Source organism: Acomys minous, assembly GCF_964271855.1.
Source record: "Acomys minous genome assembly, chromosome: 6".
NCBI lineage: Eukaryota > Metazoa > Chordata > Mammalia > Rodentia > Muridae > Acomys > Acomys minous.
This window is the reverse complement of record NC_140487.1, coordinates 125,650,349-125,928,590: the sequence shown is the minus strand read 5'-3', so window position 1 is coordinate 125,928,590 and position 278,242 is coordinate 125,650,349. Positions and strand designations below refer to the sequence as shown.

General features: G+C 53.9%; 11 protein-coding genes across 38 annotated transcripts in view; 3 read left to right on the top strand and 8 right to left on the bottom strand.

The window, feature by feature from the left end:
• The window catches only part of CHD5 (chromodomain helicase DNA binding protein 5), a 60,637-nt gene extending 41,346 nt beyond the window's left edge, over window positions 1-19,291 (bottom strand). For 4 of the 5 annotated variants that reach the window (XM_084786853.1, XM_084786855.1, XM_084786857.1 and 1 more), the window contains exons 1-3: window positions 19,068-19,291; window positions 8,773-8,897; window positions 1,796-1,975 (exon numbers count right to left, since the gene is read on the bottom strand). In XM_084786853.1, the coding sequence (XP_084642979.1) occupies window positions 1,796-1,975; window positions 8,773-8,897; window positions 19,068-19,146 (384 nt within the window). In that variant the 5' untranslated portion in view covers window positions 19,147-19,291. Of the gene's footprint in view, window positions 1-1,795; window positions 1,976-8,772; window positions 8,898-16,341; window positions 16,442-19,067 lie in introns of those variants that run through there. The other variant, XM_084786856.1, reaches the window with a different exon arrangement.
• Window positions 19,292-25,610: 6,319 nt separating this feature from the next.
• Window positions 25,611-34,161, bottom strand: RPL22 (ribosomal protein L22). The gene is made up of 4 exons (XM_084786915.1): window positions 34,004-34,161; window positions 31,660-31,764; window positions 28,995-29,119; window positions 25,611-25,811 (listed from the first exon to the last, which is right to left on the bottom strand). Exons 1-4 carry the CDS (start codon window positions 34,013-34,015, stop codon window positions 25,667-25,669), a joined length of 387 nt encoding a protein of 128 aa, XP_084643041.1. The 5' UTR covers window positions 34,016-34,161; the 3' UTR covers window positions 25,611-25,666.
• A 6,601-nt stretch (window positions 34,162-40,762) lies between these two features.
• RNF207 (ring finger protein 207) lies at window positions 40,763-49,471 on the top strand (the record flags this gene model as incomplete). Its single annotated transcript, XM_084786889.1, is given in 20 exon segments — window positions 40,763-40,953; window positions 41,667-41,712; window positions 41,714-41,800; window positions 43,191-43,262; window positions 43,265-43,337; window positions 43,446-43,524; window positions 43,597-43,672; window positions 43,736-43,861; window positions 44,225-44,271; window positions 45,232-45,304; window positions 45,380-45,448; window positions 45,861-45,929; window positions 46,008-46,105; window positions 46,852-47,018; window positions 47,021-47,037; window positions 47,180-47,270; window positions 47,273-47,364; window positions 47,619-47,670; window positions 47,932-48,049; window positions 49,369-49,471. Coding segments are annotated over 20 exon segments (1,728 nt in total). The 3' UTR covers window positions 49,454-49,471.
• A 2,576-nt stretch (window positions 49,472-52,047) lies between these two features.
• Window positions 52,048-65,458, bottom strand: ICMT (isoprenylcysteine carboxyl methyltransferase). Of its 6 annotated transcripts, none has more exons than XR_014780214.1 (7): window positions 65,120-65,457; window positions 63,992-64,080; window positions 62,979-63,148; window positions 62,050-62,267; window positions 59,400-59,570; window positions 58,410-59,265; window positions 52,048-56,277 (listed from the first exon to the last, which is right to left on the bottom strand). XR_014780214.1 is itself a non-coding variant. In XM_084786903.1 (7 exons), exons 1-6 carry the CDS (start codon window positions 65,312-65,314, stop codon window positions 58,441-58,443), a joined length of 930 nt encoding a protein of 309 aa, XP_084643029.1. In that variant the 5' UTR covers window positions 65,315-65,458; the 3' UTR covers window positions 52,048-56,277; window positions 58,410-58,440. The 6 variants fall into 6 exon arrangements, 4 of the variants coding, with proteins under 4 accessions (XP_084643029.1, XP_084643028.1, XP_084643030.1 ...); XR_014780215.1 differs by having other exon boundaries at window positions 52,048-58,527; window positions 58,663-59,265; XM_084786903.1 differs by having other exon boundaries at window positions 58,410-58,527; window positions 65,120-65,458.
• A 150-nt stretch (window positions 65,459-65,608) lies between these two features.
• On the top strand, window positions 65,609-76,594 carry HES3 (hes family bHLH transcription factor 3). Of its 2 annotated transcripts, XM_084786910.1 has the most exons (5): window positions 65,677-65,796; window positions 73,373-74,555; window positions 74,678-74,773; window positions 74,854-74,935; window positions 75,348-76,594. In XM_084786910.1, exons 2-5 carry the CDS (start codon window positions 74,496-74,498, stop codon window positions 75,686-75,688), a joined length of 579 nt encoding a protein of 192 aa, XP_084643036.1. In that variant the 5' UTR covers window positions 65,677-65,796; window positions 73,373-74,495; the 3' UTR covers window positions 75,689-76,594. The 2 variants fall into 2 exon arrangements, with proteins under 2 accessions (XP_084643037.1, XP_084643036.1); XM_084786911.1 differs by lacking the exon at window positions 73,373-74,555 and having other exon boundaries at window positions 65,609-65,796.
• Window positions 76,595-77,287: 693 nt separating this feature from the next.
• On the bottom strand, window positions 77,288-88,522 carry GPR153 (G protein-coupled receptor 153). 3 transcript variants are annotated; one of them, XM_084786884.1, is made up of 6 exons: window positions 87,989-88,522; window positions 83,613-84,080; window positions 82,861-83,290; window positions 80,621-80,819; window positions 80,105-80,289; window positions 77,288-79,772 (listed from the first exon to the last, which is right to left on the bottom strand). In XM_084786884.1, the coding sequence occupies exons 2-6, from the start codon at window positions 83,966-83,968 to the stop codon at window positions 79,041-79,043; spliced, it is 1,902 nt and encodes a 633-aa protein (XP_084643010.1). In that variant the 5' UTR covers window positions 83,969-84,080; window positions 87,989-88,522; the 3' UTR covers window positions 77,288-79,040. The 3 variants fall into 3 exon arrangements, with proteins under 3 accessions (XP_084643010.1, XP_084643012.1, XP_084643011.1); XM_084786886.1 differs by having other exon boundaries at window positions 77,288-79,703; XM_084786885.1 differs by lacking the exon at window positions 87,989-88,522 and adding an exon at window positions 87,042-87,932.
• A 1,946-nt stretch (window positions 88,523-90,468) lies between these two features.
• ACOT7 (acyl-CoA thioesterase 7) lies at window positions 90,469-179,423 on the bottom strand. 3 transcript variants are annotated; one of them, XM_084786894.1, is made up of 9 exons: window positions 178,925-179,420; window positions 148,364-148,481; window positions 141,023-141,179; window positions 136,411-136,502; window positions 129,762-129,876; window positions 122,776-122,862; window positions 108,642-108,758; window positions 100,372-100,556; window positions 90,469-90,853 (listed from the first exon to the last, which is right to left on the bottom strand). In XM_084786894.1, exons 1-9 carry the CDS (start codon window positions 179,056-179,058, stop codon window positions 90,755-90,757), a joined length of 1,104 nt encoding a protein of 367 aa, XP_084643020.1. In that variant the 5' UTR covers window positions 179,059-179,420; the 3' UTR covers window positions 90,469-90,754. The 3 variants fall into 3 exon arrangements, with proteins under 3 accessions (XP_084643020.1, XP_084643022.1, XP_084643021.1); XM_084786896.1 differs by lacking the exon at window positions 178,925-179,420 and adding an exon at window positions 177,839-177,970; XM_084786895.1 differs by lacking the exon at window positions 108,642-108,758 and having other exon boundaries at window positions 178,925-179,423.
• Window positions 179,424-199,356: 19,933 nt separating this feature from the next.
• HES2 (hes family bHLH transcription factor 2) lies at window positions 199,357-202,941 on the bottom strand. Of its 3 annotated transcripts, XM_084786913.1 has the most exons (5): window positions 202,845-202,941; window positions 202,057-202,165; window positions 201,871-201,966; window positions 201,562-201,658; window positions 199,357-201,470 (listed from the first exon to the last, which is right to left on the bottom strand). In XM_084786913.1, the coding sequence occupies exons 2-5, from the start codon at window positions 202,099-202,101 to the stop codon at window positions 201,253-201,255; spliced, it is 456 nt and encodes a 151-aa protein (XP_084643039.1). In that variant the 5' UTR covers window positions 202,102-202,165; window positions 202,845-202,941; the 3' UTR covers window positions 199,357-201,252. The 3 variants fall into 3 exon arrangements, with proteins under 3 accessions (XP_084643039.1, XP_084643040.1, XP_084643038.1); XM_084786914.1 differs by lacking the exon at window positions 202,845-202,941 and having other exon boundaries at window positions 201,562-201,655; window positions 202,057-202,305; XM_084786912.1 differs by lacking the exon at window positions 202,845-202,941 and having other exon boundaries at window positions 202,057-202,271.
• Window positions 202,942-209,265: 6,324 nt separating this feature from the next.
• On the top strand, window positions 209,266-239,748 carry ESPN (espin). Of its 6 annotated transcripts, XM_084786868.1 has the most exons (16): window positions 209,298-209,852; window positions 212,225-212,418; window positions 220,920-221,106; window positions 221,215-221,397; window positions 221,618-221,749; window positions 224,060-224,261; window positions 225,034-225,335; window positions 226,508-226,555; window positions 228,088-228,270; window positions 228,361-228,574; window positions 229,651-229,677; window positions 230,733-230,878; window positions 230,954-231,229; window positions 236,241-236,320; window positions 236,409-236,420; window positions 238,810-239,748. In XM_084786868.1, exons 1-16 carry the CDS (start codon window positions 209,559-209,561, stop codon window positions 238,952-238,954), a joined length of 2,625 nt encoding a protein of 874 aa, XP_084642994.1. In that variant the 5' UTR covers window positions 209,298-209,558; the 3' UTR covers window positions 238,955-239,748. The 6 variants fall into 6 exon arrangements, 5 of the variants coding, with proteins under 5 accessions (XP_084642993.1, XP_084642994.1, XP_084642995.1 ...); XM_084786869.1 differs by lacking the exon at window positions 226,508-226,555; XM_084786870.1 differs by lacking the exons at window positions 226,508-226,555; window positions 229,651-229,677 and having other exon boundaries at window positions 209,299-209,852.
• Window positions 239,749-239,963: 215 nt separating this feature from the next.
• Window positions 239,964-244,100, bottom strand: TNFRSF25 (TNF receptor superfamily member 25). 3 transcript variants are annotated; one of them, XM_084786891.1, is made up of 9 exons: window positions 243,568-244,100; window positions 243,242-243,376; window positions 242,835-242,984; window positions 242,694-242,748; window positions 241,970-242,025; window positions 241,723-241,821; window positions 241,273-241,313; window positions 240,703-240,871; window positions 239,964-240,530 (listed from the first exon to the last, which is right to left on the bottom strand). In XM_084786891.1, the coding sequence occupies exons 1-9, from the start codon at window positions 243,839-243,841 to the stop codon at window positions 240,214-240,216; spliced, it is 1,296 nt and encodes a 431-aa protein (XP_084643017.1). In that variant the 5' UTR covers window positions 243,842-244,100; the 3' UTR covers window positions 239,964-240,213. The 3 variants fall into 3 exon arrangements, with proteins under 3 accessions (XP_084643017.1, XP_084643018.1, XP_084643019.1); XM_084786892.1 differs by having other exon boundaries at window positions 241,273-241,310; XM_084786893.1 differs by having other exon boundaries at window positions 243,603-244,100.
• An 821-nt stretch (window positions 244,101-244,921) lies between these two features.
• On the bottom strand, window positions 244,922-273,367 carry PLEKHG5 (pleckstrin homology and RhoGEF domain containing G5). 5 transcript variants are annotated; one of them, XM_084786862.1, is made up of 22 exons: window positions 273,247-273,367; window positions 272,427-272,503; window positions 256,687-256,816; window positions 255,535-255,637; window positions 255,132-255,192; window positions 254,797-254,888; window positions 254,043-254,179; window positions 253,631-253,764; window positions 252,427-252,636; window positions 252,109-252,300; window positions 251,795-251,890; window positions 251,245-251,295; window positions 250,895-251,044; window positions 250,644-250,754; window positions 250,378-250,527; window positions 250,157-250,294; window positions 249,935-250,054; window positions 247,617-247,749; window positions 247,418-247,533; window positions 247,124-247,314; window positions 245,739-246,524; window positions 244,922-245,506 (listed from the first exon to the last, which is right to left on the bottom strand). In XM_084786862.1, the coding sequence occupies exons 1-22, from the start codon at window positions 273,248-273,250 to the stop codon at window positions 245,497-245,499; spliced, it is 3,192 nt and encodes a 1,063-aa protein (XP_084642988.1). In that variant the 5' UTR covers window positions 273,251-273,367; the 3' UTR covers window positions 244,922-245,496. The 5 variants fall into 5 exon arrangements, with proteins under 5 accessions (XP_084642988.1, XP_084642989.1, XP_084642990.1 ...); XM_084786863.1 differs by having other exon boundaries at window positions 272,427-272,500; window positions 273,247-273,363; XM_084786864.1 differs by lacking the exon at window positions 273,247-273,367 and adding an exon at window positions 272,950-272,965.
• Between the last annotated feature and the right edge of the window lie 4,875 nt (window positions 273,368-278,242).

Here is a 278,242-nt window from a genome sequence, read left to right as displayed (position 1 = left end):
TTTAAGTTAAATGAGCTAGTCAGAGAAGAGCCTAGCAATATGGCCTAGGTCCCTTACAACACAGATCCTCCTGCCTCTACCTCCCAAATGCTGGGACTAAAGATATTTGCTATTATGCCCAGTTATTTTTAATTTATTTCTTTTTATGATATGAATGCTTTGCCTGTGTATGTCTATGTACCATATGTGTACCTGGTGCCGGTGGAGCCCAGAAAAAGGCATCAGATCCCCCTGACACTAAAATTACAATTCTGAGCCACCTTTGGGTACTGGGTTTTGAACCCAGGTCCTCTGGAAGAGCAGCCAGCGCTCTTAAGCACTGAGCCATCTCTCCAGCCTCCTGATGTGTCGGCTCTAACTGTGGCTCTGTCGGACACCATCAGGGAGAGGTAGACAAATTAGTTCGCCTTTCTGCCTCCCTCTCCTCACTCTGCCTCACAGAGAATTAGCATAGGTTAATTGTGCCTGAGAAAGGGACATGCAACCCAGACACCTTCCTACTCGCCCTGTATCCTGCCCTCCCAGGTAATCTTGAACTGCCCCAGCCAGCCCAGCCTTCACCCGTTAAGCAATACGCACACACTTTTCTAGGCCACAGTGTCTGACCAGCCGGGGGACACAGACCCCCATCTACAGAAGAGGAGAAATAAATGCTTACAGCCTTGGGTGATGCCACTGAATGTCACACAGGGCCCCATCTCTGCCCCAACCCCTCCAGGACCCTTAGGAGCCGACCTTCTGCTCCTGCAGTGAAAGGCCACCCACTGCAAACACTCCCTGGGTCCCCAGCACCTATGCCCCAGAAATAGCCTGCAAAGCAAGAGGGCTTAGGAACCTGGTTCCATGAGGGAGGGGCACCTTCCCATAGCCAACCTGCCCTCTCAGACACACCCGGCCATTCCTGGAGACACCTCTAGGAAACACAGACGCGAGCGATGATGGATGTTGACAGCGAATCCTAAACAGCTCCTGGAAGCAATTTCTCAAAACTGGTCCCCCAGGGCTATTACCAGTCACAGCTGATTCACAACACACCCACCAGTGACTAATGGGACCACACGGGGTGTCAGGACACCCCCAAATAAGCGCTGCTCCCGCAGCTCTCCAGTACTCAATCATGCATAGCAGTCGGCTGCCCAACAGTGACTGTGCTCACACACTATTCCTGGGGAGACAAGGCTGCCCACCCACACCTCACAACGCAGGGGGGTGGCCTCAGCTCAACTGTAACGCCTTGAGCTGCTTTCCACGTTCTTGACTAAAGGTGTTCATGCCCAAAGGGCAGCCAGGGCCATCTTTACAGCCACAGCCACGCGGCTCCGAAGTCCACTGAGAGACTGCAGGGACGCCCGTGTGGGCAGAACTGCAGAGTGCGCCAAGTACCCAGGCAGGGCCGGGCCACCCAGGACTGTCCAGCAGGTGCTAGTGCCAAAGATCCCATCTGTTGTTTTAACTTCCCCCAAATTGCTCCTAGCAAGAGGTTCCTGAGACCAAGCTTGAGTTCACGGTACCTAGCGTCCTCTCCAGAAACAGCTGCACGCTCGCTCGGGCGGGCAAAGCTGTTGCCAAGAGCAGTAGCCCTTGTCGGTCAGCAAGACACTGCACTGCCGCCACCACAGACTCCCGAGTTCTCCCCGTGTGGCTGAGACTTCTGGCTGCAGGCCCCTGGCGACCCCCGTGGTCCGACATCCGCGGGGCGGGGGCGGGGCGGGGGCGGGGGCGGAGCGGGGGCGGGGCCTCCCTGACTGGGGCTCCGAGGACGTCTCCATCCTCCGGCCCTGGCCCCGGCAGTTACCTTCAGGCATCCATCATCGTTATCGTCCTCGTCCTCGTCCCTCCTTTTCCGCTTGGCTTTCTTCTCCTTCTTCTCCTTCACCTTCTTTTTCTTCTTCTTGGTGGGAGAGTAGTCACTCCCTTCGCTCTCTGACTTCTCTTCCAGATCCCCCTCATTTTCCGACAGGTCGTCATTGCTCCCCTGGGAGAGAAAGGGGAACGGTGAGGGTGCCAGACGCCCCCAGAATGCCAGGCACCCGGGGCAGCAAAGGCCCTGGCTAAGTTGGCCAGGCGCCATCTTTCTTCACCCATAGTGCACTGGTGTGCGGGCGCGAGCAGAGGTGACAGAATGGTGAGGTGACCTGAGGTGGAACTAGACTTCTGCAGGCAGGTGATGTGTGGCTTCAGGGCAAGCTCAGCGTCTGCTCGGGTCAGAGTGGGTTTTGGGGGAGCGTGATGGGCACCGCACCCCAGGGTCTCCCGGTAGACACCATGATGGCCAAAGTCAAAACAAGAGGAGCCGACCCATCCACCAGTACCCGCCGTGCACCCTCCAGCCTGTGGATGGAACCTGTGATTAAGGAATGAACCGAGGGCCAGGCCTCCAGAGACAGCCACGGTCCAAGCCTGTCTCCAGCACGGCCACTCCACCTCCACGACAGAAAAGGTAAATTAGGCAGCTCTTAAGATTGACTCGATTTCAGTTTCCTGTCTGTACAGGCAAATGGGCCATTTATATGGAGATGAGGGTGTTAAGAGTCGAAGCAAACCCGCCAGAAAGATGCTGTCCCTGAAAGGAAATGGTTTGCCAGTGGCGTGGAGGTGAGCGGCCAGAGTCGTGCCCTTCCCTACGCGGGTCTGCAGGGACAGGCTGGCACCATCACCACGATTGCCAGCTCAGGGCCTGTCACCCTCATGATTGCTGTGAGATATCTTCGAGGTGAGCAAAAACAGGCACGAGAAGAGATGGAGAGAGCCGAAGATGTGGAGAATGAGCTATGAAAACAACAGTCGGGGAGAGAGACGGAAGAAGAAAAAAGCAAGAAAAAGGGAAAGGAGATGAGGAGAGGCAAAGGGAGGAAGGGGCGACAGGGTGTGCCTGGAGAATCCTGGGGGCCCCCTCAGCCAGCGGAGGATGTCCAGTTAGGCACGTCCCATCGCATAGGCAAGGCTGGACGTGTCGCCGAAGCAGCTTCTCCTGGCAGTGCATCTGGGGGGACCGCACCCACATGCTGTCCTGGACACTCAGCTCAATCTGCCTTATAGGAAGCTCTTGAGCCTGCCATCCGCTAGCCGTGCCCTCGCCACATCTGCACACAGCAAGGCCTCTCTGCTCTCCCAGCATACTGACCCTGGCCTGGACCCAAAGCCAGCTCCCAGCTCCCAGGTCCCGCAGCTGGCAGTGACATGGAGCCCCGAAGCCACAGCTCCGAGGCTATGGTATGGGAAAGTGAGAGGCAGAGAGAAACATCCGCTTCCCCAGTCCCTCTCTCCATAACAGCAACCGGTCAGCTCTCTGAAAACATGTCCAAGAGATCCAAGAGCCCCAGCCCTTGCCCCAAAGAGTACAGATGAGAGTTAGAGGGCCCATACACTTCAGCACCACAGACAGCAGCTGCAGCCTGCCCCAGAGAGGGACCCGTACTGACTCCACCACACAGGCTCACCCACCATCCAGGGTGAGCATTTGCGTGGTCCTGCCCGTGGGTCTTCGCTAGCCTGGGGACATGTTCAAGTCATTGTAACAACTTGAACTTCCAGTCTCTCATCTGCACGATGACGTGAGGACCTGGGGAGACTGTGCACACAGAGGCCCTGACGTGAGGACAGCCAGGCTCAGAGACGGGGGTGGCACAGCACAGCAGAGCCAGTTGACCATGAGGTGTCCTGTCTCTCTCCCACAGGCCACTTATTGCCAAGAAGAACCTGGAGATTCCTCCACGTCTGAAATGATTACTGTCTTGGGGCCAAGTGGTGAGAATTTAGACCAGAGTGTATTCAGAACCACAGACGCAGCCGGGGCAGCACAGGGTGTGGGGGTTGGAACACGCCTTTAATCCCAGCACTCGGGAGGCAGAGGCAGGTGGGTCGATGTGAGTTCGAGGCCAGCCTGGTCTACAGAGTGAGTCCAGGACAGCCAGAGCTGTTACACAGAGAAAACCTGTCTCGGAAAAAAACAAAAACAAAAACAAAAACAGAGCCACAGATTCCCTTCACTCCTGATACAACCAGATCACACCCAGGCAAAGGCTTCTTCCTGCGACAACACCCCCATGGCTTGGTAAGCAGGGATACAGCGAAGGTAACTGTCCGACTTCCTTGCACAGTGACAGGACCAAAGCCAGCAACATGGGTCATGACGGTATGGGTGACAGTATGGGTAGACAACATGACTGTGACCTGGTAGCTGGCCTGAGCATCTACTGGGAAGACACTGCAATTGCGTGTTCAGGGGAGGCCACAAGTGGCCAGCACAGCTTGGAGCATGGGCACAGAGGGAGCGCAGACAACAGAGAGCAGGAGGGAGGCACCTGGAGGCAGCAGCCTGGGCAGAGCACTGATGGGGGCGGAGCCAAAGTACATCCAGAGCAGTTAGGGGGTGGGGCCAAAGTACACTCCAGAGCTAATAGGGGCGGGACCAAAGTACACTCCAGAGCTGATGGGGGGGCAGAGCCAAAGTACATCCAGAGCTGATAGGGGGCAGAGCCAAAGTCCATCCAGAGCAGTTATGGGCAGAGCCAACGTATACTCCAGAGCTGATGGGGGCGGAGGCAAAGTACACTCCAGAGTAAAAGGGCAGTGGACAGAGCTGGAGCCCTGCCAAAACAGACCTCAGGCTTTGATGCTCCTTTTCTCCACCCGTCCACCAAAGCATAGGCAAGATGCCCCGCTCTTATTCCACCCACGAGGAGAGAAGTCTCTGACCTCCAGCCCCGAGCCCCAAGCCCCAAGCCTGTCTCTCTTCTCCTCTGCCCTGCCTCTTCCCAGTGAAGCCAGCATAGCCTGGGTCACCCCATGACAGTGGAGTGCAGGATGGGTTGGTCTCCCGGCAGAACCCATGTCAGCTGTTCCCGCACTTCCACTCCTGGGCCTCCTCCTCCCCCTGACACACATCATAAAAACATCTTGCCTCACGGAGAAGATGGTGAGGGGGGAATGCTGCGAGTGGATCTGAAAAAGCATCCATGGAAGGAGCTGTCGGCAGGACCTGGGGAGACTAATGACACTGGAAAGAAGGGAAAAGCCAAGACCGAGAGGAGGAAGGGCCACTCGGTGTCTCTGAACTTATTAGGGCACACACCTTTAATCCCAACACTTAGGATGCAAAGGAAGCAGACATCTCTGAGGTTGAGGTCAGCCTGGTTTATACACCAAATTCCAGGCCATCTACTGAGACCCTGCTCTAAGAAAGAAGTTTATATGCCGGGCTTGGTGGCGCACGCCTTTAATCCCAGCACTCAGGAGGCAGAGGCGGGCAGATCGCTGTGAGTTCGAGGCCAGCCTGGTCTACAAAGTGAGTCCAGGACAGCCAAGGCTAACACAGAGAGACCCTGTCTTGAAAAACCAAAAAAAAAAAAAAAAAAAAAAAAAAAAGAAAGAAAGAAAGAAAGAAGTTTACTGGGGGCGGAAGGGTATGAGGAGGTGGGCCACACCCCCATTCAGGAAGGAGACACAGACCACTAAGTGCCTGAGAAAGCTCACAGGCTGACCTGTGGTCTGAGGGCAACAGAAGCACGCTCAGGCTGCGACAGTCAGAGCGACAGCTGGGCCTGGGACCTCGGCACCGTCCTTCGTGAAGACGGTCCTGGGTGTGACTGTCAAATGGAGCGCTCCAGGATGTGAGGGGACACATGCAAAACACCTCAGGTGCCACACCCAGGTCTCTGCTCAGCCCCCCTTTGCCTGGTGAGGGCACAGCACACCAGCCACAGCTAGTGGGGACCCCAAGTAGACAGTCCAGCAGCACCCTTTCTCCTTGCCCACGCCCCAGTGTCTGAATCCATTCCTCCTGTCTCTCCCCTCCCTTCTATGCCCAGAACACACATCATATCTCCCGGGGCCGGGGGGGGGGGGGGGGGGGGCAGGGAGAGGGGGGGCCACGAAGCATTCAGACTCAAAGGAGTTGGTCATTCTCGACTTGGGGTCCTTCAAGACTGAGAGAGGGAAAAAGGGAAGAATGAAATATGAGCCTTTCCCATTCACCAGTGTTATAAACAGTTATAATTTAGCACTGAATAATTGGTTGCTATGGCAACCGCTGCAGTACAGGTTGAAATCAGTTCTCCCTCCTGCGCTCCGGTCTGACAGGGAGTTTCATCTACATATGCTCAGGTTCCGGCTGCAGCCCGGTTATTTTATGTAAATCAGGAGGCATGCTTGCTGCTTGCCTGTGCCCCCACCCAAACCGCTGCTTAGAGCCCACCTGCTCCGGCCCCCTCTGAGGCTCACACCGCAGTCACCTGGTGGGGTTGAGGGAGGAAGCAGATTCCCACACCCGTGATCTGGGGCTGCGGGGTGGGTGGGCAGACAGATCTTCCGCTCTTTGTAAATAGCATGCTATAGACTGCCACTCCCCCACCCCCAGATCCTGCAGCTGATGAGAGCCAAGCGCTCGCGGATGAATAAAGAGAGGGGGCTCCCCTGGCCCGAAGGTCACCTCCTCTTCTGGAAACCTTGCCTATCCCGATGTTCCTCTCTTTTAAGGAAGCAGTACTGCATCTCATGAGAGACAACAGGGGCCAAAGGAGGGGATGGAAGGGAGGGAGACGAGATAGGGGAGGGGAGATAGGAGAGAGAGGGAGAGAGAGAGAGAGAGAGAGAGAGAGGGAGAGAGAGAGAGAGATTAATAAGGCAGAGAAAGGAAGCGCAGGCCAGAGGAAGAGCCAGTGTGTGAGACTGAAGACAGAACCGGAGGAAAACAGCACAGAAAAAAACAAACACGTCCTCAGGAAAAAGAGAGCAAGAGACCCAAGCCAACTGGAAAGAATACCTGTGACTGTGGTCCCAGAAATAGGTACAAAAAGAAAGAAACAGCCTCCCTTGCCCTTAAAGGCTACCAGGCCCTCCAGCCCACACCCTCTCCACCTGCAGCCTCCTTCCTAGCCAGAGCCACGACAGCCCTGTGGCCAGGAAGGAGTGAGAAAAAGGACAGCCCTGCTTAGAACGGAGGCTCCCTGGGCGCCCCTGTTCGCGCTAACATCTGAGATGGTCCCAGCCTATGGCCTGACATTGGAGAGCAAGTGGAGAGCAAGTGTCATCAGCCATGAGGCCGAGGACCAGAGTCCCCCAGAGCTGAGAATAGTGACAACAACAGATTGGGACTTCAACCAGAAAGTCTGAGCACCTGATTCCCAGGGCCTCACAGTCCAGAACCTCTCTACTGCCCAGTCAGGGACAGATCTGCAGGGCCAAGGGTCATTGTCAGGAGGGGACGCTGGCTTGAAGCAGGAGCTGGATCCCAGAACCTCTTCAACAAGGAGTTCTCCTAATCCAGGACTCTCACATCTTGCCCCTGTGTCCTCTCTGGATAATGGGACAGAGAGCTTCGTGACACCTTGAGGAAAGCCTTAGAGTATAGATGGGTCTGTGACCCAGAACCCTCAGCAAGCTGCTTCCTTCCTTCCTTCGTGCTGGGGACAGCTACAGACTTGCCCTGCAGTAAAGGGTGGGTGTTCTGGGAGGAGACAGACACATTAGTCCCAGACATCACACCAGACTACACACAGCCATGACAGGCACAGAGTCAGCTGAGAGTCAAAAAGACTTCAGGAGAACAAAGGCTGGTACACACGCACGCACGCACACACATGCACGCATGCATGCATGCACACAAGAAATCAGACAAAGATGCAAAGCAAGAAATGGCTGGGGTGAGCTAGAAGAGGCCACTGAGGACCTTGGCCAGGGGGTTGCCATGTATTGCTGAGGGAACCCTTAGGCCAAGCTGTTTTCATACGCCCGGACGAGACACTGAGACAAGAAGAGAAAACACACAGGCTGCAGGTCCCCCTACAATGCCCTGGATCCCCTCCACAGCTGTCCCTCACTTGCTGGGTCTGACGTGTTCCCAACACAGGAGAAATGGAAAGAGGACACAGTTGAGACACAGGAGGGCAGTAGCTCTCACCTACCCTTCCCCATCACTTTCTCCCCATGAGGGCCTCTTTGCTTCTGTCCCCTGGCCTGCATTCTGAAGACCCAGGAAGGCCATCTCAAAGCCTTGCAGTGTCTTGTTTTTACTAAGGGACGAGCAAGAGGCCCTCACTGCCTTCGGGGGGACCCCCGAGCACCTCTACCCTCCCTCACTTATAAGGAGAGGTGTGTCCCCCCCACCCTCCTGACAGGGCTGCCTGGAGATGCGGGAGGGGCGAAGACAGAACTTAGCTGAGTCTTGCCCAAGTGAGAAAGACTTCAAGCTACATGCCTGCCTCAGTTTCCCAACCCCACCGATTTCCAAGGCTTATCCCAGAGATGAAGTGAGCCAACATGACACACATTGGAGGTATTCTGTCAGCAAGCATGCCACCCCGCCTCTGCATCCTTGAGTCACAACTGCTCCTATACAGAGATCCCAGAACCAGGAAGTAAAGAACAGGACTGTTAACATAAAAAAAAAAAAAAAAAAAAAAAAAAAAAAAAAAAAACGAGCACACACAGCCAATCCCTCCTCACTTTTTCTGCACTCAAGTGTTTCTCTGAGTTTCTCTGCACTCAGTGGGATTCGCTGAGGAGACAGAGGCTCCTGCAGAGCAGCCAAAGAGAGGGCAGACTGCGCTGGGGCCAAGGGCCAGCCTGGGGCTACAGTGTGAGGCAGTGCAGCCAGCCAGCCAGTGACAGTGTCATGGTGTTCCAGCTCGGGACAGAAAGACAGCTGACCCTCCAACCTTCAGAAACAGAACGTGTCCTTGTCATCCCAGGGGCGTTTCTGCATGACACCTCCATGAGGGTCTGCGTGCAATTCAAGGCTCGCCCCCTGCCCCCCAAGTGGCTCGCTCTCACCTCTTTCTTCTTCCGTTTCCCCTTAGACTTGTTCTCTTTCGGCTTCTTCGGCTTCTTCTTTGGAAGGCTCACGGGCTCTGCAGGGAAGAAGTCCTCAAACGCTTCAAGGCCACCGTCTTCTTCTTCTGCAGGGAGAAGGGGCAGGGGTCACCTTCAGGGTCTCTCATCCAGAACCAGAGACATAGCCATGGGACCCCCACACACACCACCAGAATCCAACCATGCCAGATCACAGCCATGTGACCACAGTCCTAGGCCAAGCGACAACAGTGGCATCTACACAGGTGGACAGCACAGGCCACCTCTCATTGCTGGACTTTCTTCCCTCCTCTCTAAGAAGGGATAATAATCACCCAGTCCCGACTCCAAACACGAAAGCAAGTGTCTAACCTGGTGTCCTTACTGACCTGGGGGAGACGCAGCCTCATGGGACACCAAAGTCATCCCTAACTGGCCCAGGAGGAGCTAAGTAAGGCCTGCCCTTGCCTCCAGAGGTTCAAGTACAGCTGAGATGTGACGCGTGGATATAAGACAACAAGAGTCCCATCAGCCACAGGGGTCCTACACTGGGGTCAGTGTAGGAGAGATAAACATGTTTTTCTGTTGACCCCAAGTGTGGGATTGGGGCCAGACGTGGGTAGCGCACGCCTTTAATCCCAGCACTCGGGAGGCAGAGGCAAGCGGATCGATGTGAGTCCAAGGCCAGCCTGGTCTACAAAGCAAGTCCAGGACAGCCGAGGCTACACAGAGAAACCCAGTCTTGAGAAAACAAAGCAAAACAAAACAAAAACCAAGTGTGGGATGGAGAGCAGACTAGTGAGAGAACACGATGTTTATCCCCTTAGAAGTCGAACCACTTCGTTGGGGAGCTTGGATGTTGCCAGCTGAAAAACATCCTAGCAGAGACTCTGAGAGGAAATATATATATATATGAGCCCAAAACAAGAGGCTTAAGAGCGAGGACTTGGGATTGTTTTAGCTGTTCATCCCTGAACTTCAAGAGTCGCTCCTAGAGAGAACTGCTCCAGGGAAAGCTTCAAGGCTTTGGACTCCAGCTGAGGCTTCAGGTTCTGGTTGCTCCAGGTTCTAGAAGCAACTTTGATGGGATTGCTGGTTTGCTGAAATCCTGCTGATTACGCCAGGAGAATCGTTAATTGGAACTGATATCCTTAAGGTTTCAATATTGTTTTCTTTAATCACCTCCTATTGTTTGGGTTAGTCGGGTTGTAAGGCTTGTGTAATAAGTTCATAATAAAATGTAGTTAAGAAAATTGAGCCTACAGGTCGGCATTACCAATCAGCCACGGGCTTGATAGAATTTCCTCTTTGTTGCTGTTGTTTGAGGCAGGGTTTCTCTGTGTAGCCCTGACTGTCCTGGAACTTGCTTTGTAGACCAGAATGGCCTTGAACTCAACTCAGAGCTCTGCCTGCCTCTGCCTCCCAGTGCTGGGATTAAAGGCGTGCGCCACCTCGCCCAGAACTTCCTGTTAATGCGGGATTCCAGACGACACTGCTCCCTGCCCAGCAGGAAATCGGTACCCACGCCCAAACTAGATGCACAGGGCTAGCAGGATGCCAGGTCCACCCCACATGCGGGATTTCAGAAGTTGCTCATGAATCCCAAATTTCCTCATTAGCTTCAAGGATTTCAGGGTAAAGCCAGACACTGGCTGAGCATGCATTGGGGGAGATCTTGCTAGCCACCCAGTGGAGCCAAACCGGGGCACTTATGGTGCAGTAAGAAATCCTGTCTGGGGCGTGGTGGCGCACGCCTTTAATCCCAGCACTCGGGAGGCAGAGGCAGGCAGATCGCTGTGAGTTCGAGGCCAGCCATATCTACAAAGTGAGTCCAGGATGGCCAAGGCGACACAGAGAAACCCTGTCTCAAAAAAAACAAAAAAAAAAAAAAAAGAAAAAGAAAAAGAAAAAGAAATCCTGTGTGACCCAGGCGTGTGGTGGTGCATGCCTATAATCCCAACACTCTGAGAGGCAGAGGCAGGCAGAGCTCTGTAGCCAGGGCTACACTGAGAAACACTGTCAAAGAAGAAGAAGAGGAGGAGGAGGAGGAAGAAGAGAAAGAGGAGGAAGAAGAAGAGGAGGTGGAGGAGGAAGAGGAAGAAGAAGAAGAAGAAGATGATGATGATGATGATGATGATCCTGTCTGAAGGTAACAAGGCCGAGAGTGATCGAGAAAGCATCATGTCTTCCTCTGGCCTCCGTGTTTGTGTGCACCCACACACTCGGGTGTACACACCACATACAAGGCTTGTTTTTTGTTTTTGCTTTTTTAAGGAAACTCCAAGAGGAAGGAAGGTGGGCTTAGGGGCTGGGGTCATTAAAAAGGTGGCCAGTCTGTCCCCAGCTCACCTTCAACCTAGAAGAGACTTCCACGGTACTGGGGGACATGGTCAGCTGGAGTGTGACGCCTACCCACTGGGGAAATCTAAGGCAAGACGGCATTCCCGTGCACTGGACATGACCTGAGAGGTGAGGTGGTGAGGGTCATCGCAGACACGGCAGTAAGAACCAAACCACCCAGAGTGGACCAGATGGCCACGCAGAGGCCAAAGGAGAGGGAGATGGCCATCCAGAGGGGCAAAGGAGGCTTCCAGAATAATGCAGCTCCAAAGGCCCGACGACTTCGCCAGCCCACAACCTGGATGTCCTGGCAGATGCCTCCTGTCCTGGCCTCATGTACTGTGCACAGTGAGTGTCTAGGGGTGACCCAAGGAATAAAGGCTTTGCTTTGCGTGTGTCCACAGAGAGGCAACACCCATCCCTCCGGCCCCACACAAGCCTACCTGCCAGGCTCTCTTGAGGCCCAGAGTCCCATGGGAGGAAGACATGTTCCCACTGGGTTTCTGTAGCTCCCTATATATACCCAGAGGCTGACCTCAGTCACACATACCCCACCTGCAGAGGGCAATCCGTGGCCCCAGCAGCTAAGAAGATGCCCCTGCTGACCCCTGCATAGTCAATCTGCACATGTAGAGCCTCCCACAGGAACGAGGCACCCCTCGGCACCAGGCCCCCATCCAAGGAACAAGCCCTGCCTGCCTGCCAGCACAGCTCCCCGGAGTCTCCAGAGCAGGGATGGAGTGCGCCAAAGATCCAGCCCCTCCCTACTGTAAGATTGGGAACCCAGAGAAGCAGCCAGCAAACAGAGGAGGAGGAGGCGGCAGGCTGCAGGCAGCACCGGGAGGCGGCCTGAGTAGTCCAAACGCTGGTCATCCCTGAAGGACTACCACAGTACATGCTAAGCTACAGAGATAGGCAATGCTGAGGCAGGGTCCATTGGGGGGGGTACATGGGGGGGGGTACAGCCGATGTGGGGTTGTGGCAAGACTCCAGAGCACAGGGGCGTGGGCAATGGGGCGGGTTCCTGACTTGGGCTTATGTGGGCCAGGAATCCAAGCTGAGGCCAGGCAGGTGTTACTGGAAGTCAACCCTCTGTTCCTCTGAGCTCCCGATGTGCCAGAGGCAGAGAAAATCTGCAGAGGCCCACAGTGTGGTCTGGGAGTCGAGGCGCCTCAGCAGCAGCACTGAGGGACGGCAGGAGGCCAGGCTAGGGTGGCCAGTGGGATACCCATCCACACCTGGGCACTCTCCCAGCACCACAGGCACCACCCAGACAGAGGCGCCCATCCCCTGGTTACGTATGTAACCAGTTATGTAACAGGCTCCAAGCTGATGCAATCTCAAGGGGACCTTCTCCCTCCTGCCTGCTCTGGGCAGTCCTCTGTCTCCACCCAGCAGGGGAATCCCCAGACTTAGGAAGCCAGCCCAGCACATATACCCTCAGCTGATCAGCTGAAGAGATGCTGCAAGGCGGGGGAGGGGGGCTGTGCACAGGTGGCTAAGAATGTTCTAGAAGGAACCCTGTGTTCTACCCGTGGATACAGAAGAGGGCAAGAAGGAATCCTGAACGTAGACCCCATGTTTATGTACAGACCACCCTCCTCCTCTTCCACAAGGCGGCCATATAGCCCAAGGCTGCCTGTTTAATAAAAATAAAAATAAAGAAATAAAAATTTACCCCAAGGAAATTTCCAGAGCCCTCACATGAGGATGGGGACCCAACTATGACCACGCCTACCTCAAGCAGGCACTTCCTGTCCCCACATCACTTCTGGTAGTCCTGAGGACACCTCAAGCCTGGCCCTCTGTGACACTGGATCCTACCCTACCACCCCATACAACCAGTCCTCACTGGCACTTCCAGCCCTCGCTTCCCACATGGACCACATCCCCCTCTTCATCAACAGGTCCTGGCCCTTCTAAACTCAAGCTTGAAAGTCACCCACCCCTCAAGCAACCCCACCACCAGCCACACCCAAGTCTCAGGCTTGTGCCTTCAGCCCAGTTCCTCCCTCCCACAGCCCTATCCACCAGGGGCAGGTCAGAGGCTGGCTTTAGAACAAAGCCCATGTGGCCAGTGGGGGGCGAGGGGGCGCAGGATTCTACTACCCTGGAGTGAGGGGACCAGAGTGGGGGCAGCCGGCCCATAAAACAGTTTGTCCTGCCAATCCTCAGCCCCTGGAGGCTCGCCCCATTGCTCTTCTGGCCTGCCTGGCTGTACCCTCCTCAAACACCAGCCCTGCCCTGGCCCAGGCCCCATGGCTCCATCGATCCCAGCCAGCTATAATTAGGACCATTAGCTTGGTAACTCCTCACATCTTACGTGGCCCCAGTCAGAGCAGGCCTGAGGAGCAGCAAGAAAGGGCTACTTCCGAGACGTGGGGTCGGGGTCAGCAGGAAGATGAAGGACAGAGTGAGTGTGGGGACAGAAAGTGGCAAGGGAAGGCACAGGCTCTCTGCCAGGCCCTTGTTAGCTGGCGACACACACACACACACACACACACACACACACACACACACACACACACGAGCAGGCCTATGTTCTCCAGCCACAGCTGGGGGAGCTGGGTGACCCTTCCCAGCAGTGGCGCTGAGCCAGGTATGGCAGCACAGGCTGCTAATCTCAGCACTCCACAGTCCGAGGAAGGGTTGTGGCAAAGTTCAAAGACATCCCGGGCTACATAGCAAGACCTTGTCTCAATAAAACAAGAAGACGCTGCAATGTCCCCACCCCCACCCCCGTTTACAAATGAGACTCTGAGGGCCCCACCACCCACCCATATCTCAGTCCCTGCCACTGTCAGGGACTACAGCCATGTGGCAACCCAGGCCACAGGCACATGCTGGTTGGTATGGGAGCGGTCCCCTAGCTCCACCCTCCAGGCCTTGGAATGCCCAGAACCCAGCATTTCAGCAGTATACCCTTGTGTACCAAGCTCATGACTGTACCCCAGGACCCAGGCTAAGGCCAATTCTGGATCAGTTGTTCACAGAGCCTGAGAGATTGGGGAGGGGGTCAGGATAGATCTAGGAACCAACACCCAGGGTGCAGCCCTGCCAGGCTCCAGGCCCCGCCTCCTCTGAGGAAGACCAAGCCTCCAGGAAGCTTTTCCAACAGGGCTGTGGTAGGAGCTGGGACAAGGCCTCCATCACCAATGTCTGAGGAGAACAAGTCGGTCAAAGATGGGGACCCAGCTCAGTCCACCACCCTTCCCAGAATGCAGGGAATAGGGGCTCCTCCTGTTTCCAACCCCCCCCCAAGCCCATCTCTCAGCAGGGAACAGGGCCACCTAGTGGTCAGGAAGAAGGCCAGAGAGGCCCAAGGGCTTCAAACCAACCACCACTGCCTCTTCCTGGCCAGTGACCAAAGGCCTGCCCACACTGCAGCCTTCCTCCTGGGCAGTAGAGAGATGCAGAGTTGTGGACACATGGCCTCCTTCGCTGGGCAGCTTGGCAGTGCAAAACCCAGGAGAGTCACAGGGTGGAGGAACACTAGGGCCAGGACTTCTGGATACCGGGAAGCCTAAACTAAAGTCCTCATTCATCTCTGGACCTCCCCCACCCCATCCCCCACCCTATCCCCCACCCCATCCCCCACCCCATCCCCCACCCCATCCCCCACCCCATCCCCCACCCTATCCCCCACCCCATCCCCCACCCCATCCCCACCCCATCCCCCACCCTATCCCCCACCCCATCCCCCACCCCCACTGTGGCACAGGCCCCCCAGCCAATCCAGAGCAGGGCTACCGCCCAAGGGGCGATTAATAATTTATTTATGACATTTAACAAAACCCAGACATCACCTCATTGGCATCTCATAAAAGAAAGTGGCAGTCCTGAGAGCGAGAGGAGGAGAGGGGCCGAAGAGGCTCCTTTTTTTGTTTTGTTTTTGTTTGTTTGTTTTTTCAAGACAGGGTCTCTCTTTGTAGCCTTGGCTGTCCTGGACTCACTTTGTAGACCAGGCTGGCCTGGAACTCACATCGATCCACCTGCCTCTGCCTCCCCAGTGCTGGGATTAAAGGCGTGCGCTACCACAGGCCGGCTACGAGGAGGCTCTTATCCTAAGTGCCTGGGAGCTGGGATAGCGAGCACAGCCCGGGGAAGCAGGCAGAAGCCCCGTCAGGGGCAGGGCGTGGGCGAATGGGAAGAAAGCGGCAAGGATTGTAAGACATGGAAAACGCTGGAGGCGCGGGAAGAGAGATGGGGCGAGAGAGGCAGAGATGCCACACTGAGCAGATCAAGCCTGGCAGTGGGGACAGAGCAAGAGGAAGACCCAGGGAGGAGAAGGAGATAAAGACAGAATTACAGACTTCTCTGCAAGAGCCCCCCAGAAGCCCTGACAAGATGGCGCACACCTCTAATCCCAGCATTCGGAAGGCAGAGGCAAGAGGATCTTTGTGAGTTTAAGGCCAGCCTGGCCTAGATAGAGAGTTCCAGAACAGCCAGGTCTGCACAGCAAGGCCTTGCCTCAGAGAAAGCGCTCCCAGAAAGTTAGACAACATGCACTCACTCCTCAGTACCTGACTCGAAGGTGTTTGAGAAATCCGCGTTGAGAAGGCGGACGAATAGATGGAAGGAAATCGGATGGGAGTCGGGGTAGATGGGCAGAAATGAGTTTAGTGGGCAAACCATGATGGGTGGCTGGATGGGTGCAAGCGGAAATGGAGGGTGCATGGATGGACCACTTGTACGTGGATAGACGGATGGTGGGATGGATGATGGATGGACGGAGAAGAATGGAAAGATGGTAGGTGAACGGTGTGTGTCAGATAGCTGGCAGACGGATGGCTGGATGACAGGATGGCTCATTGGCTGGTACTGTGGACTGATAATTAGGTGATTGAGTGGGTGTTGGATACAGTCAGGCTCCCGGGAACATCCCTACTCCAAATTGGCAGGGGGTGGGGGGTGGGGAGGTGGGGGGTGGCGGCTTACAAAGCACAGGCCCTTGGGAATCATGGCAGTGGTTCTCTCGTCACCTCCAAACCTAAGAAACCTACAATGCTCACACAGATAGATCTGAAGGGTGGATGGAGGTGGGGACCAGGCTGGTCCCCCAGGACCAGACCTACCCAGCCTAAAGAGTGGCCGGGCCCAGCTTGACAGTGACTGAGAGGGGACTGGGCCAGCCAGGCAGGGAGACCTGCAGCCCAGCAGAGCCCACCTCAGGTGTCTCACTCCCAGCCATCCTCCAACCCGGGTACCTACTAGAGGAGAGTGCAAGTCCCAGAAACATGTCCTCAGGGAGGCGGGGCAGCCATCCATCCCCTTTGGATGGTGCTAACTGCACCTGCCGTGGTTTGCTATGGATCTGTGATGCGCTGGGCACTATGACCTGAATGTTCTATCTATACCATCTTACGAGGCCTCACAATAGCCTTCTGTGAGGTAGGTGGTGCTGGACTCATTCTACAAGTGGGGACACTGAGGCACGGGGTGGAGGGGGGGTTGTCCGAAGACCACAGGACTAGCAAGAACAGTGTTGGGATGTAAGGCCTCCTCCACCCACCCAGCTCTTTCTTAAGTCCCCCCCCCTTTGACCAGCACACTCCCGTGGGACTCCTGCAGCTGCGAACCTCTGAGCCAGCAGAGGTGGGAGCCCGCTCCACTTTCCTCCTCACAGCAGGCCCACTTGCCCACTAGAGAGAACTGGCCGGGGCCAAGCCCAGCTGCTGAGGGTTGCGCAGGAGTGTGAAGGCTTGCAACACCAGTTCCTCCCATCTGGCTGGGGGTTGGGGAGGGTCTAGGAAGCCACTTTCATGAAGGTCTACCCAACACTGCAGAGGACCATGAGAGGTGGCTAGCTACTGGGCCAGGCGGCCAACACTGCAGAGAGACATGAGGACTAGGATAGAAATGTCCCCACCTTCAAGGGACCAGGGATGACCTAGAGACTCCTCACTATTACACACACAGTCTTTTGGGTACCCTCACTTTCAGGTGTCAGTCCAGATTGTAGTTAAGGGACCCCACTTGGGGGGTGGGTAGGGGGTGGGGGGGTGGGGACCGACAGAAAAGAATAACAAGGTTCTGGAGAACAGGGAGCAAATAACCCCTAGAAATGGGTCTGAGAGTCCGTGGTGAGGATGAAAGAAGGCACCCCCATAATGCACTGGACCCACATGGACAGAACTTGTGAGAAAAAGGACAGAAGGGGTCAAGCAAAGGTCAAAGCCAGGGCCCAAGGACAGGACAGCACCTGCAGTGTTCCATAGAGAAATACTGTGGGGCACCAGGTGTCAGAGGCCAGTGAGGCGACGCGTGAACAAAGAGCGCTGGGAAGGATGGATGGGCCACAGGGTCCGGTTCTAAGCAGGGAAGGTCACTGACCAATGCTTGGGAAGTTCCGGCGAGGGCCTACGGGAGGGGACAGAAACTTAGACCAGGGACCTGGAAAGGTACTGGAGCCCCCAGAAGGCTCCAGGGGCAAAGCAGTCAGAGCAGTTGATAGACAGCACCCAGAATTCCTGGCGGGAGAGACAGGAGCAGGTGTCTCCTCTGTATGGCTTTGGAAGAGCTCCTGAAGGGCCCAGAGAGACATTCTCTCCAACCTGCAGGGAGGTAGGGGTGGGGGGAGGGGGGCAGGAGGCGGGAGGGGTGGGTAGGAAGAAGACTGGATCAAGATCCAACCCCTACAGCCCAACAGTGAAGTCGGGAGCCCCACCATCGAGGGGGCACCCAAGACTTCATCAAGCCCTACGCTTTCAGGCAAGCAAGGTCAGGCAGGAAGGAGAAGGGGACACTGTTGGGTAACTCGAGTCCCAGAACCAGAACGGGGCCTGTTGATACACACACTGTCCATCGCCCCTGTCGATGCCACAAAAGGCCACGCCCCAACCACCACCAGGGATCTTGGAAGAGCCAGGCTCCTAAGTAGAAAATAGCCACAGGTTTCTCTACATACGCTTGACCTTAGTGTTTCCTTCTGAGAGAGAGGGTCTGGTTGCTTCAGCCTAGGATTTAGGGGTCAACTACTGGAAACCATACCCCTGCACACCTGACCCCATGGAAGGCTCTTGGCCTGGCTGAAAGGGGAGGGGCTGGGCAGCAGGTTCCTGCAGGGGGCCCCAGGACAGCTTTAAATCCCCTAAACAAGCTGGTCAGCAGAAGAGGAGGCTGGGGGGCAGGGGGTGTGGCCCCTGGTGAAGATACCAAAGGGCCCGGGAGGTGCTGCTCTCTCCTGCAGAGCAGGAGCTGGGGTGCGAGTGTGTGATATAGTCCCACCCACGGGGATGTAGATTCCTGGGGAAAGGAGGCCCTTCTGGCCTCTCACAAGTCCCTCCGAAGTCCAGGAGGAGCCATGGACTTGGGAAGCTGCGAAGTGATACCCCTCAGAAGGGAGAGAGGGCCGCTGACAGGGTGAGGCCCTGCCAAGACAGGAGCAGTTAACTGAAGAATCCTGCAAGGTAACCCCTGAGGCACAAACACCATGGAGGCTGAATTCGGAGAGGCAACTGGCAAGGGCAGGGGCGGTGGCCCTGGGGCACCAGGCCCACGGGCAAGGGGGCAGGGTGGACTGGGAACCGGCGGGCGCTAGCGCGCATAGCACACCGGGCGGCCTGGGCAAAGTGCTGGGAAGCGACTGTCAGGCACCGGGAGTCGGAGCCCGCGCGCCACGGGTTTGGGTATCGCCAGCTCCCCACGCGCGGCCCGTCCTCGCCCCGCCCGCAGCGCGCGCTTCCCGCCGCCTTCAAGGGCACGCGGGCTGACCCCGGCGGCGCCGCGCCCCCTTCCCGCCCCGCAGCTCGCTCAGGCCCCCGCCGCGGGCTCTCCCGGGGAGGGGGGGTCCCCTGCGCACCCCGCCCCGAGCGCCGCGCCCCGGAGCTCGCCAGTCCGGCGCCCTTGGCCAGCGCGGCGCCAGCGAGGCGGGAACGCAGCCCGCAGTCCCGCGCCAATCCCGCGCCCTGGGCCGGCAGGTCCCCGCGCCCTCTCACCTGACATCTCCTCCTCGTTCTCCATCTGCTCCGCGAACAGCCGCGGCAGCTCCTCCTCGGTGCCCAGCGGGCCCCGCATGCCCGGCGCGGGGGGGGAGGGGAGGTGGGCGCCCCCCTCCCGCCGGGCGCGGTGCCAGCCTTAACCCGTGAGCTGCCGGACGGACCCGCGCGGCGGGCGAGGCGGTCTCGGCGAGAAGATGGCGGCCGCCCGCCCCCCCGCCCCCCCAAACCTCCACCCCCCCGTGTCGACCCCGCAAGCTCTCGGCCGCCTCTGCCCGCACCCGCCAAGCCCGGGCCGCTCCGCCCACCGCGCCCCGCAGCGCGAGTCCCGCAGCCGGCCGAGGGTGGCGGCGGCAGCGCCCGCGGCACGGCGGCACGGCGGGGGGGCGGCACACATGCCCGGATTGTGACGTCCAGTCTGGTTGCTGTGGCAACCCCATCCCATCGTTCCGCCAGCGCGACTAGTTAACAGCAGAGAACAAGTTGCGGGGACTAGTCTTGAGCAGTCTGGCGAGGCAGCGGGGTTGAGGGTCCGCGGGGGTTCAGGGAGCGGTCAAGGCGCCCGTCGGTCCCCGAGACACGACGGCCAAGCTGGCTGCGGGGGGCTCGATGGCCCAGGCGCAGGAGGTGGCGAGGCAGTGCTACCCGAGCAAGCGAGCGAGAGCGCCCCAGGCAGGGCCAGCCGTCGCCACCCTGCCCTCGAAGGCACTTGGGCCGGAGAGGCAGGGAGGTGATCCACATGCTGCCCCGGACTCACCCCACCTCGGTTTCGGGCTACCCCCTTTCAAAAGAGAAGTAGAAGAAAACGTGTCCCGCACTTAAGGGTCACTCTGGTAACTGGGTGTGATTTATCCGGATAAATCCATGGCTTCCCGCCAACCACGTGTCCTCTTTCCAAACACCCCTTTGGGCCGTGACCAGCTCAAACACATCCAGGTCCCTGGGGCTCTGCGTGGTCTGTGCTCCGGACTGCCACTCAGGACACCTGTCGCCTAGCGGAAGGGTTGGCGGCTGCCAGCCCGGCTTGTTAAAGGTGAAGCTGGATGCCGGAGCCCCGGGGAGCAAGACTGGAATTTTAAACGAGTGCTTTCAGCCTGGTGCAGCCAAGTCTTGCCGGCAACTTTTAAGAACACAAGTTGTGAGGGGCCAGCAGGAGGCCTCCGGCCGACCGGTCCCACAAAGTCCAGTAAAGTGAGGGTCACCCTTTTGCTATGCCTCTGGCCACACTCTGAGGGAATGGATCTCACTGTACCAGCGAGCGGGGGCCTGACCTGCCTGACCTGGGAGGACCACAAATCCTCTGGCCTGAGCTGAGCTCTCACAGGACACAGACCAGCGGCTTCCAGTGTCCAGAACTGTCGCAGGGAGGGGTTTTCCTGTCTTCACAAGAACCATATGAGGTGTGCCGTTTGCCTGAGGACCCCAGCACAAGACCTCTTGAGGTGGCTTCACTCACTGGGCCGGCCCAAGGCAGTCGATGGGGGCGGGATTGGAAGGACGCCATTGCTAAAGCTTTCTTCACAAGCCATAGGAATTATGAGGCTACTCCATTAAAAATCTCTTCATTTGTTCATGAGCAAAGGCAGGCCTGCCCAGCCTCCCATGATGGACTCTCCATCTCACAGGTCATTTTTACAACCAGGACAGCGGAGGCCTCCTGCCCAGGGTGAAAGGACCAGCCAGCAGGAAGAAGGTGACGAAGGTTCCAGCAGGTTCCCTGGGCCAAGGCTGCTTCCTGCCAAGGGGACCCTCAGATGACTGCTGCTTGAGCCTGCATCCTCCTTGGGAGGGCTTGCTGGCTCTCTCCAGACCACTTGTCTCCCTGACTGCTAAGGGTCCAGAGGGGTAAAAAAAAAAAAAAAAAAAAAAAAAAACAAGCTCCATCAAATATGCTCACCCTCCATTACCAGTCTGTTGGTAAACATTAAACCTTGTTAAAGGTGCCCTGAACCACCTCAGAAATGGCAGAACGCCTCCATGCTCACACACGTGTGCACAAGCATGCAGATGCACACATACACCATTAACCTTGGCTCTGCCTCCCAAGGCGAGGCTGAGAGAGTCCAGAGAGTCTAGAAAAGCCCCAGCTGCTTAATTTGAAGCAAATTAGAGTCAAGATGTGAGGTATGCACTCAGGATGCTCGCCCAATGCTGCACTGGGGTAGCGTTAGCTAATGAGCAAAGACCCAAACTAGGTGGTAGGGGAAAACGTGTGTGTGTAGCTCTCCAGTAATTGTTAAAGGACACCCCTTATTAAACTATTAAATGTGCGTTTTCATGACAGTGGACCCAAGATGCCTGATGCTACTACAAAGCGAGCATTCTGTAAACTGCAGTTGTGCAAACAGGCTGGTCACTAAGGTTACTACCAGGAGACGGTGTCCTGTTAACTGACCATGGGACTTGTAAGTACACCTCAGGGACCATTCCAAAATCAAAATATTTTAATATGTTGATTATGAAACAAGATTTGAAACATGAGTATGAAAGTGTTTCCGAAGAACAAATTGAAATAGCCATGTCCCCTTTTGTATACCCAGTACGACCTCCAGTCCTGGGCAGTGCAAACACCTCCCCAGGAACTGTCTAGAGAAAGCAATGTCAGCAGTCTGTGTCGTCCACACCGGTGGCCACTTCCTGATGCTGGACTGTGAGGGAAGCAGACATCCTGTACCTGCACTGCTGCAGGAGGGCTCGGGGTGGCCATTTGTCCTGTGGGTGGAAGCTCAGTCCCTCTGTAGACACCAAGACCAAGGCTTAGATTGGACAGTTTTGTCTACAGGAGTGGACCTCGTACAGACCAGCTAGGATTGAGAGGAAGACCAGAACCCTGAAGCATTTGATGGGCACTTCCTGGGCTCTGGCTAGGGAGCGGCTCACTACACAAGCATGGGCAGTGTGGTGGCATCGGTTAAGACAGCCCTCGGTGCGCTTCCTCTTACGGATGCAGGCTCACGTGTTAGGCGCATGCTGGACCAGAGTTGACATGGTCTTCCTCAATCCTCAATTGCTCTCTACCTTATTTTTTTCCTTTATGTGCTTTTTACCTCGAGTGGGAGGCGGCAGAAGCATGCCACGGTGCTCACCCGGAGGCCGGGGACAACTTAATGGAAGTCGCTTCTTCCCACCATATTGGTTCCAGGGGTCAAATGCATGCCTTCAGGTCTGCTGAGCCGCCTTGTCAGGCCCCGTCCTCATTCTTTGGAGGATTTATTGTTTTGTGTTTTGCCTCCAGTGCCCACATAGGCCAGGCTAGAGTTGCAGGCAGATGCTTGAGAGCAGCCACATGGATACTGGGGCGTGGGCCCAGGTCCTAAGGGCAGCAAGTTGCCCCTAACCATGGCTGACCTCTCCAGCTCTCCACGCTTTTGGAACAGGGCCTCACACCAGGCCCGAGTGGGCACTGTAAGTGGGACCAGATAAGATTGGTCCAGGGACTCTGGGTCCTGTCTCCATCCAACCTTTCAGCACTGAGATCATAGGAGCAAATTGGTGCACAATTGTGTGGGTGCTAGGAATCCCAAACACTGAGCTACCTCCCTCACCCCTTGTGGAGACAGCAGGCAGCCATCAACCTACCAGGCTCCCCGTTCCTCAAGCAAGCAACCTCCAGTTTAACCCCCAAATCAGGACAACTGTTAGACTCAGCGAATGGCGTCTCCTACAGTGAGTCTTCTTCCACTACCCCGCCAAGTCCTCTGTGAGAACTACAGAACAGTTCGTCGTCCTCTTGTGGCTACTGCCTCTTATGAGACCAACATCCTCAAGTCCCTGATAGCTTCGGCACTTGGCACTCCAAGGGGCCACATGCATTTCAAGGCTCCCCCCAAAATCTTCTGTGACTAATTTAAAGATTTTAAAAAATGTTTTATGTATATGCATGTTCTATCTGCATGTACTCCTGCATGCCAGAAGAGGGCATTAGAGGGTACAGTTTTGAGCCACCATGTGGTTGCTGGGAGTTGAACTCAGGACCTCTGGCAGAGCAGTGCTCTTAACTCCAGCCCTGTCACTTTAAAAAATGACAAATATGCTGGGCATGGTGGCACACGCCTTTAATCCCAGCACTTGGGAGGCAGAGGCAGGTGGATCGCTTTGAGTTTGAGGCCAGCCTGGTCTACAAAGTGAGTCCAGGACAGACAAGGCTACACAGATAAACTCTTGTCTCAAAAAAACAAAAGACAAATACTAGGCTGGTAAGATGGCTCAGGAGTTAAGAGCACTGGCTGCTCTCCCAGAGATTGAGGTCAACTCCCAGCAACCACATGGTGCCTCACAACCATCTATAAACAAATCTGATGCTCTCCTCTGGCCTGCAGGTGTATGTACAGACTTTAACACTCATTCACTAAAGAAAATATTCCATAATTTTTAAGTAACAACCACGCCTTGCTACTAGGGTCCTCACTATTCCTCACTTCCCGGTCAACTGTGGTCCCTCAAAAGCTAAGGGCCCAGCCGTAATATCCTAGAGGGGTTTGGTCAGGGCTGGCTTTCAGCACTCCAGCAAGCCAGCAGCAGGGAAACCTCTGTATGGGCCGCCTGGCTACTGCTGAGAACACTACAGACACACTAGCCTTGACAGGCGCGGGTGGGGTGCGGACATGGGGGGGGATGACAGTGGATAGACTTCCTGGGCGGCACCTGGAGCAACTGCAACTGGCAGAGAGTAGGCCTGTGCCAGCACTCTGTCTTACGACTTCCGTGAACTCCAGTGCTCTGTGCCAACATTTCCCATAAAGACAGGTGAGGCAGGAGGCCAGGCAGACCTAAGGAGTTGGGTCTAGGAGGAGCCCTGGACACAGCTGCCACAGCGGGTCTAGTAGAATGCAAGTTCAGCCTTCATGGCGCCCATCAGAAAAAGGCGTTTGTTAGGAAAGCAGTTCTCCAGGCTCAGGCAACTCCAGCCACCTGCACAAGGCTCAACTTTACAGAGTGGAGGTAATGGACAGACAGCTACTTTTCTCTGTGCCCAGCGCAACCAACCAGTGAAAATAACGTTAATGGGTTGTGTGAAGTAGGAAAAAAAAGCCTTGCACAGTAGCCATGTGTTAGCCACTTTAATACAAAATGTGAACATTCAAATACAAGAGTTCAGAAAGGCAATACCCAGCGAGTCTCCATTTTATTACAAGTTTCAAAATCTGGGATCATTTTTAGAAGCATATGCTAAGCAACCCAGGGTTGTTTGTTTGTTTTTTTAAACAGGAAACTAAAAATAGCCGCATGGGCACATCAATGCAACAAAGTCACAAACTTAACAACATTCATCACCTTGTGAGGCTGCACCCATCTGCCTGATACAAGGGCAGAGGAGAAAGACAGTACAATTCTGCTTCAAGTTTGCATAGAAATATGAAACGCTGGAACCTTTACCACAGTGAGATTGCAAAGCCTCTTTGCAAAGCCTCAACAGGTTAAGCCCGACTTGAAGGCGCAGCAGAGCTTAGACGCTGGTTTCCAGCTGACTCACAGAGCACAGGCCTCAGGTGTGGTGTCGTCAGGGTAAGCGAGCCCTTAAGCACTTCACACTGTTACCAGAAAGCAAACATGCTACTGCAGGATTGTGACTAGAGGAGCATCCTGAGGGGTGGGGATGCTTCCAAAGTAATCCTTGATCTTCCCTGCTTCCAGATCCTTCCCCTGCCCAGTACCCCGCAGATGCACACCGCGTGGATGGAGTGGTGAAGTGATAGAGATTAAACCTAGGGCCTTGAGCCTGTAGGCCAAGAGCTCTACACTGGCTGTAGCCCCAGACTAAGACTTTTATCAAAGTTTAGCTGTGAGCAGCAACAACTTCCACATCTTTGCATCAAACACCAGCCTCCTCCATCCCTTAATGGTCCCCTAAGCCTCCTGAACCCTGGGCATGGAAGGGCTCCCCCTACTGAGACCATCTGGAAGCTGTCTTCAGCGCCACCTGCTGGAGGCCTAGAGAAACAGATTGTGGCAACCCACTTGAGTTTCACAGCAAGCCGGCTTGCTTCCCTCTGAAGAGCCACCTAAAGGCATGAATGCCCAGCACATTCACAAGTCCTTTAGAAAGGATAAAGGGCAGAGTATGCAGCAGCGACACTAAAGACCGCCTCTTGTTTCTACAGGAAGGAAAAGGTTAGTGCACACACTGTGAGCCACTTGTGATCAGAACTGGAGACAAATGTCCCTGAAACCTGTTTTATTGGCTGCCATTTCCCACAAGAAAATCACACAAAGAATCCACCTGCTTGCTTTTACTGAGACTGAGGAGCACCACACTGTATCTCAAACCTTTGAGACAGGCACCAGAGAAAACCAACCACTGGGCTTATTAAGACTCAGGTTGGCCGAAGTGCACAACCTACCCTCTCACCTACTGCTGTCAGATGCAATCCCTTAGCCTGGTTTTTCTGTTCAGGCATTACTACGGAAAACTGGAATTTCTGAGCAGAAAAGGGTATCTATATACAAACGGGAGGCAAGTCAGGCGACTGGGAAAGGCCCCGCCCCTGTAATCCCCAACTTCCTGTCCAATCCACACTGCAGAGATACAAGGATAAACCACGGTTTTGTTCCTAAGTTTTATTTATGAATTAATACAAAATACTCCAGACCAACGTGTCTCAATCCTCGTCCTCCTCCTCCTCCTCATCCTGGTTGATCTGGAAGTAGCGCAATTCATAACTCTCCTTGCTGTTGGCGACAACGCGCAGCCAGTCTCGAAGATTGTTCTTCTTCAAATATTTTTTGGTGAGATATTTCAAATACCTGCAGAGAAAGAACAGAGAACTACACTAGACTGGCGGCTTTCTTGCATTTTGAGTCATGTAAACGTCATAAAACACATTGAAAACAATTTCAAGATGTTTTTCCAGCCCTCCAGAACAAGCACAGGCCAAGCACACGCAAGCGGGCACTCTACGAGACCAGCGTCTGCCACACACCCCTGCACTGGCAACGGAAGTGAGCAGCATCAATCACTTCCCACTAAAGGGCCTGCAGTGACCACTACACAAAGACCAGGGTAAGGTGACAACTGCCTAAGCCTTACACCTACCTTCCCAACTCCAAGCACTTCCGCCTTTTTCGGCTAGCCTCCCTGACATGGAGGCAGAGCTGTCAGGGCTTACAACGAACGCTCTGTGTCCCCAGCCACTCCAGAGCTAAGACTCTTGTTGTGAGATGGGCGGACCTCAAACTCTGGCTCAAGCGGCCTGCCCAGCCAGCCTGCGAGGACAAGCCCACTCTGCCATGTCTCCAGTGTCTTCAGACTCCCCTGCGTGGCTCAGACCCAGGGTGTGGTACATGCTAAACAAGCACTGCCCGCACCTGAGCTGCTCCTAAGTCACACTACACTTTTTTTTTAACATTTATTTGCTGCCTTCGCTTTTTCCACAGCCTGACTGATTGTGTTTAACATCTGACCACTGAAGGCGCCATGAGGTGGGATCCTCACAGCTATCTGGCTACTCCCCGTGCCATAAAGGGAGACGAGGCTACACATGGCAAATTAGCTTCACTACATCTCAGTTTCCGCACCTTTAATGGCAACACTTGGGAGTCAGAGGCAGGCGGATCTCTGTGAATTAGATACCAGCCTGGTCTACACAGTAAGCACCAGAACAGTCGGGGCTACAGAGAAACCCTACCTCATAAAACCAAAAATAAAAAACAGCCTAGTCTTTATAGACTTTTTTGTTTGTTTGGTTTTGTTTTTTGAGACAGGGGTTCTCTGTGTAGGCTTGGCTGTCCCGGACTTAATTTGTAGACCAGGCTGGCCTCGAACTCAGAGATCCACCTGCCTCTGCCTCCCGAGTGCTGGGATTAAAAGTGTGCACCACCATGATTGGCGCTTTACAGACTCTTGGGAATACTACAAGAGGTTTACAGGCAAACCCTGACGCTGGCCCACCACCAAGGGCCCTGATTTTAACCAACAACTTCACTGGCAGTCAAAAGCACGGTCCAAAGCTTAGCTCTCCCCAGGCTTGCCTGAAGACAAGTAGACTTTGAGAGCATGTGAGTTTAATCTGAGTACTTGAGAGAACCCACAGTCTGAGGGCAGCCTGGGCTATGTAAAAACTGGGTTGTTAGGTCACTGTTTCCCCAGACTCTGTTTCAAAGAGCCTAATTCAAAACTTCAGGTAGTTTCAAAACTCATAGGGTCAGAAACAAGAAAAAAGATGTCCTAGCCTTGGTAACACCCTTGGATTTTTCAGGAAAAATTACTGTTAACAAGAAATCAGTGAATAGGGCTGGAGAGGTGGCTCAGTGGTTAGGAGCACCGCCTGCTCTTCCAAAGATCCTGAGTTCAATTCCCAGCAACCACATGGTGGTTCACAACCATCTGTAATGTGATCTGATGCTCTCTTCTGGCCTATAAGTGTACATGCAGGCAGAACACTGTATATATAATAATAAATAAATCTTTTAAAAAAAAAAAGAAAAAAAGAAAGAAATCAGTAAATAGGAATGGAGCACACACCTGTGGTCCCACCACTTTGGAAAAAGGCAAGAAAACCTCAAGTTCAAGGCCTACCTGAGCCATAACCCAAGCTCTCAAGGCAACTTAGCAAGACTCTGTCTCAAATGAACGCAAGTGAAACAGAAAGGAATCATGGGATACGCACAAAGCCACCAGGCTGTGGGGATCACGCGGCCAGTGCCCAGGAGACTAAGCAGGTACAGCTTGAGAGGGCAAGGCAGGCCTGAGCTGGAGGAGCACCTTCAAATTCCCAAAAGGGAAAGAAAGCCAGAGTCGGCCTACGGTTCCTTCCCTGGAAACTGAGGACGTGTCAGGATAAGCCAAGATGGCAGCCTCTGCCCACGGCCTCAACCGGACAGGTGTTATTTGGCACAGCCTGCCTCCCTCATCACAGCCAACCACCATCTCTTCACGGACAGGGTTTTAGCCAGCAGACCCCGGCTGGAGGCAGCACTTACGTCCAACCCCGCGAAACCAGCCTGTCGCTATCTTCACCCGCAGCGGCAAAAGATTCAGTGTCACACGCCCGCAAAGAACCCACAATGGTGTCAAGTCTCACCTACTGCCACAGGAGCACTTCCAGGAGGTAGAAGAATTAAAAGCGAATGCTCTCACGCTGGGCATGGTTGGCACATGCCTGTAATCCCAGCACTCAGAGAAGCAGAGGCAGGCGAATCTCTGAGTTCGAGGCCAGGACAGCCAAGGCTACACAGAGAAAGCCTGTGGGGCGGTGGGGAGGGATGCTCTCATGTACCTGCACCGCCTGCTCTCAGCAAAGGGCGACAACATCAGGCATCAAGGTCGATCTCAGCTACTCAGTGAGTCTGAGCCTGAGGTGCACGAGACTGGGGAGGGGTTGCCACCACTAAGACCTGACAGCAGCTAAAGGCAACATTTTTTTCTTCCCAAGACAGGGTTTCTCTGTGTAGCCTTGGCTGTCCTGGACTCTCTTTGTAGACCAGGCCTGCCTCTGCCTCCCAAGTGCTGGGATTAAAGGCTTGCGCCACCACTTCTGGCGGTTGAAGGGAACAATTTAAAACATAGCCAGGTGTGGTAGTGGCACTCGCCTTCAATGCCAGTGCTAGGAAGGCAGAGGCAGGTGGATCTGAGTTCCAGGCTAGCCCTGTCTCAAACAAACCAACAAACAAAAATTTACAGAATACAGGCAAAGTCCCCGCCCCTTTAGCAGCCGGTGAACAACTTAGAAAGAACCTCAAGTTACTGTACATACTTAACGGGCCTGCTGAGAAGGCTCAGCGGTGACGACCACACACTACTCTTTACAGGACCAGAGTTCGGATCCCAGTGTCCACACTGGGCAACTCCCAACTCCAGGGCATCTGGTCTCCAGGGCACCTATACACACACACACACACACACAGCTGAAGTATTTCTCAGCGACAATGCTCACACCTCATCCACCGCCCTTTACACGCCAGCACAGCAGAAGGGAAGCTCTCTCATACCTTTTGGAGAAAGGCACCTCAGAAGTGACAGTGATCTTGCTCTTGCTCCGCTCGATGGTCACAACCCCTCCGCCTAGGTTCCCCGCTTTGCCGTTGACCTTGATTCTCTCCTGGAGGAACTGCTCCTGCAGAACACCAGAACGCAATGGGTCTCCCTGTCTCGAGGCAGACCAGTTCAGACTTCCTCCAACACTAAACTACACGGCTCTTTAAACTGTGCGTTTGTGTGTGTACATGTGATGTATGTGGGAGTGTGTGCTATGTGCGTGTGACTATCAGAGGACAACTTTGTAGTCACTTCTCCTCTAGGTGGGTTCTAAGGATCAGACTTAGGTCATGAAGCGTACAAGGCAAGTTCATGTGGATGGCACTAGTCAACACAATCTCATGCACTTTAAGATGGTGTCCTGGCACAAACACTCCTGACTGGTTCCATGCACAACTAAATATACCCCACATGGACGGCACACTCATGGTCAAAGGGTAAAGAGTAAGCCAGGATACACAGTGAGATCACATCCCAACATAAAACCAAGCATCAAGGTCAAGCAGGAAGCCAAAAGCCAAACTTTTACATGAACATGCAAAGCTGTGAGCAACTTCGGAGCCTAAGGAGCAAGCAGCACAGGTCTCAGCACTAGCAGAGAAAGCGAGTCTTCACCTGCAGGAACGGCAGTGACGAACACAGACCACAATTACAGACCTGCCTGGAGTCACCGCATGGTACAGCAGAAGCACACGGACCGTGAGCCCAGACATACTCTGCAAAGCACCATGGGAGCCAGGGCAAGCCGTTCATTCACCGCAGGCTTCAGGGAGCTCCGATCAAAAGGGACTTTTTTGTTTTGTTCTGTTGCCACTGTAATGAGATGAAGTCCCTTTCAGCTCAAAGCTACAATTTTAGGGACTGAGATGGTGGCTCCTGACAGTGAAGAAGGTCCCTCAGCACATCTAAGAGCAATACAGGCAGTAGCCTCAGCTCCTCTTAAATTCCAGGACAAAACAAACGGTCTTGGAGCAGAGAGGCTAGGAAACAAACCCGACTTTTCAGTCTTCCAGGAGGGAAGTCATCAGCAGGGTGAGTGTGCTAAGGGAAGCCACGGTGCTGACACCAGGCTAGGCAAACAAGCAAATGCCAAACAGAAGCCACCCAGGACGGCGAGCCCTCCGCTCTTCCAGAGTACCTGACGCGGTCTCCCAGCAGCCTCAAGGCAGCACACAACCACCTGCTACTCCAATTCCAGGGGGTCTGGTGCCCTCCTCTGGCTTCCAAAGAAGGAAGGGGGGGGGTGGGGGGTGGGGACAGGCTCTGTGTAGCTCTGGCTGTCCTGGAGCTCTCTGTGCAGACCAGGCTGGCTTCACATTTAAGAGACCCACATGCCTTTGCTTCCCAAATGCTGGGGTTAAAGTGTACACTGCCAAGCACAGCAAAAACACTAGTAATTTTTTTTTAAGTTAAGAAAAGAAGATAACAGCCGGGTGAGGTGGCGCACGCCTTTAATCCCAGCACTTGGGAGGCAGAGGCAGGCGGATCGCTGTGAGTTCGAGGCCAGCCCAGTCTACAAAGTGAGTCCAGGACAGCCAAGGCTACACAGAGAAACCCTGTCTCGAAAAACCAAAAAAAAAAAAAAAAAAAAAAAAAAGAAAGAAAGAAAAAAAGATAACAGCCAGATGGCACCCACCTTTAATCCCAGCACTCAGGAGGCAAAGGCAGGATAAGCTCTGTGAGTTCGAGACCAGCCTAGGCAACAAAAAATAGTCCATGACAGCCTGTGCTAGACTGGATGAAGAACTCAGGAACTGACTGAGGCACATTTGAGGGGCAGGTGTCTGTCCACACAAGGCTAACAGGCACAAGGCTAATCCCACTTGTACTGTTAGTACTAATGGCTGCTCATCATCCCTTTTGGAACGACTGCTCTTGACAACTGTTAACCTTCTGACATGTGAAGCATAAGTGTGAACCTAAGAGATGGTCTGCACACCAAGGCCTCAGTCCGAGGAGCCAAAATGGGAGAGACTAAGTTCTAGACTAAGAGAACATAGGGACGTTGGGAACCAGGGTCAAAGACAAGGGGGAAAAGTCCGGGCAAGGCTGGCGAGGACTCTGGGCTGAGCTTGCTGCTCTTGCCGAGGAACAGGATGTGGTTCTCAGCACTGTGGCTCACCTGTAACTCCAGTCCCACAGATCCCATGCCCTGGGCCTGGTGTGGCCCCCATGGGAACTACACACACATGGTGGAGACATACATGCAGCAAACATACATACAAAAAAAAATTTTTAAAGATTAAAAATCTTTAAAAATTTTTAAATGAGAGGGAACCTCAGGACAGCACAAAGCCTGACAAAAATAAAAAGCTTCAAAGACAGCTCTGCAAGCAAAGATGCACTCAGGCCACAGTGTGATGGTGAGCTGTTGCCACTTGCCTGAAGGTGCCAAGGCCAAGGCTGCCCTTATGGGTATAATGGCAGTTAATGCTGAACCCTGGTGTTTGCCTGATTTAGGGTGAGGTAATCTCTGGAAATCATCAGAGGAAGACAGAACAGCTAACTCTGTGCTTACAGACCCCATTTCCATCAAGTGAGAGAGATGGTACTGCCTACAGGCCCAACAGACCTGCTCCAACAGGTGTTCCCAGCCCAGAGCAGCAGAACGTCACTTACAAAGTTGGCAGCATCCATGATCCCATCTTCTACAGGATGGGTGCAGTCGAGGGTGAACTTCAAAACTTGCTTCTTTTTTTTGCCCCCCTTCGCCACAAGCTTTTTCTAAGGATATATAGAAAACATAGATGAATCCTTGGGTAGTCCTCCCACCAAAAATAAATAAATAAGGAGATAAATAACTGAAAAACCAAGGCCAGGCATGGTGGCGCACGCCTTTAATGCCAGCACTAGGGAAGCAGAGGCAGGTGGATCACTGTGAGTTCGAGGCCAGCCTGGTCTACAAAGTGAGTCCTAGACAGTCAAGGCTACACAGAAAAACTCTGTCTTGAAAAAAAAACAAGAAAAAAAAGTTGAAATACCCAATCATGTCAGAGGCATAAAAGTTCTTACAAATACAAACCCAAGGAACCGGGTTCCCTTTAGCCAGCTCAACAGGCTAAGGGAGGAGAGGGTGCATCACCACCCTTGTCCATGCAACCTCTCCAGACTCCCCCGTCTGCTAACACACGAACAGCAAGAAGTGCTTCCCCCAGGAATAATCCTTTATTTTACTCATTTATAAACGCAAGCACACAGTGCCTTGCACACTCAATTTTAGTGTGAAATCGATCCTTAGCTGTTGGCGTGTTCTTCTACACTGTATAGTTTACCTTTTTTTCATTCAGATGCTCATTTCTCTACCCCACTAATCTGGTTGCAATCCAGACATCACATTGTGATGTTTATTCTAAGTATCTCCTGTCTTCAAATTTGTGTAAACATGTTACCATTTGTTCTCTGTATTGTCAATAAAAGCCAACTAGCCAATGCTGAGCAATACAGAGAATAGGGTGGGACATCCGGGCCCAGTGAGGTGGGAGGAAAGAGCAGGAGGACAAGGGGTGGGCAAGGAAACACCAGGAGGAATGGCTAAACCTAGGATGAGTACAAAGCAAGTGCAATCTGGGAAATCTGCGTGGAAGGAAGCTATACTAGCACGGAGGCTTAGGATGGAGTGATTATTGCATAGCACTGTGCTCTAGGTTAGATCCTAGTCTCTCAGAGAGACTAGATATAAAGCATTTGGGTATAAAGCTGGGTAAGGAGTAACTTTTGATTTACCAAAATAAATCTGTATTAAACATTAATAACCACTCAACACTTAGCCTCTAATTTCAGACCAGAGCATTTCATCCTCCTTAGCAGCTACTCCCCGGACTTCCCCACCGGGGCCCCTCAGGATTGGCAAAGGAATTTGGAACTATTTTAGCTCCTTTCCATGCCAGCTTCTAGGTTAGGAGAGTGGTCACTTTTGACTGGCTTAACTTCTTAGGAGTATATATAGACATCTACATAGACATGTCTGTATATACACCTAAGAGAGCCCAGTTGGCTTTTACAAGTTAGAACCCATCAACCGTGTCTCTATGGACCGCCGAGATGTTTAGTTCACTTACCTGGGTTTCTACTACTAAAAGTTTTGCAGTTCGTGCCAAGCACACTACCTAGCTTCAAGTTCAAGAGCCCATTCACGCCTCGCACTGAGCCAACTTTTCAGTTACTACAAAACTGTTCCACACAATGCGTCTTCCCACTACCAGCCAAAACGACTGCGTTTAAATCTAGCCCCGGAAGAACACCTACGCGCGATGAACCCCAAAAGTCCCCCCCCAGCAAGAATCCAACACGTATGCACACAAATGCACAGGAGCGCTTGAAGCCAAGGTAGAAAATACTTAAGACAACCGGAAATGCACCTGAGGGAGTCCAAACTAAACAATAAAGCGCCCCCCCCCCAAGACCGTTTCGTCCAGGTAGAGCGACCGATCTCCAAGAGCCTGACGTGAAGAAATCGGGCCTCCTCCTTCGCCCCAACACCAGAAAGGAACTGTACACAGCTACACCCCCAACGAAGCTCCTCGCGGGGTGCTAGGGCAACCCGAGAGCCCGCGCCTCGTGGAAGGCCATTTCCACTTGGCTGCCCGGACTGGCAGATCGCATCCGCCTTCCCCGCCCCTCGCCCAAGCAACCGGGCCCGCTGCTCGTGTCGGAGGCCGGGGGGGCTGGAGTCGAGCCCGGCGGTGCCCAGTCCGCAGCCTCTCAGCTCCCGCGGGCTCGCCGGTTGCGCCACCCCGAGCATTCCCGGCTCTCTCCCCGCACCGCCTCGAGCCGCGGCCTTCCTCCGCCCACAGCGTGCTGGGCCCGGACGCGGCCGCCCACCCCCCCCCCCGCCCCGCTTGCCAGGCCACCCCGGGCCTGACGCTGCAGGGCGCAGCCCCCCACGCGAGCCCGCGCTGGAGCCAGCCCACCATGCCCCACGTGCCGCTCCCCGGGCCGCGGCTTTGCGCGGAGCCATACTAACCACGGGCGCCATGGCGGCAGAGGAGGCAGAAAGGGAGGGGGGGCGCACTACGCAGGCGCGAAAAGCCCGCAGCGCACGGTGCACGCAAGGGGCCAGGCAGCAGTAATCGATCAGCCCCCGCCTCTCGATCGCCGCTTCCCTGCCGCCCAAGTGACGATCGGCCAGCTATTGCTTTTCCCAGGGCAAAGTCAGCTGTCAGGAAAGGGAGGAGTCAGATGGACGGTCCCACTGCTAATGACCTGGGGAGGCTGGGAGCAGCCCAAGGAGAAATAAAGAAATTAGCTCTGCTTTTGGAAGTTCTGAAAAGTTAAGGCGCAACGTTCTCTGCACTGGGAGTTCCCAGCTGGCCGCCTGAGAATCGAACACAGTATCTTGAGGAGATTGAGGCAATCCCTTTTTGACCACGAGAAATTTATAATTCCCAATATCCGCTAGGCGTGGGTGGTTCACGCCAGTAATCCCGCCGCTCAGGAAGCAGAGGCAGGAGGATGCCGCAGAGGAGAGAAGAGGAGAAAAAAAGTCCCAGTAAACCGGGCGTGGTGGCGCACGCCTTTAATCCCAGCACTCGGGAGGCAGAGGCAGGCGGATCCCTGTGAGTTCGAGGCCAGCCTGGTCTACAAAGCGAGTCCAGGACAGCCAAGGCTACACAGAGAGACCCTGTCTCAAAAAAAAAAAAAAAAAAAAAGTCCCAGTACTAGATTTCCTCATCCCATGGGAAACGCCCAGCTTGGACGGTCTCACCACCTGTGTGACTGACTAGCCTTCCTTCAGCAGCCAGGAGCACGCTCCAGTTTGAGCCCTCAAGTTCAAGCTGGCGCCCTCTGATCTCTACCCCCAGCCTTCTAGTTTTCCAGTTCTTTCCAGGACCACCCAGTCAATGCAGGGTCCGGTTCAGCCACACGTGCCTTGTGAGGGTTCCCTTCCCTAGATGGACAGCTCCTTGACAGGCGCCCTAGCGTTCGTAGGGAGATAGCTTCCAGGACCTGAACTGCGGTCGCACGTCAGTTCTGTTACCTGGATTCTGTAAAAGCCCCGCCTTGTCTTACAGGCTTTGGAGGAAACACGCCAAGCTGATTGGTCAGGTTCTGAGTCAGTTTCTATTCCGCTTCGTCAGCAGTCGGCCGCCTGCTGCTTTCTTTAATGCTTGGTTTGGTGTGGTGGAGACAGTGCCTTACTCTGTATCGTTCTGTAGGCCAGGCTGTCCTGCAGATCATCACTATGTACTCGAAGCTCGCCTTAGACAAGCAATCCTCCTGCCTCATTCTTCCAGATTCTGAGATTACAGGCATGAAACAACGTACTCGCCGGCAGCCTGCTGTTCTTGGCTTTGCGATGATGTAGACCTTTCTGCTTAGGCAGCCACCCCCCAGCTAAGTCCTATAAGAAGTGTCTTTGAAAAAAAAATAATTTTTAAAAAGAAGTCGTTTTGCTTCCCTTTTGTCCAGTTGGCACTACCTACTCTTGCTTCATTCTGTCAGTGGCAGTTGGAACATTCCAGAAGCAGCGGGTGGTAGTCACAGTTATTCCAATACTCGGAGAAACAGCTCTTTCTGTTATGCAGAGATTACCCAGATCTCGAGACACCCCCCCCAAAAAAAAAGACCACCAGGACCCGATACCGATGCAATAGACACAGCCTCCTGTATTAGGGGCTCAGAGCTTCGGATCACAGTCCTTCCTGACGCAGCAGGATAGGAGAGTGATACCGGAGCTTCCAGGGTAATGGGTTTATAACGGAAAACTGTAATTAGGGTTGGGGGTCACAGGGAAGTAAGGAAAAAACCATAAGCAGGGGTGGGGGGGGGGGAGTCGTGAGTCTCAGGAATGTCAACCTTCAGGCAGGTTGGGTGGAGGCTGGATCTCAAGGGAAGTTGTTTTACCTCAGAGGATCATTGGCTGTTAATTGTATCTAATTGTTCTGAAGGAGTTTCTGGAGAGTGCTGGCAGGCACCGTTTATGGCCGATCATTCCTAAAATGCAGGAACCAGTGGGGTCACTTGGAGGCCAAACTCTCAGACCACGGCATTAGGCGTAGAATATACATTATATATAGAACATGGCATCAATTTTGTCCCTGCATTTCTTTTACCCTCAGAGCCCACAGATAAACAGCATCCCTCCTCAGACGTCTGTTGCAGGATATTTGATCACACTGTGAGCCCTGAGATTGTGGACTGGAAAAGCCTGTTTCCAATCATGGTGTGGCTCAGCCTTAACACGCACACGTACTGTAAGCTAAATAAAGCCAACCATAGGTCAAGAGGCAGGACAAGCAACCAGTTGACAGGGAGTGACCGTAAGTAAACATGGGCCAAGTGTGGTGGTGCACGCCTTCAACCCCAGCACTAAGGAGGCAGAGGCAGGTGGATCGCTGTGAGTTCGAGGTCTACAAAATGAGTCCAGGACAGCCAAGGCTACAGAGAAACCCTGTCTCAAAAAATAAACCAAAAGAAAAAAGAAAAGAAAAACCAAAAAAAGAAAAAAAATGAGTAAACACATAAAGGACATTGAGTTGAGGGGTGTTTAAGGCTATGTGGAGAGGTTGGAGAGATGGCTCAGCAGTTAAGAGCACTGTTTGTGGGGCTGGAGAGGTGGCTTAGAGGTTAAGAGCACCTTCTGCTCTTCCTAAGGTTCCGAGTTCAATTCCCAGTAACCACATGGTGGCTTACAACCACCTGTAATGTGATCTAATACCCTCTTCTGGCCTGCAGGTGTACATGCAGGCGGAGCACTGTATACATAATAAATAAATCTCTAAACAAGAGAGAGAGAGCTCGTGGAAAAAGGAAGGGCTTTTTCCTTCTGGGACAGTGGCAGAGTGGGAAGGGTGCTTTCCCTGCCTCTCTGAGCTAGCACATTTTCACCTCGGCATCTGGCTCCTGAGTCTTTAGTGGTGTAATGGAACATTAGGGACTTACTTTCTTTATAACAACAGATGTCTGAGTCTCAGCTCTAAAGGGACTATAGCGCATGCTCAGCCTGTGGCTAGCCGGCTGCACATGTTCCAGAATAGTCATGAACTCAGCCCAGGGAGTTGGTCTGCTCCTTCCCAAGAAGTCATGCAGTGAGGTTCGGCTCTGAGCCACCTGGCTCCCCTGAAAAAGCCCTTTAAACACTATTTGATACTTTTTGATGGGGGGGGGAGGCATACCACCCGCCCCGAGTGGAGGTAGAGGGCAATCTTTGACATTCTCACCCCCAAATGTGAGTCCTGGGATCAAACTCAGGCAGTCAGGCCATCTTGAGAGAAGAAAAAAAATTAAACAATCCTTTTTATCTTTTTCTTTTTCTTTTTTTTCTTTTTTTTGGGAGGTGGTGGTGGTGGTGGTGAAAACCACAGACTAGCCAGCCGTGGTGGCGCTCGCCTTTAATCCCAGCACTCAGGAGGCAGAGGCAGGCGGATCACTGTGAGTTCCAGGCCAGCCTGGTCTACGAAATGAGTCCAGGACAGCCAAGGCTACACAGAGAAACCCTGTCTCGAAAAACAGAAACAAAAAAGCAAACAAACAAAAACAAAACGAAACAAAAATACCACACAGATAAAAGCTGGGCATGGGTGGTGGTTTGTTTACACCTGTAATCAAAGCCCTGATGAGGCTGAGGCAGAAGAATTGCTACAAATTGAGGGCTAGCTGGTCTGAGAGAAAACAAGAATTAACACAGGCCCATTTAGGAAATTTCAACGTGAAGCAAGAGAGCGGACCAGAGCCGGGCGTGGTGGCACACGCCTTTAATCCCAGCACTTGGGAGGCAGAGGCTGGTGGATCACTGTGAGTTCGAGGCCAGCCTGGTCTACAAAGTGAGTCCAGGACAGCCAAGGCTACACAGAGAGACCCTGTCTCGAAAAACCAGAAAAAAAAAAAAAAAAGAGAGCGGACCAGCACCAGGCCTGTCACCGCTTGAAGGAAGCAACCACTGGAGCAGTGAGAAGACCTCTGCTCCAGAGTCCTGGCATCATCAGGAGTTGAGTATCTGTCCCTCAAGGCTCACCGTGGCTTGGGGGATACTTTTGGCCCCCTACCATAAAGATGGTTATCAATCTTGTTTTTCCCTGGAATCTAACCTAACTGCAGGAGAGAGAGTGGCTCAAGAGGGAGAGATACAGAGGCCAAAAGCAGCTTGAGGAGAGCAAGTCGGAGTCTTTTTTTTTTCTTCGAGACAGGGTTTCTCTGTGTAGCCTTGGCTATCCTGGACTCACATTGTAAACCAGGCTGGCCTCGAACTCATAGTGATTTGCCTGCCTCTGCCTCCCGAGTGCTGGGATTAAAGGCATGCGCCACCACGTCCGGCAAGTCAGAGTCCTTTTGTAGGGACCAAACCAAGGCAATTTTGTGTTCAGGGCCTGAGAACTTGCCCCCCACCCCCACTAGGAGTCAGGGAGAGCCACAAACATACAGCTAGTAACTGTTCCTCCCGGAGCTTGCACCCGGGGGCCAACCAATGAAAGCTACAGGTCACAGTGACCAGAACAAACAAAAAATTCGCCCCCACATGTAGCCTTGGTCCCCCAGCCAATCAGCTTAAAGGGCAACATTTCTATACCCTTCTAACCCATCACCCGTCAGGTGTGCGCCACCGCGCCCAGCTAATGCTGTCCAGTGATGGTGGTGCACGCCTTTAATCCCAGCACACAGGGGGGCGAGTTCGAGGCCAGCCTGGTCTACAGAGTGAGTCCAGGGCAGCCAAGGCTATACAGAGAAACCTTGTCTTGAAAAACCAAAAAATAAATGATGTGTATGAAGAGTGGTCTGTGTGTGTGCTCTTAGAAGGTGTTGAATCCCCTAGATCTGACTTTCAGTTCATTTATGAGCCACCTGAGATAGGTGCTGGGAACCGAACTTGAGTCCTCTGGAAGAGCAGCAATCACTTAACCACTGAGCCATCTCTCCAGCTCCTTTGCAAGTAAAAATGATAATAATTGTGTGTGTGTGTGTGTGTGTGTGTGTGTGTGTGTGTGTGTGTGTGTGAACTCAGGTCATCAGCCTTGCAGCAAGCACCCTTACCCTCTGAGCCATCTCACCAACCCAAACTGACCTCGTGTCCAGCTTCCCCGTTCACTGGAACACTGGGAGGACTGAACCCTGCTGCAGTCGCCGTGCGGAGTCTCCTGACTAGAACTTGGCACACTTGCCAACAACCTTTCCAAGGAGAATCGGCAGACCCTCCAGCCTTTGATAACACTTTCCTTCTGTCAACAGCCACATCCCAGCTTTAGAAGAGGAGTCACCAGCCCCTAACCCTGGGGAAGATGACATCATTCACCCTGCAGGCCTCCCTTCCCCTCCCCCCACAAGAACTCCAACCCATCCTTCCCCCTGGACCCTTCTCATCACCACCTAACCAGGACTGAGGCCCCTGCAGTTACCACCTGCTCCCTCCCTCTGTATGCAGAGCTTGGGGGGGGGCAGTCTGTGATGTCTCTCCATCTCTCTCTCTCTCTCTCTCCCTCCCTCCCTCCCTCCCTCCTTCCCTCCCTTCTTCCTTGTACCAGGCTCTACCACTTATTGGAGGTAACTTTTTTTTTTAAACTAAGATTAGTATCAGGATCAAACTAGCCAAGGCTACTCAGGGAGGCAGGTGGGTTTTTTGTGAGTTCAAGGCCCAGCCTGGTCTACAAAATGAGTCCACAGCAGCCAAGGCTACACAGAGAAACCCTGTCTCGAAAAACAAACAAACAAAGGAAATAGTTTACAAATATGAATGATCCATCATGTGTGTCTGCATCCTAGAAACAGACATCAGATCCCAGTGTAGCTGGTCGTGAGCCACCATGTGGTTGTTGGGAATCAAATCCAGTGCTCTTCACCTCTGAGCCATTTCTGTCTCTCCAGCCCATTTTCAAGGAATTTAGGTAAAAGGGAGTAGAGGAAGCTGAAAGCTGAGAGAGAACATTTGCCTAGGAAGGGCAGGCACCCAGGACAGAGACCATTGGACGGACAAAGCCAGACCAGAGAAATCCTTTGGTCCCCACCTCCCACCCAAACCCACATCTCTTTGCGCATGGGGCTTTTTGCAAGTATTGATCCGTACACAACTCACCCCATCCCATGGAGAAAGCTCAGAGAAGTCAGTAACTTGACTGAGTACCACAACCAACTTAGGCAGGCCTAGGACCCCAAAGCGTGCCCTCACCCCAGCCTGAGACCTGAAGTGCCCCCCCACCCCACCCCACCCCCCGCTGGCCGTGGGAGGGAATGGGGCTGTGAAGACCCACTGTTCCTTCTCATGTCCTTAGCCAGTGAGTTCCAGCTTAGCAGGGACTTAGCCCTGTCCCTCTGTGTCCCCCACCCCCACCCCATCCCCACCCCCAATGCACTGAGTTCCTCACTGTGTCTGGGCAGAGACTGCAGACCAGCACCAGTTTGGTCCAGGACCTGCCTCTGCAAAACAGCAGGACTTTGGGGGAAGGACCAGCCTTACTCTAGGTCACTCAAAGGACACAGGGCGGAGAATTGCAAAGTGTGGGGATGAGAGGAGGTGGGAGAAGTGACGAAGGAAGGAAGCACTTCCCAGCCTGGCAATCTGACCTTCTCAGGCCAACCACTCCCAGGCAGAGCCACAGCAAAAAGATTGTGACAGAGGTAGGTGACCAGTGGCTGGGGGCCGTCTCCAACCAGTCCTGCCCCAGCTGTCCCTGCTGGGGTACTATGGGCTTCGCATTTCAACATCCCAAAGCCATTGGCTATGTCGTGTCTAGGAGAGCCAGATCGGAGGGAGGTGACCCAGACCCCAGGAATCTCAGCCACTCCTGCTACGGCAATGTCTGGAGCAATTTTTGCACCTCTAGAGGGCCCAGGTGGCCTGGATGCTGGGAGTGGCCATCCACTTGTGTGTCTGCTGTGCCACGCACAGTACAAGCAGCCATGCCTGCTGGACTGTTTCCACGACTTCTGTGCTGGCTGCCTGCGTGGCCGGGCCACTGATGGCCGCCTGTCCTGTCCACTGTGCCAGTAAGTGCCCCAAACCCACAGAGGGTGAAGTTGGCCCTGGTCCTAGTGGAGAGCCTATGTATAGATGGTGAGGTTCCAAGCCTAGGCAAAAAGGCGGGAACAGTCAGCTGTCATAAACGGAATTCCCGAGCTGGGCAGTGGTGGCTCACGCCTTTAATCCCAGCATTTGGGAGGCAGGAAGATCGCTGTGAATTCGAGGCCACCTGGTCTACAAAGTTAGTCCAGGACAGCCAAAGCTACACAGAAAAATCCTGTCTCGAAAAACCCTAAATAAATAAATAATATATAAACAGAATTCCCAGAACAGCTCCAATCCCCTGTAGCCTAGTCAAGTCTGACTGAGGCAGTTAACACAAGCTTCCCAGGGTCAGTATGCTAGGGCAGGGCTGGAGGAGAAGCTGGGGGCACTCCCAGTAACTCCTTTGGAAGGGATGTATCCCAGAAATCCTAGGTCAACACCTTCACTAAATTAGCTCAGAATGTCCCAATGAAATGAGAGGGTCCACTAGGGTGGCACAGCATTTCTCACTATAATATGGCAGGCTTACACACACACACTGGGAAGGGTAGGGCCCTCAGGACAAGCTGACAGCTGTATTTATAGCAGACCCCACCCTGCTGCTGCTATTTTTAGCTCCTGCCTGGAATGTGAAGGGGAGAGGGGAGAGATTTTCTGCAAGGGTGTCCAGATCTTGGCTGCAGCTTTTCTGCAGGCACCAGACGCTGGTGAGGGGTCCCAGTGGCCTCCCACCAGTGGACCCGCCTGCTGCAGTTCCTCGTGGATAGCTCTGGGGATGGCGTGGAAGCCGTGCGCTGGGCCAACTGTGACCTGCAATGCAGCAAGCAGGTGAGGGAGCAGAAGGCATGGATGCCAGAGTCCATGGTCCCCAACACTTACAGCATGCCCAGCAAGAGATGAGAAACCTTCACCCAGAAGTACAGACAACAGGCAGGCTGGAGTTGGGGTCTCTGAGGAAATGGCCTTGACTGCCAGTGCAAAGAGTGAGAGGCCTCAGGGCTGGAGTGATGGCTCTGGGGTTATGAGTGTCGGCTCCTTTTCTGGAAGACCAGGGTTTGATGGATCACAGCCATGGCTATGGTCACTGTACCCCAACCTCTGGACTCATAGCCTTGGGGCTGCCCCTGGCAGCATGTCCTTTGCTCACTGAGTTGTCACCTCAGACGGCCAAGGAGATCTGAGCGGTGGGACAGGGACAGGGGCCGTCTCCTCGCCACTGCCTTCTCTTACTGTCCCTGGCTCCTGTACCACCATGAGCCTTGCTGCCAGACGCTGAGGTGGCAGCCTCCACACGCAGCTGGCTCTTGTTGGGACGATGGAGTTTGCTGGGGCTGGGGAGGCTGATAAGGCAGGACCAGTGACTTGGCCTAGTTTGCTAGCTGGGAAAGGAAGATGACCAGATGAGCCTGCCTGGGGTGCCGACGCCTGGGGCCTGGCCAGTCTTACACCAGCGCGGGTACCTTAGTCAGAGTGCCAAGGGGGGCCTGATATGTTTGTGCGCTGTCCTCAAAGGCTTTACATCAATCGGTTCTGCCTCCTGTTTCTGAGAACTGTCTTTCTAAGCCTCTCGCCCTCCCTACACCCACTTGCCTCAGTGTCCTCGACTTTTTTCACCCCTCGTCTTCTTTATTCTTTTATGTGTATGGGTGTTTTGCCTGCCTGTATGTCTGTGCACCAACCTCAGAGGCCAGAAGACGACCCTGGATCCTCTAGGGTGGGAGTTACACAGTTGTGAGCACCCCGAAGCAAACCCAGGTCCTCTGGAAGAGCGGCCAGTGCTCTTACCTGCTGAGCCATCTGTGTGTCTAGCCTCCAGTGCCCTCATCTTAATCTGGACGCATCAGAACCCAGTGGAGAGGGTCAGGGGGGTGGCCCAGCAGGTGAGAGCACTTGCTGCCAAGCCCGCAAGACATCAGTTTGATGCCCAGAACCCACAGGTGGAAGGAGAGACGCAATGTCCACTTGCACGCTGTGGCACTTGGGCACTCACCCGCATACACAAGTGAACCACTAAACGTGATTTTTAAAAGGTTGAAGTTCGGCTACTGGGGACTGCAGGTAGGCGCTGCGTTTTTAGCTGCACCCTTCTGCCTGGGCTAGAACTGACCGATGCACTCAATGACTCACGGTGACCGTGGTCCTATTACTGGGTTCAGTTAAGTTTTACAACTCTGGCCCACGGAGAGGGCAGCCTGAGTCAGCTCTTCTCGGTCCCCAGGACGCAGAGACCACGTACTTCTGCAACACCAGCGGGCAGCCCCTGTGCGCGCGCTGCCGCGAAGAGACACACCGCGCGCGCGCATGTTCGCGCACCATGACATTGTATCCCTGGGCTTTCGCAGCCGGGATGTGATCCAGAAGAGTAGTGAGTGAGGCGCGCACCCTTGCCCAGGGGTGGGGGACCAGGCGAGCATGTCTCCTGGCTCTCCTGGCTCTCCTCACTGCCCACCCTACCCCCAGCCCCACCCCCTAGCGCTGCATTCAGAGTCCTACATCATGTTTTCCACCGACAAGTGGCTGCTGTGCATCCGCTGCTTTCAGGATATGCAGGGGTGGGTAGAGGGAGCAGGCAGGGAGTGGGTGGGGCATGGATGGAGCGGGTCTAATCAACTGCCTCTAGGCAGGGAGAGCCGAGCCCACGGTGTGGACCTAGAGTCAGCTTATGTGCAAGGTTGCGAGCGGCTGGAGCAGGCGGTGCTGGTGAAAACGGGATGGGGGAGGGGGGGTTGTGTGAATATGGGGTTGAGACCCTGCTATGCCCAGGCAGTGAAGGCCTTGCAGACAGCCACGAAAGAGGCCATCGCGCTGCTACAGGATATGGTGGAGGAGGTGAGGCACAGTGCAGCTGAGGAGGAGGCGGTAATCCACGCCCTCTTTGGGAGCATGCAGGTGAGGGGTGGGGTCAGTAACTTCCCAGGTACCCTCATGAAGTTTACAGTTAGGTATTAAGTCATAGTCCCTTCTAGGAATTAATCACAGTTGCCCGGAGAGTTCCAGAAGGTTGCTAGAGGCTACCCTAGTCTGGTGTTAGTGCTGGTGGCAAGGTTGAGGAGAAGGCTGCACCGGAGAGGTGACACTTAAGGTGCCAACACCTAGGCTCTTAGGCAGCGCCATGCAGGAAGGAGGAAGAAGGCCTTTGGCCACATGGCGGGGCTCTGTGCTAAGCATGCTGCCTGTGCCTGTGCCCCAAGGCATTGTGGTAGGAGATGGCAGAGCCATGTATGCAGTCCCGAGGTGGGCTGTCTCTCCCAGGACAGACTGGCAAAGAAGAAAGCACTGCTGCTGCAGACCGTGCAGAGGTGAGTGATGGAAACGCCCACCCTGCCTCTTACCCTTGACCTCTGAGCCTGAGCCGTGGCTGGACTGGCTCTGAGTCACCCAGGGAACAAGACACACAGGTGGCTGCCACTAAGTGTGGGCAGGGTGTTCACAGTGAAGGAGGGAGAAACAGGGAAGCAACTACAAAGCTGTGGCAGTGCCTGCCTGTAATTGTAGGGCTTGGAAGGGAGAGGCAGGAGGATCAGGAGTTCAAGGCCAGCTTCTGCTACACAGCAAGTTCAAGACTAGCCTGGGCCACATGAGACTCTTGTTTCAACAATCAAAACAAAACAAAAAAACAGAATTGAGGAAATTAAAGTCTGTAAAAGCCACAGAAACACAAGGACCCCAAGTCACATCTCCAGTTAAAAAAATAAATAAATAAAAAATGCAGTGGGCGGGGGCTAGAGAGATGGCTCAGAGGTCAAGAGCACCGTCTGTTCTTCCAAAGGTCCTGAGTTCAATTCCCAGCAACCATATGGTGGCTCACAACCATCTATCATGAGATATGGTGCCCCCTTCTGGAGGGCAGGAGTACATGCAGGCAAAATACTGTAAATGTAATAAATAAATCTTAAAAAAAAATGCAGTGGGCATACCTATAATCCCAACCCCAGAGACGCAGAGACAAGATGGAGCCAGGGGCTCACGGACCATACAGGGAGCAGCTGTCCTTAAAAAAAAGTGGTGGGTTATCCAGGAAGACACCTGATATTGACCTCTGAACTCCATATGTATATGTATACATGGTATGAATATACATATGCATTCTGCCACACAGACACACAGCGAACATGCCCACATTTACACACACACACACACACACACACACACACACACACACACACGGGAAGAGACAGGGTTGCAGATTGGCAGATCCGCCAGGTGGGGCGGGCACCTGCTCCCTTGGAGCCCACCCGCCTAGCCTGCCCCTCCCGCAGCCGATATGAAGAGAAGGACAAAGCCTTCAAGGAACAGCTTGCCCATCTGGCCTGCTTGCTGCCCACTCTACAGGTAAGGTTGAGGGTGTGTGCGACTGGACACCAGACCAGGTCCAGGAACTGAGCACGGCCCCACCCCCTCTTGCAGGTTCACTTGGTCATCTGCTCTTCCTTCCTCAGCTTGGCCAGCAAAGAGGAGTTTCTGGATCTGGGTTATGTGAGTGTCCACAGCTCCTGCAGGACCCCCTCTCTGCTCTCCCCACCTAGAGCCTGCCCTGCATAGAGGGTGCATGTCTCACGTTACCTGCAGGCCTGATTGGGGGTCAGGGCTTCTCTGGGCTTCCCTTCCCTTCCACTAAAGGTCCTTTTCCGGCCAGGTGATTCCTTTAAAACGGCAGTGAGCCTCTATTCCACAGTGTCTGTCTAAGGGAGCCCCACCTCCCTTCCAAAGGATGTGGGTGGTGCTTGTGTCTGGACCAGTCCAGGAGGAGGGTTGGAGCCTCTTAGAGAGAGGAGGTTAAATGTCCGATAGACTAGCCCCAGCGCCTTCAAGTCCTCCACTTCTCTCTCCCACCCTGGCTGCCACCCCTTGCCACACACCCTCTTCCTGAGCCCTTCCCCCTTGTCAGGAGCTAATGGAGAGATTGCAAGGCATTGTCACGCGGCCGCATTGCCTAAGACCTGCGCAGAGCAGCAAGGTGCACGGGCGAACAGACGGAGGTCGGGAGACATAGGGCTAGAGGGGAGAGCTGCCCATAACCCGAACCCCGCTCCAGATCGCCAGCGACCACCGAACAGAATTCGCGCGCTGCCTGGAGCCGCTGCTGTTGCTGGGGCCCCGCCGCGCTGTGTCCACCGTGGGCGGCGCCAACACGTGAGCCCCAACCCGATCGGTTGAGAAAGGCTTCACCACCACCTTTCCCTGCTGAGTCGCAAGGGTGTTTGTCTGGGCCAGGCGACAGTGTGAGAGGTAGGGAGAGACAGAAGTAGCCCATGAGGACGCTGGCACAGGAGCAAGCCAGGAGTTTGGCCACGAATGGCTGAGAGACTGGGCGCTCCTACCCCCTCCACATCCTCCTCCAGCAGGCTGGGCAGGACGCTTTCCAGAGTCACTGTGAATCAGAGTTCCCGGCACACTTGAAAGCCAGAGCCTAGGAGGGATTAGAAGTAGTGAAGTCGGTATGTGGAGGGCAGCCCAGCGCCAAGAGAGTGAGACTTTGTGTGAACGCACCTCCTCAGAGGACGGAGATCCAAGGGCGGTTGGGAGGTGCTTTTAGAAAGCTGTGCGGTGGTGGCACACAGCTTTAATCCCAGTGCTCGGGAGGCAGAGACAGGCGGATCCCTTTGAGTTCAAGGCCAGTGTGATCTACGAAGTGAGTTCAGGACAGCAAAGGCTACACAGAGAAACCCTGTCTCGAAAACAAAACAAAACATAAAACAAAAAAAGAAGAAAAAAGAAAGAAACCAACAAACTCCGTGGTTGCCTTTGCTTTGGCCTTGCCAGGTGCCCTTGAGAGCTTCTAGGAGTTGTAGCTGGGTTGAGGGGACAGTGGCTCCCTGGGCAGCCAAGGAGGTTAGAGGACGGAGAGACCAACTCTCTCCCCTGTGCTTTCTCTGTAGGTTGACAGGGGGCTCAAGCCCCAAGGTGCTGAAAACACCCGGCTCTCCCTCCCCAGTGGGAAAGATGTCGGGGTCACTCAGCCTGAAACCCTCGCCACATCGTTCCGTTAGCACGAAGGTGCTCCTAGCGAAGGGCGAGGGCACACCCTTCCTAGAGCACTGCGCGGTTAAGAGGATTCCTATCTGGTGAGCGGGGCTGGGCACCCGCGGAGCTGTGAGGCCCCACCCCTTCCTCACTAAGAGCCAGTTATCTGGCTGGTTGGAAGCCACGCCTCCGCCGGAGGCTCCAGCCGAGCTTCCCCACCTCGCTCATCCTCTTCTGCTCCAGCGTCTGCAGGTGGAAGTGCAGCAGCTGAAGGGCCAGGTGCAGGGGCTACACCCGGACCTCACCAAGCACCACTCACTCATCAAGGCCGAGATCATGGGGACATCCTGCACAGGTCCCTGCTGTTGGACATGCAGATCGCTTCTGAGTATGCCTCGGTGGAAGGCGTGAGAGCAGTCTTCCAGGAGGTTACCTCCCCCAAGGTGCTCATATCTTTGGATACAGAAAGCACGTGGCTACCCCAAGGCCGGAAGGAGAGAGAGTACCTAGCGTGGGCACCGCCAGACCCTCATGCTGTGGTGTCTATGCCGAGAGGCTTTGCGCTGGAAAATGTGAACCCAGGCTGGAATGCGCATGGTTATGTGGCTTCCGAACCGAGACGACCACCACCAGTGAAATCCTCCTTTCCCACCTCAACCAGCACGCTACTCTTCTCTTTCAGATTTGGGAGGACTCCTACCAACGCATAGCTACCCAGCAGGAGATTTATGAATGTGCCTGGCAGTAGCTGCTCAGTGGTAATCCGTATGCTAGCAGGGGTGGGAGCCAGTCAGCCACTGACCACGCATGCGCGTGCCCTGCAGGGTCATTTGCCTAGCATCTGGCTTGGCCTCACCCCTGCACCTGAGATTAGGATCCACTGAGGGGGAAGGCCACACCACATGCTCCTCTTTTTGGGCACAGAAGTCACTGGGAGTCAGGGTCACTGCATGGTACCAGGCTTGGGAGCCAACACTCCGGCCTTGACCTTACAGCCCAGCTCCACGACCTTCTTCAGCTGAAGCAGGCGAATGCCTGCCTGAGCATCATCACCAAGCAAACCACGCCCTACATCCGCTCTATTGCCAGGGTGAAGGAGCGACTGGAGCCCAGGCGAGAATGTGTGAGGAAAGGTGCCAGTGGGGAAGCCAGCAAGCCAGGCTGGTGGGTTCTGGCAGACCAAGTATTAGAATCTGCAAAAGTCTGCCTAAGAAGTGTGGATACACTCTAGGCTGAGGCAGAAGGGCTGCGGTGACCCTGAAGCTAGCCCCAACCCCACAGCCAGACTTTGTCTCAAGCAAAACAAAAAAACTAGAAAGTGGTAGCCGGGCAGACTGAGGATGCTGCTAGGTACATGGTGGCTCCCTCCATCCCCAAGGACATCCAAGCAGGAGGGATTTGAGAATGTTCTGAGTCTTTTGTGGTCTCAGCAACTTTCATGAGCTCATGATTGACAAACCAGGTCTGGACCAGGCCCTTTCAGGCACCAAAATGCTATGATCATAGGATCATAGCAGACACGATGGTGCAGGCCTGTAATTTCAGCTACTCATGCCTAGCATGAGTGAGGCCATAGGTCCAATTGAAGTACTGTCGTTTTCTGGGAGGTGTGACACACTGTTCCCAGCACATTGCTTCCCACGTGCGCCTTTGTGGATGCTTAAATTCTGGATTGAAAACTCTAGACTGGAGGGGCTATGCTTTGAAGGCCGAGCTCCACTGCCTACAGTGCAAGGGTTGTCCCTGAGCTGCCTGGGCTTTGATTCCTCACCATGTACTGTGACCCACTTTCTTTTCTTGGAAGCTTGCAGAGTCTTGTCTTGCCTGCATCTTAGTCTCAGGAGGTGAGGTGTCTCCAGCTCAGCCACTGCTTCCTCTCAAGCCGTAAGTTCACACCTTCTGGCTCAGGATTTGGTGTGTTTTTTAAAAAACAGTTGCTGTCTTGACCGACTTCTTAACGCTTCTGCAATGGGACGCTGGTGTTCCACTTTGCCTTTTCTCTTTGTGTACTTCGACTATTTCTTCTCTTAGTCTTCTTCGTTTTGGTGGCTTTTCTTGTCCTTTTTGGCTTGATATAGTGTGCACCTTTAATGCCAGAGTCCAGGAGGCAGAGGCAAGTGGATCTCCCGAGTCAACTCTACTGTGCCCCTCAACATGCCTCACAGCCATATTTTAATAGTAAACGATTTCTATCACAATAGGGATGGCAGCTCTCCAGGACGCCTCCCTGCCCACCTGTCAGACCACACAATACCCAGGCCACAGCAGCCTTTCCAGTCCATAGGGAGCCCCTGCACTAGCTCCCACTTCCGAACCTCCACCTGAAAGGTCCAGGCCCCATGTTGCGGCCTCATCACTAAGGCCACCAGAAAGGCTCCCCACCACGTTGGCTCTGCTGCCCTCAAGCAGCCTATGGCGGTTTCCCTCCCCAGGTTCCAGGCACCTGTGGATGAGCACACAGAGCACCTGCAGAGCGTGTGTGATGATGGCAGGAACAGGGAGACCCCAGCCAGGTAAAGCAGGTTCTTTCCAACCTGAAGCGGGGGGGGGGGGGGGGGGGCAAGAAGGGGGGATGGGGGAGTGATCTGATTAGGGACAGACAGACAGACAGACTGACTGACTTTGGGACAAACAAGGTTTGAGAACAGCTACAAAGTGAGACAACAAACGGACCTTCCAGTAGTTCAGGGAAATGGCAAACACCAGGGAAAGAGGAGAGAGAGGCCCTGCTCTGTTTTACAGGGCTTTTGGGACCGGGGAGCTGTTCTTGGCCACACATAGCCAATCTACAAGGCTGACGATGTAGGCATCAAGGGGATGGGCACTGTTCAAAACAGAGTGCCCTGTGTCACCCGCATGCTGCTGGCATCCTTTTAAGTTGGCAAATTAAGGGCAAGGTTTTTATTGAGAGGATGAAAATGTAAGTTGAGCGTGCGGAGCCCTCCAAGAGCCAGGGCAGCTCCTCGGAAGGCTGAAGGAAGCCGTCAGGACTAAAGGAGACTGGAGAGAAAGGCACCCAGGTTTCCCGCAGGGCCAGCTGGCTGCTCCTGTGAGAACTAAGGAGGGGCCTGAACAGCTAGAGCCCACTCTCTGTGGATCGATGACTTAATACACAAAAAGAAAGAAGTGACCTGGGCTGTACAACAGAAATGGCTGGGGAGACAGCTCAGGTATAAAATGCTTGACCCTCAAAACCCATATAAAAAACTGCTGAGTGTTATGCCAGGCGTGGTGGCACATGCCTATAATCCCAGCACTTGGGAGGCAGAGGCAGGCAGATGGCTGTGAGTTCCAGGCCAGCCTGGTCTACAGAGCAAGTTTCACAACAGTCAGGGCTGAACAGAGAGACCTGACAAGAAAAACTAAAACAAAATGAAAAGCCGAGTGTCAGCTCAGCACAGGGGACGGGGGACCCTAGGGCCTGCTGGCCACCTACCTGGAAAGCTCTAGGCCTGTGAGAGATGAGCTCCCTGACAGCGAAGAGGAGGGGGGCCGGGGGAAGAAGGAAAGATGGGGGCGGGGCCGAGGACAATACCTAGGTCGTCCTCTGGCTTCCACATGTGCATGGACATGGTGTGTAACACATGAGCACACACATAGATTCTCACACTTGTAATGGAGGCAGGACTTCAGGAGCTTAAAAGCTGGACTGGGCTACCCAGCCAGCTGGGGCTACAGTGCAGCGTAAGAACACCAAACCAAAACAGTGAAACAGACACACGCAAGTGTCAGCCACTGTGGGGAAGAGGTCGTGTACTCAGCTGGGAGTTCCAGAACTCTCTGGAAGCAGCATGTTGAAGGCAGAGCAGTCGGGCCTCGGCCTCTGCACGAGGCTGATGTGCTTGCTTTAGGGCAGCCTCAGCCTGTCAGCCCCACCAGTCTGAGCTGCTGAAATGCTTAAAGGCTCTGGGGTTTGAGCTACCGACAGCTGTCACCTGGTGTGACAAAGCTCTCAAGGGGCGCTCCTGTTACCGCTTCTGTGGGCGTGGAAACCACTTGGGCCTTCCATTATGAGAGTTGGCCAGAGTGGACATAGTGAAGTGACAGGGGTGGAGCCATCAGCTCATATCAGACAGTTCCTCAGGACCAATCCAGGGAGCATCATTGAGAACAGAGAGATGTCTGAGACCAGTGGAAGCAGCTGGGCCCTGAGCAGCCTCCCAGAGGGCCCGTCATTAAAGAACCCAGAACACCTCAGACCCAAGTAGAAAGCGGGAGATGAGGTGGCTCAGGGCCTATAGGGGCTTGCTTGCTACCAAGCCTGAAGACCTGCACAGACATGACAGAGCAAAGCACTCCCTCACACATACACAATAAAGCAGTGCTTTAAAGATTCTCCTAAGGATGACCCCCGCATGGAGAGAACGGCTTAGCGGCTGGGCCCTAACAAGCTGGACCCAGGCAGTCAGCTTTCTCAGACTGGCACACACTGAGGTGTGGTTCAGGGGTTAAGAGCAAGGCTGCTCATTCAGAGGACCCGAGGTTCAGGTCCTATTACCCACATGGTGCTCACAACCGCCTGTAACCCAGTCCAGGGGATCTGACAGCCTCTTCTGGCCTCTGTGGGCACCATATACATGTGGTGCAGGGACATGCATGCAGGTAATAATACACATAAAAAAAATGTAAGCTGCATGACCCAAAATCTGTTTTGGGAGACTAAACGATGCCCTCACAACCCCATTTTAGACAACACACAGCCTGATTCAGTTAAACAGCAGATGTCACTTTCTGTCCTGGAGAGGCCAGTCTATCACACACCACCACACCCACACCCACACTGCTCTCTCTGGTGAGCTACTCGAGCAGTGGTTCTGCCTATGGGTCACGACCCTTTGGAGTCCTGTACCAGATGCCTTACACAACAGATATTCACATTACAGTAACTATAGCAACACTGCAGTTGTGCAGTAGCAATGAAACAGTGTTATAGTGGGTCACCACAACAACAGGGACTGGATTCAAGGTCGCAGCATCGAGAAGGCTGAGAGAGCCACTGTGCTCAAGAGTCAAGAAGACAAAATACATGTGATTTGATGTGAGTGGTGAATCCTCATCTAGACACGAAGATCACGTGTCCTTCTACATCCTGCAGTCACACTTGTTCATAGTGAAATCAAATACAGTTTTATTTAAGAATTAGAAATAATCAGTATCTGTGAAAGAAAATTCCATTTAATATATTTAAATAAACATTTCTGTATGTAAAAAGAAGAGTACAGTAATTACTCCGTAATACTCCTTCCTTACAATGGGTCAGACAAGCTGCCTGGCTCAGGCTGAGTGAGAGGCAAGGCTCACAGCCGTGCAGCTGCCCACCTTCTGGAAGGCTGAGGGCTCTAACCTGGCCGCCACTGTAAAGCGGAGCTAGCTAAGGCAGGGGGACAGTGCAGAGGAAGGACAGGGCTCACTGTTTGGAGGAGGCGACCCTAGGAGCTATGGCTGAGCCCTCAGGGACCGAACGCTAAAGCGTGGCTTCCCTGATACAGCAGGCCCCAAGTTAGCAACTACGAGGAAGAGTGAACACGGGTGTGCACCGGGTCCAAGCAGCAGCTCCCACCCGGGACACTGCTATTAGCTCTCTGCCCTGCTGGAGGCTCAGCGTTCAGCGAACTGCCTGCCTGCAGCAGCTGCTTCCTGCCCCATGGCTGCCAAGCAGCCCTTCTCCTGTAGGTGCCCTCATCCTTCTGAAGCCTTCAAGTAGGAAATCAATCTCCTGGCAGTTCCTTAATCTGTGGAAACCCCGGGACACGAGGGCTTCTGTTATACCTGAAAACCCTCCTTAGCTGGATTCTCTGCCGCCTCCCAAGTCTTGCCCTTAGGCAGTTCACATTCCCTGCTGAGTTGCTGACTTCCACCTTGGGAACGTCAGGAAGGCAGACTGTTCCGCCAACACCCACACCCCTGGAATTACTCTTTTGAGGAGCACACCTCACCTCTCCGGGGTACAATGCAGCATCTCACTGAGCGATCTCACAGCCTGGGCTCCCCCTCTCCTGGCCTGCTCTAAGCTGAGCTTCCTGGCCTCGGGCAGGTGACATCAAATGACAACATTCAGCTTTACCACCCACAATGCCAAGGGCTGTCATTAGCTGCTCTCATTCATCAGAAAGACAACTTCATGGCCCTCAAGGGGATGGAGGCTGGAGCCAGCCCAGCTTAGATGCACTGGAACGAGCTCAGTGCAACTGCCAAGAATCCATCTCCTGTGTACAGCCTGGGGAGTGCAGTGGGCTTCAGGAGGTGTGGTCTGGCTCCGCTCATATTTCAAAACTGAGTATTGATGTTCTACCACAGACATTCCTGGACAGCTGGATAACGGCCAACAGCCATGGCTAATGCAAGCTCTGCAGGACTCAGGTCCTGAGTGCTGGCATCTCGTAAGCCAACTGGCCTCACACAGTAACTGGCAAACCCGGAAGCCTCTTTGGTATATATAACAACAGAAAGTTAAGCCATGAAATCTAAAAATAAATTATTTATGAGCTGGCAAAATGCTTCTTGAACATATATTAGCTATCTTTAGTTAACCCATCGAGTGTTGTGGAATCTAGGATCTTATTGTGATCCCACTGTGAACTGTAGAAACCTGTCTTTGATCCCATTCTGATCCCTGAGATTGTGAACTGTAAAAGCCTGTCTTTTGTTTGGTGCAGTTGAGCCCTACCACACACCATTAACCCAAGAGCTTTCTGCACACAGACAGGATTAACCCTAGGTCAAGAGGCGGAGCAAGAAACCAGCTGACAGGATTGAAGAGTAGGCGGGACTTTGAGTTGAGGGGTGTTTTAGACAGTGTGTAGAAGGAGGGGGGCTTCAGCTCTGGAGCTCCTGAGTTTCCTGGCTTTTTCTTCTTGGGCTGTCAGCTGAGCTAGTGAGCCTTTTGGGCCTTTTCCATCAGGACGTGAGCCGAGTAAGGTGGTCAGCTGGGTGCTTTCTCTGCCTCTCTGAGCTAGAGGGTTTTTACTCCATCAACTGGCTCCTGAGACTTTATTGGTAAAACAGAACGTTTGGCATTTTCATTTAAAACATTTCCCAACATGGGCTAGCATCTGGAACTGACCCAACATGGCGTCTGGGCGCAAGGTTAAGTTCTCCAAGAACCTGCTGTGTATGAAGCTCACACAGAGGGGCCTGGACTGGAGGAGGCGAAGATGACCAGTGTGACAAGCACTGCTCCATGGATTTGCCAGCGTTCTAGGAGAGAGAGAGGGTCCCATCATAGAACAGAGCTTCTCCCTATGCAAGGAGCTTCTCTATGGAAGGATGTCGCTCAGATGATTTGATGCAGAAGCTGAGAAGCCAATGCTTTGGATGAATTCTGAGAACAAAGCTGGGGCTGATGAGACAGTGGTGTCGATGTGTCGGGTGGAGAAATGGCAAGAAGACACGAGGCTTTGGTGGGAACGAGTGCGAAAAGGTTTGCCAAGAAGAGGGACCAAGCCAATTATGAAGATGATGAAAACGGAAATATAAAACCCATTAAGACCAAGATGTTCTTAAAGCCCCAAGACTAAAACAGAGACACAGCGGATGTCTGTGGGCACAGCGTGGTCTGAGCTCATCCTGGTGGCGTCTGTGGTGGTTAATACTCTTACTCTCTGTAAGGAAACGCGTTAAGTTTGGAAATGTGCTGTTCTTGAGACATGTGTAATGGATGTTGCACATCCTTTTTACGGCATTCTTCAGGAGATTCAAATGTGTAGGCACAAGGTGCAGATTTTTTACCTGATTCTGTGTGTACACACAGAGCACTCCATTTATTGTCCTGGAGTGACTGTTGTAAACTAGTTATTGCCATTGTTTAAGCTGCCCTGATACTTACATTTTACTTATTGGATCATGTCAAGCCAACTCATACATGCAGTTTGGAGCCAAGTGTTTGAGAACTTTCCGGAAGTGACTCATCGGGAACAGGAGTGTTTGCACGCTGTCAGGTCTTTCTCATTTACAGTAGTGTGGGCTTTGTTTATTTAAGGCAGTCAATTGGGTCATTTTTCTAAAGTTCTGTAATAAACATCTGTTTTCATTTTTAAACAAAGTTTTACCAGGACAGTAATGGAGAGACAGGTTGCAGAGACAGAACTCAGGTGAAGACAGAACCAGAATGAACCAGAAAATGAGAAGAAGCCAGAAGAATTAAAGCAGATTGCTGAGCTAGTTTGAGGTTAAACAGAGTAATTCTGGGTCGAGACAGAAGCCAGATTAAGTCAGCTGGGAGAAGAGTCTGAGCCCGAACAGCTGCGTTGAATCAGCCAGCCCAGAGCTCAGAAAGAACCAGTAAGGGTGAGTTTATTAGCAGTAAGTGTCAGAGGCTAAAAACATTCTAGGCCCAGGTTAGATTGTACAGAGGCTAGAAGCTTCCAGTTTCTTTTACATATGGCGTTCAACGAAGTTGGTAAGAAACCTAACATGATTTAAGAAGAAAGCCCACACCTGACAGAAAGCTTCAGAGGAGAAACCCGCCTGGCATCATCTCCAGAGGAAGATTCAGTTCTTCCCAGATGCCCAGATGCAAGGAAAGACGCAGGAGCCTCTGTTAGTAAGCCACCCCAAAAGGCAATTTTAATTATACAGACAGACTTTTCCTGCACTAAGAGTGGGAGACTCCATTTCCATTCCCTTGAGAACAAGGGGGGAGTTGAGGGGACAGAAGCACTACTTGAAAAAGCCATTGCATCACGCATTGCACCTGTGACCACCGGAGTAGACCCCTCTCTACTGTCAAGTGCAATCTCTTTTATTTTTCCTCTCCAAAAAAGTTGAAAAACGACTGTCCAATAAGAAAAAAAAAATAGCTATGATAATACGAAGACACGAGACAGAGGAACTAAGAGAACAGAAAATGTTTAATTGTGAACCTACGGCACCTAATGCCATGGAGCTGGGCGTGTGAGCCCGCCTACAGGCCAGCTTGTGGGTGGATTCATAAAGATCTAGCTGTAGCTTGAGAAACAGAAAGGGGAGATCAGCTAATAGACACAGGACTGTAAACTGGGTGGGGTGGCCCAGCATTCAGGGATGCAGAGACAGGCAGATCTCTGTGAATTTAAGGACAGCCACGGCTATACAGAGAAACCCTGTCTCGGGAGGGAGGCAGGGGGATGCTTCCAAACGAAAGTCCCAACTCAAGGGAGAGACACAGAAAGACAGCAGTGCCGAGGATGCAGGAAGCCGACCGTTTGCATGGAGACAGCTCAACAGACCGGCTGAGGAGGGGCAGATAGCTCACTAGACTGGCAGTCTGGAAAACCTTGATGCTGAAGGACAGATGACCAGGACAGCAGTTATGGAGGACCATCGCACCAATGGCTGAGTGGATCTTCGTAAGGACATTCAGCCTGTTAAGAGTGTGAGAGTGACAACTGTTTCTACTGTAAAATGTAAACTGTGTACAATTCGTAGCTTAAACAGGAGGGGGAAGTTGTAGAGGAATGTTAATTTAGAACATGCTGTTCTGGCAAGAGATGATATCCAAAGATCTTCTAGGTTGGTGTGATCCAGCCGGAATATAGACACACCTTTAATCCAGGAGACAGAGGCAAACAAATCTGAGTTCAAGGCCAGCCTGGTATAGAGCAAGTATCAGGTAAAGAAAAGCTTAGGTCCAGGCATGGTGGTATAGGCCTTTATAGCCAAACGAAGTTTAAGTTAGTTTGTAGAAGGAAATACAATGTTGAAAGTGATGTCTAATTGAGTGGCAGCCAACCCAGAGCTCAGAAAGAACAAGAAAAGGTGCCGGGTGTGGTGGCACACGCCTGTAATCCCAGCACTCGGGAGGATTGCTGTGAGTTCCAGGCCAGCCTGGTTTACAAAGCAAGCCCAGGACAGCCAAGGCTACACAAGGAAACCCTGTCTCAAGAAACAAACAAAAAAACAAAAAAAAGAAAAGAAAAGAAAAGAAAAAGAAAAAAGAAAAAAGAAAAGGTGATCTAAGAAAGAAAAGGCGATCTTAGTAGGCAGTACGTCTCAGAGGCTGAGAACATTCTAGGCCAAGGTAAAGGAAATAATAAGCCTCCCAGACAATTGAGCCAGAAGAATAAGTTTCTTTTACAATTGAGCTCATCTCAGGAACACATCTGACACTGTGCCAAGTCCCCTACACCCTGTGAGGCAGGAGCTACAGGCCCCGCTTTACTGATGGGGAGGCCCTAGCCCACAAGGCTGTGTTGGTGCTCTGGCCACTCCGCCACCACACAGAGCAGTAATGAAGCCTGCGGGCTGGCCCGATCACACTGCTAGCCTCCCTGGCTTACTGAGTTGACCAGGGCACAAGTCTTTGAGGTGCAGAACTAATGTGAGGGACACCTCCCTGCTGAATCACCTGCCTACTATGGCAAGAACAGGCTCCCAATCCTTCAACACAGTACTAACCGTGCACTTGACTAGTCCTGGTCTGACGAGGTCTCGCGATTATCTGGATATTGAGCACTCATTCCATCAGTATTAACCTTAACCGCTCTCTTGGCCAGACCACACCCTCCTTCACCGTTTCCTTCAGTTGACGGGCCTGAGTATAGGACAGATCTGTAGACTCCCCTGTATCTCCTTCCACCAGCCACACATGCCCACCACCTCTGCTGAGAAAGCACCACCCCAGCAGCACTGCACCGATCCTGCGTTGAGCCAGTCAACCAGTGAAACATTTCCCTGCTGGCTGCACTGTTGTGATGTAGTTCCCAATGATGTCAACACTGCCACTGCCAACACCAAGTCGCAGTACACCACCCACTTTGTGGACTGGAGACCCGCTGGCTTCCAGATTGGCATTAATTGCCAACCCCACACCATGGTACCCTGGTAGAGACCTAGCCTAGGTCCAGCAAGTGGCCAGCAAGATTGCCAACACCATCATGGTCACTGTTGGGGTCTGGGCTTGCCTGAGCTGATATTTACCAAGTGTGCTTCTGTGCACTGGTGGCTTATGGAGGGGTGGAGGGCTTCTGGGGCCCAGGAGGACAGCCCGGTATTCAGGAGTACTAAGTGTCCTTTCCTTTCAACCCTGCCATGTGTCAGTTAAGTCTCTGCTTAGTGGTAGAGAGGAAAAGGAGTGAAGGACAGTTTGTCTCGAGTCTGAGCGGACCTGGCTGCTGCACAGAGCACTGTGAGGCTAATGTGGACTCGGCTGGAGACAGCAAGGAAGGCAGGGTGCGCTGATCCGCTCCACTCCACCCTGGGACATGGCTATTGTCAGCACTGAGTGTGCTAGTGACACACACTGAAATGTGCAGAGCAGATTCTTCATCCACTTGTGTTCATGCCTGCCTGCAGGAGAGTTAAACAAGACCCTTCTACACCTCAAAGTGGACGCTTTAGGGAAAACAAAACCCCACGTCTGGAAGGACCTGACACCAAGCCCTAGTCCAGCCCAGGGTTGATCAGGGTCACACCTCTTAAAGCTTTGATGCTCAACATTAAAAAAAAAAAAAGCCAGATGCTCTCCCAGACCTGCAGAACAAAGATGCCAACAGACCTCAAGAAGGCTGCTCTACTGCAAACCGTCGTTAGGAGTCAATTTGCCTCAACTCGCAGGTGCATGGGCTATGCTGGAACCCTCTGGAAAACACTTGAAGCAGCAGAAGAGGAGCTTCCTTTGAAAGAACACAGGGAACAAATTTGACAGAATCACATTGCAACACAAAAACAGAAAAAGCAAGCTATGATAAACTGAGAATAAAAACCCCAAATACATGGAGGGCAGTATTTTTCAGCATTAGCTCAGGTACCTGGTAAGCACTTCCTTAGGGAACAGAAGGGCCGAGGCCAGGCCAGCTGGAGACCCCGGGGCCTACATTTTCAGCCCAGGGGCAAAGCCTCTCAAGGCTGCAGGGCACTCTGAGGGTCGTGCTGCCTGCAGCCAAATAAAAGCTTTAGTGAGAAATGTCAAGGCAAGGAGCAGTGTGCCTTTGCGTCTACACTGCTATTTCGTTTTTAGAACTTGTGTGCACATATGAGTAAATGTATGATGAGCCGAAGTGTAGAAGTCTTTAGCGTTAATACAGATGTTCATGCGGCGATGGCAGACAAAGGGTAAAGCTGTGCTGTGCGCTGGATTAAGTTAAGCGTTTCCATGTACTTTTTAATGCTGCTGTTCGGCAACTCTGAGCACACCCTCAGTGGGATAAGTGCTGCAAAGGGCAGTGTCCACCTCTCCGGAGGACACTCTGGTCTGAGGTCCTCACGCTGCCAGCAGGAAAAGGGCACCAGTGAGCGGCGCATGGCTCCTCCTCCATTGCTGTCTCCCTCCCTCAGTACGAGCCCCTGGAGACCCTGCTGCACTGCGTCCTTTGGTCCTGAGGCCTCCTGACCATTAGGTCCTGGGTGACATTCTGAGGAGTAATTAGTGATATATAAAACGGTTAAGAAACTCTTTCTGTGGTGGCAACTGGAAGCAGTTTTGTCCCAGGCAGCGCAGGGCCCGAGGCTCCCCGGTCCCACAGGGCCCTCTCGGTCATAGCTCCACCTTGACGCCCTTTATGAAGGGCAGGCCCGTGGGCACCCTCTTCTTATACGCCAAGTATTCCTCTCCAAAGAAGTGAATCAGCGACATCTCCTCCTCTTCTGTGCGGTCACGAAAGAAGCGCCACACCGTCAGGGCATAGACCACGCCACAGATGGGGTTACACAGCATCACCTGGCCAAGGAAGCACAAGACGCCCCAGGTCAGAGCAGCCCGATGCCCAAGGGCCCTCTCCCCACAGCACTTCTTGCTGTTGTCCGGAAGGCCCTTGCAGCACTGGGTGCTTCCGAGAGCCGCCCGCACTGCTGCGCCTTCTCTGCTATCTCTGTCACTCTCTTCAGTGAGAACTCAGTTAAGTGCAAGACAAACTCTAGGGTTTCATCACGGGTAACACACGCCCCTGCCTGCACTCAAGTGTGCACTGCCTGATGTGGGAGCTCACGCTGGTGTCCCTGTCCTCCCCAACGCCTCCCTGCCCACCCGCACACACCTGCTTGCCTGGGACCTTTGCTTCCTCCCCTCAAAGCCACATGAAGCAAGGGCTACCACCTGAGCTTCCAATAGATTTATTTCAGACATCACTCTGCTCAGAAAGCAGCAGTGCCCACAGCCAGGAAAGCTGTGCCTCGCTGCCTTTTATATGTGGCTTCCTCTTTTCACAGCCCCCCTCCCTTGCCCAACCTGGTCCTCCGGCCAAAGTCTCTCAAAGCATCCCAGTTCCTAGAAGCTTCCTTTGCTGCAGTGAATACTAGGCACGCCCAACCTCTTCCCACTTCCCTGGACTGTTCACTAAGTACTTGCTGTATTCCTAGCCCCATGCTAGGCCACTCAACCTTAAGGCAAACTTTGACTCTGCAGCATTATTCCCACACGACTGTCCTGGCTTTGGAGGCCTCAGTGCGCAGGCCTGGCCCACCTGGCAGCACACAGTCTGTGCCATCACACCTCGCAGATGTGTGCAGCTTTCTGGGTAGTATTAATGGCAGATTTGTTTTTCTCTCCCTCTGCCCCCAGAGACAGGGTTTTACTGTGTAGCCTTGGCTATCCTGGATTCACTTTGTAGACCAGGCTGGCCTCATACTCACAGAGATCCACCTGCCTCTGCCTCCTGAGTGCTGGGATTAAAGGCGTGTGACACCACACCCAGCTGATAGATTTCTACTGAGTTGGGGACTCAATTTTCAGTGCATCATCAGCACCATTCCAAACATTTACATGAAAAAAAGTGTCTGGTGTAAGTACTGTTGCAGTTAAGCTTACTTCTACACATCTATGCATGCGCGCACACACCCATGCACGCACGCACACCCATGCAGGCAAGCACCTGCACCAGGGCACAATGTAGAAAATACCTACAATACGAAAAAGTATGAAGAACTCTTCAGCTCGGAAGTGCTTACACACATAGAGCACGCATGGCCAATCACACTCATGGGCTCCTACCACTGTGTCCCCAGAGCTGTGACTGCCAGTGGAGCATGTGACAGGTCTCAGAAACACAAAGCTGGAGAGATGGCTCAGTGTTTGAGAGCACTTTCTGCTTTTCAAGAGGACCTGGGTTCAATTCCCAGCACCCACATGGCAGCTCACCACTGTCTGTAGCTCTAAGAGCAGACACCCTCACACAGACATACATGCAGGCTAAACACCACTGCACATAAAATAAAAATAATTTAAGAAAAGAAAAGAAATACTAGAGTCACCTGCCCTTCCCACAGCATTATGGGTCACCAGAATCCCCATGGCCCATGGCCCACTGAAGATGTCTCGGGGCCCCAGGTGATCCTCCCACGGCTCTGCTCTCTGGCCAAGCTGTTCTAGAACTAAGTATAGCACCCAGAGCAGTGGCCAGAAGACAAGGGTTTGGGCGGCACCAGACAGAGCAGCGCCCACAGCTCTCATTAACCCGCAGGACCTTGGCCTCATTTAGACCTATTTTCTGATGGAAATCCACTGAGCCACCACAGGGTGGCTGAGCACACCCTCCCAAAGCCAGCCTTCCCTCGCCAAGGTGCTCCAGATCCAAGTGGGAGCTGCAGAAAGGGGCCCAAAGCAGGGGAGCAAGGCAGCACTGGCACCAGGGTGGGCAGTCCTAGCAGCCGCCCTCCCTCCCGGGGCCTGGCCTGTGTCTGCCCCCACTTCTCCCTCCCTGGGAGGCACTCTGGGCCTACCTGCTCTTTTCCTACAGCCCCATCCCAGCAGGTGGCTGGCCTCTGCACGCCTGGCAGCTGCAAGACTTACCACTTACCTGTCTGGGGTTTTCCTTTTAAAGAATAAATTGTCCTCAAGTTTAAAACAAGCAAAGAAACTAGTTAACCCCAAACAATGCCCAGATCTTACCTCTAAAACACCAGGGAACTAAATTAGGTCCCAGCTTCTACCAGCCACCAGCTGAAACTTGCTGGAGCACAGGCTGGGTAAGCAACCTGGTACACACTCAAAGCACTTTAAGTGCTTACTTAGAAATGGTGAGTTTTATGGTGCGCTAACTACACTTCAATTTAAGAAATGTAAAAAAGTCAAGTGGCCTTGATAGGAGGGGTACAAGTTCAAAGTCAGCTTGGGCTACACAGCAAGACCCTTTGTCAAGATACCAAAAAGAAAGAAACTTAGGCAACGTCACAGGAAACCAGTGTCAACTCTGGCACTATACCTGAGTTCCAATACTCCAGTAGAACCACCCCACATAGGAGGGGTGCCGGAACCACGCATACACGCCACTTGTCACCAGAGTGTGGCTGTCTGACTTTTCACTCTGTACCACATGGTTGAAATTGGAGCCGGCTGTAAACATGGCAGCTTTCCTCAGGCATTCTCCGAAGACGACCATCAGCAGCCCAGTGGCACTGAGCCAGGTGATCTGCTTCAGTTCTGCAGAAACAGACATGAGGGACAAAGAGGGAATGGGGACACTGGGGTGTTGACCATCCCTTCAGTGTTTGAAATGAACCTATTTCCCTAAAGAGACAAACACCAGAAAATACCCCATGGGCAAGTAGCTTCTGTCACATTAAAACACCCCAACCCCAGCAACACAGTTTCCTATCTCAAGTGCCAACAAGGCAACTGTAAGCAGCGGGTGGTCCCTGCCTGGGCTCAGGGGCTCTGTTCAGTCACATGTTCTTCTCTGAGAGAAGCAGAGACAGGTTCCAATTTCCAAAGTCAGTCCTAAGACCCACATCAGGTTTCTGGGGAAGTTTGATTTAAGTGTGCTCCCAATACAGAAGTCTTTATAATAAAACCTTGTAAAATTCCCATGTTACAGAGAAGTATTCAGGCCCAAACTTCATCTAGTTCAATGGCAAGGTCAGGATCATAGCCAGCAAGGTGGGGCTGTTTTGGGTGGCGCCCTGCGTTATGCAAGGCTTACAACGAAAGGCCCACGCTGTCCTGGATTCAAAATCCAGAAGCAGAATTCTCCAGCGAGTGGAGTCTGCCCTTTATAAATAGCTTAGGGGGAGGAGAGGGCTGGGGAGAGCTGCTCAGGGGAGATTAGTCCAGAAAGGTGAGCCAATGTCACTCTCCTCAGCCTGCAAGGGAGGCACCCTCTCTCCCACAGTGAGGGAATTAGGGCACACCAACCTGGCCAAAAGATGTTCTCAAGTGTGAACTCTATCCAAGAAGAAAGAGCAGCCACTGTGTACTCCAGACTGTGGTTCAGGAGGAAGGAGTCCAAGGACAGACTTTTGGGATTATTGACAGCTGTCACTAAGTACTCAGAATAGTGGAATAGTGACAGCGAGCACACGTACCTAATTAAAGACAAAAAGAAAGAGGTAGGCCAGGCAAGAGGACCAGGTTAGGCAAGAGCACAGCTCTGGGTCTGCGGGACGGTCCCTACCCATCATGCGGCCTGCCATCACCCGCCTGAGTGACACCAGGCACACATGCCACTCACTCCCTCTCTGGCTTGCAAAAGTGGGTTCAGCGGTGCTGTCATGTTTCTGAATGTCACAGACAAAACTAAAAAAATCTCCGTAGGTGAAGGAGAAACTATGGTTCCTTTTAATATGACAATTTCACATCTTAACATGAAAGGGGGGGGTTATCAACAAAGTAGTGACGCATGTTGGAAACAAAATTCAACAAAACTCAAATTCCAGCAAAGGAGGATTAGATGGCTCAGCATACTGATGACAGGAGGTAAAGCTCTTTACCTTGAAGCCACGATTCATATCCAAGTCAGAGGCTAGAAGGCTCAAGGGACTGAACTCATAGTGTAGGGGGAAATCCTACACTGGCTGTGGGGGAGGCACTAGCCGGGACCTAATAGAAACCGAGATGGAAAAGGCTTAGAAGACACCGGAAGGCTTGCCCCTTCCCATCACCGCGGGCCTGCACCCCTTCAGGGAAGGGCTCATCAGAGCAGCTTGGGGTGATGGAGACACGCTTCATCCACCACGGGATCCACTGACATGCACAATGTGTTCAGCAGACTGAGATGTGGGAACTCAGAGGAGGCAGGAGGCTGCTTCTTCAGAATCCTAGCCAGCCCGCTGTTCTATGGGAGCCCAGACAGGGATGAGGAGAGGCCCCTACTCCCCCACTACTGTTGACCCTCACCTCAACACCATCACTCCCAAAGTCTTTCTTACCAGCCAAAGTGATTCCAAGAGGACTGGCTGAAACTTAGCAGCACACCGCAGCCAAACACAAAGCCGAGGAAACAGGCTCGGATGGCTATCTGAAACACATCCCCAAAAAGCCGCAGTCACCAGGTGTTCCATTGTCAGAGCCCACAGCCAGACTCAGACTGTCCTGGATTAGCAAGGCCCTCAGAGAAGAGTCCACTCACTCAAGAGATAAAGAGGGACGGCTTGGTTTCAAATCCTGCTCAGCAAGTTACTTAAATAGGATTTTACCCATCTACGCCACGGGAATAACAACAGTATTGCATTTTTAGGGCAGCATAGCGGGCTCACCAAGCAAAACACCTAAGAATAACCAATCTTAACAGCCATAGTAATAATTATTGTTACTGATAGCAAAAACAGGGCCATCTATAGAAAAAAACTGTTTAAGCCCTGTTTATGGCTGATACTCCCATGTCAACGACTCTAATGAGAACGCTCGAACTCCGTGCCCAGTCACCTCTGTGAAGTTGGGGCGTTTGACCAGCAGGTAAAACACCACACCTGACATCACATAAACTAAAAACCCGTGGGTTAGCTCGCTTACTTCCCACTTGACGTGCCTCCGCCGAAGCTGCTGATGGACAGGAAATGCAACTGACACCCAAAGCTAGAAGTGGGTCCCTCCTGCGACCTCAACTTATGGTTGAGATACAAGCCCGTGGGAGGCATCCCGTAACGCGGGGCGGGGGTAAACCCACCACCGCCGGTTTCTTTAACGCACTCCCTCTAGACTAGCTCCCACCCGTACTCCCCGCCGGCCCCGTCCCTGTGCCCTGTCCATCGACCCAGCCCTGCCTGTCGGATCCTAGTCCCCGCCTGGTCCGTCCCTGAGCCCTGTGTCCAGTGCACCCGGCCCGCCCTGGCCCATCGCAGCCAGCTCGGTCCTGCCCGGTCCTCACCTACTCCGCCCACCCTGCCCCCGCCCGGTCCCGGTCCCGGTCCCCCCGTCAGTCCCTGGTCCCGGTTTGGGGTCCAGGTCTCCGGGTCCATCTTGTCTGTCCCGCCCCGTCCCTGGTCCGTGTCCCTGCCAACCGGTCCACCCGTGCCGCCCGCCCGCCCGCCCGCGGTCCCTCCGCACCCGACCCGCACCTGGTAGCGCGGCGGCCGGTAGAGCAGCAGCAGCAGCGCGTTGAGCCCGGCCACGTAAAGCGCCAGCCCGGTGCGGCCCTGCAGGCCGGCGCGCGTGAGCAGCGGCAGGGCGAGCACCGAGGCGCCCAGGAGGAAGGTAGCGAGGCTGAGGCGCGCCTCGGAGCCCGGCGGAACCCGCGCCGCGCAGCCCGCCATGGCGCAGGGCGGCGGAAGAGCCGGCGGCGGACTAGAGGGCCGGAGCGCCGACGGTAGCCGGGGAAACCCGAGGGCCGCGCCTGCGCACTCTGCCGCCGACGCCGGCGCGGGAAGGGCAGGTGCCCGGAGCTGCGCGCTGCCGGCGAGCTCTCGCGAGAATGCCGCCGCGCACGGCTGAGGTCTGGAATTTGGAGCGAGCGACCCCGCCCACCAGGCCACGCCCCGCAAGCCACGCCCCGCCGCCTCGGGACCACCTGACGTCAGCACAGGGCGGTGCTTCAGCCCGGAAGTGGCCTCGTCGCCCTGTAGAAGTTCGCCCCGAGTCTAGAGCCCAGGAGACAACCGAGCAGAAGCGACCCCTCGTTGGCACCTGGGCGCGCCTTCGTGGCGTGGCCTCCCTGAAACGGAATCACCCCTCCTCACCAAGTGGGAATACTGGTTTTTACAGGCAGCGTGCCCAACTTTGGGGGAAGAAGCGTAACGTGAGTGATACCTTTAGGTGTCAACATTCTGCAAGATTTTTATTGACCGGAATAGTGTGTGTGCGCGTGTGCGTGTGAGTGTGTGTTTTCCATATTGCCTATAATAAAGATGTTAGTGTTAAGATCGGAAGTTCTTCACTTTTTGCCATTTTATTTGGTTTTTTAAGTTTTTTTTTATTTATTATTTATACAGTATTCTGCCCCATGTACACCTGCACACCAGAAGAGGGCACCAGATCTCATTATAGATGGTTGTGAGCCACCATGTGGTTGCTAGGAATTGAACTCAGGACCTTTTGGAAGAACGGACAATGCTCTTAACCTCTGAGCCGTCTCTCCAGCCCCCTCTTGTCATTTTAAATCTATATAGCATCTGTACACATGTATGAGGCACAACACAATGAGGGTTTGACCCGGCTGGAATCCAGCTTGTCAAGATCCACCTGCCTCTGCTTTGATAGATCTGGGATGGATGGCACGGACTACACGCCCAGCCTTGCTTTGCTTTTGAGACGGTATCCCTGTGTAGGCCAGGACAGCTTCAAACTCTCAGATATCTAGAAGACATCGCCCTTGAAACTTCCACTCCCCAGCCTCTGCATTACACCCCCAGGCCGTGGTGTGGATCCTGGAGTTGGTTTGGTGGGTTTGGTTTGAGTCCAGGGAAGAGGGCCGCAGCACGGGGAAGTGCATGGCCGACCTTAGGAACTGGCGATGTTTGCTCCTGGAAATGAGGACACCATTGAGCGAGCAAGAGCTGGTGCTGGATTTAAAAAGCAGAGGCAGGAAGGAGCAAGCCTAAGCAGGGCGGGAGACCGGCCCCGGGGAAGCTAAAGGTGGGCTGCTGTGGCGTGTCCTGCACAGGAACGCGTCAGCAGCAAGTCTTGTCAGGAGCCTTGATGTATGGGCGATGGGGAACCCAGGCTAAAGTGCTCAGCATCTTGGTGATAGGTAACTTCTGTGAGCCTTGTCTTCCTGTAAAATGGAGTCCTGGTTTCACTGTCTTGGACTGACAGTTATCTGGTGTCCTGCTTAGCCTTAACTGTCACATTGGCAGAGCCTAACATCGTCATCTGAAAAGAGTAGGCTTCATCGAGGAGTTGGGCTGTGGGCATGCCTGTGAGGGAGCAATCTCGACGGAGCTGTGGGCTGGGCGGCACCGTTCTTGGTCAGGTCTTCCTGGGCTGTCTAAGAAAGCTCCGCACGGGCAAGGGAGCCAGCCACCGAGCAGCCCCAACCTCTGTGGCTTCTGCTGAGCTCCTGTTTGAGTTCTGACCCTGACTGTTCTTGGTGATAGAGGTGTTCCCAGAAGAGTAAAGCTAGAATAATCTAGAAAGCCCTGGGCCGTGTTGAGATGGTGTTTGGGGCACATTTGTGAAAGTGAAGTGATAGGAACTAGAAACAGATTTGATGGTTGGAGATGAAACCCCCGCGGGGCACATACACACCAAATAAGGCGTTCTAGTCTTCCTTCCATTGCTGTGGTAAAATGCTGACCGAAAGGGACTCAGAGTCCATCACTGAGAGAAGTCAGGGCAGGAAGAAACGCTGCTTCCAGGCTGGCTCACCTGCTCCTCCTCGGCTAGCTTTCTCTTACAGTCCGGGATCCCCTGCCTGAGGAATGCTGCCCCCCCCCCCCGCCCCCAGGCATGCCCAGTTTGCTTTAGGCAAGTCCTCAATTGGGCGTTCTTCTCAGATAACTAGGCTGTGTCAATCTGACACTGAAAGGGAAGCAGGACACAAAGGTGACAGCTGCAGCTCCATACTAGAAGGAGGCCTGGGCTGAGACAGAAGTCTGGGCTACTGTCCGGTTTCCCATGGCCTCCCCAGACTCAGGACCTCTCCCCTGCACCAGGACACAGCATAAGCCACTAGAGGGGCCTGTTGCCCGTCACTTCAGGGAGGGTCTTGAGCCCGGGACACAAAACCCTCTCTGGCTGAGGCAGGCCCCTTCATCCGCCTTTTCTGGCCCTGAGCTTTTGATCGCCACTCTTAGGCACCGAGCAAAGGGTAACCTGAGCAACTCTCTTCTGCCTATGACCTCCCCTGAGGCCTCAGTCCTTCTTCATCCCTGACCTAGAGGTGGGAGAAAGGAAAAGATGTCCTCCGCCAGATGGGGCTACACTCCGGGGGGTGGGACCCTTAGGAATTGCTAAAGCTGTCTGGATGCGGAACTCATAGTGCAGTGAGGAAGGACAGGGGCAAGCAGACAAACGTATCACATCTGGCCATGTGCACCCCCAGAGAAACAGTCACACAGAACATGCACACAACCAGGGGACACAGTTTCAGACAGTGCCTATAGCCACAGAAGCAAGTACACCCAGGGAGCGCACACAACCTGAGATACAGTCACATTTGGAGAGCGCATACACCCGGGGAAACAGCCGCACGCGCAGCACACATACATCCAGATACATAGCCACACACAAAGAGCGTGTATACCCAAGGAAACGGTTATACACAGAGAGCACATATACCCACGAGGAGCATACGCAGACCAGGAAAACAGTCACGCAGAGGGGCACACAGCCTTTTCTTGGAGGAGAGGGAAGCAGTCTGATCAATGGGGCTCAGTTGTGTAGGCAGAGGAGGCAACAGACCTGACAACAGTCAGAAAGAAAGGGGGAAATGCCCAGCTCTGCGACGGATCGCTTCCTTTTCTTGAAAATAAGCATTTGAATGTGTTTTGTCCTGGGAGCTTGCAGGCAAGCACAAAAGCAGCTCTTTCTCCAGGGTCTCTCTGCAGCCCATGCCTCCTCTTGTCCTCAGATGCCACCACCACAGGCTGAGGCAGCTTTCCTGCCCAGGGCCCAGCTGGAGAACTCTCTTGTTTTAGACAAGCGTAAGGAAAGTGAAGCTGAGAAGCTGGCAGATCTCGAAGGCTGAGGCTGCATTCGTGGAACAGCAAAGGGCCCCCAACCTTTGTTCTGTGTGAAAAAGGCTCAGTGCACTTAGTGGGGCTGGGGCCATATGCACGCATGTGTCGGTAGCTACAGGAACTTACAGGTATTTCGTGGTCTCGTGGAAGGTTGTTTTTGGTGCCTGGGCACATTGTTTCTGCAAGTGGAACAGAAGGTTCAGGCTGGGGCCAAGCAGTTCTTATGGCTGTTGCCCTGTACAGCCTAACTCGATTCCTCAGGGCCTGAGGCGATTACTGAGTGCTGGGACTAAAGGTGTGCGCCACCATGCCCGGCTTTCCATCTTTTTTTTTTTTTAAAGATTTATTTATTTTATTTATTGCATATGAGTACTTTATCTGCAGAAGAGGGTATCAGATTACATTATAGATGGTTGTGAGCCACCATGTGGTTGCTGGGAATTGAACTCAGGACCTCTGGAAGAGCAGGTGGCGCTCTTAACCACTGAGCCATCTCTCCAGCCCCCATCTTTTGTTTTTTGTTTTTGTTTTTGCTTTTCCAGATAGGGTTTCTCTGTGTAGCCTTGGCTGTCCTGGACTCGCTTTGTAGACCAGGCTGGCCTCAAACTCACAGTGATCCGCCTGCCTCTGCCTCCCGAGTGCTGGGATTAAAGGCATGTACCACCGCTGCCTGGCTTTTTTTTTGTTTTCAGATTTATATTTATTACACACTAAGCTATATGGGCATTTTTTTCTTCTTTTTCGGTTTTTCAAGACAGGGTTTCTCTGTGTAGCCTTGGGATATGGGCATTTTTAAAGATAACACTTGAACCTTGGGGTTGGAGAGATGGCTCAGAGGTTAAGAGCACTGACTGCTCCTCCAGGGGTCCTGAGTTCAATTCCCAGCAACCACATGGTGGCTCACAACCATCTATAATATGATCTGATGCCCTCTTCTGGCCTGCAGGTGTACATGCAGGCAGAGCACTGTATACACAGTAGTAAATAAGTAAAGATAAAAAAAGATAAAAAAAAAAAGATTTGAACCTTGGACCTTTAGATTATATGGCTATATTTTTTTAATTGTGTGTGTGTGCATGCGTGCATGTGAGTGCAAGTGCCAGTGGAGGCCAAAGGCAAGTTGAACCCCCTGGAGTTGGGATTACGTACGGGTGGCTGTGAGCTGTCTTCTGCAAGCTGTCTTTTTTTTTTTTTCCCAGTATGTACTCTTAACCAATGAGCCATCTCTTCAGCCCCCAGAGTTTGGGTTTTTTTGAGACAGGGTTTCTCTGCATAGTCTTGCCTGTCCTGGACTCGCTTTGTAGACCAGGCTGGCCTTGAACTCACAGCGATCCACCTGCCTCTGCCCACCCCCCACCCCCTCCCCCCGAGTGCTGGGGTTAAAGGCGTGCACCGAGTTTTGTTTCTTAAGCAAGAGAGATTATGAAGAGGGGCATAGAACAAGCCCAAGGCAGGTGCACAGACGCACGGACGAGACAGGCATTGATGCTTCACACAGGTACATAAGCAAGCAGCTTATCCTACACACAAAACTCCCAGGGTGGATGTTGGCTTCTGTTCTTTTATCAAAAAGCCTGAAGCCAAGCAGGAGAAAAAGCCCAGGAAGCTCACCTCCCCCTCCTCGGTGATGGATGCCAGAGCAGTCATTTGCAGAGAGCTGTGTAGTGTTGTCGTGTCTCCCCCACCCCCACCCCCACCCCACCCCCGCCACGCCCCAGCTCCTGGTTATTCAAGGCCTCAGGCCTAACCAGAAGTGAGGGTGGCAGGGAGGAGTCTGCCCAACTCAGCTGAGGGTCTCTGCTAGAGAGAGCCCTGTCTCCCCCCCTCCCCCCCCCCACACAAAAGTTTTCTCTCCTCAGGCTCAGGGATGAAAGCACCTCTTTCCAGTCTGGTAAATGGCTCGTGGTTTATGAGCACACCAGCCCAGGGTGCAAAAGTCACACGTGCACAAAAAGGCCGGGTAAATATTTAAAGATTAGAGCCAGCTCAGGGGAGACACAAAAGGCCAGGACAAAGAGCGGGCTCTCTGAATCCACTCTTCTGAGCTGGGCCAGCGTGGTCACTGTTGATGCACTCACTAAAGTCCCAGCCTTTGTCCCCTGAAGGGCCCTTGGCTACTGGGCTATTCCAAGTCTCAACACAGCTGAAGAGGGTTAAACAATTGCAGCCTCTCCAACCCCATCTGGAGACAATCGGCTGAGTCATTTCAAGGCCTTTGCTGTGTCCCTGGTCATTAATTACACACGGCCATCACTTCGTCCTACTTTGAGACACATCTGCAGAGGGCGACAGGCATTTTCTTCCAAGCAGCACCAGCACTGGCAGCAGCAGTCTGTGCCGGGCATAGCCTGGGTTTAAAGCTGGCAGTGCAGGAAGAAAGGGGCTCTCACCCAGGACCCAGCGCTGCCTCCTGGGATGGGAGATGGGACGTTCGTTTGGGAGCTTCAAACCACTTCTTCACCTTGTTTCCAGACCTTTGTGTGCTTTTTGCCAAACTCGAGTGGGAAAGACACAAAGGCACCGGGTCCGTTTTCACACTCAAATCCCTCAGTGGGGTGAGGGTGGGCCGAGAGCCCCCCGGGATTCTACAAGAACCTTTTATTCCTTGAATAAGCAAAGGGGGCCTGGGTTTCCCCTTACTTCTCCCGGGCCTCTGCTCCTTGCCAGGTGCCTCGGGACCCTGAGTGCTAAAGACAGAGAGGGAGCTGGTGACCTATATCCCTGTTTGCATAAGCAGGGTTTCTAAGTTGGTCCGTGACCTTCCGAACAGTCAAAGAGAGAGTACTTTGCTTAGAGAGGACACTGGTGAGCGGCTGTTTCTCCTCACCTCTGGCAAAGCTCTGTCTCCTGGGTGGGTTAGCTTGCATCTCTAACTGCCATCTTTTCCCAAGGCCTTGCTGGATGTAACTTAGTGGGCTGCCCTAGAGGAAGATGCCGTAATGGAAGCTACTGTAGTGTAAAGAAGAGGGCAGTTCCAGAGCTCCGGGGAAAGGGGGTGGGGGTGGGGATGAGGTGGGTCCCTGCCCACCTCACTCAGCCTCAGGAGCGGGAATTGAGAGGTGTTTTGTAGCAATGGAAGAAGGAACAGCAGAGAAGTCCGCACAGGTAGAAAGACCCCTGCCCAAGAGCTGTCCCACAGGAGAGTGGCCTGTTCCATGGATCCTAGCAGAGCGCAACCGCTGAGAATCCGGTCCCGGCGGCCGGGCCTCACTTCCCTCAGCCAAAGGACAACATTGAGAGTTAGTTCATTCTGTGGTCAATTTCCCACTACCTAAGAAACACTTAGCTACCCACGTGAGCGGTCACACCCAGTGCAGGCCGGATCCCGGGGCATAGACTTGTGAGGGTTATGGCCCAGACAGTGCAGGGTACTGGGGTGCGGGCGGGGGCGAGAGAAAGGGAGTTAGTTTATAGTGACCCTAATTCTGGAGAGTGGGCGGGCTCAGTGCCCGGCGCCCCGCGGTGCGCTGGGAAAGTTGTGCACAAAACCATTGGTTTGCTAATGCACAGGACTGAAAGGCGCGGACAGCAGTTTCTAGGGGAAGTATTGTAATTACAAGACAAATTGCCCCACTGCTGGCTCGGCTTGAGAGCGTTGAAGGGTGGAGGGGACCGCCGAGGTGAGGCGCGCGCCCGGCCTCCCTACAGATGTGCGGCAGCTGGAAGCCCGTGCGCCGCGGGGCGCCGGGAGTTTAGCCCGGAGAAGGCGGACGCAGGCGCCGCTTTTTGAGACCAGCACAATGCCCTTAACACTCCGCTGCTCCCTTTGTGCGGAGCCTCCCGCCTGCCGGCCCCGCGGCGCCTTTGTACCGCGCCGCCGCCACCCCTAAAACCTTACCTAACTCGCACGCAGGCTGCCCGGGCCCAGCTATCCCAGGAGCTTTAAAGCTGACCGGCGCGTGCCAGCGCTTGCCTCTAAACTTCAGCCCCATCACCAGCCCAGGATCCAAACGCACCAAGACCTGGCCCACTCTCCCTAAGGCGGGGGAGAAGGGGACCGGAGAACCTTCCAGAGTCTTGGAGTTGTGGTCACCTTTGCCTGGACCTGAAAGGGGGAGGGCGGGACTCGATTCTCCACGCTGCTCGGCGCTTGGGAGCGCAAGGACGAGGCCCGTCAATGCTCAGAGGGAGACAAACTGGTGGGGGTCAGAAAGATGCCCTGCCTGGGGGGCATCTTGACCCAGCAATATCCTCTTAGGCCTCCACCCGCCACCCCCCCCCCATCACTTGGCCACAGAGAATGCTGTAAGACTTGGACCACTTCCTATAGCATGAGAATGCCAGTTCAACAGTCTGACCCCAAACTAAGACCATCAGAGTGCAAGAAAAAAGAACTATCTATGTTTGAACCGAAGAATTATCCTGGAGGCCAGCCTTCTCATCAGTCACAGTCAAATTTCCTTGGTCCAGTGGGTCCTTGGTGGTGGTGGTGCAGATTGCAGCCCTGATGTAGAGCCTAGCCTTCCTGTAGCAGGTGGTCACAGAGCCTCCTTTGCTGTACTTCCTGTGTCCCCATAACATGAGAAATGGAAAAGTGTACAGAAATCTACAGTGTAGTCTGCACTTGCCTCAAAGCTACAGAAGCTACAACTCCAGTCGTGCGCTCAGTCCCTCTCTCTCTCTCTCTCTCTCTCTCTCTCTCTCTCTCTCTCTCTCTCTCTCTGTGTGTGTGTGTGTGTGTGTGTGTGTGTGTAGCCTAGGTTGTCCTTCCTTCTAAAACCAGACTACCCTGGAACTCAGAGATCTGCCTGCCTCTAACTCCTGAGTTCTGTGATTAAAGGCATGTGCCAACACATCTGGCTCAGTTTTCTTTTCTTTTCTTTTTCTTTTTTTTTTTTGTTCTTGAGACAGGGTTTCTCTGTGTAGCCTTGGCTGTCCTGGACTCACTTTGTAGACCATGCTGGCCTCAAACTCACAGCAATCTGCCTGCCTCTGCCTCCTGAGTGCTGGGATTAAAGGCGTGCGCACCATGCCTGGCTCAGTTGTTTTAAGAGACTGGTCCTTCATCAGAGTGACAAGCACAGAAGCCCCGGCCTGGGGGTGGAGTGGTCTGCCTCCCAGTTAGAAGTCTCTATACTGGGTCCTACCAGTCAATGCTCCAGTCTCTGGGTCCTCGGAAGGCGGAGGCCTGTTGTGGCCCTGAGGGCGGGCTGCACGCTTTAATGGGACACATGTTGCTGCAAGGCCCCCACGGCTTTGAGCAACCACAGGCAGAAAATTGCTACATTGTCCTGACATTAGGATGACTAATTCAGCGTCTCAGCGAGGCCAGAGCGTGAAGGGAGCGGAAAAGCATCACTGGCTAGCACTCCTTGCCTCAGCATCTTTATCAGGCCTCAGGACACCTAGGGCATCATCATCATCATCATCATCATCATCAACATCATCTAGGGTGGTCCACAGCTCACAAAGCTCATTGCTATAGCGGTGGGTGGACCACTAGAAGGATTTTGGGTGATAAGCAGCCAGGACTTGACAAGTAGAGACAGTGGTGAGGTTCAGAATCTACAGTAGCTGGCCCAATGATGCCTAGGGGGCCAGGGCTTGGGAAGAGCATACAGACTGGAGTAGTGGTGAGTCAATGAAAAGTTGTCTTTTTTTTTTTTAAACTGGAAAGGAGTCCTGGGGGAGCAGGAAAGCCAGAGGCAGTCTGGGCTGTTGGAAGGGGCCCCATAGAGGGTCAGGAAAACGTCTCTCCTTGCATCCCCTTTCTGTCCCCTCCCCCTCTGAGTTTTCCCAGTTCCTAGAGCCTCATTGACATGTAAACGAGGTACCCTATAAAGGCAGCGCAGCCCACTGCCCGTGCCGACGTCACGCCATGAGCACTGAGCTCTCAGCGAAAGACAGCCCCAGTGGCCCAGCCAGCAGCTTCCGAAAGGTCTGGTGTCCTGAAAGGTGTGGGGTGGAAACCCCTGGGGTGGGAACCTCCTGGGTCAGAGGGAGCGGAGGCCCTCTGGAAAGCTAGGGCCTTCCCTCTAAAAACGGCTGGCTGGCCTTCAGATCTCCAAGCCTCTGATGGAGAAGAAGCGCCGCGCACGCATCAATATGTCACTGGAGCAGCTCAGGTCTCTCCTGGAAAGACACTACTCACACCAGGTAAGGCAGGAGAGGAGGGGGACCGTGGGCCCGCCCCTTCCCCGGCGGCCTGGCAAGAGCGTCTTTCTGTGGCTTGACAGATACGGAAACGCAAGCTGGAGAAGGCTGACATCCTGGAATTGAGTGTCAAGTACATGAAAAGCCTCCAGAATTCATTGCAAGGTAGTGATGTAAGGCCTTGAAGACAGATCTACAGTGTGACACTGGGAGGGGCGTGTGAGAGCCAGCCATGGGGGCTTGGGGCTGGGAATAGTGTGGTTTGCCAGTAAACCCAATCCTTGGGAAGCTGAGGGAGGAGAAGAGTTGGAGACCAGTCTGCAATACAGAGTGTTTACCTGGGGTGGGGGTGGGGGGGTGGGTAGAGAGAACTGGGGGGGGGACAGTCTGCCACCTAGCTGCGGTGGATGTGGGGACGAGCAGCTAAGGCCCATGAGCATAGGTCTGCCCCACTAAGGAGATCATCTTCTCTCTTGCTGTGTTTATGCTTTTTCCCCTCCCTCCCTCCCTCCCTCCCTCCTTCCTTCCTTCCTTCCTTCCTTCCTTCCTTCCTTCCTTCCTTCCTTCCTTCCTCCAGGACCCTGGCCAGTACCCAGTGGGGCGGACAACCCGTCTGGCTGCCGAGGCGGCTTACCTGGAGTGAGCCAGAGGCTTCGGCGGGGAGAGAACGCAGGCGGCCTGCGCTGCCCCCTGGTGGGCGAAGGCAGGGCGGGCAGCACCACGGACAGCGCCAGCCCCTGCCTCCCGGCTGCCTGGGCTCCTGCTCCCGCGGCTCGTGGTTCTCAGCCCCCGCTGTCCCCGCTCCCTCTCCCTGGAAGTCTCCTAGAGTCCTCTGCTGGCGTTGTGGCACCACAACCGGCGTCAAACTGCCGAGCCGAGAGCCCGAGACCCGGGTTTCGCGTGTGGAGGCCCTGGTGAGGCCAAGGCAAGGATTTAGACTCAAGCCCTTCCCCGTCCCCGCCCCCACCCCCTTCACCCCGTCGTCTAGTCTAGGGACGCAGAAACTATTTTTGGTGCACCCATGGTGACTGCAGGGACTCTTGTCAGTAGCCTGGTGGGGCTGCGGGGAAATCCACTTGTGGATGGAGTCTGCACGCCTAGGTGAACTCACCCACTCCAGACAGACCAGTACTCCACGCTTCTGGTGAAGCTGGGAGGGGACGGGTGGGCTGTGCCCCTTTCCCAGGAACCCGAGACTGGCAGTCAGCCCCCTGCCCCCTCTCCAACGCTGCGTCGCGGTGGGAAACGCGGTCGCCAGCGGCGCAGAGCGGACCCCTCGCAGCGAGGAGAATCGCTGCCCCGCCCTGGCCCATTCAGTCTGCCTCGGGCTCTTAGTTCCCACCCGCACAAAGCGCGCCGGGCCCCGCCCCTTCAGCGAGGGGCTCCCATCCTACCCTCACCCAAGAACCCTCTCGCCACCATCGCAACCCATCACCCCCTCTGCGCCCGGCCCACCCTGCGGGCGCGCTCTCCTTGCCCTTGCGGAAATATCTATGGCTGCGGGCCCTGGCAAGGAGCCCTGGCCCCGCCCCTAAGGTGCATTAAGTGCCGCGCACGCACCGCCCAGGTCCTGCCCACTCTGCGTGGCACTGCTGAGAGCTGCGCTTTTTGTGTCCTGCAAAGACCGGTCCCCGGGACGACGTAGTGCCTTCTGAGCCCTAGACTGGAACTAAGCGCCATTTACCATGCGCTGCGACTGTGGTGGGGGAGAGAAATCAGTTTTTCCGCTCCCGGGCTCCTGTCCTGGACCAGCCTGGGGTCCAGTTTGAAATCCCAGCACCTTCTATTACCAACGTACAATTATAAATAAAGACTGGGCGTAAGTACGGAGACTGAGACCTGAGTGCACCACAAATATCAACTACTTAAGGGGTAATTTCAAGTTTGGGGTGGGGGGGGGACTCTTTCCCTGAGGGTAAATATGGTCGTCTATTCAGTATTCTCTGCAACTTGGCTATCCCACCCTAACAGACCCCACACAGCAGGCTCTCTGGAGCAAGAACTAGTGCGGAGGTACCAGCTGTGGCCTTCTCAAAGCGGCCTTTGGTCAGCCAAGTGGGAGAAAAGCCAAGAGTTTTTCTCTGCTACCGCCAGGTGGCGCTCTCACAGAGAGAACCAGAACAAGCAGTTTGAATTCTATAGGGAGGGTGTGTGGGAGGGCGGGAGTGGGGGCGGGGGGGGGGGGAGAGGACGACCTGAGAGTACCGCCAGGCTAGTGCCCAGTCCTTGTTCTGAGTCAATTTCTCAGTGCTGGTCAAATCCTGGCTCAACAACAGGCGCCAGGATGCCGCCTGTGACAGAGGATCTATGTATGGGCGTTGGGGCCCACCCACTGCCGTTGTGGGCCCAGGTCTGGCTCACTGGCCAGGCGGGACTGCAGCACCTGCTTGGAGAAGTGGCAAGTCTAAGGGAACGTGCTGGCCTAGGCTTCAGGCCCTAGACGGAGATAGATTTGGGGAGCAGGTGGTTGGTCCTGTGAAAACAGGTTCCCCCAAAGCCCAGCCCCAGAAGGCTGTGTGCAAACCATGAGGAAATTTTTATTGAGTTCTGTACAGAAAAAAATGCTGTTTTTTGTTTTTTTCCAAAAAAGCTACAAACGAATCCCTGACTGTGGGCTGGGCGGTGGTGTATAGATCGCTCTTACCAGCAACCCCAGGGTCAAGGTCCTTAGAGGTGTCAGCACACAGGGAGACTGAACAGGGTGTGGGAAAGAGGCCTAGATGCCTAGCGTCCTCTGCGTGGGGTCTGCCCTTAAGGTTCTGTAAAAAGTAGGAGTGATTTAGGGAACCCACGTCCCCGTTACAAGTATTGCCATTGAATACAAAATACAGAGTGAAAACCCAAGGTGACAAATTGACCATTTGAGGCCAGTGAGGGAGACAGTGGCTAGCTGGTGGCCTCTGCCCCTATGTGACATGTCAGTCCCTAAAGGCACAGCAGCAAATGGCCAGAGGCAGCTTCTCCCAAGTCCAAAGATGGACCACAGTCCCCCGGTTTCTTTTCCATGATGGTTTATCTTTCATTTACCCCACAGCCAGGGAGGGGACTACAGAGACCCCTGAGGCCTAGGGTAGAGCCATCATGCACCCCCCCACCCCCGTCCCCAGCTGGGGTTGGAACTCTGTCTGGAGACGGAGAGGGGATGGGCCTGGCTGTGGAGAATAGGACACATGGGCTGGCTCTGAACTGGCCCTGAGACCAGGTCCAGGTCCCAACACAGAGGGTCCGCTGTATGGTGACAGCACTACCCCTTTGCCCTCAGCTCCCAGCCCTGGGTCTCTCCTTGCCCGTATCTATGTCCATGGCACAGCCCAGACCCAAAAAGGGGTCTACCCAGGACAGAGAGAGCAAAGCCCTTCCTTGCAGTGGACGTGGGAACCGTGGAGCTGGGCACCAAGGCATGGAGGCCCACTTCTATTCGCTTTAGTCCTCAGTACCCACGGCCTTCAGAACAGGATCACGGAGGTGCCGACACAGTGGGGGACAGGCAATACGGTGGAGTCGAGGTGGCTGTTACACCCATGGGTGCTGTGCTTTAGCTAGAGTGGGGTGAGACTCCAAGAGGGCAAAGGTCATGGAGACTGGGAGGCCTCCCATCTGGGAGCCACTTGCTGAAGGCTGACCCTAACAAAGGGCCTTTGGACTACGTCTCACCATCTGGTCCATTCAAGTACGACGACGGCACATAGACCAGGAATGTTCTTCAAACAGCCCTGAGAGGTGTATCATGGTCATCCACTCATCGGAGATGGGGAAACTGAGGCAGGTCACAGGAAAGCCTGCTCAGTAGAACTTGTTTGGGCTCTGACACCGCCCTGTGCTTACAGACGCTCTACACTGCCACACCCGTGAAGCAAGCCAGTTGCAGGGTGAGCAAAGTTGAACGCAGTCCAGTGGGTTTCGGCTTAATCTTCTCCAAGAAGGGATTTTGTCCTTTTTCATGATGGTCGGGTCTCAGGGTTCCCTGCAACTCAGTCTAGCCCCAGAGGTGTACCAAACGTGCAGAGGCCACTCCCCCTACACAGGCAAAGTCGGCCTCCTCCTGGGTGATGCCGCGCCCAGCATTACGTTTCTGTCCTGTGCATCCATCCAGGGTGGCCATCGTCCCTCCAGGCAATATCAAAAGGAACTATAGGAGGGGCACACAGTCCACCATCCACTCACTCCTAGGGTGGGTGGCACTTGCCTGTGCGCCTAACCCACTTGGTGGCATCTTTGGTGCTGTGCCTCTTCCTTCTGCATGGCGACTCTGGAGAGGACCTGGAGGGCCCTAGGACGCAGAGCCCAGCGAGTCTGAGTGCAGCGTGACGTAGCCCGAGGACTCAGAGGGCGAGCTCAGAAAGCTGCTAGTGCTGCCGCAACCCGCCGCCTGCAGCCCACCGGGCTCGCCCCACGACACACTCAGGCCGCTCTGCAGGGGCCCCGCCTGCGCGCGCGCCGCCCGGCGTCCCTGGGTACTTTGCGCACGACTGCTAGGGGGTGTCGGGACCTCACCCGGCTCCGAGCCGTCCGAGGCAGCAGGGAAGGGCCGTACGGGGGCAGGCAGACGACGCAGAGCCTGCGGCTCGCGCTCGAAGGCGGTCAGCGCGAAGGTGTCGGGTAGCAACGAGACCGAGGCAGAGCGGGTGCCGGGGCCTGGGCGGCGATGCGGGCTGCCGGGAGGCGAGTCCTGGATACGACGCCGGCCGCCCTCTACAGACGAGGGCTGTAGAGACAGCAAGCTCTCCGCAGAGCGACGGCACGGGCGGAAAGGGGGCGCATCCTCGGCGAAGGCCAGCAGGCTCCCCCGCCGCCGGTCGGGCCCCGCTGGCAGCATTAGGTGTGCCAGGGCTGCCAAGTCCTCGCCGGAGCTCCAGCGCGGGAGGAAGGTGGGCAGGGGGGCGGCCGCCCACATGTCGGCGTCGTCGTTGGAGAACCGCCGGGTGGGCGGGACCTGCGAGCATCCGGCCGGGCTGAGACAGGGCTGCCCTCCTGGAAACCCGCACCGATGCCTCCCCGCGCCCTGCAGAGCAGTGTGTGGGTCAGGGATCAGGGCCCCCCCCTCGCCTTGAAGCTGTGAGATTTGGGGCAAGTGACAACCTCTCTGAACCTCGGTGTTGGTTGAAACTTGGGGTCGGTCGGAGACAAGGCTCATGGGAAGGTTCACAGTACAGACACCAATGGACCCCTCTTTCAGAGTAGGGGTAACATGGGCCCACCCACATAGGTTTGTGTGTGTGTGTGCGCGCGCGCGCGCCCGTGCGTGTGTATGTGTAAGAGAGAGAGAGAGGGAGAGAGAGAGACAGAGAGAGAGACCACAGACTTACAAGGCTCCTGTGCTCTGCCTCAGCCTACCTGCAGATACTGCATTCGATCCTCCTGCAGTTTCCACAGGGGATAGAGCTGGGGTAAGCCTCCTTCCATGGCTGAGAGCTCATGTTTGGCCATCCTGTCCAGAGCCATGTAGTCACCTCCATAGCTGTAGTCAAGGGAGCGCTCCAATACAAGGTCGGGGGAGATGCCGCCATCTAGGCTGGCCTCTGCAGGACAGGGCAGGAAACATAAGACGGTAGAAAGCTTCCTGGAAGGCTCCAGGATCCTCACAAGGAAGGGACTAGTTTTCAGAACCCGGCAAGGGTTCTGGGTTCAAATCCCATGCTTTGGAGGCTGACATATTAAGCTCGGCCGAGATTTCCGGTGGGGGCTCCATGGGACTCCAACCACAGGCTGACAGCTCTTGGCACACGGCAACGTCTTACCATACTTGTGTTGCCGCAGGAGGTTACCTGGTGGCCAACAGGTGGGTGCCACGTGGTGGAGAAATGCCAAACAAGCTGACTCCTCCCACCCAGGGGGTGTCCTCGCCCTTACCGTTGTCAGAGTCCTCGTCGTCATCGTTAGCCATGAGGGCCACGCACTTCTCCCAGACTGCCTTGAGGTCGGCCCGGTAGCGATCACAGGTCCAGAGGAACACAGGCAGCAGCAAGGCCTGGGTCACGGAGCACCACAGGACACAGAGCACCATCCAGGGTGCTGAAGAATCAGCCCGCAGGCTGCTGAAGCTCACCACCTGTGGGCACAGGGCTGGGCCTGACTCACAGGACCCCGCCCCCACCCCCTGCTCCTACCCCTCTCCCCGCAACATCCGCCCCACCTGTGAGCCCATGACCCACTGAGGAAAAGGCCAGGGATTGAGTGAACGAAGGTAGGGGCCTCTATCTACCCTGAACACAACTCAGCTCTGTGTGTCACGCCCCAGTACATTTGGACCGCAGCTTCCTGGGTACCCGCGGGTGACATGACAGGAGTTACTGCCACCTGCTTCCAAAGGACAGACTGGGAGAAACAGACCTTGAGCCTGCAGTTTTCTGTCACTGCCATATCTTCTGGGCCACCTCCTCAGCTTTGCCCCTACTCACAAGCTCAGACCCCAATAGTCAAAGGGTCCAACCAGGTGGCCTTGAGGGCCCTTCCCAGGGTCTCCTCATCTGCCTGGAAAGTGTTTAATGATGTCACAACAGAGTAAAAATGGGGACGCGGTGTCTGTTCTGCAATTTGCGTGATCCTTGGAGGCTGGTGAGTCTTGGGGGCTCTGTTTCCTCATCTGTGAAATGGGCTAACAACACCCATACTACAGAAGGCAAGAATTCTTGTTTTCTTTTTTGTTTTTTTGAGACAGGCTTTCCTCTGTGTAGCCTTGGCTGTCTTAGACTTGGTTTGTAGACCAGGCTGGTCTCGAACTAACAGAGATCAGTCTGCTTCTGCCTCCCCTGAGTGCTGGGATTACAGGCATGCACCACCACGCCTGGTTTAAAATGTTTTTATAGCTCCCCCGAGCCGCCCCCCCCCCCCCACCGAGACAGTGTTTCTCTGTGTAGCCTTGGCTGTCCTCAAACTCCCAGCAATCTGCCTGCCTCTGCCTCCTGAGTGCTGGGATTAAAGGTATGTGCCATGCTCAGCTAGGTTTTTTGTTGTTTTTTTTTTTTTTAAGCATTTGCCTGCACGTATGTGTACCATGTGCCTGCCTGCAGATGCTTGTGAGCCACCAGGTGGATGCGGGAACCAAACCCAGGTGCTCTGTAAGAACAGCCAGTGTTCTTAACCACTGAGCCACCTGCCACCCTGAGTATTAAGCTGGGGTAGTGGGGTAGTGGTGGCACAGGCCTTTAATTCCAGGGAGGAGGGGCCCAGCGGATCGCTGTGAGTTGGAGGCCAGCCTGGTCTACAAAGTGAGTCCAGGACAGCTAAGGCTACACAGAGAAACCCTGTCTCGAAAAACCAAAACCAGAAAGAAAAAAAAAGAAGTCCTGGTATTGTTTACAACAAGCAGTGGGCTCCATCAGGGGCACCTACTTCCCCAGTTCCCAGCTCTGAGAAAATGCTGGGGTAGGCCCGGCACTCCCTCTAAGGCCCTACTCTGTCTTTACAGTGCTTCCTGCTTCTCAGGGCAGCTTCTTTGCTCTTTCCGTTGGCACAAGCACTAGGGGTATCAGGCCCAGCTGTAGAAAAGTACCCTAGGGAGGGTGCAGGGCCTGCGGAGGGCAGGGTAGTGGGGTGAGGCAAGGGTGCAGGCTGCCCCTGTTCCCACACCTCTCTGGGACTGTGTCCTGCAGTGACCTCAGGGATGCAACCCTCCTGCCTGTGTGAGCAGGCTGGCTCTGGCCTGGCCTCTTCTCTCTCCAGACCTTCTCTGGCAGGCGCTGCCCCGCTTGGACCATGGTCAGCAAGGCCGTCTTCCAATGGACCTTCGATCTGACCCTCACAGGCTAGGCGTCTGCCGTATGCCAGTCCAGTGTTCCTTACCTCCTCGCCACATCCTGGGACCTGAGCAGGGGAAGGCAGTGGCATTGCTCATCGCAAAGGGACCTTAGGTGACACAAGGGAAGTGCCTCTGCAGTGTGACAAAAAGCTCCTAGGTGACAAAGGTTCAAGTCTCATCACATCTATCCTGGCTTTGGGCAAGTCATGCACCTCTCTGAACTCTGCTTTCCAAATCTGGAAAATAGAGGAGTGATGACTCATAGCTAGGAAGTCAGGTTTAGAGGTTTCGGCTATCCGATGCCCGGCCCCCAGGCTGTCCCAGAAGCCACATCCCTGACAGGCTCACCCACCAGCACAGGAAAGCCCATGAGGCAGTCATAGATGACCACGATGGTGGCCACCAGGCCCGTGATCTGCAGCGAGGTTCTGGCGGGCTCTGAGCCGTCAATGGAGGAGCGGCGCTTGCCCTGCGCGTCCTCCACCACGATGGTGGGCACAGTGAAGGTATGGCGGTCAGCCCGGTGGCCGACCTGCGTGGCCAGCGTCTGGAAGAGGGCAATGGCCGTGCAGACCATGCCCATGGCCACGCTGCCTCCCACTAGGAGCAAGAAGCAGACGCCGAAACCCAGGCCGATCTCGGCCACGATGAAGCGGCAGCCGTGGGTGTAGAAACGCTCACTCGTGTCGTGCCAGCCGACGGCAGGAAGGGCAGACAGGATGAAGGACACCATCCAGATGCCCATGACTGTGTGCACCGCCTGCTTCTTGGCATTGCTCAGCCTGGCGTGGGGGCAAGGCAGGATAGAGAACCCTGGAGTTACTCACAGGCCCGTAAGGGACCGCACAGGGCCCTAACCATCCCTCCCCACTGACATTGTAGTCTCCGCCCAGCTAGCACCGCAGGGCCTTGTTCCTTGCTCAAGAGCCGTTCACACACCTTTCATCAGGCACTTCCGTACTGAGTGACACTAATGTTCGGTCACAGGCACATGTACATGCGTGGCCCCAGCATCCCCAGACTATGTCTGCCATCCTGGCATAGCACAACCGTGCAGGAGCCCCGGCCCCTCCCTGAGAAGCCCCCAGGCTGTCCTGTGCTCACCGGTAGTTGACAGGCCATCGGACCATCCACATGCGGTGATAGGAGATGGAGGTGACGGAGAAGCAGGTGGCGAGCGTGAGCGTGTAGAAGGTGGAGACGAAGACTTTACAGAGGCCCTCGTTCCACGCGTAGTCAGGCTGCTGCCGCCGCAGCTGCACCACGGCGTACGTGGCGATGGGCACCGCCACGTTGAGCATGTGGGTGGCCGCCAGCGTGCACAGCAGGAACTCCAGAGGCTTCCACTTCTTCTGCTTGGCACCTACACTGAGGATGCCCCAGGCGTTGGCCAGCAGTGACAGGCCTCCGCACGCCAGCCAGCCCACCGCACTGCCGGCCAGACGCGGCTCCTCACTCATGGTGCAGGCTGGAGCTGACCAGCGGCCGTGGCATCCTCCTCAGAGCCAGGCCTCCGTGCAACGCAGCAGCCCTCACATGTGGGGGCCTGGTGAGGCCAGGGACCACGAGCAGCTGCGGAGGGAGCAGTGAGCATCCGTGAGGACGGTGACACAGCACTGGAGCTCTAGGATGAGAGGTGGGAGGAGTCCCCCTGTGCGGCTCTGGCTTACCCGCCTCATGACTCGCTGGTCAGGAGGCCTGGGGAGCGGTGTACAGGGGTTGCCATGTTATGTGCCCGTTCTCTCCTGTCTTCCTGATCAAGGCTTAGAACGCGATATTACTTTTCTAAAATTCTCTTTAACATTTATTTTATTTATGTGTGTGAGTGTTAAATATATATATGTACCATATGCATGCAGGTGTTTTTGGAACCCAGAAGAGGGCATCAGATCCCCTGGTACTGGGGTTACAGCCGTCTGATGAGGGTGCTGGGAACCGAACCCGGGTTCTCTGGAAGAGGAGCAAGTGCTCTTAACCACTGAGCCATCTCTCCAGCCCGGAATCTGAGCTTTCTTACAAGCCACTTATGGTCTCCGCCCCAAAAGGACGTATCTCCATTGGATTTATTTATGAGTGTTTTGCCCGTATGTCATATCTGTTCCTAGGCCAAGAGAGGGTGTTGGGGTCCCCTGGAACTGGAGTTCCAGATGGCTGTGAGCCAGCAGGTGGGTGCTGGGAACAGAACCTGGGTCCTCTGCAGGAGCAGGAAGTGCTCCTAAGCACTTTCCCCCGCTCAGTCTAGGTTGTTAAGGGACAGGGTCTCACTTGCAGCAATCCTCCTGGGCCTGCATTATAAGTGGTGCGTTTACAAGCGTGTGCCACCATGTGTGCCTTGCTCACTCTAGACAGCCTAAGGCTGGTCTTGAACCCCTGACCCTTAGACTCTGGAATGCTGGGAATTTAGGTGTCACCGACGGACACTCTGTGTAAGTCCTAGTTTTGCCTCACAGCAAGCGCCCCCTGACCATCACGTGTTCCAAAATCCCCACACAGACACCCCAGGTACTTGGACCTTCATTTATCCCAGCCCCTCCCCCCCCCCCACCGCACTTCATACCTCCCTTTGCCTTCTCTGATCCCCCAAGTGGCCGGTGAGGTAGAGATGAGGTGGCCACCTCTCACACCCACCCTAGGCATGGGTATACCAGACCCTCACTGTGGGCCTCTGCTAGGGCCTGGCACAGCCGGGGACAGTGACTGTGTCTGTTGCACACTGGCTGTAGGGTGGTGCAGGGCCCCCACCTGGGCAAGAGTTATGCCACTTCCGTGGGAAGCTAAGTGGACAGGCACCACATCTCTAAAACCTTGGCCCAGGCATCATACAGTGGGTGCTGTGAGGCAGTGGTCAGCACCACGTTCTGGGCGTGGCTCTCACCCAGAGGGTACTGTGGACTAGTGTTGGCCTGGAGGTACCGCAAAGCCCAGCCCTTGACTGCGGAGGAACTGCCCGTTGCCTACAGACGGGAGCAAAGGAGGTTGAACATACAGGAGAGGGAACCAGCAGGCTGCGTGGCCACTGCCCCCCACCTCTTCCAGGCTGTCCACTCTCCTATGCTCACTGCTTGGAGCACTGCATCTTGGAGCAGGCCGCACTGGAAGGGCTCCATGCTAAGAGAAGGCTACCTGCAGCCCTATCAGCTGCACTACTCAGAAACTATCACACATCCGGCGTCCCTCCCACCACTTCCCCCGTGCCTCCAGCTTGGGCAATGGGGAACTGCAGCAGCCCCTAACCAAGGTTCCCAGCTCTCAGCCTTCCCGTGTTGTCTACAAGTCTCTTTCTTCCCTTCCTTTTTAATTTAATTTAATTTTTTGGTTTTTTTTTTTTTTTTTTTTGGTTTTCTTTTTTTGAGACAGGGTTTCTCTGTGTAGCCTTGGCTGTCCTAGACTTGCTTTGTAGACCAGGCTGGCCTTGAAGTCAGAGCTCCACCTGCTTCTGCCTCCTGCGTGGTGGGATTAAAGGTGTGTGTGTCACCACGCCTGGCTCCTTTTCTTTAAAAACAAACAAAAATTATTATTATTATCATTATTATTATTATTATTATTTTGTTTTCGAGACAAGGTCTCTCCGTGTTAGCCTTGGCTGTCCTAGACTCACTTTGTAGACCAGGTTGGCCTCGAACTCACAGCGATCCACCTGCCTCTGCCTCCCAAGTGCTGGGATTAAAGGCGTGCGCCACGACACCCAGCCCTTGTCTACACAGGTCTCTCAGTCTGCTGTGGGTTCTTCTATTTCAGTGCGTGGCTGCCCAAGCCCTGCCCACACCCTAACTCAGGGCTGGGCTTCCCTGTGGACACAGAGCCCCATAACATCCGGTTGGGTGGAAGTCGGCTGGAGACAGGGTGATTTCTGCCCAAGCATTAGGCCACTGCTTGCAGAAAAAAAAAAAGTGTGGGCAGCATGGTGGCCCTTTCAGCATCTGAGTGTAGCCAGCCCTCTCAGCTGTAGGCTGGAGGTTACGAGGTGAGGAAGAAAGAATGCTGTGGGCTTGGCTCCCTGCTTGTTACCTGACACCCTGCACCTCAGTTTTCTAATCCAGAAATCAGACATGAAGTGCCTTTCTTGACAAGAGTTGATGCGCTCTGCCAGGCAAAGTGCTTAGAGTGGAGGTGGACACAGTCAGCAGACAGCAAACACATGGAATATAGCCAAGCCTGGGACCCTCACCCAGGGAGGGAGGGAGGGAGAGAGAGAGAGAGAGAGAGAGAGAGAGAGAGAGAGAGAGAGAGAGAGGGCAAGCACAAATCCACTGCCAATGTCTTTATGTACCCAAGCCAAGAGTTCACTCCTTGAACACCAAAGTCTCTCAAGCCCCAACATGGCCTGTCTGAGCTGATCATCCCTCCTGGATAAATCCTAACTGTGGCAACAAGGTCCCCTTCGAGAGCCGAGGACAGCTAAGAGGAAAGTACCGGGGCAGGCCATCAATCCTGGAGGCTGTATTCTGGGCAGGGAGGAATGTTCTGGAGTGTTGGGGGCAACATCCCATCTCTTAAGTGAAGAGGCGGTAGGGACGCACCGTTGATACCTACGGATCCTGGAGCAGCAGTCACTGGGGCCAGAGCCCATTGGGTCCCACCAGTATTTGGTTGCTCTTCCCAGCAAGCTCCTTCTTATCGGATTCCGAGCACCTCCAGCACTTCCAGGAGGATGCGTCCCACCTTCATATCAGGAATCCCTCAACTCTCCCCAAAGCAGGGCACACGGCAGGTAAGGCAATCTAGAGACCCACCCAGGCCTCGAAGCCACCTCCCTCCGCAGGGTCGGCCAACAAGGCCGGGTCGTGACGTCAGGGCCCTGGGCCAATGAGGCCGCGCAGCCCCAGGGCTGTATTGCGCAACAAAGAGAACTCAGAACTTGAAAGGATTCCCCGTGCTCGGGCTGCGCCCACCGGTCTCCGAGGAGCCTACACTTCGTGACTTTGCCTCTTAGCTGGGCTCTGGTGTCCCAAAGGGTCTTCAAAGGCCTAGCTGGACGGCAGCCCAGGGCGCAGCCCTTGACACCCCATTTATCAGTCTTGGTCTCCCGGGATTCGGTTCAGTCCTTTATCCACCCCTAAAAGGCGCACCCCTGCTGGCCTGGCCCTTTTGGGTCTTCCAGTTCCTAGCCCCGAGGGAGCGTCCAAACAATGGCCTGAGAAGCCAGCTTAGGGCTGGGACTGTGCCTTAACCTGCACCCTCAGTTTGCGGTGGGTATGGTGGACCTGGCACCCACTAAGTAGCCACTTCATGACCCTCCGCGAGCCGCCAAAGACTGCACTGCCGGGCCTGGGAACAGAGAGCCGAGGGAGAGGCTGGCTCGGAGAAGTTACCCTGAAGGTCCCCAAGTTGATGGTGGTGGGGGCGTTCTAGCCCTAAAGGCTGCCCACGACCACTCCAACGGAGTCCGCGTCCCACCAAATGCTCCTAGCGCCTCCGTGTCCAGTCCTCCCGCCCGGATTTTCCCTTCGGTACCCCTGGGCCAGGGCGGTGGCGCTCACCCGGCATTTGGGCGCCCGAGGCTCTGGCTCGCTGCTCCCGCCTCCGGCTCCGGCTGCGGTTCCCGCGCCCCGGCACTGAGCGCCCGCCGCCAGGGGCCGTGAGGAAGGCTGGCGGCGGAGCGGCCCGCGGGCCCGGGCATCCTGGCGGTGGTGGCTGCCGATGGCCAGGGCGCTGCACTGAGCTCGGCCCTGCCGCCCTCCCTCCCTGAGCGCCGCCTCCGCCGCGGCCGCGCTGGGTTCTCGCCGCTTGGCTGGCTGCGCTCGGGCGGCCGGGGGCGGGGGGCGGACCAGGGCGCATGCCTCTGCCGGGGCCTCCGCGCCGCCCCCTGGCCGTGCCCCGCCTTCCCGGCCGCGTCTCCCTGGCCCCCCACTCAGGGCAGCCACGTAGCCCCAGCAGCCGCACTGAAGCCCCTTGGAGCGCGCGACGGGACCCGCCCACGCCGGCCCCGGTCTGGGTCACTCAGGCCGCCGCCGCCTCTAAACTGACTGGAGTTTGGACACAAACGGAGAGGGATGAAGACAGGGGATATGGGGAGTCAGAGAGGAAGCCACGTCAGAGGTTAGCATCCTTGAGGGACAAGATGCGCCTGAGGTCTAGCGGCTTCTAGGAATCAGAGTTGCTGGGTCAGGAATCAGAGCAGCAGGAGGCAGGGCTGGGTCAGCCAAAGGTTCCAAATACTATCCTAGCGCCTAGGGCTCTGCGGGTAACAGTGTACCCGCCTCGGGGCTGCAGGGTGACTGGCTTTCCCCCAGGGGCTCAGCCTTGTCCCCTTTGAGTCTCTGACCAAGCAAATTGGTAGAAGGCTGACTCCGGGCTTCCCTCCTCCCCTCCTGGAGCCCTCCTTCTGTTAACATCTCTAGTGGGCCACAGGCTTGTGACCACTACACTCCCCTACCTGCTCCTATGTAGAGGGCAATATTCTGTTGTTCTCCGTAGAAGGCCTTAAGACCTCTCCAGTGGGGCAGACATCCTGGCTCCACACCCAGGCAATACAATGGCAGACTTCTAGGCCACTCGGGGTTATGGGGGACAGGATTGTCCTTTAGTGTCCCTGGGCCAGCAAGCACCATGCCCACATAGTGGGTTACCCCGGATGAGACTCACATTAATTTGCAACCCACTAGCTGCCTGGGTTCTCACTTAGTAGCTCACCTTCCGTATGTACCCTAGGGCGCCAGGCTCAGTCCTCTGAGCTCCAGGTGTGTCCTCCCACACCCCACCCCCTTGCCCCCCAGGGTTTCTGGGGGGTGGTCAGGGCTCTCAGAGCCCTTTTGTGGGACAGGCCAGCTCCCATCCAGGCAGCCCTGGGTATAGCTTGCCAGCAGAGGGCAGTTGTAATCAAGCATTGCATTTTACTGTGGCCTAGAAAGGACATGCCCCAGGGAGCCCAGGGCCTGCTTAGGATGCAGGGGCTGGGGTCACAAATCTTGGCAGTTTGTGCTTTCTGCTGGCCCAAGAGTGGCCTCATCATTGCGTCAATGGTGCCCTTGTGGCACAGCCTGGAGATCCTAAGGTTGTCTAGGGCCCTCAGGGTGTGGCTGCATGTGGGAGAGCTGGTCCCCTCTCCTCCTCCCAGGCAGGAAGTGGCCCCGTCTTCTGGGACCCAGGCCGAGACAGATTCCAAAGCTGAAGCTCTTGGCGGGTGTTTTTGCACATCTGGAGCCAGGTTCTTCCTCCAGGGGCCTCAGGGAGCTGTGTGATCGGCTGCAGCTGTTGGCAGGACAGTTTGCCTTCTCCATGTGGTAGGACAGATGTTTGGGCTTCAGGGACAAACCCAGGCGCCACCTCTGGCTGGTGGGCCGGGGGTGGGGGGGTGGAGTCCTGGCTCTGGAGAGGCCTTGGTGGCTTATTTGTGCCCCACTCACCCAAGGCTGCTGGGCCAATGTGCACATCCATCTATCCATCCCTGTGTTGCAGATAGCTCCGTATCCCACACCCACTGCTACGTACAGCAACCTAGATGTGTGTGCTCTTAGCCTCACACCACATATGCATACAGTAAGACATGCACCACACCCACCACCTGCTGTTGCACTGTCACACTCTGGTCCCACAAACACACCACCTCTCCAGTAGCCCTTGCCTGAGCAGCCGGGAGTCTTCCAGCATGTCTCCTCCCAGTGGGTGTGGCTTCTGGACCTTTCCTGGGACTTAGACCAGATAGTACAGACTCCCCCCCCCCCCCCATTGGCCTGCTTAGGGCATGAAGAGGGACAAGGAGCCCTTGTTAGGGAATGCACACCAGGCTAGGGCAGCATTCCATCAAAGCCATAGGGGCAGTGGGGTCCCAGGATCCCCACTAGGATGCCCAGGGGTACCTCTTGGAGTTTCCAGAGGTGATACCAGGAGTGGTGGGGCCTGGGAGGAAAGCAGTGAGCTCAAAGGATTGGAGGGTTGAGGGCGCACATGGGATGCAGACCCCCAGAAGAAAATAGACGCCCCCCCAACTTCAGACAAATGACCTCTTAGGCTTCATGGGTCCAGCCAGACAGCAGCTTTATTAGTGGCTCTGGCTTCTTCACAGACCAGTGTGCTCTGGTGTCCGTGGTGGCCTTTGGGACAACACTGGGGAGCAGTTACTGAGGCATATAAATAAAGCTTTGGTGCACAGATTTTGGGAACAGGGCATAGGTAACACTGCCACACAACACTTCACACGACACCAGCTCTCAATGGAAATTGGGATTTTGGCCAAGGGGTAACTTCTAAGTGAGTGCACATGGGGCTACTGCCACAAGTGTGCCGACCAAAGGACAGAAAGACACCTAGGGCTGAGGCTCTGTGTGGCCCTGTCGCTTCGCCTTCATCTGTAGGTAACGGCCTTTGCCTTCTTCGAAGCGCTTCTTCTCATCCTCCGTCTCGGGCTGTGGCACATAAAAAAAAGGGGGGGCGTTAGAGACACCAGAGAGCGCTGCACTGTCCCTGGAGGGTGTTAAGGATCTCTGCCAAGGGGCTTGAGGGTGCCAGGCACTGGTCTGTCACACCTTCCACGTGTGTGGAGTCCCAAGGCCACAATCTCTCTGGTGATGGACTGTGGGGTTATAAAGTCTGCCCAACCTTTGTCACCAAAGCTGTTGCCTTGAGAAAGGCCTCTGCCTTACATTAGGAGCAACAGTACCATTCAGTGGGGAGGGGACCCTAACATCTTGCCTGGACTGTGAGATCCTCAGACAGTGGCATCTTGGGTGGGGCCATAGCATCAGTGGATAGGACCAACTGAGCTGCAGGCTGGGTTTTCTGGGGACAGCACTGAAGGGACCACTTTAAGGAGTGGCCTGAGCAGACGTCATAGCAGCAGCAATTGGGTGGTCGCCTTTGAGTCCCATCTGGTACTGCCCTGACCAAGGAGCTGGGTTTAATGAGCTCAACTAATTCTTCTCCAGAATGCCATTTCACTGTGACATTATGAGGGTATCTGAAAGCCACGGAAATGGGGCAGGTGCCCTTCATCCAGGATGACACCAAGTCTTGGCAGCTATTTTTAGGCCTACGTGCTCTACAGACATGTGGTATATTGATTGGCAAAGGAGAACCACCAGCCAGAGGACTTAATGTCAAGTTACACCAAATATTTCCTTCCTCCAGCCTTCCCCAAATTGCTCTTTAAATGTCACCAGGTGTAAAGTGTCCAGGCTGTGCCAGCAAGGAGCCAGGAGGTATTTAAAGGCACCGACACACACCCTGAAGGGTTCTGGTGACTGTTTGCAGTTTTAGGTACACACACGAAAGCAGAATCTTTTGTTTTTCTTTGTTGTCATTTTTGAGACAAAAGTTTCTCTGTGTAGCCCTGGCTGGCCTCAAACTCAGAGATCCATCTGCCTCTGCCTCCGAGTGCTGGGATTACAGGTGTGTGCCACAGCTGTCCAGACATATGAAAGATTAGTGGTTCCTACACTGGGGAGAATGCTCTTCCCAGAAGACAAAGACATAGGGTGCCAAATAAAAACTGCAGAACAAGTCACTTGCTAAGTGCAGCTCCTCTGGTGGCCAGGGCCAATGGACATGAGCACCTGCACACAAATTAAAACCCATTTACTTAACCTGGTTAGATGGAGGCTTTCCCACCCGGGTTTGTCCCAGCGCTGGCCAGGTGGTTATCGGCACCTGCTTTCTGCTGAACAGCTGCTTGAGGTGCGCTTTTGGCCTCCACAGCCCAGGGGCTACTGTATTTTGTCTCTGGGGTCTGACTATGGCTGTTCTGAGTTACTGTAGCTTCTGAGCTTTGGGAGCCTGGGATCCCCAGTGACACTGGCACAAGGATGAAGGTAGCTGAGTGAGGAAGAAATGGCCCTGGGGCCAGACACTGTAGGGTGAGGGATACTGGTTCCCAGTGTGCATCTGGACAGACAGCCACAGCACATGGTTTGTGCACAGCAGCTCTGCACTCCTCAGAAGGCAGGCGACCTCACAGAGGTCACCCAAGGGGCAGCAGGAAGTTCTGAGGGGCTCCAGGCTTATTCTCAGAGCACAGACCACCAGACACCCTTACGTATTCCTGCATTTCCTTACATATTGACCTAGCAGGCAGCTACAGTGCAGGCCTGTCTAGGTGGAGGCCCTGCTACTCCCCTGCTGTGCCACTTTGGGCAGTTACGCAACCTCTCAGTGCTTAATTTTCTCATCTTCCTGCGTCTAGCCTGCTATGGAGGCTGCTGTACTTGCGTGGTTCCCAGTGTGCACAGGGGCTACCGCAGGCCCTTACCACTCTCATCCCTACTCTGCACTAACCCCAACATGTGATCCTCAGTCCTCAGGGGAAGGGGGCTCCAGATCTCATTCTACAGCTCAGAGGCCTTCGGTGCTGAGGGCTGGTGGCTACACCTGTGTTCCATGACATGTGGGGGTTACGGCCACACCTGAGCTCTAGCCTGCCTGTGTCTGCCGTCTGGGCCCCACTGTCCAGTCAGGGCCCGCCCTTGGGGCCCTCTGGTCATCTGTACCTGGGGGAGACAGTGCTGGTTTCCTAGACCTTAGGTTCCTCCCAATTGGATTTTAACCGCAGGAAAAGTCTGACGCACATGAAGGCAGAGAGGTTCCTAAGTGCTTGCCACCTGGGGCCAGTCTGACTCTCTCGTTGTCCCCTGTTGGCGTCTCGGGCTGGGAACTCTGCAGCTGTTGTAGATGCCGGTGGGTGATGGGGGTTCTCTGCCACACAGTCCCTTGCCCTACAGAGTTTCTAGCCCCAGGTCCAACTCTTCCTCACTTAGGCAGCATTCTCCTTGAACCAGAGGCATGAGGGCTCCCAGAGCCCAGAGGCAGACCAGTAACTCAGAACATCCATAGCTGTAGCCAATACAATGGGCTGCAGTAAGCAGCAATTGGACATCTACGGCCAGCAGATCCCAGGTAGATGTAAACACAATGCCAGGTCCTCCACAATCCAGAGACCAGGAAAAGCCAGACCCTGGGCCATCACCTTCATACCTTCCAGGCAATGAAGTTTGGGAGGGGTGGTGTGTGGAGGGGTGTGAGGTGGGGGGTCATCAGGGCAGGGACAGAGGAGGAAAGCAAGGTGCTCATGCCCAGCTGTGACAGAGACTGTGCTGTTCTCTGTCATGCCCTCACAGACACAGCAGCTCCAGAACGTGTGCCTCCTGGCACAGGATGTCTGTCTCACTTGGGCACTGATGGTAGGACCCAAGGAGGGCATGGGCCAAAGTGTAGGAAATTGTGGCGGTCAGCTCAGGGCGGAGGGCAGATCTAGGGCCTGGCACTGGGCCTTGAGTTGCTGATGTGTGTCCCGTGTTTAATTTCTGCAGCGACTTCATCAGCAGGATCTGTCCTCAGCCAAAAATGAATGCTGCCTGGTGATAGATGTGTGGGAGGGTGGCCAGGAGAGCACGGGCTTTGCAGGAGCCTGTGAGGAGTTGCCAGCTGAGGATGGCCTCTCCACTTTCTCCCTAGGGACTGTGGAAGCACCTGGTATTGGTATCCAGTACTCAGGGATGGGAATCCAAGCAGGCCAAGGAGTCAAGTTCTGCCTCGTTGCCATCCCAAGATGACAAAGGCTTCTCTCCCATGGAGGGCAGAGGCAGTCCAGGAGCCAGCTGGGGGAACAGGCAGGGCCTGTCTCGTGTGGAAACAAGGCCCCTGGCTCAGAGGGCCTGGTGGGCTTTCTTGCACAGTGACTGACAAGAGCCTCCATGCCCCTGCTGGGTCTGGAGTTGACAAAATGAGACAGATGGCTCCCTTCACCATGGCGCAGCTGCCACTTCCTGCAGCTCGACCCCCTCTGTGGGCAAAGTAAATAAACACATACGGTGCTGGCTGTGCCACTTCTCATGGAGCTAGGGAGGAAGAGACGGCAAAAGCTTTTCCATGGGAGACCTAAGGCTGTTGTCAGGAAGAAGCTGGTGGCCACAGGGCCATGGACAGCTCTCGGCTTCGAGGCTGCCCACCTGTAGCCACAAGCAGGGTCCCCATGCCATGCCAAAGGGAAAAGGCAGCACAGAGAGGACCGGGTCAGCTTGGGATGTGGTGGGAATGGCAGGCACCTGCCTAGTGGGAGGGATGGAGAGAGTGACACAGGGGATGAGTCTGGGTCCACTGACCAGCTGGGAGTCTCCCTCAACATGAAGTAGCTCTGTGAGACACTGCAAGTGTTCCCTGTGTGGCCAGCATATGTGTCCATCACATGTGTTCACAGGCATCCTGCTGTCCTCACAAATGACCTGAGGCCACATGCACTCCTGGGGCTGGAGGGTGCCCAAGGAGGCATCCAGGTAGGAGAGTGTCAAATGGCCTGGGATCACCTAAATCAGCTGGGCCTTGAGGGCAGCTTGTCTACTCAGAGGAACACAAGGCCAAGGGTGATGTCCCGAGCCATAGGTTAAAGTTACACTGGCTTCTGGACACTCAGGGCTCCACTTGGCAGTGCCTGTGAGCCCTTCCCCATGCCTGGCAGCTCCAGGCCTCCCTCCTCCACACGCCCTGCCAAGTGCCGTCTTCTGGGCCTGCTTCCACCAGAGGAAAGCCACAGGCGTCCTGAGCCTCGTGCTGCAAACCAAGCAGTCTCCACTCTGCCCTTCCCGAGCCTCAGGAGCACATCTGCACAGCACAGAGGGCGAGTGTCTGAGTCCCACTCTCAGCACAATCAATCGCTTGTCCTCTTTCTAATTAGTGAGTGTCTGGTCAAAGGAGGCTTCCAGTGGGGACGAGACACCTTCCTGCTAGCCTGAGGGACACAAGCGTTAATTAGGAAGCCACACAGTGCACTCTCTCCCTCGTTCCACACGAGGGGTCTCGGGACACTCACAAAACCTACCAAAACTCTTCTGATTAGTGTGGCGTGTGGGAGCACAGTGTGTGGAAGGCCATCAGGCCAGACAGGGAGGCTCAGCACAGGACTCACTGTCTCGTCCAGCTCTGCCTGAGAACCTGACCACAGCTGGCTTGGCCTGTCCTTCCCTGTGCCCATCTAGGCTCTCCCGGCAGAAACCCCACCTTGAGGAGTCAGACACCCTCACCAGGGCTCCTCTCAGCTGCGCGGGTGGGCTCACACCTAGCGTACATCGTTCCCACATGGCTGACAGGCGCCCTGTATAAAGGCCACCAGGAGGCTGCGGGCAGAGCAGGGGTCAGCTGTGCTGAAGGGAAGAGTCAGCCCGTGAGGGCCTCTCCCATGGCATGGCCTTGGTAAGTGTCTGCAGCCATGTTTAGAGGTCCCTCTTAGACATCTACACAGTAACAAAGATAACAAGGGCGGTGTCACTGGCTAGGCCGCAGCCAGACTGTGGCCTCATCTCAGGCTTTGCCCTGCGGTCCTTCTCGCCCTGGTAGAGGCAAGAACAGACCCAGGACAAGCAGAAGGAATAACGTATCAAACCAAGGGCGTCTCAATCTACACAGGTGCGTATGGCCTTCTTGTCCAGACTCAGAGCTGATACCACCTGTCAATCAACCCCAGCAGGCTTGGCAGAGCCCGCAGTGATGACAGAGGCATGACTGGGCGGAGCTGGTGCACCAGGAAACTGCCTAGGAATTCAGCTTTGCTGCTGGCAGTGCTGTGTCTTATGGGCGCTACAGTGTGTGTGCATACACAGAGTGGGAGGGCCTCCTCACATCCTCCCCCACTGCCGGCTCCCAGAACTTCTCTCCCTGGACCTTTGCACACAGCAATCTAATTAGGAGTACTAACAATGTGCTGTAGGCTAAAGACTGGGTGTGAGGGTATCCTGCCCCAGGATAAAACAGGAGCCTAGGCTGGCCACCATAAAACCTGTCTTGGTGGCCCAGGCCTTCCCTTGCGTCCTGTCCTTATCACTTCCCTCCTGAGGCTGGACAGTCCCCTCGCCTTCTTAGAGCAGATGCACCAAGCTGCTGCAATTCCTGCTTTGGCCAAAGGCTACTGAGGATGACACTCTGGCTAAATAAATGAAAGAGACAGATACATAGTCTTGGATAGCCAAAGACAGTGTGGCAATGTCCCAACCACAAAAGTGCTCAATGGGCCTGTGGTGAATCCTCTAGGCTTGAACATGGCCTATGGACGGAGGTGTCCACACAGAGACTGGAGCCCCTGCTCTGCTATCCCAGGATGAGAGCCTTACATGAGGATCTTCCTTCCTACTGCCTTGAGGCAGGATGTGTGTCTCTGCTGCAGTGCTGGGCCCTGGCCCTTCTGTGCTGTGTGAATGGGGTCAGACTTGGGGGGGGGGGGAGCGCAGAGACAGGAACTAACAGCTACAGAAAGTCTTGCCCTATCTCTTCCTGAAGGCTTGAGGGGCTTCCAAGTGAGTTGTCCCTAAATCGCAGAGAGACTTCAGAAAGCAGCAACTGGACTTGCAATGGCTCCAGTCAGGTACCAAGGCCCTAGGACAGAAGGGACAGCCATAGCCAAGGGCCCTTCTACCCACGCCCCAGACCACATCACCAAGACAGTCTTGACACACTACAGACAGTTCTAGAGGCAGCTCTTAAGCTGTCCAAGGCCAGGCAGAAGGCTGACAAGTCCCTGGTCACATATCACAGCTCCTGGCTACCTGAGGTAGACTGTGTGGTTACCTTTGCGCCCACTGAGGCTGGGAGGTAAAGTGGCAAAATGAGTCACAAGGGCAGGAAGTGGTGCTGCATTCTGGAGTATTATGGGTATCTATACTGAGCCCAGGAGAGACAGACTAGAGAGAAACTGTCTCTCAACTTCTGTGGAAAATCACAGAAGCCATGGGATTAAGCATCCACTCAGGTCCAGTCGTCACCTGGGAAGGGCAATGTACACGATGCCAAGATGGCTCCCTAGTGGTCTGGGTTGATGCACATTCCCAGCATGGGGCAGGCACAGCACAGCAGATGGCTCAGTCACTGCATGCAGCTGCCTCAGAACCTGAACCCAGGCCAGCACTCCAGCGCCAGGCCAGCAGGTCTGATTCAAAGGCAGTAGGTAGGTCCAGGGTCTTGAAGCAGTGAGGTACCGTTCCTGGCCTGACGGCACTGAGGTCCTGGGAAGTCACTGTCCTACCTGCCTGCTGGCCTTCCTGGTCAGGATGAGGTGGCAGCTCCTAACTCTAGATGTGCCACACATGAGGACATGTTTCCATGGCCATCACCAAGGACCCTGACTGCCTGTTCCTCCCAGTCCTCCCAGCTCTCCACGTTCATCTTCCCCAATGGCCAGGAGTGGCAGTGGCACCGTGCCAGCCTCTTTCTAAGCAGGCAGTCACCCTGCAGAGGATGGCTGTAGAAACCATAGCACCTTGGAGGGCATGGTCAGCGGGAGTTTGCCCATGGAAGGATCCCTCGAGTAGACCTCCCATGCTCTCTCTCTGCTTTCCAGCTGCTGCCAGAGAAGCACATCTGCTCTTCCATGCCCTCAGTGCCAGAGGTCGCAGTGACAGAGCCACAGCCCCACGCACTGAGCTGTCTATCTAAAACTATAACCCTTCCCCAAGACAAAATGAAGCATCTGTTTCCCTTGGGTATTCTGTCATCACAGGGGAAAGTGGCCAACATCAGGCCGTAGAGCAGGGCTTTAGCAAACCTGGTCCTCACCACTGCCCCAGGGATTTGAGCTGCTGCACTGGGTGAGGCATTCTACAGCTGAGAAGATTAAAAAAAAAGTACATTTTACTGATCCTTGGTTGAGCTCCTCTGGCTATGAGCAAGCCTTGCTTTGAGAAGAAGGAAGTTGGGCATAGCCCTGATTCCTTCACTGCCCCCATTTTAACCTGGGCCACATGCTTTCATCACCTGAGGGCTACTGACTAAGGCAGCGTCTGGTCCTGCCTGCCTGTGTGCCATTCATTACGTATGCACAGCCAGGCATGAGGTTGTCAGCACAGGCTGGGACAGTGATGGGACAGCTGGCTCTCTGGAGCTGGATCCAGATTTTCTGAGAACATATACATCAAATCTGCTATGTGCGTCCCTGGGCATTCTCTGGTTACAGAGTGGATCTTGGGGATCTTGGGGTGTGGCATTCTAACTGGAGCAAGTTCTGCACATAGAAGGGACAGAGAGGTCCTCAGCCTAACACTGGCTCTGTATGGTCTCACCTTCCTCAAAGCACTTCCCTTAACCTGGCCTAAAAAGAAACAAACACACGCACGCACGCACGCAGTACTGGGTGCCCAGGGAGCCACAGGTCCTGAACCATCAGAGGCTGCTCTCCTAGAAGCCTTCCCACTGGTCACTATCCACAGCTCTAGTCAGAAGCCTGTGGCTTATTCCTACTCCAAGGTCAAAGGGCACTGCCACAGGGAGCTTGGGTGGCAGAAGGTGAGGGCTGTGCTTCCTGCACAGGCTGGCCACTGCTAACCGTCAGCGTGGACATGGCAGCAGCTGCAGGGGCCCTGGCACACAAGCCCTCCCCACATCAGGAAACACCTCCACAGAAACAAACGAGGCTGCATTCCGTGTCAGCAGGGCCCTGGGGAGGGAGCTAAAAACAGACAGGAGCTTGAAGATGGCTGGCAGTGGGGGTGGGGGACAGGCAGGAGAAGGAGGGGCAGCACGCACACTCGTGCAGCTGTGTGCAGTACACGTGTGTACTGAGGCCCAGCACTGTGTTTGCGTGGCTGGTTCCCAAGCACGCTGCCCAAGTGCAGCAGAATCGGTCTCTAGAAAGTCTCCCCGCCCCCCTGGCAGACTACTTTTGCACACCTCAGTGAGGAACCAAGGAACGTCTTCAACAAGTGCAAAGGGACAGCTTGGACCCACAGGACATCATCAAGAGCCGAACTTGGGGATGGACACCATTCTTGCCACCTGGTAGGTGTCTGTCCCCCCTCTGCAGCCCTCCATGTCCTGGTGCCTCCTCTGAGCCGGTGCTGCTCCTACACTGCCTAGGATACAGCTTTCCACTGGTTTAGTGGAAGTCTCGGGCCTGGTCCCCTGACTGTACCCTTGGGATTGGATTCAACTGAAGTAGGGCACACAGGATGCATGACGCCCCCTTCCATAGCCCGGCCTGGCCTCAGTGTTGGGAACTCAAAATAAGGTGCTGCAGGGTACACCTGACCACATGCTGGGAGGGGCTCATGGTTTCGTGCAGGGGGCTGTAACCATGGCCAAAGCAGCACCAGCCCTCCCTACTTCTAGGTATGGTGGGATTAACAGGCTGAGCCTGGTCAAGATGCAGCCCGCTCAGCAGTACAGAAGAGAGACGTTGGTCCTAGCTCCGGCTTTTTGTTATGTTGTAAACCAGCTCTTGCCTAAGCTCCGGTATGTCCCTGCGCTTGCATGGCCTCCCACCCCAGGCCTCTGGTCAAAGCCTTCCTTGTGAAGGATCTTACTTAAAACTGTAGCTGCTGCTCAGCATTCTCCAGCCTCCCCACTTCCTGCCCAGAAGGTACTTGCCTCAGATGACACCGCTAAGTGGTTACCCCTTCCCCTCTTCATAAACCCCCAATAGCATAAAACGAAGTTTGCTTTTCATTAGGTGACACAAAAGGCCAACGTGACATTGAGAGGGTCCATAGCCCACCCTTCAGTCCTCCTAGGACCCCTGAGGAGCTGGAGGACACAGGCTTGATGTGCTTTTAAGACCCCCCCACCCCCACTCCAGGGGCTGGAGAGATGGCTCAGTGGTTAGGAGCATTGACTGCTCTTCCAGAGGTCCTGAGTTCAATTCCCAGCAACCACATGGTGGCTCACAGCCATCTATAATGTGATCTGATGCCCTCTTCTGGCCTGGAGGTGTACATGCAGACAGAACACTCTATACATAATAATCAATTAAAAAAAAAAAGACCGCACTCCAGCATGTTTACACAATGCCAGGAGCACCAGGCGCTGTGCTGTTGGAAGGAGCCAGCAATGGTGATGAGCTCTGAGAGGTCTGTCCCGCCCTGTCTGTCCACCCTACAGCCTGCAGCTTACAAGGTACCCACCCCTCCTGGACCACGGCCTGGTCCTGCCTCGATTAGGTACTCCTGAGGGCACTCACCACAAGCTGAGGCACAGGCAGCGGCTTGCCCTCCTGGTTCAGGGACACGTAGGTGAAGAAGGCACTGGCGGCCCGGTAGCGCTTCTGTGAGTTGTCCACCACAGGGTCGGCATCCACCAGGACCTCAATTTCCATGGACTTATTGCTCGTGAAGGTCATGCGTCCAGAGATGGTGATGACACAGCCTGCAGAGCACACGGAACCATGCATTAGCGGGCACCAGTCTGGTCTCTACCCATGGGGCGCTATGTGGGCAGGCCAGGCCAGAGAGAAGCCCGTGTTACTGAGGACAGTTAAGACACTGGGTTAGGCAGCACAGGCGGCAGCAGCTACGAGGACATTACAACAACAAACTTAGTGTGTGCCATTATTAGTCGGTGTGAGTCATCTTTCTCCTGAATAGACATTCACAGCTGCCCCAGGAGTTCTGGCAGCCACTGGGTCCAGCCCCAGAGACACACGGCCAGTACAGGTAGGTCAGCCAGCCAGGCTCCGGGTGAGCTTGGTCAATCCTGCCTCAGGTGACGGTGGAACCTGCCACCTTCCCTGTCCTCTACTGATTCCTGTTGGGCCCTAGGTGCCCCAGCCGAGGTGTCCTGAACACCACAGGAGACTACTCCAGAGGCCTACACTCTTCACACTGGATGGCACGAGCATGTGATAGTCAGGCTTGCTCTCTAGCCCCCAGGTCTTAAACACAGGCTGAAATTTCATCCTCTGAGCTGTTGGACGTCATGTCAGGAGTGTACCAAGGCTCACCTCTTCCCAACACTGACATGGTGTCATGTGGTCAGACCTCAGTCCACAGTCACTGTAAATGCCCAGGGCGACTCCTCTCAACTCTACCATAGTGGTGCTTGGGCACATGGTGATTTAGCTTCTGGTCTTGATGTCTGTCCTCAGCCACCATCCACCCTTCTGTACAGACCCTCCATTGCCTGGCTTTCTCTCTCTTGACCCTTGGCAGTTTCTGGTCTCACAGGAGACCCCGTGCCGAGTCTAGTGCTTGCCAAAGGCCACCAAGTGGCCATAGCTGTGTTGGTCTGTGTGCATGGGGGGCTTTGGGTAAAGCTGCTCCTGGATGCTGCCACTGCTGACTGACGTGTGAGCATCAGCACAATCCTTATCCCATCTCTAAGCACAGCCTTCTCCTGGGCCAGCCCATGTGGTCACAGGGTCTACTCAGCAGGGCCCAGTGCTGCTCGCAGAGACCTACAACACGCATCTAGCACCCCAGCTTGCAGACAGCAGAGAGAGACAATGGCGGCAGCGGGGCTACTGTTAGGAGGTAGCGCTCCACGCGCCTTCTCCTTCATACTTACACAGGGCGCTGCAGCGCAGGACATGGCCATTTCTGGGAGGGAAGGAAGGAGCCAGGTGGTCAGCGACAGGTGGCCTGGGAGCAGCTTAATGCTGTTACGTGCAAGCATCTGCCAGTGGCGGACACACCCTGGGCCTGTCATCAGCTCAGGGCTTAGAAACCTACGACTAGTCAGCCCCAGGCATGGCAGTGCCTCTGCCCTCCTAAATGCCGACTGGGAGCTGGGCCGCAAGGCAAGCAGGGAAGAAGAAACTGCAAGGCGTTCTTGAAGACCGAAGCTCATGCAAGGGCCGCTGTGTGAAGGCTCTCCTAGATGCTGCTGTGAGGGGCAACTTCCAGCTTCTCCAACACGCTGTCAACTCCAGAGGACAAAAGGAAACACGTCCTTCTGTTGTAACAACGAAACCCATTTCCTACCATGTGCCACGGCAAAATCCTGGCTGCTCACGGTTTAGCGTCTGAGTCAGAAATGGCTGGCTCTGAGAACTGGGCCAAGGGACACAAAGCAGATGGCAGGGTCAGGAGAGCCAGGGATGCCACGCAACATAAGCACCCCTAATCTGGGCCTTTCACTCCCACGAGAGCTGCATCACAATGTCTGTCACACACAAGCCTCAGGGAGACTCAGCAGATGCAGGGATCCCCTATGGATCTGGCACCTGATTGGGGCCACTGAGAGAACAGGATCAAATGGAAACCCGACCCGTGTTGAAAGCCAAGTCCTCATGAGGGTCCAGGGACAGGGACGCACAGAGCACCTAGAGGCCCTGCAATGTCAGGGCCTGCCGGGGGAACCAGGTCCTAAAAAGTGGTCTAAACCTGTAGCCGCCCTTGTCCTGACGCCACTTCCACACTCCGTGAGGGCTCCCTCAAACCCAGACACTCCCCTACAATGGCAGCCGGGCTTGCCCTTTGTGGCCCTTCTCCAGGGACACAGGCAAAAACAGCATCCCTGCACCGCACGCTTTCTAATTAGTCCTCATGTTCCAATGTCTCCCAGGCTGGAATGCGCCCCAGGATGTGATGAGTAAACACATAGACCACGGGGCTGTAGACCACAGGGTTGTAGACCCACGGGGCTGTAGACCACAGGGCTGTAGACCACGGGGCTGTAGACCCACGGGGCTGTAGACCCACGGGGCTGTAGACAGGTTTCAAACATGGGCAGTGACAACAGGGACCTGGCTCCCAGAGGCCAGAGGAGCCCTAGACCACCCAGCCATCACTCTTGCATGGACACAGGAACAGGTCTGAACTGAGTGACTCAGATTGTGGGAGGATGGCACTGCAAGGAAGAAGTCTCTGAAACAGCAGTGGGGACATATTCAAGTCAGTAGAGGAGCAGGCCAGCCCCAGTGCCAACAGCAGTGTGAGCAGTGCTGTGTCCACAAGCTCCTGCAGCCCTGGGGGGTGGCCTGGCAGGTAAGCACCACAGCTAATGCCAGCATATGGCACCTGGGCGACCCGTTCTCAAAGTTACAGGGCTCGGGCATGCTGAGAAGGCTGGACAGAATGTTCTAGATAATGAAACACGCCACACTGCCCTGTACCACAGCTGCACAGGGCTCAGGCATTTCAGATGCCGGTGCAGCTGATGAGTGACACTTTTTATCCCTTCCCCTTCCTTCCTTCTGGTTCCCTGCTTTAGGTCAGGGGTCACCACACAGCCCAGGCAGCCTTGGACTTGGATCTTTCAGCCTCAGCCCCATCCCCAGCCTTTCTGGAATGGCCTCACTGTTCTGATCAAGACACACTGGGACTATAAGCATAGCCATTATGTCTAGCTTTAATTTTCATTTTAATTAATTCTGAATTGTCATGTATAAACTGGGACCATTTTGTGGGCAGCACAGCAGCTGTAAAGGTGAAGACAAGGGGTTGGAGAGATGGTTTAGCAGTTCAGAGTCCTTGCTGCCCTTGCAGAGAGCTGGGATCCAACTCCTCACCCCCACATAGCGGCTACTGACCATCTATAACTCCAGTTCCAGCACGCACGCGCGCGCGCGCACACACCCACACCCACACACACACATACACACACACACGCACGGGCACGCGCACACACGCACGCACACCTGATGCACATACACACATGCAGACAGAACATGTACCTATATATACAATGAACCTATAGAAAAGGATTTTTGGTGCTGTTTTTGTTTTTTTTTTTTTTGTACTTTTTAAATTTTTGGTTATTTGAGACAAGGTTTCTCTGTGTAACTCTGGCTTCCTGGAACTTGCTATATAGACCAGGCTGGCCTTGAACTCACATACACCCGACTGCCTTTGCCTCCCACTACTGGGACTAAAGGCGTGCACCACCACTGCCTGAGATTTGTTTTGTTTTTAAGCAAAGACAACAGAACAGAGTGTACAGAGCTGCTGGAGGCAGAGGACTCAGCTATGCACGGGACGCTCTGAACTCAGCAGGAAAAGACCTTACATAAAGGCCGAGGAGGGCAACAGAGCAGGGTCTTTCTAAGGATAAACGATGCCCTGCACACCGCCTCAGAAGACGCAAGTCCTCACTCAAATGTGAAAAGCAGCTGCACTCAACCTGCATCCAAAGTGAACAGCAAAGGTAGATGCTGGTGCGTTTGACCTGTGAGGGCTATTATGTCGCCTCCCCCCACATCCCCCTGCAGCTGCTGTTCTGTGCCCAGGATACCTGGTTGTGTCCTGCCGGGGGTCACCAAGAAACATCTGAGCCCAATGGCTGTGCGCAGCTCAACCTCTCCTGCTCAAGTTTCCAGACTGGAACACAGGGATAACAGGCTACAGAGGCTGATGGGAAGGCTCTCAGCACAGTGCCCGGCACTGAAGTCCAAGGTTATGTATCAAGTGGCTGAAGCTACAGATAGCCCGCCTGAGGAGCATGCCCCATGAGGCTGGCAGCTGCCTCGGCTGACTTCCACACAGCCGGCACCAGCCCCACCCCCGCTATCACCAGGCTGCAGCAGCTACTTTACAGCAATATGCCAGGGATTTAGAAAAGAAAACAAACTAAAAAAAAAAAAAAAGCAAAGCTGGTACCCGGCCCTCGAGCCTGCCAGCACTCTCGAGTTTACAACCAGCTCTGTGCTTTGTGCACTGGAGAGCTAAGGCAGAGAGCTGCCTCAGAAAGCACAGAACAGCAAAGTGATGCCGAGCTGACCCTCAGCAGCCTCTTGGAGAGTCCCTGCCTCCACCTTCCTCACCTGGGAGGCTGCTACCCGCCAGGAAACGGCACTGATGGTTTTCCTAGCTAGCACTTGCAAAAACCATCTCTTCAAGGAAACTGGTTGAAACTTAACGCCTCCACTGAGGAGGAAAATAGAGAGAGCAGCCTGACACAGTATGTCACGTGGTTGAGGTTTCTTGTTCATACTGGGTGATGGCATGCTGTCCACTCCAGGCCCCCTGCTGTGTGCTGTCCTCTAAGAGTGGGCACAGGCCTGTCACAGCTCACGACTCGCACTGTCTCCAGTCTCCACGTACTGACTTGGAGATCCTGAAGTGTTCTTGCTAGGCCACCAGACCTGAAGGAGCTGGACCTCGGCCTCCTCACTTCCTACCGGGCAAGCGACACAGGGCTGGGCACAGCCTAGAGTGTGCATGAACTCACTGGAGAGTTTACCTCAAGCTAACCTTCAGCGTGCGTGAGTGGCAGCCTGCCTCAGTGCACCAGGCTGGCTGGGCACAGTGGGATGGAGCATTCCTCTCTGCTCTTGGCACAAGTGAAGAACCAAGCCTGGAAAGAGCAAGACCAGGGCAACCAGTGGCTCAAATGCCCACATGGAAGGCCTGACTGTGAAAACTGGGTGCAGCTCACTGTACCTTAGCACACATCCTGCTCGGCTAAAACTTACTCATCCTCTTCTGACTGTCTGGGGAGAGTCCTGTGACCACATAAAGCTGTTGGCATAACTTTCTGAGGGACAGACACACTATTCAGCGAGAGCCAAATGTTCTTCTGAGACACAGACCTAAAAGATGGCCTATGGCCAAGGATATGGGAAGCCAGAGGAGCCAGCAGGACGGGTTCTCAGCGCGTGTGGGGCTTTGATGACATCTTAGATTTAAACACTAGCCTCCAAAATCAGGAGAGAAACCATTTCTGTCACTTTAAGCATCCCAGTCTACGGGCATCCGACACAGCAGCCCAAGGACGCTCACACCGTTCTTCACAGGGCCCATGTGTGCCAGGCCCATCGTGCAGGCGAGGTGCTCTGGGATCTGTAGATACCGCCTCATCCTGCACACACTGATGCATGTCACACCTTTTCTGAGGTGGCAAAATTGTCCCTTGTGGCCTCCTCTGTGCCAGAGCCAAGACGTGAGGCAAAGGAAAGTCACAGGGACGATAGCTCAAGAGGAAGCAAAGCCTCGGGGTTTAAGGTGACCTTCTGCAGTCTCATCAGCGTCTCTCTCCTCATAACTCCTGACACACTTGGGCGGGATCACACAGACCCGGAGGCAGGAGGGACTTGCCAACCTGTGTCTTTGATGAAAGAGCAGAACACATTGGTCTGAAGTGGCAGAGTCCTTTTTACTGAGGAATCAACAAAGATGGAACAGCACAACCCCAGCTGTGATGAAGACACAGTCAGTGCCACCTGAAGAGGGACCCTCTTCCCCGACACACTCCAGGATGGCTCCCCTGTAAAAGGACAACACACTGGGACCTCACAGGAGACATCTCTTTAGAGGCAACAGTGTGTAACACCGGAGGACACTGACACAGAAGCAGGCCAGACCCATAGCTGCTATTTCAGTCCTGCCTCGGTTCCTTCAAACCACAAACAAGAAGTCATCATTTGCAGAAACTTGCTGCTCTGTGGGAGGAGCAAATGTCTCCAGGTCAGAAGGCTATATAGTACAAGGACAAAGAAAAGACTGTGGCAACCACTGAGGGGAGGGCAATCTAGGGAAGGGGCCTCACGGTCTCACTATGTAACCCAGGCTGGCCTTGAACCCCTGAGTGCTGGGATTCAAGATGTATACCACCAAGATCACAGATCTTTGGCTACAGAGACCAGGCCAGCCCAGGAGGTTTGGTGCTCCAGGCCTCTCCTCACTCCCTGGAGGAAGTCAGTGCAGAGCAGAGTGTCCCACCAGAAGCCCAAGACCTTTGGAGATAAAGTCCCTTTCCATGGTGCAGAGAAGTTAGTCTCTGTCCTCACAGCCACACATGCTCGGCGGCAGGAGGGGCCCTGGAAAAGCCGCCTGACTCCTGTCTGGCGTAGGACTCCCTTTGGACGCAGCGACTCCTCTAATGTAGACACACCGTCTCATGAACAGCCCTGTCCAGCAGCTGCTGGCCACACAGGGGCTTCAGGGGGGCTCTGAGGGTATTTTCCCTGGTGCTTTCACTCTGAGAATAGCACTGCGTTCCTTTAAGGCTCTGACTCAAGGCTTTACTGACAGGAAGAGCTGCCTCCTGGGCCGCTTTCCTTGGTGCTCTGGGGTCACCTAGGAGTGAACAAGCAGGACCACTCTGCAGCACAGGAGCCTGCTCTCCATGTGCGTTTGGGTTTTTAGTCAGCAATGGAGTGCCAAGCAGCCATCTCACCAGGCAGGAAGTCTAGAAAAAGGAAACCATGAAGCTGATGCTCAGGACTTGGACACACAGGGCCCCGGGAAGCAAGCTAAAGCAGACAAGACCCACTTGTCACTGGCAACTGTTGCCTGTGTTTGTGGCAAATGATGTGTTCTTGGAAGCATTGGGGGCCATGTCACTGCTGCCTGTCCACACTGGACAGCCCCAAGTCCACTGCAAGGAAGCCTACCTGGCCATGGGGGCAGCGTATGTCAGAAGGCCCTTGCTCTTTCAAGGTTGCGTCCTCCCTCTCCCCAGCAGGGCCTCCTACTCTGCCTGACTCCATCTGGAGAGTGTCTTTAGGCATACACGCCCCTAAGCACATTTGATGTGTGGCCTTTGACGCAGCTCCCTGCTAGCTGTCCCCTCCCTGTGCCTATAGGACAATTAGGTGCTGTGCTCCTGTCTATGATAGGAATGTGCTGTCAAATGCAAATCAAGCATCCTTAAAGTGCCTAATTTCTATTAATCACATACACCTATCCTTGAAGCCGCCCCACAAGGACTATATAGCCGTTGTTCTTCCCCAGTAAAGTTGAGCTATCTCCCGGAACTGGTTCCAGAGAGGTCATCTCTGTGGTCGTGCTCACGGCCTTCTGCTCCTCCTGCCTTTGTGGGAGGCAGGGAGCCCTGCCCAGGGAGGAGAAGACCCACAGCCCTTCATCTGCCCAAGCTCTGAGTGTTTCCTCTCAGCATGTGGTACCTCCTGCCAGGTGCTAGGGAGCAGCTAGGACCACAAGGCTCTGGACGTAGCAACAGGTGGGCAAGACAGCGAAGGGCTTAAGCAGCGTGGCTCCTAGCTGTACCCGCTGCCCCTCCTGTGAGCTGCTCCCATGGTGCAGGATCCCAGGGCCAGTGCTCAGCTTTGAACTCGCCCTCTGCCTGCAACTCAAGGCTGAGGACACTAATGAACTACCTCCACAAGTTGTAGAGACGCAGCCACAGGGTTCAATTTCCATCATGTGGAAATTCCCAAGCAGCCCTCAATCAAGCAGTGAACAGGGCTGGCAGAGGAGGGAATGCCTGAGACACCTCAGCACTGTCCTGCCATCACTGCCCGTCCTGTCACAGGTCACCTCTTATTCTACAAGAAGGAAACCTACCTACAAGGCTGGGTGGCAGCTGTCCAACTGAGAGCATCGTAGGGCCCTCTGTCTTAAGGGGATGAGCCAGTGCTTGAGGGACAGACAGAAGCTTCCAGCACCCCAGAGGAGGGTCAGCAAACCCAGTCGCACGGTGTGTGAGGGGCAAAGCACACAGCTCTGTCTTACGGCTTCTTGTGGCAGACACCAAGTGTGAGCACAAAGTGAAGCGGCACCAGGGACCCCCAAAGACCTGCTCCCCCCATTTTCGTGGGAAAGGCTCTCTTACCTTTCCGGATTTTGTCATGGAAGTTGATGGCGTCCACAGAGGCGGTGACGATGTTGGTCTTGCAGTGGCGTGCAGCCACGATTCCGGCCACCTCGTCCATGAGCTTCATGGTGACACCTGCACAAAGAAGGGACGCATGGTGACACCTGCACAAACAAGGGGCGCGCGGTGACACCTGCACAAACAAGGGGCGCGCGGTGACACCTGCACAAACAAACAAGGGGCGCGTGGTGACACCTGCACAAACAAGGGGCGCGCGGTGACACCTGCACAAACAAGGGGCGCGCGGTGACACCTGCACAAAGAAGGGGCGCGCGGTGACACCTGCACAAAAAAGGGGCGCGTGGTGACACCTGCACAAACAAGGGGCGTGCAGTGACACCTGCACAAACAAGGGGCGCATGGCTGGTGAGGCCCGCAGAAGAGGGAGCCTTCCACACCCCCACCCCTCCCCCGCCCATCCTGGCAAGGGCTGCGGCCAGCAGAGGGCTGGAATGTGGTAGGCTGTGACTCTCGCTTAAAGCTGACTTCCTAGGAGCATTTGCCAATGGTCACAGGTGACACTAAACAACTGACAAAGTGACAGCCCCTTTCCAGTTCGCCACAAACCTCACTCTGCCAGGAAAAGTTCATGACAACGTGGCCTGGGAGGACAGTGGTCAAAACATTAGCTGGTTAGATGCAGTGGCACACACCTGTGACCCATATACTCAGAGGCCGCCCTGGACCCTATTTCAAACCAATCACAACAAGCTTAGATAAACAGGCAAGGGCAACGCAGACCACCGGTCCTCCCAGCTTTGTTTTGTTTCCTGTCTTAGGGTCTCTCTGTGTGGCCCTGGCTGTCCTGGAATTCAAGAGATCCAACTGGCTCAGCCTCCCAAGTGGTAGGAATAAAGGTATGCGACACCCACCCACCCCCATCACCAGTCTTTTCGGAAGGGGACTGAGACGGCAATTTTTGGGAAGCAGCTGGAATTTGTACAAGGAAACTGTAATTCAGCTGCTCCACACCCAGGGACAGAGATGCCCAGAGAAACAGACACACAAATGCAAACTCAATGGCTGCCCCATTCCTCACAGCCAGAGAAAAGAAACAACACAGACCCAGCTGATGAAGGTCAGGCGGATGTGGGCAGCCCACACACTGAAGCCATCCACGCTAACATGGCTGACCGGAAACCCAGCACAGAGGGAAGCAAGCCAGACACTGAGGGCGCGACAGCAAGGCTCTTGTCCTATTAAGGAGACTCAAGGGTCCCTAGAGAAGGCAGAGCAGGGGGAAATGGGAGTGATTGGCAGGAGCAAGGGGCTTGCTTCTCTTCTAGAGGGAATTAAATGTTTCCCAATCAAAACTCTGAAACATAAAAAGCCCAAGAACCAAAATCTTTGAGCACCAATATGATGCCACAAATAGCAAATTCCATACTGTAAAACTGTTTAACACAGAGAATCATTAAAAATATCACACAGTGGGAATGTAAGACCCACCATGGAGACGAGATAGGGAGTCCTCAAAACACTGAGAATACAACTGCACCACTCAAGGGCCTCTAGCCAGCCCACCATGGCAAACCCGGTTCTGGCAGGCGGTGCCCTTCTCCCCACTCCCCCTGCCTGCTAAACGCCCTAACATGACACTCCTAAAGCTGGCCGGCAGGCCCCAGTCCCTGGTTTGGCCGCTTCCCCCTCCTAAGGCTGACCACCAAAGTCCAGCTTTCAAAGTACTGAAGTCCAGCAACCAAAAGCCCCCTCTGTCTCACCTAATTAACACGCCCAATAAAGTTAAACATATCCTAACACAGGGTTTATCCCTTTACCTTTATAAACCGCCATTTGCCTATGGGCCACGTCTGTCCCCTCCTATCCAGAGCAGGTCCTCTGTCCCCCAGGACAAACACCCATCTCCCTTGTTCCTGTCCACTTCCCCAAGTCCTCTACCTACTGTCCTTGTCTCTTATTCCTGCCCTTTGTCCCTCTGGGGTAAGTCAAGCTCCCTTGTGCTGAGAACCTGCTCTTGGGGTCCTGAGCTAAAACTGATCTCTTATACCCACAATCCATCAACCTATTTCCTGGCTATAGGCCAATGGAAACAACAGCAACACCCTGCCTGCCTATTTATGATTACAGTTTTTATTCATTTAGGTGTGCATGCATGTGTGTGTGTGTCCATGCAGATGTGTAACACAACACACACTTTTGGGAACTGATTTCTTCTTCGACTGTGTGGAAAGCAGAAACTGAACTTTGGTCTTTAGTTTTGGTGACGAGTGCCTTTACCCAATGAGCCACCTTCCCAGCCCTATTTGCTTTGTTTATTTTTATTTAAATTCCATCATCATCTTCTTCATCATGTGCATGTGTTGCATGCACCACAACACATACATCAGGATGTCAGAGGACAATTTTGTGGAATTGGCTCTCTTCTTCTACCTTTAAGTGGATGGCAGGATCAAACTCAGGTCACTGGGCTTGCACTGCAAGGGCTTTCCTCACTGAGCCAAGTTGTTGGTCCCCTGCCTGCTTATCTGTGAAACAGTGTAACCCTGACTGGCCTTAAGCTCAAGACTCTCCTGTGGTTGTGTTGTGTCCCAAGCCCTGGGATATAACCTACAAAAGCATCAACGTGGTTCTGATCCACCCAACAGATGTCAGGAACTTTAGAAAGCTCAGTGCTCAGTACTCCCAGATGCGCTGGCTTCTCTAAAGTGCAGAGTGAGGAGCAAGGCCGAGATGTGCTGGCAGTTGACACCAGTGGCCAGCCAAGGCCTCTGCTGCACAGCTCTTGCCAATGGCCTTCAGTGCCACAAAGGCCATGGCTCGTTTCTAACTGTACCTGATTGAAGAAAGTTACAAGCAGTCTAGGACACCAGACACAAAGGGACCACTTGATACAGAAGGTTTATACACCTAATTTGAAAAGGTGTGATGTTGGCAGGGTGAGTGTTTAAAAATAAAGTTATTGCCAGCTCATGACACCTACGGTGGCCGCTCAGAGGTTCCAGACAGTAAACAAAGAACAGGAACGGCCAGGTGTCGAAGATCACAAACACTTCCTTGACTTTTTCATTTGGGTATTCCACCATAAAAAAAACAAAAACAAAAAGGGGCTGGGGAGATGGCTCAGAGGTTAAGAGCACCATCTGCTCTTCCAAAGGTCCTGAGTTCAATGCCCAGCAACCACATGGTGGCTCACAGCCATCTATAATGTGATCTGATGCCCTCTTCTGGCCTGCAGGTGTATGTGCAGACAGAGTACTGCTTTCCATGTCAGGGAGAATAGAAGCATTAGCTCAGAGCACTCGGGAGGCAGAGGCAGGAGGATCACTTTGAGTATGAGGCCAGCCTGATCTACAAAACAAGTCTGGGACAGCCAAGGCTACACAGAGAAATCTTGTCTCGAAAATAAAAAAATAAAATAAAAAACAAAAACAAACCAACAAATACAACCCCTATTTTAGAGTTTAGTGCTCTTGGTTTTAGGAAATTACATTTTGCGACAGGATTTCTCTGTGTAGCCCTGACTGTCCTGGCACTAGCTCTTTAGCCCAGCCTGGCCTCGAACTCAGAGAGACCTGCCATCTTGCTAGGGTTACAGCATAGGCCACCACTGCCCAGCAGGTTACAGTTTTACTAACAGGACTTTTCAGGGAAGTGGAAAGGCTCAGCTAACTGTGAGGAGGAGGAGGGGAAGGAAGCAGGGAGTGCTGGCCACAGGCACCATCTCCAAAGTGCCACACACAGGCTGGTCCTGCTCAGCCTCCACAGGAGGTCAACAACAACAGGGCACAGAGTCACAAAGCAGCCCAGATCTAGGCACAAGACAAGTGGCACTGGCACCAGCTTTCTCCCTCCTGTGCAGGGGAGGGGTAGGCAGGGGAGGGGCTGCAGCCCTGCACTCCAAGTCTGGGCAGCGGCCACACTGCCATTGGCCTTTGCAAGGAGGAGGAGTTGGTACAGAAACTGACACTTACAGCCCTGCCTGACGCCCTCCACAGCGCAGGCCAGGCTCAGCAGGAGAGGGACTGAAAGATTAAAGCTCTAGGCTGAGATGCCCAAGAGTTAGAACCACAGCAGGCGTTGCCCACGAATCAATGCTCACAGCATTGGAAGATGGGGTTCTGGGTTGAGTGAGTGTGGGAGCCACCACAGTGGCTCGGGGCACAGGGTCTGGAGCTGGGCAGCCTGGGGTACAATGCTATGCCTGGTCCATGGAAGGGCCTCAGCCCACCAATCACCCCCTAAACCCTGTGCATGAACATGCATGGCAGAGTATGACTGGACGCCCACAGGTGGGCACACCTGTAAATTCTGCATACTTGTATGGAGACAGTACCACAGTCTGCTGTCAACTCTAACAGAGGCTGGAGGCCCCCAGACAGACACAGACAGACAGACACACACATACACACACACACAAATACATACACACACATACAGACATACACACAACTTTAAATGGGCTCCCTTTCAATCCAAACTTGACAGTTAATAAACAAACAAATAGAGCTGGAGATTAAGAGCACTGTCTGCTCTTCCAGAGGTCCTGAGTTCAATTCCCAGCAACCACATGGTGGCTCACAACCATCTACAATGAGATCTGATGCTCTCTTCTGGCCTGCAAGCACACACGTAGGCAGAACACTATATAATAAATAAATAAATCTTTAGAAAAACCCTAAAACTTTGGTGTTTTTGCTCTCAGTTGTCAGTATAAACTTCACTAAAAGCAGTCAGCATCATCGGTCCCAAAATCTCAGGACACTAACAAAATGCAGACATCCTTCACTAGCACCCAGCACAAATAGTCTCCATCAAGCCCTTCTGAAACTTCATGAACTTGGCTGTTTCTACCAGCACCATGGTCTCCTGAGCTCCACCACAATCACCCACCAACTTCTGCTCTCAGCCTCCTCAACCAATTTCTCCCAAATCCCCCCGGGGAACCAGCTTCAAAGGCCTAAGAGCCACCTGCAGTGCTCAGTCACCGGCTCCACTTTCCTAGCTCCCACGTCTTGTGCTGTTTATGCTGGCACAGCTGTGACCAGAGCGAAGGGGAGTGGCCTCACACACACAGCCAGCACTGCGCTTGCTCTGCTACCCTCTTACTGAGCTCACAAGCATAAACCATCATTGAAGGAGCTGATCTCACAAACAACGGAGACTTGTTTTATTATAGATTTCAAGGGGCTGGAGAGACGGCTCAGTGCCCATGAACTGCTCTTGCCAAGGACTGGAGTTTGGTGTCCAGCACCCACACGAGCGGACTCACACCACTTTTAACTCCAGCCCTAGGACAATCTGGTGCCTCAGGTTTCCAGGTGCCTGCCCTATAAAAAATAGCCTTCCTTCTCCCTCCCCAGTGAGCAGCAGTTGTGCTATCTGGGGCCTGAGCTGAGACCTGTTTGTTTATACAGTGGTGAGAAAGTGAGGAGGAGGAGGAGGATACAAAGGAGGAGGATGACAAATAAGGATTAGAAAGAGAGAAATGAGGACAGGTGGGTGTCAAATGCTACACACAAGTTATTGAAAACACGCACGAGCTCTTCCAGCCCAGTCCATGGAGGGCTTCACCGCAAAACACCACGGAACAGTGTGTGGTGCAGAGCGCCAGTGGCACCAAACCTGACAGGCCGTTTGCCTGAGTCCTGGTGCTTTGCTGTCAGCGCAGCCCTTCTTCCAGCGGGGCTCCCTGTCCCACCCTCCCTTTCTGGCCTCTTCACACAACTGTCACGTGCTAAGTCAGCCATCAAGGTCCTCTCCCAGGTGTCCATGGAGAGCCTTCTCACTGGCTTCCCATGCAGACATGGCTGGCACCAACATCAAAACAAAGCAAAGAAAAACTTTGGCGAGTTTCACAATCCATCGTGACAATTTTAAAAGGTGACAACGAAATTGTAGGCTCTGCTGTTGTTGGGCACTGCATTCACTTCAGGAACTGTGGGCAGGAAAAGAACTGGGCTGGCCGCCACCAAAACATGAGATAAACACTGCGTGGTGGAGAGGTTTTTGCATCTTAACATTTAACTGCTTACAGATTTTTGTTTTGATTTTTCCTTAAGTATTGACAACATGCTGACTGAATTAAAAATAGGGGCTTAATTTTCTTTTCCCAAGGCCTGCTGGCTGGCTGGGTCAGGCTGCATACACACCCACAGCAGCAGCTAGCAGCCAAAGCCGCAGCCAGCGCCGCCTGCTCTGTGGGTGGGATCCCAGTTGCCCCACTTCTAAATTTAATCCCAACTGACAGAGTGTGGGTGCCAGCCTCCTATATTAAGCAAATGATAGTAACTTCATCTTCCTTTATATATCCTGCCCTTTGGTGAAGACAAGAGCTTATTAAGAGATGCAGGTGAGTGAGAGCTCCCACATGGCCCTGGCTCTTCTGGGTCCTGTCGCCCTGGGGCACTGGAGACAGGATCAAGGAATTCCTGGCATAGAGTCTTAATTAAGGCAGCTAATAGCGGCTATTTTTGGCAATGAGTGCACAGGCCACAGATATCTAAAGATAGTAACAGAATGTCAGAAGCAAAAACTTAAGGGAACAGATGGACACAGTTCAGCAGGTAAAGGGTCTCACTGCTAAGGTAGACGCAGGATGGGCGGAAGAGACCATCTCCAGCAAGTTGTCCTCTACAGCCACCACATCCATGGGTTGTACACACACACACACACACACACACACACACACACACACACACACACAGCGGCCGGGTGGTGGTGGGATGTTTAAAAGCAGGCATTGGCAGAGTCCCGAGTGGTAATGACTGCCCGGAGCATCACAGACAGAAGTGACAAGGGTAGCCACTCTGCCTCAGGAAACAGAGAAATAAACCTGCTGACCGCTGCTCAACAGATGAACACAACAGAGGAGAAGCAGTAGGGCACATTTGTCACCCCATGCCCTGGGGACTTCATAGAGAGAATAGCACTATAAACCCACATCCAGCTCTAGAAGGCGTAGGCCAGAGAGAGGCTTAGCCGCTGTCATGGGGGCCATGAAAGGGCGGGCTCCTTCAAGGGGTCTGGACTGCAGCAGAGGCGGGCTACTAGTCATCCTGCTGTAAGCACCATTCACACTAAGGCACTGGTCACTTTGGACAGGGTGCAGGTGATAGAGGCCAAAGAGGGAGAAAGGCTGGCTCATGTGGTGACCAAAGGAGGGCGCACAGCTTGGGACTGCAGTGGAATCATGTGCTGGCCAGCAGGGAACCTGAAGGAGTCAGCTGTCCATGGACAGCAATGGGGGAGGGGGGGGAAGGGGGGACAGAGGGAGGGGGAGAAGAGGAGGGACAGAGGGGGAAAAGAGGGGGGACAGAGAGAGGGGGAGAAGAGGGGGGCAGAGGGGGAAAAGAGGGGGGCAGAGTGAGGGGGAGAAGAGAGGGGCAGAGGGGGAAAAGAGGGGGGCAGAGTGAGGGGGAGAAGAGAGGGGCAGAGGGGGAGAAGAGGGGGGCAGAGGGGGAGAAGAGGGGGGCAGAGGGGGAGAAGAGAGGGGCAGAGGGGGAGAAGAGGGGGGCAGAGGGGGAGAAGAGAGGGGCAGAGGGGGAGAAGAGGGGGGCAGAGTGAGGGGGAGAAGAGAGGGGCAGAGGGGGAGAAGAGGGGGGCAGAGGGGGAGAAGAGGGGGGCAGAGGGGGAGAAGAGAGGGGCAGAGGGGGAGAAGAGAGGGGCAGAGGGGGAGAAGAGGGGGGCAGAGTGAGGGGGAGAAGAGAGGGGCAGAGGGGGAGAAGAGGGGGGCAGAGTGAGGGGGAAGAGGGGGGCAGAGTGAGGGGGAAGAGGGGGGCAGAGGGAGGTGGGGGCAGCACTCGCACTCTCCAGGACCCTGACACACCAGCACACTGAGTCTGGAGAGGCGGCAGGCAGGCCAGTTGGCCAGACTGGGATGGACTCAGAGAGGCAGGGATGACCAAGCAGAGTGTGGGTTCTGTTTGCAAGGATGGTGGCTGATGATGTGGGGAAGGCATGTGGAGAAGAGGGCAGTCAACAGGAGACAGCGCAGTGGCCAGGGCCTGGCCAGGAGGAACTACGGTACATATGCTCACACTTCAACATGATGAGAGTACAGCCAGCAGAATGGGCCAAAAGTAGAGAGGGACGCTTTCTGGGATGGATCTGAGTCAGGGCCACCTGCAGAAATGCCGGCCAGAAACTGAAGACAGAGACTTTTGGGAAGGGCCATTGTTCCATGACAAAGCTACGGGCAAAGTCCAGGGGCAGGATGGAGCTGGGGCCACTGGCCTCAGGTGATTGGGGCTCAGGGGCAGGAGGCAGTACAAGAAAGAGCGCAATTATGAGGCCGTGAGGCCCGAAGCAGGTGGGCAGGTGACAGAACAGCAGAGACCAGAAGGGCAGGGGCAGGTGACGGAACGGCCGGGCGGTTTGCAGAGGAGCAGTAAGCAGCTAGCACTGTAGAAGCCCACTGGCTTGAGCTACTGTCTAGTCAGAGGCAGGAGAGAGGAGCAGCGTGCTGGCACCAGCATCTCTGACTGCACAAGGCAGAGAAGCCCCAAGTGGCTGGCAGGTCGCTTTGCTAGGGAGAAGGCTGGTCCCACTGCTGTCCTTGGTGCATGTCACAAGTGCAGCACAAGGCCTACTCAAAGTTACTACCCATGACCATTTCCCAAAAGCAAGCTAGCAGCAGAGCCGAGGAAGCCCACAGTCCCTGAAGCCACCCTGGGAGGCTGGAATTCCACTCTACTCCCACAGACCGTCGGAGCCAAAGACTTGAGATGGCACAGGATGGAAGCTGACTGTGCCCTGGCCACCAGCCCCACAGAACAGGATGCCACATAGAGGCTGGTCACTAGCCACTCCCTCTCCTGACCCTGGCTGATGCCCACTCTGTGATCTGAGGTTGGATACAGGTCAGGACCCTGGCCTGATGGTGGAAGCAGGATCAGCCAAGTACAGAGTCAGCTTGCAGCACAGTAGGACCCAGAGTCACAGCAGAGCGCCAGCCCAGCCCAGCAAAGGAGGTCCGCTCCACAGAGGGGCTGGGGACATGCACCTACCAGGATGGCCTGGGGTGTGGGATGAACTCAGGCGCCCGCTTCTATGCTAACAGCGTGTGGATCTAGAGGGAGCACAAGGACCCACAGGCCCACGACAGAGGAGGGAAGGGAGCCGCCCAGACAGCCCACCCTCCTCTTCCTCCGTGGGCAGAGCCTGCTATTCCCTTTTCAGCACCAACACTTTGGTATATTTAGTTTTCTTTTTAAGTCACACAGGCTCAAAGCCACCCACTTTTCCTCTAAGAACATCCTTGGCCCTCTCTCTCAGCTCTGTTGGGCAGCGAATCTTTTTTGTTACTTTCTAGTACATGTGGCATCCAGGCTTGACTTCTCCAGGCCCAGCTCTTCTGGGGGAGGAAGTCTGGTCTTAGGCAGCACTGTTCTTGTCAAGGATGCTCAAGTTTTATGGAACCTACTTCAGGGCACTTGTATTTAAAATTCCCTTTGCAGTCAAAAAATCAGATGATCACATTGCACAAATGCACCTCTGAACAGACAAATGCTCAACTGTCTAAGACATCCTCTCCCTGTGCCCAAGTCAAAAACCTAATAAATAGTAAAAACTCGGCCAGGCGTGGTAGCGCACACCTTTAATCCCAGCACTCAGGAGGCAGAGGCAGGAGGATTGCTGTGAGTTTAAGACCAGCCTGGTCTACAAAGAGAGTCCAGGACAGTCAAAACTCTGTGCAACAGAGAAACCCTGTCTCAAAAAGCCCCCTCACACCCCTAAAAGTAAACCATCTGAAACAGAGATGGGCACAGTGCACAGTGAACATGCCTGACCGTCTGAAACAGAGATGGGCACGGTGCACAGTGAACACACCTGACCGTCTGAAACAGAGATGGGCACGGTGCACAGTGAACACGCCTGACCGTCTGAAACAGAGATGGGCACGGTGCACAGTGAACACGCCTGTAGTTCAGCAGCTTCCGGGGCTCAGGTGGGAGGATCACCGAGCCCAGGAGTTCAAGATCGGCTGAGCAAGGTGGCAAATCTCATCTCAAAAATAAACAGGGCCAGTGAGATGGGCCTGCAGGTAAATACACTGGCCACCAAGCCTGATGACGTGATCCTTAGGACCCAGAGTGGGAGGAGAGACCCAGCTCCCTCAGGTTGCTCTCTGCCCTCCAGGGCACGGGATATTTACTGAGTGTGCGCACTCCCTCCCACCATGCGTAAGTAATAGATGCTGAGCACAGACAGGCCTTCAGGGCTGCAGTGGCAGTGACAGAGCCTTTCAGAATCTCAGGGCAAGAGCTAGACAGTGGCTCAGCAGGAGGAGCAGGGGGAGCAGGAGGAGGAGGAGGAGCATGGCTTGGCTCTGAAAAGGGCTGCTAACAACAAGCACAAATGGACCAAGAGGCAGAGAGGCAGGAGGCCTCTCCACAGTGAGTGTCTCTCTCCTCTTAGGAAGGGCTCCCAGGCAGGAAAGGGAGGTCACAGCACCTTGGCCACAAACCCCTTCTTTCCTGAGTATGCCCAGCGGGTCAGAGCCCAGCAGGTGCAACAGGGGTTTTCCTGCAGTGGGCACTGTCCTACAAGGAGCTCCGGAGCAGTGGTGAAGCCCTACTCCCCAAGGGTTCTGAGAGAAATGCCAATTCTGTCCCCTCAGCTTGCTGGCTGCTGGTGAGGCCTGACACAGCTTTAAGCAGCTCTTGTCCAGTGTTCGCACACACACACATCAAGTAGCAGCACAGTGCCTGGGGCAGATGGGGGAGTCACATGAAGAGCAGGGGAAGCCAACAGATCAGAGGCCTGAACCAACAGCGAGGACCACATCAGCGGACAGCAGAGGTAGGGCCACAGCGTGCGCATGTAAGAGAATCCTGCCCTCACATTTCCTGCTTAAAACCACGCAAGCTGCAGACACAGAACAAATCCCCATGGGAAGGATTCCTGGAAAGTGCCACACTTAACCAGTCCATATTTTCAGGTATGTAAAATTAAAAAAAATTTCCCCCAATCCCCCCTAACAGAGAATATGTGTGCAAATGAGCTTTTCTTTAGAGTGTTGTCAGGCATCATGTACCACCCGAGGGCCAGCTGCGGGGCTGTCCTTACAAAGGTTTACCACGCTGTCTCCATCCCGTGTGAATGGTACTGCTATTTAGGGCTTTAACCCAGCGGCACATCTTCATCCTGGTGCAGCACCTGCTGCCCATTGCAGGAGCCCATGGAGGATGGAACGCACCAAAAGCATCGGAGGAAAACCCAATGTCCCAAGAGACAGCAGCCAACCCAGGTGAGAGGTAAAGGATGCCCACAGAGCTTGATCAGACCATAGGCCACCGGCAGCCCCGAGTGCTGTGGTGTTAACCACTTTACCCAGAAGGCAACTACAGCCCTCCTGGTGTGACCCTTTCCTGAAGTCACAGCCTGGCCTTATGCGTTAGGACAGCAGGGCACCTCTGAGTTCAGAGGCACAGCTGTAGTACCTTAAGTAGCTATAAGAGGGGGAGGAAGGAGGGGACAAGAAGAAGTAATACTTTGTCATAATTTAGGTTCAAAATAATGAACTTCAAGAAATAAGCATCAAACAAACAAATAAACAAAACAACCAGAGCCTTGAAAGGAGGGAAATGGCAGTTCCTCTCGGATCCACATAAACGGGGCTCCTGGCTGGCCCCTCAGAATCTCCCGCACTTGTATCTGATTCCAGTAAATGTCAAGCACCCCAGGAAGCCATGATGCAATCAGGAGGGGAGCAGTAAAGGGCAGCAAGGAAATGGGTTACAGCAACACTTCCAGGAAGTGGAAGGGCCATGAAAGGTTTCACTTGGGGTTCAGAAGAAGGCAGCAGCCAAAGTTAGGTGTGTGCTTCCACACCAGTGTCCCTCTGCGGAGGAAAATGACCTTCTGCAGCCACAAAGGCTCTCTTCCCAATGCGCCTTCCACAACCCTGTCACCAGCAGGGCCAAGCCCAGCCAGCAACCTCATCACTCAACCAACATCTCTGCAGAACACTGCAGCACAGGAGGAGGAACTGTGGAAGCCTCCACAGCCTTCCAGACTCGCCATCCCTCATGCACTGGCATCTACTGCCTTACAGTTTGATGAGACCGACTCAAGTGATTTTAGAGAGCCTGCGGACAGCCCTGCTCACAACCCACTTCTGGTGAATTGACAGGCACACAGAGGATGCTGGGGTCTCAAAGAATTAGGAGGCATATTTGTAAATCCAACGCACGGAGCTCCTGAGCCAGCAAGCAGTAACATAACAGAGCTCCTGTAGATGCTTCCCACACACATTACAAACAGCACGTAAGCCGGGTGTGGCGCATGCCTTTAATCCCAGCACTCGGGAGGCAGACGGAGGTGGGTCTCTGTGAGTTCGAGGCCAGCCTGGTCTACAAAGAAAATTCCAGGATAGCCAGGGTTACACAGAGAAACTCTGTCTCAAAAAACAAACCAAGCCAGAAGCAAGCAGTGGCTGGACTGAAGGATGGCTTGCCTCTGTAAGCAAGTGTGTCCTCTCAAGGGTTTTCCAAGAACTCTTCACCTTCACTTCACTCTTGAGAGCTGGAGAGAGTCTCGGAGAAGCCTGGGCTGGGGTGGCTGTGCTTAGAGGAGAGAGAGGCTGCTGTCTACCTAGAATCTGAGGCCCGAGAGGTAAGGTCATTGGGGACACTGACAAGGACACAGCTGCTCTCAGAATGGAAAGAGACTGTCATAAGACTGGAAAGTCCTGCTTGCTACAAAGTGGAAATAACTTCCCCTGGGTAGGACCTAAGCAATCAAAAGAGCAGAGCAGACAGCACTTAGTGACAGAGGCAAGCAATCAGAAAACTGAAATGAAACCACATAAGAGGGGATTGGTTAACAATAGAATCAGGGCTTTAAAACCCCTTTCAAATGAAGAGGCTATTCTGACTCGGCCAGGCCCAGGACCTGATGCCCTGAAGCCATGCGGCTTTCTGTCTGTGTGGGGCTCTATTTCCAAGGCAAGCAGGAAATCTGGTCCTCAACCTTGAGGACTCCCAGTAGAAACAGCAACACAAACGTATAGTGAAACCACGGGAGCCGGGGATAAAAATGAACAAGCATCTTCTGTACTGAGAGCAAACAGGAGCTTGGCGTTCTGAGCGCTACATAAAAGCGCCCGCCTCACTAGGTAAGGACCAGATGTGCCCAAGCCTTGACACCCACAGGTCGCCTCCCAACTTCCTCTGACGTCGGCACCACTTCACTGCCTTTGGTTTTTGACAGTTTTTCTTTCTTTTTTTGTTATTGTTGTTGCTTTTGTTTGTTTGGTTGGTTGGTTTTCCAATATAGGGTTTCTCTGTGTAGCCCTGGCTGTCCTGGACTCGCTGTGTAGCCCAGGCTGGCCTGCTTTGGGGTGAAGTCAGGAGCCACCACACCCAGCCAGCCCCTCATGCTTGCACAGCTGACGCTTACCTCCTGAGCCATCGCTCCAACTTCTCCTCACTACAAACAAGGTTGGTTTGTTTATATGTATACGAGCGCTCTGCCTGCATGTACACCTGCAGGCCTGAAGTGGGCGTCAGATCACATTACAGGTGGTTGTGAGCCACCATGTGATTGCTGGGAATTGAACTCAGGACCTCTGGAAGAACAGACAGTGCCCTTGACCACTGAGCCATCTCTCCAGCCCCTCTCAACTCAGTTCTATAGCTTACTTTACTCTCATCCAGAGTGGCAGCATCCATTTGTGCAACTGACGTGTTCCTTATATTTCTCTTACGTCACAATAAACTTTCGTACATCAGTAACTCAGGACAGGACAGGTGACCATCTGGACTAAACAGCAGCTGACAGGGGACGACAGGGCTCCCCTGGGCTCTGCGAGGCCCTCCTCACGACACCTCACAGCTCCGGAGGTCCCTGGGCTCTATGTGACCCTCTGCTGGGATGTCCTCATCCATCCAACTTTCATTTCCAGTTTCAAAAACAGACACCAATGGCATTTCAGTAATTTCTTATGCAACCTCTTAAAAGTTTAAATTTATACTTCAGCAGACATGAAAGTCTAAACTAGGTCAGTAAGCAGCACGGCCTCCTGGGGGCTGCTGAGGGCAAGCCGGGGAAGACGGCAGGGGAACAACCTCCCAGGGATGCTCAGGGCAGACAAGGGATGGAGCAGGGGCCAGAGCAACTGTATTCCTACCTCCGTGCACGAAGCCATGAAGGGTGCAGTCTGAGGGCCCCACCAGGTGGATCAGGCTGGACTGGCTGTAGCTCACTGTGTTCGGCTCTAGAAAAGCAAGGGAAAGGGATCAGTTGTTGCGCAGATAGGTCCCCACAGCCCAGCAGTGGCAAGGCCACCACTGGCCAGCACTCTGTCATCAGAATGTGTCTTCCTGCAGTCACTTGCACAGGTTTCGCTGAAGAGCACGGAGGCCTCTGGCAGTACTGAGTAGCCCCACCATCGAGTCACAGTGCACTCTGGGACAGTGGTGCCCACTAGAGTCACATGCACTCTGGAACAGTGGTGCTCACTAGGCCCTAACCACGCAGTCATTACATCCCTTGGCTGGAGGGTTCCAAGGTTATCTGTGACAGTCCATGGGGATGTCACCATCCAGCCAACTTTCCAATAACACAGAACGCAATGACAGTGTTTCTGTACCTCCTGAACCAGCCCAGGAAACGCAGCCTGACAGGGCTGATCGCCCTCTGGCCACCCCTCCCCCATGTGTGCCTCTGTCTGTGCAAACCTTCCAAGAACAGGAGCCTCCTCAGCGGAGCTCCAGTCACTCAGTGCTGCGTGAACCATCCGGCTTCCCTTAAAACAGAAGACACACGTTCTGTGCCTGGGGCAGAAGCCATTCCTGCAGGCTCTCTCCTCAGCAGGTATAGTCAGAGCCACAGGCGGAACCCAGCTTAGAGTGCACACACGTCCTGTCAAAAGCCTTCAGTCACAGATAATCCATTTGTTCCATGCTGGGGTCAGTGAGAGGCGTCCACTCCTGCCCTGGCTGTTGAAGGCACTGCTGGGCCAGGGCCAAACAACAGGCACATGTCCGGGCCCAGGGGCGCATGTCCTTGTCTGCCCTCGAACAGTATTTCTCAGCAGCAAAGAACTGGTAGCATGAAGGTAGCCTTGACCCCAGAGCCTGCGGTCTCCTGCTGTCACCTGAGACCTGGGTGAAGGTGTTCATCCTCAGCTCCCACGTCCTCAGAGCTCGACACTATACAGAGATGACCTTTTGAGGAGGCAGATACGCTAGGATGAAGCTATTAAGCCACAGCCTGGTCAGACACCGGCAGTATCCTCGGAAGAGGGTATGAGAGGCCCCCCAACATCCACAAGCTGGGAGACCACTGCTGACAGGGCCTGAGGACTTCAGCCTCCAAGTGAGAGATGCCAGGCCCTGCTGTTTACCCACTACGCTGGGCCTGTGGAGCTTGAGCAAGCAAACACAAGCCATATGGACTTCAAACTAAAGACAGGCGCTTGAAGCCACCAGGCAGCAAGAAAGCCAGAAAGCTGGGGGTCTGGCCTTAAACACTCTAAACTCAGAAGCATGTGCCCTGAGATAGCTCAGAATCCCCAGGCTCTGATTTCAGTCACACAGGGTGCACTGGTTGTTGGGACCACGGCAGATGGCAGCCCTATGACAGTCACAGGCAAGCGGTCCTTGAGGCACCAGATCCACGCTGGCTGAGAGGAAGTCTTAGTTTTGGCATGGTGTCTGGTCATGAGTCTCAAGATATCTTCATTCCTGGCCGCTGTGGGACTAGTACTGGGGTGAGCACTTCCTTCTTTGGACAGTTGAGTCAAACGCAGCCCCTCTGTCCCCTACATTCTACATTGTATGTGACACAGGAACATGTGAAAGGGGTCTGCTATGACCAGATACAGCCAGACTCCAGTGCCGGCCGCAGGGTGCTGCCCAGATGAGAGCCTTTCCTTATAGATTCCAACGGTTACTTCCTGCACGCCAGCATGAAAGGCAGGGCACACAGCACGTCGGAACTGCATGGCCCCGAGTCATGGTGACACCTGTGCTTCCCCTGCTCCTGGGCAGGCAGACCAGGACAGACCGCTCCAGAAAGCAGCAGCCAGTTTGTAAGCCGAGTTCAGAGACCTGGGCATCAAGGATCAGATATTCCTCCTGCCTCCAAATCTGGGGCCGAAGGAAATGAAAGCAAAAGCTTGTCAGGGCTCAGCTTTGATTCAAGAATGCTGTGATGGTACTGAAAGAGGAAGAGAGGGATGGGATGAGGAAGAATGAAGTGCACAGTTAAGCATGCCTGGGAAGAACTTGGGTGTGGTCACCCTCCTGGGAACTGGCCACAAGTGACCAGATCTACAAGGGACTGAGGAAACATCTGAGAGGCAGATCCTCACACTCAGACAAGCATTCCCCTCTGTCCACTATGAGTGATGCCGGTGTCAATAGTGGACAAGAAGAAGCTTCCAGAGAGCTGCAGGGACAGCCCCATGGCCTTGGCCTGACACAATGGCTCAGTGGAGCTCAGGTGCCTGTCACTGGGCTGTTCTCCAGGCCTCAGATGCGGGCTCCATGGAAGGGACCAAGGCTGGGAGGACCTTGGAATTTTCCTTGAGGTGAGGAGGTCTCCATGTGCAAAGATGCTGATGAAGATGCTGTGAGCAGAAGACTGTCAGGCCTGTCCCCTCCCTGTCCCTTAAACACAGCTGGCCATGCTGGCCTGGCCCCACTGGGGAAAGAGGGATGACCCCCACTCTTAGAAAAGCTGTGGGCTGCTTCTAGACCTGACCCAGCCAACCTCTGGAATGTGAGCCCCTGCACTGACCCCTCCCAGGAGGCCTTCAAAGCCGCTTGCTAGCTTGCTTCCACAGGGTGCCACAGGTCAGCCCTCTCTAAATCTAGAGCCAACTTGCAATCAAAAATCCTTGCCAGCCTGGTCTACAAAGTCAGTTCAGGACAGCCAAGGCTACACAGAGAAACCCTGTCTTGAAAAACCAAAAAACCAAAAACCAAAATAAAAACCAAAATCCTTTCAGCATAAGCAGTGCTGCACTCAGGAGGCTGAGGCAGGAGGATGCTGAGTTCAATGGCTGCCTGGGCTGTATAGAGAACCCTGCCTGAAAAGCACTGGGAAGACAGAAGTATGTTGTGCTGTACACATGCAGAGGGGTTTGGTCACTGTTCCCTAAATATACAGATTAGCAACCATTTAATAGCATTTACATTATAGTAGGCATTATATATATAGTATGTATATTTATAACTCTAGCTAAAAGAACTAATATACAAAGGAGGCTATGCATGTGAAGGCTCCATGTGTCAGACACAGCATGAGGCTGGATGCAAGCCCACTCTCTATACATGGAAATTGTGGACACTTGGATTCTGGAACCCACCCTGGAAGGCTTTACACACACACACACACACACACACACACACACTCATATTATATGTGATAAACATATATAATTTTTATCAGAGGGCAAAGCTACAGGAACAAAGGGGCCTGAGTCCTCCCGTCTCTAGCACCTGAAGGAGAACCCGCCCTTAGTTTAGAGTCCGCCCAGGCAGGAACTGCACCATGTACTAACATGGTGAAGGTTCCCTGCTGCGGCTATTACTATGTAGGGGCCCCTAGTCAAGCTCCCGGCCAGGTTTCAGAGGCTCTCGGAGCCTATCCACTTCCCTGCTCCATGTATTCCAGCCTGTAGGGATTTCTCCCCTGCCCTGGTTGTTGCTGGATCTAAGCCACTGCTGCCGCCGCTGCAAAATCACCTGACACCACCACCACCCTCCTGCCTAGCTGAAAGCCTCGGTGCCCTGTCTCAAGTCTCAGCCTAGGATGGCAACAGTAGTCTGTCCCAAAGCCGTGGCCAGTCCTCCTTATGCCTCAGGGCAGTGGAGAAGGGAGACAAAATGGCAGCTTCTGTGGGTGCCTCAGCGGGAGCTGTCCACAGTGACTATTCCTGTTGCTCAGATCATGCCAATTTGGGATGAAAAGTCTGGACAAAACCCCACCAGTCCCTGAGCTTCCCACAGTTCAGGCTTGAAATCCCACCAATCTACACTCTGGAAAGGCCTGTTCCGCAGAAAGCCCCGCCCCCTAAGGAACACCACAGAAAGGCTGTGTCTGCCTAGTTCCCTGCTGTCTTCTCCCAGGAGCAGAGGCAGCCACTCCTGGATTCATCTCTCTAATAAGTCTGCTGTGACTCACTTGTCAGAAGAAAAGAAGAAGAGGAGAAGAAAGAAGAAGCAAAGATGGAGTGGCGCTCAGGCTCCAAGGCTCCTCAGCTCCTCTGGGAGCCGCATCGTCTCTGTCAAGGAGGCCTCCTCTCAGAGCTCTGAGGCTCCTGGGCTCCATGCCTCAGGGCCCATCTCAGGGCTGGGATCTCTTCCCAGCCTTCAGAGTTGTGGACAACCTTCCGCCAGTGTACCAGAAGGCAGGCCACACCGCAACCACCTACAACACAGGCACCTCTTCACTCCAGCAAGCCTGTGGCTCAGTGGCTGCTTTGTCTGCTCCTGTCAAGACAAGTGAGGATGAGGTGTCCATAGGACAAGGACCAAAACCGAAGCAAACTCCAGAACCTTCCCCGTCTTTGTATACCAAAGCCCCCCCCGCCAGTCTAGTGTGGAAGGAACCAGGATGATGGCCAAGCTGGACGGGTTGGACACCAGAGAACTTCAGACCTAAGGCTAGGGCCCCACAGCCAGGCTGGTCAGCTCTCGTCCTCCATGGGGTGGCTCTGGGCACATCTGCCTAGAAGCTTGGTGGCCCGCCAAGGCCCACACCCCACCCCACCCCACCCCACCCTCCCGCTCTGCCTGGGGTAGCTTGAGAAGTGAACACTATTTCAAGGCCCAGTGAAGACAGCACTAGGTCATGTCTGAGGTAATGCTAACTGCCTCGTAAACCCAACAGTGCTGACTGTGCAGCTGATGGCCATCAACCTAGCAGCTCAAAACAACACAGAAAGCTAGCTTCTGAAGAGCTCCCAGACTCCCTGAAAGGCAGGTGGCCCAGAGGTTGCTAGGCAACACCGTCTGGCCCAGGTTCTAGTGGCACAAGTGGCTGAAAGGTGACTGAGTTGGGGAGGGGAAGCCGGAGTACTACACTGTAGGGCTCTGTCCTCCAAGCCTGATGTGGCTACTGCCATCCTGAGGTAAAGGCAGCTGATTACCCACACGGAAGGGAGAGGGAATTCACAAGACTTCTCAAGAACTGGCGTGTGTGGCCCGTTCCTTCCAGGGTATATAACTAGTTATTAATTGCTGGGGGAGGGCTGATAGCTGGTCACGTGCCTATACCCCCCAGCCCATCACTTATACCCCTGGAAGCAACTCCAGTCAAATGAAGGAGCTCGCCAAGAGAGACTGGGGTTTAATTATTTTCTTCTTCTGTTGTTGGCCACATCTTCCCAGGGAAGACCACACAACAACTACATCTTGAAAAGACACGACCCTTGTCTTCAGCTCCTGTGGGCAGACCACCCTACAGGACAGGACAGCCCAGCCTACGGCAGGAGGACAGGCACAGGGACCCACAAGAACACCAAGTCAGAAACACAGCGGCTAGGCAGAGGGCTCAACGGCAGAACCGCTTGCCTAGGAAGGATCATGTGACTGCTATTACACACATTTCAGAGTTGTGGGTCAAATCTTATCACTTGCGGAAGATGTATTTTTTTCAAGATACAGAAAAACAAAACTAAGATGTAAAAACCCATCAGAAAGCCATGAGTTCACAATGCCAGCTTCAATTGCTGTCACCAAAGAGCAATGTGCTATCATAGTCACAGGGGACGGCCCTGGCCAGCTCCCTCATGAGCAAGGAGGCCACAGTGATTAAAAGCCCACAGTACCATCTAGTCTGATTCCTATATGGTCAGACAACATCCGTCTCCCAGGGTCTAGCCTTGTGGTTCTCAGCATCACTGAAGGGGAACTAGGCTATCTCTGTGTTTTTGAGATGATGCCTTGCTATGTAGTCCAGGCTAGAGCTGAACTGACTGCCTCTGCCACCCGAATGCTGGGATTACACGCATATACCACCATGCCCAGTTAAGATTTTTGCTTTCTCTCTCCCCCCACTTCTTTCTCTTCTACTAAAAGCAGATGGGGCAGGGGAGGGACAGCACAGGGGACAGTAAAGTTTTGGTAACTCTGCATAGTCCCGCTGGCCTCAGATGGCAAGTGCTGAGAGAGGAGAATAAGCCATAGGCAAACCAACACCTTCAGGTAGACTAGCTGAGCACCCTGTGCACAGCAGTAGCACTGCATGGACTGCGCAGAGTGTGCCCAGGACACACGAACTGAGAGAGCCAAGTAAGAGACAAACTTCCACCCAACTAGGGGCCAGAGGCACTGGAGGCCAGAAGTCTTCAGCTCGGGGACAGCATGGAAGACAGCACAGAAGTCCTGAGCCCAGCTCACGGAAGGCAAGGCAGAGAAGCTTGCAGCACATTCTAGAAAGAAATCTCGACACTATTAGACTGTATGACTGTACACGCAGGATACTTGGAGTTACACGGTCTACCAGGGAACCCTCCTTCTAAAGGCGGGCCCAACCGCAATCCCTCACCAAGTTCCTGGGAGGCAGGCATGCCAAGACCCTGCCCTGATGGCTCCAAGGAACCTGAGGAGGCCCTATTTGGTTTTTTCACAGACAGTGCATGAAAACATGGGCCAACCTAGCAGGGGACAGAGCAAGAGAAGGAACAATCCGACAAAGAGAGCTGAGGCTTGTCACTTGTCTGATGAGGATGACAGAGTTACTGAGGCAAATGTCTACCTACAGGAGCCTGTGAAGAAATGGCACTTAAGTCTGTGGTCATCTCCTGATCACAGGCCTTTTTTTCCTAATGATATGAGCATTTTCTAAAAAAAAAAAAAGTTCCTGAGCAAACTCAAGAGTGTCAACAAAAACAAAATAAGCAAGTGGCCCTCTGCAGACACCATGACGGCGTTAGCATGGCAGAATCCACCCAGACTCTCAGGAAGTGCCAGTGCCACCTTTCCCTGCCAGCGGTGCTCCAAAAAGGTTTGCCTGGCTCCATGAGAGAATTCCACACCCAAAAGCCCACAGGAGAGTGACAGCACACTGACTAGTGAGTTTCTGTGCCTTGTGAGGTGTGCTGAGGAAGGGCGCTGCCCTGGTGTCAGCCCACCCAGCCCCTTGGCCAGCCCTGGCCTTCACCTGGGTTCAGCACAGGCTGGACAATGTCCCCGTTCCTCCACTTGGTCTCCATGCGTTCCAATTTCTGGGCTTCATAGCGTTTCCGACCCTCCTCCTCCTGCTCCTGCCGCAAATACTGTGGAAAGAAATGCAGACAGAGAGTCAAGTGCAGTGGGGACACATACCCTCCAGGCTCGGGGCCACAGTCTCCCCTCTAATACTTGTAACTGGGACTGCCCCCCTGTCTTCTGATGACGTGACCACTGGGCACCAACAGGGACACAGGGCAGATGAAAGTTTCGTGGTGTGCCCCTGACACAGCCTAGTGGACAGCAGGTCACGTCGCTCTATAACTGTGGATATATAATAGTCGTACTCCTGCACATGAAAGCTGGAACAAAACCCCCCGTTTCATTATCTCACTGCAACAGTCTGTTTGACTGACCCATAATCACCAGTCACTTAGCAGGTCCTGGCTTCTGCTACTAAGACGATGCAATTCTGATGACCCTTGGCCATATCCTGTCACTTGGCCTCTGACCCTCCTTGACCATTAGGCTGCAGAACTCCAGGATCACGAGTGCCATCACCTCTGCTTCCGTCGCTGTTGAGCACCAGCCAGGGAGCAGGCAGCACCTGTGCACAGGCAGGCAGCCAAGGCTCAAACAGCTTCAAGGCACCCTGGTCGGCCAGAGGGGAGAGCTAGCCCAGAAGTGTGAATACAAAATCTAATCCCAGCACAAGGAAGGCAGAGGCAGGGAACTCTCTGAATTCAAGGCCATCCTTGTCTACACAGCAAGTTCCAGGACAGCCAGGGCTACAACAGAGAAATTCTATCTTGAAAAAATAGAAAAATATAAATTAAAAAATAAACTCTATCAACACAAGTTGAGAGCTCTCAATGCCGGCCATGATGGGGCCTCAGTGCGCTGTCTCACTGGCGGGGGGGCTGGAGGGGTTAGCCACAGGCATGCACTAAGTCTCCTGTCTGCCCTCTTCCAAGCCACCAGAGGCAGCCCCTTCTCCCCCTCCCTCCTCCCCTCCCCCCTCAGCGCAGCCGGGCATGCTGACCACTGCCTAGCTAGTGCCCTGGCAGTCAGCTTCCCTGCTTCTCAGTCAGCACCGCTGGCCAAGCCCTCAGGACCTCCTCTCCCTGTCAAAGCCCGATGACAGCAGCTTCAGGCTCCCTTTACAAAGCCATGCCCTCGCTCTAGGCTTGGCTTCTCAGATGAGCAGGGCTGAGCACCATTCTGGAGATTAACTACACCCCTTCAACTGGAGCATACTTCTTCAAAGTGGGCCAAGGAGAGACAGGAGAGGGTTGCTCAAAAGAAACAAGCTAAGCCCCACTGCAAGGAGCACCTGATGCTGCAAGAGGGACTCAGCCTTCCTCTCGGTGAGCGGACGGACACCTGGGCCCAGCATTTGACGGCAAGAGCAGCGTCTGTGCCTGTGCTTGGTCTATAACATGCAACTAATGGCAGAACTCCAATGTCCTTAAGAAACGCCCTCTCGGGGGCTTTAGAGAGGACCGGTGCCATAGCTCAATGCCACCTACAACACCACAAAAATAACAGAAACAAAGCCAAGCTCTGACTGGAGCGATGGCTCAGTGGATACGAGCACTGACTGTTCATCCAGAGGACCCAGGTTCAATTCCCAGCACCCACACTCCAACGTCAGGTGATCTCACACACTTCCGGCCTTTACAGGGCACTGCACACATGGGCGGCACAGACATACATGCAGGCAAACACTCATACGCATAAAATAAAAATAAAATATCAAAAAAAGAAAATGTTTTAAGCCAAGCAGCATCACACCTGTAATCCCAGCTCATAGGAGACTGAGCTAGGAGGCAAGTTCAAAGCCAGCTGCAGAACAAGTGCTTACCTTAGAAACAAAACCAAGAGGGCAGAGAACTGGCTCACCAGGTTGCAGCTAAACCCGACGCCTGGGCCCACACGGTATAAAGAGAGGACTGGCCCCCGCTGATTGTGTTCTGACACCCACATACAAGCTGAGGCACACTCACACTTACACACATACAAAATACACATAATTTAATAATTAAAATAAACAAAAAAGGAAAAAAAAACCCTGCTGCCTAACGAAGAGCCAGCCTCCTGCCGCTGGGTCTCACAAGTCCTCGTGGTGCCCAGCAGGCTTGTCTGACCTATGCACGTACGCACGGAGCATGAGGGGCTAGTCTTGGGCCGACGCCTCACAAGCGGAGAGGCCTAGCTTCCTCCCGTGCGGGCACATTCTGCCTCAGGCTGGCCAGGGGCCTATCAGACCAGCTAATTACAAGCAGCAGGCAGCTCAGTCCATCAAAACTCTCCAGAAAAGCCATTACGCTCAATACCAGGGGCCTCACACACCCACCCAGCTGACTTCTTTTAATAATCACAGGGAAAGCTGCACTCCGCCAGGCTGAGGAAGGAGATGGAACAAGGGGACAAGTCACACTCTAAAGTGACAGCAACCACTATAAACAGCCACATCTGGTAACTAGCCTGCTCATGCCTGTGCTATGGATGTGTATGTGTGTGTGCTTGCCAGTGAGCGTGGGCCTGTGCTGTACATGTGTGCATGCGCGAACATGCATGTATGCCTATGCTGTGCGTCTGTGCATGCACACATATACTGCACATAGCTACAGACAGCTGTACACATTCTTTAACAAACGCTGGTATCTGCGAGGCTGGCAGAAGGAAGCTTGTAGCATCCAAAGCCCCAGCTTGGATTAAATCCAAGCACTCACCTCCTAGAGCAAGGAAGGAAGTCAGGACTTCCGGGTCAGGACCCTGCCAGGGCAAACAGTGGCCTATATTCCCAGTGATGATGGGTCCCACTTTGCGCACTTGGCATCTGTGGGAAGAGGCAGCTGGGGTCCCTGTGCTTCCTTCCTCAGCCCCTGGGCCTCGGCTTGGTGGCCGGGTTTCAACACACTCCCCTGTGAAGCCCAACCAGCATTATGTGTCATCAACCCCAAAGCACAAAGCACACAATAAGGCAGCGTCCTCAGCACATGGTGGGCACGCGTGACTGCGTGAGAAGACTGGGCTAAGAGTGGGCAGAGCGCCTGCCCGTGGTGAGGACTTTCTGAATCACCCATGAGACTGGCCGGAGCCTGACATGTGAAAGGGCGGCAGCAGCCATAGGCCTGTCTAAGAATGTTTGGAGGGCGCACAGGGCGCCGCAGCCACCAGCCAGGGACTCACACTGTGTGGGTGTTCCTGTGGGACCTGGCTGAGACCTCCAAGGCCAAGGTGAGAATGCACACACGTGCTCTCGTGGCTGCTGCCATGCATATAACTGCCACTGGTCTAAGGAGCACACCTGAGTTGAACAGGGTTCATCAAAAGAGAGCCGTGGGACCTCAGAATGCGGGGGTTCCAGGAAATGGGTTGTAAACGCAGCTGGTTAAAATGAGTTAACGGAGCGGATGGCCCCAAGTACTACAACTGGTGTCTCTCTAAAACCATACAAAGAAGTCAAGGAAGGTGTGCGAGACAGGCAGAGACTGGGTGATGCCACTGTAGGCCAGGGTAACTGCACCACCAGCAGCAAAACTGAAACATGGGGGCTTCCCCTTGAGCTCCAGAGGGCCTAGGGCCTTGGCCACACCTCAATTTGGGGCCTGACATTCAGAACTATTAAAAAAAATTCTTCTATAGTTTTAATTTTAATTTAATTTAATTTTGAGACAGAGTCTCTCTATGTAGCCCTGGCTGTCCTAGAACTTTAGCCTATGTAAATGAGGCTGGCTTGCAATGCACGGAAACCATCCTGCCTCTGCCTCTCAAGTGCTGTGATTAAAGGTGTGTGCCAACTACCTCAGGACCTGGCCTTACGCTGTGTCTGAGTTCCTCACAGGAAGAGACTGGCTTAGCACAGTGGTTCTCAGCCTTCCTAATGCTAGGACCTTTTAATACAGTTCCTCATGTTGTGTGACCCCCAACTATACAACTAATTCATTACTTCTTCATAACTGTAATTTTGCTGTTGTTATGAATCACAATGTAAATATATTTTCCTGCCTCTTAGGCAAACACCTGTGGAAGGGTCGTTCAACACCCAAAAGAGTCACAGCGCACAGGTTGAGAACCACTGGCTTAGCACAACATGGTAACCAGCATTGGCACAGCCAGGCCAAGGCTAAGCTGCCCTTTATAAAAAATGAAGAGGAGCTGGGTGTGGTGGCGCACACCTTTAATCCCAGCACTTAGGAGGCAGAGGCAGGTGGATCTCTGTGAGTTTGAGGCCAGCCTGGTCTACAAAGGAAGTCCAGGACAATGAAGGCTACACAGAGAAACCCTACACAGGTGTGGGCCACTACACGGCTTCAAAGTGTTCTTTTTTTAAAAAATATTTTATTTAATTTTAATATGCCTTAGTATGAGAGTGTCAGATCTTGGAGTTACAGACAGTTGTGAGCTGCCATGTGGGTGCTGGGAATTGAACCCGGGTCCTTTGGAAGAGCAGGCAGTGCTCTTAACCACTGAGCCATCTCTCTAGCCCTCAAAGTGTTCTTAAAAATACCTAGTGAATGAGTTCAAGGCCAGCCTGGTCTAGAGAGTGAGTCCAGGACAGCCAGGGATACACAGAGAAACCCTGTCCCTAGTGTAGGGACTCTAGCCAGCCCGAGCACAACAGGCATGGCTCTGGCAGGCCTTGCCCCTCTCCCCCTGCCCCTCTGGTTCCCTAATGACCATTCCACTCCTTTCCTGCAGCTAGCCACAGGTCTAATCTCAGTGCTTGGGAGGAATAAGCAGGATGCTCAGGGGTTCACGTCATCCTGGGCCACATAACAATTTCTACAGGTCAGCCTGGAGTGTGAGATCCTGTCTCAAGCCTTCCAGTCCAAAACGCCCTAACTAAATAAAGAGCAATAATAAAAAATAAAAGAGTGGCTAGGTGCAGTGGTACACAGCTGTAATGCTAGCAGGTGGGGTTGGGGGCATGCCTAGTTAGAAAGATGGCAAGTTTAAAGCCAGCCTGGGCTACACAGCAGGAAGAAAGAGTATGCAATCACAGATATAGCCAACCACACCTTGGCCTGCTACTCAAGCCCAGCTGGCCACTGAGCAATGAGAGGAGATGACAGAAAGCCAGCTATAGGGGCACCCCTGAATGATGACAGGACATAAAGTCCCCCTTGGCCCAGGTGACCCAGAGCTATTGGAAAGGTAGGAGAGAGAGAGAGAGAGAGAGAGAGAGAGAGAGAGAGAGAGAGAGAGAGAGAGAGAGAGAGAGAGAGAGAGAACACTATCTCTCACCTATGGGAAGGCCCCCAACACACCTGTCAAGCCCAGTGAGGAAGAGAAGACACCCAAAAGGAGCAAGGCCTGTGGGTGCTGCACTGCCCATCTCTGGCGGTCTACAAGCAGAGAGCAGGCCCACTCCTGACCAGCTAGCTCCCAGTTTATCTTTCCTAAAGGCACATGCTATGCAAATCCTCACCACAGGCGACAGTCCCCAGATGCCAACACTCTTTCCGGGCACACAAAGAGAGTCACCACACTTGGGAGGAGCTGGTCCCAGATATCTGAAGTCTCTAACAAGGGCTTCCACAGGGCCTGCCTGTTGTGTAAGCTCCCTCTAGTGTTGAAACATGCCATCCTACAGAGAAGTAAACAACTCAAAAGCACTTCAGGAAGTCCCTGAAACTGAGCACCCTCCTTGCCAGACAAGCAATAAACGCTGAGCGTCCCCCTCAAATGCACCGAGCCAAGCTGCACAGACTCTGACACAAGCTGAGCTTCAGAGACAATTCTGAGACCAGACCAGCTGCCTGGAAGAAGAGAGCTGCTTGGCACTCTTGTGTCCACTTGGGAGGGACACTAGGAGCAGCCTGCAGGCTGTGCAGAATTCCAGGTTCCCAGCTTCTGTGGTCTGTCACTCATGCTGGGGTAGACTTTGGGGATGCATCTGAGCTATTTCCACTTCTGTAAGTAATCCCGATAAAACTCACTGGTTCATGAAACTGGGCTGTGGTGGTATCCACACTTTGGTCTGTCGTGGGTTCCCTATCTATGCCATGTAGACATACGCGTTGAATTTCCCCAGCAAAAGTTTTGTCACACAACACTGCCCTAGACAGCCTGCCCGAAGTGGGACCCACCTTAGAGACAAACCCCACAGACTGTTCTCATCTTTCCAAGGTTAGGCTCACACGGACACGCACTGAGACTCAAAAGAGGAGGCAGGGGGCCAGCAGGGGCAACAGAGGGGAAAGCAAGGAAAGCAGGCCACAGAAGACCGAAGTCCTCGCGTGGGTGCACCAGAGGCTGAGATGCAGTCCTGTTCTGGGGTCTTCAGGGGTCGCTTGCCTGGCCCATCAGCCCAGCTCTCAGCAGGACACAATACTCACAGCCCTGTCTGTCATCAGTTCCTTTTTATTCTGTTGGGCAAGTTGACACAGAGGAACGCCTTACCATGGGCTGTGGGCCCCTGACAGGCACATTTCAGGAGTTGCAGTACCTGCTCGGGGCATGAGAGCAATATTCCTCCACCACCCAGAGAGGCCCTGTCTGGCTCCCAGGGCCTGAGTGCTATACTCTGCCCGGTGCCTCTAGGCTGCTCCTTGGCTGCATGGGCCTCCCACAAGTCAGAGGGACCCAGCCTCTGTGTCTGCCCCAGGAGACAAGGGGAGGGGTCACCTTACCACAATAGGAGGCACTTCCAGGACCTTGTCCACATTCCTCAGTGACAGGGGCACATACCACAAGGTGGCCTTATTGGTCATCTTTTTGGTACCTTAAGAGAAGAAAATCACATGAGTGATGCCTCAGTTTGGCTCCTAGTCCCCAAAGTTCTGTCCAGCCTCCTGGCCTGAGGACACTGCCATTAAGGAAGCATGGGGCCACACCACACCTGTGGCAGTCCTCCCCTTACAGAGAGGAGTGGAAGGGGTTCAGACTGTAGGCTCCAAGCTGAGTCAGCCCCACAGAAGCAGTGTGTGGCTAGAGTCTGCCAGCAGAGGAAGAGCCTGTTTGATGAGGTTTGATGACAAGGCTGAGGAGGCCAGGCTGAGCCGCTGGCTAGCCCTAGTCACCACAAGGAAACACCGTCGTTGCCGGATAAAGACCTGACACCCTCAGCTCAGACTAGTAGGAATCTTCCAAGAAGACCCAATGCTGCAAGATTCTCACCGGCAGGCACCTAAAGGGTGCACACAAGCAAGATATGTGAACTGTGGAGACTGCAGAGCAGAGCGGGCCCTGATGTGTCAGGAAGAGGCGAGGCCAACCACTGCTCAAAGCACAGAGCCTGGGTCAGCTCCTCAGGCCCAGTGTGGACAGGCCAGTTGGTTCTCCCTAGCCCCTCCACCTCACAGTCCAGTGATTAGCTTAAATGCTCCAATCCAGAGCTTCTGCCACAAGAAGCACTGAGCACTGAGTCCCGACGTGGCGCGCTGTGAAGCTCTCATGGCAGGGAAGCCTGGCTTGAGAGCCACTGGTCATGGCTTTTTGGTGCCAAAGGCATGCACAGTCCACTGGCCCATGCCCCGCTTATCGGAAAGAAGCCAGAATGCCAGAGAGGTCAAGAGCTTTGAAGAAGGTCACTTGGCAACTTGGTGATATCTTAAGTACACACCCAGGGCTCCCTAGATACAATCACTTCAGAAAATGTGTAGGTATGTCCTTAAAAGTGGCTTTGACTACACTGGGAACAGTGGCACATACTGTAATTCCAGCACTAGGAAGCAGAGGCTGGTGGATCGCTATGAGTTTGAGGCCAGCTTGGTCTACAAAGCACGTCCAGGACAGCCAAGAGACACCCTGTCTCGGGAGGGGGAAAAAAGTGGTTTCGACAATACGAAAGATTCCCAGGGTGGAGCAGGGACCACACAAGGCAGGAGACGAGGGAGGCAGGAGGAGCAGGGGTGGTCTCTGGGCTAACCTGGAGAGTCGCCAGCAGCTGCCTCTAAGGTACCTTCCCAGTAGAGACCCAGGGCTTCCCCAACGTAACACCACACACAGCCCCAGGCTCCCAGGCAAGCCCTCCCACAAGGAGGCTGTTAGAAGACCGGCCTACAAGGCCCACCCATTCCAAAATGGTAGGCCTCACAGCCCCACCCAACCACGTGGCACCCCCAAGACAAGACTGTGGGCTCCCACGCCTGGGAATCACAGGCACACACTATAGGAAAATATTTTCTCCATGCTTTGACTGAGTGAATCTGACAACCTGCTTTTGGGAATAAAGATTTCCTGTTGGACTCAGAGCCAACATGAAGAGCTGGTTTCCATGGAAACCCAAGTGGCCTGCTAAACCTAAATGAACAGCCCTGAGCAAAATGACAGGAACTCGCTGACTGTGCACTCTGCACCCTGCAGTGGGCCATCTTCAGGGCTGCTGCCCTGAAGTCAGGGATCACAGGCTCGCCTTCCAGTGGGCATCAGACAGGGAAACGCGGGGAGAACCCAGGAGTGCCAGAGTCCGGTCTATAACAACAGGCTGTGGGGCAAGACTCGAAGGCCTCCCTGCCCTGAGACCAGACTGTCACTGTCTGTGGCACAGGAAGGTGGAAGTAAGAGGACCTGAGGCATGGGACAGGCCCCACTGAGACAAGCTGCCAAGCGCTGCCTCCCTGAGCACTAAGATAAACAGTACCGTCCCCAGTTCCGGAAGACAGTACCAGCGCTGCCTCTGCCCTTCAAGCCTGGTCTGCCACCTCCTTGGCTGTGCTCACTCTCAGGACAAAAGGGGGCTCTAAAAAACCTCCATGGGGTGAGGGCAACTGGCCAGGTGGCTGCAAAAGTGTTTTCTTTTAAGAATTTTTTTTATTACTTAAAAACATTTATTGTATGTGTGTCGGTTTTCTGTGTGTCTGTATGTCTGATTTCCACGTGCATGCTTGGTGCCCTAGAGGCTATAAGAATGCACAGGGCTCCCTAGAACTGGAGTTAGAGATGGTAGGCAGCTACATGTAGGTGCTGGGAATTGAACCCAGGTTCTCTGGGACAGCAGCCAGTGCTCTCAACCACTGAACATCTCTCTAGCCATGTCCCCCTAAAACCCTTTGTAGCCAGCCCATACTAGCCACAAACTCACTTTGTAGATTAAGCTGGCCTCAAATTCACAGAGATCCACCTGTCTGAGCCTAGTGAGTACCAGGATCAAAAGTATGTGCCAGCACTCCTGCCCCTGACCTTTTCTTTCTGTTTGTACATATGTGTCTATGTGTGGGTACATGCAAGTATGTACAGGAAAGAGCGGTCAGCAGTTGAGAGCATTTCCTGCTCTGCCAGAGGACCCAAGTTCAGTCCCCTGGACCACTAGGCAGCTCCTATCCACCTCTAAGCCCAGCTCTGACATTCTCTTCTGGCCTCTGAGGGTGACAGCACGCTGTTTGTCCTGCAACTCAAGCTCTCCAGATCGGTACGCCCTGGGCGCTCACAGGTCAGTGTAGGAGACACCAGGACGCCTGTGACCTACGGCAGATCACCAGCTCTGGACCCTGGGAACTGAGCCTATCTGCTGTGTGGCCAGAGCCCTCCCTCACTGCCTCCCTCCCAACTCACAGGTGCAGTGTCCTCTGGTCACTGGGCTCTTGAGGGCTGAGGCTTGGTTGTTACACAAGAGGCCAAAATATGCTCTTTAATTTTTTTCTTTTATTTTATGTGCATGGGTGTTTTGCTGCATGTGCAGCACGTGTGCATCTGGTGCCTTGGAGGCCAGAAGAGGGCAGCAGAGCCCCTGGACCTGGAGTTATAGACAGATGTGAGCCCCCAGGTGGGTTCTGGGAGTCAAACCCAGGTCCTCCGTCAGAGCAGCCAGGTCTCTTAAGCGCTGAGCCGTCTGTTTGGCCCTGGGAGTCCTTTCTTAAGGCCCCACACAGTTCCTGAAGCTGAAGGCTCCCACAGTGATCTACTGGCTGGTTACACACGAAGACAAGAGGCTCCAAAGAGCCCCTCTCCTGCTCAGGGGTGATAGCCGCCCCAGCTAGGCCCAGCAGAGGAAGGCCCATAGGACAGACAGAAACTGTGGTACACAGCTGTCCCTTCCTGTGCCATGGCCTGAGACCAGCATCAAGGGACCAGCATCTAATGCCAAAGGGCCCCACAGACTGAGGAGCAAGAGCACACGCCTCATCGTCTCCCCATGCATTCACACGGCCCATTTGAACCCATCCCTGCGGAGGTCTTCAGAATGTTCCAGATGGCTAAGTATGTTCTTAGCCCTTCCCAGGAAGACCTGAGCGCCTTTGTCAGCCCTCAGCCATCATCCCGTGGGGTCACCACTGCAAAGGGCCTGGGGAAGGAGAAAAGGATGAACCAGCTCGGCTGCGAAGGCGCACGGGACCACAGACAGAGGCCTGTCTTCCCAGTCAACAGCCAGGTTATGAAAGAAACATAAGGACATCTGCTCTCCTGTGGTGCCAATGGGAAAGACGAGAAGGGTTTCCATGGTTACCACAGCCAAGGAACAGGTTCAGATGAGCCAAAGGCCACATTCGCCAACGGCCTCTATAAAAGCCTGGTTTCTAGATGGGCAGGGGCAGTTTGCCCATGGCATGCACACACAGCCATCCAAGCTGTGGCCCAGAAGACAGGGTGGGAGCCACAGGCTGGCTGATCTGCAGAAGGAGCGATGCAGGCTGGGAAAGCGGCTCTGGCTGGAGCAAGGCTCAGGTGTGCTTTGTAGGCAGATGGGTGCCCCATCTGCAAACTACAAAAACATGGGAAGAGAGAACTCTGTCCACAGGGTGCATGAGGACAGAGAGGTCACAGAGAGGTAGCCGGGCCCTGGGCGTGGCCAGTCCGCCACATATGAGTAAGGTGTGTGTTGCAGTCAGCTTCACCTATCAACTTGACAAAAACCTAGAGACAAAGCCTCAACTAAAGAACTGCTGGGTGCAGGGGCGCACACCTTTAATTCCAGCACTTGGGAGGCAGAGGCAGGCAGAGCTCTGTGAGTTCGAGGCCAGCCTGGACTACAAAGTGAGTAACAGGACAGCCGGGGCTGCACACAGAAAAACCCTGTCTTAAAAAGAAAAAAGAATTGCGGAGATCAGGTCGGCCTGTGGCCTTGCTTTGGAGCCATTTTCTTAACTGCTAACTGGTGTAGGAGGGTGCCGGCCCTCGGCAGCAGGCCCGGGCTGCATGAGGACGGCACCTGAGCGAGCCAGGGGTAGAGGATCCTGTAAGCAGCACTCCTCCACTTCTCTGCGTCAGTGTGGCTCCCCGTGGTGGCTGTGGCTCTTGTCTCATCACAGCAACAGGAAGCAGAGCAGAGGCCGGGGTGAGGGCCTTCCTCCACCAGGGACTCACCTGTGAGGATGTTCTCTGACATCACGTGCACCTGGACTTCCACAGAATGCTTGGAAGTGTAGGTGATCTCTGCACTGACATGAGCCACCTCACCAATGCACATGGGCGACAGGAAGTCAGTACGCTCCACCCGGGCCAGAGCAGCCACACAGCGCTCCTGCAAAGACCAGAGACAGCCATTAGCCCAGCCCAGCAAGTCCCTCCCACAGAGATCTCCCTCAAAACTGCCTGCTCTGTTCCTCACTGAATACTGGAGCTGACTGACAGTGCTGGCCTAAGTGTGGAGACACTGGAGAGTGTTGCAGAGCTGCCGCCAGGCGCTTTCTCTGTCATAAACACAGCTGCTTCACAAGGAATATAGAAAGAGCACAGAGACTGGAAAGGGCAGCATTGCTCCCTTCTCGGTAAGAGCAATTACCACCTGCGTCTTTCCCAGCTCCTTCCTCAGGACAGGGGCTTGGCTGTCTTGTCTTGTCCCTTGCCTGCTTTAGTGACTATGCACTTCCTAATGTATCTTTACATTCTGATCTTCCTCAAAGGGAAAAATAATCTACCTGTTGTCACTATGTTATCCAACTGCGAAACAAGGGTACCAGAAGGACCAGCCACGGAGTACACGGGAGCAGGAGAGGTCACCCTGGAAAGTGTCATCCTTAGGGCACTAGACACTAGTAGCAACTCCCCCCTTTCTCCTCTTCTCTCTCTCTGATCCTTTAAACAGTCTCATGATTTAAAATAAAAAATTATTAAAAGAGCATCTGGCACCAGGTGTGCCTCCAGTCAGCTTGTCCTTGAGTCACCTGGGAGCCCTGGGCACACGGCATCAACCCACAGTGAGGCCCAGATGGAGAATGCAAGCATGCTGACTAACTGCCCTTCACCCCCAAAAACCCATCCCTCGCAGTCTAATTTGGGCTGTCCTATAGGCAGAGTCTTGGTCTGTTAGGGTTGCTGAAACAAAAAATAAGCTAGGTGGGCTATAAACAACAAAAATTACCTCTCCATTTCTCAGACTATAAGTTCAAGATAAAGACACAAGTGGACTTAAGTCTGGGGAAGCCCTTCTTCATGCTGAGGGCCAAGACGACACTATTGTCTCTTTATACAGGGCCTGCTACATATACACGCCTGCAACCCCAGCATTAGTAAGGAGACAGGAGGAACTGACGGCGGGGGGAGGGTTCCAAGGCAAGCCTGCGCTACACAGTGAATCTGAGGCCTACCTGGGGTACAAAATAGGAGCTGGCTGGTCTCAAAAGCACTAAATAATAAATGAGTGAGTGAATGAATGAATGAATGAATGAATGGGGCTCTGGGCCCTTCACGAAAGCTGAAGACCCAGCCAGGTGAAAAGCTCAGCCTTCCACAGCCCTCACCTTTGGGACACACTGGGACCACAGCAGTACTGGAAGGACTGCCTCAGCCTGCTCCTGGGATCCCAGTGCACAGCTGGGCAGACAGAACAGGAACTTCCATCTTTTGTTAGGCACGTGCCAAGCTCAGCTGTGATGTAATATACGCAACGCTGTAGGAGACAGCCTTTCACATCCCACAGCATCTGCACTGCGGGGGTCAGTGTGTTCATATACGTCCCCAAAGACCCCACAGGGCCACAGGCACCTCAAGATGCCCTTTCCGAATCAGCTTATCTTCTATCCTTGCTAATATATCAGCAAGATGGCCTGTTGTGTAGCAGTGACACTGTGGCTGCCACGTTCCACTCTGTGACCGTCTACTGGAACAAGCAGCTTTCTTAGGGTGTCACTAGGCTGGTGAGGCCATAAGCAGCTCTGGTGTCACTTCTCAGCAAATCCTTACAACAGCCTTTGACAAGAGCCAGGAAGGAAGGACAGCTGCCCACAGCTGCAGAGCAGGCAGGTGACAATAAGTCCCCACCCTTGATGTCCCTGCACCCGTGTGTGTGTGTGTGTGTGTGTGTGTGTGTGTGTGTGGTTTAGGCACGTGCTTACATGTCTATGCATGTGTGCACACATTGGGAGGCCAGGAGAAGGCGGCAGGAGCCCTCTGTCAGTGTCCACTGTAGGAATGGAGGGAGCCCCGAGAGACTATGTAGTGCTCACATGGGCACAGCCAGGTCAAGGACTCCAATCCCTCAGCCACAAAAGTGGCAAAGCCAGCTTAGGCTCAGGAGGGTGGCAAATCAGGAGTGTGCGAGCGTGGTCAGCATGTCAAGCAATGGCAGCTTCCTCTTCCCGCCAGATGCTTATGCTTGGGACTGCTTGCTACAGTGCCCGCCTGCAAAGACCAGTGACCAGTGAGGTAGGGTAGTGGGTGCCCACCGTCAGAGTGAGCACCTGATTCCAGCTTTCCTGTGAGCGTGTCTGTCCTTGATTCCCTTGCTGCCCCTAGTCAGGCCTCCGTATCGGCAGCACATGGTCTTCCCTGCCAGTCAGGATGTCTCACTGGACCTGAACTCACTGTTTGCCGACTAGGCTGGTGGCCAGCAACCCTAGCACCCCGCTGTCTGCATCCCCTAACCACACTGGGACTGGAGACAAATGTGGCCGTCCCAGCTTGTTAGGTGGGTATGGGGGACCCACACTAAGGGCCTCAGATTTGCACAGCAATATTCTTGCCTGCTGAGCCACCCATTTCCCCCGCCCCGCTGCACTGCAGCCTCCCCCTGCCTGAGGGCTCACATGCTCCCCCGCAGATGAGGAGTGGAGCACGAGCACGTCCCACTCCCAGAACACACCTCTCTGGAAACAAGACCAAGACCCCTGCTCACTGCTCTCTCCCAGGTAATTCTCACACCAACAGGCTGGAGGCCACAAGCTTCTGATAGTACAGACAGATCTCAGCAAGAAGACTAAGACTGGGTAGGAAATGGAAAGTTCTAGAGTGTAGTGTGTTTTCTTGCCCTGGACTTCCGCACTTGGATCCGCAGAGCTTAGCACCCCCACCCACCCCTTACACTGCCGATTCATGCAAAGTGAAGAGCAGCCTTAGGTTCATTCTCATGACTCTGGCACCACCCACTGGCAGAAGCTGGAAACGCAGGCTAGGCAGAGCCAGGCAAGTCCAGGTGAGTGACAACACTGCTTCTGCACTGTTGGCAAACCAAGAGGTGAGGCCAGGCACCTGGGACAGAAAGGTTAAGGGACAAGACAGGGACAAGACGACATAGATTGGCATGCACTCACACGCATGTTCCTTCCTTACCTAGCATACCAAGGCAATGTCTCACAGAACCATGGAGGACAGCCAGGCCCCACATCCATGGCCACCTCCAGTGGGACAGGTCAGTGCACTGGTTCTGGGGCCCAAGGTCCAGTTGGGAGGATGATAAATAAGTAAAAGAGGCAGCACCCACAGTTGGGCACTCAGAGATCCCGATGGGGATGCAGCACACAGACAAGGCCAGACGAGGGGACACAGGACTGACACCCGGATGAGAAGCTGGGAGCAAGAGGCTGGAAGCAACAGGGCAGGACACCAAGGACAGCAATCCAAGGGCCCAAGGGAAAGGAGAGGAGGCACAGAGGCTTGTCACCCTTCTTAATCTTCCCTCAAGAGCTGTCAGCAAGGACAGTCTCCTCGGTGAAGGAGGACACAGCCCTCCATTTGTGCTGTCCCCAGTATGGTCTGCAGGAGCCTCCAGTCTTCTTCTGTTTAGTGCTACTTTTGTGACATTTGTCTAGTGGCTACAGGTCAAAGAGCATCTTCCCACCGTCCAACCTGCCACCTCCCTGCTCTCCCTCTCTGCTGAGGCAGGGACACAGCCGGGTAAGCTGGGAGGAAGAGCAACTGGGTGAGCAGGGAGGGGAGTGGGGAGAGGGGAGTGGGGGGAGGGGAGTGGGGGGAGGGGAGTAGGGGGAGGAGAATGGGGGAAGGGGAGTGCACATGAACCTGAGCCAGCACCCACCGTCTTACCTGTCACATACAGAGGGACTCTGCCTAATATTCTGGGTTCAGACACAGAAAGGCACTGTGGCAAGAGGGTGTCCCAGCTTCCTGGGCAGGTGGTGACATGGCTAATCAGAGTGCCCAGACCAGAACTGACCTGTGGCCAGTGTCCACGCAAGAGAAAAGAATATCCAAGCCAGGCGTGGTGGCACACAGCACTCAGGGAGGCAGAGGCAGGTAGAGCTCTGTGAGTTCAAGGCCAGCCTGGTCTACAAAGCCAGTCCACGACAGCCAAGGCTACACAGCGAAACCCTGCCTAGCACAAGCTCCACGGGCCAGACCTGCCACCTGCTTCCTTGGGCAGCCATGCCATACCTCTCCTGGGCTCAGCCCCTCAGAGATAGCAGCAGTGCCAACCTTACCACACCTCTTAAATTTCCCATAAGGATCACATGAGCACTGTTTACTGGATGGCAGTGGTTACTCCTACTTTTTATTTTGAGACAGGGCCTTGGCTGCCCTGGAACTCACCATGTACATGTAGACCAGGCTGGCCTTGAACCTCCTGAGTGATGATGGTAAAGACATGTGCCACCACACTTGGCCTAATTCTGCAATGTTTAATGGCATCACTGCCACTTGTCCTCCCACGTCCTCCTCTTCCTTCATCTCTAAGCCTGAGGAGCTTCTCCTTCCCAAAGTCCATCTCTCTCGTCAAACTTTCTTCAGATGCTCACTGCCCTTCTCTTGAAGCTTCTCTACAGAGAGGGTGGCCTGGGATGCTGTCACATCTCCCTACAAGCCACCAGAGGGCACCCCGTGCACCAAGTCCTAAGGACAGCATCTTCCTCCGGAATGAAGCCACCTTCACAAGGTAGTCAATGCACTCGCCACCCTGCCAAACAAGGCCTGTGCAGCCTCCCCAGAGGCACCGCTGGCCTGGTGCATTCCGTGCACCACTGTCTGACAGGTGGCTCACTGGTCAAACTGAAAGCCAAGCTGTGGTCTGAAACCACCCACTGAAGTGACAGGATTAGGAAGAAGAGCCTGTGGGCAGTGCCTGCGTTATAGGGCCTGAGGGCAATGGCTTTTAAGACAAGCCGAGGTCTTGCAGGAACTCTGGTCTAGGAAACAGGCCCTCCCCCAGAGAGTCAGCTTCTGCTGCTTACAGGCCTTCTGGATTTAGCAGCCTATTAGAGACACAGCAGGTGCTGCGACACCATAACAAAGCACATATAGGCATCTGTGAGAAACTGCTCACACTCTGCCATGGTCTACCAAGGGTGTGACAGCAAGATGTCAGAACAGCCTTACTCCAGGGACACTTGCACGGCAAGACTCTGGTGCAAATGTCAGGTGCTGCTTTGAAAATCTGCTGACCATTAGCTAAGCCCTCAGCAAGCTCTGTCCTTCTGGTGGGTCCTGCCTCCATGAGGGTGGCTGCCGGCTAACAGGGTGGTAGGTACTGAAGACTCTCCCAGCATGATAACAAAGCCTGCAGCAGCAACCGACCTTCTCTAACCAAGCAGCACCACAGCATGAGTTTCAAGAGTGGGCTCAGCTCCCCCAAACTGCCACTGTGCTGCTTTCTGTGGTATGTCAACCACATGGCTGTTCCGTGTCCTCGCCAGGAGAGTCCCTCTTCGGGAACCATCCACTGGCTTTGTGCACCCACAGGACCAGCTCCTCAGCCTTAAAATGTGACCCTGAGGTGGCAATGAGCAGTGGCATCCTCAGGTACCACTTCAACCCAGGTTCCCCTGCTGTCCACATCACACGTGGTCTCTTCCTCCACAGAAGTCGCCATCTCTCAAGGCATGCACAACGGCAGGACTCGACTGCATCCACTTCCTGGCCACACTCCTCCCACCAACTATGAATGCTGCACCTTCTCCAGGTCTCCAGACACATCAGAGAAACACCTGTGCTGGCCACAGATATTGAAGTACACTTCTCGAACGACACTAGTGAGCTGGGCCTACTCCTTACCCACTGGCTGCAGAACGGCTGTCACGTCAGCAGACACCAGTCTCCTTGCACACCTTCACCAGAGCCCCTGGGTGGCCAGGGCACACGGCCATGGAAAGCACTTTTGCTTGTTTTTACAGTGTTGAGCACTGAACCTAGCGCCTCTCACATGCTAAGCAAGCACTGTACTGCGGAGCCACAGCCCAGGGCTTCTTTTTAATTTTTATTCTAGCTATTTGTCACTAAGTTGCTATTCCAAAGGTCTTGAGTTCAACTTCCAGCAATCACATGGTGGCTCACAACCATCTACAACGGGATCTAGTGCCCTCTTCTGGTGTGCAGGTGTGCAGGCAGGCAGAATACTGTAAAAATCAATAATAAATAAATAAATAAAATATAATATGCGGGCTGGAGAGATGGCTCAGAGGTTAAGAACACTGACTGCTCTTCCAGAGGTCCTCAGTTTAATTCTCAAAAACCACATGGTGGCTCACAACCATCTATAATGTGATCTGAGGCCCTCTTCTGGCATAAAAGTGTACAGGCAGGCAGAATACATAACAAATAAATCTTTTTTAAAAATGTAACATACAACATGAAGTATCTGTGGCCTAGCTATCACAGGCTGTACAGCCAGGCGAGCATGTCCCTTGCTCCAGCTAGGTCAGGATACACAATATCTTCTCTGGGCTCCCTGTCTTGAACAGACCATGCTCCCATCAGGCCACAGTGGGGCGCTGTGTAAGTGAGGTGGGACGCTAAGCGCAGCAGGACGCTAAGAGCTGTGCATCACCGACTCCCTGCAGGCCTACCTCTGTGCCTACCACAGCATCCAGCTTTCAGACCAGATTCAGATTCTCTCTTCCTGTCTGGGTCTTCAGGGAAAAAAATGTCACAGCCTTCATGAGATGACCGCCTACAGAGACCCCAAGGTCCTGCTTGTCCCCAGCTGCAGGGCCACCTCACACTGCACAACTCCTGAGTAGGTGAAACCCGCAGGGCCTGCTAGAGCTTCATGCTCAGACCACAGCCAGGGCACAGGAAGCCGGGCACTTGCCCCCAGCCACCAGTCCAGCCAGGGACGGGAATGGAAATGGGCAGGCACCCACATTTCAGCTCTTCAACATCACGGCAGCACATCCACACAGGCACAGAGTACTTCAGACCACAACCAAGGAGCTAGCAGGGCTCCAGACAGTGCCCTGTGAGGCCACAGCGCCTGAGACCCAGCATGGGAGGTGTGTGGGGACCCCTCAGCTGCCCAGCAGCTCAGTCTCTGATTTCCCACCCTCCACACTGAGGCCAAAGTCAACCTTATTGCATGGGACCCCAAGCAGGGCTAGCTGTCTTCGAACCTCCAGAAGACCCAGACCCAGTGAGCAAGGCGGGGACCCTGCAGATCTGGCTCCATGTGAACTGCTTCCCTGGGCCTAAACTGCTGTTGGCCTGTGGAACCAGACTGCTATGCACAACCCAAGGACACGTGAACAGGGCCCAGGCACTTACCCCATTCTGGCTGTTGCAGTGCCGGGTGCTGATGATGGCTCCAGCCTCCTCAATCATCTTCAGAATGGTCCCTCCGTGAACATTGCCAGCCACGTTGGCGTCATCAGGACGCATGATCCTACAGCAGGTAAGAGAAGTAGGGGTGAGCCTCAAGAGGACACCACTGTGACAGTGGCCCCTAGGGACAGAAGCGAGTGCCCCATGAGAAGGACAACAGCTCTCATGTATCTTGGCTCCCCCTCAACAGGGTGTGTCCATCAAGGCTAGTGTGGCAGATACAAAAGGGCTTCACAGTCCCCTTTACAGGGGACAGGCAGGGGACACCTTGCCTTCCTGGGGCCACAGGTGCCTGCCTGTAGGGAGAAGTGCACCTTGGCCTGAAAGGACTGTCAGCGATGACTTTCCCAAGACCACTAGGCAAGGAGGAGTGTCAGAGAGCATGTGCCAGGATCATCATGGGTCAGGTCTCCAATTACAGCTCAGCTGATAAGCACAGAAGACACACTGAGCCCTCAGGAGTCAATCCTGGACCAGAACTTGTCCAGGAGGCCCAGGGGATAGGGCAGTTGCAGCTGTCCTGAAATTAGGCACCGCTCGAAGCTTCAAGACCTCCAGACTAAGTGGGAGCAGGTTCACTGGTTCTTGCTTGCCCGTGGAGTGGATGATGCCCAGGGCTCCCAGGTAGTACCGAGGACCTAAGCAGGACAGCTGGGAGCTCTTGGTGTTGGTGGGGGGGGGGGGGGTAGAAGCACTAGCTCAGAGCACTTGGGAGACAGAGGCAGGAGGATCACTGTGAGTTCAAAGCCAGCCTGGTCTACGAAAGCAAGTCCTGGGCAGCCAAGGCTACACAGAGAACCCTGTTTCAAAAACAAACAAACAAAAAAAAAAAAAAAAAGGAAAGAAACACAACTCATTTGCTCTTCTTTCAGAAGAGACTTCCTACTTCCTGTGGACAGCTAGCCAATCAGATGCTGCACAAAACCTCAGGTCTTAACAAGCCAGTTTGGTACCATCACAAGCTGCCCGGCAGCACTGACAACATCCCATACATCTGTGTCACTAGTAACATGTACCTTCTCAGGTGACAGGTAATGGGTACAAGCCAGGTGAGGCCCCAGACCAACACACTCAGGCCTAGAATCTGTGAAGCCTTCTTACAACAGCTGACAGGCTGAATAGGTCAAGACTCTAGGAGGTCAGGCCTGGCCCCAGCTCAGAGCAGCTGGGTACCAAGGGCAAGCTGCCAATCATTAATTAACTAGGTTAATCAGTCTCTCACTCCTCACCTGCAAAATGGACAGATGTCACAGCAGTGATGCCTCAGCTGACTACAGGAAGACAGGGCCAGGAAGCATGTGGGCACTGCTGCCCAAAGGTGACTACAGCTGGCACCCAGCATGTGCTAACCAGTACTCGGCTGGCACCCAGCACGTGCTAACCAGTACTCGGCTGGCACCCAGCGCGTGCTAACCAGTACTTCCCTCTTCTTGGATACTTAGTCAGCTTGGGTGGATTTTCAAGGAAGAGCAAGAAGCAAATGACAATCACGTTTTTTAAAAAATAAGATTACTTTATTTCTTGCCATTTAAAAAAAAAGATTTATTTATTATTATGTATACAATGATCTGCCTGCATGTACACCTGCAAGGCAGAAGAGGGCCTCCGATCACATCATACATGGTTGTGAGCCACCATGTCATTGCTGGGAATTGAACTCATGAGCTCTGGAAGAGCAGTTAGTGTTCTTAACCACTGAGCCATCTCTCCAGCCTGACAAATACTCTTGAGGCCACCCACGTCCAAAGCCACTCTTTCACCAAGTAAAACAGTGTATAGTAACCAAACCTGCCCGGTGCCATGATAAGAAGCCACCGGAGTAGCTGCACAAAGCATGCACAAGGGAGTCCCAGATGTGAAGACAGCACCACTGGCCTTCTAGAACCTTCACTTAAGTATTTAAGAATTTGAGTTTTTCCCAAACGCTCCCAACTACTCAGAGTACAAAGAACCAGTGTCTGGAGCACTTGGCCAAAACTGGGGCCACTGTGTACCCGTTTCCCTCCCAAGGTCAGGGAGCACCATGGAAGAGGTTAGGGTCGCACAAAGACTGTAAAGCCAGAGGGTGAAGAGGACTGTGGCAAAGCAATGCCTCCCAGACATGACGGGACACACAGCAGCTATGGCTGCCTTCCAGACCTGCACCACAAGGTCAAGCCATTCGGCACTGCAGCCCAGGGGAGACTTAGGAGGAGGATAATGATCCCACCCCAGCTGAGGGAGGTAGTGACAGTTGGTCCCCAGGGGAGGGAGTCAGAACCTACAAAAGTCCCCCTACAAATGACTCCACACATATATGGCAGCTACAAAGCTATTTACACACATATGTGCTTACACACACAATACTAATGTAAAGGTTTTTACTTATGTGTCTGTATGAGTGTAAGCCACATGTGTTCAGGTACCTCTGAAGGCCAGAAGAAGGCAAGATCCCCTAGAGCTGATGTGACAGGTGCTTGTGAGTCAGCATGTAGGTGCTGAGAATTCAACTCAGGTCCTTTGGAGGAGTAGCAAGTGGGTGCTCTTAACAGCTGTGTTGTCCCTCCAGCTCCACAGCAACAGTGTTATGAAGGACTGATGCAGCAGAGCCAGACAGAGCGGCTCGCACCTGCAATCCCAGCACACCCGAAGCTGAGGCAGGAAGAGCAACATTAGCACAAGGCTAGCCTGGGCAACATGAGCAGACTTTGTCTCAGAAAGGACAATAACAACGGAGGTGAGCCGAGGGGAAGCGCCTGGTGCAGAATACGGACTCCAGGCATCTGCTGCCCCTGGGGAAGGGACGTGCTGGCTGGACCAGGGCTTGTCTCAGCATTAAATCACATCAGATACTATGAGCCTTGGCCATTTCCTCCTCAGTCATGGACTGGCCAGATCCCAGCCCTTCCTGGAGCACCTGTGGATAAACTCTCAGGGGCAGCCCACCTTCCCTTCAGGCAGGCCCGTGCAGTCCAGAGGGCAGACAGGAGGTGGCGAGTGCTGTTCAAACACAAAAGGTGGCCAGGCCGTGGTGCCAAAAAATGCAAAAGGCGGGTATCAGAGTAAGTGAAAGGCCAGGGGAGCCATCCTATCCACACCCTCAGTGCAGGCATCCTGGCCACCCCTGTCCTGGCCACCCCTGTCCCACTCAGTCCTTGCGATCTTTCCAAGGTAGAGCCCAGCCCAGAGTCCTACCCATAACCTTAGCTAAACCTAGTTTATTTCTGGGCCCAAGCCCCACTGCTGATAACTAGGAGAGGACTGTTTGGAATTAGAACTTTTTCAGGGTGTTCAGTTAATTAACCCATACTGCTTATGGCCAGACTCTGTGGCAAAAAAACTGAACCAATTTAAAAACAGGACAGACATGTTTCAGCCTATGGCTCTGGAGGTTCGAGTCCTGGGGTGGCAGCAGCCACCGCTTTGGGCCTGAGCAGAGGCTGCTCACTGCTACAGTAGCGGTGAGATGGCCTCAATAGGCCCCCAGCTGGGAGCACTAGTTTGGAAGGTTCTAAAAGCTGCTTGGCAGACCAGGGGGGAGGAGATAGGCCTGGTTCCCAACTCACTGTCTGCTTCCTGAGCCACCATGATGAATGGCCTCCTTAGCATGCCCCCTAATAGCCACTAATAATGACGTGCTCCACCTTACACACACACACACACACACACACACACACACACACACACACACACACACCATGGACTGGGAGCCAGACCCAATCTTCCCTCTCTACTGTGCTCACAAGGACACTAAGTAAGATGTCACTCCACCAAAAAAACAAAAAACAAAAACAAAAAAACCAGTCACTCCACAATGGCCTGGAGAAGACAGGCAGGACAGGGGCAAGATGTGCCCCTCAGAGCCACACACAGCCAGTAACCTGCTACTCCAGCCAGCGCCCTCCCCACAGTGCTCTCCTCCAGGTCTGACCATCAGTGAACTAACTCACACTGAGGGCAGAGGCCTCAGGACCCAGTCACTTCCCCAAAACCCCACCCCTTGCGTCAGGGACCAGGCTTTCAACACTTGAGCCGTCAGCGTCTCATATTTAAGGTGGGCTCTAAGGGCCTCACAAGAGCAGGGAAGTTCTGAGAGTCAGAGAAAAGCCTCTGCAGCCAGGGTGAGAGATGGAGCCCCACAAGCCACTAGAAACTAAGAAGCAGGAAAGAGCCTCCCATGGCCCCTCTGACCCTGGTTCCATACTTGTGTCATTTCTGCTATTTTAAGTCACTCCTCACAGCAGTGCCACACACTCCCACATGCGTCCTATCCCGCCTCTCTAGGCTCCTCCCCTTCACCCACTGAGGCAGCAGTGTGTGGCACAAGTGAGAGAGATGCTCAGAATGGTTGGCGGCTCCAGGCCAAGCTGGCCCCACGGGTCTTGGCAGCAGCTTGGGAGACCGAGTGACCTTTCTCCTCCTGCTGCAGGCCACTAAGACCGGCCAGCATCTCTAAGTCCGCCTTGAAAATACCAGCACTAAAATTAAAGCATTGCTCGTGGAAACCACAGCAATGGGAGGGAGGTGTGCCTGGCTCCCTCCACTTCACAGTGAAAGGACTGAAGCTCGGGTGGGTGGCTCAGGGAGCACAGTCCTCAAGGTCCCTGCAGCACCCAAAGACAGACAGGACCCTTGAGCCTGTCCGGGAAACCCTGCTTTTTAAGGTTGAAGTCTGGCCGTTTCCCTAAATATAGCCTCTGAGTTCAGTACAAAAGCAGCGACTGCCTTTCACAGCTGGGTCCCCTCTTCCAAGGATTCCCTCAGGGAAGATTATAGGCCTGACCCTTTCCTGAGAAAAAAAGCCTGTTCAGCAAGCACCTGGGGATTCCTGGAGACACCTACCCTATGCTAATAAGATGTCTTGGTGTCCTGGCTCTCAACTAATGACCTTCAACTGTCCCTGGAGATCTTCCCCCACTCAGAATAATTAAGTAGTGCTTTTCCCTTAGGATGGGGCTATGTTGTTACATGTAGATTAAGTATTCCTAGCATACCAGCCCCAAGAAATCAGACACATTCACCCTCGAAAGCCCTCCTCCTGGGTCTTGCCCTGAGCACTCTAAACTGGCCCTGATTGAGGGTTGGAGAGATGGCTCAGAGGTTAAGAGCACTGCCTGCTCTTCCAAACGTCCTGAGTTCAATTCCCAGTACCCACATGGTGGCTCACAACCATCTATAGTGAGATCTGGTGTCCTTGTCTGGCCTGCAGGTGTATGTGCAGGCAGAACACTGTATGAATAACAAATAAATCTTTAAAAAGAAAAGAGATATGTTCTCCTCCAGAAGCAAACAGCTAGACACTGCCCATGGTTGAGTAAGGACACCTGCTGAGCAGTGCAGGTGCAGGTAGGTGGGTGGTGGGGCTGAGCCACATTAGCTACAACAGGCAGCTCTAAGGACAGCACACAGATAGGCCAGAAGTTTTTTGGTTAAAAAGACCTCCAATTAGAGTGGCCTCAGCAGGTGCCCAGAGCAAGGGTGTATGTGCTCCCATATGGCCATAGGTAACACTACAGACCCATAGAGGGCAGGCTTAGGAGAAATGTCTGTGCCAAGAAAAGGCTCTTGTGGCATTCTAGGCCTGGAGCAGAAGTGGAAAGTAGCCAACAATCCCCTCTCCAAATTCCCAACCCCACACACACTCTCTCCCTCCCTCCCTCTCCCCCCCCTCCCCCAGGGAAATGACCAAAAGGCCCCACATGCAAGCCATGGACCAAGAGCCACAACGTCAAGAACGGATTCTGACAGAGGAAACAGCATCTTCCAGCAATCAAACTAGGAATATGGGTTCCTGGTCCACTGGGCATGGGAAAGAACGGAGCAGATGTGAGGCTGCCACTAGAGACCCAGGCACATTCCCAGAGGCGCCAGAGCCAGGTCCCTGGGGCTGGGCATCACCTAATGCCCAGGTGAGTAAACATAGGTAGGACCAGGGTTTCCTGTCGGCCTCCCTGCCCGGCTGCCAGGCACAGGAGCCACATCCAAGTGTCCCCCAAATAACAAGCTGCCCACTGGAAAGGGTTGTGATGAACAGTACCTGCTCCTCTAGGAAGCCACACAACTAGGAGTGGAGAAAGCCCTCATGGTGGGAGACACCTTTACTTCCTTCCAGCTTTCAGTAGGCGGAAGGAGGCAAGTCTCTGTGGGTTCAAGACCAGCCTGACCTACATAGCAAGGTCTAAGCCAGCCCGAGCTTTTTAGTGAGAGCCTGCCTCAAAAACAAAAACAGGATGTGAGGGGCAGTCTTCCTCCATCACTGCTTCATGTGCATCCCTCTCAAAGCTGCACACTCAGGCGATGGCCTTCCCTTAACCAAGGTTAGACAAGTAACTACACTCTCCTGCTGCAGCCTCCAAACAAGCTGGAAGAAGAGGAAACAAAGGAAGAGGAGGAAGAAGAGGAAGAGGAGGAAGGGAGGAAGGATGGAGAAAGGACAGCGGCAGCCTGCCTGACCCAGGACCATTTCAGCAAACCACTGACCAGAGCAGGCTTCAGGGAGCGGCTCTGCCTGGCTTCCTGAACTGCTTAATCTAAACAGGAAAAGGTTGTAGGAACCAAAACCAGTTGTCATGGAAACTTTGTTTTGCAGATCATTACAACTCTATGAGTCCTTTCTGGTAACCACCCCAGGGAAGTGGGAGGAGAGCTGTCACCACTGAGCTGCGTTTAGGATGACATTTGGAGGCTCTGCCCTTCCCAGCCTTGCTCACACAAAGCCTGGACCTATTGCCAGCCATGTAGACCTCCCGCAAGGCTACGGAAGAGAAGGCTTAAGGTGGAGAGCGCCTGACCTCGGCCTGCATCCCACTCAAACCGAAATCTTTCTCTGGAGTCCGAGCCCAAGGGATAGCTGGAAGGGGACAGGTGCCTAGACCCTCCTTACCTGCGCTGTCTGGGACTCAGTCTCCTCCCACCACTCCTCAGACATGAAAGCTCGGAACTACCCCTGAGAGCAGCTCCCCAGTGGATCCCATCATAGGCAGCACTTCTCACCTCACATTCTCCCTCCATTGGTTGTAACAATGGCCAGGAACAAGGGCAATAGCTGGTCCCTAGGGAGGGGACCAGATTTTGCCATGACTTCCCAAAACCCACCTTAGCAGCACTGCTTTCCCATAAATCTGCAACTAGCAACCAAAATGGAAACTCCAGCTACAAAACCCCCAGGTCCATGCAGCCAAGACCAATGCACATATCCACCTGTCTTGATGTCCATCCAGAACCAGTATCCTGAGCTGGGCCTGAGCCTTGAGTCTACTGTCACCAGCCCTGAGAACTTTCTAATTCAGCTGCCATCTGATAAGAGCAGCCAAGGTAAATTATTACAGGTGCCACTGCAAGCCAACCTCCCTGAAAGGGAGCAAAAAGCCCTGTGGCCACCTCATGGCCACCACAAGAACTAGGCCCCAGGGAGAGGGTGTGCAGCCCTGGGCCCCCTGGACTCCTTGGTCTGAGTGGGAAGCAGCTGGCTGTCCTCATGTCTGACAGCCCAGGGCTGATGCATACCTGGAAGCTAAGGACAAAAGGCTCTAAAGAAGTTGCCCCCAGTCGGGCATTGGTGACACACGCCTTTAGTCCCTGCACTTGGGAGGCAGAAGCAGGTGGATCTCTGTGAGTTCAAGGCCAGCCTGGTCTACAAAGGGAGTCTAAGACAACCAAGGCTACACAGAGAAACCCTGTCTTCACTTCTTTTTCTTTTTTTTTTTTCTTTTTTTTTTTTTTTTTTGGTTTTTTGAGACAGGGTTTCTGGCACCTGGCAAGCATGCAAGGAAGGGCACTCCCATTCCCATCTCCTGGACCAAAAGACAGAAGCACTGTTTCCCCAGGACCTGTGACCAGCTACAGTGCCTACAAGCCCCAGTCTGTCTCTTACCTTCAAGTCAGAGAAGAAAACACCACTGCATCCCAGGACCCCATGGCTAGACACCACAGCATCCCAGGCTAGATACCACCACATACCAGGACCCCATGGCTAGACACCACAGCATCCCAGGACCCCATGGCTAGACACCACAGCATCTCAGGACCCCATGGCTAGACACAACATCCCAGGACCCCATGGCTAGACACCACAGCATCCCAGGACCCAATGGCTAGACACCACATCATGTCAGGACCCCATAACTAGACACCACAGCAAGTCAGGATCCCATGGCTAGACACCACAGCTCTGACACCCCCCCTAAGGTACCAAAGCAGGTCTCAACATACTTCTCCCACACAGGGAACCCCAGGTCCCCCCAGTTCCTAACTCACTGTTTGACCTTCTCCCTGAGGCAGGCCTCGATGACTCCCTTTCTGCAGACATGGAGAGACAAGGCTCTCTGCAGCGTGAGCATGGCCTTCTGTCTCTGCTGCTCCCTCCAGAAGCTGCAGCCAAAGGCACCTGACGCTGTGCACTTTGGACTTGCCCACCTCCCTCCAGGTTGGCATCGCTTCCTCCCTAAGCAACCCTGGCTTCCCTGATGCCCAGCCCCAGTCCCAGCTTTATCAGGTATTCTACCCACCTCAAGAGGTAAGGTATCTACTAGGCCTCCACAGGGACAGTGGCTGAGCCATGACACAGGCTGGCTGGGCCCTCAAAATAAACAGAGCCAATGTTTCCATTTGCTAGGTTAACCAATGGTCACCTATGTGGCAAAAGCACATGTCCAGGAGCATTCACAGAAGCGCCACTCATGTACCAAAAGGTGGAAACAACCCTCATGCCCGTCACTCCTGGGCAAGGCCACACACGGAGCACCACTCAACCACAAAGAGGACTAGCAGGGAGATGGAGGGACGACGCAGATTCTTAGCATCCACATAAAAAGCCAGGCTCAGTGGCTGTGTAATCCCGGAGCTGAACACCTCCCCTACTTGCAGAGCAAGGCAGTCTAGCCAAACAGGGAAGTTCCCGTTCAGAGGAAGACCCTGTCCAATAAAACACAACAATAGCAAAAGGCCAGTGGAGAATGATGAGGAAACGCCTCACAGGGAGCCCTGGGCTCCACACACAAGCACGGCCACATATGCTTGCATATACATGTACACATATATGCATATACCACACATATGCACCAAAATAATAAATTTCTTTCTTTCTTTCTTTCTTTCTTTCTTTCTTTCTTTCTTTCTTTCTTTTTGGTTCTTGTTTTTCCTCAAACTAATTTCTTAAAAAAAGGACTAAAGGACCTACAGACACACGAACGAAGCTGGGTGCGGTGGTCCAGCCTGTGCACTCAAGAGAGCTGAGGCAGGAGGGCTGTGACTCTAAGGCTAATGGCTATACTGTGAGAGTCTTTCACAGAGACACAAACAACTGTGTGTAACTCAGTGCTAACTCTTACCCTGCACACACAGGTTGTATCACTAAAACAGCAAAGAAACACAGAGGGAACAAAGTGTTATTAATAACACAGATGTTATTGATAGGCTGATGGAGGCCAGGTGTGGGCAGGAGCACGGGACAACCGCAGGAGACAGGTCCTTCTGTGTGGTTGACGAAAGCGCCAGAGAATGAGGTTGTGCAATCTTTGCCTTATGAAGACGTCAGGACTGCATGTATAGCCTGAAGGGTAGACTTGGTGGCTTGCCAGTTTTATGTTGAAGTTGTCATAAACAGCGAAAAGGACAAGAGAAGCCATGCAGACATAGGCAAGCCTCCCCGCTCCAGAGCTGGGGTGTGCACAGCACTGAGAGAACGCCCAGAAGCTCCCTTGACCACTGCCCCAGAAGGCACTCCCAGGTCTTCACAAAAACCACACAGCTACCAGACAGGGAGGAGTATGACTTTTATTCCGGCACTCAGGAGACAGAGCTGGGCAGATCCTTGTAAGTTCACGGCCAGCTGTGGCCTCACAGAAAGGCCCTGTCTCCAAAAAAAAAAAAAAAAAAAAAAAAAAAAAGACAAAGGCCAAGACAGAGAGCTAGTGTCACTGATCCTACACAAACAAGGAGAGCCAGCTGTGGGCCCTAGGAGCAGGCCAGACCACGCCTCATTTTGTGTTTGGAGTTTTCTAGGGACTATAGACCATTGCCTTTTGCAGCTTTTAACAACACAGAAAAGCATTCTTCTTTTCTTCCCAAAGAGTACAGAAGCCTTCACCGAGCACCAAGGCCTAGAGTCACAGAGAAGTGGGAATTTGAAGCAGCCAAGCACCTGACATTCAAGAGAACAAGCCCAGCTTCTAGAAGGCCTCAGTACTGAGACCTTCCGGACACGCCACACCCACATGCCTAGAGGGAGGCCGAGGTCCATCCCTCCACAGCTTATGCCCTTATGCCAGAGGAAGCGGACTGGGCAGGGCAGCACTTCATCCAAACTCCATAAAGATATCTTAAAGAATGTGTGTGGAGGGGCTGGAGAGATGGCTCAGAGGTTAAGAGCACTGTCTGCTCTTCCAAAGGTCATGAGTTCAATTCCCAGCAACCACATGGTGGCTCACAGCCATCTATAATGAAATCTGGTGCCCTCTTCTGGCGTGCAGATGCACATGTAGACATACATAAATATAAATGTACATAAATAAATAAATATTTTTTAAAAAGGAGAAGGAGAAGAACAAGAACAAGAAGAACAAGAAGAAGAGGAGGAGGAGGAAGAAGAGGAAGAAGCCGGGCAGTGGTGGTGCACACCTTTAATCCTGTGAATGGCTTCGAGTTCGAGGCCAGCCTCGTCTACAAAGTGAGTCCAGAACAGCCAAGGCTACACTGAGAAACCCTGTATGTAACTATATAAGTATGTATTTGTGTGTGTGTTTATGTGTAAGTGTATGTGTGCACAGGTGTGTGCATGTATGTGTATATGTTTGTATATGTAAGTGTATGAGTGTATATATGTGTAAATGTGTGCGTGTATGTGTATATGTATGTGTGTATGCATATGTGTGTGCAGCTGTGTATGTGTGTGTGCACACACAACATGAAAACAGAAGGAAAACTATCTGAGGGAAGGGAATGAGCAGCCGAAGGGAAGACAAAGGGTCAGTAAATATGAACAAAATACAATAAAACATGTTTATCAAGATGTTATAATAGGGGCTGAGGAGATGGCTCAGCGGTTAAGAACACTGGCTGGGCTCTTCCCCAGGACCCAGCACCCACAAGGCAGCTCACAACTGTCTACAGGTCCAGAGAATCTGACACTCTCACACATGCAAGGAAAACACCAATGCACATAAAATAAATTTTTTTAAATAAATAAAATAAAATAGCATAAATACAGGTTGATTCAGAGATTAAGGCACTGGTTGCTCTTCCAGAAGACCCAGGTTCATTTCCCAGCACCCACATGGTGTATTTTTAACTCCAGTCCTAGGGGATCCGACACCTTTCTCTGACCTCCACAGGCACCAGACATGCACACGGTGCACAGACATATATGTAAGCAAAATATGTGTGCATTAATAAAATAAACCAAAAAGAAGAAAAATTAATAATGAAAACTACTATTTCTATATCCTAAACTGTAAATAAATAAAACGACTCCTCATAGCCCATGCTCCCTGCTTACTGAGTCTTCTTCTCCCCCTCCCCGCTCAGAGGGCTGACACCCCTGAAACTGCGGCCACAGCTTCCAGAGACCCTGTCTTAGCAAGTAGGAAGTGGAAAGAACTCTCCCTACAAAACAATTGAAACAGCCAGGAGGCCGCACTTACTTTTAACATAGTCACCAGGCCCCTGTATGCACCATCAGTTTCTCCACCACTTTTCCACCCCGCGGATACAGTGGGCCAAGTTCTGCATCTGAGTTCCAAGGGAACGCTGGCTGATGACAGGTCACCTTGTGGGCACCACAGCCATCACCAGACTCTCAAAGCTGAGCACAGGGAGGTGCCAGGAGGCCACAGACTCCTAAGAACCAGGCAAACTAACCCGGAAAATCGGAGCTACTGCTTGAAAGGATAAGGAAAACAGTGAGGAAACTGAAGGCTTGCAAAACGGAATGACAGCTGACGTTCACCTGCTTACAGCCTTCCATAGAAGGGACACCCCACCGCTTGCGTCGGACTCTCTCAACATCACTGTCTCATTGCCACTAATTACAAACTCAGCAGCCGTGACCTGAAGAAGGAGACCTGAAGGTTCCAGACCGAGTAGGCCAACATGGGAAGAGTGCCAAAGCTAGCACAGAAGGCTACCAGGTACTGCACGCCGCTGAAGAGACAGCTGAATGCATTTACTTGCTCTAAGCATGTCCAGAAATCAGCTTAGGAGCAGCAAGCTTACGGGGAGCATCCCTGAGTGCACCACATACAGTCCTGAGAGCAAGTGCATTACTATCAAGGCCCAACGCTAACCACACCCAGGCTCCATCTGCCTGCCACATGCCTGTCCCCACTTGACCCACAGGCACCAATGAGGCTTGTGGATAAGTATTCACAGCCATTTTCTATATAACAGCACAATCCCAGTAAGAATCCATGCGTACATCAGTGATGGTCCATTCACCGTACAGTGCTGCCCAGCAACAGAGAGGAACAAATACAGGCACAAAACCACACAAACACATCCCAAAATAACCACCAACTGAAAATGCTAAGCAAAAGGAAGGAAATACTTTTTTCTCTTCCAGGGCTAGGGACTGAACTTTGGGCCTTGCTTATAGGATATGTTGGTGCACGTGGGTTTGGTTATATGCATGTGGTATGTGTGCATGTGTGTTGTATATCATGTGTGTGGGCATATGATATGTGTGTGGCACATGTATATTCAGGTGTCTCTATAGACCAAAAGAGGGCATCAGACTCCCTGGAGCTGTAGTTTCAGGTGGCTGCCATGTGTCCCACGTGGGTTCTGGGAATCAAACTTGAGTCCTTTGCAAGTGTAGTTTGGGCTCTTAAGTGCTGAGCCATCTCCCCAAGCCCATGGCCTTGGTTTTTTGAGACAGGTTCTAACAGTATAGTCTGGGCTAATTTTACATTTGTGACACTGCTGCCTATAGCTCAAGTTACAGGCAACTCAACATGTGGTTCCATTTTCATAAAATTCTAGGAAAATGAAAACCGTAACACAGAAACCGGCCAGCAGGTGCCTGATGTGGGGGGAGGGAAGCAGAGGGGGACATCTTAGTACTCTACTGAAGAGAGGTCATGGCGAATGAAATGCCTTTTTCCATGACAGAGTTTCTCTGTGTAGCCTTGGCTGTCTGTAGACCAGGATAGCCTCGAACTCACAGAGATCCTCCTGCCTCTACCTCCTGAATGCGGGGACTAAAGGCATGTGCCACAGCACCTGGCCTGACCATGTATAAAAGAAAGCGTTTAGTTGAGGCCGGCTTACAGGCTCAGAGGGTCAGGCCCTTGTCGTCATGGCAGGCAGCACCCGGCAGACCAGGGACTGGAGAGGCTGAGCCACTGGGCCTGCGCTGGGCTTCTATAGCCCCAAGGCCACACACTTCCTCTAACAGGCCACAAGTGCTCCAACAAGGCCACACCTTGTAATTCCTCCTCTCAAGCAGTGCCACTCCCTAGTGACCAAGCATTCAAATAAATGAGCCAATGAGGACCGTTTCTACTCAAACCACTTTCGGTGGGGAGAAATAACAAGTGACAGGAAGAACTTCCCAAGGGTGGAAGCCTGTTCCCTACCCTGACTACAGCCTGGCACTGAAGGCATGTACATATAGAGGTCAAAATTGAGCAAACACAGTCAGTGGGTGGAACTATACCAAGTACACCTGTAAACTAGTTTAAACAAGTGCCCCCGTGAAGACACACTGACGCCCACAAACAGGTCCCTCCACAAGAGGCAAGGAAGAAATGCCCAGCGCAAAGGACCCAGTACTCTAGTGGTGACTCCACCACACTCCTAAATCAGCGCCCAGCCGCTGGTGTCTTCACCTGTAAGAGATGAATGGCAGAGCTGACGGCCCCTGGGGATGAGATTCCAACACTGTACCAGGCTCCTCCCAGAGTTCCCAAGTCACCACTTGCTGAGGACAAAGTTGCTGAGTCAAGGTTCAAAAGGAGAAATTGGGTTTGGCCTTGGAACACTTATGTTAGCTTAGTGAGAGACTAGAATCCAGAGGCCTGGGATGCTCCACTGTACACTGCCACACACGCACCAGGACCTGAGCTCAGTTCCCACGATCTACATAAAGTGGGACACGGGAGCACATGGCTGCAGCCCAGGACACGGGAGCACACGGCTGCAGCCCAGGACACGGGAGCACACGGCTACAGTGCAACATTGTGAAACAGAGGCAAAGACAGCAGAATTCTCAGAGGCGTGCAGGCTGCCCAGCCTGGCACACAGAGATGAGAATAAAAAACCGTGTCTCAGACAAGGTGGAAGGAAGGTGAAGACCAACACCAGAGGCTGTCCTCTGACCTCCACAGGCACAACTCAGCATGCACACACCCACATATATACACACTCACACACCCATAGCCACACATCTCCATGTAATATAGTCACACACACACACACACACACACACACACACGCATTCACATTCACACACATACATATATACATACAAAATCTACAGCAAAGGTACCAAAAGCCAGAAGATGGGTCGGGTATGGTGTCACACGCCTTTAATCCCAGCACTTGGGAGGCAGAGGCAGGTGGATCGCTGTGAGTTCGAGGCCAGCCTGGTCTACAAAGTGAATCCAGGATGACCAAGGCTACACAGAGAAACCCTGTCTCAAAACAAAACAAAACAAAACAACAAAAACAAAAAACAAAACCAGTACCAGAAGAGCATGCCAAAGAATAAAATTGCCCCTTTCCTACAAAATATACATAAGGTAGCTCCGAACAGACCTCAGGCCTAAGTGTAAGAGCCCTGAGGAGAAAACATAAAAACAATGCTTCCTAACTAACACCTTGGACACAAAAATGTAGACAAATTACATTCAGATCATTTCAATGTTTTCTACATTAATATTATCAGCAAGATCTAAAGACAGTGCACAAAAAGGGAAACTATCTGGAAATCATATGCCCAGTGAGAAATTAGTGTCCAAAATAGCCACTGTTTTTGTTGTTTAGACAAGGTTTCTGTGTGTAGCCCTGGCTGTCCTGGAACTCAGAGATCTTCCTTTCTCTGCCTCCCTGACGCTGGAGTTGACGGCTATAACTCAATCTTTTCAACTGGCAAAGATCTGGCCATAGTGGAGCACATCAGTTTTCATAGCACTTGCAGGGGATTCAGAGTTCAAGAGCATCCTGGGCTGCAGAGTGAGTTCAAAGCCAACATGTTCCTGTCTTTAAAAAGGCAAAAACCAAGTAGACTTCCCTCCAGAGGAGGACCACAGGAGACCAACAAGCAAGTGGAGGACCCAGCAGCAGCATGTGGGCAGCAGTGCACAAAGTCCCATTGTTGCAAAAAAGCAGCTAATTTAAAAATGCTAAATAAGGGGTGGTTCAGTGGTTAAGAGCACTTCCAGGTCTTGGCTTCAGTTTCTAGCACTCACGGGGCAGTTCACAACTGTCTATAACTCCAGTTCCAGAGGACCAAACAATCTCACAGACATACGTGCAAGTAAATCACCAATGCACATAAAATAAAAATAAATAAATAAATTATTTTTTCCAAAAAATAGAGCACACACAGTGGAAAGACAAATCAAAAATATAAGGGCCTAGCATGGCAGTGCACACCTGTAACCTCAGCCCTCCTGAGGCTGAGGCAGGAGAGTGAAGAATTTCAGGCTACACAGTAAGTTGGAGGCCAGCCTGAGAAACATGAGATTTTGTCTCCAGAGAGAGAGACAGAGACAGAGACAGAGAGAAGAGACAGAGAGAGAAACAAAGAGACAGAGACAGAGCAAGAGAGAGAGACAGAGAGAGCGAGCCTGGTGTGGTGATGCACTCCTGTAACCCCAGCACTCAGGGAGGCAGAGGCAGGCAGATCTCTAGGAGTTAGAGGACAGCCTGATCTACAAAGTCCAGGACAGCCAGGGCTACACAGAGAAACTGTCTTGAAAACCTAAAAACCAACCTCCCCCCAAAAAAGGAAAACAAGCATGAGACACTGCACACCCCAATTTGGATGTTAAATAAACCATCCCTGTATTCAAAAGTGACTGTGGCTGCTGCCTGTGCTGTCACTGACACTGGAGGGAGGACATGGAAAGCTTTCCCAGGGTTAGGAAGGTCCACCCTTACCTGCCAAACCCTGATGCTTCCCAACACTTCCTTCTCTCAGTCTCTGGCTCTCCTGGCTGCTGACCCCAGGGTCACTGAGTGCCTTCTACCAGCAGGGCAGTGTCCTAGAGGCTCATGGGAGGGAGGTGGAAGCAGGGCTCTGCCTTGAGGGTTTCAAGCATCCCATGAGCCCCAGTCCCGTTGCCCTGTGGAACATCCTTTCCTGCTTCCGTGGCTGCCACAGAAGAGTGAGCAGCAGACAGCCACCTGGTCCCTCTCCCCTGCCTCCCAGATGTCTGTGGACACGAGAGGGCCAGAGAGAGGACAGCAAGAGCAGCACACCAAATGAAACTGCAATTGGGCCCCTCAGAGCAGCATCACACGGCTTCCTGCTCTGCCTAGTAAGTGCAGAACACAACTCTGGACCCCAACAGCACAGCAGGCTATGTCCTGTCCCCCCGTCCATCTCCTAGTGCAGACTGTACTACAGCGACATGACTTTTTCTGCAGAATTTGTTGCTAACTCTTTTACCTCCCCCCCCAAAAATGTGCAATAAGCCTTGTAGATAAAAAGTAAAATAAAAATAAATAAGCAAGGTGGGTAGGGGGCACTTTTAAACCCAATATGCACAAAGCAGAGGAGGCCGTGTGGTAGACGTCTGAGTACACAGTGAGGCATTGCCTCAAGAGGGAAGAAAGGAAGAAAACACAGAACAGGAGCTAGTAAGCCAGCTCAGTGACACAGCATGACCGCAGGCTGCCCCTCAGTGTCACAGCATGACCGCAGGCTGCCCCTAAGAACAACAGAAAACAGTAAGTGTGCGGAATGGGGCGGGCCAGGCACACTGCTCAGAAGCTTGCTAAGTGATGTGCTCAGGAAAAACTGGAAAGAGAGCTAATGACCTTATTATGCAGCACAGCGCTTCTGGGTGTGCTCAAACCAACTGGGAACACACACAAAAGAGCAATCCCATGGGGCTCACTCACTGAAGTGTTATTTCACAGTCAACACATGGGATTTACCTCAGGGTGCATCACCAGGCAAGCAGACAGGAAGAGTGTGGCCTCGCCTCATGAAGACCACTGCCTTACTTTTCACAAGGGAATAAAAAGGCTAAGAACACAGTGCAGCTGGTAGAGTCCTTGCCTGCCGGAACACAGCCCAGAAATGGAGTTGTGTGAGGAAAATTCTGAGTAGCTGGGAACCCCTCAGGAAATCAAGACAGGGGCTGGAGAGATGGCTCAGAGGTTAAGAGCACTGGCTGTTCTTCCAAAGGTCCTGAGTTCAATTCCCAGCAACCACATGGAGGCTCACAACCATCTATAATGAGATCTGGTGCCCTCTTCTGGCCTGCAGGAGTTATATGCAGGTAGAACACTGTATATGTAAAAAAAATATTTTTTAAAAAGAAAAGAAATGGAGACAAGAGTGTGTGACCTCAGTTTCTTCAAACCATAGGGCTGTTCTTGGAATGTTTCCAGGCAGAGTGGATAGTAGTTCAGATTACTCCTCACTGCTTGCTGCTGTTATTCAATTAAATGCATAAACTGTCCTTTATATGGCTCTATGGAAAAACATGTTTTTGCTCCGTTCAGCGTCTCTTTGTGACTGTCCACAGCTTGGACTGATGAGAACTTTACTCATGTGACCTAGTGTAACACTCGGAGAGTGAACTGTCGGAGGCTCTGAATAAAGCCGCTACTGCGTGAGACTTTAGTCCTCTCCGTTCACCTGCTCCATCCCCCAGGCCCCGCCCACAAAACTCGAGGCTCTGGGTTGGATTCCAAGCACTACATAAGCCAGGCACAGTGGCACAGAGCTCGAAGGTGGAGACAGGCAGACCAGCATTCAGGATGACAGCTGAGCAGGTGAAGGCTCAGGACACCAAGCCTGACCACCGAGAGACAGTTCAGTCCATAAGAGCAATGGCTCTTTTCCCAAAGGACACACTCTCCATTCCCAGCACCCACATGGCAGCTCACAACAGTCACTAACTCCAGTTCCAGGGGACTTGATGCCCTTGTCCAGTCTCCAACGGCACTGCACACAAGGCACACAAATTACACATGCAGACAAAACACCACAGACATAAAAATTAAATGGAATAAAATAAGTTCAAGGTAGGCTGGGCTACATGAGACCGTGTCTCTCTCCCTCTCTCCCTCTCTCCCTCTCTCTCTCTCTCTCTCTCTCTCTCTCACACACACACACACACACACACACACACACACACACACGGAAGCCGACGTGCAACCACACAAATGAGCAAGGCCCTGTACTGATGAGCACACCATCACCCCTCACTGCACAGCTCGCCTGAAGCTGCAGAGCTGTCAGTCACAGGGCTCCCCCTCTCCACCACAGAAGGGGGGCTGCCAGAGATTGGGGCAGCCTGATGGCAAGTGTGATGGACTTGAGTTTCCTTCTGGAGACACATGGAATGAATGTAACTAAACAGCACTGAACCGCACCAGCTGGACTGTGGCACTGGACCCTACCTCAAGAAAGCAAGCAACAGTTGAATGTTGGCACACACCTTTGATCCCAGCACTAGGGGGCAGGGCAGAAGGAGATCTGTGATTTCAGGTCCAGCCTCATCTACATGGCTCATTCTAGGATAGCCTGGGCAATCTAGTGTAATCTTTTTTCAGAGGATGAGGGAGGTGAGAGTAGTTAAAAATGCCTGCTGCTCTACCTGCAGGACCCAAGTTCAATTCCCAGAATCCACAGGGCAGCTCACAACCTCCTATAATACAGCTCCAAGAGACCAACATCCTCTTCTGGCCTCGGAGGGCACCTATACATATGACCTGCATAACCACACATACACATAAAATAAAAAATAATAAATCTTCGCCGGGCGGCGGTGGCGCACACCTTTAATCCCAGCACTCGGGAGGCAGAGGCAGGTGGATCCCTGTGAGTTCGAGGCCAGCCTGGTCTACAATGTGAATCCAGGACAGACAAGGCTACACAGAGAGACCCTATCTGGAAAATCCAAACAAAAACAAACAAACAAACAAACAAACAAAAAACTTTAGGCCTGGAGAGATGGCTCAGAGGTTGAGAGCACTGACTGTTCTTCCAGAGGTCCTGAGTTCAGTTCCCAGTAACCACATGGTGGCTCACAACCATCTATAATGAGATCTGGTGCCCTCTTCTGGCTTGCAGGCAGAATATTGTATGCATAATAAATAAATCTTTTTTTTTTAATCTTTAAAAAGAAAAATAAGCCGGATGTGATGGCTCACGCCTTTAATCCCAGCACTCCAACAGCAAAAAACAAACAAACAAAAAAAAGCAAGTTCTAGGGCAGGCAGGCTGTTACACACACAGAGGAACCCTGTCCTGAACAAAGAAATAGGAAATAAGCAAGAGACATGACTAGAAAACCCCCGAAGACAAACATGCCAACAAGCATGTGAAGAGATGTTCAACCTCAGAGTTATCAAAGGGATGCCAACCAAAACACAATGAGGCAACGCCTCCCACTCACGAGCAAGGGCTGCCCAGGGTGTGGAGACACTGACCCTCCTACACACTGGGAGATGCAATACAGCCAGGCCCTGTGGAAACCACCCTGCATCCCTCACAGGTGGCCCTGGAACTGCCTGGTGATTCTGATTCTACACCCCAGGGAGCTGTTTCCACACAGGCCACCTCCATTAACACAAACATCAGGTGACTGCTGTGCCCCTGGTTCTTGGGAGGGCAGCCTGGGTCAAGAGCTTTTAGAGGATTTTATAATTGGCCAAGTCATTGGTCAGGTGATTAACTCAAGCCAAGAACTGCCCTTCAGAGTAGCATGCAGTGGGGTGGAGGCAAAGGTGCAAACCTTCCAGTCCTGCATGCAGTCTTTCAAGAGGCCAACACCCTCCCCACCCCCACCCCCACCCATCCCTCACCCCCCCCACTACCCACCCCACCCCCCACCCATCCCTCACCCCCCCACTACCCACCCCCACCCATCCTTCAACCCCCACTACCCACCCCCACCTCCCACCCATCCCTCACCCCCCCCACTACCCACCCCCACCCCCCACCCATCCCTCACCCCCCCCACTACCCACCCCCACCCCCCACCCATCCCTCACCCCCCCCACTACCCACCCCCACCTCCCACCCATCCCTCACCCCCCCCACTACCCACCCCCACCTCCCACCCATCCCTCACCCCCCCCACTACCCACCCCCACCTCCCACCCATCCCTCACCCCCCCCACTACCCACCCCACCTCCCAGACACTCCTGTCACTCCCAAGCTTCCACTGGTTTGAGGAGCTGGGAAAACAAAGGCCCTATCATCACTGGCACAACGGAGGCAAGTACTGGTAACACATCTCCGTGAAGACACTAGGGGTGCCAGGTTGTGAACTCCAATGGACAAAGTGTGTGCGTGTGAATCCCAACCAAGTGTGTGCAAAGCCTAGGGAAATCAAAGCCCGTTCACCCAGCCCAAACAGACCTGAGCAGAGGCTCACATGGCCCTCTGGTCACCTAGGACAGACCACTTGGGCACAGCTGCTGACTCATAGGACGTGGTCATCTCCAACCACACCCAAAGGAATTCATGACTAGGAAGGGCCTAGCTCCCTACAGCCTGAAGTTGCCAAGCCTGGAGCCCAGGAGCCACCACTGGTCCCCAAACGACAGCACGACAGGTCTCAACTGATGACCACCCATGACAGGAGGCAGCTCACCCAGCCCCAGTCCCCACTGACTGCCCTGAGGATTCACTGAGCATCCTCCACGTCTTCAGCCTGAGCCCCTGGGGCAGGGAAAGAGTCCCTGAAGGAGCAGAACAGCCCACTCACCCTATCTTCCCATGGCAACCATGCAGTGTCCAGGCTTTTGGTGATCTGTTTTGGTTCTGACCGCCTCTCTGGAACCCAGCATCGTTCCCTGAGCCCCAAACACTCCTGGCCAGTCGCCAGGCTCCCGGAGGCCACCTGCCTCCCCACTCCCAGAGGCGCAGGGTCCTTGCAAGCAGCCTGTCCACCAGCCAGCATCCAGCTTAGTGGAGGGGCCTCCTCAGGTCATCTTTCTACCATGTGAGGAGGCAAATGACAGCTGAGCAGCCAAGCTGGTGGGTCTGTTCCTATGTCCAGTGCTGCAAGCTCACGAGGAGACATGAAGTCACTCAGCCTTAGCTCTCCGCGGGAGGAAAGGGGGAGGAGAGAGAGACAGAGGCACCGCCTAACTGCAGGATTGAGGAGTCATCCTCTAAGACCCCAACTCTAGGAACTTCAAGTGAGGCTCCACCCTGCTTGACTTAGACCAAGTTGAGACACAGGACCCACCTGGGCCAAAAACTCCTCAGCAAGGCTGGGCTGCCAAGCAAGGCAGAGGTCCTGGCACAGCATGAAGGCAGCAGAAATAAGTTTGGAAGGATGAAAAAGTGCTACAGTTGGGCAGGACCCCAGAGGAAAACCACAGGGCTGGCTGAAGTCCACTTTCGCATGCTGAAGAGGAAGGTTTGGGGCTGGTGTTTTCTGCTCTCTCTTATGGAAAGAGACAAAAGCCTAGAGGAACCCCCACCCCACCCTGTGGCTCCTTAACAATAAAGTCAAGTCAGCTGCCTCCCCACCCCTCCGGTTCCTTTCTGCTCCCAGCACTCTCCCACGCCAGGTTATCTTGCAGCAAGTCCCAATGGCATGGCTGGGCATCCATAAACATCTCAGCATCCTCTCTAAAACATAAAAATCCACCACAGGCCAGGTACTGTAGCATCATGGAGACATTTGTCATGAAATTTCAGGATAGCCTGGGCAACACAGTGAAGTCTCACACACAGGGTCTTACTGTGTCACCCTGGCCCACCTGAAACTCACTATGTAAGCCAGGCTGGCCTTGAACTCACAGAAATGCCCCAGATTGCCTCTGCCTCCCAAGTGCTGGGATTCGAGCCATCACTACCAGGCCTGACTTCCCGTTTTTAAATAAAAACATCAAGCGCCTGTCCATGCCCTAGATCACATCCAATGCCTGTGAGATCTGCATTGCTAAACTGCACTCGCACGTGCTGAAATCCGGAAGGCTGGCTGACTGGAGAGATAAGCCAGCAGGATGTGCGGGAAGCGCATCACCACCCACGTGAGGTCCTATGCTAAGTGTGATGCCCTCCCCAGGCGACCAGCAGTGAGAGGTGAGAGGAAGCCACTGGTTGCCAGGTGCCTGTCAACGAGGAAATAACTGCCAGTCAGCATTAGCTGGAGATACTGTGTCACAGTCAGGGGCTCCCCACACAGGCACAGACATCTATTACAATGCAATGAACTGTGCACACTTGTAATCTCGGGATTTGGGAGGTGCAAGGAGTTCAAGACCATCCTCTACCACATGGCAAATCTGAACTAGCCTGGGCTCCCTGAGACTCTGCCTCAAAACAAACAAACAAACAAAACAAGCCAGGCACAGTGACATAAGCCTGTAATCCCAGCACTCGGGGAGGCAGATGCAGTCGGATCTCTATGAGTTCAAGGCCAGCCTGGTCTACAAAGAACAGGACAGTCAAGGCTACACAGAGAAACCCTGTCTCAAAAAAGCAAAAATTAAAAAATAAAATAATATTTTTTAACAGCAAATGGCAATGTAATAACTGAGAGGGCAGGGGAGGTGGCTCAGTGGTTAAGCACACTTGGTCTTACAGAGGGCCTGGATCCAACCACTAGAACCCACATGGCAGCTCACAACCATCCAGAACTCCTGTCCCAGAGGGTCTGCTGCCCTCTCCTGGCCTCCACAGGCCCTGCACATACAAGGTGCACAAGCATACATGCAGAAAAAACAAAAACAAAAACAAACAAACAAAACAAAACAAAAAACCATCTGTCCACAGAATAAAAATAAATCCTTTTTAGCTGGGTGTGGTGGTGCACACCTTGGGAGGCAGAGGCAGGTGGATCCATGTGAGTTCAAGGCCAGCCTGCTCTACAAAGTGAGTCCAGGACAGTCAAGGTTATACAGAGAGACCCTGTCTGGAAAAACATCATCATCATCATCATCATAATAATAATAATAATTTTGTGTGGAAAAATACATAAATAAATGACAAGCAGCCAGCTGTGACTCAGTGGCCGTGTTGACCCTGGGCTCTCTCCCTGGGTCAGGGTGGGGCATTCTGAGGGGAGAAAGCAGCAATTCTCCTTTTCCCCTCCACATATGTATTAATGAGAAGACCAAGGCTTACCACTGCCTGTATATCACGAGCTAGTAGACGTAGGACAGCTTACAAGAGCTGGTTCCTGCCCTCCACCATGTCAATTCCAAGGACCAAACTGGGATGGAGCATCAACTTTAGCAAGCAGACACCTTCACTGGCTGAGCCATCTCACTGGTCCCTACCCAGCATTGACAACATCAATTATCAGACCTTTTTTTTAAAAAGATCTCACCATACAGTCCGATTGGCCAAGAATAACAGGTGTGCATCACCTCACACTAAGATTTTTTTCCAGGGGACTGGAGAGATGGCTCAGAGGTTAAGAGATGGGTGCTCTTCTGAAGGTCCCGAGTTCAATTCCCCGCAACCACATGGTGGCTCACAACCATCTGTTGCCATCTTTTGGTGTGCAAGCAGAACACTGTATATGTAATTAATTCAATTTCATGTGTGGATGTGGGGAGAGGCACGTGCATGAGAGTACAGGCGCCTGAGGAGGCCCCGGGCGTTGGCTCTTCTCAAGGTGGAACCACAGGCAGTGGGAGCGGGCTGGCATGGGTGCTGGGATTAAACTAGAGTCCTGGGGAAGAGCAGCGAGCACTCTTTTTTCCCCCAAGACAGCTTTCTCTGTGTAGCCTTGCTATCCTGGACTCACTTTGTAGACCAGGCTGGCCTCCAACTCAAGCGAGATCCAAGTGCTACGATTTAAGGCATTCACCACCACGCCTAGCCTACAGCAAGCACTCTTAATCACTAAGATATCTCTGTCTCTGTGTGTCTGTGTGTCTGTGTGTCTGTCTGTCTGTCTGTCTGTCTGTCTGTCTCTCTCTCTCTCTCTCTCTCTCTCTCTCTCTCTCAACAGCCTCACTGTTGCTCAAAGGCTGGCCTTCAGCTCAGTCCTCCTGCCTCATCCTCAATGGAAGAAATGGCTGTATCTATGGGGTTAAAGACTGCCCAGATTTCAAGGAACTATCCATAAATTTTTTTCCATAAATTCTTTAAACTCTGTATTCTGTTGACTCTACTGAAATGTGACGTCAGGCACTGAGGTCTGCAATGGTGACCAGCCTCCTACCGCCATTCAGATACAGGTCGGGGGTGGGGAGGACTGCATAGGAACACCCTTCTGAGGAAGCCTCCAAGAGTGAAAAACAGCACCTCGATGGGAAGTCCAGGCACTTGTGGGGTCCGCCCCTGACCACACTTGGACAGACCAACCCTCACTCCACCTGTGGGTCCTTCAGGAAAAGGCATCTGGAATGGTGACATGCCTCTTTGGTTAAGAGCACCGGCAGCTCTTCCAGGAGACCTGAGTTTGGTTCTCAGCACTCATGGCAACTCACAGCTGTCCACAACACCAGTGCCAGGGGATTCTAGCACCAGGCACACACACGGTATATAGACATATACGCAAGCACACAGCCATACTCATAAAAGAAATCAGTAAATAAATTTTAAATAAATAAGAGAAGCCACCTTCTGGCCTGAATGATACCAGGGAGCTGACTGGTGGCAGTGGCGAAGTCCAAAGTGACTGATGACACCAAGCTACTTAAGAGGCTGTACAACAGGATAATGGTAGACGCAGGCATCCTCCTCCACAGGCTCACTGGGCTACAGAGAGAGCATGTTCAACAGGGTCTGCACATCCTCCCAGGTACAGAGGCAGCACTGTGGGGGGCTTTTGTTGTTGTTTTTCGTTTGTTTGAGGTTTTTTTGAGACAGGTTTTCTCTGTGTAGTCTTGGCTGTCCTGGACTTGCTTTGTAGACCAGGTTGGCCTCGAAATCACAGTGATCTGCCTGCCTCTGCTTCCCGAGTGCTGGGATTAAAGGCATGCACCACCACACCCAGCAAGCACTGTGTTTTATGGAATGTTCCAGAACAGATTTTATGTTCTTGATTTTGTTTTGTTTTGTTTTGTTGGTTTTTCAAGACAGGGTTTCTCTGTGTAGCTTTGGCTGTCCTGGGCTCGCTTCGTAGACCAGGCTGGCCTCAAACTCACAGAGGTCCGCCTGCCTCTGCCTCCCGAGTGCTGGGATTAAAGGTGTGCGCCGCCACGCCCAGCAGAGTCTATGCTCTTGTTAATTCCACTTTCAAGCCAAAGACCAAGCTAACGCTGAGTGGAGTCTTGCAGGTGTAGGTATTCACAGTCCTTGGAGCAAGTCATCCCACGCCTAGGGAAACACCTGGCAGGCCAGCATCTGAGAGCAGGACAAGCAAAGGGAGACACTCTACAGATGTCACACCTTCAACCCCAAACAGGTTCCAGAGGCAAGAAATCCCAGCACTCAGTTACTCATAAGGCTGGGGCAGGATGCCAAGGGCAAGGTTAGCATGGCTACAAAGTCAAACAGCCTCAAAAAGAAAAAAACAACCAGCACTCGGGAGGCAGAGGCAGGCGGACCTCTGTGAGTTCCAGGCCAGCCTGGCCTACAAAAGGAGTCCAGGACGGCCAGGGCTACACAGAGAAACCCTGTCTCAAAAAAACCAACCAACCAACCAATCAGTCAATCAATAACAAGGGCTAAAGGGAAGGGTCAGCAATTAAGCTTGTGGCTTTTCAGAGTTCTGTCTCAGCACCTCTGTGGGGTACTCTCTCCAACCCTCGCTCTCTCTCATACACTCTCTCTCTCTCTCTCACACACACACACACACACACACACACACACACACACACGTTGGCTCTGTTATTAACAATTAAACTTTATTGTACAACCCAACTAGCATACACAAGAAGGAAAAAAAGCTTAAAGGGACAGAAGAGTAAACCTTCTGGAATCCGTTCCAGGGGACGGGTCCTTAGGTGTCTCTGTCCCGCGAGCTGGTCCGGTCCCTTGCTCTCTCCGCGTGCACTGCTCGCCTTCACCTGTTGTTTTTTCTTTTCCCCACCTTCCCAGTCACAAGCAAAGGGCAGTCTCCTTCTCCCTTCGAGAGTCAATAAGGAAAACAATAACCACGGTGGGGTTCCCAGGTCGGCTTCCTGAATTCCAAGCCCAGGAAGGCTCCAAACAGTCTGTCACAAGGTATTCATGGCTTGCCTCAAGGGTAAAGCCTGCTAAGACTGCTTCCACCTGTGACAAAGCTTTATCTTTCACACACACACACACACACACACACACACACACACACACACACACGAACAATAAATAGTATAAAAAGCGTCATCAGGCAATGGTGGTGTGGCACACGCCTTTAATCCCAGCAATAGGGAGGAAGAGGCAGGTGGATCTCTGAGTTTGAGGCCAGCCTGGTCTACAGAGCAAGTTCCGGGACAGCCATGGCTACACAGAAAAACCCTGTCTCAAAAAAAAACCAAAACCAACCAAATAAACAAGCACTAATAGAGGGCTGGAGAGATGGCTCAGTGGTTAAGAACATCGACTGCTCTTCAAAAAGTTCTGAGTTCAATTTCCAGCAACTACACTGTGGCTCACAACCATCTGTACCGAGGTCTGGTGTCCTCTGGCATGCAGGCTTACTTGCAGGCAAAACACTGTATCCATAATAAATAAATATGTCATAAATAGGTAAGTGTAAAAGATAAATAAAATGGAGAGTAATTGAGAATGACAATATGGACATCTTGCTTCCACATACATATGTACATATGTGCCCACATGAGCATGTACATACAGCATGCATACACACACACACACACACACACACACACACACACACACACACACACAAGTTCCAAGCCTACGGGCCTTCTGGGCCATCTTGCATCAAGGCACTACACCAGCACATTGCTTGAAAGCTGACTGTTGTGATGGATCAAAGGATAGGTGATGACAATTATCCACAGTGGCCTAGGTGCCCAAAGATCTGGGGTTTGTTTGTTTGTTTGTATTGTCAAGACAGGGTTTCTCTGTGTAGACCTGACTATCCTGGACTCACTTTGTAGACCAGGCTGGCCTGGAACTCACATCAATCCGACTGCCTCTGTCTCCCGAGTGCTGGGATTAAAGGCATGGGCCACCACACCTGGCAAAGATCTGATTTTTAAAGGGTTCGGATTTGTAAGCCAATGTTTACAGAAGCAAGAAATGGGACAAAGGTATCAGGCCACAGCGACCCTAAGAAAGGCAGGCATTTTTCTACCTACAGATTACAGATAAGAAAATCAGGGCCAAGTGAGATTATGCTGTGATGTTAGGGATGTGACCTACGGCACACATTGACCTGCAGAGACCTAGGACTAGAGCCCAGGCTGCCACCTGCTGAACTGGTGTCCCACTTTCCACATAGAGAACACCCACTGACTACCAGCTCTGGTTACACTCTCTTCTTTCTTTCTTTCTTCTTCTTCTTCTTTTTTTTTTTTTTTGGTTTTTTGGTTTTTTGAGACAGGGTTTCTCTGTGTAGCCTTGACTGTCCTGGACTCGCTCTGTGGACCAGGCTGGTCTTGAACTCAAAGTGATCGGCCTGCCTCTGCCTCCCAAGTGCTGGGATTAAAGGCTTGCGCCACCATCCCCAGCTCAACTCTTTGTTTTTTGTTTTCTTTTAGTTTTTTGAGACAGGGTTTCTCTGTGTAGCCTTGGGAGTCCTAGACTCACTTTATAGACCATACTGGCCTCAAACTCACAGCGATCCACCTGCCTCTGCCTCCTGAGTGCTGGGATTAAAGGTGTGCACCACTACCACCCGGCTTATTTTTTTTTTTAAGACAGGGTTTCTGTGTAGCCATGGCTGTGCTGGAATTCTGAAGATCAAGCTGGCCTTGTATTCTGATATCTGCCTGCCTCTGCCTCCTGAGTGCTGGGATTAAAGGCGTGTACCACCACACCCAGCTCAACTCTTATTCAATGCTCAGACCCATAAGGGAACAGAGACCAGGGAATGTTAAGCAGTGGGCTTCCAGACATTCAGTTACTGAGGCAGAGGCCACATCCATCCCGGGCCTCTAACCACACCCTCCCCACACCATGTGCATGCAGTGCACATGCACACATGCCATGGCATGAGTACAGAAGTGAGTTGACCACCTCAGGTGTCAGTCCTCACATGGCACCTGTTCACTGCAGCATCTATCAGGCTAGCTGGCCCGTGAGCTTCCAGGAACTCTGGGAGCACTGGGGTTACAGACACATGCTCCCTTGTCTGATTTTATATGCATCTGAACTTCGATCCTCATGGTAAGCACCTTAGGCACGGAGCCATCTCCCTGACCCCAACACCTGTCTCAAGCTTCCTTCACCAGTTTTGAACTGGGAGCAGATGATCTCTCTAACAGTCTAGGATGATGGATACATCACCAGGTCGGACTGTGTCTCTCCTAAGATAAGGACTAAAACGCGGGGTGTGGTGGTGCACACCTTTAATCCCAGTATTCAGGAGGCAGAGGCAGATGGATCTCTGTGAGTTCCAGGCCAGCCTGCATCTACAGACATCCAGGGCTGTTACACAGAAAAAAAAGCCTGTCTTGAAAAACATTTTTAAAAAAGACTAAACTTTCCACTGCTCAGTGTCCTTCCCAGTGCTGGGCTCCTTGGAGGTGTCCGGTGAAGTCCTGTTAAATTCATGGCTTAGATGCCAGGCCACAAGTCTCCTCTTTCACTGTGTTGGCTTAGATATCCTTAAAGGGCTCCCCACACTGCTGGGTCTACTCTCCAGCGTCCTGGGGTTTCACAGAGTCCACTTCACAGCCCCACCTCCCGTGCAGCCAGGGTCTGCACCTGAGACATCTTAGCCAAGCCTCCTGGCCGTGCACCCTGCCCTGTCACTTAGGAAAAGTAGGCAGTTGGTACTGACAGCTAGAGGCAGCCCTGTAGAGTACGACAGAAAAGCCACACGCAAGACATTTGTGAACAGCATCCAAAGCTGCAGAAAAATCCATTCCCTGTCAGAAGCTGGCCGGAAAAAGACAGTCTGGGAAGAAGAGTCTGCTGATATTAGCAGCCTGACCACACACACCTAAATAGGCACTGACTCTGAAGCTCCTGGGGCTCCACAGTCTTCTGAGTTCCTCAAATCCCTCCTCCACACAGCACGGGGATGAAGGACACGGCCATCCTTCCTCCCAGGAAAGTCGAGGTGAGACAGGAGCAGTGAGGCCCAAGACCCTCACACCAATAAACAGCATGCCTCAGGACCCCTTTCTCTCCAGGGAGTTCAAGTCCAAAGGCCAGGGCAACCACACAGCCAGTAAGGAATGAAGTTCCCCCAAACATACCCTCTCGGCAGGAAGTCAGAACTGACCTTGAAGTCAGGAGAGCAAAGGGTTCCGCTTTAGCCAGCATCCTCCTCCTTCTATTCAGAAAAAGGACCCTGCCGCTGCCGGCTATGGCTTGGACACAAGGTCAGTGGATGGCCAACCTCCAAACTGAAGAACCCACCCAAAAAACACTCTCACTCTTGGCAGTCTGTCAGACATGCCAAGCAATCTACAGGCCCTGTGCCCCGGCTCTCCTGCTCTGTACTGAGCTGGTGCACGCTTCCACTTCTGTGAACGAAACCGCAGGGTAACCTTGAGGCTGCTCTCCCAGCCTTCTCGGGGGGAAATGAGCTTGCTCATCCGTTCCAGCTTCCTCTGGGGACCTACATCTAAAGCAGCACCCCACAATGGAGCAAGGCTGGGGGGGACTCGTTGAGGAGAACAATCCTTCACCCCTATTGTGTGAGATGACCCACTCACTCCCTTTCCTGGGGGATGCGGGGGGAAACACCTTTGAACGGATGAGTTCTTCCTTCTAACCCCTGCTCTCCTCACAACTGAGGCGGGGCTCTGACGGAACTGTAGGTCTAGGCCTGTTGTCACAGAGGCTCGCACTGCTCTGAGCATCTCCCCCACCAGCCTCCTGAGCCCGAGTTGTTCTTTCCGAACCCGGCAGGAGGTTGGGCTCAGACTGTAAGGCGCCGAGCCCCGGGTAAGGCAAGCCCTGTAGGGCGTACAAGACGACAGCGGATAGACTCTTTGCCGGGCGGCGCCCTGTCCCAGTGTCCCTGTCCTACACCGAGTCTCCTCAGGATTGCGGCCACCGCCCTTGGGATGAAGCCAGAGGCCGGTGGGAGGAGCCGGCGAGGCGGCCGGGTTCTGCAGCATGGCGAGCAGCATCCCTGAGGAGGGCGCGCGGGGGTCCAGGTTGGGTTCAGGGCGGGGTCTGGGTCCAGGGAGGGGATCCAGGGCGGGTCCAGAGCGGGCATCCCGGCTGCCTGGAGCCGGGCTGAGCCGGCCAGGATGAGGGGCGGCATCCTGGCCAGCCTAATACTAGCATCGCCTTCAGCGGGCTCGGGCTCCGGCGCGAGCGAGCGGGGAAAAGTCGGCTTGGCAGGCCTCCGTCTTACCTGCAGATCTGGATGGCGGACGGTGTGTCGGTGGTGGGGCCAGACATCTTGGCTGCGACGGCAGGCAGCGGCGGGAGATGAGAACAGGTGTCCAGCAGGCCCGGCGCTGAATGAATGAGCCTGGGAGGCGCCATGGAGGGGGAGGGGGAGGGCGTGGCCAAGGCGCCGGAGAGGCGGGGCCTTCGAGGAGGCGGCGAATCGCGTGCGGCCGCCCCTCCTTGGCCCCGCCCTCGCGCGGGCCCCTCCCCCCTCCCCTGCCCAGAGGCCTCCACGGCGGCAGGCGCCGGCGGAGGAGGCGAGCGCCGTCGGTGGCGGGGGCGGCCGCGGGACTCCACTTCCAGAAGGTTCGGTGGCGGTTGGGCGGCGTGTGCGCGCGCGCGCGCGCGTGTACACACACAGCATGCGCCGGCGCGGATGCAGGCGGGCGGCCCGCGGCGGACACCGCGCAGGCTGGAGGCCGGCCGGGTCGTGGAGCGTCCCCCGGAGCGCGTGCGTGGCCTCGGCGGCGGCCGGGGCTCTGTGGGGCGTTCCCGTGCGCCCGCGCGGCGATTCGCTACCCGCCGGAGCCGGCCACCCCTTGAGGTCACCGGGGGAGGCCCGACCGGGGCGGGCACGGTGCCCGCGAGCCGCGCACCGCCGACCCCTGTGCCCGGCCGGAGCCTCCTCCGCTTAAGCCTTGGCCCTAACCGGGGCCTGGAGAGCGATGCTGTTGTGTACAGACGCCCAGAGCCGCCGACCGGGGACCCCTGTACCCCACAGACCCCACCCCACCCCGAGGGCCACCTCCGCCCACACGGGGGAGTCCCGGGCGCAGGCAGCGTGCACCTGCTGCCGTTTTCATTTGCAGGCCGCAGAAATCACCAGAGAAGGGAGATGTGGGCACCCATACCCACCGACACTGCTGAGAGCTTCTGCAACCCGTGCCCGGCTTAGCAAGAAAATGAACCCATTAACAGAACTTCGACCCATTTTCGCTAAAGCCATGAAAGAGCTTGCCACCCTGCATTACCAGTTGCCAGCTGCAGATGGAGCTTAGAGATACAGGCCTTGCCTGGCAGGCACATGTGCTACACACACCAGCCTTCCCCAGGGGTTTCACAATTATTGTTAGTGGCAGTGACTTCCACCCTATGCTCTCCCAGCGTTTCAGTGTAAATCGAGCAAGACTCCAGGGTTTATGTCCTATTTAGACATCCCCAATGTCCTCTTACAGCAGTGGTTCTCAACCTATAGGAAGCAACCCCCCTTGAGATCGAGTGACCCTTTCACAGGGGTCACCATTGGAAAACACAGATATGCCTGGTGTGGTGGCCCACGTCTTTAATCCCAGCTCTTAAGAGGCAGAGGCAGGTGGATCTCTTGTGAGTTAGAGGCCAGCGTGGTCTACAAACCAAGTCCAGGACAGCCAAGATAACACAGAGAAACCCTGTCTCGAAAAATTAAGAAAAAAGCAAAACAAAACACATTTATATTACAATTCATAGAAATAGCAAAATAACAGTCATGAAGTACCAACAAAAATAATTTTTATAGTTGGGGTCACCACAAGGTGAACTATTTTTTGTTTTGTTTTTGTTTTTGTTTTTGTTTCCAGACAAGGTTTCTCTTGTGTAGCCTTGGCTGTCCTGGACTTTGTAAACCAAGCTGGCCTTAAACTCACAGAGATCCACCTGCCTCTGCTGCGATTAAGGGTCCCTCTATTAGGAAGATTGAGAACCACTGACTTACAAGGTCCAGCTCTGAGAGGAAGCTGTAGCTAGGCAAATAACTTATTTTACTAACAGTCTGATAACACCCCCCAAGCCTCTGTAAGCATTGAGTGACCTCATGAATATACAAGGTCTGGCAGGATACTACAATAGGGCTTTCTGACTGGAGAGATGGCTCAGCACTTAACTGTTGTTCCTGTAGAGGACCTGGGTTCAGTTCCTACCACTCACACAGTGGGACCCAAATGCCTCTTCTGGTCTTTCCACACTGAATACACTAACACACAAACTTTAGAGATAAAATGTTAATACAGTAGGGGTCATGTGCATAGACAGTACAAAACAGCGTTACAATGCCATGTATATATGGCTCTAAGACAAAGTGCTAACCTGTGGTAGGAAAACTAGGATTGTCAGGGGGAAGAGCAGACTTGAAAGCGCTGCGAGGAAGTCTCTACAGAGATGGTGATGGGCCGTGGTTTCCTAGGGTATATTAGTAAAGGCTCCAGGCTTCACAGGACTTATGAATTGAACCTCTCTGACTATAGAAAGATGGGTTATTAGAATGTTTTTCAGGCTGTGGTCCAGCTAAAGGTCCAAGAATCCAGGAGTTGTTCAGTTCACAAGGCTGGCTCTCTGAGCTGGTCTTCAGTGTGTGCCTGAATGCCCTTTTCAAAGTTCCCAGCCGCCAGTAGGCACCAGGAGGCTGCTCACGGCCATCCTAACTCCAGTTCCAGAGGATCTGGTGTCCCACTCCTAGGATTTGTTGTTTGTTTTGTTTTGTTGAGACAGGCTGTCCTGGACTTGCTTTGTAGACCAGGCTGGCCTCGAACTCAGAGATCTGCCCGCCTCTGCCTTCCGAGTGCAGGGATTAGAGGTGTGTGCCACCATGCCCTGCCTCCTCCTAGGCTTTTTGTGCACTGCACTCCCATTGTGCTTGCTTACGTGTCATACCCTTACACTTAAGATAATAGCTGGGTGTCTGTTACTGTTAGGAGGGAAAAAGACAATGCCTGCAAAGCCAGGCATGGTGGTGCACACCTGTAATCCTAGCACTGGGGAAGCAGAGGCAGGTGCATCGCTGTGAGTTTGAGGCCAGCCTGGTCTACAAAATTAACCCAGGACAGCCAGAGCTACACAGAGAAACCCTGTCTTGAAAAAAAGAAAACACTTAAGATAATAGTTTGCGGGCTGGAGACATGGCTCAGAGGTTAAGAGCACCATCTGCTCTTCCAAAGGTCCTGAGTTCAATTCCCAGCAACCACACGGTGGCTCATAACCATCTATAATGAGATCTGGTGTCCTCTTCTGGTGTGCAGGTGTACATGCAGGCAGGACATTGTATAAATAATAAATAAATAAATATTTAAAAAAAAAAAGATAATAGTTTGCAAAGGGATTTGCTGGGTTATCTCCCGTGATAGGGGTTTCCCTCAATGCCTGTCTCCAGCAAGAACCTGGTACCTGCTCAGTCCATGAGACTGGGTGCCTCAGAGGTCCCACTCCAAAACTGCTATTCTTTGATCCACATTGGAACCTGTTGTCACTGGAGGGCGGCAGCAGCAGATGCCCTCCTCTTGCAGGAAGGAATAAGGGTGGGCAGGCAACACTGGACCGCCTGGGCTGCCTGTTGGAATGCCCTCGGCTCATAGGTATGTCTCCTACTGTGATTCTGACTTCCATCAAGTGGATAGTTAAAATCAACCCATGTTTAACACATAAAAGTTGAGGTGTGGAGGGGGGAGGGGGTTCAAACCCAGTTATCAAGTATGTGTCAGACAAGCCCTCTACCACTAAACTATACTTGTAGCCAATAAATAAATCATTGTAGGTTAAAGATTTTGTCCTTGTATAAGTTTGAACTCATAGCCAGGCAGTGGTGGCACACGCCTTTAATCCCAGCATTTGGGAGGCAGAGACAGGTAGATCTCTGTGAGTTCGAGGCAATTTGGTTGCAATTTTTCTTCTCACTTCTCACTCATTTGTTTTAGAATATCCTGTCTTTGGTTTTGTTCTTCTGACCTACTGTCATACCAAGAACTTTTCAAACATTACTGGGACTGCAGCCAAGGGTCATTCAGGCAGTTTTACCACCAAGTTCTGTCCCACTTGTTAATAAAAACATGGCTAAGGATTAATCATAGTTTATATTATGACTTACAAATAAAGTGTTTGAGAAAGCTCCAGATAGTGACAGAAGAGCTAAGAAGAAAAACAAACAGTCTTGACTCACAGATGTTTGGCATAGTGAGAGAGCACTGACCTTTGATAAAGAGGGCACATGCACTGATACCAATCTAATGACTTATGATTATTCAACATTGATGACAACATTACTCTGCATCCTGCATTTTGAATTGTATGAAAACAAAGTGTAACCATGAAGAACACCTCCCACCTCCCCTGACCCCCACCCCTGTTTCAAAACTGTATAAAAACCTAGCCTGCTTGTCTGCAAAAACATTGCCTCTGGGTTTGTCTCTGTTTGTCACTTGCCTATCTGCCCACCAAGGCTTCGAGAACTCTTGTTCCCAAAGACCTGTACCTGACTGAGATGGTCTGATCTGTGGGGCTCGAAGTAAGGTAAGGTTTCTCTCCTCTTTTTAAATACTTTTTCAGGCAAAGATAAGGACCTTGCCAAAAAGTGCTGAGGACTCCTCAGCTAAAGGAAAGGCTGAGCTAAGAGGCAAGTAGGTAAGAATCATGGGGCATGCTCATGGCAGTACTGAGTCATACATTAGAAAGCAGAGGCGTTAATACCTTAAGAAAGAGTTTGGCAGAATTTTACAATTTTTTGTTAAATGTGAGTCCCTGGTTCCAGGAGGAAGGAAGCCTGTCTTTGGAAAACTGGAAAAAAGTAGGAAAAGAAATGAGATTCTATGAAGCTCATGGCCCAAGTCAGATACCAGCACAAACATTTTCCTTATGGGTAAATATTAGGGATCTGTTATCAGACAAGCCTGAAATGGAATTCTCCGCAGAAGATGCACCCTCTGAGAAGGAGGCTGCTCCGTTAGAGCCAGGAAAAAAAAAAAAAAGTATAAGCCTTGTAATACTTTACGTTAACAGAAAGTGTTAGTCCTTGAACCTAAACCAGAGGATGACTGGTTAGATGGGGAGCTGGAGGACGAGAAAGAGGAAGATGAGCCAGATGAGATGGGTCATCGTCATGACCAGGGTCCCCGTCTTCAGGATGCCTCTGTAACAACCACAGCGCCTCCATCTTTTAGAATAAAAGCTAAACCAAGACAAAAAATAAAATTACCCACGGATGTGGGATTCATGGGGGCCTGTCAGAGAAGCCAGACAAAAAGGTGACTTGGATGTCTGCTTCCCAGCAACCACTTCTGAAGATGAGGCCCCTCAATGGGACCCTCTTCCTTTAAAGACACTTAAAGAGCTTTAGTATTCTGTTAAAAATATGGGACCTAGTGCCCCATATACTTTGCAGATTGTGGAAATGCTGGGAAACTTGTGGTTGGCACCATATGATTGGTTTCAGACGGCAAAATCTACCCTGAGTCCAGGTCAGTTTGTGGTTTGGAGAACAGAGTATGAGGATATGGCCAGAGAGACTCTACACGGCTCCACACTTAAGAGGAAGGCAGACACACTTCCTACGGCAGAGCTCACGGGGAGAGATGACTGTGCCTCCCCACAGGTACAATAAGTTTGAAGAAGGAAATTGCGGAAGGAGTTGTACAAGCAGCAGCTGCGGCCTGGAGAAAGCTACCCCTGCTGAAGACAAAACAACGGTACTTGCAGGGATAAGACGAAAACCGGAAGACCATGTAGCCAGACTAGAAGAGGCACCAGATAGGATGCTGCCTCCCTCTGAGCAATCAGACATATTATTAAAACAACTTGTGGGCCAGGTGGTGGCGGTGGCGGCGGCAGCGCACACCTTTAATCCCATCACTTGGGAGGCAGAGACAGGCGGATCCCTGTGAGTTCGAGGCCATCCTGGTCTACAAAGTGAATCCAGGACAGCCAAGGCTACACAGAGAAACCCTGTCTCAAACAACCAAAAAAAAAAAAAACCTTGCATGGGAAAATGGCAATACTCTCTGACAGGAACTAATCAGACCAATTAGGAAAAACAGGGACTGTGCAAGATTACATTAAAATATGTATAGATGCCCCAGCAAGCAGTAGGCCCAGGGTATAGCCTACGCTGTAGCTTCACAAGGGAAACATTTTTGTGCCTTCAGAACTTAAAAGGAGGTAACAACTAAAAAATGTCATGCTTTTCTTGTAGTCAGCAGGATCACATTAGTCGTGACTGCACCAAGGAAAAGCAGACCTCCGATAATGAAAACAAGCCTCCGGGGTTGTGTCCTCGGTGTAAGAAAGGAAAGCATTGGAAACATGAGTGTAAATCAAAGTTTCACAAAGATGGGACCCCCCCCTTACAGATGGGGAGACAAAAAACGCAATGAGGGGCAAGGGCTCAGCCCCGAAGTAAGAAGAGGGCATAAAGAGGAGGAACAAAGTAACTTGAATCCTCTCGCCCCGGAATTTAACACCTTACATCTGCCAAGAGCAACACCAGGAAGCACAGGGTTAGATCTTGCAGTAGACAAAGAGTACCTGCTTTCTCTTTATGAGGAAGTACAGTCGGTAAGGACAGGATTTAATGGGCCGTTACCTTCAGGCACCTTTGGCCTCATAATTGGAAGAAGTTTGAGCTATAAGAAAAACTTTGAAGTAATCCCAGGAGTAATTGACTCTGACTCCCAAGGGGAAGTAAAGATTCTGATTAGGCCTTTAAAGGAGACTGTGCAATTACACAAAAACCGGCGGGTGCCTCAGACTCGGTTGCTTCTCTATGTTCAACGGCCTAATCCAACGTTAAAGCAAGACAGAGGTGAAGTGGGGTTTGGATCTACTGAGGTGGTAGCCTGGACTCAGGAAATAACCAGAGACCTCTAATAACCATAAAGGTAGAAGGAAAAATATTCAAGGAATATTGAATAATATGCAGATAAAATTTCATGGATAAATAAGGAGCCGGTTTGGTTTAACCAATGACCCCAACACAAAAAATGACCAGGCATTAGAGCAACTTGTTAAAGAGCAGTTAGATGCAGGATATATAGAGAAATCAAACAGTCCATGGATTACTCCCGTGTTTGTTATTAAGAAAAGATCAAGGAAGGCCGGGCGTGGTGGTGCACGCCATTAATCCCAACACTCGGGAGGCAGAGGCAGGTGGATCTCTGTGAGTTCGAGGCCAACCTGGTCTACAAAAGCAAGTCCAGGACAGCCAAGGCTACACAGAGAAACCCTGTCTCAAAATAAAAAATTTTTAAAAAGAAAAGAAAAGATCAGGGAGCTGGAGGTTTTTACAAGATTTAAAAGCTGTAAATAAGGGCTGGAGAGTTGGCTTAGAGGTTAAGAGCACTGACTGCTCCTCTGGAGGTCCTGAGTTCAATTCCCAGCAACCACATGGTGGCTCACAACCATCTATAATGTGATCTGATGCCTTCTTCTGGCCTGAAGGTGTACATGCAGGCACAACACTGTATACATAATAATAAATCAATCAATCTTTAAAATAAATAAAAAATAAAAGTATATTCTAAAAAAAAAAAAAAGAGCTGTAAATAAGATTATGCATGATATGGGAGCCCTTCAACCTGGCCTCCCTTCTCCTGTAGCTATTCCTGAAGGTTATTATATTATTGTTATAGATCTAAAAAATTGGTTTTTTTCACTATTAAATTACACCCTGAAGATTCTCATAACTTTGCATTTAGTTAACTTTCAGAGACCCTATCAACGATATCAGTGGAAAATCTTGCCTCAGGGAATGAAAAATATTCCCACTCTTTGTCAAAAATTTGTGAATCAAGCCTTAAAATCTGTTAGAAGTAGATATGGGAAAGCTTATATTTTGCATTATATGGATGATATTCTTATAGCAGAAAAGACAAAAGAATTAACTGAATCTATACTTAAAGATATGATTGAGTCTTTAACTCAATATGAATTGGTTATTGCCCCTGACAAAATACAACATAATAGGCCAATCAGTTACTTGGGGAAAAACTATGACAACTTTATTATGTCACAAAAGTTACAACTTAGGATTGATAAATTAAAAACACTTACTGATTTTAAAAAATTATTGGGAAATATAATTTGGATTAGACCCTATTAAAAAAATTACTACTGGACAATTGCATCACTTGTTTGAAACTCTGAAAGGAGATTCAGATCCAAGATCTCCCAGGCAGTTAACGCAGGAGGCCTCGCAGCAGCTGGAACTAGTAGATCAAAGGATGCAGGATGCCAGAGGGCAACAAAGTAATCACACTAAGCCTTGGTCTCTCATTATAGTAAAGACTAGCTACATGCCTACTGCCTGCCTCTGGCAGGATGGGATTTTAGAGTGGATTTATTTGCCTCATACACAAATAAAAACGGTTTCTTCCTACCTGTATATGTGTAGCCAATTAATTATAAAAGGAAGATTAAGATCTGCAGAGTTAAGCCAGGCATGGTGGCGCACACCTTTAATCCCAGCACTTGGGAGGCAGAGGCAGGCGGATCGCTGTGAGTTCGAGGCCAGCCTGGTCTACAAAGTGAGTCCAGGACAGCCAAGGCTACACAGAGAGACCCTGTCTCAACCAAAAAAAAAAAAAAAAAAAGATCTGCAGAGTTGGCTACTCTTTTATAAACATGTGACAATTGGGGAATTGCTCTATCATATTATCTGCGTCAAATAAAAGTTCATATACCTCAGCATCCTATATTAAAATTTGTGGAAGAGACAGGCATTATATTTCCTTCAAAAATAGCAAAGGATCCTATAGCAGGAGCCCTTTTGGTTTTTACTAATGGATCCTCAAATGGAACTTCAGCAATATATATTAAAGATAGACCCCCAATTATGAAAAAAAGAGGGGGTCACAACAAATTTCTGTTCAACAGGCAGAGATTATTGCAGTCATCACTGCTCTAGAAAATGTACATGAAACATTTAACCTCTATACAGATTTAAAATATATAGTTCATCTTTTTCCAGACATTGAAACTGCCTTATTGTCTGGAAACTCAAAAAATCATCCTACTGTTAAACACCGGGCACCTCGCCAATCTACCGCTACCTTTTAAGCGGCACCTGGAAAGGGCTGAATGTCTTAATCACCTCGGGAAGAGAATATGCTTATGTGTTTCCACGGGATGCAGAATCACCCATCTGGATTCCAGACCAGCTGGTCCAACCTTTTAGTCAAAAGGCCTTTGTCCAGGAGAGAAAAAAAAAAAAAAGAAAGAAAGAAAGAAAGAACTTCAGGCAACAATATTACCAATGAGGAATAAAATCCTTCCATATGCGTTGTTCTGAGTGTATTCTCACTAACTGTGTAGATCCTTCTTTGGACATATCTCATTCTGTCATCATGCAAAAGACCAGACTATGTTGTGCTGCCAGCGGATCTTAAAGAAGATGCCATGGTTCGATAACGAGGCTCTGCAAACTTTGGAAAAGAGTCAATGAACTCATTAGGCCTAAGAGATTTGTTGCTGTTCTTATCTTAGGAATTGGCACTTTGATCGTCGTCCTTACAACTTTTGCAATGTCAACTGTTGCATTAGCTTCAGAAGTACAAACTGCTCATTTTGTCAATAAATTAACCAGATGTCTCCCAGGCCCTTGCTGAACAGCAAATTATAGATAAAAAGTTAGAAGCAAAGATTAATGCTCTGGAAGATGTGGTTTTGGCACTCAGGGAGGAAGTAGACAATATCAAGGTTCGGTTATCTACCCGATTACCCGATGCTGTGCAAACTTTAAATATGTGTGTATTACACCTCTTGCTTATAATAAAACTATGAATTGGAATCTTATTAAGAATCATTTATTAGGAATTTGGAAGAATCATGAGAGCTTACTCAGGATATGCAACCTCTTCGAGCACAGAATAGAAGACCTCGCTAAATCGTTAGGAGAGGGACTTGCCAACTTACATCCTGACAATTGGCTGCATTGGTTAATTTCTATTGGAGTCCTAGCTGGTGGTGTGTTTTTTTCTTTTGCTGTCCTCAAACTAATCTTCATGTCTACTTCCACAGCCAAACAAGAAATTTAGGAGCGGCAATTAAAAAAATAAAAAAAGAAGGAACTGTCGCGACCCCTCCAGTGGCGTCTGTGTGACAAACGTTACTGCAGAACCCCAGGCTGCACCCCTACCCAAGGGAGAGCCTCCTGGAAACAGGTCTGATGCCCCTGCCAGCAGTAACTTGTTGCAGTTTTTCTTCTCACTCATTTGTTTTGGAATTTCCTGTCTTTGGTTTGTTCTTCTGACCTACTGTCATACCAAGAACTTTTCAAACATTACTGGGACTGCAGCCAAGGGTCATTCAGGCAGTTTTACCACCAAGTTCTGTCCCACTTGTTAATAAAAACATGGCTAAGGATTAATCATAGTTTATATTATGACTTACAAATGTTTGAGTGTTTGAGAAAGCTCCAGATAGTGACAGAAGAGCTAATAAAAAAACAAACAGTCTTGACTCACAGATGTTTGGCATAATGAGAGAACACTGACCTTTGATAAAGAGGCCACATACACTGATACCAATCTAATGACTTATGAATGATTATTCAACATTGATGACAACATTTCTCTGCATCCTGCATTTTGAATTGTATGAAAAAAAATGTAACCATGAAAAACACCCTCCCCCCCCCCCCCCCGCCCTCGTTTCAAAAATGTATAAAAACCTAGCTTGCTTGTCTGCAAAATACACTCAGGTTCAACCATTGCCCCTGGGTTTGTCTGTTGGTCGCTTGCCTATCTTTGCCTACTGAGGCTTCGAGAACTCTTGTTCCCAAAGACCTATACCTGACTGAGATGGTCTGTGGCATAAATGGAGAGCCCAGAGGGCCTACCCAGAGGGCTGTGGGGTTTTTTTGTTGTTTGTTTGTTTTTGTTTTTGTTTTTGTTTTTTGAGGCAAGGTCTCTCTGTGTACCCTTGACTGTCCTGGTAGACCAGGCTGGCCTCGAACTCACAACGATCCGCCTGCCTCTGCCTCCCGAGTGCTGGGATTAAAGGTGTGCACCACCACTCCGGGCAGGGCTGTGGTAAGGAGTAAACAGATGGGCATTTTAAGTGTTTGGGAAGGAGCCTGGCACAGAGAAACCACAGGGCTTTGTAAACCTGGCCGCTCCAAAATCTGGAGCAACAAAGATGTTGAAAGAAAGGGTTCAAACAGCCTAGGCCCAGGAAGAAGACCCTGCCTGATCCTGGCTGACTCAGGATGATGTGTATAGATACAGAAATCTCTGTGAGTGGGTGTCAGATGTACACTGCCGTGTCCTCAGTGTCAGGGGACGCAGACAGAAGTGCCCTGACTTGGCTACCCACATGGCTTATCTGCCATCTTTGGTGTCGGTTTGTTTTTCCCCTCTCATCAGAGCAGTTATATTTTGGGATGAGGAGGAAGCGAGCATACTCGGGGATACACATTTGTTGAACCGGTACTCTCACACCTGTTTGAAGTTTGAAGTGATTCATCTGAGATAAAGGTTCCCACTGTGAGGACATCCGGAAAGCACTTCTCTTCACTTGCATTTTCTCATGTTCAACTGCCGTGTAAACATCACAAAGGGCTTCCTGGGCACGCCAGGCTGGCTTCTGCGCAGCTTCGATGACGTCTGTTTATTTTGTCCTCAGCTCACTCATTCACTTGAGAATCTGCTGAGAGTCTTGAGGCTGGGACAATGAGCTGGCCAGCGCCACTTCAACCTTCCAGAGATTCGGTCTTCAGTGTGACAGTGGAGAGCACACTAGTTCATGCCAGGGCAGAGGCCTCACAAGGCTGAGGGCAAGGCGCTAGACTGAACTTTAAGAGTACGAGTGACTGGGGCAGATGGACCCTGCAAAGCCTCCTCCTGTGCCTTTCCTATTTGGAGATAATGAATGTTTCAAGGTGTGCCCTCCTGAGCCAGGTGTGCTGGCGCACACCTTTAATCCCAGCACTTGGAAGGCAGAGGCAGGCCGATCTCTGTGAGTTTTAGGCCAGCCTGGTTTACAAAAGGAGTCCAGGACAGCCAAGGCTACACAGAGAAACCCTGTCTGGGGGGGGGGGGGGAGAAGTGCCTCCTGTCCACAGGATAAGCTCCCATCCCCACCCCCAGTGTGCTGCCAGCAGGAAGAAATCTATATAAAGGACGAAGGACTCCCCACACCCCACACTGCCTGCTGCTGGGAGGGAGGATCCCAAGCTCATGTCACCCAGTTCCTAACCTAACCTTGAGAGTCACATCCTCTGTCCAGAGGGGGGGGGGAGAGGGGTAGGGGAAGGGGGTGGGGACAGCGGGACTGACTGTCCTCCCAGAGGGCCTGGGTTCAGATCTCAGCGCCCACAAGGAAGCTCATGACCATCTGTAACTCCGGTTCCAAGGGATTTGACGCCCTCTTCTGGCCTCTCTAGGTTTCATGCGTGTTATACATACATAGATGCAGACAAAACATCCATACACATAAAATACAATAGAAGCAACCTCTTAGATTCTAATTGGGTTCGGCTTTAAATCTGGAGTTATAGCCAAGCCTGGTGCCTGAGAACTGAGAGTTAGTGAAGACAGCTTCAAAGTTCTTTTTCCCTTGACGGCCCAGAGTCCGGAAGCAACAGGGCTCCGGGTTTGTGGCCCTGTGGCGCCACCTAGAGGCATAGTAAATTTCTACACCATCCTGCAGCACACTGAGGCCAAATCCAACCTGCAGATCTGTGACATCAGAAACATCTCCTTATTCAAAAAGGACTTCTGGAAGGATGGGTTTTATATATTTGTTTTATTAATGTTATCATCATCATCATCATTATTATTATTTTGTTTTTTAGGCAGGGTTTCTCTGTGTAGCCGTGGCTGTCCTAAAACTCACTGTGGAGACCAGGCTGGCCTCAAACTCACAGAGATTCACCTGCCTCTGCCTCCTGTGTCTGCGTATACATCGCCACACACCCAGCTAAGATAAATCTGGTAGGGAGGGCTGTTTTTGTTTTGTTCTGTTTTTGGTTTTTTTGAGACAGGGTTTCTCTTATAGTCCTGGCTGTCCTGGACTCACTTTGTAGACCTGGCTAGCCTAGAATTCACAGAGAACTGCCTGCCTCTGCCTCCCAAGTATTGGGATTACAGACCTGGACTCACTTTGTAGACCAGGCTGGCCTCGAACTCACAGCGATCTGCCTGCCTCTGCCTCCCGAGTGCTGAGATTAAAGGCGTGCGCCACCACGCCCGGCGAATCTGTTTTTTTTTTTTTAATGCTTGTATCCCATAAATTTGTTTAGTTTTGGGCTAATTTTCTTTAAAGCACATTTAATGTGGGTGAGACTAGGTTCAAATGCTTAGTGTGACTATTAAGTACATATTTTACTCATTGGTGTCTCAAATTATTCTGGTTTACAGGTTTTAGCCCTGTTCCCCAGGCTGAGTAACATCTGTGTCAGATTAAAGATAGAAGAAGCTGAGCGTGGTGGCGCACGCCTTTAATCCCAGCACTCGGGAGGCAGAAGCAGGCGGATCACTGTGAGTTCGAGGCCGGCCTGGTTTACAAATCGAGGCCAGGACAGCCAAGGCTACACAGAGAAACCTTGTCTCAAAAAACCAAAATACATATATGAAGAAATCTCCATTCTATGAAGGGTCCCAGGATGGGATCAGATGGCTACATCTGGAAAGCAGAGGGGGTAAAGGGGAGCACAAGGGGTGTGGCTGAGCAGGGTTCTGATGCCTCCCTACCTCTTGGGACACGCACAGCTGGGGCGAGCAGTCAGGCTCCCAGAGGTGTGGAGCTGGAGGTTAGCCAGGAAGTGAGGCTAAGGTTTGCAATGAAGTCTGGTTCAGCAACTCTGGGATCCCACAGAGGTGACATTGCTTCCACCAGGCTGTGAGGTGTCACTTAGACACTGTTGGCCCTAAAGGAGGAAACGCCCTTCTGCCTCTGCCTTCTGGACTTCCTCCCTGCACACTGTCTCAGTTCCCCCGCTGGGCTCCGTTCCCTCCAGGGAAAGACATTCCACTCTCACCGGCCAAGGCCCCCCCGGGGCCCGTGTACACGTGGCTGATTTAATTTGTAGATGCCCTGGAGCGTTGCTGTCTTTAGCTTCTGCACGTCCCTGCACTGCAGTGTGGGCTGGCCTTAAACTGTGTAGCCGAGTCAGACTTTGAACTGTTGATCCTCCTGCCTCCACTTTGGAGTGACGGAGTGACGGAGAGACGGAGAGACGGAGATCCATCCTGCCAGGCATCTGTGCATTAGGCTTCAACCGGGGCCCTGGGATTCACTTCGTAATGGACTGGCCGTTGTAGCGAACTCTTGTAGATTCGCCTGCCTCTGCCTCCCAAGGGCTGGGACTAAAAGCATGTCCCACCACCCCCAGCAAGCTTCAGATTTTTGAAAGATTTGTCTTACTTTATGTGTGTGAGAGTTTTGCCTGCGTACATGAGATATGTGTGTGCTTAAAGAAGTCAGAGGGGGACACTGAGAACCAGACTTACAGATAACCGGGAGCCGCCGCGTGGGTGCTGAGAACGGCACCCGGGTCCTCTTCACCACTGAGCCATCTCTCCAGTCCCCAGATCTACTCCTTTTGCCTACTTAACTAACTTCAGATGTGCAAGGGAACCGATCCTTGTCTGCAGAGCCCAGCGCCTGCAGCAGCAGCAGCCTAGTGCCTTCTCTCTCCTGAGACAGGCGGGCCCTCCAGCGTCTCAGCCCTGCTTAGCCTCGGCTCTCAGAATCCCTCACGCCCCAGCACCCCTGTCCTTGCTGCCACCCACATCTCCCTCTGCGGCTGATTTTTCACTGAGTCCTGTTGTGGTTGAAGAACACTGCATAAACTTCACTCCCTTTGGCTTTACAGAGCTTCTCTCATACCCTAGCAGGTGGCCGGCCTCCTTGACAACGGCTCTGTGCCCTCTTGAGATGGTGTTTACTCTGCTGATGGTTATGAAGGACAGGCTGGGTCAAGGTTGTTGACAGTCTTCTGCACCCTTCCTGATTTCCTGTTCATCAGCCACTTAGAGAGAAAGGCTCGCATCCTCAAACGACGTAGTCGGGCACTTGACTATCTCTTCCAACTAAATGCTTTCGTGCTGGGGATGGAGTGTAGGGCCTCACACAGGCTGCCACAGAGCTGCAGCCTCAGCCCCCAGCTCGTTTGCACCTTGCACTTTGAAGCGTGGGTACCAAGTACTTGCACACTTATAATTTTTGTTAAGTCTTCTTAGTGGTGTCCTAATTGCTCTGAGACTCTGTAACATTCTGCAACTCGGTGTTTTGTGTTTTAATCTAATAAATGTGGTTTCTCCTGGGGTTGGGGAGAGGGTTCAGAAGTTAACAGCTCCCTTTCTTTTTTCTTTTCTTCTCTCTCTCTCTCTCTCTCTCTCTCTCTCTCTCTCTCTCTTTGTTATTTTTCCCCAAGATAGGGTTTGTCTGTGTAGCCTTGGCTATCCTGGACTCACTTTGTAGACCCCACTGACCTTGAACTCACAGTGATCCACCTGCCTCTGCCTCCCGAGTGCTGGCATTAAAGGCATGAGTCACCACTGCCGCCTGGCTCCCTTTTGTTAGTTCCCAGCCCACGTGGGGCCGCTCACACCTGCCTGGAACCCCAGTTCCAGGGGGCTCTGATGCCCTCTTCTGTCTCTCATGGGCACCTGATCTCATACTCTCTCTCTCTCTCTCTCTCTCTCTCTCTCTCTCTCTCTCTCTCTCTCTGTCACACACATACAAATAAAAAAATGGGGGACTGAACCCACAAAAGAAAGGAAGAAAAAGAAAAGGGACCACATACAGTTGTAATGTAGTTTTTATTTCCTCTTGCTGGCTGGCTCAACTCATCTATTCTGGCCAAACTCCTCTCCGAGCTGACTGAGTCAAACTGGCTTCTCTTGGCTCACACTGAATCACTCTGCTTGGCCTCAAACTGATTCTGGAAATCTGTTCTAATCTTCTGGCTCCTTCTCATTCTCTGGCTGGTTCTGTCTTCACCTGTGTCTGGCTTGTTCTCTCTGCAGCCTGTCTCTGTAAAACTGTCCTGGTAATCAACTTGGTAAAACCTCTTTCTCCCTGCACTGCTCTGAAGCAGTCTCTCCTTCCTGTCCTGTTCTCGCGAGAGTTGGGCATATCAGGATCTCTGACTCATTATGTCAAATCTTCCACTTTGTCTGCCCCTCCATTAGACGTCACTTTCAAACATGGCTGTTCCCTTCTATAAACTAACCTTCCCTTCATTGTCTGGGGTTAGCGTGTGCTAAGGGCCTGTCAGCACTCCACCACTGCAATCCAAAGCATCTCTGCACACCAGGCAGATCACGTAGACCTAGGAAGTCTTTGGAGGTGATCTCTTGCCGGAGCAGCCATGTTGCTGCATTAAAATTCCTCAACACAGCCAGCCCCAGTGGCACATACCTATAATACTAGCATTTCAGGGAGGCAGAGGCAGGCAGATCTCTGTGAGTTCGAGGCCAGCCTGGTCTACAAATCGAGTCCAGGACAGCGAAAGCTACACAGAGAAACCCTGTCTGGGGAAAAAAAAATCCTCTATACACAGTGTCTTGTGGTGCCATGGAGCTTGATAGTCTGTGCCTTGTGACTGCAGCAGATGGACCATTTACATCTTATGAAACTCCTCATATGCTGGGACTTAAAAATATCATTTACTATTTGTTTTCCTCTATGTCTTCTCTGTCCTCTCTTCCTTTTCCTCCAAAGGAGGAAAGAGGCTAGACTCCTTTTTGGATCGTGGATATGGTTTTTATATTTGTTTAGTTTTGGGGACTCAGTCTCATCCTGTAGCCCAAGCTAGCCCAGAACTCAGTATGTAATCCATATTGCCCTGGAACTCACAACAGTCTTTCTGCCTCAGGATTACAGGAGGAAGCCACTGGCCTGGGTTTAGACTGTGTATTTCAGCTGGCTGTGGTGCACACCTTTAGGGAGGCAGAGTCGGAGGCAGGTTGATCTCTGTGAGTTCCAGGCCAGCCGGCTCTACAACACGAGTCTAGTATTTACTTTATTTTTATTACTTTTACACGTGTTGGGGTGGGGTGGGAGTGGATGCATGTGCGGGGTGCCCATGAATGTCGAGTGGAGCATCAGATCTCATGGAGCTGCAGTCACAGGCTACTGTGAGCCACCTACTGGGGAGGGGGGTGCTGGGAAACAAAGTGGAGTCCTCTGGAAAAACAACCATAGTGCTCTTGACTGCTGAGCCATCTCTCAGCTGCTGGATTCTGTTTCCTATGGCTTTGTACTGTGCACATCTGAGCAGTTCCCAGTTTTCTCCGTGGACCTATAAGTATCGGGACTCTTTTTTTTCTTTTTGGAGACAGGGTTTCTCTGTGTAGCCTTGGCTGTCCTGGACTCACTTTGTAGACCAGGCTGGCCTTGAACTCACTGTGATCCACCTGCCTCTGCCTCCCCAGTGCTGGGATCAAAGGCGTGTGCCACCACGCCCGGCTCCAGGACTCTTTTTTTTTTTTTTTTTTTTTTTTTTTTTGGCTCCAGGACTCTTTTTCAGTTCCTGGATATTGAAACACTGTTTGGCCAGACACACCACACACACACACACACACACACACACACACACACACACACACACACACTAATGTAAAAAAAAAAAACTCTTTTAAGACCCCAAGAAGATGTGGTTCCCGGCAAATCCTCTACCGCAGAAGCACCAGCTGGCACATACTAGGTGTCAAGTCTCTCCCTTCACGGTCCTCACCCCTAGCAGCCAGGTCCTGTGACGACCCGTAGGCCTCTTGCTCCTTGCTGCCCCCCTGTGGTCGTTCTGTAACAAGCCGCCACGTGTGTGGGTGTGTTCCCAGAGCCTTTCTCACGATCCTAAAACCATTATTCACGTTTTACTGGAGCTGCTTTTAAGTGCTCCAGGCTTGGCCCAGGGTTCTGAAAACCCCAAGTGAAACCAGTTACTCACTGGGAAGCCTCGGTGGGTGGCTGCCTTCTCCCGGAGAGAGCATGCCCGGGCAGCTCTCACAGAGTGAGCGTGGCCCAGTGATGTGCAGGCAGAGACTGCCACACGCGCCGGCGGCCCACACAGAAATTAAGGCCACGGGCCGGGTTTGCTGCTCTCTGGAACAATTCAAACAATCTGACACGTCTCTGAAAAGTAAATATGTAAAAGGTTCTAAACTAGCCTGCGGGAGACTTTAACCCCCAAGGCAGAGATGAACAGTAAGCCACGCCCCTCCCTTTGGCTCTCAGGCGATGAACTAAACTTTTCCCAGACTCCTCGCGCCGGGAGACAGAAAAGCCTGAAGCCTGGAGCCAGCCAGCCGATCCCACACAGTTCTGCCAACCTGTCAGGCCGACCACCAGGCACGAGAGCCTGGAGCTGAGACTATAGGGCTCACGCTTGGACCACAACTGCCTAGGTATGCACACCTCTTGCCTTCGGTTCAAACCCTCCCTCAAGTTAAGATCTGGGTGCCTCACGCCTTTAATTCCCGCACTCAGGGAGGCAGAGGCTGGCCCATCTCTGTTAGTTCAAGGTCAGCCTGGTCTATAAAGGAAATCCAGGACGGCCAGGGCTACATAAGAACCCCTGTCTCGAAAATGAAAATAATAGAGAAATATGGAAGACGCACTACAGGAAGACACTGGATTGCTTTGCTTCTCCTCCCGGTGTGACCACATTAAATAACTCCTTTAGTGGCTCTTCGTTATTCGTATATTTTAATATTATTTCTATTGTTGTTACTATTATTATTCTTTATTTGGTTTTTTGAGACAGGGTTTCTCTGGGTAGCCTTGACTGTCCTGGAACTCACTCCGTAGACCAGGCTGGCCTGGGATTAAAGGCCTGAGCCACCACACCCAGCTCAGTTAGTCCCAAATATTATATGGAGGGTACAAGTTGCCGTGGCCTGTAAGTGGAGGTCAAGGGACAACTCTGTGAAGTTGGCTCTCTCCGTCCGCCTTACATGAGACCTGGGGGTTCAGTCTTGAGTGCCAATGCCTTCCCTCCGTGAGCTGGTATTATTTGGCTAAATTAAGGACAAGTGGTGAAACCTGGCTCTTAAGGATGGCTGGGCACTGACTCTGACCCCGGTAGCCTCGGCTACAAGCCCGTTGCCTTTTCGGCTCTGCCATGGCTGAGGCCTGCTGCAGATGCCCCACGTGTGAGAAGAGCCCCCAGTCCCACCTCCCCTCCACAGGGGACACCCCACAGCACAGGACTAGCAGGATTCTACAGGGCTGGGCTCATTCTTCTCTGTCCCAGTGGGATCTCCCCTGCCGAAGCACCGATTCCCCAGTGGGGCAGAGCTTCATCCACAGCAAACGGCTCTCTACCCACCCCAACCCCCACCCACCCCTGTGCTCGTGGAAGGCACAAGCTCTCCTCACTACCTGGTACCAGTGAGGCCATCTCCAAAGCCTGGGTCTCCTCAGAAGTGTACATCTCAGCAAAAGTGGGTTCCCAGGCAGCTCAGTGCTCTGGCACCCATGAGTCATGGAGTCATGAGCGACACAGGGACCTTTCTCCCAGCTGGCATGATGTACGGTCAGGGAGTTAGACTCGACATGTAGTCATCGGAGGACAGACATCCAAAAGCTCTTGGTCCGTGTGGCCTTGTTTAGGGTCATCAAATGTCTGTTTAGCTGGACATGGCAGCAGGTGCTTCTAACCACAGGCAGGTGGGAGAGAGAGAGAGACAGTCGGATTCCTGGAAGCTTGCTAGTCTAACCTACTTGGGAAAGTTCCAATATGGGACCTTATCTTAAACAAAAAGCAAAGGCACCTCAGGAGTGGCCTCCGTATGCACATGTGCCCGCTCACACTCACACTCGGGTGCACGTGGAAGCAGTTTCTGCTGAACGCTGAAAGCCACGGCCCTGCTCACCTGGGACCATCACAGCCGGGTCTCTGGGAGCTGCCAGGAAGAGAGGCACACACAGCATCTGGTGGAGGAGGGTGCAGGCGTCCCTGCTTCATCAGCCCATGTGGGAACACCAGCCTAGACCTCTCAGGCCTTCCAGCACATTCCACTGAGAAACTGGCTTCTTGCCTCAGGCTGAGAACCTCACCCACCTGGGCATGCCAGGGCCTGAGTTCTCCAGAGCACCTGGCCCTGGGAGTCACCAGTTTATACACACACACACACACACACCACTCCATCGATGCTTTGCCTAATATCTTGAGGTCAGGCCACTAGGTGTCACAGGACTATAAACCAAGACCAAGATGGGCACTGAAGAGCAGGAAGTAGGAGAGGTAGCTCAAACAACGCCTCAGGTCCCTCCATCACCTTGGAGTTTGATCCTGTATGGAGGACCAGGTGTGGTGGCACACACCTTTAATCCCAGCTCTTGAGAGAGGCAAAGGCAGGCGGGTCTCTGTGAGTTACAGGCTAGGGCTATGCAGTGAGACCCTATTTCAAAAAGTAAAATTGGGTTTGATTCCCACCACCCACACGGTGGCTCACAACTATCTGTATCCTGTTCCAGGGGATGCGAAGGCCTCCTTTGACTTCTCCAGACACAAGGCACCCATGTGGTGCAAGCAAAAAACACCCATACACACAAAATAAACAGGTCAACAAAAAAAATAGTAAATAAATTTAAGCTGGGGGTGATGGCGCACACCTTTAATCCTAGCACTCAAGAAGCAGGGGCAGATAACTGTGAATCTCCATAAAATAAAATAAAATAAAATAAAATAAAATACCAGTGTCGAGAGGATTTGTTTGTTTGTTTATTTGTTTTGAGACTGGGTCTCACTCCACAGGGAAGATGGCTGGAAACTCACTGTGTAAGGCAGTATTGAGAGTTCCCATGTGTGGAGACAGAAGGGTGCACCTTTAGGTCCCAAGAGAAGCCCAGAGCTTCCTGGATAAGCTTGGGCCAGGGTTGCCAGTTCCTCAGCCTCTGCCTCCTCCCCTGAGAACCAGAACACAGGCCATACTTGTGCCCTGGTTAGACAAATATCTGGGCGACCCTAGGACAGTGGTTCTCAACTTGTGGATCAAGACTCCTTTGGGGGAGGAGCCGGGCGTAGTGGCACATGCCTTTAATCCCAGCACTCAGGAGGCAGAGGCAGGTGGATCACTATGAGTTCAAGGCGAGCCTGCTCTACAAATAGACTCCAGGATAGTCAAGGATACACAGAGAAGCCTTGCCTCAAAATACCTAAAATAAATAAATAAATAGATAAGAAAGACCCCTTTGGAGAGCCGGATGACCTTTCACACGACCTATGACCTCGGAAAACACAGAACTTTTACATTATGATTCAGAACAGTAGAAAAATGACAGCTGTGAAGCAGCAACAAAAATGTTATGTTCGGGGGTCACCGCGACACGAGGAACTGTTAAAGGGTCACAGTGTTAGGAAGGCTGAGAGCCAGTGGAGTGGCGGTCTAAGCAAAAGCCAGGCTGTCTAAGGTTCATCACGCACCAGCCAGTAGCTTCTTTAACCCTTTGTGTTTATTGAGCACTCGCTGTGTGTCCACTGTGTGCCCAGTGCCTCAGAGATACACACAGGAACACTGTGCCCAGCCCTGCCTTCCAGAAGCTCCCAGTCTAGGCAAGCAGGCCCAGTACAGCCTTGCTGGGAGCTGATAAGTGACTGTCCCTTCCCTGGTCAGTCTGGCTTTTTTGCTTTAGTGTCCGGGGCAGGGGGGCGGGGAGGGGGGGAGCAACGTTGCTGTGATGCTCAGCAAAATCCCCCACGAACTTGGAGCAACAGACAGTGGTTCACAAGTCTGCCGTTTCCTCTGGAGCACTCTCTCTTGGGATCCAAAGGCCCTTCCTGGAGTCTTCCCTTAGGTAGAAACAACTTCTGAACAAGTTGCTGCCTGGGTTCAGGGAATAGTTTGCCAGAGAAAGCAGGCTTAGGCAGTTTGCGTTCTTTCTTTTGCCTGCTGCTACCTCCAGAGTCTCTGTCCCTGCCGTGCTGGGTTTAGCTCCTCCATATGCTTCCTCGTAGCCACAGGGAAGGCCCTCTTGTCCCGCTCTTTCCTCACATGCCAAAGCCAAGGAGCCTGGTGTGCGGGGCGTGGGGGGGGGGGGAACGGACGGACAACAATGTCATACAGATCGCTGGGAGGGGAGGTGGTTGTCCAGCCCTAGTTTTCCCTTTGCCCTACTCAGTTCTCTGCAGAGCCCCAGGAGAGGTCAAAGTCCCCCAAACCATTGCTCTGTTTATGGAGAGGTTCACAGGGCCCAGCTGAGCTGCAAGTATATGCAGGCGTGGCTGGCAGCGCTGGGGCCCGTCAGAGCAGGTGGCAGCACCTGACCCGGCTGAGCTTCAGGAAGCCGAGGAAGGCGTGTGTCTGCTGAGGCAGCTCTGGCTGGCCCAGCGCCCGAACCCCTTCTTCCGGTCCAAGTCTGGGCTCACCCTGCAGACATTTGCTGCTGCTTCTGCCCAGGTTCTCCCTCTCCCCCTCCCCTGAGCCCCTGAGCCCCTGAGGTCTTCAGCATCCGGACAGGTCCCAGCATCGGATTCTTGCTGGGGTGTCCGGAGCTAGACTGTTCTCACAGTGAGGGAGGGAGAAGCAGTCACCACCACAGCTTGGTCAGCTAACCCATCCAGGTCCCTGACAGCCAGAAGCAGGATCCTGGGGTGCATCCAGGAGCCTACCACGGCCGCCAGAGGCTAGGACTGCCCGGTGGAGAAGCTGGAGCCGGAGTGGGTGGTGGCGTCTCTGAGGCTGGGTCACCACGGATAGTCCTCTGCCGTAGGTGCTCCAGCAAGCGCTCACTTATGGCGGGCTCCAGGGCGCTGCAGGCGGGAAGCACGCGGGCTAGGCTTGCCAGACAAGCCTGGTAGCCCTCCAAGTAGCTATCCAAAGGCTCTGTGTACAGAGAGCTGTATGAGGCTCAAGTCCTGAGCTCTATCTATGCAAGCCGCAGGGCACGCAGGGAGCGGGAAGCAGGGTCACTCACCCGAGGTAAGGTAGAGGGATGCGGGCTGCTCCTGCAGGAAACGCACGGTCATCTCCAGAATGTCCGCTTTCTCCAGCTTCGAGTAGCGGGAAGTCTGCTGCGCCAGGCCAGACAAGAGAGACAAATTATAATCCGGGCGGCTGAGCACCTCACTCTTGCACCCAGATGCTCTCCAGTCGCACGGTGGTCTCTACCACTTCATCGCGCAGATCCCTCCAGGAGGTCTTCGGATACCCACGGAGCCCTGGCCCACCAGCTTCGCTGGGCGCCCTAAGACCCTCCATCTCGGTTTTTATATCTTCCACTCACCTCCGCGCCCAAAAGCGGCAACACGAGCCCCTTTAGCTGGCTCAGGCTCTCGTTGATGCGTGCGCGCCGGCGCTTCTCCAGCAGCGGCTTCAGACTCTGTGGGAGGGCAGATGGGCGCAAAGGCAGCGCTTAGGAGAACCGCGATCACCCACCCCACCCTGCCACAGTCCTGTGTCCCGTTCCTACCTTGCGCAGCTCCGCCGCATCCTCTACTCTTCTGGGCACCCTCATGCTCGGCGGGAAAACGAAAGGTGCAAAGGGTCCGTTACCTCGTGGAGGAGAATCCTTGAGCCCGCTGCAAGGCAGAGCAAAGAATTGAAGCCAGGAGTGCGCTCACGACCCGAAGCCAGGCTTTAAGGAGGCTGTGTCCCGGCTCTGCTCTGCCCCGCCCCACAGAGTCCCGCCAGCCACCACTCCCACCTCCCGCCTTTGTTCCAGCACAGGGTGGGGCTGGAAAGGATGAGTCAGTGGTGTCCCCCTGGGATGCCACTCTGGCCTTGGAGTCCCATCTGTGGTGCGGTCCCGCAACCTGCAGGCGCTAACCCCCTGGACAGGAAGGGTGGATGAGGCCAGGCCTCACCTTTTCTTCGGCGCCCTGTGGCTTTACACACGACCACAGTGCTTCGAGGGTTAGGGCTGCAAAGCTCCCGAGCCCCGGACCTCAGGGAGATCCAACCAGGGTTAAAAAGAGAGATTGGCTTCACCAACTGCTCCGAGCTGGATGGACATGGGAACCCAGTTCTAGCACGGTCCGATCCTCCGGCCAGAACCAGGACTGTGGTCCCCGGACTCCTGGCTTTAAGAGTTCCATAAAATCTAGGGGACTAGCGTAGCGTGGTGGCTTACTCCTCTAATCCCAGCACTCAGGGTGGCAAAGGCAGGTGGGTCTCTGTGAGTTCGAGGCTAGCCTGGTCTACAAACCGAGTCCAGGACAGCCAAGGCTACACAGAGAAACCCTGTCTCAAAAAAATCACCTGGTTCCCCGGCCCTAGGTTGTGAAAAGGAAAGCTGAGCCCCGCTCCACGGTCCTTGGAGTTCATTTTTATTTTATTTCAACTGGCTCTGGGCTCCAGATTCCACCGTGTGACAGACAGGCTAGCGAGGGCGGTCCTGGGTGTGTGCAACGACTGCTCCACTCGGGCCCCAGCGGGCCCAGACACGCCTCCGCAACGCGTGGCCGTTGCTGCTGCAAACTGGCAGGCGTCCCCCGCCCATCTGCTGCGGACTCCCCTCCCTTGGTCCGCGGTCCAGGCTAAGGCCACCTCTGACCCTGTTCCAACTTTGGGGCGGTCTCTCACGCACCGAAGGCAAGACCCTCCCAACCAGAGCCAGTAGGAGGCGCTCGTGAGGCGGAGTCCGGGTAGGCTCTGTCCAGGGTACTGGACGGACTTCTTCCTGCCACGGAGTCCTGGTCCCTTCGCAAGCTCCAAATCCTTGGAATTGCTCCCACAGCTGGCATTTGAAAACGAGGGCGGGGCCTGGAGAGATGGATCAGAGGTTGAGAGCACTGTCTGTTCTTCCAAAGGCCATGAGTTCGATTCCCAGCAACCACATGGTGGCTCACAACCATCTACAATGAGATCTGGTGTCCTCTTCTGGCAGGCAGACACACATACAGATAGAATACTGTATAAATAACAAATAAATCTTATATTTAAAAAAAAGATGAGGGGGCTGGAGAGATGGCTCAATGGTTAAGAGCACTGGCGACTCTCCCAAAGGTCCTGAGTTCAAGTCCCAGCAACCACATAGTGGCTGACAACCATCTACAATGAGATCTGGTGTCCTTTTCTGGCACTCAGCAGAACACTGTATATATGATAAATAAATAAATCTTAAAAAAAAAAAGATGGGCCTGTTGGCTCATGCCTTTAATCTCAGCATTTGAGAGGCAGATCTCTTTGAGTTCAAGGCCAGCCTGGGCCCAGGGCACACTGGACAGGAGAGCTCTACCCTCTGATTTCTGCCTATGGCGTATAAGGAGCCGCTTCCACCGCCAAGGAGTTAGTTTGTGCAAGCTCAGAGCTTGCTGTTTCTTGACTTTCACTTCCTCCCTTCCACCAGCCAACAGTCGTAATTATAAGAATTTGTGCCAGCGGGCCTTGGGGCTGCCTGATTCCCTGGTTCTCCCCCACAGTGGGTGTAGCATGTCTGTGGTCTAGCCTCTCACTGTTTACACCATTCTGGCTTTGAACTCACAAAGATCGATCACCCTGCCTCTGCCTCCCGAGTACTGGGATTAAAGGAGTGTGCCGTCGTCATCGTCGTCATCATCATCATGTTTGGGTTTGGGTTTGGTTTTTTGAGACAGGGTCTCTCTGTGTAGCCTTGGCTGTCCTGGACTCACTTTGTAGACCAGGCTGGCCTCAAACTCACAGCGATCCGCCTGCCTCTGCCTCCCGAGTGCTGGGATTAAAGGAGTGCGCCACCACGCCCGGCCCTCAGTCATTATTTCTTAAGAGCTCAAAAAGGAGCCAGGTGTGGTGGCAGAGGGAGGCAGAGGCAGTCAGATCGCTGTGAGTTCAAGGCCAGCCTGGTCTACATAGTGAATCCAGGACAGGCAAGGCTACACAGAGAAACCCTGTCTCAAACAAACAAACAAACAAACAAACAAACAAACAGCTCAAAAAGGACTTTATAGGGCTCAGTGGTTAAAGAGCAAGTATTGCTCTTACAGAGACCCTGCAATGACGTCAGATGGTTCACAATCACCTGTAACTCCAGTTCTAGGGGATCTGGTGCCCTCTGCTGGACTTTTCAGGTATTGCAGTCACAAGCACAAATCCAGACACAGACATGGGGACTGCGGTGGCTACTCCCAGGCCCAGCGGGGCGTGGCAGGCTCTCGGAGGGATAAAGGAATGGAGTGATCCCAGAGGGCACGTGCTTCTGGTGTGTGTGCCATCCTGTGCTGTGAAACCCTGGAAGTATAGGCTTGGTTTTGCCAGGCTGTCTTTATGCTGTCTCCTGGCGTTCCTCGCGGTTGCTCTGTAGGTGGCTGGTGGGACTCTTGTCCTGCGTGCTGCAGGACTGTCTGTACCCTAACCACCTGCCTGACAGGCGAGGAATTCACAACCCAAACTTCTGCTGCTGCTTTGTCCTTTCCAAGGATGTAGGCCGGTCCTCAGGTCTGGGCTTAATGAGGTCAAAATGATGGGAGGGCCTTCTAGGTAGATCCGTAACCATCAACCAAAGGTGGCTTTTGAGCCTTTGAAATGTGGCTCATCCACGAGGACACGTTCTGTAATTGTAAAACATGTACACTGGATTTCAGAGACCAAGTACTAAAAATTAAAAATAAAACGAGCCGGGCGGGTGGCGCACGCCTTTAATCCCAGCACTCAGGAGGCAAAGGCAGGCGGATCGCTGTGAGTTCAAGGCCAGCCTGGTCTACAAAGAGAGTCCAGTAAAGTCAAGGCTACACAGAAAAACCTTATCTCAAGAAAACAGGGGTGGGGGGAGGTTGGAGAGATGGCTCGGTGGTTAAGAGCACTGCCTGCTCTTCCAAAGGACCCTGGTTCAATTCCCAGCACCCACATGGCAGCTCACAAATGTCTGTAACTCCAAGATGAGACACTCTCACACCAATGGACATAAATTAAAATTAAATAAAATAGTAAAAAAAAAAAAAGAAAGAAAGAAAGAAAGAAAGAAAGGCTCTTCTTTACATACAAACCCAAAAAATGAATAAATTTTAAAAAAATTTAAAAAAAAAAAGAAAAAAGAAAACAGGGGGGTGGGGGTTACAGTGGGCCCAGCCGTGGGTGAGAAGAGGCCTTCAGAGCAGGGAGCCCCCACAGAGAGAAGGAGCCAGAGAGGAGCTGGGGGCCGGCAAACCCAACCCGGGATGCATAAGGAGACGGCACAGCTGGACAGTCAGATGTGCCGCTTCCCACCTGAGCTACCTCAGGCTTAAAACAACAATAAAGCGTGTGAAATGGCGGGGTGGGTAAGGGCACCTGCCACTAACCTGGTGACCCGAGTTTCGGCCGCCATGATGCACACAGAGAGAACCAACTCCTACATGTGGCCCTCTCACCACCACATGCACTGTGACACACACACACACACACACACACACACACACACAAATAAATACAAACAACAACAAAAAAAATCTCCTCTGCTTCCACAGCTTTAAAGCGACGGTTGAGCCCCTCTCTGAGGGCGATCCTTGCCTGGAATCTCTAGTGGCAGAGAGAGTGAGATTCGGGAGTCCAAGGCCAAGCCAGGGACGGGGAGGGGGGGGGGGGGGGAAGGGGTTCGGAGGCTCCTGTGAGGATTAACAATGAATGAGGAGCTTGGCGCCATGCCTGGTTAGTGTTAAGGGTTCCATACGGTGCCCCCACTGCTGGGGAGGACCCAATGGATTAGAAGAGGCAGGTAGGACGGACAGACAGGCGCAGCTGAAAGGGCCTCGCTCCCAGCCTGAATGCGAGAAGTTGGTCAGCAAGGATGCCCACGAGCTACACCTGGGGGGGGCTCAGAGGCTTTTGAGGGCAGGAGCAAGGCATGACAAAACCGTGTGAGGCGTCCAAGGCCCAGGGTGGAAGAATTGCTGGACTTTTATCACGAAGGAGGCACAGGGGAGTAGAAGCCGAGTCGGGCGTCTTAGTTTGGATATCTCTGCCACTTAACTGGCCTTCAGGGGCACCTGCTTCTCCGACTGAACATACTGATGTTCTTTGCTTCAGGAAGGACCAAGCGGCCACAGTTATGGTACTATAAGGAATCTGGAAACCTCTGAAAAGAAGACACAGATCCCAGTGACCGCAGGTCCTAGGACCAGCTAGACGGAAGTGATTGGAAACTCAACTGAGCACACAGTGAACTGCAGCCAAGTTTGAGCTCATCCGGGGAGCTCGGGCGGCCACCACACATGGCGCCGCCATGTGGCGAAAAAGGGAATGGTATCTGAGCCTGCCCCGAGACCCACTCCAGGATTCTGCGATTTGCAAACAGCTTCCGTCTGCAACTTTTCCAGCACCGCCCTTGCTGGTAGGAGGTAGGAACGGATTGAAACAGACTCCCGGGAATGGGGCTCGGTTCTGACAGACCTCCGCTGTGCGTGGGAGAAGAAGAGGAAGAGCGCAAGCTGTTTCAAGGTTGCCCGATATGCTTGCTGCGCTCCCACACGCCCTCCTTTCTGGGAGCCTTTGCTCAGGTCCTGGGCTCTGCCTCTTCCAGTTCCCATGACCTACTTCCAGCTATGCCCCTTAAGGTGGTTTGGCCCAAGCTTACCTGCCTGGACCCTCCGGCACTTCCGAGTGTCTCTGCTCAGGGTGGTGATGCCCTCTCTGCCGACAAAGGCACTGGAGTATCTCCCCACTGTCCCTCAGCCCTCACGTCCTTCAGTTTTGCTCCCTTAAACCGGACGGGCATGGTGGCACGTACCTTTAATCCCAGCACTCAGGAGGCAGAGGCAGAAGGATAGCTGTGAGTTTGAGGCCAGCCTGTTCTACAAAGAGAGTCCAGGACAGCCAAGGCTACACAGAGAAACTTTGTCTCAAAAAACAAAAAACATCATCATCATCATAATAATAACAACAACAACAATAAATTCTGCTTCCTTGGTTTGGCAGCCTTGGTCCACTCTCCCATCCCCAGCACCAGCCTGGGTAATCAGAATCTTCTAAATCCTGGTCCAAACAGTTCTAAACCCACCAGGACACTCTTGCTCTAACCTCCTTTCTCTTAAGAAATAGGTCGTGGGGCTGGAGAGACAGGTCAGTGGTTGAGAGCACTGACGGCTCCTCCAGAGGTCCTGAGTTCAAGTCCCAGCCACCACATGGTGGCTCACAACATCTATAATGTGATCTGATGCTCTCTTCTGGCATGTAGGTGTACATGCAGGCAGAGCACTATATACATAATAATAAATCAATAAATCTTAAAAAAGAAAGAAAGAAAAAGAAAAAGAAACAAGAAGAAATAGGTCATGGTCGTGGCAGCACTCAAGAGGCAGAGGCATGTGGATCTGGATCGCTGTGAGTTCAAGGCCAGCCTAGTCTACAAAAGGAGTCCAGGACAGCCAGAGTTATTACACAGAGAAACTGTGTGTCAAAAAAAAACAGAGAGAGAGAGAGAGAGAAAAGAAGAAGAAGAAGAAGAAGAAGAAGAAGAAGAAGAAGAAGAAGAGAAGAGAAGAAAGAAAAAAAAAGATTGTGGGACTGGAGAGATGGCTCAGTGATTAAGAGCACTGACTGCTCTCCCAGAAGATCTAGGTTCAATTCCCAGCACCCATATGGCAGCTCACAACTGTCTATAACTCCAGGATATGACATACTCACAACATGCAGACAAAACACCAAACACATAAAATAAATATAAATTATATAATTTATAAATATAAATTATATATATAATTTATAAATATAAGTTATATATATATATATATATATATAGAGAGAGAGAGAGAGAGAGAGGGAGAGGGAGAGGGAGAGGGAGAGGGAGAGGGAGAGGGAGAGGGAGAGAGCACAAGCCAGGTGTACAGGCCTGTGATCCCAGCATGCCAGCACTTGAAGAGGCAGAGGCAGGCAGCTCTCTGTGATTTCTAGGCCAGCATGGTCTACAGAGCAAGTCCAGGACAGCTACACAGAGAAACCCTGACTTGGAAAAAAGAAAGAAAGAGCCAGGCGGTGGTGGCGCAGCCCTTTAATCCAAGCACTCGGGAGGCAGAGGCAGGTGGATCACTGTGAGTTCGAGGCCAGCCTGGTCTACAAAGTGAGTCCAGGACAGCCAAGGCTACACAGAGAAACCCTGTCTCAAAAAATCAAAAAAAAAAAAAAGAGAGAGAAGAAAAGAAAAGAAAGAAAAGAAAAAGAAAAAGAAAAGGGAAAAAAGAAAGAGAGAGAAAAGAGAAATTGTATGAGGGGTTTTGTTTGCTTTAATCGTTCTGTTTATTTACTGGGGCCATTGCTACGGTGGTCAAAAGACATCTGTGGGAGCTGGTTTCCACCATGCGGGTACCTAGGCTCGAACTTAGGTTGTCAGGCTTGGCAGCAAACAGCTTTACCCAATCACTTTGCTGGCTCCCTCCTTGCTTTCTCTTCCTGCCTTCTCCCTTCTTTTTCCTGGGTCTAGAATCTAGACTCTAGAGGGACCTTGGAGTCCTGAACACTGGACACTGGGACATTCTGCACTTGGTAGGACTTTTAAGCTTCTGGGCGGTGGCGTCCTGTTCCCTGGCCTCAAACGTCCCTTCTTACCAACCAGACCCAGGAACAGCCACCTTCGTGATGCCTATGACAAAACATTTCCTATCTGCCACTGGCTAGGTTCTAATGACACTTGCCGGCTTGTGTTCCCAGCACCGGAAACAACACATAATGGCCACTGGGCAGCTGAATGACCGGTTCTGTGCCTGGATGCTATTAGAATCCTATTCAGGTTTGTGTGCACATCGCCTGGCTTGGGGGAGGGCCCAGGGCAAGGGAGGCGGGGCAGAGAGGAGGCGTGGCTGGGCGGCTCCCAGGCTTAAAGCGGGCACTCTCGGGGTCCCCGCCCCAGAGCACGGCAGAGCTGGAGTTGAGTCCTAGGGTTCGCAGAGCGGGTGCCGGCTGGCAGCCGCTCTGCCTCCCTGGTCCGCACTCCTCCGACGGCTGTGCAGCTCCTGGAGCCTGACGCCACCCGCATGACGCCCCCAGGAACCCACTGAGCGCCGGGTCCCGGCGCCGAGGGTCGCAACCATGGCCCTGGAGCAGGCTCTGCAGGCGGCACGGCTGGGCGACCTGGACACGCTGAGGTCCATGCACGCCGCCGGCCTGCTGGTGCCTTCTCTGCGCGACCCGCTAGACGCCCTGCCCGTGCACCATGCGGCCCGCTCTGGCAAGTTGCACTGTCTGCGTTACCTGGTGCAGGAGGCTGCCCTCCCCGCCGTGGCCCGCGCGCTCAACGGCGCCACACCAGCCCACGACGCCGCTGCCACAGGCTACCTCTCCTGCCTGCAGTGGCTGCTCACACAGGGTGGCTGCAGAGTGCAGGTGAGTCCACGCCAACGGTCAGTTTGGGCCCAAAGAGGACTCGAGTCCTCGCGGATGGTGCCGAAGCTGAGCCTTGCGCGCTTCTCTTTCCACTTGGCTTTAGATAAGGTGGGCTTTAGGTAAGGTTGGGCCTTCCACCTCTAAGTCCCTTCTCAGGCCAACATGGATCTTTATGCCTGGAATAACCACCTGGTGACTTTGAGGAGTGACCTGCCAGAGGTAGTCCTGGTTAGTGACTAGATCAGAGTCCTCAGCACAGAGCACAAGAAGGGAACCGCCCTGAGAGGCGCATCTTCTAGTGATGGCGAAGGAGACCCGGAGTGGTGGAGAGGGTGGGGGTGGAAGGGGCGGGGCTAGGGTCTCCTAGGCTGAGGTAAGGAGCTGGGATGATATTCTGGTTGTCTGAACAGCCAATTGAGAAGCGAGCATGTCTGATTACTGGATGATAGAGACCACCCAGTGGCTTGCCTCTCTAATCACAGCATTTGGGAGACTGAGGCAGGAGGATTGCTGTGAGTTTGAAGTTAGCCTGGGCTACAGAGTGAGACCCTGTCTTGAAAAACAACAACAAAAAAAAAAACCACACAAACAGACCACTGGGTAACTGCCCATCAAAGGGGTGAGGGTCAGCTCCAATCTATGCTGCTGTGGCCTAGAAAAATCCAATACAGCTCCCACCTCCTGTCCTTGGAGGGCAAGCCCCACCTTCCCTCCTTCTGGGAGATTCTCTCCTTCCCTTATCTCCTGACCTTGTTATCAGGAGTTCCTGACCATGTAGCACACAACCACTCTGTCCATGCCTCCTCCCTTTTGGGAGGTGCCTGCCTCCCCATTCCGAGTCCAGCACGGGCCGGAAGCTTCCCTTATCACTGCGGAGGAGGTAGAAGGAGCAAATAACCCTGTGTCCAGTTTGTTCTCCTATCCTCCACCCCCAGGAAGCTGGGGGCAGAAGTTGGGGGAGAGTGACCTCAATCGCTGGTCCTATCCAAAGATAAATGCTCTCAGGATGTGGGCCCCAGCACACAAGGCTCCCAGGGCCAACCCAGCTAGGGTACCCTTGTATCTCCGTCATTATCCAGAAGCCCTGAGTCACAGAGATGCCCTAGAGCCTCAGAGTCTGAGGCCCATGTTCCCAAGATGAGTGGAGACAGAATGTAGCTCTCAAAAGTCGAGGTACCAGACGTTCATGATTGTGGTCTTAACTTAGGTCACCTCTGGCCAGCCGATCCCTGAGCTCACACCTGCCACGCACACATCTGCAATGCACACACTTGCAATGCACACACCTGTAGTGCACACACCTGCAGTGCACACATCTGCAATGCACACACCTGCAGTGCACACACCTGCAATGCACACACCTGCAGCGCACACACCTGCAATGCACACACCTGCAGTGCACAGTGGAGGAACTCTGTCTTCTTCCTTAGTCCCTTATGTGCCATTTGCTTTCTGTCCCATGATCCCCCGCCACCTCCACAGCCAGAGGCTCCAGGAAGCTGCGAGGTCTTCCCGCTGGGATTCACATGCCATGGGGTTTCTGTGCCTTGGCCACATGTTTCTCCCAGTCACCTCTCACAGCTGCCCCATGCTTTCTCTGAGGCCTTCCCATCCCTAGTGTCTGTGCTTGATGCTGAGAGAGAGGTTGTCATCTTCTGGAATGGTGCCTACTCTCAAAGGCAGCAGCCTCAGCCTGGAGATGTGAGATCTCTGTGATTATCCCCCTGCCCACGCACACCTCCCCCCTCCCCAGCCCCTTCCCCAAAGAGAGGCACACTAGGTGTATGTGAGGAACAAGTCTGAGCCCAGAGGGTGTCTGTGGGGTTTTACCTAGCCTCTCAAGGAGCCTGACACTAGTACACACCTACACCATTGGCTGGCTGCCCCAGGCCCTGCCCACCAGTGCCCAGGAACCTCCTCCTCCACAGGGCGAGGACACAGATTGTTCCTGAAGCTGTGCGCAGGGCAGTCGACAGGAGGGCAGCTTCTTGTGTGGGGGTTGAGTCGTTTGAGGTGTACCAAGATGGAACCCTCTGTCCCTCCCAGCGCACACCTGGGAACGGGGAAGAAGTGTTGGAGAGAGGCAGAAGAATCCTAACGTCAGCCTGGGAGAACCTAGCCCCGTCCAGCAGTGCACCCATATTCCTTCAACTGTTCCCTGGGTGTCAGGGCTGTGCCTAGACTCCTGCTGTGATGCGGGGTGCTGTGGAGCTAGCCAGGAGTTGCCTAATTCTTAGCACCTACTTCACCCCAAAAGCATGAGGCTAAGCTGTTCCCTCGAGTGCATGCCTAGTGGAAGCTGGCAGCGGGGCAGCACCTGGGGAAAAAAACCGCTTCGGACTCTAGGGTTCTAACTGGCTCTCTCGATGCAGGAAAAAGATAACTCTGGTGCCACAGTCCTGCATCTGGCTGCCCGCTTCGGCCACTCGGACATGGTGGACTGGCTGCTGCATCAGGGCAGCGCAAACTCCGCCGTCGCCACAGACACGGGTGCCCTGCCTCTCCACTACGCGGCCGCCAAAGGAGACCTTCCCTCGGTGAGGCTTCTTGTCAAGCAGCACCCTGAGTAAGCACCTTCTTTTTGCACTATTGTTTTGTGTTGGTGCAGGGAATTAAATCCAGGACCTTCCACATGCAAGAACTCCACCACGGAGCTACACTTCCAGGTCAGTCTCTCTGTGTTAGCCCTGGCTGTCCTGGACTCGCCGTGTAGACCAGGCTGGCCTTGAACTTACAGGGATACATACACTTGCCTCTGCCTCCTGAGTGCTGGGATTAAAGGCGTGCATCACTATGCCCGGCTCTTTGTTTATTTTTTGAAACAGGATCTTACGTAGCTCAGGCTGGCCTTGAACTAGCTAAGTAAAGGGTCTATATATTTTTAATCTTTTTTTCTTTCATTTATTTATTTGTTTGTTTTTTCATGACATAGGCCTGGAACTCACTATGTAGATCAGGCTGGCCTGGAACTCACAGAGATCTGTCCGCCTCTACCTCCTGAATGGCTGCCATGCCAAGCCTAAGGATCCTCGATCTTTCTGCCTACCACCTCCCAAGGGCTGAGATTACAGGCATGCGCTACCGCACATGACTTTAGGACTTCTCTCTTAAGGAGGTCTCTGGGTTCAGAGACCGGTGCTCTGAGGAATACCTGGAGGCAGCCACAATCTCCAGCAGTAACCATCTTGGGGCTTCAGATTTGGCCAAAGTGAAATATCTCCCCTTCACACAGCCCGACAGGGGCCTCGGGCTCCACAAATAGGTGCTCCCCACTTCAGCTCCTTCGGCAGCCTCTTGTTGCATTTGGAACACTGGGCATGCCGGCCAAGGCCACTTGCTTGGTGCGGCAGACCGTCTTCCCCAGCTCTGATCTGTGCCCATCTCTAAGACTACTCTGCATGGGGGGTGATGTGTCAGGGGCACCCCGTAAACATGACTTAGGCAGGTAGAGGAAGCGTCATGTCAGTTATCAAGCAGGTACGGAGAGAGCTGCCTGTAGCCCCAAAAGCCCTCCCAGCTCCAGAGCAATGAACAGGCCACCCCCAGAGAACCCATGGCCTCTCACCTGACTCCTATCGCTGGTGGAGCAGCTTCTAAACCTTCCTGAGACACCAGTCAAAATGTCTGGGAGCTCCAGGGACGTGGTAGGGGCACAGCAGATTACAGTGACACATAGAGTCTGGGGAAAGAGAAAGCCTGGTTTTAGTTGTACTGGGCTGGAGATGGGGGCCACGGGGAAGGACATGGATTCTTCCTAAAGGTGTAGGATGTGAGTGGCCGCCACCAGGGCCTGAGGGTGGGGGTGGTGAGGGTTAGGATTAGTATCTAAGTATGTGGAGGAGGAGGAGAACAGCTGCAAGCTGAGAGGGCTAGTCCCCTCACTGATCCATTCCTGAAGCTGCCCCAGGGCCGCTGTCCACTAGGGAGCAGACTTGGAGGCCACTGTGTCCGTATAGCATAGGGCAGACACTGGTGTGGACATAGGACATCTCTCAGACCTAGAAGGCCAGGCACCAGTTGTCTCCTTGGCTCTGGACAGGCAGGCTGAGCCTGTTTGGCCTCTGGCAAGGATTTCCCTGTCTGGCATTGCGTGGGTGAGCCAGCAGGAGCTCGGCTGGGTGCCTTTTCTGCATAACCATTAGGAGGCCACTGAGGTGTGGAGGCTTTGCTTTCTGACGAGCAAGGCTGAAGATGGCCCCAATGACCTTCGAGTGTGGGCTGTGACCTGCCACTGTCAGCAGCCCTAGGAAACTTTGGCCCAGATTCTTGTTGGACCCTTCAGATTAAGGCCTGACCATACCTGTGACATGTCCTCGGTCTCCAAGGCCGAGGTTCCGATGTGCCTGTCACTCTGCCTTACTCTAGGCACAGGACACTGGGTTCCTAAAATGATAGGTCGTACGGTTTGGAAATTGTCCTGCTCTCACCAACCTCTCCTTCAAACACAGTGTAGCTGGAGGTCCAGGCTGGTGGCAGCATTACAGACAGGGCTCTAAGCCTGCTCCTCATGGTCTACTGAGAACTGGTGGCCCCATGGCCCCACCCTGTAGACAAGCCTAGAGTCTTCCATGGCCTAAGAGTCCCGTATGTAGGAACACTCCAGCTCTGCCGTGCAACGCACTTGTGAGTTAACGCCGTTGGGTACCCTGACCCCCTCGCAGGCCGTGCCACGTGTTGAGTAAGACTGGGCCCTCGTGCTGACTCTGTGCCATATGACCTCACTGAGGAGCTGCCAGAGCAACCAGGCGTCACCATGAGTCTCGGGGAGTTAGACAGAGGGCCTGGGCTCTGATCCCTGCCATGGGATGCGACCAGGCTGATAAGAAGCTACCTTTGTGTGCATGCCAGGCTGAGCTCGGGCAGGAGAGGAGATTAGAAACTGAGGACAGGGGTTCGTGTGCCCAGGTAACCTCTGGCCTTGGGAGCGGGATCCTCCAGGGCCACAGGGTCCAATCAGAGGTCCCTACAGCCCAGCTCTGAAGCTGTGGCTCCCTGCTGTCTTCAGCCTCCCTCCTGGGCCTGCTGTGAAGCACTGTGAATTATTCACAAGGGTTCAGCTCTCTCTGGTGCGTTGGTGAGGGAGGAAGGGTGCCATCCGTACCCGTGGGAAACTCGATCCTGCCCAGGGAGGCTGTGGGTGACCATAGGCCCTGGTGCTGACAAGCTGCCGAGGAGCTGGAGGGCAGGGCAGCCTTGGGAAGGCCTTGCTAACGCAGCCCTGTGCCCCGGGGCGCTGCTCAGAGCTTGAGGTTGCAGGCACACACTGTCCTCGATCTTTGCTTTAGTCTACCCCAGTTCATTGGACTGAGTCTTTCCAGAAACAACTTGCCACAGAAACACCTCCCTCCAGCTGGAGGGGGAGCGGGCTTTCCTCTAAGCACCCTGCGGAAAAGGGACCCCCCCTAATCTGGGAGGCCTGGGGGGGCTATGTCTGAGAGTGATGGAGACTAGTGGGCTAACAATCCTGGATAGGAACACAAGTAACTCACCGTAAATATGGTGTTGGCATCTCCAGCTGGGGCAACTGAGAAGGCCAGGGGTGTGGTAGATGCTGCTTCTTTGCTTCTGAACAGCTTCTAACAGGGTTCCTGAGTCCAAGACCCTACCCCCTGCCCCCCACCCCCACCCCACCCCACCCCTGCTTCTGGCATGCCTCTACCATGAGTGCTTTGGGCTGCTGGAGGAGAGCCCTGGGCTCAAGCCTGACTTGAGCTTTGAGACTGGAGATGGGGGCGGGCCTCTGGGGCGGGGTCTTTGGTCTCAGGCTGTCCTTATCTTCTCTGGACAGCCTTCTACTTGTCTCTGTGTGTTTTCTTACTGTTGGAGCCATGACTAATGAAGCTACAGGCTTTATCTTCCTCATTGTGTGCACCCAGTGTCTGCCTTTGTTCCCTGATTGATGAGGAGTCTGGAGCCTCGGGTGGTGCGCCTGGTGACAGGCTACTGCCTGTGACCTTAGATGGAACTCCCTCTCTGCGTCTCCCTGTGCCTATTTGGTGAAGGGACCCACTCTACCTGAGAGGCTGAGGCCGTGGTGGACAGAGCTTCTAGGCTGGCTACCTCTTTTCTTTCTCTCTCTCTCTCTCTCTCTCTTTCTTTCTTTCTCCCTCCCTCCCTCTCTTTTTTCTTATCCAAGACAGGGTATCTCTGTGTAACCCTGACTGTCCTAAACTCACTTTGGTAGACTAGGCTGGCCTCGAACTCACAGAGATCCTCCTGCCTCTGCCTCCTGAGTTCTGGGGTTACATGCCTGTGCCACCACAGCTGGCAAAATTATTTATTTATTTATTTATTTATTTATTTATTTATTTTTAAGTCGTGAGTGTTCTGTCTGCATGTCCCTCTTTTCACGTCTACACTCACTCAACAAATAGGTCTAAACTCTTTGCCCAGCCCCCCACCCCTGGGGAGTGGGTTCCCACCCGTGGGGAGTTCTCCCAGGTAGCAGCTCTGCCATTTGCATACGTGGTCACAGAATGAACTAAACCAAAGACCGAGAGCATACAAGTGAGAACTGCTGTGTAGTAAAACAGGACTGCTTGGTGGGACGCCATGGCGTGTCCTGTAAGTTAAGGGAGAGGTTTCTCTGATGATTCCTAAGAAGCGACCATCTGCTCTGCGAGGGGGTCTACGCTGTGAGGGCGTGGCTGCAGCTTGCTGGGCCACGCCCTCACAGCTGGGGCGTGTCAAATCGAGTTGGGAGTCGGGGCGGAGGTTGGGAGAGATGCGAGCAAGTGCTGGACATGTCACAGGTGTATGCATCCTTTCTATTGCTGATCCAAAATACCTGACAAAGCCACTTACAGAAGGAATTGACTGGGTTAGAATAAGCGATACAGTCTGTTCCTGGGGGGAAAGCAAGGTCAGTAGCAACAGGCGGCAACATTGTATCCATAGGCAGGAAGCAGAGAGAGTTGCGTGGGTTCCTAGCTGGCTGCCTCTTTTCTTCCCATTTCAAACAGCCCAGGCCCCCAGACCACCACGGGGTGACTTCCCCCACCAGGATGGGCCTTCCCTCAGTGGAATCTGTCTGTAACTGTCCTCACGCCTCACATCAACTAGGCGATTCTAATGCAGTCAGCCTGAAGGTGGACTAGGCTTGCTGGTGGACTAGGATGTCAGCCATCTGCTCTAAACCCTTCCTTAAAACAATGCTGTGGGTTTGGTTTGTTTGTTTTGTTTTGTTGTTGTTGTTGTTGTTGTTGTTGTTGTTTTCCTCCTCCCTGGGCCAAACTCTTAGCATAAATAGGAGTTGTGATTGACAGATACCTTGTGTGGGAGGCGTCCTCCTGACCTCCCTTAGGGAAGATGTTCTGAGCCCCAGGAGAGTAAGAACTTTGACCCTCTGGCCACAGCCTGACACCGTGGGGGACAGATCACCCCTTGTTAGCTGTAAGCTGGCATAAATTTGAGCAGATTTCTAAGAACGTAGTCACAAGTAGACTACATTCCTTTTTGTAACAGAGTTGCCTTCCAGGAACCGCATTGTTTGTTCATATTACCCCAAGCACCCCCCCAAAGGAGAAACTACCTATGATGTAAGGGCATTGATTAGGGCGCCTCACATCAGCGGGGGGTGTGGGGGTGTGGGGGTGTGGGGGTGTCCTGGAGCACGGTTTTCAGACTCCAGAGTTCAGGGAGCTGTGGCGAGGGCTCGGCGGTTAAGAGGACAGGCTGCTCTTGCAAAGGACCTGCCTTCAGTTCCCAGAACCCACACGGTGGCTCACAACCACCCACACATCTGATGCCCTCTGTGGGTACCTGCATGCACCTGGCGCACATACAAACAACTGGGTCCTCCTATATATGCATAAAATAAAAATAATGAATCTTTTAAAAAATGAGAGAGTAGGGGCCATAGTGGGGCTCAGTGGGAGCGTGCTTGCCCAGCACGCACGAAACCTCGGTTCCATCCCCAGCACGACATACATAACTGATGCTGGAACAGGCCTGTGGTCCCGGAACGCAGCAGGTACGGGAGGAGGGTCGACCGTTCACTGGCCATCCTTGGCTGCGTGGTGAGTCCTACGTCAGCCTGGACTGCACGAGAACTTGTCTCAGGAGAGGCAGAGGGGACGGACAGGCTGTTCTTTCCCAACATGACTGAAATGTTGAGAATTCAGACAAGGGACACTGTGACCCCGCTAGAGGGAGGTGGGACTGACTTGCCCCAGGTCCTCCCCAGGCCTCCCCAGGCCCATGCGTACTTGAATTCACTAGGAAGGGGGTTCTTGAGAGATGGGCAGAGGTCTGTGTGCAGAGGGTGACAGGCAGACAATCTGACAGATAAGAAAGGGGGGGGAACACAACAGAGCTGCAGTTGCAGTCTCTCTCTCTCTCTCTCTCTCTCTCTCTCTCTCTCTCTCACACACACACACACACACACACACACACACACACACACACACACACACAGACTCAGGTTCATATAGCTTTGCCTGTTTTGTACCAAATGATCTTAGCCTTCCTTGCCTCAGTTTCCTCATTAGAAAGGGGAACAGTAATAAAATCCACCCCTAAGACCATAAAAAGGACTGGATGGACCGGGCATGGTAGCGCACGCCTTTAATCCCAGCAAAGATTAAAGAGACAGAGACAGAGGCAGGCAGATGGTTGTGAGTTCAAGGCCAGCCTGGTCTACAAAGCGAGTCCAGGACAGCCAGGACTACACAGAAAAATCTTGCCAGAGGGCGGGGATGTGGGGGGGGGGGAGTAGCTGTTATCAGTCAGTAATCCTTTATATATATGTGTGTGTGTGTGTGTGTGTGTGTGTGTGTGTGTGTGTGTATACATGTATGTGTATATATCATACATATATATGCATATGTGTATATATGTATATTTATATATTTATATTTAAGACAGGGTCTCTCTGTGTGGCTCTGGCTGGCCTGGAACTCACCATGTAGACCAGGCTGGCCTAGAACTCACCATGTAGACCAGGCTGGCCCCTTTTCCTTATGTTTATCCATAGCGTTGTGATTTCTTTTCCAGCGAGTCCGAGGGAGCCTGAGCTTTTACCTCCATACTAAGTGAGAAGAGAGTTGGCTGCCCCTTTCTCAGAGCTCATCAGCAAACTGTCCCCAGTCCTGGGCCTCCCACTCCTCAATAGTAACCTTAAGGGTAGGAATTGACATGTTAGTAATAATGGAGACCTTCAGCGGCTGACATAAGGATGTGGGCACCGATGCCCCCCCCGCACCCCCACCCCACCCCCCACCCCTGCTCCCAGTTCCTTCTAGGCTGGATACCCCTGGCTACTTGCCAAATAGAAGGTGCTGGAAGAGCAAGGCGCATAGTGAGTCTGGCTTTCTTTGTTGTGTAAACTGCTTAGTCCCTACACTGACAACCTAGCAAACCCTGGGGGTTGCCTTTTCTGGCCTCCAATCCCCAGGACCCCGGCACTCACTGTGCCTTGGTTACGGGGTGAATAATTCAGGCCACTGAGTGTCGGTCATGAAATATTCAGCAGGCTGTTCCCGACACACCGGTGTGTGGGGGCAACGTGGCACTGGGATTGCAGACTGGGGCCACGAGCCAGCAGGGTTCTGAGGAAAGGTGTGTGACTGATGGCTGGGTAAAGGCCTGCCCTGCCTTGTCTAGGTAGCGCCTAGCTTTAAAATTTTTCCATTTCATTTTATTCTAGGTTTTTAGATACAGAGTTTTACTATGTAGTACGGATTCTCAGTGGTCCCTCTGCCTTAGCCTTCCAAGTGCTAGGATGATACAAATGTGCCAGGATGCTCGGTGTGTGTGTGTGTGTGTGTGTGTGTGTGTGTGTGTGTGTGTGTACGTGTGCGTGGATGCTGAGGCTGGAACCCAGAGCATTTCACGTGCTACAAAGGCCGGCTAATGCTGACGTACATCCCCAGACCTCACTTCGCTCTTGACATGGGTGGGATGCTGAAGGACAACCTGGTGTGGTACCCATTTTCCCAAGGCAACTAAAGGACCAGATTCAATATGAGATCAGCAAGTGACAGCCTTGTGTTTGGGTCCGGAAAGGGCGCCCACACCAAGGACTCAGGAGAGACAAGTAATGAGACATAAGTTGAGGATGCACACAACCTGAGGAAAGAGGGTCCAAGGTAAGGGATAGAGAAGCAGAGCTGCTAAAAGATACAGGTAGGGAGAGAGGAAGGCTCGCTTGTCTGGGTAGGAGCAGGGACCTAACTAAAAGAGAGGTGGTGTTAGGGGAGAGGCGTGGGGTGGGATGGCTGGGGGAGGGGCCTGTGGGTTTTTAGCTAGGGAGAATAATTCACAGAGTAACAGGATGAACCACACCCCCACACCCCCTCCCCAGCTTGAGTTTATAGACTTGAATGGGCAGCTGATGAGTCCGGAGTAGCTTGTGGCTCCACCCAGCGTCCCTTGTTGGTAACTGCACCGTGGACAGTCCAAACCCATGTCAGCCTAGTGGCTAGTGGCCAGGGCAGCTTCAGTGGCTTTTTTTTGTTTGTTTGTTTTGGTTAGGTTTTTTTTTGAGACAGAGTTTCTCTGTGTAGCCCAGTAGAAAAGAGTCTATTTTCAATAAAGGGGAAAAAATAAAATCAGTAAAAAGATAAATAAAATACAACTTAAAATCACTTTTAGGTGGGCATGGTGCTGCCCACCTTTAATTTCAACACTCAAGAGTCAGAAGCAATGCCGGGCGGTGGTGCTGCACGCCTTTAATCCCAACACTCGGGAGGCAGAGGCAGGCAGATCGCTGTGAGTTCGAGGCCAGCCTGGTCTACAATGCAAGTCCAGGACAGCCAAGGCTACACAGAGAAACCCTGTGCCAAGAAACAAACAAAAGGAGTCAGAGGCAAGCAATTCTCTGTGAGTTCAAGGCCAGCCTGGTCTACATAATGAAGGCCAGCCAGGGCTGCAGAAAAATCCCTGTCAAAAAAAAAAAAAAAAGGACTGAAGTGGAGAGGCGCTCTGAGGGACAGCAATGTAAGACGGGTACAACGTGTGACAAAGCTCACTTTCAGCACTCCAGAGAGCCAGGCTAGGGGTGGAAGGAAGTTTTGACGAGTGTGCAGTGGGCATCCAGAGCCCACGCTGGGTGTTGCCTATTCACAGGGGAGTGAATGTCCAAACCAACAACGGTGCCACGCCCCTGTACCTGGCGTGCCAGGAGGGCCACCTGGAGGTGACGAAGTACCTAGTGCAGGAGTGCAACGCAGATCCTCACGTGCGCGCACAAGACGGCATGACCCCACTACACGCCGCGGCGCAGATGGGCCATAACCCAGTCCTGGTGTGGCTGGTGAGCTGGGGACCCGGCGGGACGGCGCTGGGGGTGGGCGGGGCCTGCCTGGGACCGAGGCGGGGTCTATCGCGAGCCCCGCCCTCTGCCCCCCGCCCCTCCCACCAGGCGAGCTCTGCAGACGTGAGTTTGTCGGAGCAGGACCACGACGGCGCCACAGCCATGCACTTTGCTGCCAGTCGCGGCCACTCCAAAGTGCTCAGCTGGCTCCTGCTGCACGGCGCAGAGATCTCGCAGGACCTGTGGGGCGGGACCCCGCTGCACGACGCTGCGGAGAACGGGGAACTGGAGGTCAGGCCGGCCCGAGGGGGCGGGACGGGGCGGGGCTGGGCCGCGGTCGCCCTGTGGCGGCTGCGTGCTCCCAGCCTCTTCGGAGTGCGGGAGGAGGAGGAGGGAGAGGAGGAGGAGGAAGGGGAAGAGGAGGAAGAGGAGGAAGAGGAGGAAGAGGGGGAGGGAGGATCCTGCTCTCAGTGGTGCCCCGCCTCATGAACCCCACCCCGCCCCTCTACAGTGCTGCCAGATCCTAGTGGTGAATGGTGCGGGGCTGGATGTCCGCGACCACGATGGGTACAAGGCCGCCGACCTGTCTGATTTCAATGGCCACTTCCACTGCTCCCGCTACCTACGAACCGTGGAAACCCTGGTATGACCCAGGAGTGGCAGGTGTGGCGTTATCTTACATCACCGGTTAACCCCAAGAATAAGTGTCTTGCCCTTTTACCAAGAAGGAAGCCGTTAAAGCTTACAGACCCTCCCTTGTAAGGTGTGGTCATGGTCCCATCTCACAGATGGATAAACTGAGTCTCCAGAAGCTGAAAAGATCACACACTCAGTAAAGGATGGGGTCCCTTTTCCCCCCTCCTGTGCTGAGGGTTGAACCTAGGTCCTTGGGGGTGCTAGGCAACAGATTTACCACTAAGTTACACCTCCAGGTCTCTCCCCATCTGCCTTGTAAATTTACTTTGAGATAGGATGTTGCTAAGTTGCCCAGGCTGGGCTGGAACTTGTGACCCTCCACCTGTACCCTCCTAAGTAGCTAAGATTACAGCCATGCACTATAGAACCTGCCAGGAGCCATCTCTCTTTTGACTAGTACAGTTATGCTCACTTTTTAGTTAATTCATAACCAAAAAGACCCACACCAAACAAACAAACAAAAACCAATGTGACTCCTGTAAATTATTTTAAAATATGCTTACAAAGCCATGAGGTGACCCAGTGGGACTCAGCCTCAGATGTGGGTGTCTCCAAGCCCAGGGCTCTGCCTCCCCACCCCAGTAAAATGCCTACTCTGAGGCAGTAGAGGAGGAAGAGAGTAGGTCTCACGGGCCCCTCAGGGGGACGCTATGAGATAGGCTTCCAGATGAAGTCTTGATGAGACAAGGCGACCCAAGGCCCTGCTGTGTTTGCTGGCATGTGGGGGTGACCTGGCCAGGATCTGAACGGCACAGCAGGGCCTAGGGGTCAAGGATGGCTGTAAGGTTGGGTGATGAACTTCCCTGAAGGGACCTCCCAGAGTAAGCGACAGGTCATGGGGTATCCCGGCACTGGGGGGACACAAGCAGGGTGGACACTGTGCCAGGGGTAAGTTCCCTCCAGCTGAGTGTGCAGCTCCCTGCCGGGCTGCAGCTGCTGATGCTGGCTCAGCCGTCAGCACCATTGGTTGGTGAATGCTGACACGGGCAGTGCATTACAGGTGTGCCCCAGTTCATCTTTGCTATCTTACTGGCACTTTACACTTAGGGCATGTGCTTTGCCCCCATGCAGCAAATACTGTTATCCCATGAAGAAACTCAGGTGCAGAAAATAATGGACTATAAGCTGCTCACAACCCCATAGCTAGTGAGGAGAGCAGGGGAGAGTAAAGGTATTGCTCCAGGCTGCAAAGCCTGTGTTCCCAGCTTCTACTGTGGTCTACAGAGGTCAGGGCTGAGTCCCTGTGCTGCCCACCAGTGTTAGTCAAGAAAAGAGCACCTCCAGGTTGTCTCCCCTCTAAACCCCCCAGTCATATCTTCTGGGGCTCCCCTTTCCTTCACAGCATAGGCAACAGGGCCTGAACCCCTGTAGGCAGCGGGATTTGGTCCCCTCACCCAAGCAGGCCCAGCAGCAGCAATGACAGATCCAAGCCACCGTAGTAACTGGCCCAGAAAAGGCAAACACTAATTACAGGGCCAATGAGTGTGGCTGCTGAGCTGTTACCTGGTGCCAGCCTGCCTCTCTTTCCCAGGGGGCCTGTGACACTTCTCAGGCAGGGAGGGGCAAGGGGCAGGGAGGAGTAGCTTTGGTTAGAAGGTAACAGAGGCTTGCTGGTCCGTCGGTCGCAGGGACAGCATGGGTAATGTAAGTAGGTCCCTCACCCTAATCTACTCCCAGCAGCAAGGGGGCAGGCCTGCAGTCAGAGGCCCTGCTGGTGGGAGGGAGGATCAGAGAGTTGGCAGCCTCGGCTTGGGCATCCCATTCGGGCCCAGCCTTGACCCACAGCATCCCATCAGGAGGTGGACTGGCCTAGGGTAGGGAGCTGGCAGGTCATGCAAGTTAAGATGGGGCTGCAGGCCATGGAAGTTGAGTAACCCCTTCCTCCTGCTGTAGCGGCCCCGAGGCCCTCTGCCCACAGGTGCACAGAGCCAAGGCCTCTGCCCAGCCACGAGTAGGGCCGCATGCAGGGCTGCGTCCCCTTGAAAAGTGCAGCCCCGACCCTCCTCCTAAGTCACTGCTTCCCTGAGCAGGGGGGAGGATGGGGGGGTGGGGGGGAGGGAGTAGAGGGGGTTGGGGGTGTTCTCTGAGGCCTGAAGTGCTGCTGGGAGGGACTTCTCTTGACTCCCATTCCGAGAAGATGCAGCAGACGTGATGGGGAAAGCTGGTAGTGGCTTGGCGGGGTTTCTCAGTGAGGACTTGTGGCCGGATCCCCCGGTCTGGGAGGCCTCACCTCACAGCTTCCCGCCTTTCCCCTCAGAGCGTGGAACACCGAGTCCTGTCCCGGGATCCATCCATGGACCTGGAGGCAAAGCAGCCTGACTCCGGCATGTCCTCGCCCAACACCACCATGTCGGTCCAGCCTCTGAACTTTGACCTTGGCTCGCCCACCAGCACCCTCTCCAACTATGACTCCGGCTCCTCCAGCCATTCCAGCATCAAGGGCCAGCGCTCCACTCGAGGTGAGTGGACTCGTGGGAAGGGGGAGGGGAGACAAAGCAGGCACTCATCACTCAGTGGGCCTTGGAAGCAATCACGCTCTTACATCCCAGGATACCCCCCGCCACAAAGCCTGCATGGACCCCCACACACGATTATTGTTTTCTGTTCTAAGCTGTGAAACTCAAAGGTGCACATATGGACAAGTGCGTGTAGTGCACAGGTAAGCATGCACAAGTACACATACACACTTATGCAGGTAATATACATACATGCACCTCTATTACACAACCAAAACCCTCTTTTCCCTGTTACACACATGGCCACCCGCATATCAAGTCCCCTCCCCCAGACCAACACAGATAACACTAAAATGCATAGGGACAGGGTTAAATACACACAGAATATAAAAGCTCTCAGACAGAGCCGGGCGAGCCTGTGCACACACTGACCACACCCTGAGCTGGAGTCCAACCCCCTGCAGTGTCTGGTTGCCACCACCAGGTGGCCTGCAGAGCTGACTGAGTGAAGCCATCCACGCTCCTGTTCTGCTTGGCCCCTGCCAGGTGGTCCTACTCTCCAGGACCCTGGAACCCAAAACTTCCTGAAGGTTCCCCTTGAAATCTGAGAGCATCACCCTCCTGCCTCCTAGGGAGGCCACAGCAAGCCATCCCGAGCAGCGACCACCCCAGTTAGCCTTGCTGCTGGTTAAGCTGTTAGCACTGCTGGGGCGCCTTGGATCTGGGGTACCTTGTGCAAACTTCCACCCGCCCCCCATCCCACCCCCTCCCCCAGGGCTTGCCAGTGCAAGAGCTGCAGACTTACAGAGCTACATGGATATGCTGAACCCAGAGCTGAGCCTGCCTCGGGGCAAAATAAGGAAGCCGGCACCGTCACCACCACCTCCACCTCCACCTCCACCTCCACCTCCACCACCAAGCTTCCCCCCACCCCCGCCACCCCCAGGCACCCAGCTGCCCCCACCTCCACCAGGCTACCCAGCTCCCAACCCCCCTGTGGGGCTGCACGCAGATAACATCTACATACAGACCAAGAGCAAGCTTCGCCACGTGGAGGTGGCCTCACACAAGAAGGAGGTATGAAGACAGGGCACCCTGTCGTCTGGTGGGCTGCCAGTAGGACGGGGGACTGGGCCAATGGGACCTGGCCTGGTTGACTTGTGGTCACAAATGGGGCTTGGTGGGCCCAGGGCAAGCTCAAGAACTGAAGGTCCTAGGCAAGTCCATGAGAGCTCAGGGCTGAACACTGGGGGATGGGCTGGTGGGGGGGACAAAGCCATTCTTTCCCCCCCCCCCCCCCCCGAGACAGGGTTTCTCTTGTGTAGCCTTGGCTGTCCTGGACTCACTTTGTAGACCAGGCTGGCCTCGAACTCACAGCGATCCACCTGCCTCTGCCTCCAGAGTGCTGGGAGGTGGTGCCGCTTTTAATCCCAGCGCTTGAAAGGCCGAGGCAGGCAGATCTCTTAGTTCAAGGCCAGCCTGGTTTATACAGTTCCAGGACAGCCGGGGGATACACAGAGAGACCCTCTCTCTAAAAAAAAAAAAAGAGAGAGAGAGAGAACAGAAAAGAAAGAAAGAAAAGAACGACACTTGAGGTGTCTTCCAGGTGAGGCACTCTGGAAGTCTGACTAGAAAGTGAGGGCCAGGAGGTGGGTGAGGAAGGTGAGCAAACACTAGGGGGCCCTGCTCCCTGCTTGCTGGCTAGCTAGGGGTGTAGAGGGTGAGGCTGGCTCCTCTTTCCACCAGGGTTAAAAAAAAAAAGGCTTGCACCAGCCAGGCATAGTGGCAGCACAGGCCTTTAATCCCAGCACTTGGGAGGTGGATCTCTGTGAGTTTGAGACCAGCCTGGTCTACAAAGAGAGTATAGGACAGTCAAGGTTACACAGAGAAAACTTGTCTCAAAAAACCAAAAAAAGAAAAAAGAAAAAAGAAAGTGGTGTGCAGCAATGCTGATTCCCTCTCAGGCTCCACAACCTCTGGGTGGGTGGAGGAGGGGCAGGATGTGAGAAGGGAGGCCTTTGGAAACGAGGGCGCATGTGCGGGGCTAGAACATCCAAGGCCGGCCATTGGACTTTTGGCTGAAGCTGGGGACCAGAAAAGAGGCCAATGTGCTATCAGGGAGACCCAAAGCAAGGCTAGTCAGCTGGACAGGTGAGAGCACAACCTCAGACTACAGGTGGCCAGGTGCAGGGTGGCAAACCCATAGCATAGAGTCGTGCCAGAGCCCAGACTTGCAATTCTCTCCCCAGCCCAAGGCATGCCACCCCAAGGTGGAGCTGAGTGATCAGTTTGCACAGGTGAGCCGGGTCCCAAGGCCCTGGGGCGGAGGCGGCACGGGAGGGACACAGCCTCCACACGGACTCCTCCACTCCCTCCTGGTGCACCAAGCTCTCCCAGATATTTTTTTCCACTGGGCAGAGGTTGGGGGTGGGGATGGGGCCCCCTTGTCCGGACCACAACGCCTGACTGCCAGGATTTCCCCGTGCCCCTCTGTGGTGTGTTCGTGCAGAAGTGCAGGCGCTCATAGGCTCCACAAAGGGTCCTTTGTGTGCCACTTGCATCTCTTGCCCCCTCAGGCGCGGGAGCCTAAACTGTCGGCTAGAACTGGGTTGAGGGGTGTGCGCCTCCGTGGCTGTAGTGGGTGCCGAAGGGGCTGGCTGACCCAGAAAACAAATCCAGCGTGTCGTGTTTCCTGTCACGTGAACCTGGTCCAGTGGGGTACAGAGAGTCTGAGGCCGCACAAACTTGGGTCTCGGTCAGGCGACAGCCCCCACCTGGTCCTCTGGTCTTTGGCCACACTGCCTCTTCTCCCTCGCCCAGTGCAGGCCTTAGCGGGGAGCAATGGAGCGAGGAGTGGTTTTGTCACCCGAGCCCACCTGGCCACCCTTGAAACTTGAAGCCTGGGCCCGGGTGTGGTGTCATTTACATGGATAGCGATGAGTTCCAGATGCGGGAGGGGAAGGGCAGGGCGCGACCTGGAATATAGGAGGGGTGGACAAAAACAAGCAGTTTCACCGCCCGAGGTCAGGCCCTCTTGCGGTCCTGGCAAATGACTGGGGAGCGGCGGGGGCGGGAGGTGGGGGAGGAAGGTAGGGTACTCAGGGCTCTAGTGGAAAGAGACGCGCAGGGGGCGGAGCCGCCCCTGGAGGGTGGCAGAGCAGTGGGGCTCCGTGACATCCCTGCCTTGCTTAGGGGGTTAAGCCTGGGATTGGCGGACCTGGGTGATGTCAGGCCGACTGAGCTCGTAGGCGGGCCGCGCTGTAACCTGAGACCAAGGGATCAGGTAACGCAGGTGTCGGGTCCGTGCCGCCCCCGCCGCCAGGTGCACAGCGGGGGCCACCGGAACAGCCGCAGGTAGGAGCAGCCCTAAGCTGTGGGCTCCCTGAGCAAGCAGAAGCGTTCCTTTGTACCAGCTCTAGACAGGGGCCCCCTGAAGGCCGCGACCCCCACCAAGAGGGTTTGAGGAGCCTTGCGCGTTCACGTGCGGTTGGTGGAGCAGCTAGTAGGGTGCAGCCGAGCCCTCGGGGCAGGCTAAGTGGGAGCTGTCCCAGCTCAGGCTCCCCCTGTCGTCCAGGCTGGGCCACCCCGCCCTTGGGTCCGCCCCTTCTGGCCTCAGAGGGGGCCCCCTGTGCCCTTGGCCCTAACCCAGACCTCTCCTTGTGAGCCGGCCCATTCACCAAGGTCCTCACGCCCCCTGTCCCATTTTTGCACGGAGATCTGGGGGTCCAGGGACGCAGCCGCGAGCCCCCCCCCCCCCGGGCAAAGGGTTGGGAGGGAGGTGCGAGGGGCATCTGGGCCAAGGGTATCATCCGTCACTGTCTTCTCTCAGCCCAGCTCCAGCGACGGCCACCCCGGGCTGCGCAGGCTGGACAAGGGGCTGCGCAGGCAGGACTCCAGCCGCAAACAGCGCTCGTTCAGCAAACAGCCCAGCACGGGGGACTATTACCGCCAGCTGGGCCGCTGCCCCGGGGAGCCGCTGGCCGCACGCCGGGGCATGGCCCATAGCGAGGAGGTGCGTGCCCACGAGTCTGCACCCGCGGGCCGCCCGGGACCGGGTCCTGTCGCACGCCCGTCACTCTCTGGCCACTCCGCTCCCCCGCAGGCGGCGCTGCTCCCCGGGAACCACGTGCACAACGGCTGCTCAGCGGACCCCAAGGCGTCCAGGGACCTGCCGCCACCACCGCCACCGCCGCCGCCGCCGCCACCACCACCGCCGCTGCCTGAGGCTCTGAGTTCGCCGCCACCCGCCCCACCTCTGCCCATCGAGGGCGCGGGCGCAGGGTGCGGGCAGCGCCGCTCTTCGTCGTCGGCGGGCAGTGAGTAGGGGCGGGATGAGGGGTGGGGGCGGCGCCAGCTGCAAAGGGGAGGGAAACCTAGAGACCGCCCCCTCCCCAGCTGCGACTTCCTAGGTCCTTCTTCCTCCTTCCCGGCTCTTCTTTCCAGACCCTACCCTTTTGGTGATAAAAGGAAGAAAGTTTTGAGTTGCTCGGGTCCCGCGGCAGGACTGAGCTGAGTGTAGCTTTCGGCGAGGCACCTGCCGTCTCTTGGGCCGCCTTCTTTTTTTAGCTAAGGAGAGCTCCCTGCTCTGGTGGCTGGTGTTTCTGAGCAGCCTACTGGGGGGGGGTCTGAGTGGCTGCCCACTCTTTTCCTGCACCCTGCATCTTCCATCTCGGCGCTTCCCAATCTCTGACCCTTGTTCCTTCACGCTAAGCACAGCCCTGATCTTTTCTCAGCTATGACAGGACTCTTATCGATCAGCTGTGCTTGGCGGGGAAGGACGAAGACAATGTCCTAGCAACTTATCACGTTTTCCTTTCCTTAGGCTCTGTGTGTGTGTGTGTGTGTGTGTGTGTGTGTGTGTGTGTGTGTGTGTGTTTGATGATGATGGTGACCATGAAAGGCAACTCAGGGCATCCTTGCTTACAAGTTAAACTGGAGACCATGATTGCTGGACAGTTCCTTCTGCCAGAGACCCTGGAAGGTTCTGGTTCTCCCATCCTGGTGAGCAGAGCTCAGTGCAGAAACCACACTCGGTGGTTCCAGCCCAAGCTTTGTTCCTCTGACCAGACTAGCTGAGCAGTTCCCGTGGAGCCTGTGGTAGTGTGCCCGCTCCTGGCTGAGCATCTGGAAAGCCCTCAGACCATCCCCAGCCTGTCAGTCAACTCTCCTCCCTAGACTTAGGCTGCCCCAGCCAACTCGAATGTCAAGATGGCCGCCCTTGGATGGACCACCCTTGTGGGGCCCCAGTGTGGCCTGAGCCAGGGTCACAAGGGCAGGGGAGCTCCTCCCCCCTGCTCCCCCTCCTGCCCTCCCTGGCCCTCTTGCTGTCCTTGTTTCACCCCAGCCCCCCTTCTTCTAACTTCGCTGTCAATTCTCTCCTCTCGGTTCCTAGAAGTGAGAGTCCTGAGACACAGGAAGAGTGAGTAGCCGCGCGGGCTCACGGCTGAGGCTGAGGCGTGGGGTGGGGGAGGTGGCTTGCCCAGAAAATGAAGCAGAATGGGCCTGGGACTGAGGAAAGGGCTTGCTAGGGCCAGCAGGTGAGAGGACCTGGTACCACTGCCCCCCCCAACACCTACAGTATCTCAGCACCCAGTGCCTGGCTTGCAGTTTTGCTTAAGTAAATGAGCCGGCATGCCTTCCTTCCCTCTGGTATGTGCTCCGGATCACCAGCACTGGCATCTAGGGACCTTTAATACCACTTTGTTCCTGCCCCCATCCGGGGCACCAAAGACAGCCCTCCCCAAGCACTCAATCACCTCCAGCCAGCCCTGCTGGAAAATGCAAACTCCAGGCCCAGGTATTTTGCATGCCGCTGGCCTGGCCCATCTTCCTGCATGCCCTCTCCCATGTCCTCAGGAAGCTCCTCCTTCCAAGGTCCCCCAGGGCCACACAGCGCTTTGCCATAAATGTATGCTCCGCTCGCTCACAGTCAGTGTGTCTGCTGTCCGTCCATGGGCGTGGGGCCGGGAGGGTCCAGCTGGGTGGCACTCCAGGGTCCTGAGTCTTATGGCCATGGAGGCTCCAGTCGGCTCAGTCCAAGGGTCACTGGGCTTTGCTGATGAAGGGAGAGTGCCATAGGGAGGCTCCGCCCTAGTGGGGCTGAGCCAGGAAACCTGGGACAAAGGTTGGGTGGCTAGCCAGGTAGAGCTTTGCAGCTGGGCAGTCCATGGTGGGCAGAGATACGCCGGAGTCCCCAGGGCTGGCCCGAGAGCCACCATGAACTCCCAGGGGCCTCCAGGGGGAGGCCGTATGCCCAGTGAGTAAGACCTGGTGGGGTCACCATGGCCTGGGAGCTGATGGACCACCTTTGGGTACCCTGAGAGCTACCTTTGGTATCCCAGGATCTGGAGAGTTAGCTCCCTCTGGGCCCAAAGGTGGGTCCCCGCCCATTTGGCTTGGAGTGGGGGTCTGGGGGTGGAGGAAAACCGGGATGCTATCCTGCCCACAGCTGAGCTCCTCTTCTCCCATGGGCAGGCACCAAGTCTTTCAACATGATGTCCCCAACGGGTGATAACTCGGAGCTGCTGGCCGAGATAAAGGCAGGCAAGAGCCTGAAGCCCACACCGCAGAGCAAGGGGCTGACCACAGTGTTCTCGGGCAGTGGGCAGCCAGCCTCCCAGGTAGGCGCTGGACGGGTGCCCCGCCCGGGCTCCCGATGCCTGCCCAGTGCTCAGCCTTACTGCTTCTCCCGGCAGCCTGAGTCACCGCAGCCATCACCACAGCCATCGGTGTCACCGGGGCCATCTCGGGCCAGGAGCCCCACCCCGCCAGCCTCTGGGCCTCAGCCTCTGCTCAATGGCAGCATCGTGCCGGCACCACCCGCCACCCCGGCACCGGGAGTACAGCTGGATGTGGAGGCCCTGGTCCCCACACTTGATGAGCAGGGCCGGCCCATCCCAGAGTGGAAGCGCCAGGTGATGGTTCGGAAGCTGCAGCAGAAAGTGCAGGAGGAAGAAGAGCAGAGGAGGAAGGTGGGTGGGGCGTGGCTTCCTAGAAGCCCACAGCCTGTCCCCTGTGTCACCTCTCAACCTTTTTTTTGACTCTTCAACTACCAGCAAAGCCCATTCCCCTTGGGGGCAAAGCAGGAATACAGGACACCTTACATGCTGTCCCCTGCCGTGACCTGTCAGTGTTTATCTCACTCTAGTGAGCCTTCCCGTCACCTGGGGCCTTATTAAAGGATATGTGTTGCTCTGGGTGGGGGGGCGTTTCCAACAAGTTCCTGGGCGCACCACACTGAGAGGCCAAGAGAGCCCTTTTGTGTGTCCAGCCTGACTTGAGCTCTGACCTGGCACGGCCACTCTCCAGCTGCTGCTGTTCTGAGACTTGTTCAGCCTCAGTCCCCACGTCTGCAAGACGATTTGGTTATTGAACAAATGTCCCTGACTGCTGTCTATGTACTGTGCTCACGGTTGTGTCCTCTGAGGGTTCGCAGTGAGCGTAACAAAGCCTGCTATCAAGGTAGCTGTGGAAGGTGTGTGTGTGTGTGTGTGTGTGTGTGTGTGTGTATCAATAAGCAAAAAAGTGTCCCTAAGAGGTGATGACTAGAGAGTGACAACTTGAGGTATCAGACAACTGATCTTTATAATACACTGGGTGGTCAGGAGCACTTTGGGCTGAGGGGACGGTGGTGATACATGGCCTGAGGTGAGCCTGGAGTGGGAGGCACAGGACAGCTGACTAGGAAAAGAGTGGGATGAGGAGAAAGACAGGCAGAATGGTTGGTCTGGAAGTCACAGGGGATGTGTCCCTGGGGCCATCTTTAGTGTGTGTGATGACTGAGGATAGCCAGGCCAGGGGCCTAGAAGAAAATAGGCCCTGGGGCATGGGAAGCCTGGGGTGCAGTTAATTGGGGAAGTGGGATCACCATACTTGGAGGTGAACCATAACGGGTCTACATAGATCTGGTCCAGGAGGTGGAGCTGGGCCCCATATGTTTTATGAGGCAGGACACTGTAACTTTATCCTCTTTAAGAGTAGAGTAAGAAGGGGGTGGGGTGGGGGGGAGTGATGCTCACCTTTAATCCCAGCACTGGGGAGGCAGAGGCAGGCAGATCTCTGTGAGTTTGAAGCTAGCCTGGTCTACAGAGTGAGTCCAGGACAGCCAAGGCTACACAGAGAAACCTTGTTTCAAGACAAACAAACAAACAAGAAGAGTAGAGTGGCTGGGCGGTGTTGGCACACGCCTTTAATCCCAGCACTCGCAGGTGGATCCCTGTGAGTTCGAGGCCAGCCTGGTCTACAGAGCGAGTCCAGGACAGCCAAGGCTACACAGAAAAACCCTGTCTCCAAAAAACTAAAAAAAGTGGAGTGGAGTGGAGGCAGGGTGGGGTGGGGGGCAGAGAAAAAGCGAAGTAGTCTTTCATCTGTGACCACTGAGACTAGAACCGTAAGAAGGTTGACAAAGGGTCTGTGATGTGGTGACAGGAGAGGAACGCTGGAGTCTGGCTTGGGAAGAGCAGGCTATGGATTGGGTAGGGGGAGGCGTCTCTGTTTCTCTCAGCTTCAACGCCTTTCGCATGTTCTTTGGGTGGTGTAATGAGCGACCAAGTCAGGCGTGGAGACCGGGTCTGTAGGCCTGCCTTCCCTGCCTCAGGCAGCACCGCAGCCCCAACCAGTGGCCTCTCCCAGCGACCAAAGCGAACTCTGCTGAGCCGAAGCCTTACTGCAGTGCACTCTCCCCGCCATCCAGGCGGCTGGTCCCTGAAAACTCTGCCCAGCGGAGCCATTACACCACCCAGGACTTGCAAAAGGCGCCGCCGGCTCGGCTGCGGAAGCTGGGCCAGAGGGAGACGCGCCCCCCTCCCCTCTCTTGTCTTCCCCCCGCCTTAGCTGACCGCTGCCAGCTCCTGTTGCTACCCCCCGGAGGGCTGGAGGTACTCCCGCGAACACAACGCCATCCTGGGGCCCTTTGGCGAGCTCATGACCGAGGCTGACATCCTCCGCATCGAACAGCAAATTGAGAACCTACAAGTGCTGCACAAGGCAAAGAAACTGGAGGCGCGCCTGGAGCAGCTGGAACTGGAGTTGGAGCAGCTGCTACCGATCTCGGCCGCCCTGTCGGCACCACGCTTCACGGTCGACCCGCGCCGCATGCACGGCCGCGCAGCCAACCTGCCCGCTTGGTGCAACAAGATCTCCACGCTGCTAAAGAGCATGGCCACGCTGCTGGCCGCGCTGGGCGGCCGGCCTGCGCACCTGGCAGAGCTGCTGGCTGCAGACACTGGCCAACCGCTGACGCCGCTGCCGGACGCACCCTCAAGGCCCGGGCCACTCTGTTTGGGACGCTCTCATTCGCTCAGCTGGTGCCGGGAGGCCGTGGCACGGGAGATCCTCGAATGTGGCGTCTCGGTGCAGGACCTCCGCGCGGCTTATGAACTACGCACTCAGGGCGCAGCACCCACTCATAGCCTGCGCCGCAAGCTCCCTCAGCCCGCCAGCACCCCGGACCGGGAGCCCATCCTCGAGGAGGACTATGTGGCTATCGGCTCCAGTGAACCGAGAGCCGCCATCACCAATGGCCTGTGGGCTACAGAGGAGCCCCTGGACACTCTGGACCCACAGGAGCCATGGCACCAGGAGGAATCTCTTCCGGAGCCTGAGCAGCTGGCTAGCAGGCTACCGCTCTCCACCGAGCTGCCTGGCGTCCAGGACTACATCGACATGCGCAAGGAGCGTATCGTCTATCTCTTCCTGGAGCACTGGCGCAAATGGACCTTCCAAGGACCTGGGCGGCACGCCCAAGCGCGCCTGCGCAGACTGCTGCCCCGGGTGGTGGCCTCTGGAGCCGGCCCCCTCCCAGAGGCAGAAAGCACTCTCCAGCAACAACCAGCTGGTGAGGACAGTGGCCCTGAAGAGCGGCTGCTACAGCTGCTGAAGCAGCGACAGGTGGTGGGAAAGCTGCTGGGCCACTGGAGGAGCCTACTAAGGCAGGTGCCGGCGCACCAGGCACCCAGCTCCAGGCTTACACATGGTCTGTACTGGCCTGAGCACTTCCTGCCACCCCTCGATGGTGGCGCTCCTCGGAGCTACGACAGTCTTACCCTGGATCTCTTCATGTTAGGCTACTTCCAGTTGCTGGATATGGGCCTGAGCCGCGAGGAACGGAAATTTCGCCACCTACTGTGCTACGAGATGTTCGACCGTCTGGGCAGCCACCCGTGGGAGCTTATCCGCCAGTTCCACCGCGCAGTGCTTGAGGAGGTGGAGGCTGGTACGCGAAGCTGGGAAGATGGCTTTGAAGACCTCAGGCGACAGTTCTTTGGAGACAGCCCTGAATCTGAGCCGCTTCTAGAAGAGGACCTAGAGGGGAAAAAAGAAGGGGAGGAAAAGGAGGAGGAAAAACTGGAGGAAGAGAAGGAGGAAAAACTAGAGGAAGAAGAGAAGAGAGAGGCAGAGAAAGAAAAGGAGAAGAAAGAGGAGGAGAGAGAGGAGCCCACCGAAGAAGAATCTGCTCTTGCTCAATCACAGGGTCCTCCACACGGGCAGTCAGAGGATCCAGCCCCTGCACCAGAGCTGTCAGAGGACCCAGCCCCTGCACTGGGGCAGTCAGAGGACCCAACCTCCACACTGGGGCAGTCAGAGGACCCAACCCCTGCACCAGAGCAATCAGAGGACCCAACCCCTGCACCGGGGCAGTCAGAGGACCCAACCCCTGCACTGGGGCAGTCAGAGGACCCAACCCCTGCACTGGGGCAATCAGAGGACCCAACCCCTGCACTGGGGCAGTCAGTGGACCCAACCCCTGCACCAGGGCAGTCAGAGGACCCAACCCCTGCACTGGGGCAGTCAGAGGACCCAACCCCTGCACTGGGGCAGTCAGAGGACCCAACCCCTGCACTGGGGCAATCAGAGGACCCAACCCCTGCACTGGGGCAGTCAGAGGACCCAGCCCCTGCATGGGGGCAGTCAGAGGACCCAACCCCTGCAAAGACCCTGCCTCCCACTGCACCTCCCCCAACCTCAGACCTGCCTAGCTCAGAACCCCTAACTGAAGAACCCTTGGAACTGGTGACCGAGATGGGCGAATTCAGCAACGAGGACATCTGCCGCTATATTGATCGCAGCTTCTCCTTCTGGAAGGAGAAGGAGGCAGAACTCTTTGACATCTGACAACAAATGTAGAGTTTGTTTTGTGCCTGGATGCCTGTCTGATACCTAGAGGCCAGAATCAGAGAAAACCAGGATTTCAAGGAGCCTGCTCTCTGGGATCTTTGAGGTCCCTGGGAGTGAGGAAGTGAGGCAGGCGTTTGTGAGATTGGAGGGGCTCAGCACAGGGCAAGTCAGGTGTTTCACTGAAGCCAGGCAGCAGAAGCATCCTGAGTTAAGGGACTCTGGGCTCCCCGAGGCAGTGAGGGTCTGCCTCTCCGTCATCTCTGGTTTTTCACTGGAGTTTGCAGCTACCTCCTTGGGCCACCTGTGCAATGTTCTGTGTGGTGTGTGATGTGCACAGACCCTTCGCCTCTGTAACATCCAAGGAATAAAACACTGTCATGGGATGTGTTGGTACCCCTCTATAGCCCCATAGTTGTGGAGCCTTCCTGGTCCCACTAAGAAAAGAGCACACATGGGCCAGCAGGTCTTCCACATGGGAGCCAGAGGCAGCCTGTGCCTTCCTGAGCTGACCAGGTGTGTGTGGTCGCAAGTGTACATCCACCTGAAAATACTGAAGACAGACTCGGGGCCATCTAGCGTCCTGTTTTTGTTGTTGTTGTTGTTTTTGGTTTTTTTTGGGGGGGGAGTCGGGACCCAGCTACCTTTCTGCCTGTTCCTTTTTACCTCCCCTGATCTAAGCAACTTTACCTCTCAGAGACTGGTTGGGTCACTGGTGAGCAGGAGGCCTCTTCTGAGTGCCTCTTGCAAACACAGCTCTATTCTGCTGTCCCTGAAATCTCCATGTCCCCTGGTTAAGATGTGCATGCCCCTGACCTGGGAATCTCAGGCCAAGCTGCTCCTGATGCGGTGTGGTTGTGTTCTTTTTAGGAGGAAGAGGAGGAGGCCCGGCTGGCCAGCCTGCCTGCCTGGAGGCGAGACATTCTCCGGAAGAGGCTGGAAGAGGAGAGGTGAGTGTCCGCAGGAGGCTGCTTGGCATGTGTCTTGACCACCGCTGAGGCCATGGGGCCTCCTAACACTGTCTCTTTCTCATTGCAGGGAGCAGAAGCGGTAAGTACGGCGCTGGCCCGGCCCGGCCAACCTCTTCCCACCCCAGGGCCCCCTCTGCTGCTTCACGCAGCCCATTACTTCAGTCCTTGCCCATAACTTTTCAGTTCCCAATAATGACCCAAGACTCTTAATTATTTAGCACCTACCCCTCAAAGTCTAGCTCCGATGCTCTGATTACCCTCTTAAGTTACCTAGACCCCATCTCCTTTTATCATAGCCTTTCACCACGTGTGTTAGCACATACCAATGGTAGGTGTAGGCAGGAAGATCAGGAGTTCAAGGCCAACCTGACCTACATGTGACCTTGTCTCAAAACAACAACAACAACAACCTTGCCCATCCTATCATACAGTACTGTTTTTTTTTTCTTTTTAAATCATGTGTGTGGAGGGGAAACATGAATGCAGCAGGCATCTGTGGAGGTCAGGGTTAGCCAGTCCCCTGGAGCCGGAGTTACAAGTGGTTATGAGTCACCCGATGTGGGTTCTGGGAATTGAGCTTGAGTCCTCTGAAAGAGCAGCACAGGATCTTAACTGCTGAGCCATCTCTCTAGGCCCAAGAACACTTATTTTAATCCCAGGACCAATAACCTCAGTCACCCACACATGCGCTCCCTTCAACTTAATTTCTGCACCCCAGAAATCTAGTCCTATGCTGTCAACTAGGAACATAATGTGTACCCCATACTCAATTTTAAATTTTGTAGTCGCCACACCGAGAAAATGTTTTAAAATATAGGTGAACTTCATTTTAATACTTTAACTGGGCTAGGCATTTCATGAGCGCTGTTAAAGAGCTGTCAGTAGACTGCTTGCCCAGCATATAGGAAGCCCAAGCTCCTGTCCGAGTCCTGGGCCTGGAGAGATGGCTCAGTGGTTAAAACATTTGCTGCTCTTTCAGAGGACCCAGGTTCAACTCCCACCTACAAGGCAGCTGAAAACCATCTGTAACTCAAGTTCTTTTTTTTTTCTTTTTCTTTTTTTTTTTTTTTTTTTTTTTTTTTTTTTTGTAACTTAAGTTCCAAAGGATCCCGTGGCACCAGGATCCTCCTTGGGCCCCATGCACACATGTAGTGTACAGACCTGCATGCAGGCAAAATACCCCCAACATATCCAACTAAATGGAATTAAAACAACAACAACAACCCTAGAGTGATGGCACAGGAGTGTGGTTCCAGCAGGCAGGACGATGTGATGTGAAGTTGGAGGCCAGCCTTGTCAGCGCAGCAAGTTTGAGACTAGCCTGCCATACATCAAGACATCTCCCCCATAGATTTCTTTTTTGTTTGTTTGTTTGGTTGGTTGGTTTTTCAAGACAGGGTTTCCCTGTGTAGCCCTGGCTGTCCTAGACTCCCTTTGTAGACCAGGCTGGCCTCGAACTCACAGCGATCCGCCTGCCTCTGCCTCCCAAGTGCTAGGATTAAAGGCGTGCGCTACCATGCCCAGCTCCCTCATATATTTCACACACACACACGTATGTATGTATATATGGTGTGTGTGTGTGTATATATATATGAGATTTTTGTTTGTTTTTGTTTTTGAGATAGGATTTCTCTGTGTAGCCCTGGCTCGGTTTGTAGATCAGGCTGGCCTCGAAGTTACATAGATCTGTCTGCCTTTGCCTCAGCTGGGCAGTGGTGGCACACACCTTTAATAAAAACAATTTTAGCTGGACATGGTGGCTCACGCCTTTAATCCCAGCACTCGGGGAGGCAGATTAAGGGCATCGATGTGAGTTCGAGGCCAGCCTGGTCTACAGAGTGAGTCCAGCACAGCCAAGGCTACACAGAGAAACCCTGTCTGGAAAAAAAAAAAAAAAACAACAGCAACAAATTTAGTTCTCAACATATCATCGCCATGGAGTTGAACGTTTCGATTGCTCCGTAACCAAATAGGACGAGTGGTGGCCCTGTCAACAGAGCAGATCAGCCCTTACGGTTTCCCAGAGTTGGGAGTTAAACCTTGAGTGTTGTAGGCACGCACTCTGCCGCAGAGCTAACCGCCAGTCCCTAGCCTCGTGTTCTGAACACCTGTCCCTAGCTAGCTCGATGGCCTGCTCCCCAGTAATGAGATCCCCAGCATCTCAACCCTATTCCCTGGCCGTTTAGATTGACAGCTCCCTAACAACTCAAGTCCTGTCTCCAATGACAGGCCTCCTGTCACTGATCCCCTGAACTATGTAACATTCAATCCTCTCACAGGGCCACCTAATGACCCCGCGCCTCTTTCCAGTAACACTCTTCCACAAAACAGACCAACTTCAGCGTCCACTTAGCCCTCTTCCTCCAATACGAGCCCTGGGTCCTAGGTAGAGTAGGCCCTGCCCTGCCCTCATGAGCTCCCTCCCTGCCTGGCGCCAGGCATCACTGAGTCTTGCCACCCATAAACAGAAAAGAGGAGGAGCGACAAAAGCAGGAGGAAATTCAGAGGGCGAAAGAACAGTCAGAGAAGCTGCGGACGCTAGGCTACGACGAGGCCAAGCTCGCGCCCTGGCAGCGACAGGTCATCTTGAAGAAGGGGGAGATTCCAAAGTAATAGGAGTGAGTCTCGGCCTCTGGTGTAACCTCACAAGTTCTGAGAGATGGGGAGCGGTCCCCAGCCCCCTCACCCACCCATCCCGTCTGGTTGGTGCAGAAGGCCTGGGAACCATGAGGCTCTTCCCTTCGGTGCCGGAACCCTCCCTACACCCCTTCCCTGGCCTCATATCCCCAGCCCAGCTGCTGGAGTACTCTTGCTGTCGCCTGGAAAAAAGTGCCCAAGCTGCTGACGCAAAAAAAAAAAAAAAAAAAAGAAAAGAAAAAAAAAGAAAGAAAGAAAAAATGCTTATTTGCATGCTCACTTACATATATTTGCATGTTCATTAACCCAGTGCTGAGCTCTCCCCGGGCCCCGTGGGTGGTGACTTTCCCTGCAGGGCGCACGCCCTTCTGCAGCCCCCTCCCCCGCAGCCCGGAACCCGCATTGCCGGCGCATCCTGGGTGGAGGCAGACCCTGAGCTCGGGGAAGGGGTTTTCCTCCCTCCGCGACCCAGATCTGTGCTGGCCAACGTCGCGCTGCATTTCTCATCCCCAGTGAGGGTTTCCTCTCAGTCATTTGTTTACCAGAAAGGTTGAAACTTGCCTATGGGGCGGAGCTGCCGCTCCCGAGAGGCCCCTCTTTTACACCGCGCCCCCATCCACGCCCCCAATTAAGCCTTCTAAGTCCCCAGCCAGGACCTTTGCTCCCCTGACCCTTTCACTGCCCCAGTGGTGTGAGTGGAGGGCAGGGACCTCTGCACCTAACCCCATTCCCCCACCTCCTTCCTTCCCCATTAAACCTCTATCCGCCAACTGTGGCTGTCATTCACTCTCACTCGCCGTCCTAGTGACTTTCTCCTTCTAAAGCCACTTGGTTGTGGGGGACAAGGGAGGGGCTGGCGTGGGAGTCAAGGAGGACACTGGTTTCCACTGTGCACCTCAGGTCCTGACATGTCAATACCTCGGGGAACAAAGGGAACCAGGGCGCCGCTTAATACCCCTAACCCCCACTCAAACCACCAAGAAGCTGCTTTTCTTAAGATATTTAATACCAAGTCCAAACTCAGGCTAATTAGCAGCTGAGCAAACAATCACTTGGCCCCTTCTGGTTAGTTCTCCAAGATGCTTCCCTTAGCTGGTACTCCGCGCTGCAGGTAAGAAGGGACGAGGCAGGCGGCCCTGCTACGCAGGACCATGCCAGGGGGGTTAGTAAGTGACATAAAATGTCTACACGCATAAGTAACAATACTTAAGGCTCCTTCAAAGGTCACTGTCACATTACGGGCCACGCTGCAGGCGGCTGCGCAGGTCCTCAGCACAGCCTTCCAGCCCCATACGCTCCAGGGCCGCATAGATGGCACCCAGACCTGCAGGCTGCTGCTGGCGCCAGCGCTTGAGCATCTCATACTGCTGGTCTCGGAAGCGGCAGATCTCCACTTCCACAGCCTCAATTTCCGCCTCGCGCAGCCCCAGCGTGCGCACGAATTCCTTCCACCTTCTTGCGGGGACGGCATCCATCACGTCGTAGATCTGTGGGCCAGGCTGGAGCACAGCAGCCGGCGAGCCTGCAGGGGGCGCTGGCGAGAGCGGAGGGCCTGGGGGGGGGAGGGGGGGCGGGGAGAAGGTCAAGGACTTGAGGATGCTTTCCTCCAGAGGGCTAAGGAACCTCTCTGGGCAAGGCAGATACTACCCAGTGAGGATAGGAAGCCCCCCCCCACCTTGGATTTGGGAAGACAAGGGCAAAGCTCTGCCACTACCATCCCTTACCAAGAGTTCTGTCTGGCAGCTGATTCCAGGGTTGTGAGGCCTGGCGGCAGGCCACCTCCTGAGTCTGGGACAAACCAGTGGTCCAGCTGTTGCCTACCAACTGGACGGTGGTGCAGACTGTCCCGGTACTGGCTGGAGGGGCCAGGAGGGGGGGTGTGCTGTCTGTAGTCTGAAAGGTGAGAGGCTCCAGGTCAGCTGTGTCTCTCTAGTCAGACCAGAGAGGCCCCTTTGCTAGTCTCTGGCCAGGGGTGGCCAGTCCCTGGCTCAAGCAGCAGAATCCCCTCCCGCAGGCTCTGTGTGGACACACCCCTGCGGCCCAGCAGAAGGGCCACTGTGTTTGGAAGTCTGTCCCCAAGACCTCTGGGTGTTCATCCCTGTGAATGTCAGGCCTGCAGTCCTTGTCTGACCGCAACAGACAGAGAGCAGGTGCTACGGCTGGTCCTTTCCAACGGTAGCTCTCAGCACATCTGGCTGTTGGGTCTAACCTGTGCTAGCAATCATACTGAGCACTAGGGACTATAACTCCCCTAGTTCCAGAGCCAGAATTCTTCCTAGTATTAAGTTAATTACCTGCGGTGAGGTCAGGGTCTCCGTTCCAGCTGCATCTGCTACTAGGGACAGAGAGGGCCCAGTCAGCAGCAAGGCAAGGCCCCTGCACTGAGTGCTGGTCCAGGGCCTCTTGAGCTATTTTTATTTTTTATGTTTTTATTTTTTGGTTTTTTGAGATGGTTTTTCTGTGTAGCCTTGGCTGTCCTGGACTTGCTTTATAGACCAGGCTGGCCTCGAACTCACAGCGATCTGCCTGCCTCTGCCTCCCAAGTGCTGGGATTAAAGGTGTGCGACACCCCCACCCCCACCCCCACCTGCCACCGCCCGGCCTCTTGAGCTCTTTTGCACCTCACACTCCCCCTCAGTGTCCCCTTCTGCACGGGGCACTCTAGGGCACCCATCCTTAGACCAGGCCGCTTGTAATGCAGTACGTAGGTAGGGCATGTATGGACAGGGCACGTATGGACTTACCAGGGGCCACAGGCTTACAAGGCTGCCGCCGACAGTATGTACAGATTAGGGTGGCCCCAAGGAGGAAGGACGCCCCTAGAAGCACCTGGACCCAAAACACTGAAAGAACAGTAACTGGTGAGTGCCGGCTCTCGGCCACCCCTGCCCCCCACTGGCCCATCCCAGCTGCCCTCCAACACACACACACACACACACACACACACACACACACACACACACACAATGAATTCCCACTACTATCACCTACTTTGCTTCCTGCCACAGACTGCAGTGCAAGCATCAGGACAAACGCCACTAAAGCTCCTGCAAAGGAGTGGGGGGGGGCGGGGCTGAAGGCGACCCAGACTGCCCCCCTCACTTCCCCTCCCCCCTCCCCAGCTTTCCCATCTTGTAGGGGGTGGGCTTCTATCGAGTCTTGCTGAAATGTCATTTGGGTGACTAATACTGACCCTCAGTACTATTCTAGCTGGAGCCCACTAGAACTGTCTATCTTTAGTTCCTGGGCTGTCCTAGCACCTAGTAAGCCTCTGGGAAGTAGCAGACACTCAAGGGCTTGGTTGGATGAGCAAATATGGTACCTTCCCCGGCCCCCTCCCCGTTGCAGCCCTGGGAAGAATATTGTAACACCCCATGTTCAGAGGGAAAACCTGAAATCTGAACTTGCCGAGGACTAGCAGCAAATCCACTCTGAGCCTGAGTTTCAAAGCTCTGTCAGTGTGACCAAATAAATGATTAAAAAAAAAAATCCACCCTAAATATGGGGGTGGACGGGAAATTCTGGCAGAAAGTGAAGGTGTGCCCCTTTGTGTGTCTGCATAACCCCTCACCATCTTGTTTGTCTGAAATGCCCATTGCTTGGCACAGCCAAGCTGCCTACATCTTTTCCACCTCTAACTCCGTATCACCCAAAGTCCCCACACTGCTGCTCCCAGCCTCCCCCTCCCTCTGGCCCAGGACAGCTGGGAAGTTACGTGGGGCAGAGCAAGCAGCCACGGCCGTGTTGGTAGGAGCCAGGTGGGCAGGAGCCTGCAGAGCAAGAGAGATGGTTTGTGTCAGGACAGGAGCTGAAAGGCCATGGCTCAGGGGCAGACAGCACAGAACAGGGCACTCACGAGGTGTCGTGGTCTCACGGTCTGGGCATGAGCAGGTAAAAGGTGAACCATTCCTACATGGCTCGGTGGAGCAGTCGGGAAACCAGCCTGGCGGGCAGCCACACAGAGTGTCCGAGACCGCGGAACAGTTCTCCAGCGTCACTTGAAAGGCTGTCGGGAGTGTGGGAATATGGGCACACAGGACATGTCAGGACTGCTGACCCTCCCGGAAGAGGAGGCACTGGCTGGCTCTGCAGAGACCAAGGCATGTGGGGAGGGCTTGGGAGGAGGGTTATGCAGGGTGGGGGTGGGGGTGTCAGGAAAGGCATACTGAAGCAGACTGACTACCCAGGCCCAAGCCAACCTTCTGAAAGGGCGTGGCCATGAGCGTCCTCCAGACCCCCTTTGAGCCCTAGGCGGCCCCTCACCCTCTTCGTCACAGACTTGGCAGCGGGTACAGTCGGTCTTAGAGTGGTTTTCCCAGTTCAGGAAGGTGCCCCGAGGACAAGGCAGGCAGGTGGAGTCGCCACAGGGCTCCGTGCAGGGGTCCTTCATGTAGTGTCCTGTGGAACCCCGGGCAAGAGTTAAGAGTCGAAGGCTCCTGGACCCCTTCCTACCTGCTCCCTGGCTTTTCTCCCTCCTGTCCCACATGTGGCTGTCACCCCTGCCTCCCTGGACCTCCTCCCCAGCCTGGTCCCACCATCTCCCACCCTCGACCCACCCTCCTTTACCCTTTGCCCTTCCAGCCACTTACCCATTGGGCAGCCCCTGCAACAAAACGGGCCATACCTCCTCTGTGAGTCACGGGCACAGTCACACCTGCCAGGAGTGCTGCCCTGGCCCTGGGCACCAAACAGCAGCAGCAGCAGCTGCAGAAATAGAGCCTGGGGAACAGGTGCTGCTGACCCGGGTGTGGCTGCCCCGCAAGGCGACCTCTCCCTCCCAGGCTCCTCTTCCATTCCAGAGGCCCTACCCTGTGCCTGAGTAAATTCATTGCTCAGGCTCCTGGGCAGAAACACGGTGCCCATGGGTTCAGGAAGTGGGACCAGTCTCCTTCTCCCCGTCTACAGGCGAGGGAGGCCCCTTGCCAGTCTTTTGCCTGGTTCCCCTCCACCCAGGGAGACTGGCCTACCCTGCCCCCAGCCATGACTTCTGAGAGGTGGAGGCCCACAGACCCCACTTTCCCCGGGAGCCTGCGCTTCCTCTCAGCGGAAGGGCGCGCCGAGGCTCTAACTAGGTCGGGCGGTGAAGACAACCCAGCCCTCAGGGAGGTCGGAGTTGAGAGCACCCCCCCACCACCCGCCGTTCCCCTCCCCCCCCCCCCCCCCGCCCTCCCTGCGAGGCTTAGCTCCAAGGCTGCAGTTAAGGTTCCAGGCTGTTTCCTGGCCGCCCGCGACCCTGCTCACCAGCATCAGGCAGCCCTGCTGCCGTGGCTCCATGACGGTCTGCACCGCCTGGGCCCAGCGGGTGCCGCTCTCTGGTCGTGCAGACCGGGGCTTCCCCGCTAGCCCAGCCCCTGTGTTCCCAGAGCCGGGCCCGCCCGTAGCCGCCCGCCCGCGCCATCCAAAACAGCCCGCTTCAGAGGATGGCCAGGGTAGGGTCTGTCCCTCTTTTGAAGCTGAGGGGGTACGGCCCCTCTACCACACCCAGACCCTCCCCGCTGGTGTGGTGCACATTCCACACTGGAGGGTGACACAAGCTTTGACTAAGCTCTTATGGGACAAAACTGCACACTGAGTCCTAGGTCCAGCCCTGAGAACCACAGCCTTGAGGTGAGTCCAGGGAAAGCAACTTTTGTCCGGGTCTCAAGTACTTGGGATGGGGTGGGGCAACATATGTAGACACAGCCTTGAGTTCTAATAACCTCTAGATTCTAGAGTCTTGAAGATTCAGCAAGGGCAGGACCAAGAAAGCATCTCCTGGGGGTTCCAACTAATAGTGGCCTCTTGTCAGTGGTGGCGGGGAAACAAGTTTGGTCTTGGGTATGGGCCTAAGTCTTCCACAGGGGCCCCACTACAGCTGGTGAGACACACAGCCTCCCCGCAACCCCCAGCCCAGCCCCTAGTGCAAGAAACAGAGGGGATTCAGAAAGTGCAGGACTCTTGATAGAAGTATATACAAGTCTTTATAGAAGAGCCAAACTCAATAAATACGCAGCTTGACAGAGCCCAGACCGAGCCTCAGAGGCCAACATGACCAGGAAGGGGTGGGGGTGGGGGACGTCTAGGCTGGGGTAGGGACTCATTCCATGAGTCCAGATGAGGCTGGCAGTGGGAGGGCAGCCTGGGAGCCCAGCCCAGAGGATTAGGGCTGGCCATGTCAAGAGCAGATGTCAAGGGGCTGCCTGGGCAAGGGGGTGGAGCATTGGAGCCAGGGCCTGGAACTCCACAGAGCCCTTATCTGCTCCATCCAGTCTGGCAAAGTGCAAATTGGCCTTGGGGTGGTAGGTGGCCATCCTGCTTGGCATTCTGGCACACACACACATACGAGGCAGCAGTGAAACTGCTGCCAAGTCCCCCAGGAGGCACGTTCTCTGCTGTCCTGTGTCAGTGGCACCTTTGGGGGAGGTCTCATTGGTCTCCATGCACACCTGAGGCAGCAGCGAAGCAGGTGCCAAGTCCCCCCAGGAGGCAGGCTCTCTGCTGTCCTGTGTCAGTGGCACCCTGGGGGGGGGGTCTTCTGCTCATACCTCCCTGCAAGGAGTTGGGGAGAAAGCCCATCCTTGGTTGATGCGGTTCACAAAATGGTTCTAGTTAGCCTCCCCTCTCGCCATGGTGGTCCTGTCCCCCTTACTGCTGCCTGCCACAGATACCTCCACCTGACACTGGTCTAAGGCCCCCCTCACGCTCCATCCCCAACCACTGACGCTTGCGGTCATGGCTATGTCACAGAGCCATCTGTCCCTCCCCGAGCTGGGCCACTCACGAGGCAGTGAGCGTGGAGTTGAGCAGCAGGGTGGTCCTGATCCGATAGAGCTGGGCCAGGGTCAGCTTCCTATGTTGAGCAGAGATCCCTGGGGGAGGGGCAGGCTCAGGCTGTACCCTGGGAGCAGCTCCAGAAGGCATTTCTCTGCATCCCCTGCTGGCAGAATCCGCAGGCCCCCAGGTCAAGCGGCTGGCTCTGCTCTCAGGTTCTGACAACTCAGGGCCATGGCCGCAGGCCCCTGGGCAATTCCAGGCAGGCCCGCCTTCCTGAAGGGAGCTCCGAGTCCTAACACCAGGGGCCACAGTGATCAGGCACAGTTCAGACAAGCTGCGACTAGGAGTTGGGGACACTATTCGGGTGGCACTTCCTGACAGCAGCTGTAGGAGGCTAGCCTCAGATTTGGACTTGAGCAGGCGGGGCAGCCGAGGGAGCAGCTGGACAGGAGTGCGGCGGCGGAGGCGGGGCGAGGGCGGGGGCGAAGGGGTCTTTGATAACTCTAGGGGCTGAGGCAGGGGCACCGGCTCGACCACAGGGGGTGGAGCCACAAAGTCTTGCAGAGAAGTAGGGGACAGGGTGCCATAGGCAGAATCCATAGAGCAGGAGCGGCCGTCCACAGGGCCCAGGGGCAGCAGCTCGCTGGTGGGCGTGACGGATGAAGCAGTGTTGCTAAGAGAGGTCTCGTCCGACTGGGAGCCGAAGGGACCAGGGTCAAACTCTGGGGACGACAGGGTCTCCCCGGGCTCTACCACGACCATGGCCAGGGTCTCAGTGGAGCCATCAGAGGCACTGTGGGAGCCAGAAGGAGAGTCAGCCAGCCGGAAGATACCCAAAACCCTCAACAGCCCGGAGCCCTAGGAGCTCAGACCTTCCTGTTCCTGCAGCCACAGATATCAGGACCCTCTCCCTCCCCCACCCACCTAAGACAGGCTGCAGGCAACCACATGTAGTGGATCACGTTGAGAACTGGCCTCCACGCCTGGACTCTAGTAGGAGCCAGAGCTGTGAACTCCCACTGGGTTCACAACATGACAGTATTCAGAGGGTGTTATCCCTGTGTCCTGCCCTGGGGTACTTGTTCCGATGGGCCCTGGTGAATGTTTCTGTGTGTGACCTGGTCTGGCTGTGTAGTCCTGGAACTCACTACAAAGACCACACGTGCTTCAAACTTTTGGCAATCCTCCTACCTCCCCCTCGCCAAGTGCTAGGATCATGGCTATGTTCCTTAGCTTGCTGGGTAGATTATACATCTGCCTGCCTGCCTCTCTTGTCTCACTTTGTTGCCCAGGCTGGCCAAAAACTTGAGGTAATCTTCCTGCCTCAGCTGTCAGGTGCTGGTGTCACAGGCAGGAGGCCCAGGCTTACCATGAAGTCATGGGTAAACATACCTGCGCTGCTGCGAGGCGAGGCTGTTGCTGCTCTTTCGAAGGATGGTGGGGGAGCTGGCAGCCGAGGTGCTGCTCTCCTCACCCTCCTCTTCCTCCTCCTGCTCGTCCTCCTCCTCTTCCAGGCTCTGCAGGTGCTGGCTGCCTGGCTGCTCCTGTGCACACAGCTGTGCACGCAGCTGCTGCAGTTGGTTCTGCAGGTTGGGTGGGCACAGACGCAGGATGAGCTGTGAGCAGCAGACCCTATTAGCCCTGCACCCCGCCCCCACCCCACCCCCGGCATCACTCCGGTCTCACCTGTGCGTTGTATATACTGTCCATCCAGCTCCGGCACAAGGCCTGGCTGCTGGCCTGAAACGTGTAGGCCCCCACGGCACTGTGGAATTCATTCAGGTAGATGAGCAGGAAGGAACCTGGTCATGGAAATGCCGGCTCAGCATTGGCCCCTGCCTACGGCAGCCCTCAAGACCAGGAGCAGGGGCCCAGAATTCCTCACCAGGGTCCCGAAGCTCCCGGCACACGATCTTGTCCACCAGCAGTGGTGGCCGGATGACCTTCGTCCTCTCTGCTTTCTTCACGGCCTTGGTCACCACGAACAGATCAGTGAACAGGAAGCAGTACACATCCATCTGTGGTGGGAAGCAGGGGTGGCAGGGGCATGGACAGGAGCCCGGGGTTTGCTGCGAACCTCTGTGGTTTTGTTTGTAAAGATCTGTGTTTTACTTGGAAGCTTTATTTTCCCCCGTGTAGCCTTGGCTGTCCTGGACTCGCTTTGTAGACCTGAGTAAGCCCAGTTGAAGTTTTTTTTTTAACCTTCATTGTTCTGTGTGTGTTCCGTGTGGACGCCTGGTGCCTGAGGGACCCTGTGGAACTAGAGTTGGTTAGGAGGCACCACGCAGACGGTGGGAATGAAGCCAGGAAGTGCTCGTAACTACTCAGCAATCTCTCCAGCTCCAGCCACAGTGTGCATCTGTGGGGCACGCAGGATCGGTCAGTTCTCTCCTTCCACCCCGGGACCAAACTCAGATCAACAGACTGTGCCTTGATCTTCACTAAAAGGCACCTGCCTTTACCGTCTGAGCCCCGTGGACCCCAGGAACGCACTCTCTGCCAGGTACCTTCTCCCTTCTTATCAAGTCACAAGCCATAAGTTGTTTTTAATGAAGTGCATTTTATTTATATAGTTTATGTATATGGATACTTTGTCTGCATGCACATCAGGAGACAGCATCAGACCCTTGTGAGCTGCCACGTGGGTGCTGGGAATTGAACTCAGGACCTTTGAAAGAGCAGTGAGTGCTCTTGGTCACTGAGCCATCTCTCTGGCCCTGAGCCTCAAAATTAAAAGGTGATTGGTTTTTTGTTTTTTGTTTTTCTAAGACAGGGTTTCTCTGTGTAGCCTTGGCTGTCCTAGGCTCACTCTGCGGACCAGGCTGGCCTCTTACTCATAACAATCCACCTGCCTCTGAGATGATTTTTTTTTTAAATAAGAGATACATATTTATGAGCTACATGGTGGCAGAGGCACGCAGATCCCTGTGAATTCAAGGTCATCAGAGCTACATAGTGAGACTCTGCCTAAAAAATAAATAACGGGAAAAAAAAAGACATACATATTTATGATTTATCTCAATCACAGTACGTCAAAACAAAAACAAAAATACAACAAAACAGTGAGCTGGGTGGTGGTGGTGCACACCTTTAATCCCAGTACTTGGGAGGCAGAGGCAGGTGGATCTCTGAATTGGAGGTCCACTTCCCAGATAGCCAGGGTTACACAGAGGAACCCTGTCTCAGGAGAGAAAAACAAAACAAATAAGTGGTTAGGTAGGCTGTCCTACACCTGTACTCTAAGCACTTGGGAGGCAGAGAATTCTGAGTCTGAGACCAGTCTGGTCTACACAGGGAGTCCCAGGCCACCCAAGGTTACATAGTGAAGCCTTGTCTCAAAACAACAACAAAATGGATCAAAGGCCAGCCTCAACCATGAGAGAGAGAGGAGAGAGAGAGATAGAGATAGAGAGAGAGAGAGAGAGAGAGAGAGAGAGAGAGAGAGAGAGAAACCCTATTTTAAAACAAATAATGGAGAAGAGAAAAGCATGCTAGGAGTGTGGCACCACACTAGCAGGTCTGTTTAGCACTCCTGAGGACCTGGGCTCAATCCACCATAAAAGGAAAAGGAAGAAGGCTGGGCGCCCCAGCACTTCGGGAGACAAAGGCAGGTGCATCACTCTGAGTTCAAGGCCAGAGTGAGTCCAGGCCAGCCAAAGCTAACACAGAGAAACCCTGTCTTGAAAAACCTAAAATAAATTAATTAATTAAATAAAACTAAGTTTTTAAGAAAGGGAGAAGGAAGAGAGAGAGAGGCTGAGGAGATGGCTCAGAGGTTAAGAGCACTAACTGCTGTCTTCCAAAGGTCCTGAGCTGAATTTCCGATAACCACATGGTGGCTCACGGTCATCTATAATGAGATCTGGTGCCCTCTCCTGGTGGGCAGGCACACACAAAATAAATAAATCTTAAATAAATCAATAAATAAGCGAGCACTGGCTGCTCTTCCAGAGGTCCCTGAGTTCAATCCCCAGCACCACATGGTGGCTCACAACCGTCTGTAATGGGCTCTGATGCCCTCTGGGTTCCTACCCAAATGATTGAGTGCGGGGATTTAATCACATCAACGGAAAGCGAACCAGGGTATTCGCCAGAACTAACCAGGCAGCCAGGATCCACTAACTCAGCCCAGGAAGGACAGAAGACCTACAGGGTAAAAGTGTGGGGACAGGGGCTCCGGGTGTGGGCTGGGCCTACGGTCACCTTGCTGTCCTTCCCTTCTTTCATTCTCAAGCTCCCCTCCAGCAGCAGCTGTCGAGTCTCTTCAGGGGAGGCGCCAAGCATGGGTGCTGTCAGGTCCAGGTGTAGAAACTCCTTTAAGAGCTTTGGAAAGGGGTGCACATATCAGAGAGGTCGGGGGGGGGCCCCCAAGTGAGCGCTGACAACCCCGTGCTTCCAGAAGGCCCCCAGAGACTCAGTGCGCACCTTATCCACCTCGTCGTTGCTGCCCTCCACCACCTCGTAGGCATCGATGCGGCTCACCACCCCTGCCAGCCGCTGGCGCTCCTGGCGCTGCCGCATGCACGTGTTCACATGGTGTATGAAGTGTTCCACAGAGCCGATCTGAGGAAAGGCGAAGGGGTTCAGGGCCAGGATCGGGGGGAAGAGGCGGAGCCTAGGACGCTCTTGCAGCCCGTCCAGGTTACCATGGTGATGACGGCTTCCTTGGCGCGGGGCTCATCTGTCTTCCTCAGGACTGACTTGAGCAGCAGTGGGTATTTGGTGAGCCGCTGGTGGGGCTTGGCTAGCATGTCGCTCAGCTTCAGCCGCTGGCACTGCTGGTGTTTCTCCGCCCACTGTAGGGGTGGGGCGGAGCTCAGGTCTAACCTCACCGGCTCCCCCCCCCCCCCGCCCAGGCCCGGCCTTCCCAGCTGTGCCTAAGTTCCTGTACCCCAAAGCTCCAGGCCCTCACCGTGACATACGCGCGGAACAGGTCGTTGTCACGCAGCAGGCCGCGCATGTACTCCATGCAGCCCTCCTCCTCCATACAGTATCGGATGTACGGCTTGAAGAGTGAGCCGAACTGGCCAGGGACAAACGATGCTACCAGTTACATCCGGATTCCAGGGGTCCCGGGGGCTTCCGGTACCACCCCAGCAGGGAACGGATGGGCAGACAAGATCTACCACACCCATGAGGGTTTCTCCGCGTCCCTGCCCGTACCATCTTGAAGCCTTTGAGAAAGTCCCCCGGCTGCAGCAGCGCCCGCGTCCGCCGCGCCTTCTGCAGCACCGGCACCATCACGCTGCCCCACAGCCCGCGGTGCAGCCGCGCGATCTCAGGGATGTTGCTGAACAAGCGCTCAGCCTCCACCTGGGCGAACAGAGCAGCCGGTCGGCTCCGCCCCCGCCCACCCTCTCCTCCAGGCTAGCCCCGCCCAAGCCCCTGGTACCTCCCCCGCCGCCCGCCGCCCCGGGACAGGCATCTTACACCTTCCCTTCTCCCTCCCCCCCAGCCAAGGCCCCGCCTCTTTCCTAGTACCTCCCCCGCCGCCGCCCCAGGCCAGGTCGCACCTCACACAGGAGCCCCGACTCTTGCAGGTTAAGAAGGCAGCACAGGAACAGCTGTAGGGGGAGGGGACGCTGCAGCAGGGACATGTGGGGGTCGTGTCCCGGCCCTGAGGTCCTACCCAGACTCTTCGTTACTCCCTTCGGGGAAGGCTCTGCTCCAACCCACCCATGGTCACCCTGACTGGTCCCACCAGGAGGAGAGCTGGGGAGAATGGCTTCTCGGCACACCGGGCATGCTCTGGGTCACCTCTGGCCTGGTTCAGCCTCCAGGAAGCCCAGTTGAATCCCTTAAGTGCCTATCCATTCTGTCCCGCCCAGGGTGGCCGATCCTGGGAACCTGACACACAGCAGGTGTTCAGAAATAGCCGTTGAGCAACGGAGGCTTCACCAGGTTGTTAAATCAGCTTCACCCAGCCAAGAAGCCTGAAGGCCCCGCCCAGGCACCTGTAGGGACGAGCTCCTCCCCAGGTGCTGCCCTTGTTTGACTCTTCCTGCAGTCAACCGCTGACAGGCAAAGGCCCAACTTAGCTGAGGCTTCCGTCTCACAACTCACGTTGGTGATGACGCGCAGTTTCCGGATGTAGGAGACCTCTGTGTGCAGGAGTTCCCACACTGCCTCCTGTTGGTGGCACTGCCGCCGGGTCAGCTTCTAGAGGGAGGGCAGAGCAGGTCAGCCGGTAGCCTAGGATGTGTGGGGGGGAAGAACAAGCAACCCGCATGCAACCTCCCCATTTGCTTGTTAGGAACAGGGAGATCTGGGGGGGGGGGACGGACAGCCCTCCCCAGCATGTGGATTGTGACAGTCTGAGATCCCAGATAATAACGCCACTGCTGCAGTAGGCCTCTACCTAAAACAGCCACACCCACCTCATGCCCGTCAATGAGCTCCGTCCAGCTGTCCTCCAGCCTCAGGCTCCTGCTGTCTTCATCCTCTTCATCATCCTCTCCTTCCTCCTCCCAGGAGTCCTGGTCAAAGCGCAGCCTCCGGGGCATACGGGGTAGCCCGAAGAGGCTGTAGGCGTGGAGCTTGCTCTCCAGCTGGTCCATCTTGTCCACTTCCTGGAAGGAGACCCAGGGCAAGGGCCAGGGTCAGGGCAGGACAGGGGGGTAGGGGCAGAGCCAAGGCCAGGGCTGGGGCCAGGGCTGGGACCAGGGCTCTTGCCCCGAGCCCATAGGGCCACATACCCGACTGAAGGCACCGGTGCTGGGGCTAGAGCTGAAGAAACCGCTGAAGCGACTGGCTGCCCGGTTCTTCCAGCTCTCGCTGCCCCCGCTGCTGGTGCCCCCGCTGCTGCCAACAGGCAGAGAACAGCTGGAAGGCGTGAGGGGCTCCTGCCCAGGGATGCTGGCCTCTCCCAGGAACTCAGACATGTTCTTGCGACGGCGGCCAGGGGCCTGACCAGGGAGGAACAGGTACGGTCAAGTGCGGTTCCCACCAGCCCCACAGCTCCACACCAGGGGTCTCCAGAACCACAGATCAACCGAGCATGCAAAAGAGTTTCTGCATCCTTGACCCAGAGCACCACCTCCCCTGAGACCCAAGGGTCCACACAGGCTCAACTGGACTACTGCGCCAGGCCACCTGGCTACAAGCAGGAAGAACTCAAGAGATACACACACACACACACACACACAGTGCCACCCACAAACAGAATTTCAAATAGTCCCATTGGGGCTGGAGAGATGGCTCAGTGGTTATGAGCAAGAGCAAAGGGCACTGGCTGCTCTAGCAGAGGACCAGGGTTTGGTTTCCATCATTGACATGGGACTCACAACTGTCTAAATGACACCAGTTCCATCTGAGGCTCTGTTATAGCCTCCAAAGGCACTGCACGTATGTGGCACATATATTCATGCAGGCAAAGCATTAAAGAAAATTAAATGCTCAAAAATTAAAGAAGAGAAAGAGAAAACAAAAAAAAGAGCTAAGCCGGGCATGGTGGCACACACCTTTAATCCCAGGATTTGGGAGGCAGAGGCAGATGGATCTCTATGAGTTCCAGGCCAGCCTGGTCTACAAAGCAGCGTCCAGGACAGCCAAGGCTACACAGAGAAACCCTGTCTTGCAAAAACAAAACAAACAAAAAACTTAAATAAAAAAAGGGGCACACCCATGAAGCACTCACATCTAGTAGGTGACATATTGTCCCTTCCCAACACAAATGTGCTCGTTTCCTGCTCCCAGAGAAGCACAGCCTGGGCACTCGAGACAAACGCAGTCAGCTTAGAGCAGTCACATACGGAGGCCGCTGTCCTCACAGCCAACCACACCCCGCACAAGTGGGGACTAAGCCCCAAGAGCGTAGTGGTGAAGAACCCAGGATGACTCTTCCTTGAGGGGCACCCTAACACCCCCACCACCACCACACAAAGAATCCCTCCTTCTCACCAAGATGTCCAGACTGTTCTCTCGGCGGCTCTGAGGGTCGACGCGCTCCGACAGGGGGGGCCTCAGGACAGGCAGACTCAGGGACTTGGAATCCTTCACTCCCTGCTCCACTTTGCCCTCGTCCCCGGGCTTGGCTAGGGTTGCATGTTGGGGTACATGGAGTCCTCAGTGCCCAGGTCTGGGAGACATAGGGGCCCCAGCCCTCTCTCTCCGGAGGATTCGGGAGTCTAGGCCGAGTTACCCTCCGTGGGAGCTCCGCCCTGCCAACCCCAGCCACCAGCGCCCAGCAGAGACACCTGTATGTTAATGAGCCTGCTCAGGACTGTGGCCAATGGGAGCCCACGAAGGGCTCCCGATCCAGGATGCCACCTCGCCCAGATGGCTGGCCCCTGCATCCTGCTGCGCTGCTCACCTTTGACCCGCAGGTAGTGTCCTCCAAACCTGTAGGCCTCAAAGGTGAGGGACAGGGGTGTGTTGGATTGATCTAGGTAGATGTCCACTTTGCCCAGTGCAATGCCCTTCCTTTCGAACACAGGCAGCAGCACCTCCCTGCACCCCGGGAAGGAATATGTGTTTTAGGGGGGACAATCACATAGCTCCCCAACCCACCCACATAGCTCCAGCCACCTCCTTGACTACAAAAAAAAAAAAAAAAAAAAAGAGCATGCACAGCATCACTCACAGGTACACAGACACCTGTCACCTGTCCCCAGAGTTTTATAGGCCCCTTTCAGTCAGCCACACAGTGCCCACAGGAGCAGTGCACAGATGCATGGGAGCGCGCGCGGGCACACACACACACACACACACACACACACACACACACACACGACAATCCCTGTGAGACTCTGAGGCTTAAGAGCTCACCCCACCTGTCCCACAAACACACACACAGATACACACACACACACACACACACACACACACACACACGACAATCCCTGTGAGACTCTGAGGCTTAAGAGCTCACCCCACCTGTCCCACAAACACACACACAGATACACACACACACACACACACACACACACACACACGCACTCACGCACTCACACACGCACACATACGACACACCATTAAACGCGCGTGCTCTCGCTTGAGCACACACACAGCTGCAGAGACTGAGCGCCCTGACAATGCAGCTGTATCTGTGCTCCCCACGTCCTTACCCGAGTGACTTCTTCTTCATGGCTGGCACAATCTCCGTCTCAATGTCCACATTCAGGTCAAACTTCAAGGTGAAGCACTCCTTGCTTGGGTCCTGAGAGGACGAGGGTCTGTTAGCTTCACTGTCACCCATCATGTCCCCCCCCCCCCCCCCGCCACACCCTGTGGTCCAGATGAAGACCTCCCCAGCCCACCTGCCTGAGAAGTTCCTGTAGGGAGGGGGTGTGCTCACCCCCAGCCCTAGAGCTCAGCGCAGGGGGACTAGGATCAGGGAAAGAAAAGGGGGTGGGTGGGCGTGGTTTGGGACCTGAAGTGGTCAGCCCTCCTGCGTCCTTACATCCGTGTGTCTCCTTCTTGCTTTCTTCTTGGAGATCTTTAGGCCTGTGCTCTTCCGGTCCCTGTAGGGAAGCAGCTGCTGAGGGCTGGTGGGTGGGTCCACACCAGTGCGGGATGGCTGCCACCCCTCATCAAGCCGAAGCCACTTGGATGCATTCTACCTGCGGCCTGTGTGGGGCTGTCCGCCCCCTGGTGGCCAACACTGGAGTCACACAGAACGGTTAACTAGTTTAGATAGGCGCCACCCAGGCCTGTTGGCCTGAGCTGGGGCAGTTTCCTGTGGAAAGCAGAGCAAGGCTGGCTAGCAGGGGGGTCAGCCACCAGTCCACGGGAGTAGGCCACTGAAGCATGTGGTCCCTGGCCTCCAACCTACAGGGGCTGCTCTGCCCATGGACCACACCTACCCTTTTCCATCCAAACAGCTTTCCTCGTCTTCCTCCAGGTCTGCAGCAGGGCTGGTGCGTGGGGGGCAGGAGCGCGTGGAAACATTCCGGGCCAGGACAGAGCCTTTGGAGAAAGGGAGCAGGGATGGTGAACCTGCCCCTCCCCCTTCAGGTCTCCACCCTTATCCCTTAAACACGGCCTCCTGCAGAGCCACAGCGCCTGGATCTCCCCACTGATCTGCCAAGAATGGGATCCCTCATTGTAATCTACGCCCTCCAGACCCCAAAAGGACCATAGGCTCAGTGATGATGCCCAGGTGGTGCCCCACCCTGAACACACACACACCTGTGGCCTTAGATACCTCTATAGTATGAGGGCAAGAAGGCCGTGCCTCGGGGGCTGTCCCAGGCAGGCACCCTCCCCTTCTGTCTTGACAACACCTGAAGTCCCAGGATCCGTTTGCCTCTCTTACCCGGAAAGGTGATCATGGCTCTGCGGGTCTTTCAGAGCTAGCCCCTACACAGCTAGATTTATCTATTTATGACATATACAGCGTTCTGCCATATAAATTATATATATATATATATATATATATACACACACCAGAAGAGGGCACCAGATCTCACTATAGATGGTCATGATCCACCATGTGGTTTCTGTGAATTGAACTTAGGACCTCTGGAAGAGCAGACACCACCACGCATATCAGAAAAGGGCACCAGATCTCATTATAGATGGTTGCTGGGAAATTGAACTCAGGACCTCTGGAAGAGCAGCCAATGCTCTTAACCATCTGAGCCATCTCTCCAGCGCCCTAGAGGGCTTTCTAAATCCCTCCTCCAAGCTCCTTACAAACGTGAGAGCCACCACACCTGCTCTCCTAGGGCAGCAGCGGCAGGGAGGGGAGTTTGCCTCAAAGTTGCTGGCCACAAGGGTAGGCAAAAAAAAAATCGGGAAATAAGGGGCTTCTGTGCTGACCTGGCCGGAGCAGGGACAGCGTGGGCAGCGTGGGCAGCGTGGGCAGCGTGGGCAGGTTTATCTACAGATTTGCATTCAATTCTCCTGTTCCTCACAGGGACCCACCAAGGTTCCAAAAGCCACCCCCAAGCGCTGTTACCACCAAGGCAGGGAGTTTGGAGCTTCCCAGGCCAGGCTGGGTCCTGGGGGCTTACCTTGTGGGGGCAGGTCAAAGCGAACGTGCCCATCATAATGCATGGTGTTGTGGAACTTGCTGTCGCAGGCCTCACACAGGTTGAGGGGCCCCCGGTGGTGCAGCTGCTGGCAGTCGGCATGATGGCATACCTGTGGGCAAAGGGTGGGGAGGACGGGTCAGGACGGGCTCTAGACAGACAGACACACCTAACAGACAGACCACTGCTGCAGCCATGCACCGGCTCCCTTCTGCCTCCCTCAGTCACTCACAGGACGGCCTGCCCACTGCAGGTTTCCAAGGTATACAGAGAAAAACAAACCCTTCGTTGATCCTTTGAGACTTCAGTGTGTGTGTGCGGGGTGGGGGGTGGGGTAATTACCCAGGCTTTTCTGGCAGAAGAGCCCCCCAAAGGAAGCCTGGACGTGTCCTGCAGTAGGCACTGAACACCTTGAACTTGTGATAACTGTTCTAGCCTGGCTGCCTGGGCCCTCTGCTCTCAGGCCCTATGGCTTGCCTGAGCCTTGAAGTGTACAAAGCATGTGTTGTGGCTGTCACTGACGCACACAGGCACGCACCAACCCTGCCTGGTGACTTGAGCTTATATTTACCATATTTATCTGTACCTCCCTTTCCTGGAGGGCTGTCAGCTTCTTAACCTTCCAGCAGCCAAGGGCCTAGCCCTAATGCAGTCCCACCCTGCTCCCTGCTTTTTCCATTAAAAACAAAAAACAGAAAAACAAAAACAAAAGCTAAGAAGCCCAGAGGCTCCCACCTCCCTGCGTGCTGCACACCCAGGGCAGCTGGGACTTCCCATGGTTGGCCTCGATCCAATCTGCAGCCAGCTCTTCCACCCAGGTCTGCCCACACACTTTCACTCCCACTCTCTCACTTCCTGCAGGGTCAGGTTTCCCCTCCGTCCGTCCGTCCGTCCGTCCGTCCGCACGCTAGCCCTCCATCTGACACTGGAGTCCCGGGCTCACTCGGGCCCTCTGGCACCTGTTCCTCTCTTTCCCTTCCTTCCAGGGAGGACTGCAGCCTCTGTCTCCGCGCTCCCTGCCTGGCCTCCCGACAGGCTGGGGTTCCAAGAGTTTTCCCATTTTGGGGTGGTGGTAGTGCCAAACGGGATCTCACTCTATAGTTCAGGCAGGCCTCAAACTCAAAGGAATCCTGCCCCAGCCTCTCTAGTGTGGTCCAGGCGTGAGCCGCCGTGCCCGGCGGTCCACTGTTTTCATCTTTAAATACTTGGAGCCTACAGAGAGTTATAAGAATAGCGAGCTGAAAAAGAAAAAGAAAAAAAAAAAGAATAGCGAGCTGGGGCTGGAGAGATGGCTTATGGCTTAGTGGCTAAGAGCACTGGCTGCTCTTCTAGAGGACCCAGGTTCAATTCCCAGCACCCACATGGCAGCTCACAACTGTCTGTAACTCAAGTTTCAGTGGTTCCGGCCCCCTCACAGATATTCATGTATAGCAAATGTCAAATGTACATTTAAAAAAAAAAAAAAAGAATAGCGAACTGACACACTTCACCCTTCAGGACTCTGATACTCAGCCACGTCCCATCTGCCTCCTCTCACTCCCGCTCTGGCGCAGAACCCTCACACGGCCTGAGTGAACAAGGGCTCCTAAGCCTTCAACCACTGCGAATCTCTCTTCTCCACTCTCCTCAGTCAGTCAGTGTCTCACTAAGTTGTTTTGAATTGGTGATCCTCCTGCCTCTGGCCCTAGAGTATCTACAATTACAGGCCTGTACCTCCCGGAATTTGCTCACTATGTAGACCAGGCTGGTCCCGAACTCAGGGATGCACCTTCCTCTGCCTCCCAAGTGCTGGGATTCAAGGCTGCAACACCACTGTCCAGATTTTTTTTTTTCTTTAAGATTTGTAAAGTTTAGCCGGGAGTGGTGCCACATACATTTAATCCCAGCACTTGGGAGGCAGAGGCAGGCAGATCACTGTGGGTTGGAGGCCAGCCTGGTCTACATAGTAAGTCCAGGACAGCCAAGGCTACATGGTGAAACTCTGTCTCAAACAAACAAACAAACAAACAAACAAACAAAAAAGGCTGTTAAGTGGTGGTAGTGCACACCTTTAGTCCAGCAGTTAGGAGGCAGGTGAATTCAATACCAACCTGGTTTACAGAGCAAGTTCCAGAACAGCCAGGGCTATTCAGAGTAACCCTGCCTTGAGCCATGCCCGCCTCCCAAAAATATTTTTTTAAAGATTTATTTATTATTATGTATACAGATCACATATGGTTGCTGGGGAACTGAACTCAGGACCTCTGGAAGAGCAGGTGGTGCTCTTAACCACTGAGCCATCTCTCCAGCCCCAGTTTTTAAAAAGATTTATTTATTTATTACATAGACAGTGTTCTGCATGCATGTACACCTACACACCAGAAGAGGGCACCAGATCTCAGGATAGATGGGTGTGAGCCACCATGCAGTTGCTGGGAATTGAACTCAGGACCTCTGGAAGAGCAGACAGTGCTCTTAACTGCTGAGCCATCTCTCCAGCCCGATTTTAAAAGTTTTTAATGATGGCCTGCATGTATGCATACCATGTAAGTGTAGTGCCTGGGGAGGCCAGAAGACATCAGCAGGTCTCCTGGAACTGGAGTTACATACAGATGGCTATGACAGCTACCATGTGGGTGCTGGGAACTGAACCTGGGTCCTCTGCAAGAGCACTCAGTGAGTGCTCTTAACCACTGAGCCATCTCTCTGGCCCAGCTTTAAAAATAATTACTCTGTATATGTGTGTGTGTACATCAGAGAACAAATGATCTATCCCCAGTGTGGGTTTCAGGAACTGAAGACAGACCATCAGCCTGACTATACAAGCACTTTTACCTGCTGAAGTATCTGGTACACTGTCTCTGTCTCTCTGTCTGTCTGTCTGTCTCTCTCTCTCTGTGTATATACATACATATGCATGTGTGTCTAACCCTCCCATCCTGAATCCGATACAAAATCCACACATGAATTTCTCTTGTCTCTCTCTCTCTGTGTGTGTGTGTGTCTCTCTCTCTGTCTGTGTGTCTGTCTCTGTCTCTCTCCGCCCCCGCCCCCCTCTTTTCCCTAGGTTTTTTGAGACAGGGTTTCTCTGTGTAACAGTCCTGGCTGTCCTGGACTCGCTTTTGTAGACCAGGCTGGCCTTGAACTCACAGAGATCTGCCTGCCTCTGCCTCTCAAGTGCGCCACCTCTTTTTTTTTTTTTTAAAGATCTGTGTATTTATTATGTATAGAGTGTTCTGCCTGCATGTACACCTGCAGGCCAGAAGAGGGCACCAGATCGCACTATAGATGGTTGTGAACCACCATGTAGTTGCTAGGAATTGAACTCAGGACCTTTGAAAGAGCAAGCAGTGCTCTTAACCTCTGACCCATCTCTCCAGCCTCTTCTTCTTCCCTTTTTTTCCTTAATAACATTGGCTTTTTGGAGTGTCTGAATGTTTGACCAGGACAGGACATAACTGATTCTTTCCGTCAGCGTACGGGATATAGCAGATCACTTGGGGACTCTCCGTAAAACCCCTTCTCCCCATGGTGGTGGTGGTGGTGGTATGTGTGTGTGGGGGTGTATGTGTGCGTGTGTCTCTGTGTGCATCTGTGTATGGGCACGAATAGAGGCTAGAACAGAGTTTCAGATTGGTAGTTTCAAGGCTCCCAATGTGAGGTCCTCCAGAAGAGCAGTAAGTGCTCCTAACCCCTGCGCTGTCCTCCTAGCCCCACTTGGTGGGTAACAAAGAGTCCTGGCCAACACTTGGGTTGTTATCTTCCCCAGTCAGCTCAAGGGCTTCCACAAACATTGGTGGTTTGTGCCTCAATCAATAACTCCTGCCATGATGGGCAGTGGGCGTAGGGATTTTTTCCCCTAAGATTTATTTATTTACTATATATACAGCATTCTGTCTACATGTGTGCCCGCACACCAGAAGAGGGCACCAGATCTCACTGTAGATGGTTGTGAGCCACCATGTGGGTGCTCGGAATTGAACTCAGGACCTTTGGGAGAACAGACAGTGCTCTTAACCTCTGAGCCATCTCTCCAGCCCTCTTTTTTCTTTTTTTCTGGGCAGGAAAGGGAGTTTTGAGATGGCCCCAAGTGGGGAAAGAGGGAGGGAGGTTGGGCCCGGGAGGAGAGGTGGGAGGGGGCTATGACCGGGATAGAAAGTGAATAAATAAATATAAATGAAAGAAGGTCCCAAGCTGGCCTCCAACTTACTATGTAGATGAGGATGACCTTAAACTGCACTGGTCTGTTTTATTTCCCCTTTTGCTTTAGATTTATTTTTGTTGGCTTTTGTTTTTGTACACTTGTTTTATATCAAATACGTGACTTCTTTTGCCTGCCTGCATGTACGTGTGTGCACCACAAGCATGCAGTGTCCACAGAGGCCAGAAGAGGGGGCCAGATCCCTTGGAAATGGAGTTATACAGTTGGCCGTGAGCCGCCACACGGGTGCTGGGAATCAAACCTGTGTCCTTTGTAAAAAGCAGCCACTGCTCCTAAGAGCTGAGCCAGTACCTGCTGTCCTGATGGCTTCTCAGATAGATGACGTCACTAACGTGCTAACTGGCCTCCCCACCCCCTATCTGGTCAGCTGCCCCGTGGGCGGTCAGAGGGAGCCCTGTTCCAGGAGGACTCGCACTATATCCACCCAGAACCCTCCAGGGACTCTGTGTCACTGTGTAAAAGCGGGAGGTCCCCACCTCTGCCACCTGCTGGTGCCTGGCCTGCAATGCTAACACCCGGCAGGCCTTTCCTCAATGGTCCAGGCTTTCAATTGCGCTTCCTTCCTCTACTCAATATTCCAGCCTGGTCCCCACAACACATAGTGAGCCCCCAGGACTGACTCAGAGCCCTATCTCCAGGCCTAGACAATCTGTCGGCTTTCGCGGCAAGAGCCTTTACACCCACGGAGCCATCTTGCCAGCTCAATACTTGTATAATTTATTAATTAGGCAAGTGGAGAGGCACTGGAGAGTGTCTGGCTGAGAGAGCCTCAACAGAGACGTCCACAATGACAGACAAGAGGAAGATGGCCCAGACAGCAGAGAAAGCGACTGAAGTGTGTGTGTGTGTGTGTGTGTGTGTGTGTGTGTGTGTGTGTGTGTGTTTCCGGGGGGTGGCGGGGAGGCAGAGGCAGGGGACCGTCCAAGCTCAGTCCATAAGGGCTGCACTGAAGTCATTTCTGTGTCATTTCCTCTCATCCTTGTTTTACACAAGAAGAGTGTGAAGCTCATGAAAGTGAATCACCAAAGGTCGCACGCCCAGTCGAGCCAGGGCTTGAAGCCAGGGTGCGTGATGCCGGACCCCCAATTATACACCTTCACGCCACCGCCAGGTTATCAAACCACGGAGAGAAGAGCGTGTGTGTGAGTGTGTGTGTGTGCACGCACGGGGGCCTGTCAGCCTTGAAGAGGTAGTTTCCGGAAAGTAACCAAACTTAGTTCGATGCTTGATGATTAGGCTCTTGTGTCTCTCTGTTACTCCAGATAGGGACGTAGCAACTGCCCGAGGGGGGATGACAGGAACTGGGCCCTGAGATGCCGGCGCAGTGGACATCATGGCCCAGATTCCTCACAGCGGGTGGTCAGGGCTTGGAAATGGTTCCAGTTCCTGTTTTAATCCACTGCTAATAAAGGCAGGAAAACATGTACCTACGAGCAGTCCCAGAGCACACTGACAATGCCCTGGCTTTGTTGATGAGGGGTGGGGGTGGGGCTCCCAGAAGTGCCTCCTCCTGACATGATCTGGGGAGGCACCTGCTCCTCTGGGGAGGCACCTACCCAACTCCAATTCCTTCCCCCAGGTCCATGAGCCTGGCCTGGGCTCCCTGCTGCTACCTAGGCTAGCTTCAGGCATCAATGCCAAGTGTAGCTATATACCAGCCAAGGCCAGGGTCGGTCTCACAGTGGAGACACTTTGTATGTTCCTGAGAGGGGCTCCCAATTCAGGGCCACATTTGTCAACATAAAGACAGCAGATTTGGGCACCTTTAATCCCAGGACTCCAGAGGCAGAGTCTGGGAGATCTCTGAGTTTCAGCCCAGAGAGAGAGAGAAAGACACATACACACACCAAGACAGACAGACAGAGACAGAGAGACAGACAATTCATTCTATTCCTCCTCAAGGGATTCACTTTCCAGCCTTGAGACTTTCATCAGCCCTCCTACCATGACAGCAGCTGCAAACTCCATCCTGCCCTGGTCAGCTTCAGGGGACCCACGAGGGTCAGTCGCAGAGACAGAACCAGAGTTCCCATGTGAAGCAAGGATGACCTTCTGGAATCCCCAGAGAGAAGATCACAAGCTCAGATGAGAGCAAAGCCCTCTTGGGCAGCCCTCGCCTTCCTTATGTCCCCAAGGCTACAGGGTGTCCCCATCACTAAAGCAGACTCACTCACACAGCTAGACTCTCCGGCCTCTCTCCCTCCACTTCCCTACTGTCCACCAAGCCCACCTCCCTGGGAGAAGCCCAGCATGTCAGTGGAACAAGCTCCTCGCAAATACTAAGACAGAAGCTTGGGCACAGCCATCCCCGGCCACCTCACCCTCAGGTCAGGTCAAGGAGCGCTGGAAGACAGGCTCTCCCCTCGCCGGAGAAGCAGGGGCTGAGTGGCAAAGGAGGGCGTGGAACAGAGGAAGGAAAGGGGGAGGGGTGGCGTTTGTGCCACAGGTGTGTCCGGAGGCTTCGGACACGAAAGGGCCAGGGCTTGGGAGCATCTCTGTTCTCCAGCCTCTAAGCCCCAGGGTGGGGACCCCCTCCCAAGCCTCACCCCCACAACCTAGCAGTGTGCAGTCCAGACAGGGGCTCAGCCACCCCGACTCCATGCGGAGAGGGACAGAGAAGAGCTGAGTTATACCCACCCGCTAGGCTTTGGCCCACCCACACCCCCCTACCTGGCTCTCGCTGCTGCGGGTGTAACCCCCAACCCAGGGGGACTGGGAGTCTGGGGAGGGCAGCTCGGAGCTGGGCCTGGCTGCTGCTCGGCGCCCGGAGACGCCGGGTCCTGTCCCCATGGTGGCCTGAGGAAGCGACGGTCTGTGCTGTGCTCGGGACAAAGCACAGAGGCCGGCTTCCTGCCATTGTGCTGTCAGGCCCAGGGGGCTGGGCTGGTGACACCCCGTGGAACCCCAGCCACTCCCAGCCAGGGCTACTCAGGCTGGAATACGGGCTGGAGTCCCCGCCTCAGGGACTCAGTCCAGTGTTTCTCCACCCCAGGGGCTCCAGACACCACACACGAGGGGTGCAGCTGGTCTAAGGGCCAACTCCCTCGCGATCCTAAGACACTGCTTGCCCTTCACCCGTGAACGGCTCTCTTTGCTGGGTCTCCAGCATCCTGTGTTGAGGCCCACTTCAGCCCCATGCAAAGCCTTACGGACCCCCACCCCCATATCGCACGCAGCAGCAGGGGCTCCAACGGGACCCACGACCTGAGAGAGAGAGAGAGAAGCGGGAAAGCACGGAGAAGCTGGGCAGTCGCCAGCCGCCGTCCCCTGGGAGTTGGGCCAGGGAAACCCCTCAGCCTGGCAGGCCTTTGCGGGAGGTCACTGGTATCGGTAGGCTGGGTCCCTGCCGCCAGAGGGAGCTCTACACAACCTGACAAGCCTCTGGTCCCAAGATGGGGTGGGGCTGTCTGCGTTCTGGTTATCAAATGGCTTTCACACTCGGGCAGGGGGAAGTGGAGGAAGTGGAGGTAGCGATTATAACTCCCTTCCATCACCTAGGGTTAAGGCAGACATAAAGAGACAAGTGCACGGGTATGGTTAAACCCAGACTGCTTTGTGACCGTCTCACAGAACTCACCATGTAGTTCAGAATGGCCTTAAACTTCTGATCTGCATGCACCCCCGAAAGTTGTGATCACCACTGTGACAGCTACTCAGTCGTTTCCTCTGTATCTATCTGTCATCCATCTATCTATCTATCTATCTATCTATCTATCAATCTATCTACTGGTTTTTCGAGACAGGGTTTCTCAGTGTAGCCCTGGCTGTTCTGGATTCGCTCTGGCTTTGAACTCACAGTGATCCCCCTGCCTATGCTGGGACCAAAGGGCGGGAGCCACCTCGCCCAGTAGGATGGCTACTCCTGTCAACTTGACTACATCTGGAATGAACTAAAATCCAGAAACAGAGGGCACACCTGGTTTGAAGTGGGTCAGTCCACTTCTAGTCCCGACCTTTGAGGCAGAACGACACACATCTTTGGTCTGGATCTTGAGGTGGCAAGACACACCTTTAACTCGGGCCACGCCTTCTGCTGGTAGCCTATGTAAGGACCGGAAGAGGAAGCTTTGGCCTTGCCAGCAAGCCCACTCCTTCGCTGGCATTAGAACCTACTTCTTTTAGCGTCTACCGGAGACCCAGCTGAGACGTCCATTGCACTTTCTGTTCACAGGCAGCCAGTGTTGGATTAGCTGGACCACTGCCTGTAAGTCATCCTAGTAAATCCACTTCTGTGGGAGGAGATTCACTCTGTACGTTGTGTTACCCCAGAGAACCCTAACACACCACTCCCGGCTTACACTCTGGGGCCTGGGTGCTCGGCAAGCCCTCTTCGAATGGAGCCTTGACTTCAAGGGCTACTTTCACTCCAAAGGCTAGGTCACTCACCATGGACAGTACAAGCGACTCCCTTGAAAACAAATTTCCCATCTTCCCACCACGGCCTGGTTCCCCCTTTATCTCCCAGGTGGCCTCATGGAGCCGTTGTCCCCTGGCCTTCTGACTGATATCCCTACGGCTCCCAAGCTCAGAGTCCGCACCCCTCACGCTCTGTCTAGAACTGTATGTGCTCAACTTTCAAATGGTTGGCAGGGGGCCCCAAGCCCTACCTCCCCCAAAGAACTCTCAAAACACCCCCTCAGTCTCCTTCTCTGAGTGCCCGATGTTGAATTAATTCCGGTCTTAGCTTTCTTTCTTTCTTTCTTTCTTTTTTTAAGATTTATTTATTCTATTTATCATTTATACAGTATTCTGCCCACATGTTTGCCTGCCCTTCAGAAGAGGGCACCAGATCCCATTATAGATGGTTGTGAGCCACCAGGTGGTTTCCGGGAATTGAACTCAGGACCTTTTGGAAGAACAGACAGTGCTCTTAACCTCTGAGCCACCTCTCCAGCCCGGTCTTAGCTTTCTTATCACGTGACATTGTTGCCAGAGGCCAGTGGCCTCGGTGTCTGGCTCCCTGTATCCTCCATCTTCAGGATGGCTCTGGCACACTGTCACAAGCAAGAGCGATGGATGAACAAACGAAAGCACAGGAAGGGTCTGCCGCCGTTGAGGAACTTGGAACAGAAAAGCCCTCAGGGAGGACATCTTCCCTGTGGCCAACGGCCAGCACAGCCTTCCCCGATGCTGTTTCTCCCTCCCGCTGGAGCCTGCATGTGACCTTGTGTGTAGCCTTGTGCCCGCCGACCTACGGCAGGTGAGTTTCCATTCACATTCCGGTGGTCTCGTCCCAGCCCTCTGCCTGTCCTAGTCCCACAGTTGGATAGCTATTACGTCTCACTGGGACCTCCCAGCTTCCTGTCCCAGGAGGCTGAGTGACAAGTCCTGCTCTCCCCAGTGAGGCCCAGGAGACAGTGATTGCCTCCAGCTTAACAGGAAGAAGCTAAGGCCTGGAGTGGAACCGTTGCCCGTGGCTCAGTTGCGGTGTGAGGGTGGGGCACGGGCACAGGCCGACAGTGGTCTGGACAAGACGGTCTTGAAGACCACTTCTTGAGGAGAGGGCAGAGCTCAAAGACAGCTCGGAAGGAATCCCATTGGTATGGGTAACTAAGTCCCAGCAAGCAATGATCACTGGGCCAGGACATTTTCCTAAAAAGGTCTTTTGAGAGCTTGGGCTCTGGTCACCCTATGTGTGGGATATTCACGAGGGGGTGGAGGCTGCTGCTTAGGGGACCAGGGCCCTGCTGCCCCAGGCCAGAGTGTAAGGTCAAGGACACACGACAGAGTGGGCACGAGGACGGGAAAGGCCTCCCACCTAACGGACAACAAGGAACTAAGAAGCAGACCTGAGGTCTCAGCCCTTGACTCTCTGGGGAGGGGGCCCCCGTTCCAGACTAGCCTGGCTCCAGGGTGAGTCAGGCCTGCCTTGTTGAAACTAATACCTAGAAACTAGATGCTGAGCCTGATGAATAATGGAGTCTCTGAGGCGCCCCCCCCCAACCAGGTGTTTTACCTCCCCCCCAAGGACCTTTTCCCCAACCCCAGAAAATCAGAAGATTCTGTGGACTCCCACAGTCTACACAGGGCCAGCCTGGAATGAGGGGGGTTCGGGGTACAGCAGGAACTACAGACCCGGGGAAAGATCCAGAGCGAGCCCAGCGCTCAGCCCACAGCAGATGGACGGGCTGGGGATGACAGCCAGGCTTCTAGTCTGAAAGAACACTTGCCCTCGGCTTTTCTAGCAGGGCTTGGCTCCCTTGAGAGATGGCCCAGGGCTCTACCCATCACCTCAGATATCCAAGGGTGGGGCCTGCATGCGTGGGCAGGCCAGCTGGGGTGGGGTGGCTCTGCCAGGCAGCTCTCAGAGCTGCGGGCAGCTCGAGGGCCCCTCCTTACCCTTAGCCTCACCCTTTTGTCCTGTGGGTCTCCAGGCCCTATGTGGAGGCAGAGCCTGATCTAGGACAGAGGGCACAGGACCAGAACCTAGCTACAGGCTCCTTCCTCTTGAGAGGACCGGCTGAGAGGCAGAGCTCGGCGGGAGGAAGGGGCTGCAGTCTGTGAATCTTGCTCCTTGAATGCAGCCCCTGGACTCCAGGTACCGGCTCCCCCAGCTGTACAGCGAAGGCTCTTGGGAAAACTCTGAGGAGGTTCTGTGCCCCGCCTACCTCGGCCCTTTTCCACAATCTCCTCACCTGCATGAGAAGAGCTCTGGCACCACTGGACCGAGCTGTCTGAGGATGGCTACTGTATCCTACCATAACCTTGATGTGGGACCTGGACACAGCAACTACGTAGCCTCAAGATCACTGAGGAAGGTCATTAGGGCGTGCTTAGGGCCTAGGAACCCTCTGTGCTCTATCTCCTGTCTCCCACCAAGACTGGCCAGGGCCTCTCATCAGCTTCTCCCCTTCCCCAGGCAGCAGGAGGCACAGCCTCTTATGTCCCCTGCTGGCCCACCCCTCCCCCCCCCCAACCCCTGGGACCTTTTCTTTTCAGGTCACTTGGGACTTTCAGATGGGGCAGGGTTGGAACTGCCTCCTAAGTACCCCACTGGCCTAGGCCCCTGTGGACTTGCTCCCTCAATCCTTACCCTCACTAACCAGCAGCCCCCACACCACAACCACAGATGCCTCATGGTCCCTGTAGTGTTTGGGCACATTCCATCATTAACTAAACGAGGTAGCGTCAACGGGACCCTTAGTAAGGAACTGCAGGCCTTATGACGAGGCTCCCTAACTTAGAATTCTTACCTTTAACTCAGATATCCCATGCCTGCGCAGTCTTCACTCTAGTTAGACTCACCTAGGGACACATGTCTCCTTACAGCCCAGGCTCGAGCTATACATGTCACACCCCAGAGTGTACAGAGTGAGGGAAACAGCAGATATGGCTTAGGTGCGGGGGGTGCCATCACCTACTGCCCACTGGACGGAAGCATAAAGGGTCCCAGGAAAAGTCCTGACCGTGAACCAGAAGGGGGCAGGAAGCCAAGCGGTGGCTTTGGGGGGGATAAGCTAGGATCTTGGCTACAGGAAATGAAGTGTAGGCATCAGTGTATGTGACAGGGCCATATTCCATAGCGTATTCCAAGTCCCTGGTCATTCTCCTGGGCCCAAGGGAGAGGAGGAGCTGTGACAAGAAACTGTCCTGGCTGGAGGAGCAGCCAGGGGACACGGGGCCTGTGCCTCAAACCAGGCTGACCGCTTGCTTCTAAACAGGGTGTCCCAGAAACTGCCTGCCTTCCTCAGGCTCCCTTTAACAAAATAAAGATGTATTTATTTTTATTTGATGTATCTGAGTATTTTGTCAGCGTGTATGTCTGCGCACCACATGTGTGCTTCGGTGCCCACAGAGGTCAAAAGAGGGTGCCAGATCCCTCAGAACTGGAGTTACAGACAGTTGTGAGTTGACGTGTGGGTGCTGGGAACTGAACCCACGTCCTCTGCAAGAGGGCTCGTGTACACGCGCGGGCGTGTACACACACACACACACACACACACACACACACACACACACAGAGGGTTTCACTGTGTAACCCTAACTGGCCTGGAACTCTCTATATGGACTCTCCTCTCTCAGAAACCTGTAACTGTACTCAGGACTGGGAGGCAGGGAGGCACAGTGGGCCAAACAACCCCGCCCCTCTTCCCTTACCCCAGAAGGGCAGATCTGGGGTTCAGCTCTGTCGAGCTGGGCCCCACCAGGCAGCTCCTCTCCTCTAATCTTATTTGCTGGGCAGGTGCCCCAAGTTTTCAATTGCTCCCTCCAAATTATTTAGCACAACCTAAGTGATCCACACACACTGTTCCTCTGCCTTCCTCAGGAGTAGGCAGGGCCACTGCCTGTTTACAGCTGACTAGCTTCTAAAGGGACCAGTCACCTCCAAAGACCTCCAAACCTCCCTCCCCGACCCGTTTGTTTGTTTGTTTGTTTGTTTTTTGCTTTTCCAGGACAGGGTTTCTTTGTGTAGTATTGGCTGTCCTGGACTCACTTTGTAGACCAGGTGGGCCTCAAACTCACAGCGATCCACCTGTCTGTGCCTCCCGAGTGCTGAGATTACAGGTGTGTGCCCCCACATCCACCTCTCCTGGTCTCTTATTACCAAAGCATTGCCCCAGAAAACAGGCCAGTCCCTGTGCTCATGGCATCCTGACTCAGGGACAGCAGAGGGTGCCGGCCTCCCTTGGCCCTGAGTCCACTGGCCTTCATCTTGGCACGACCCCAGACTCCTCCTCTCTCCCTCCATAACACCCGAGGGTACCGTGTCTAATGCCCACCCAGTCCATCACTCCTACAGACCCCCAGCCTTGAGTAAAAGGACGAAGAGCTCACGGCTGAACAGTGGAGGGAGGACTAGTCCGACGTGGGAAACTTCTATGAAATCGAAACTTGCCTCCCTCTCTTCCTGGGGGCTGCTTGGGAATGGGATCCCTAATCACAGGAAGTCATCTGTCATCCCACAGGGATGGAGTAGGGTGGGCTGCTGGCACAAGACACGTACTGGGGCTGGCACACTCCTGCCAAACACAACTGCTACGATTGCTCCCTTGGTTTGAGGATTCCCAAACCCATCAGTAGGGAGGCCTGTGGTCCAGCACCAGCCCTCCACCATGTCCCCTCGTGGCCCAAAGTGCGGAGCAGACTTTGACCAGAATGCCTGCCACAAGGAGGCCCCCCACCCCAGCACAGAGCTGGGGTCACCCACTGCCCACTGCCGTATGGCTATTTTGTGGGAGAGCCGAGGACACCCATGACACTCACCTGCCGCTGTCACACCCCAGCCCCCTCCCAGTGTGCAATACACATTTGCTGGGCAGAGCCTGGAGTGGAGCCCTGTAAAGCCTCTCTCTCTCAGGGAGACACAGAGAGCACAGTCGAGGGCCCAGGAGAGAGGCCTGACTATTCCCACACTGCAGATGAATTCTATGATCTGATCGCAGCAAGCACCCGACACAGCGGCATGCTAGACGCTTCAAAACATTCTACACAGAGGGCCGCTTTTAATCCTCAGAGCAATTGAGAGAGGCGCAGAGGCTGCTCAGGATCACAGGACTGCAAAGAGGTGGACACAATCTCGGAACGGTATGACCTATACATTTTCATCACTTCTCTTGAGTCTCCCGGCATACAATCCTGACATGCAGGACACACATCCTCCCGGCTCATGGCTCCAATGCCCTCCCCTGGCCTACTCTGCTCTCCAACTGCACATCTCCTGTTCCGTCAGCAACTCCGTCACGGTTACCCTGACCCTAGCGAGGTCCAGAAACAGAACACAGGGGTGAGGCAGACCTCAGCACCCAAGGGCGCCCTCCAGAATCAGGAGCAGCCCTGTTTGCTGATGGTCTTTCCTGCTAACAGCAAGAGATTAAGAACAGGGTCCACGCCTGTAATCCCAGCCCTGGGAGGCACAGGCAGTTGGATCTCTGTGAGTTCGAGGCCAGCCTGGTCTACAAAGTGAGTCCTGGACAACCTCAAAAACAAACAAACAGAGGAAAGAACAGGCCCTGTTCTCAGAGAGTCCCACCCTGGGGCGAGCTCCTCCAGGCACTCTCTGTGATGTAAGCAGGTCTCTTGGCCTCTCTAAGCTCAGTTTCCCCACAGCACCTCACGCATCACCATGGTGATAAGTCAAGGCACCAGCAATGACTTCTGTCACTCTTTCTCACCAAACCTTCACCGTCCCTCTCCTCTCTGCCTCTGCACTCCTGCCTATAGCTCATCCCCTTCCATGGTCTACTGCTTCCTTCCTGTTACCCGTATCTCCACTTCCGCCAGAGGCCACCTCCTTCAGGATATCCTTTCCCGGCAGGATAGGTGATCCTGTGGCCCCCATCAGACCAGGGCGGGTCTGAAGGCTACAGAGGGTCAGCCGCTTAGAGACCAGCCGTCTCCTCATGCCACAAGACCTGTCCACAGCAGCTTGGGGCCCCAGCCCAGCCCCCCCCCCGGGAGGCGTGAGACAATGCGTCTCAGCCGTTGGTCACCCCTTTAGGTCGGGCCATGCTTCAGTTTCCTAGCAGATGTGTTGAGGGAGCTGAGGCCGGCTTGCTTGCCAATCTGGGGGAGAAGGCAGCCAGCCAACACCAGAGCCCAAAGCCAGGCACCACCCGTGCCAGCAGATTGTATCTGACATCACAGCCGCCCCCTTGCCTGGTGACCACGGCAACTGGAGGCCGCCCCCTCCTAAATCCACCCCCAGAACAGTCGGCATGTTCCTCCTGACCAAGGGCCTCCTGTGCCGGATGGATGGGGGGGTGGGGGGGGGTGGGGGATGCGTTTCAACTCTCACGCAGCTGGCAGGGCCAAGCTGTGCGGAAGTTAGGAACATGAGCTCTGGTTTTACAGAACTGAATCCCAGGTTCGGGTCCCTGGTCCACCACCACTTGCCAACCATTCCATCCCTCTGAGCCTCAGCTTCCTCACCTGTAAGTGGGAATGGGGCCCGGGACCTCTCCCAGGAGGGAGAAACCAACACTTGACAGGCCACTGTCACACAGATGTGTGCTGGGAGGGAGCTGCCTCCTTATGAACTGTGGGGCCCTGTCCAGTCACACGCCCTCTCTGAACTTTGGTTATCTTCATCTGGAAAGCAGGTGACAATACCTTTCCCTGCTGAGCTGCCACAGCCACCGGCAAGGCACAGAAAGCATGTGGCACAAAGCCCAGTGCCTCACAGACAGAAGCGCCCAAGTGATACTCTCGCTGTTGACCTCTCTCCATGGCTCCCTTCTCTTCAGTTTGCTCCAATTGCTCAAACGTTAAGGCCAGTTGCCCCTTGGTCATTTCCACAGCTGTGCTCAGGCCCCACCGTACCCCAGAACTATGGCCGGGTCTGAAGAGTGGCCAGGTCCCAAACCAAACCATGGAAGCCACTTCCTCAGATTCTGACAAGGAGCTGTGGCTCCCACCCCCTCAAGCAGTGGTAAGGACCTTGCCGGGCTGGTCCTTGTTTTCACAGATATATCCCCCCACTCCTCCATAAGCACACTCTCTGCCTCCTAAACCAGCCACCCTGTGCCTGGCAAGGGCTCCTAGCAGATCCCGTGAAGTGAGAACTTGTGGGCCAGTCCCCTACCTTGGCAGCCCGGCCCTTGTCCATGCAGGCTGGGTTCTGGCAGCGCAGTCCCTTCTCCTCCACTGGGCTCTGGTCTTCTGTGGAGAAGCAGAGGGCATCAGTTCAGGGTCAGGGGTGGGGGGTGGGGAGCACCCACACTCCCCCTGGGCCCTTGTAGCTTCCAGGCCAGGGGACTGATGGGGCGGGCGCCTCAATCCTGCCTTCAAAGGAAGTCAGTGTCCTTTTCTTTTTTTAAAAGCCAACTTATCTGCAGGGGGATCTGTTTGCAGAGCCCTTTTCTGTGCAGTTTCCCCAGGGAAATTGTCCAGATTCCAGGGGGGAGTCTTTGAAAATCAGCTATTCCTTCCCTCAGTCCCACTAGCAGGGTTGGGGGTGGGGGACACGGGAGCCTCAGTAACCTCCTAGGGCCCCAGACTTTCTAAGCAATCCGGGGCACGGCTGCTAGGAGAAAGGAGGACCTCCAGGGGTCCAAGATGCCCTTCCTAGCCCAGTTCTCCAACTCAGACTCTTTGAAGCCAAACACCCCTTTCCAGAGGCCTGGGGCGACCTCTGTTCGCTGCTGTCCGTCTCTGACCGTGAGTTTGCCCCCCTTTAAGCTGATGCCTTTTCTTCCCGGAGGCTTGGGCGCCGCAGCGAGGGGGCAGGGGCGAGGACAGGGCAGCTGCAGCTAGTCCCAAGTGCAGAGGCCGGCGTCCACCCGGCTCCAGCAAGGCCCTCCCCGGGGCAGGCCCGGCCCCCGCTCTGCGCGACGCCCTCCGAGCCTCCCGGGCAGCCAGCAGGCCTGCGGGGCGGGAGCAGACGTCCTCGGGGTCGCACTCACCCATGGCGCCGAGCCACCAAGAACCGAGCGCGGGAGCCCAGAACCGAGCTCGGGTGCGGGGGAACCGAGCGCCGCCGCCGCCTGGCGCGCGAGGCGGGGCGGGGCAGGTGGGCGGTGGGAGGAGCGCGGGGCGGCCCGCGGGGGGCGGGGAGCCCGCAGCACCCGACCACCGCCACCGACGGCGCCTCCCCGGGAGACGGGGTGTGTCCCAGGTGGGGTCCCACCCAGGGGTCCCACCCAGCCCTGCTCCCCGCCCCTCAGGCCCCTCCAGGGATGGCCAAGCGCGCGCGCTGCGCCCCTACTCCTGGCGGCCTCCTGCACGGTGGGCCACACGGCAGCCGCTCAGGCCGGAAGTGCCTCCAAGGAGTAGGCGCCTCCTGCACCCAGACACGCGGGTCGGCGACACACGCACCCCCTCCGCTCAGTGCGGCTACCCCACTCATTTTGGAATGACGGCCACCCGCAGTTCCAGGGTTCTGGACGCGGTGGAGGTGGAGGTGGGCGGACCAGGGGAGGAGGGGTGGCCTCTCTGAATGGCTGCTGCTGTGGTTTCTGTGAGCCCAGCTCAGCACGCGCACAAAACTTAACTTTTCGCAAAATCACCAGCATCCAGGCCTGACAGCCCTGCACCCAGAGACACCCACCCCCTCTACCACCCCCACCCCCACCCCCACCCCACCCCACCCCGGCTGCACGGCAGGCCCCACGCCCTCGGTTTCCTCAGGAGCAGCCTGGTTAATATGCTTTGAGGAATTTCCCCCAATCGTTTATGGAAATGGAATTATCAATAGGTAGACAGCTTTTTGTTGTTGGTTTGTTTTGTCGTTTTTGACTCAGGATCTCACTGTGTAACTAACCTTGAACTCAAAGAGATCCACCTGCCTCTATCTCGAGAGTGCTGGGATTAAAGGTGTGCACCCCGATGGATGTGAACAGCACTTTAAACCCTTTTCCGAGAAGCACCTGAAGATGGCTCAGGATAAAAGATGGCAGGAGAAATCCAACTGTCCTCTGACCTCTCTACATGCATGTTTTAGCATACATACACATACACACTAAAATTAATATTTGAGGCTGGAGAGATGGTTCAGTGGTTAAGAGCACTTGCTGCTCTTGGAGAGGACCCAGGTTCAGTTCCCAGCACCCACACGGCAGGGTTCACAACCATGCAGCACTGCATGCAGTTCCAGGGGATGTGGTGGCCTCTTAGAGCACCAGGCACACACAAGGCGCACATACATGCAGGCAAACACACTCAAAATAAAAATATTAATTGGCCGGGGCAGTGGTGGTGCACGCCTTTAATTCCAACACTCGGGAGGCAGAGGCAGGTGGATTGCTGTGAGTTTGAGGCCAGCCTGGTCTACAAAGCAAGTCCAGGACAGCCAGGGCTACAGAGAGAAATCCTGTCTCGAAAAACCATAAATAAATAAATAAATAAAACAATAATAATAATAATTATTATTATTAATTTTTTAAAAAACTCAGCTGAGCCAGATTCCACCAAGAGACTCAAAGCTCCTAAGTCAGACTGCAGACCCTCCTTTTTTTCTTTCTTTCTTTCTTTTTTTTTTTTTTTTCCTTTGGTTTTCCAAGACAGGGTTTCTCTGCATAGCCTTGGCTGTCCTGGACTAACTTTGTAGACCAGGTTGGCCTCGAACTCACAGCGATCCACCTGCCTCTGCCTCCCGAGTGCTGGGGTGTGCCACCACCGCCCGGCTGCAGACCCTCTTTCTTCACTGGTGACTGCAGGCTCTGGGCTGCTAAGTGCAGGAGAACGAGCTTGGTGGGAGGGAGAGCCCTGCCGAGTCAGAGAGGAGGCTCCCTGGCCCTGCAGGGTGGCCCACATGGACCCTGCCTCTGAGAACCCAGTGCTTGTGAGCAGCGTGGAAAGGTCCTGAGTTTTCTGCTGGGTGCGTCCACCAAACACGAATCAAACCCTGTGCTGGGTATTAGAGACCCAGTGAGGACTCTGATAGGCCTTGGGGAGCTCACACTGGGTCTGGCAGGGGAGACTTTTGGGGGGCAACGCCACTTCTGTGTAATGAGGAGAGGGCTGCAAGGAAAAGGGGTGTGGTGTAGCGTGTCTTAGCTAAGGACATGGCCAGCGTCCTGAGGCTTCAGTGCTGAGAGGAAAAACTCTTCCTGCTGCGCAAGGTGGGAGCTGACACTCAGAAGACCCTGACCAGGCTACCTGGGTCACCTGTCCTGCTGGCCCTAGCAGCTTGGCCTCCCAGTAGGTAGCTGGCCTCAGAGTTCTTACTCCTTTTTTTTTTCTCTGCCCCCCTCTTCCCTCCCAGCCCCTCCCAAGGTTTCATGTCGCTCAGTCTCCAAGTCATGAAATGGCTGAAGACGCCCTGGCCTTTCTGATTTTCCTGCCTCCACATCCTAAGTGCCGGGACTCCCGGTGCGCACTTGCAGGTCCTGTCCCTACTCAGCAGACTCCAGAATCTGCCACCAGCAACCATTTGCCTCAGCGACCCCTATAAGTTCTGCCACACTTGTTCCGGGCCACAGCCACCATGAGCCCAGATGGCCTGTGGTGGCCAATGCCTGAGGATGGACATCCAGCTGCATCTCTGGGGTGCTTCACCCCACCCTCACCCCACCCCCTAGACTTCTGGGTACTATTATCTACTAGCCTCCAGCCTTTGACTCCTGGGCTCACTTTCAAACCATGAAGCCTCATGGGAGAAGGCTCTTGAAATGTCTGGTGGACCAAAGTGATGTTGAGGGAGCAGACAAAGAGACAGACAGTTCCCCCCAACCTTGCCCCGGGAAGCGTGAGCCTCCCTTCCAGCCAGTCTGTTGTCCCTGCAACCTAGACAGAAAGGGTAGGCCTGGGTGGGGACACGATTGTCTCCCTGGGTCTGAAATGGTCTCTGCTGGCCTCCTGCTCCTCTGGCTTCTGCTAGCCTCCTGCTAGCCTCAGAAAAACCAGGGTCCCTCAGCTGGGAAACAAGCCCACTTGCCAGCCGGCAGGCACCTCACCCCTGCGTTAGTCACAGGACACCCGGCTTTGGCGCCTCCCCTAGCACGATCCCCACCAGGACTAGGCAGAAGCCAGGCGGCAGACGTGTTTTGTTTGGCTGAGCACGGTGTTTCAAAAGAATCTCAGTTGGTTGCCAACTTTGAAAAGTCAGTAGATTTTACATAAAAATCCAGATTGTTGGCTCCTCTTGACAAACACAGAGGAGCCTGGCAGCTCTAGACCCGCGTTCCAGAATGTTCCAGTTCTCCGGTCGTGCTTGTCTGAGACCTGCTCAAACTGCCGCCGTCCACGCTCCTTGCTTACACCCAGTGGCTCACAGCAACCCCTCCCTGGGCTATTCAGGCCTCTTCCAGGGTTTCCTTCCTTCACCACCCTCCTCAGCACTGCCCACCAATGTCTTCCCTTTTTTCTTGGCTCAGGACCGCCGCCTTCTGCCCTGTTGCAACACATCCTGATTCCAGGTGGATCTCCCTGCTTGGCTCCCCCCTGTCCTGGGCTGCACCTTTGAAGTAACCTATTATTTCCTCCCTATCCTCTCCAGATGGCTCCCAGAGCAGCCCTCACATGTCGAGCACCTGTAGGGAATTCTCTCTGCGCCGGTGAAGGTCTCATTTCACCAGGCAAACCTGTGTGGCATCTGCTGGTCCCAGATGGGAGCCACCAGTCGCCGCGGTGATGGACCCCCTCAGAGGGGAGGCAAGTCAACACTCAGGTGTGCTGTGTGTGTGTGAGACCCAAACCAGATCTTGTGAGGAATAGTTTGCTATTGGATGTGTATGTATATGCACGTGGTATTTGTGCATATGTCTGCAAGTACCTGGGGAGGCCAGAAGAGGGTGTGACTCTCCTGGCCTGGGTGCTCCAAACTGCGGTCAGGTCCTCTGCAGGAGCAGCGCCTACTCTTTGCCACTTTACACGCCCCTCCAGCCCCTCAACCCAGCTCTTGAAGACTTAGTAGGGGGTGGGGGGAAGACAGTGAAATTTTATTTATTTATTTATTTATTTATTTATTTTTTGGTTTTTCGAGACAGGGTCTTTCTGTGTTAGCCTTGGCTGTCCTGGACTCCCTTTGTAGACCAGGCTGGCCTCGAACTCACAGTGATCCACCTGCCTCTGCCTCCCGAGTGGGGGGATTAAAGGCGTGCGCCACCACGCCTGGTGTGACAGTGAAATATTTCAATGATGTTTTGTTTGTTCAGGTTTTTGGTTTTGTTTTGTTTTGTTTTCCAAGACAGGGTTTCTCTGTGTAGCCTTGGCTATACTGGACTCGAACTCACAGCAATCCACCAGCCTCTGCCTCTGGAGTGTGCCACCATGCCTGGCTCACTTTTGGTTTTTTTTGTTTTTTGTTTTTTTAAGTCATATTCTCTCTCTCTCTCTCTCTCTCTCTCTCTCTCTCTCTCTCTCTCTCTCGCTCTCTCACTCCAGGTGGTGCCCTGGAACTCCACTATGCCTAGCTAAATCAATGTCTTTCTTTTTAAAAAGATAATAATGTTAAGGAGCTGGGGACATGGTCCAGGCATGAGGACCTGAGTGGGACTGCCAGCCCACCTCTGTGACCCCAGCACTGGGCAGGTGGAGGCCAACCGGATCCCTGCAGCTTGCAGGCCAGACTGTCTGGTATAACAAGTGAGCTCCAAGGTCAGTGAGAGACCCTGTCTCAAAAAATAATATGGGCCAGGCATGGTGACCCAGACCTTTAATCCCAGCACTTAGGAGACAGAGGCAGGCAGACTGTAGAAGTTCGAAGCCAGTCTGGTCTACATAGCAAGTTCCAGGACAGTCAGAGCTATGTAACTGAAAGATCCTGTCTCAAATAATAGTGATTGAAGAAAACACCCTATATTCACATTCTGACGTCTACATGCAGATGTGCACAAAGTCATTTCATAAACCACACACAAAAGAAGTTAAGGAAGCAGATGGAGACAGGGGGGTGGGGCTCCATGCACTGGCTGCTATTCCAGAGGACCTGGGTTCCTTCTGAGTACCACAGGCTAGCTC

Excerpts from the sequence above, each read along its gene's own strand:
- GPR153 (XM_084786884.1), bottom strand. The coding sequence starts at position 83,968 with ATGAGTGAGGAGCCGCGTCTGGCCGGCAGTGCGGTGGGCTGGCTGGCG. Across the intron at positions 80,820-82,860 it reads TCATGGGCTTTCCTGTGCTG|GTGGTGAGCTTCAGCAGCCT; the intron begins GTGGGTGAGCCT and ends CTGTGCCCACAG. Across the intron at positions 80,290-80,620 it reads CGACGAGGACTCTGACAACG|AGGCCAGCCTAGATGGCGGC; the intron begins GTAAGGGCGAGG and ends CCTGTCCTGCAG.
- ICMT (XM_084786902.1), bottom strand. The coding sequence starts at position 65,314 with ATGGCGGGCTGCGCGGCGCGGGTTCCGCCGGGCTCCGAGGCGCGCCTC. Across the intron at positions 64,081-65,119 it reads ACCGGCCGCCGCGCTACCAG|ATAGCCATCCGAGCCTGTTT; the intron begins GTGCGGGTCGGG and ends GATGTGTTTCAG. Across the intron at positions 58,528-59,399 it reads CCTTCATAAAGGGCGTCAAG|GAAGCTCCTCTTCTGCTGCT; the intron begins GTGGAGCTATGA and ends GTTCTTTCAAAG.
- HES3 (XM_084786910.1), top strand. The coding sequence starts at position 74,496 with ATGAGCACTGAGCTCTCAGCGAAAGACAGCCCCAGTGGCCCAGCCAGC. Across the intron at positions 74,556-74,677 it reads CAGCCAGCAGCTTCCGAAAG|ATCTCCAAGCCTCTGATGGA; the intron begins GTCTGGTGTCCT and ends GCTGGCCTTCAG. Across the intron at positions 74,936-75,347 it reads CCTCCAGAATTCATTGCAAG|GACCCTGGCCAGTACCCAGT; the intron begins GTAGTGATGTAA and ends TCCTTCCTCCAG.
- ACOT7 (XM_084786894.1), bottom strand. The coding sequence starts at position 179,058 with ATGGCGCCTCCCAGGCTCATTCATTCAGCGCCGGGCCTGCTGGACACC. Across the intron at positions 148,482-178,924 it reads TCCGCCATCCAGATCTGCAG|GATCATGCGTCCTGATGACG; the intron begins GTAAGACGGAGG and ends TACCTGCTGTAG. Across the intron at positions 90,854-100,371 it reads TGCCTGTGCCTCAGCTTGTG|CCCGAGACGGAGGATGAGAA; the intron begins GTGAGTGCCCTC and ends TATGTGCCACAG.
- ESPN (XM_084786867.1), top strand. The coding sequence starts at position 209,559 with ATGGCCCTGGAGCAGGCTCTGCAGGCGGCACGGCTGGGCGACCTGGAC. Across the intron at positions 209,853-212,224 it reads AGGGTGGCTGCAGAGTGCAG|GAAAAAGATAACTCTGGTGC; the intron begins GTGAGTCCACGC and ends CTCTCGATGCAG. Across the intron at positions 228,575-230,732 it reads CTCTTCGTCGTCGGCGGGCA|GCACCAAGTCTTTCAACATG; the intron begins GTGAGTAGGGGC and ends TCCCATGGGCAG.
- HES2 (XM_084786913.1), bottom strand. The coding sequence starts at position 202,101 with ATGAGGGTGCCCAGAAGAGTAGAGGATGCGGCGGAGCTGCGCAAG. Across the intron at positions 201,967-202,056 it reads ATGCGGCGGAGCTGCGCAAG|AGTCTGAAGCCGCTGCTGGA; the intron begins GTAGGAACGGGA and ends GCCCTCCCACAG. Across the intron at positions 201,471-201,561 it reads ATCCCTCTACCTTACCTCGG|AGCCTTTGGATAGCTACTTG; the intron begins GTGAGTGACCCT and ends CTCTGTACACAG.
- PLEKHG5 (XM_084786861.1), bottom strand. The coding sequence starts at position 263,695 with ATGGGGACAGGACCCGGCGTCTCCGGGCGCCGAGCAGCAGCCAGGCCC. Across the intron at positions 255,193-255,534 it reads AGCTGTTTGGATGGAAAAGG|GGACCGGAAGAGCACAGGCC; the intron begins GTAGGTGTGGTC and ends GCTTCCCTACAG. Across the intron at positions 252,301-252,426 it reads GCACCGGTGCCTTCAGTCGG|GAAGTGGACAAGATGGACCA; the intron begins GTATGTGGCCCT and ends GTCTCCTTCCAG.
- RPL22 (XM_084786915.1), bottom strand. Across the intron at positions 29,120-31,659 it reads TCATGGATGCTGCCAACTTT|GAGCAGTTCCTCCAGGAGAG; the intron begins GTAAGTGACGTT and ends GGTGTTCTGCAG. Across the intron at positions 25,812-28,994 it reads GAGGTGCCTTTCTCCAAAAG|GTATTTGAAATATCTCACCA; the intron begins GTATGAGAGAGC and ends CTTTCTCTGCAG.
- TNFRSF25 (XM_084786891.1), bottom strand. The coding sequence starts at position 243,841 with ATGGGCACCGTGTTTCTGCCCAGGAGCCTGAGCAATGAATTTACTCAG. Across the intron at positions 242,026-242,693 it reads GGCTGCTTGCTCTGCCCCAC|GAGCTTTAGTGGCGTTTGTC; the intron begins GTAACTTCCCAG and ends ACTCCTTTGCAG. Across the intron at positions 240,872-241,272 it reads AGACCCTGACCTCACCGCAG|ACTACAGACAGCACACCCCC; the intron begins GTAATTAACTTA and ends CTCACCTTTCAG.